Source organism: Malaclemys terrapin, chromosome 1 (assembly GCF_027887155.1).
Source record: "Malaclemys terrapin pileata isolate rMalTer1 chromosome 1, rMalTer1.hap1, whole genome shotgun sequence".
NCBI lineage: Eukaryota > Metazoa > Chordata > Testudines > Emydidae > Malaclemys > Malaclemys terrapin.
This window is the reverse complement of record NC_071505.1, coordinates 108,172,596-108,429,988: the sequence shown is the minus strand read 5'-3', so window position 1 is coordinate 108,429,988 and position 257,393 is coordinate 108,172,596. Positions and strand designations below refer to the sequence as shown.

The following is a 257,393-nucleotide window of genomic DNA, read 5'->3' as shown; positions in this document are numbered from 1 at the left end:
GTGGGGAGCCATATAGAGAACTTGTCCTGTGGCATTGAGACTAGGATGGTAAATAGCTGGGAATCAGCATCTCTCCAGAAGAAGCTCCCATTCCCACAATGTTTTCTATAGAGAATCAAGCTGGAGTCCCTACCCAGAGCATAAAAATATTTTCTTCTTGCTTTTAAACTGAATTTTGTTACCTCTGAGTCTCCAGAAAAGTGTTTTCCGCTCCCTGCCACCACTAGGCTAAAGGCCCTGAATGATCCCAGAAAGCTCAGAAAGAGGCAGCAGCATTCAAAGCCTTCTGATTGGGGTAAATCCCTCTTATTTAGAACTAGGCCCATGCTTGGTGGGTCAGCTGTATAGACAAGGGACTCCGGAATGCATATGCCTAAGGTCACTGTTGTCTTAACAACAGTCCTGACATGTTGCAAGCAGTGGAAAATAAACAGGCTTTCATGGGAGATGACCATTGAGCTAGGTGGGAAAGAGAGACAATGCTAACAAGGGAGGGAGGAATAGCAAGCACCATAGAGAATTAGCTATGCTAGACAGTCTCACAGCTAATTACATCATTTCCAGCCAGGCTTTTTAGCGTTAGGTTTGGCAGATTTTTTTTTTTTTTTTTTGATGATTTCAACAGAAAATCTATTTTTAATTTTTATCCATTTAAATTTTTTCAGTTTCCCAAAATTATCAGGGAAGTCAGATAATTATTTGAGGACAGTAGACAAGATTCAAAAACTAAAGCTTTATAACCATTAAAAACACAAATTGGCATCATCCCATGTCAAAATATACAAAGTAAATATCAAATCAAACTCAGCTCTCAAAGAGCATTTTTCTTATTTTGCCTATCTGTAAATTTAAGTTATTGATGGAAATATTTCTCATCATTTGTGTGCGTACAGTGAAACCAATAGCTAATCCTGCCAAACTTATTTATTGTGATCTTTATGTGGAAAAACATTTGTAAGTTGCTCTGAGGGCCACGAGGTTCCCCTGTACAATGTTACCTTCCTGACATCCTCTGCTCTGGAGAATTTACTGTGCTTCCAACATGCACCATTTTACCCCTCTCCCCCAGAAGTGTTTCTGGGAAGAAGAGTCCCTTATAATCTAGTGAAGGTCTTGGGGGTCAAGGCATAGATTCATTAGTATTTTAACTAATAAAGGAGGACAGGTAGGAAGGCTTTATGAACACAAACAATAACAGCTGGGGAACATTGCTCTGAGCCCCAGCTCGTTCAGAGCTTTCTTAGGTCACCAGTTTAAGTTTAGTGGATTCAGCCTATTTATCATCATTTGTAACACATTACAGTTTAACTTGACTGGGGATCTCTCCTGAAGAAAGAAGAAAAAGAACAGGTGTTGTAGCAGATAAGTAGTACAGGGAAGGGGTAACAGCTGCTCCTGCTCAAATTACAGCAGTTTATATAATTGATCATGCAGAATTTCTCTAGCTCAGCAGTTCTCAAACTGTGGGTCAGGACCCCAAAGTGGGTCATAGTGCCATTTTAACAGAGTCTCCAGGACTGGCTTAGAGTTGCTGGGGCCCAGGGCCAAAGTTGAAACCCAAGCCCCACCACTCAGGTGGAAGCCTGAGGGCTTCAGCCCCGGGTGATGGGCTCAAGTTACAGGCCCCCTGACTGGGGCTGAAGCCCTTGGGGCTTTGGCCCCACCACCCAGGACAGCAGGGCTTGGGCAAGCTCAGGCCTTGGTCCCCCCTCCTGGGGTCATGTAGTAATTTTTGTTGCCAGAAGGGGGTCACAGTGCAATGAAGTTTGAGAACCCCTACTCTAGTTAACCATTGCACATGGAGATCAGGGACTGACATGGTTGAGATGCCAAGAAGACACACAGTATACAACCCACTCCTATTACACTTGACTACATTTCATCACTGATATCAGCCACCAAGAGACAAAGTTATAAGGGGCAGGGAAAGGGGAACAATTGTTAAGCAAACCACAGAGGGGATTTTAAGTGGTGTCTGCTTCATGGTCTGACATTTGGTAGCACAAACTTTAAGCTTTGTGCAAGTTTCTCACTTCATTTGGAACTTGGCTCACAAGTTATAAAGTCACATGGCACAACCCTATGTTTTGAGGTATAAATTGGTCCATGCAGAGGGGCACAGGGTTCTTGCCTTTTCTCTAGGCTGAGAAAATAACCCTCTAAAGTCCTGCAACACCATTCTGGCCTTATGCAGGGGCTCACTGAGAATTCCAGTACAGCCTCCCGGGCAGAGCTCTGCCTAGCCTAGCACCATGGCTTCTTACAGTCTCTGCTTTCATGCCCTCGAGCTGGAACAAGGAGGGACTCACTTACCACATTGAGTGAAGAGAAAAACAAACAGGAGGAATTGCACAGTTGCTCCCATGGCCACATGAAAGTACACTAAAGCCAAGTTGCCACCCTCATCCAGCAAAAAACAAAGGAGAAAAAAAAAGGGGGGGGGGGGTTACAGAAAAAGAGACTCTAACACAACTAGTCTTTCCCCTCTACACTGTTTTGCTTTTCACTGCCCCCCTATAAGAAGTCCATACCTTCCCACAGCTGCAGCTCCAATGCCAGGATTCCTTAATAGATGAGGGGATGAAGCAGCCTCAGCAGGTGGAGTCACAGGGCTGCAACCCAGCCACCTGCAGAGAGGATCCCAATCAATTTCTATCTAGACTCCACCCTCCTCTCTCAGGCCTGTCCCCTTTCCCTCCATTTCTCCCTCTCCATTAGGCCTCATGGGGAGCCCTATTAAGTAGGTGACCCCATTAGCAGTAGCAGAATACTCCTGCAGGATCTATGCCCCTCTACAGAGATTGCACTGTAAGCAGTAATGACTGCTTTCTGCATCTGTCCCCCTCTTTCTCCCTGTCATTATCACCCTCAGGCATTAGCCCTCCTATTTTGAAATATGTCCCTTCTTTACCTTTTCATGCTAAGTAGCTGACTGAGAAATAATTTAGCTCCCAGGACTCCAATAACCCTGTGCCCTAATCCCCTTATGATGCTAGTCACCATTTGCTCGGTGGGAAGGGGTGTGGGGCAGCGATGCAGAGTGGGGATATGGCACTTTCTAACAAAGTTGCCTCCTTTACTCACAGCTACCTGGGAGGTCTGACGGCATCGGGGTGGCTTTAGCCCACCCTTCTGGAAGAACAGGAAATGATCTTTTTGAAAACTAACCTTTTTACACAACTTACCTGTTCATGCCACAAATTAAGAGCTCCATGGGCAGTTTTTGAATTCCAGCTCTGAGGATGGTGTTGAGAATGTTTCAGCTGAGAATCATTAAGGGTTGTATAAAGGTGGGCATAACTATCCACCTTTTACAGGGGAAACAGAGGCACGCAGCGAGGAGACTGTTCTTGTTATGTGTTTATACAGCATCCAGCCTGACACACACCTTGGTCCTCTGGGTGCTACTGCTGTACAAACACCATCATCCCCAGATCCTCAAAGGTATTTAGGCTTCTAACTCCGATTGCAGAGTCTGGGAGGCTGTCATCAGTCTCATCTTCACCTCAGCTGGCCTTCGCTGTACCCATCTTCCACTGATTTAAATTGGACTGAAGGTGGAGGATGGTGTCCAACATTGTGTTAATCAGGATTGCCAGGTAGCCTCGCAAGGCTGCCTGTCTCTAGGCATTCACCTCCTCCCATGTGAGTCTGGGAGGAGGTGAATGCCTAGAGAAGCAGCCAGCAAAGAAAATAGAAGCAAACTCTTTCAACCCCTCACCTCCTCTCCACCTCATGAAGCACAGTAACACTATGGGCCTAATCTGCATCAAGCGTCAGTCTAAACAGTTCCATTTAAATCACAGAGTCAAAAAGCTTAAAGCCAGACGGGACCACTAGCTCATCTACTCTGACCTCCTATATAGCACAGGCCAACAATACCATCCAGCACCCACGCACTAAACCCAGCACACGAAATGAGACCAAAGTATTACAGCCCTACTATGATGTGCCACAGGCAGAGATGCACCAGTGCCAGAGACCAAGGTGCACCAGTGCCCAAGGCCCCTGCAATGGCAGGGAAATGATTAAGTGAGCTGTACCCAGATAATCCTGGCAAGTGACTTGCACCCACACGCTGCAGAGGGAGATGAAAACACCCCAAGGTCCCTGCCAATCTGACCTGGGGGAAAATTCCTTCCCAACCCCCTCTATGACTTTCAGTTAGACCCTGAGCATGTGAGCAAGAACCAACCAGCCAAGCACCTGAGAGAGAGAGCCTGTTTGGTACCATCTTGGATCCCTGGCCCTCTCCGCATTGTCCCATCTCCAACCATGGCCATCCCTGTGATGTCAGAGGAAGGGGATTTTTAAAAAACCCTCCCAGAATACCCAGGGGGAAAATCCCTTTCTTTCCCTGGACGGTGGCTTGCTGAAACCCTGACGTGTGTGTTACATAACATAATAGTGAGCCATAGGGCTATTGAGCCCTGCCCCCTACCATCAGATACACCACTATCAGCAACTGCACTCATAAATTTGTCCAGCTTGCTCTTAAAAGTGAGTTGTTTACTCCCAGAACACCTATTGGGAGGCTGTTCCAGACCCTCAGCTTTAGAAACCTTTGTCTAATGTCCATCCTGGATTTGTTCATGGCCAGCTTAGTTCTCATTTGGCCCTTAGCTTAAATAGCTCTTCACCTTCCCTGGTATTTATCACCCTAATTTATTGATAGCCACTCTCAGCCTGCTTTTTGCTAGACTAAACAAGCCAAGCTCTTCCAGTCTCCTCTCAGAAGACAAGCCCTCCATTCCCCTGATCATTATAATAACTCTTCTCTGCATCTGCTCCAGTTTAAATTCATCGTTGAACACGGGTGACCAGAACTGTACACAGGATGCCAGATGAGGTCTTCCCAGTACCTTGCACAATGGCATTAATGCTTCATTACTGGAAATGCCTCACCCTGATACATCCTAGGATTGTATTGGCCTTTTTCACAGCCGCATCGCATAGGTAGCTCAGAATCATCCTGTGATCATCCCACACCCTTAGTTCTCTCTCCTCCTCCTGTTACTGCCAACTGGTGAATCCTCAGCTTGGAAATTCTTATTATTGACCTCAATAGACTTTGTACTATTGCATTTCATCCCATTTCTGTCACTCCAGTCTCCAAGGCTGGCGAGCTCTGCCAGTGTAATGTTCTGCTTCTCCTCTGTTTTGATGATGCCTCCCCAACTTAGTATCATGAGCAAATTTCATTAGCACCCTCCTACTTGTTGTGCCAAGGTCATTAATCAAAATGTGGAGTAAGACTGGTTCCAAGACTGATCACTAAGGGACTCCACTAGTAACCTCCCTCCACTCTGATAAGTTGATGGAGCTATGTCAGTTTACACCTGCTAAAGATCTGGCCCTATAATTTTATGTGGGTGTCTGTCTGTTGTTATTGTGCAGAGGCCAGAGGGTAACAAAAAGCCAACTCGGCTTCCATAGCATTGTTTATGAAAGTCAGTGAATGCTGGAAACAATCAGACTGGGGCAAGCTAGATTGTTTAAGTTAGAAAAACCTGTGATAAGGGCTATTCAAGGCCCCTGATAAAATCATTGGCTGGCATAACAAATAAGCTGAACAGTTCTAGAAATGGGAAGAAATGTGTAGAGTTAAAGTCAGCAAAATGTAGTTTGCTTGATTCTTTTTAATGGGCTGAGATTGTCCCCTCCCTTCTTGGATACTGTTTGTCCAGGTGTCACTAAATGGGATGTTTGGGCTGGAAGACGCAAGCTTTACCATAAGGGCTGCACATGCACGGTCTCCTGGAACACCAGGATTCACCATGACACCCTTGGGCCTTCGTTATTCTGATCCTGAAAGGCATCTTTACCAGACCAGGCCAGCAAGAGGGAATCAGCTAATATCACCACCTCCACTGGTGGTGGAGCTAAATTCTGAACAACATCCAGGATGTGTGAGTCATAGGTCATAAGCCTTCCCTCATGTTGTTTTCCTTTGATAACTTATTTCGTCTCTTGCCTCGGTTGGGCCTTTTGTCTTATAAGAAGAGGCTGGCTTACCTGGCCAAGACAACCTTTGAAGATCTGCTGTAAGCCTGTGACCAGAAAGGCATTCAAGGTACACCTCTACCCCGATATAACACAAATTCTGATATAACACAGTAAAGCAGTGCTCCGGGGGGGTGGGGGGAGGCTGTGCACTCTGGCGGATCAAAGCAAGTTCGATATAACGCAGTTTCACCTATAACGTGGTAAGATTTTGGCACCCGAGGACAGTGTTATATCGGGGTAGAGGTGTAATACCTTAAACAGCCCAATATTGATAAAAGTCTGCCAGGTCTGTGTGCTGATAAGATTGTGTGCTGGGCCTGTGTGTCTCCAGCAGTGATGCTGCAAGTGAAAGCACAAAACACAGATGCTGCACTTTCTAATTTTGCTATTCTTTTCCCTCCCCTTGTGTGCGTTTGCCTCATTTTGAAGAATGGACAAAGAAAATAGGATACAACCACCACATCAGCTCTGGGCCAGCGCAACTAACTTTTTCTATTTCCTCCCCATAAAAGGCCAGGTAATACATGAAGAGTACATTAAAGGACATCTTTAATACCATCTAAAAACCTGTCAAACTGGGGCGGGGGACTGTTCTCCTGCAAAGACAGTACATAACTAAAGGGAATAGGGGATAGTGTTAAAATGAATGCCTTAATGCATTTCAAATGCTTCAAATCTATTTTTGTGTATTTAATAAAAAGGTTAATAGATTTGGAATGGTGGCTGTTACAATCGAAGTAAGCCAGTGATAACATAAAGCCCAGACCACACTAAACTATTGAACAGTTGTAACAGTGAACAGGGGGTTTATTAACATCTTGTCCCGGGTTGTACCAGAGACAACCCACATGTCTACACCACAGTGTGACACTGACATCTCCCAAGGCCGGCTCTAGGCACCAGCAAAACAAGCTGGTGCTTGGGGCGGCACATTTTTAGGGGCGGCATTCTGGCGCGGGCCATGCCGCCCCTAAAAATGTGCCCCGACCACCCTAACTCACCTCTGCTGCTGCCGCTCGCGCGTCGCTGCTCCCCCTCCCTCCCAGGCTCTCAAACCCGGGAGGGAGGGGGAGATCCCGAGCGGCTGCGGCGTGCGAATCAGCTGTTTCGCGTGCCGTGGCCGCTCGGGATCTCCCCCTCCCTCCCAGGTTTGAAAGCCTTGGAAGGAGGGGGAGACCCCAAGTGGCCGCGGCGCACGCTCTGCTTCTCCCTCTCCCTCCCTCCCTCCTAGGCTTGAGAGCCTGGGGGGAGGAGGCAGGGCTGGGGATTTGGGGAAGGGGCGGAGTTGAAGTGGCACCAGGGGTGGGGTAAGAAAAAAACGGGGGCGGCCAAAATTGTTTTTGCTTGGGGTGGCAAAAATCCTAGAGCCGGCCCTGACACCTTCCCCCCCAGACTTGATGGAGTCAGAAAGTTGATTCAGTTCCCTTCCTGGGCCATTTTCAGACTTATAGTCTCTAATTCATTTCAGTCTGTGAGGGTTACAATATTGTTTCACTTCCATGTTTCCTTATTTGAAAATCCCATCTTGTCACCGCTTTGTGTAACTGCAGATTAAAAATGCATTGCTTCAGCAGACACAGAGAGAATGCTAGAGCTGGCTTTGATTTGTGTTAAATAAATCAAGAGCAGGCATGGGTTGGATCTGGATCCCATCGTACCCAACTCTTGGGAGAGTCTGGTAGTTAGTTCTACCAGGTCTACTCAGGACCTATTATCTCAGGCTCTGAGTAAACTTTCCAGAGTATGGAAATACGTGCTGTATTTTATCTGCCCACGTCAGAACAACTATCGTTGCGAGACTAATAATCTCATGCCTTAATCAACAGTATATGTAGAAAGAAAATAATATATTGTGCAGGTGTGGCGAGTCAATTCTCTGTTTTGGATAATGGCTCTGGGATAGCAACAAATAACAGACCTAACTGCACAGTGCCCTGGGATTCAGATATTATCTGTCCACAGTTGTGCATAGTAAATCTAGAAATTAGTGCAGGTTAGTCAGCATACAGACACACCTGCAGCTCATTATCCAGAAATAACATGTGCTTCCCCAGCATTGGCTTACCCATCCCGGAAGCCTTTGGCTCCCCTAGTTTATGTGCTGAGGCACCTTTACAAAGAGGAGCTGCAAAAGTAGGGGGCTTTGAAATGCCCATCTGTTTTACAATAAGCATTTAAAGGACAAAGAAAATATATTCTGCTCTAAATGGGCTGGATTCTGCTACCATTCTCACTCCTCCTGCTAAATTAGTATCCTTGATTTCACTGGGGTACTTGCAGAGTAAGGTACTACTTTAACATTAGTAAAGGTGGGGGGGAGGTAGGAAGTGGCCTATTAGTTATGGCAGCAGTCACTAGGGAAAGCTGTTATACATGTGTGCCTTAGCATGTGAGCAGTATACAATTGTTGAGGAAATGTGTGAATTGTTAGTTTTGTGATGTAGTTTCTTCTTAGGTGGCCTATGGCAAGGGAGTTTTGCTCTCTGCCTCAATCTCTAACTGGAGCCAATTCTGGGGGGAGAGTCATTCTCTGGGAACTGGGCATTCCCGTTTGGGCTGAGAGTCTTGAAAGGAGAGTTTGTGTGCATGTTGTCGGTGACCACCTCTGTTCCAGGACTGATGTAGTTAGCATAAAATAAACTGCGTTAAAAAAAGAATACCCATACTTCACATCACTGATGTCTCCAACAGGAAGTCAATCTGCAAGGCCCAATATCTGCTACCACGCAGCAGAGTAGGAATTATATATTTAGACTTGCACGTGGAGCTTGAACATTCTGTGGAAAAAAGGTCTCAGAAGTTACTCTTGTGGAGTTTTACCTGGAAGTGTCCCCTTTGGTGGGAGGAGTTAAGGGGGCTATGGATTTTGGAGGCTATGTCCTTCAGCCCAGAAGTTGTGTGTGAAGGGACAGGAGCAATCCTGACAAGATGGCTGTTGCATTAGTGCTCCCCCCAACCCCTTCCATCTATGGTGGTATGACATCAGCAGAAGCAGCAATACCACTGGATGGGTTCATCAGTGGCAGCTCTGCAGTGGCCATGAAGGGGATACAAAGGGAGATGAAACAGCTCTGTGCCCTTTTCAATGTCCTCCCATTCTGGTTTTGCCACGTGACGTCTATGGAGCCTCAATCCCCTGTCAGAAAACAGAGGGAAGACATTCCTGTGCTAAAGGGGGAAAGCCCCACACAGATACACTTGGGAGGATCTGGATCATGTTCTCTCTGAAGTGTAGTGCTGTGCAGTGAGCCAGGAAGGTCTATAGGCACAATGTTGACTTCTTGAGTGGTTTAGCCAACAAGTTCCATTAATCAATATTTTGCCACCTAAGGACTGAAGAATGTAAAGGGGTACATTCCGACTTCACAATGCACATGCAAGTTCCCTAAAGGGGATTCACACACACAATGAGGGCAGAACACAGCATAGCTTGTGCACATGGCTTTAGTTTTTTGGGCTGATTGGAAATAGGCTTTCAGCAAAGATGCCTATTATCATCTGTATTGTGATAGTGCCCAGAGGCGCTCGTTAGCAAGGGGTCCCATAGTGCTAGGTGCTCTACAAACATATGCAATGGCCTGGCCATTGCCCTGAAAAGCGGACAACCTCAGGCAAGAAGTTTAGATGAGATGAGATTCTATTTCCTGTTTTTCCCTCCTCCATCTCTTTTTCTTTCTATTCTGTAGCCCTAAGCCAATCGGATACATTTCCTCCAGGTATCTCCTAATACATAAACCTATCACTCGTAGTAATGTGTTTATTAACAGATTAATTGTTGATGATGTTGCTTAAGTATATACCAGCTGTTGCCATTTTCCCACATGCAGCCTTTGATTGTTGTCCCATTTGCTATTTATTATGGACCAGATCCTGATACTTCTACTGAAGAGCACGCTCCTCTATAAGCAGTCCCATTGAAGTTAATGGTACTATTTGTGCAGTAAGGTGCTACTCAGCAGAGTAAGGGGGTAGAACACGATCCTAAGTAAAATAATCCATTGGTGGGTTATCGTAGGACATAGAACAAAACCAGACACAGTAGTTTGTTTTCTCACTTTTATATAAAATAAACATTTACATACATTTTCTTTTGGAAAGACTTCTCTGATCATAACTCCAGTAGGCAAAAATGTATCCCACAGTGAAAAAGCAAAGGTTTTTCAAAATACTGTACTACTGACATATACCTCCAGCTGCTTAAAAGTGTGAATTTAATTTTCAAACATTTTTAATTGGTGGGGTTTTAAAAAATAAGATATGCATAATTGATACAAACAGAGGGATGGAAATAAGAACCATATGAACAACAGTCAATGCAAATAACTCCCACATGACAGAAGGAGAAAGCAGCATGACAGCCACTTGAGGCAAAGAGATTTCTATAGTAATAAATTTGTAGAAGCTGTAACTTTCGCAGAGGATGCTGCTGGGGCAAATTTCCCAGAAGAAAAGTTTTCAGCAAGTCAGTATAAACATGGCAAGGAAGTTTTGCACACGGTTATAAAGGTCACCTTACGCAGCTTTGCCACATTAAAACACTATTGTAGACCAAGCAATTTTTCTTTTTGCTGCTCCGTTGAAGTGTACATGAAAGAAAACTCCTACATTATAAAACTATTGCATGAGTCCCCATAAAGCAAAAATCCCTTAGGGCTAGATTTTCAAAAGGTTGTCATCTTCACACGCGAAAAGCAGGAATAGGGTGTGCAATAAAACGCACAGAAATTTCAAGCAGGTGCAAACACACACATTGACTTCAATAGAATTTCAGCATGCACTAAGTGCTGAACCAGGGGCTTATGGCGCATATATAAAACAGCTCAAAGTATGAGCTAGTAATTAAAACCTGTGTGTCTTAAATCACGAGAAAAATTGTTTACACAATATTGGCCTGATTTTCAAAGGTGCTGAGCAGCTACGGTTCCTGTTCATTTTAGGTAAAGTTGTAGATGCTCAGAATCTCTGAATGTTAGAGTTTATATGCATGAGAGCGGGCATGACTTTGCGTGGGCGTCTGTGTGGTCCCTCGCTCTCTCATCTTTTATTTGTGGTCTATTTCAGTCTGAAATGAAAACCATTTTATCTGATGCACATACGTGTTGCTTGGCCAAAATGACTTCCCTACACATTTTTATAAAAATCTAGCCCAAAATGTCCACGTGAAATATAGAAGTGTCCTTCCTAAATCCTTTCTTTTGAGGGACGGCAGTCGGGGAGGAGCAAAGAGTGCTGGATTTTAAATAAGTAAGATGTAATAAAAAAAACTCCAAACTTCCACAAGACCCATTAGTTCAGAACATTATTTTGGGTGAGAAAATACACCCAACAAAACATAATGACAGCTTTTTAGTTTGCCATTTGAGATTGAAATGTAGTTAGCACAAAAGTCCTATCTTTCCAGCTCTGGGTTAATTCTCCACTTTGGATTAAGCTGATGTGCATCTTTAGAGGTGTGTTTAGATAATGCCACTTCATAAGGGAGAGAGCTAGCCACCACCTGTTAAGGTTTTCAGCAAAATATGCATTCATAATTTGTAGTAAGCATGCTGAGTACAGCAGTAGGCAGAAACCAAAGTATTCATAGTTTATTTTATGAACTACATAAAACCAAAGGGAGAGGATGTTTTCTACGATTAATTCAAATAAGATCTGTTTCATCACAGGTTAACTTGATCTATTTGTCTTCACAGTAAAATTTCCTTTTGGCTGAGGTAACCTATTGCATATTATTGGGCCATTATTGTTCCTTACCTACAGTAAGCCTTTCACAAGATAAATGCCTTGATCCAGCAAAGCACTTTACGGAAGTAGTCCCATTGAAGCCAATAGGATTACTCGTGGGCTTAGAGCTATGCACATACTTAACTGCTTTGCAGCATCAGGGCTTTAGTCAATTCCCCAAGAACTCTGCCAGGATGCAGAATACACAGTTTCTACACTATTATTTGGCATGGGTTTGGACCATAAAGTGCTGGTTAGGGAAAGAGGGATTATTTAAATGAGCTCCTCCTCTCCCAAAGGTTGCCTTAAACCTGTTTTATGACACAACCTTTCATAGCTGTGATAGGCTGGGGTTAAACCACTTTGCATATCAACATGTTGCCAGCCAAAGTTACAAGAGCATTATTCTTGTGCGTTGGCAGGCAACTGAAATTTACAAGACCGAAGACAGGCAGAGATGACAATACAATGAGCACAAACATGCCCTCTAGCCAAACCAACCATCTCATGCTGGGCTGGTTTCCCTGGGCTGCCCATCTGAGAAGCTAGCATTGTAACAGCACTGCATGTCTCCTATTGGTCAGGGCCAATATCTTTTCCTGGATCAGGGAGGGACATGAGAAATCTATTCTACATTTACACAAGTACAAGTTTTAGCAGGATGGGATGGCCTTGATTGAATGCTATTGTGATAATGATACAGCCCTCCTATTAGGTCAATCAGAAAGGACACACAAAACTTTCAGCTAAACAAACTCCCTTCCCCTCTCAAAGTATTGTTTAAAAAAATAAACTTTTTTTTTTTTCATTTGAAAAATAATATAATTGGTCACATTTTAAAGCCACACATGTGCGGGGCATGGAGAATATATCGTCTTTATTTCTGTTTGGCTTACTTTTCTGAGGCTCAGTGTCTATTTTATACTATTTTTAAAAACAAAAGATTCTCCCATCCACCCTCCCCCTAACACCTTCCTGCCTGCATTCTCAGCTGTCTTCGGCTAGGTCTCAAAGTGCTGTTGGGCTACAGGAAACTCATCCCGGAAAGCTTTGGCTCATGGGATAGCTTGCAGCATTGATACAAGCATCTTTATAAACAATAGCTCTGCCAATGTGCAGTACGTGATACTGTTCAACAGTATCTTTCTCACTCAGGACCCTAGCATGCCACGCGCAAAGGGCCCTTCCTGTGAGATGCTGAGTACACTCCTTAATTTCAGTGGAAGTTAATTGAGGGTGCCAAACACCTCACAGGATTGGGCGCTAAGGCCCCAGTTCTACAAAGTTATCCACACAGCAGCCCATTGCCCCTCATCCTGAGCCCCAGTGACTTCAGTGAGTCTCTGTGTGGGCATAAGAATGGAAATACTAGGTCAGACCAAAGGTCCATCTAGCCCAGTATACTGTCTTCTGACAGTGGCCAATGCCAGGTGCCCCAGAGGGAATAAACAGAACAGGTAATCATCAAGTGATCCATTCCCTGTTGCCCATTCCCAGCTTCTGGCAAACAGAGGTTAGGGACACCATCCCTGTCCATCCTGGTTAACAGCCATTGATGGACTTATCCTCCATGAACTTATCTAGTTCTTTTTGCAACCCTGTTATAGTCTTGGCCTTCACAACATCCTTTGGCAAGGAGTTCCACAGGTTGACTGTGTGTTGTGTGACAAAATACTTGCCTTTGTTTTAAGCCTGCTGCCTATTAATTTCATTGGGTGACCCCTAGTTTTTGTGTATGAGAAGGAGTAAATAACACTTCCTTATTTACTTTCCACATCAGTCATGATTTTATAGACCTTTATCATTTCCCCCCTTAGTTGTTTCTTTTAAGGATCTGCCCTTTGCAGGATCAAGGCGTGATTGTGCTTGAAGGGGAGTTGAGTGGGTTAATCTCCGTGCTCTGCTTTGAAAAGTTGCACTTCTAATGGGAAACCTTGGTGCTAGTGTCAAGAAATTAGGTTCTGCAGGGCAAAGGGGAGAAAGCTTCACCTGTATTATGCCTCCTGTTCAACTCTTTCACATACCCCCACTATAATGGAGTCACTCCTTCCATGGTACATATCGATGGAAAACCAGTGGTTCTCACTAAATGGTAGTCTTCCAATGGTTTAAAGTACTATGGGCTTCTATGGGTATATGCACGTTGTCTGAGCTCTGAAACTTTGTTATGAACTAATTATAATTCTACTGTGGGAGAACTGGTAGGCCTCAAAGACCACTTTAGCACTCATTTTGCTTGCATAGCCTTCCATGGGGCTTTGCCAGCCTGATTCCCAGGAGGCCAATTCTGACTTTGTACCAAAAATTTTGGCTGTCCCATGGCAACTCTAAGTCGGAGAACCTGGCAATTCCTTCACTATGTTAGGGAAAGCCTGACACGCTGTAGCTACTTCATGCAAATAGCCTCAGAATAACAATTTCACTAGGAATCCATCATGTAGGCCTGCCTTGACATGAGTAACTGGATATGGGTGAGGCCTCATTTCTTGGGAGACAGGATTAGGGAGGTAAATGGATCAGCAGGATGGAAGCAGAATAAGCTAAAATAGGGAGCAACACCTAGGGAATCATCTACAATGGGCAAGGTAAGCCTGGAAGATTAAGTAAAGAGTCAGTGGTGCATGGACAGTGCGTGGACAGCGCTTGGTTGTACAGGTATTGGTTCCTACAAAGTGACCAAGTCAATCCCAAAATGTATAGTAAATGTATATAAAGGAAGAGGCTTGCTGTGTAACTTATTGGATGTGTGCTATGTCCTATACCCATGCCATACGCTTGAGTCTGGTCAACTCAGCATAGCTTTGCTGCCAAATAAAGAAACCTGAGTGACAAGACTGGAGTCAGACTGAATTCTTGGGGAACCAAGTGGAAGATGTCTTGGAGGAAACCCAGAAGTCACATGCTAAATAAGTCTACAGGCTGGGGAGCAGAATCATCCAAGGATGAGTGACAAGAGAACTGCTGCTGATCTGTCCCTAAAAGACAAGTATGAGCAAGAACGCAGGTAGAGGAGATAGAATGGCAAAATTATATTATTACCAGGTGTGAATGGATCCCCAAATGTGAACCCAGACACACACTTGCAGTTTACTTGGCCCTGGTTTGAACTGTTCACTTTATAAAGTGAAGATGATCAGGAGGTAGAAGCACAGGAATGTGAAGTCTCCATCAGTCCCCATCCAGCTGTTAGAGGCAAGCCCCTGGACATCTCCACAGTCCGACTGAGCTCCTGGAAAAAATAAAAACGCTTACTGATCTTCCATAACTGTTGTTCTTCGAAATGTGTTACTCATGTCCATTCCATGTTAGCTGTGTGCATGCACCACATGTACTGTTGCCAGAGATTTTTCCCTCAGTGGGCTCTAGCACCATTTGGTGCTGGGGTAGCAGGGTGGGTTGTGGAACAGACATGAGCAACACATCTCGAAGAACAACCGTTACGGAAGATCAGTAGCTGTTTTTTCTTCTTTGAGTGCTTGCTCATGTCCATTCCATGTTAGATGACTCACAAGCAGTACCCAAGGAGGTGGGTTCGGAGTTCATGGACATGCATTCTGTAACATTGCTCTCCCAAACTTGATGTCATCTCAAGCCTGTTGGGTGATGGTATAGTGGGATCAAGTATCAGAGGGGTAGCCGTGTTAATCTGTATCCACAAAAACAATGAGGAGTCTGGTGGCACCTTAAAGACTAAACAGATTTATTTGGGCATAAGCTTTCGTGGGTAAAAAAACCCACTTCTTCAGATGCATCCCACTTCTTCCATGCATCTGAAGAAGTGGGTTTTTTTACCCATGAAAGCTTATGCTCAAATAAATCTGTTAGTCTTTAAGGTGGCACCAGACTCCTCGTTGTTGGTATAGTGGGATGAAAAAGTATGCATTGACGACCAGGTTGCGACCCTGCAGATGTCTTGGATTGGAACCTGGGCCAGAAAAGGGGCCTGAACTCTCATGGAACAAGCTGTCAAAATGGCAAGCGGTGGAACATTCGCCTGCTCGTAGCATGCCTGAATACAGGAGGTTATCCAGGATGAGATTCTTTGGGCTGAAATCGGTAGGCCTTTCATCCTCTCTGCTAGTACCACAGAGTTGCGTGGAGCTGTGAAATGGTTTAGTCCTCTCGATGTAGAAGGTGAGGGCATGCCTAACATCCAATGAGTGAAGCCGCCACGCTTCTGAATTCTTGTGTGGCTTTGGGAAGAAAACTGCGAGGAAAATGGCTTGTTTGGTAGGGAACTGCGAGACCACCTTTGGCAGGAAGGGTGGTTGGGGACGTAGTTGAACCACGTCCTTGAAGAACACCGTGTACGGTGGTTCTGACGTAAGGGCCCGGATTTCAGAGACCCTTCTGGCTGAGGTAATCACTATCAGGAAGGCGACTTTCCAGGAGAGAAACAGCACAGGACATGATGCTAGTGGCTCAAAGGGAGGGCCTGTGAGTTTCGATAGGACCAAGTTCAAATCCCATGGGGAAACTGGTTCACGAACTTGAGGATAAAGTCTCTCTAAACCCTTAAGAAAGCGGATTGTCATCTTGTGAGAGAAAACTGGCTTACTGCCCACTGGCGGGTGGTAGGCTGAAATTGCTGTTAGGTGCACCTTGATAGATGCAAGGGCCAGACCTTGTTGTTTTAGGTGGAGCAAGTAGTCCAGAATAGACTGAGTTGGAGAAAGGCCTTGTTAGGACGACCATATTGATAAATGCTTCCACTTGGAGAGGTAGGTAGCCCTAGTGGATGACTTCCTACTACCCAGCAAGACCTGTCAAACTTGTTCCAAAGAGGCTTGCTCCTCCGGGTTAAGCCATGGAGCTTGTATGCAGTCGATGAAGGGACTCGAAGTTTGGGAGGAATCAACAGCCATGGTCTTGTGAGATCAGGCCTGGGCGGAGTGGGAGCGATAGCGGGGGTGCTACTGATAAGTCTGGCAGTGTGCCAAACAAAAGTTGGCGTGGCCATGCCAGGGCTATAATAACTCTCGCCTTGTCTCGCTTGATTTTTAGAAAGGCCTTGTGTACCAGAGGAACTGGAGGAAATGCACAGAATAGGAGCTCTGTCCATGGAGCAGGAAGATGTGTGGGCTATGCTGGCATAGTGAGCAAAATTGATGGCATTTCCTATTCTGCTTGGTCACGAACAGGTCCACCTGGGGAGATACCCACCTTTGCAAGATGAAACTGGTGACCTCTGGGTGAAAGGACCATTCGTGATGAGAGGAAAAAGATCTGCTGAGGTGATCTGCCATGGTGTTCCACGCTCCTGGAAGATGGGAAGCCTTGAGGTGGATGTAGTGCTTCATGCAGAAGTCCCATAGATGGATGGCCTTCTGAGGGCTGGTCTACACTAACATTGTAAGTCGAATTAAATTACGCTAGTTCAGTTACGCAAGTTCCAGAACTGAAGTTGACATAACTTAGGTTGACTTACAGTGGTGTCTACACTGCGCTATATCAAGAGGAGATGCTCTCCCGTCGACACAGCTTCCACCTCTTGGGGAGGTGGAGTACAGATATCAACAGGAGAACGCTCTGCCATCGACTTAGTAAGTCTTCACCTGACCCGCTAAATTTGACACCACTGCATTGATTGCAGCAGTGACGATTTATCCGGTAGTGTAGACATGGCCTGACATGGGGGGAGGAGCCTGCTCCTCCCTGCTTGTTGATGTAGAACATGGCCATGGTGTTGTCTGTCAGTATTTGAACTACCTTGCCTATGATCTGGGGAAGAAACACTTGGTAAGCTAAGTGGACCACTCTGAGCTCCCTGACATTCATATGCAGGGAGAGTTCTTCTTGTGACCACAGGCCCTGTGTCCTGAGGGGATTGAGTAGGCTCCCCAACCTAGGTCTGAAGCATCCAACACTAGGGACACTGATGGCTGGGCGGTGATAAAGGGAACACCTGCCATTGCCAACTGGGGGTCCTTCCACTAGTCGAGGGAGGCGAGAACCAGGGTGGAACTGTAAGTACGGAGTCTAAGTGGCATCTGTTCAGTGAGTACACTGAAGTTAACCACGCCTTCCGGGGGCCGGAGGCGCAGCCTTGCATGCCATACCACATAGGTGCTGACATTTTTCCTGGTGGGTGCTCCACCCCCACTCCGCCTCAAGGCCCCGCCCCACTCCACCTCCTCCCCCGAAGCCCCACCCTCACTCCACCTCTTTCTGTCCCTGCTCTGCCCCTTCCCTCAAGGTCTCATGACAGCTGCCTAACAGCTGAATGGCAGCCCAGCTGAATGGGTGTGGTTGGTGGATGCTGACAATCCCCACTATTTTTTTCCATGGGTGCTTGGAATCAGTGCCTCGCTTGATTGTCTCCTCACTTGTAGCAGTGTAGATCAGGAGCGACACCAATGAAATCAGTGGAGTTACACTGGTATAAAATTAATGAACCACAGGTGGGTCCCCAGCCTGGGAAGCAGTCTAATGAGTGTCGCTGTGGTTCCCCAGCAGATGTAAACCCAATCTGACAAGCCAGAGAATGCACGTCAGACTGGCAGTGCCAGTAAGAATCTGAAACTCACTTCTTGAATTGAAAAGATACTAAGCAGGGGTGAGTCTAGCTGGCATAGCTATACTGGCAAAGGCACTGTAGAGTAAACAAGGCCTGCATTAACCACATTTTTGGGCAGTTCATTTCCCTTGTTTCTTGAGGAAGAGGTTTTAGTGAGGGGGCATGATTGGAGGGCACCTGTGGGAGGGGAATGATCTGCCACTTTAGCTACCAGCTCTCCTGGCCCCACCATGCCCCTGGTAGGGCTGGAAGGGACATGGGAAGAAAGGAGGATGGTAACTGATGGGCTGTGAGGAGACATCTACCAGCTGGAGGCAGCAAGAGGAATAGCAGGGAGCCCCAGATTTTGTATCTACTTCAGGGAGCTAGTGTAAACGAAGGGGCTCTGCACACCCCTCTGCAGTACAGGAGTACTGTTCATGTGTGGAATGGACCATTCACTTTAGTGGGGTATACTCAGATGAATTAGGATTCTCCAAAGAGATGAATAGTCTAACACAATAGCTCTGGGTGTGTGAAATGACCCATTCCTCTCAATGGGAGTTCCCTTCTACTTCAGTTTCGGTTGTGGAATACCATTGTTCAAGGTAATCTCACTATGCACGTCAATTTTAGAGCAACTGGAATATTAAAATCTTCTTCTTATTGGGAGGGGAGGGGGGACAGTATCTGAATAATGCCTGAACCAAATTACTCCAAACTTGCACCATTGCCCCTGTTGTGGCGTACCAATATCTTAGATAATCTCATTATGCATGTGGATTTTAGAGTACTATGAAAATTAAAAGAAGCTCATAATGCAGGGGAGGGACATATATTGGGAGCCTCTTGATCAAATGGCCTAAATTTGCACCCCAGTCCTTGAATAGATTTTTAAATATTGCTTCCCCAAAAGGGAAATGGGTGGTGGAAATTATCCACGATTGATCCCGAGAGAATAATATCAGCATCAGAGCCATAGTTTGAGCCCCACGTATATGTAAAAAAAAAAAAAATTTGGATGTTACATTATTGTTTCAGTCAGACTGTATCTCACTTAAACGACCACAAAAATCTTGATTACTAAACCACCCCTGTGGCTATTTTCAAGACAAGGTTTTTTTGAGGGCCTCTTTCCCCTAATCAGCTTTCTCTTACCCTAACCTATTCTGTTGTGCTCGCAGCTCTCTGTTCTATATGTACATGCAACAGTGGAAAGGGACAAATTTTCACAGCCAGATCCAGTCTTTCAGCCCCACCTAGTCGGCAGTTACCCTGATTTGGGGGAATCAGGAATGTAAAGGATCATTTCATTTTTAAGGGTCATTTGTAAAGGGGCAATAATTGAGACTGTGCCTTTGTTTGATTTTCCTCTGATGTGTAAAAAAGGCATGACGATTTGGGGGCCTAGGTGTTTTTTGTTTGTTTATATGTTTGTTTGTTTTGGGGAGGGAAGATACATTTATGTTGCCTCCTTTTATATTAAAAATCCAGGTCCTGTCTAGCCTGGGGCTCATGCTTTGGCTTTGTCTAGACTAGACTTGGTTGTCCTCTTATAATTTGAGCTAATTGATCATAAATGCTAATTATGTTAACTGAGGCTCTCCAGAAATGTTTGTTCTGGAGCGCACAGTTCTGTGGTTTGCCCGAGGCTGAGCCCCCATGTTCTGATACTCTGCAAATGTTTGCGTCTAGATTAGCATTTACAGTCACGTAACAAGCAATTGGCAATCAGTTAAACAGGAGGACAAATGCTAGTCCAGACAAAGCCTACGATAACAGGAGAACTAGTGAAATGATGACATCACAAGGGTCAAGAGACATAAAACTGAGCATTGGAGAGGGGAAGGGATTTTAAATCAATCATGGAAAAACTCTGTTTTGGCTGATTTTGTCAATGCCTATTTAACTTTATCCAAAATACTCATTTGGCACTGAAAGATGCATGGGTGCAAGGGAGGGATGAGAGAGACAAATTTGCCCCCAGATTTTTGCTATCCTGGGGGGCCAGGACAGCCTCCCTTCCCTCCCACCCCCAAATGGCACCCCTGGGGACAGACACTTCCCCACCCAGGCAGAGCAGAGCAGCTCAGCACTGGCAGAAATGGGGGAAGGCAGAGGCAGTGAGGCCACATGCCAGCCTACCCCCCAAACTGTGCCCATGGTGGACTTCCCTCCCCCCCCCCGACACTGCAGGGGGCCCCTCCCACCCCCAGCCAGGCTCCCTCTGCCTGAACTCACCTAGTGGAGCCAGCTGGGAGCTAGAACTTGCCCAGGAGATCTACGTAGGCGGCGGGGCGACCCAGATGAGCAGGGTCTCACCGCTGCTGATCAGGCTGGGCTTCTGCAGACCAGAGGGAGCCCTGCACTCCCCACCCTCGTCCACCCCTAACCCTGGCTGGAGAAGCTCCCTGAGCCTGCTGGAGGAGGGGCCCCACCCTCCACTGAGGGCTGAAGTAGGACTGGGTCAGCCTCTGCTGCAGCCAGCCCAGGATTCGCAGAACAGCTGATAGGCAGGGGAGCCTGCCAAACAGCTGATTAGTGCAGCAGCCTACCAGCTGATCGGTGGAGACGGGGCTGCTCAGGAACTGCTGATCCATGGCTGGGGCTGCAGCACCACTATTGCTGGTGGGTGCTAAGCACCCACTAATTTTTTTCCATGGGTATTCCACCCCTGGAGCACCCATGGAGTCGGCACCCCTGCCAGACCAGATAAGTGAACATGGCCATGTGTCCCAGGAGCTTGAGGCAAATCCAGTTTGTTGTGATTGGGTGGGCCCTGACCTTGGATATCAATTCCAACTCTCTGGAAGGAAGGCTCTGGTCTGGGTTGAGTTGAGCACTGCCCCATATCAACTGTATTCTCTATACTGGAATGAGAGTCGGCTTTTGTTTGTTTATCAACAGGCCAAGTGCTCAGCCTATGTATCTCAAACCAGCAAACCAGCTGTTCTTTATTTGGGCCTCTGAGCGACCTTTGATCAGCCAGTCCCGAGATACTGACTTGAATGTCTCGCCTTCTGAGGAAGGCTGCTCCCACCAACATACTTATCATAAAAACCCAGGGGGCTGCGGACAGGCCAAAAGGGAGAATGGTGAATTGGAAATGAGTTTGGTTTACTATAAACTTCAGGAATCTTCTGAGGACATGGAAGAAGGAAATGTGAAAGTAAGCATCTTTTAAGTCGAGGTGAGCATACCAGTCCCCTGAATCCAAGAAGGGGATGATGGAGGCAGACAGACCATGTGGAACCTCAGTTTCTTGAGATAATTGTTGAGGCGACGCAGGTCCAGGATGGGACGAAGGCCCCTTTGGCCTTTGGGATTAAGAAATATTGGGAGTAAAACTCTTTCCCTTTCAATTTTTGAGGTACCTCTTCCACAGCCCTCACCAGTAGGAGGGTCTGCACCTCCTGGGCTAGGAGTTGCTCGTGAGAAGGGTCCCTGAAGAGGGACAGGATAGGGGGCGGGAAGGAACGGTGAATGAAAACTGAAGAATATAACCATACACCAATGTATTTAGCACCCACTGGTCTGATGTCATGTGGGACCACGCTGGGCTGAAGATGGAAAGTCCGTCCAAAAACAAAGGGTAGGAAGGATCCGAAGCGGGAACTGGTATAGCGCCCTCGGGCACACCTTCAAAAGGCCTGCTTGGGTCCACTAGAGTACCTATGCAACTTTGGTATTGAGTGGATGAAAGCAGTTGATGGCACTTGTAACCTCTGTTCCTTCATTTGAACAAGTCCTGTGTCTTGGTGGTGGAACCAAAAATGGGCTGGCTGTTGAGGCCTGAAGTGCTTCCTTGAAGTAGACGGAGCATAGAGGCCCTGGGACCTGAGGGTAGCCCTTGAGTTGTTCAGGCCATGGAGCTTTGTGTCCATTTGCTCCGAAAAAAACAAGTAGCCTTCGAAAGGGAGGTCCTGAATCGACCGCTGGACCTCTTGAGGTAGCCTCGAGGACTGCAGCCAAGAGCGTCGCCTCATGGCCATTGCAGAGGCCATTGTCCCCGCCGCCACTGGTTGTCCCATCAGAGTCAGCGGTACTGGGAATGATAAGTCCCTGGCCACTGCAAAGGCCTCCTGGGTTGAAGGTACTGTGATTCTGCTGGTGCCACAAAATGACTTCTTGGTGTTGGTGGGGAGTCCCGTACTAGACTCAACCTTCTGCGTGGAGTTGATAGTTCTGCCATGGAACCGGGGGTGGAGGAGTGGCCCGACCTGGGTCACACTCCACTGCCTTCCCCTTGCTTGCCTTTCTTTGGCACTGGCAAACGCCCTCTCTTGGAGCACTGCTTTTTATGTTTCTTCCTTGGCACTGTAGATGGAGAATGTTGCCGGGATACACGCAGCACCAAGGCCAAAGTGGTTAGTGCCGAATCTGAGCAGCTTGGCTCCGAAGCCAGTCTTAGAGTGGCTTCCATTAAGATAGTCCTCAGTCTAGCCTGTCTTTCTTCATACAAGGCTTAAAGTTCTGACAAATCTCTTATTTGAGCCTCTCCCAGACACTTCAGACAACTGAAGTGTGGGTTTCTCACAGGCATAGGCTTGCCACAGGATGCACAAGGTTTGAAGCCCAAGGACAGGAGCATGCTCGGGGCGAAGGGAGCCCCTCAACGATAAAGGAGCGGTTCTAACTATCTACATTAGTATTATTTATACTACAACTATACTAAGACTAATAAACAAGGATACAGAGAAGAAACCATTGAAAAATGCCTTGCCGAACAAGAGGAGTTGTTCCAGCAACCATCATGGGTGGTAAGAAAGAACTGAGAGGGTGTGGCACCAGAGGGGACTAGAGCTGGCCCGACAGATACCACTGAGGGAAAAATCTAATGTGGAATGTACATGAGCAAGAACGCAAAAAAGAATCACCTGGCTACATGCAGAAACCAAATTAATACTCTTCAGCATCACCTGGGTACTGAATAGAACCCTATGTGGTTATGCTTCAATCCTGCCATTGGATCCACTGAACCCACCCACCCACTGTGCTTGGGTGGTACCCTGTTGATTTCTAGACTCTTATTTTTTGTCTGTGATTTTACCTACAAAAAGTGGCAATTAGAAATCAACCCCCTTAAATAAATCAGACAGACCTACAACATCATCACATGATTATGCTTAACTATGGAGACTTCTTTAATTTACTCCTGTGTGCATTTAGAGTTCACGATAGTGACACCCTATTAACACTGGTTAAAGCCATGGGACATTGCCATGCAAGATTTCCCTGACAGAGCTGTATCAATGCACTTCAGTCCCAACCTGAACCACCCGCTATTAATTCCATGACCTGGGCTTCTCTTCAGCAAAGACATGGCAATCAAACTGTATGATGGTCTCATGATGGGGGCTAAGATGAAAACAATAAACTTGAGAGATGAGCTGCTGTCCAGAGTGAAAGGGCAGGATATCACTACACTGCCCCATCCAACCTTCTCAGCTACCTCTACTATTGACAACAGATCAAATGCTCATCTCAGCTGAACTGGTGCAACCCTACATATCAATGGGCGCGGCATTGCTGTAATGAAAATTTGGTCCAACATCCAATTGCTTTAGAAATATCAGCAGGGAGAATTATTCAAACACAACCTTGTGGTGCTGTATTTTCTAACTTTATACAATAAAAGCAACAATCACAGGCCACATTGCTAGCTGTGAGGGATGTTGTCCAACTCTTATAAACAGAGTAAAATATATTAAACATTTTATTATAAGTTAAAAATAAATAACACTCAAAAATAAATGTCCATATTCTGAAGCAAACTTGCCTTTCCACTCAATATTTAAAAATATAGATATTTTTTTTGGGGGGGGGGGAAGAGGGAGATGGACCCATTAAAGAATTCCACATTTCCATTGGACAGTTCCAATTTTTTCATAGAAATTATAATTCTGATTGGGCGAAAAAAGTCATGTGATTTCTGACAATTCTGTGATATCATGAATTTGAATAGTTACAAAAATGATTATCTTCTGAGTAAAACATTCAACTGAGGTTTTTTCTTAAAGGACTAGCATCCCTAGTCAGAGAATCATCACTTTCAGAGACAGCCATGTCCAGACATAATTCTCCATTTCCTTGGGGTCATTTTCAAGTCATTGTTGGAGATCTAAAAATGGCCACCAGTTCTCCCAGCTTTAACCCTGTAACGGCTTTTGACTCTCTCTGCTGATCATTGTCACTATCATCCTGGCTGAGGAGGACTTTATGGGGCATGCTTTAGAGACCATTAATAATACTCCTTAAGTGGGTGAATGTTGACTAACAAGAGGCACTGCTCCATCCCTTGCCAGTGGATAAGAACTTTGCCTCTACAGCCCACCCACTTGGGAAGTGAGAGACCAGGACATCAAAGGTGCATCTCCCACTTACAGCACTAATGGCAGTGATATGCATCCAACCCAAACATAAATCTTGATTAAAACAGGGTTTTCACTCATTCTTCAGCATACCCTATAGAAATGAAGGGTCTCCAGCAACTTTGGTGATGCACAAATGTGCGCCCCAAATTTGCCCTCCTTAATTCTGAGTCACATCACAGCTCCTTCTGTGTCACTTCTGCCAATGGGCTTCCACTTCTCTTTCTTCTGCAAGGGGCACAAAGCTCCTTCCACTAGCTACGTCTGATCTTTCTCCTGGACTTCCTGCAATCGTTTCTCTAAGCGATCCAGTTTAGCCAGATTCTCCTTCAGCAGCTTGCTGTTTGGAACCAGCTGTAAAGCTTTCTTGTAATAGCTACGTGCATTGATGTAGTCTCCCTATAAAAGGGGGAAAAAGAGTCATTCATATTCTCTGACATTGAAACATCATTGCCTGAGACCGGCAAGCTCCATAATGGATGGAGAAAGCAATTTATAAAGTGCGTTTGACATGTTTTGAAACAGCAACACTCCACTCATTATTAAATTGGTTAACTGGTATTTCAGAAGAACTCACTCTGTGCCTAAATTAGATCAACAGGGACATGGCAAGAAGCAGATTTAAACAAGGCTATAATGTCCAAGTAGAAGATATGTATAATATGAGTTAAACTAATATCTTTAGGACATTCAGAATAATTATGCTACAGTAATCATCAAGTATGAAATCACATGTCTTGTCACCATATTTCCATCAACTGGTGTCAGTATTATGCATTAGACACTATCATCAAGTGGATTAGGTAAGGCGGAATTTAAAGGGCTGATTCTCGACTGCATAGACTGGGAATACTTATCCACCAGTTTAAAAACACACATTGTAGATTATGGGCTAAGCACAGCTTCGCTAATGAAGGTGCACCCCTTTCAAAAGACAGACTATGCTCCCAGCCTTTCCACCGCCAACGTTTTCCTGACCACTTCTTGAACTATCAACCTTTCTTGAAGGGAGACAGCCCTTCAGGGTTCCATATTGCTGCTGCTTTTCCCTCTGATGTATTGCTCAGGCCAGGTGCCCCCACCCCGCATGTCGTGTCTAGATCCACTGGATACTTGTGTGATGACAGCCATTTTGACCAACACACTAGGGACTGAACTAGAGATTTCCAGAGTTAAAGGCACAAATCTCTACAACTTGAGTTAGAGCCAGGATCTCTAGCTGGGGCTGTAACAGACTCGCACCCTCTTTGGATCCAACTCAGCGGGTGACAAAAAAAGACACACTGAACACGCACTTCTTAGCTGCCTGAGGGCAAGTTCAGCAATGTATTCGAAGGACAGAAATAGTCCCTTTACTTGACAGCCTGCAGAAAAGCAAGAGATTTTCCTACCTTGATATGCTCAATCCCTCCCATGTTCATCCATGCCTGAGCTTGATCTGGATTCAGCTCCACAGCCACTTTATAGCTCTAAATAAATATGAAATGTCTTCAGGTTAAGATGCTTGTATCCCTGACTAAAAGCCACATTAGGGAGGAAATGACTCCCCACACCACTCCCTTGTTGTCTTCTTTCTTGATTTTTCTTACATACAAAATGTGCGTTGTTTCAGAGTCTTAAGTGGAGACAAATGAAGTGACCATTTCCCCTATTTGGGCCTATTTGGGGGAATTTGCTTTGTCTGCAGAGTCCCGCAGGGAATCAAGGCAACTTCCAGGACAGTGCATTCTCTTCTGCTGATCCTGACCTGCAGGGATGCTCTGCGCTTCACAGCTCCCTTCTGCACACAGTATTTACCTTATAAGAAAAGCATCCCCATAACTCCACATCAGCATGTATGTGCAGGGAGGGAGAGAACATTGGCAAGGTTTTAACATCTGAATGGCTGCAGTCTTTCTTACAACATGGATACCTGTGTGCAGATTTAACAAGGACTGTAGGTAGCTTCCCCCCTACCCCTTTATTTTGCTTCTACAAAGATGGGGAAAAATCATTAAAAGAATTTCTGGACTCTGAGGATCACCTCTATTTTTGGGACATCATAACTGAGGAGGATTCAAAGAGCGTCTGGACATTTATATGGATAACAAGTATACTCAGAGTTCTAATTAATTATAACAGAATATTTGGACAGGGTGTTAAACCTTATGATTCAGGACTTAAACTTATGATCTCGAATAGCTAGAGAGCTATCCCTGGTTCCATAAGTAAATCTACCAAATTGGAGAGAGATTTTTTGTGTAGGAGTATTTCAAAAAGGAAAGGAGGGGGAGAGAACACTGTTATAACTTTAACTATGGAATTGATACTACCCTTCCATAATCCCAGCTGTCCTATATGGTGACAAGATGAGCTCTATAAGTGAACAAGCACCATGTATGCTCTCTGCAGATTATTAATTACAGCTAGTGAGCTCAGTTCTTGAACTATAAACATAGCCATGTGCTTTAGAGCAGTTACTTGTTATACCTCAAAAGCCTTGTCAAGAAGGTTCTGTTCTCTTAGCTGATTTCCTTTAGTAAAAAAGAGCTCCGATATGACTTTTGGATCCTTTGGTTTTAGCTGCAGAGCTTTATCTATAGCTTCAAGGGCCTGCAGAAAGAGAGAGAGAGAGAGAGGGGACACAATATTCTATTCTATCCAGGTTCTTATGCTGTGTCCATCACTATGATATTGGAGCATATGAGCCACTGAGCAATACACAGCATCACCACCCTGCTCCCCAAATTTCTGTTTGCTCGTGGACCTTTACCACGTTCAGAAACCTAAATTCTAGCACCTCACAGCCGGATTTTCTGAGATGCTGACCAGACCCCAGCAGCTGGAGTCAATAGGAACTGAGTACTCAACACCTCTGAGAAAAAAAAAAAAAAATCAAGCCTTTGGCCTTCAATCCTATTTCCTAGACCAGTGTTTCTCAACAACCCGTCTGTGGATTGGCGCCGGTCCATGAGATTTTCCTGACACAGTTTAGAAAGGCAGCACGCCAGTCCCTGGGATCAAAAAGTTTAAGAAACACTGACCTAGCTGAACGGAAGCATCATATAAAGCAATCCAGCTATTGTGCATGCACAAACTGTATCAGTCATGATGTGGCTACACGCCCCTTGCTACACACGTCTCAGGACAGGATCTAGCCTTTGGCTGTACAGAGATTAAAATTCATCCCAAGATCTTTGATTGTGTGTGTGTGGGACAGCAGCACACGGAGTTCATGGTACCTTGCTGTAACGCTCCTGCTTGCTGTAGATTGCTGATAAAAGGCGGTAGCATTCTAGGCACTCGGCCTCTTCTGTCACAATATGGTTAGTCATTTTTTCAGCGTCCTTTGTTTGTCCCATCATTGCTAAAACCTGTGCCTAGAGATCAATGGTAAACAGAGTTTTCATCCCTTTTTATGACACTCCTCTCTCGTCACACACTGATGTCAAAAGAGCTGTGAAAACTTAGGCTAGCCTGCTTGGCTGGTAAGATCAGAGTCAATACAGTGGCCCTGCTAGCATGCACTACTAAGCCCGGGACCCAGCGTCTAGTCCTGGCATCGTGCTTTCTGGCAAGGCAGGAGGTGGGAGTGCTAACAGGCAATGGTTCAGCAGCACCTGGAGGACAGAAGGAATGACTGGCTGGCTCTGGAGCAAGTCACTTCTGGTCCTCCTCAGCTAGAATGTGGGGCCTAACAGTTTGAGAAGAAAAAAGAGTTGGAGGCCAATTTTCTGGGCTTTGACACAGATGAGGAAGACCCCTTCCTGCCTCAGGACAAAATTAAAACCAAGACATGCTCAGTTGCCTGTTCTAGGGAAAGCTCACAGTAATTATCATCCACGTGGAAAGAGAGCCAGGCTGAGGCTGAACCCCCTCAAACCTCCACGCCTTGGATAATATTTTTAAATACTAACATACCCCTGCCACCAATGTTCTCGTCATACACTCACCAGGGCCAGTCGAATCTCCTTGTTTGAAGGCTGCAGTGCTGCGGCTTCCCTGTAAACCTGTAAAGCTTCTTCATACCGCCCCGTGTTGTAGTAGAGAGCTCCCAGTGGGGACAGAATTTCCGCCTTCCGCGATACTTTCAACGCTCTACATGTTGGGAAGAAGGAAATGTCTTCAGGTGATGCTGGGATCAGAGCGTAAGACAAGAGTGGGATTGGCTGTGGAATTTGCCTTGGAAAGGTTAGTGCTCTGCACTGCCAGACCAGAACCTGAGGGTTGGTCCCATTCTGACCTTTTGCTCCAAGCCAGCCCTGAAGGGAAGACGGTAGAGGCTGCATTCGTAGTCCCTGATGGGAGGAGGGAGTGCCCCCAACAGCAATCCCGCTGGCCTTAATGAGCAGAAGGGACAGGCTCTGAAGGGAATGGAAATCTGCAGCTGTGGTGCTAGAACTAAGGGTGCTGCCAGAGCCCCTGGCTTGAAGTAGTGTTATCAACCCCAATACATGGTTTCCGCCTTCAGCACCCTCACTATACAAATGGTTCCAGCACCACTGGCTGTGGGATGAGGGTGGCAATGCAGGTAAGAAAAGGGAGGTGTTCCAACAAGGAGGCAAAAGAAAGTCCATCCCCTCTGACGCACTGGGAGGAAAATCTCCAAGAAGCTGTTTGTTCAGCACACAGTACAGTGCTGTATTGCAGAACAGGAGATTCCCTGAAGAGGGCCTGGATTCCTGGAGGTGTAGGATTGCCTGGCAGTGACATACTCTAATACAGATGTGACCGTCCCTCCTTGGAATGCTTTTAGTGTCATGTGAACGGCATTAACGGATTACTAACAACAACCAGAAACCACTGAGCTCATAAACAGAACACCCCTGCAGCTGAAGGTAGCAGAGGATGTCCTGGGGCTGGGCTCAAGAGGAGCATAGCAAGGCACTTGCTGAACAGTCCAGGCTGGCTGATCGTCAACTGAATTATAGGGCGGTGCGCACTCTCAAATACCAGCAAGACACAGCAACAATGGTGAACATATTCATTCCCTCCAGCTAAGTGACAGAAGAACCCAACATTGCACTGGAAGAGTAAAAGTCTAACAAATCTTCGTAAGGTCTTGTAACAAAGACTGGATGTGGGTGGAGATGAGTGAGGAGTTAGCCTCCCGTCCTGAATCACGGACTCAAAGGGTACATCTACACTGCGATAAAATACCCGTAGCACCAAGTCTTAGAGCCTGGGGTCAGCTGGCTCGGACATGCGGGGTTGGGGCTGCGGGACCAAAAATAGCAGTGTAGATGTTAGGGCTTTGCCAGGAGCCCAGGATCTGAGACCCTCCCCATTCACAGGGTCTCAGAACCTGGGCTCCAGCCTGAGCTCAAACCTCTACACTGCAATTGTATAGCTCTGCAACCCAAGTCACTTGACTCGGGCCAGCTGCGGCCATGCAGCAGGTCTTTTATCACAGTGTAGATGTACCCATAGACTTTAAGGCCAGAAGGGGCCATCTTATTCAACTAGTTTGACCTCCTGCACATGACAGGCCACAAAACCTCACTCACCCACTCCTGTACTAGGTACCTAAACTTTGGCTGAGTTTCTGACGACCTCAAATCTTGATTTAAAGACTTCAAGATGCAGAGCATCCACCATTTACTCTAGTTCAAACCAGAAAGTGACCCATGCCCCATGCTGCAGACAAAGGTGAACCCCCCCTCAGGAAGAAGAACAGGAGTACTTGTGGCACCTTAGAGACTAACAAATTTATTAGAGCATAAGCTTTCGTGGACTACAGCCCACTGGGCTGTAGTCCACGAAAGCTTATGCTCTAATAAATTTGTTAGTCTCTAAGGTGCCACAAGTACTCCTGTTCTTCTTTTTGCGGATACAGACTAACACGGCTGTTACTCTGAAACCCCCCTCAGGGTCTCTGCCAATCTGACCTGGGGAAAATTCCTTCCTGACCCCAAATATGGTGATCCGTTAGAACCTAAGCATGTGGGTGAGACCCACCACCAGACACCAAGGAACAAATTCTCTGTAGTAACTCAGCCCTCCCCCTCTAGTGTTCCATCTCCTGCCATTGGAGACATTTGCTAATAAATGTCATGGATGAGCCATATGCCATTTTAGGCAACCCCATCATACCATCCCCTCCATAAACTTATCAAGCTCAGTCTTAAAACAAGTTAGGTTTTTTGTCCCCACTGCTCCCCTTGGAAAGTTGCTCTAGAATTTCACTCACCTGATGGTTAAAAACCTTCATCTAATTTCAAGCCTAAACTTACTGATGGCCAATTTATATCCATTTGTACCTGGGCCAACAATGGCTCTTAATTTAAAGAACTCTCTCCCTTCCTAGTGTTTTCCCTTTGATGTTTATTTAGAGAGAGCAGTCATATCTCCCCTCAGCCTTTGGTTGGTTAGGCTAAACAAGCTAAGCTCCTTAAGTCTCCTCTCATAAGACAGGTTTTCCATTCCTCAAATCATCCTAGTAGCCTTTCTCTGCACCTGCTCCAGTTTGAACTCATCTTTCATAAACATGGGAGACCAGAATTGCACCAAGTATTCCAGAGGAGGTCTCACCAGTGCCTTGTATTATGTCAATAACACTTCCCTGTCTCTACTGGAAATACCTCGCCTGATGCATCCTAGGACTGCATTAGTCTTTTTCATGGCCGCAGCACATTGGCAGCTCATAGTCATCCTGTGATCGCACAGTACACCTAGGTCTTTTTCCTCCTCTGTTGCTTCCAACTGATACATCCCCAGCTTAAAGGGAAAATTCTTGTTAGTCCCTAAGTGCATGACCACTTTGCACTATTAAGTTTCATCCTATTTCTATTACCTACCGTTTGTACCAAGCTTCAGCCTCTTTGTTCTGCCCCAGAGAGCGGTAGAGCCTGCCCAGGTTCACCATGGCCACGTAATGGTTTGGGCTGAGCCAGATGGCCTGCTGGTAGTGGGACACTGCTCTCTCAGGAGCCCCTGCAAAGCAAAAGGCTGTTAGGCTGATGCCTTATGGAAGTCTCAAAAGTTTCAGCACTAAATCAGGCGTCTGATTCTTTAGAATCATCATCATCAGTTGCAAAATACTCCTTTCATCAGTCTTCAGTGTACTTGGAAAGTGGGAACCATCATGAGAGAGAAATCCTGTCTCATCTCTTCTTGAAATTGTGCACAAAGGGAAATTGCCATTCAAATAAAAGAGTAAGGGAAAAATGAGATTTAGGAGTTAACTTTAGGCACAAATGTAGCCAGCTGTAAAAGACAGAGGCTGCAAACAAATGTAGACAGGGCAAACAGCTCCAGTTTTAAAATGAATTTGGCTACTGAGGGAAATAATTTTTTTCTGATAGAAAGTGGGAGCAGCAAGTGGCTACTGGGTTACAAGCAGCAGTTGAAAGGACAGTTAGGCTCATAGGATGGGAACAGAGAGAAGTCGTCTCTCAAATCCAGGTAATCTGGAAAAAGAAAAATAGTAACTAAAAACTAATTTGACAATAAATATAGTCAAAACTTAGAGAAAGGGTATTTCAATCCTTCCCCTAAAGTGTTATCGCTTCTTTCCACTCAGAATTACTGTTGTGAAGGCTACATGGGACAAACACACATTTTTAATATTTGGCAAAAAAGATTCAAATCCAGCAGCCATACACAAACAACAATAACCTACCCCGCAGTTTGCAACAACGGTAGGCTACTGATTCCCTTTTGGGTGGCTGAGGGCACGCACAGCCTTTGCACTCAGGACTCAAAAGGCACCTGAGGCAGACTCCAACAGATCACTAATCCTCACGCTGCTGCAATTATTTCCAGGGTTTAGAATGTATTGGTAGAAAATGCTTGTTTTGTAGAATATCATCAAGATGTCTATGTTTCAGAGGAACCATTGGGTGGCACTGTGTCACTGTATTTTACCTATCTACACGCGAAATAACAAATGCGATTCTGAAATCCACTAGATCAAACACAAATACAAAACAAAATATTGTGCAAGTTACTTGAAAAACTATAATCATTCTTCTGTGCCTTATGTTTAAAAAAAAATGCTGAAGTTCATTTTGTGCTGAAGAAAGGTGCCAGATTGCTAGTCCTGGGGAGTGAATTTGTATTTATAATAATTTTATACTGCCTTTCATACTGAAGGATCTCACCATACTTTATGCACATACACACTGCATATTAACTACAAAATAAGCATAGGCATAGTTGAAATCACCAACATCCCAGCAATGCAAATATGAAAACTTCAGTAGATGTTAACTCAGCTATGTTGCATATCTTGGGCCAGATTCTCAGCTAGTGTAAATCACCGTAGAGGGAACTATGTCTATTTGCAGCTGCTGAAGCTCTGTCCCTTCACATGTTTTATGACAAACCATTTCACAATGAACAGCACTTAATTAAACTGCATTTTTAGCCAGAAAAAAAACAGAAATCAAAAACAGCACACATGTGCAACAGGGCTAGAACCTAAACTTAGTCACAAAAAGGTAGGGAATACCTATCTGTACCACATAAAACTTACATTAACATTTTTTTCTGTTCTATTTCCCTGAATTTTTAAAGGAAAGCAAGAGAGAAATCCATAGTGAGAATCATAAGCACTTAAAATACCTCAAAGCCAGAAGAGGACATAGCCCTTCAGGATAGAATATTCAGTGATGGCCTAGCTCTGCCCCCATTGATGAGTAAATGACCATCTTCAAAGTGCCTTAATATTTACAGTGGCATAAGTACTTAAGCCACAGCTAGTGAGAGAACTTAAGTCTTTAAGGCCAATTAATGCCTACATATTAGGTGCACATTTAATAGGTTTACACAGGAGGGAGGAGTGCATCTCATTATCGGTGTGCCCACTGAGGGCTTGTCTTCACTGCAGAGATAATATGAGTTTTAACTTTAGTGTTGTCCCTAACTTGAGCCCTACCCACACACAAAAACCTGTGGTTTAAGGCCAGTGGTGCTTCTAATTTGAATTGGCTGGCCGAGAAGGAGAAGTCAAATTAGCGCATCTCATCAGCTGCTAATCCAATCACTCTATGCAGCTCACATGTTATTTGCAGCCTGGCTACTCTCACTCAAGGTAGGGTATTTGGAGAGGAGTAAACATGAGAGTAGATTGCTCAAATTAACTCTCAGTGAGGACACAACCTGTGACTTAACACAATTTTCCATTGCATAAGTGCAGTAGCCATTTTTCAAACATTCATAACTTTATTGTGCAGTTGTCTTCAGACTTGGTCATATCCTCAACAGAATGCTTTACACATGTGTGTGTGTGTGTGTGTGTGTGTACACGCAGAACAGGGACAAGTTACCCTTTCCTCTTGCAGAATGAACAAGTGCAAAGAGAAATGGATTTATGCTAAATTGAAATGGAACCTCAAGAATGGAATAGGGCATTTTGGCAGCTTCATACAACAGTTTCGGACTGGAAGGGAAGTTTGAACTTTGCCAAGACACAAGGGTAAAATCTCTACTTCTGCACCTAACACCCTGATTTCTTTCATGGCCCCACATACTCAGCACTTTTGTTTTCTACTGGCAGCAGCACAGTGCCCACTAACATCAGACAAGAGTGAGGAGTCAGTACTAACTCAGAGAGAAGAATGCTAGAATCACAAACACCACTTCTTGCTAGATCCTGGCTTTCCAAGGACTCCCTTCCAAGTATTAACTGAGTCTGCCCCTCTAACTTTGAGTTGTGAAAACAGCATAGCCTGAAGCAAAGAGTGGGTATCAGCTATGCCAGCTTAGTCTGCAGTACTTCATCAATGTCTCAACCCGGGTTCTGCAGGGACCACCTCTAGTAGCGAGAGGGTAGTTTAGTCTCTGTGTCTGTCTAAACTTGGCCTTGCTTCTAAAACTGTCAATAAAAGATCCAGTTGGGGTGGTGATTTTTATTATGTGGATGCCAGGAACTGCCTGGGGCCATGGAAGCTGGATTTGAACTAATAGTGTAGAAGTGAAAGGCTCTGTATCCCATTACCAATCCGCTGAGAAATCCATTCTCCCCACAAGAGTCCTAAGTTTTTGTTTTGCCAAATGACTGTAGTTTCAAAGCTTTGTTTATTTTACAGCAGTGGCATTCAGCTTCTTCTAGAGCAACTTTGTCACTGAGCAGAGTCACAAACAGCCATGAAAGTGACATGGGTGTGTCTGTATGTCTCTCTTTGGCTTTGAGTGGTCATGCGTTCTTGGGGAAATTATCACACGGTCGTCAGGCCACTGTGTAATGCATTGCTCATCCTCGAGAATATAGCTGCAGGCACTGGTATGGTGAGACAAATGTGGCAGGAAACACACTGAGAAGCACTGCTGTACAGTGTTAGCATTTGTTACAAATCTCTTCAAACCCTAACACTGAGGTCAGTCTCAAGAGAGCAGGGACAGTCTGTATTTATTTATTTGGAGTTTTACAAACTACAATGTAAGTGTGTCCATCCTCTGCTCTGGGAGCCCTTGACAATCTCTAAAAAATACCCTACTAAATAAACCAGACCCACTCAACTCAGCAAATAAGCCAGTAACATAAATCTGCCAGCTCCATCTCACTTACCAGTATCAACTAAGAAAACACCATAGTTATTATGCAGATCAGAGCTCTCTGGACAATTCTCTATCCCAGCCTGATAAACCTCCTGGGCTTCTTTAAATTGTTCCTTAAACAAACAAAGATTTGTTATTAGTGGTAATACCAGCTTTGTTACTGCATACAGATATATCATGGAAATGCCTTGTTATCATCACACCGAATTTCAACAGTCCATGTCATTTCATCTCAGTATTCAGGGAGCTGTGCACATAGGGTGAACTCTTGTCCCCTATTAAAGGCAATGGAAGTTATTCCATTGACTTCAGTGGGGCTAGGATTTCACCCAGAGTCAATGTTTCCCAACTGTTACCTCACAGGGGTACTAGCAATTACCTCCACTTCCCCATACAGTCACAACAGGAGGTAGTTGTGGTAAATGTTGCCAAAAATCAATTATTCACTCAGTTCCAGTCCTGAATGGTTTCCTGGTGTCAGGGGCATGCACAAAGGGGTGGGCGGGAGAGAACCAGGGGCACTGCCCCCAGGTGTTCCTGCAGCCCCGGGGAGGGAGGAAGCAACAGGGCAGCTGGCTGCCAGCGGAGCTCCTCCTCCCCCGACAGCTACAGCTTCTTCCCTGCTGTTGGGAGTCCCAGGTGTTGCCTCTGCCTCCAGCCTCTGACTCACCTCACCTGCAAAGCAGGCAGTAGCGCTGAGACTCCAGCAGTAGGGAAGGAGAAGCCGCAGGCTGCAGCTATAGGGTGGGGGGAGGACCCTGCAGCCAGCCACCCTGCTGCTTCCCTGAGCTGCAGGGGCATGGAGAGGGCAGCTGCCGGGGGAGTTGCTGCCTCCTTGCTGCAGGGTGCCCCCGCCAGAGGTCTCCAGAGAAATGGGGGTGGGGCACATGAAACTTTCATTTGTGTGTGTTTAACGTGCCCCTCTGAAAGTATTCAGATTGAAATCCCTGCAGTGCCTGGTGTGGATTGTTGAATAAAATGGGTTCCAAGGTCTAAGGCAGTGATACTCCAACCTCAGTGGTTCAGGAGACAAATTAGCGATCAATATTACCCCAAAGAGCCACAATAGTGTGAATTAATTTACTACAGTACAATTCATATTTCAACAGCAGGACAGGGGAAATATTTAGTTTTTGTACATAGATAGAATTCTCACAGCAAATAAGTGAATAACTTAGTGCAAGTTGATAACTTAATTGGTTAATAACATAGTAAAAGCATCCTGGTTGGTTAATAACTTAGACTGGTTAATAATTAAATCACACACTCTTTTAATATCACGTGCTGCAAAGAGCCACAGGAGACACATTAAAGAGCCATTTGCGGCTCGTGAGTCGCAGTCTGAGTATCATTGGTCTAAGGCATGGTCTATCCCTCAAATTTAGGTCGCTGTAGCTACATTGCTCAGGGCTGTGAAACAATTCACACCCTGTGTGATGTAGTGAGGTCGACCTAACCTCCACTGTAGATGCAGCTCGATCGATGGAAGAATTTTTCCATCGACCTAGCTACTGCCTCTAGGAGAGTCAGACTACCTACATCAACTGAAAAACCCCTTCCATCGACGCAGGAAGTGTCTGCACTGTAGTGGCACAACTAGAGCACCATAGCTGCGCTGCTGCAGCCTCTGTATTGTAGGTAGACACACCCTAAGGCTGCTCTACGTCATTGTTGAATACATGCTGCTATTCCGTCTGCACACCCCTGTAACTACATTACCAATATCAAATGACCTGAAGGAATATTTGCAGCTCCCCATAGATTTCAATGGGATCTGTGGGTAGGTATTCAGCATTTCTGGAAAATCAGGCTATAACTCTTTGTTTTGTAATGCACCTGGCGACATCTTGCGTACGAAAGGCACTCTATTGCCCACACTCTAGCTAGTGTGAATTTCATGAGTATGCAGCCAGACGCTATGAGGGGAATAAGGTCTTTAATTCTGATCGAACAGCAATTATAAGGTTTTCTACTTCCCACAGCAGTCCAGCTGGCATGAGAAAACTACCTGCTTGCTCATACATAAGAGTGTTAAAGAATTACTGTTTTTTCTCTCCCCGCTCAGTTCATACATTTGCTGTGGGTGATATTATTTAATGCTTGTGAAAGGGAGGTATTTTAATGGTGAGAGCCAAACATGGTGCAGGCAGATGCTGTGCAAATTTCTACCACCCAGCTCTGTTGCTGTTCCTGCACCTTAATGATCTGGAACAACACTGCAATGACAGACCACGGCCTTTTCTTGAGACTCCCAAATGAGATCAGCTGTTTGATAATCTTGTGAGACCACCAAGAGGGATTTTCACAACCAGGATTTGAATCCAAGTTTAAAATAGCAAAAGGCTATTAACTCATTGCACCACTTTAGTCCCAATTATATATATATATATTGCAAATAACTGACTATGCTTTGTTACAAGGATCTTTAAACCAAGATACTCATAAGTGACCAGCTATTTTGGGTGCCCCAGTTGATACACTCTAAAAGGGGCCTCATTTTGGGTGCTCAGGACTTTTCAAAATAGGCCACTGTAGAGTGCCAAGCTGGGCACTGAAAAATGTTGGCTGTAGTATCTTCTTACAGATGAATTTCCTAATACCTGGAGTGGACCAGAATGGTTTTGCTTCTTAACACAGATTCAAATTCTGCTCTCAATCATTACATCAGTGAATCCCAGAGCTTATTCACTGGACTTACTCTGCATCTAGAGTGGTGTAACTGAGAGTAGAATATGGCCCATTAATTTTTTTTAAATGCACCAGCTCTCCTCTTCATATTCATTTAAGAAATGGGAAGCTGAAATTAATGGCATTTGAAAAAATATGACTTGATGAAAGCAAATGACTGTCATGGTTAAGTGCTTTCACATTTACATGATAAAGGTCAGCCAGCAGAAAAGATAGGTTGTGATAACACACAAACACTCTTAAAAATGTTCAGTTTGGACAGTTTGCATATCCCTATATGGAATTACCACCCCCTTGTATTCTACCAGGGAAAATAAGGAGCACAGTTAGAATCATGAATTCTTAACTAAAACAAAGGGCAACTTTTGGAGAAAATCCTGTGTCAGGGCTTGTCTACCCTTAAAATGCTACAACAGCACAGCTGCACTGCTGCAGTTCTTCATAGAATCACAGAATATCAGGATTGGAAGAGACCTCAGGAGGTCATGTAGTCCAACCCCCTGCTCAAAGCAGGACCAATTCCCAACTAAATCATCCCAGCCAGGGCTTTGTCAAGCCTGACCTTAAAAACCTCAAAGGAAGGAGATTCCACCACCTCCTTAGGTAACCCATTCCAGTGCTTCACCACCCTCCTAGTGAAAAAGTTTTTCCTAATATCCAACCTAAAACCTCCCCCACTGCAACTTGAGACCATTACTCCTTCTTCTATCATCTGGTACCACTGAGAACAGTCTAGATCCATCTTATTTGGAACCCCTTTTCAGGTAGTTGAAAGCAGCTATCAAATCCCCCCTCATTCTTCTCTTCTGCAGACTAAACAATCCCAGTTCCCCCAGCCTCTCCTCATAAGTCATTTGCTCCAGCCCCCTAATCATTTTTGTTGCTCTCCACTGGACTCCCTCCAATTTTTCCACATCCTTCTTGTAGTGTGGGGCCCAAAACTAGACACAGTAGTCCAGATGAGGCCTCACCAATGTCGAATAGAGGGGAACGATCACGTCCCTTGATCTGCTAGCAATGTCCCTGCTTATACAGCCCAAAATACTGTTAGCCTTCTTGGCAACAAGGGCACACTGTTGACTCATATCCAGCTTCTCGTCCACTGTAACCCCTAGGTCCTTTTCTGCAGAACTGCTTCCTAGCCATTCAGTCCCTAGTCTGTAGCAGTGCATGGGATTCTTCCGTCCTAAGTGCAGGACTCTGCACTTGTCCTTGTTGAACCTCATCAGGTTTCTTTTGGCCCAATCCTCTAATTTGTCTAGGTCCCTCTGTATCCTATCCCTACCCTCCAGCGTATCTACCACTCCTCCCAGTTTAGTGTCAGTTCAGTATAGACACTCCTTACACCAATGGGAGTGGTTCTCCGGCGGCACAGGTAACCCACTTCCTCCCAAGAGGCAAATTCTTCTGTTGACCTAGCACTGTCTACACAGGAATTTAGGTCAGCTTAACAGATTTTTTCATATCTCTGACCAACATAGTTAAACCAACCTAATTTTCTAGTGCAGACCAGGCCTCAGAGAGACATGCTTGTTTTTTGTCTCAACTGACTATAACTTTTGTTTTCTTTTTGAGTGGGGCAAGTTTTCCTTGTTGAGTTTATTGATCATAGAAGCAATGTTTAAACCAAGAAGCAGTTATGTTATGCTAGATTAATGGGGTCTCAAATCAATCAAACTCAATGACATATACGACTATGGGATGTTATCATGTCTGTACTACACAGGTATCCATAAAGCATTGACAACTCACAGAGTCCTGTCCCAGCGTGCGCTGGGTTCACTGCACAGTTCTCTGGTGAGACCTCTTTGGCAGTTCCAAAGTCCTGGTCAGGAATCTGGAAGGGTATGCCCAGGGCATTATGCAGAACTTTCTCCCACACCGCTTATCTTCTCCTAAATGGTACCGCAGTGCAGTCACAGGAGCCTGATTGTCCATATTGCCAACCCCAACCCTTCAAAAATCACGAGGTAGGCCCCCCAAACTCAGGAGATTAACTGATAAATTTGTCAAGATTTTTATGAGATTTAAACAAAAAATTTCTGGGAGCTTTTTGTTTGCCTTCTGAGCCTTTAGGGTACGTTCAGGTCACATTTTCTGGCTTTTCTCTGCAACAACAAGAGCTACAAATCTCCTTGTAAAAAAGACAAAAGCTGAGATTCTCACAAAACAACTTGACTCCGGAAGCTGAAGTTTGAAGAAGGAACACCAAATACCATGAGTCACAGGATAAAACCCATGAGAGTTGGCCACCCTGCTCAGACTGGAGTAAATCAGGACATACTCCAGTGAAAGCAGTAGAGCTGCATCACTGTAAAACTGGTGATATCACACTTTCTGACATCACAACCATTTCCATGGCAACATATCATGGCACAAACACCGAGCTGCAACTGAGACCAAGCAGAGGGAGGAGTTGGGCTCCCAGTGAGAGAGGCATCCTCGCTTTAAAGGCACAAATATCTTCATAAACAGCAAAGGGAACCTAGGAAGCTTTGACTGAGTGAAACTGTGTTGTAGAAGTGTTCTCTTATTGAGTCTGCTCTGGTTTGAAAGTCACCTTACAAGGGACTAGAAGACATTGAATTACAGCAGTCTGTACTAATTCCCTTGAGCATTAAACTTTCTTCTTAAGAGCATCTTTTACAAAGCCAGGAGCAAAGGAACTTTAAGCCCTATTTCAGATTCATAGCTCTCAAATTACTGGGGAAGATACTGTGTAGGACCAAGGCAATCAAGATGCCATCTCTTTGTGTCACTCCCACCTGCTCTCTCCTTCTTTAGCCATCACACACAACCTCAGACACAGCAGTTTGTCATAAGCATGGTAACTTCATGAGAGCTAATTAAGTGTGCAACTTCTAGCAACTCCAGCCCCCTTTTCAGACATGTGCGAGATAAAATTCTTGAAATACTCGCTCCCCCACAGCTACACACAGTGTTTTTTTAAAAAACTGTTACTGGGATAAGTTTTGCATATTGTGTGTTAAAAGTATCCAACAGTGCAAAAATGTGTGATCTAAACTATGCTCCAATAGAAAGAATAAAGGCCATGAACTTAATTCCTTTTAAGAACTACAAATAATACATTTCTTTAAAAGGAAGAAATCAGACTGCAACTGAAAAATGAGATCTAGTTTCTCCTTCCCACACATATATCATCAGGCCAATGCTGGCAGAATTTCCTGTAATGTATTCCTCAAGGAGCTTTGCACGTTTAGGGTCTGGCTCTGCAGCCCTTAATCATGTGGAATAGTGCTTACTTGCATGAGTGGTCCCATGGAAGTCAACAGGTCTGTTTGTGTAAGTGGTATGCAGTACAAGGGCTGCAGAGTCAACTATTAATCTTGTGTGGTTTGAAATGTGGAGGTGTTAAAAAGCTCAAGGAAGTTGTTACCATCTGGGGAAACTGTATAGACCATTTTTTCCCCCTCCACTTAGTCAACCCACAAGAGGATGGACAAACTGTATGTGGAGTAGATCAATTATTAGTGGACTTAGCATTTCTAAGTCAAGGGAACTACAGCTAAGGACATTACCTTTGGGCATATGGCCTTACGCCACTATACTGTTTAATTGTCCTGACAATCTTATGACCAGTACTTCTAATTATTGAAAATTAATTAATATTAAAACCAGCTGTCACCATAGAATCATAGGACTGGAAGGGACCTTCAGAGGTCATCTAGTCCAGTTCCCTGCACTCAAGGCAGGACTAAGTATTATCTAGTCCAGTTGTTTGTCTAACCTGCTCTTAAAAATCTCCAATGATGGAGATTTCACAACCTCCCTAGGCAAGCTATTCCAGTGCCTAACTATCCTGTCAGTTAGAAAGTCTTTCCTAATGTCCAACCTAAACCGCCCTTGCTGCAATTTAAGCCCATTGCTTCTTGTCCTATCCTCAGAGGTTAAGAACAATTTTTCACCCTCCTCCTTGTAACAACCTTTTATGTACTTGAAAACTGTTATCATGCCCCCTCTCAGTCTTCTCTTCTCTAGTCTAAACAAACCAATTGTTTTCAATCTTCCCTCATAGGTCATGTCTTCTAGACCCTTAAATCATTTTTGTTGCTCTTCTCTGGACTTTCTCCAATTTGTCCACATCTTTCCTGAAATGTGGTGGCCAGAACTGGACCCAATACTCCAGTTGAGGCTTAATCAGTGTGGAGTGGAGCCGAAGAATTACTTCTTGTGTCTTGCTTACAACATTCCTGTTAATACATCCCAGAATGTTTCTGTGTTTTTTTTGTTTTTTTTTTTGGCAACAGTGTTACACTGTTTCACTCATATTTAGCTTGTGATCCACTATGACCTGCAGACCCCTTTCCGCAGTACTCCTTCCTAGGCAGTCATTTCCCATTTTGTATGTGTGCAACTAATTGTTCCTTCCTAAGTGGAGTGGACTTTGCATTTGTCCTTATTGAATTTCATCCTGTTTACTTCAGACCATTTCTTCAGTTTGTCCAGATCATTTTGAATTTTAATCCTATCCTCCAAAGCATTTGCAACCCCTCCCACCTTGGTATCATCCACAAACTTTTTAAGTGTACTCTCTATGCCATTATGCAAATCATTACCTCAAAAGGTAATAACAAAATGTTTTTTAAGTACATCAGACGCAGGAAGCCTGCTAAACAACCAGTGGGGTCCCTGGACCATCGAGATACAAAAGGGGCACTTAAAGACAATAAAATAATTGCGGAGAAACTAAATGAATTCTTTGCTTCAGTCTACACAGCTGAGGATGTTAGGGAGCCATCCTTTGTAGGTGACAAATCTGAGGAATTGTCACAGATTGAAGTGTCACTAGAGGAGGTTTTGGAATTAATTGATAAACTTAACAGTAACAAGTCACCAGGACCAGATGGCATTCACCCAAGAGTTCTGAAAGAACTGAAATGTGAAATTGCAGAACTATTAACTATGGTTTGTAACCTGTCCTTTAAATCAGCTTCTGTACCCAATGACTGGAAGATGGCTAATGTAATGCCAATATTTAAAAAGGGCTCTAGAGGTGATCCCGGCAATTACAGACCGGTAAGTCTAATGTCAGTACCGGGCAAATTAGTTGAAACAATAGTAAAGAATAAAATTGTCAGACACATAGAAGAACATAACTTGTTGGGCAAAAGTCAACATGGTCTCTGTAAAGGGAAATCATGTCTTACTAATCTATTAGAGTTCTTTGAAGGGGTCAAAAACATGTGGACAAGGGAGATCCAGTGGACATAGTCTAATTAGATTTCCAGAAAGCCTTTGACAAGGTCCCTCACCAAAGGCGCTTACGTAAATTAAGTTGTCATGGGATAAGAGAGAAGATCCTTTCATGGATTGAGAACTGGTTAAAAGACAGGGAACAAAGGGTAGGAATAAATGGTAAATTTTCAGAATGGAGAGGGGTAACTAGTGGTGTTCCCCAAGGGTCAGTCCTAGGACCAATCCTATTCAACTTATTCATAAATGATCTGGAGAAAGGGATAAACAGGGAGGTGGCAAAGTCTGCAGATGATACTAAACTGCTCAAGATAGTTAAGACCAAAGCAGACTGTGAAGAACTTCAAAAAGATCTCACAAAACTAAGTGATTGGGCAACAAAATGGCAAATGAAATTTAATGTGGATAAATGTAAAGTAAAGTAATGCACACTGGAAAAAATAACCCCAACTATACATACAATATGATGGGGGCTTTAAATTTCGCTACAACTAATCAGGAAAGAGATCTTGGAGTCATCATGGATAGTTCTCTGAAGATGTCCATGCAGTGTGCAGCGGCAGTCAAAAAAGCAAACAGGATGTTAGGAATCATTAAAAAAGGGATAGAGAACAAGACAAAGAATATCTTATTGCCCTTATATATGCCAGCAGATCAAGGGACTGATCATTCCCCTCTATTCAACATTGGTGAGGCCTCATCTGGACTACTGTGTCCAGTTTTGGGCCCCACACTACAAGAAGGATGTGGAAAAACTGGAAAGAGTCCAGCGGAGGGCAACAAAAATGATTAGGGGGCTGGAGCACATGACTTATGAGGAGAGGTTGAGGGAACTGGGATTGTTTAGTCTGCAGAAGAGAAGAATGAGGGGGGATTTGATAGCTGCTTTCAAATATCTGAAAGGGGGTTCCAAAGAGGATGGATCTAGACTGTTCTCATTGGTAGCAGATGACAGAACAAGGAGTAATGGTCTCAAGTTGCAGTGGGGGAGGTTTAGGTTGGATATTAGGAAAAACTTTTTCACTAGGAGGGTGGTGAAGCACTGGAATGGGTTACCTAAGGAGGTAGTGGACTCTCCTTCCTTAGAGGTTTTTAAGGTCAGACTTGACAAAGCCTTGGCTGGGATGATTTAATTGGGAATTGGTCCTGCTTTGAGCAGGGGGTTGGACTAGATGACCTCCTGAGGTCTCTTCCAACCCTGATATTCTATGATTCTATGATCCACGGTACGCTCACATCTTGAATACTGAGTACAGATGTGGTCTCCTCATCTCAAAAAAGATATACTGGCATTAGAAAAAGTTCAGAAAAGGGCAACTAAAATGATTAGGGGTTTGGAACGGGTCCCATATGAGGAGAAATTAAAGAGGCTAGGACTTCTCAGCTTGGAAAAGAGGAGACTAAGGGGGGATATAATAGAGGTATATAAAATCATGAGTGGTGTGAAGAAAGTGAATAAAGAAAAGTTATTTATTTGTTCCTATAATATAAGAACTAGGGTCCACCAAATGAAATTAATGGGCAGCAGGTTTTAAACAAATAAAAGGAAGTTCTTCTTCACACAGCGCATAGTCAACCTGTGGAACTCCTTGCCTGAGGAGGTTGTGAAGGCTAGGACTATAACAGGGTTTAAAAGAGAACTAGATAAATTCATGGAGGTTAAGTCCATTAATGGCTATTAGCCAGGATGGGTAAGGAAGGGTGTCCCTAGCCTCTGTTTGACAGAGGGTGGAGATGGATGGCAGGAGAGAGATCACTTGATCATTACCTGTTAGATTCACTCCCTCTGGGAGGCCTGGCATTGGCCACTGTTGGTAGACAGGACACTGGGCTGGATGGACCTTTGGTCTGACCCAGTATGGCCATTCTTATGTTCTTATTGATGAAGATATTGTACAGAACCAGACCCAGAACTGATCCCTGTGGGACCTCTTTTGATGTGCCCTTCCTGGTGCTTGACTGTGAACCATTGATAACTACTCTCTGCGAATGGTTTTCTAATCAGTTATGCACCCACCTTATAGTAGCTCCATCTAGGTAGTATTTCCCTAGTTTGTTTATGAGAAGATCATGCGAGACAGTATCAAAAGCCTTACTAAAGTCAAGATATACCACATCTACCGCTCCCTCTCTATGCACAAGGCTTGTTACCCTGTCTAAGAAGCTATTAGGTTGGTTTGATATGATTTGTTCTTGATAAATCCATGCTGACTGTTACTTATCACCTTATTATCTTCTAGACGTTTGCAAATTGATTGCTCAATTATTTGCTCCATTATCTTTCTGGGTATTGAAGTTAAGCTGACTGGTCTGTAATTCCCCAAGTTGTTCTTATTCCCCCTTTTATAGATTGGCACTATATTTTCCCTTTCCCAGTCCTCTGAAATCTCTTCCGTTTTCCATGACTTTTCAAAGATAATCAATAATGGCTCAGATATCTCCTCAGTCAGCTCCTTGAGTATTCTAGGATGCATTTCATCAGGCCCTGGTGACTTGAAGAAATCTAACCTGTCTAAGTAATTTTTAACTTGTTCTTTCCCTATTTTAGCTTCTGATCCTACCTGGCATTCACTATGTTAAATGTCCAATCACTACTAACCTTTTCAGTGAAAACTAAAAGAAAAACGTCATTTAGCACTTCTGCCATTTCCACATTTTCTTGTTATTGTTTTTCTGCTCTGATTGAGTAATGGGCCTACCCTGTCCTTGGCCTGCCTCTTATTTCTAATGTATTTGTAGAATGTTTTCTTGTTGCTCTTTATGTCTCTAGCTAGTTTAATCTAATTTTGTGCCTTGACCCTTCTAATTTTGTCCCTAAATACTCGTGTTATTTGTTTATATTCATCATTTGTAATTTGATCTCGTTTCCACTTTTCGTAGGACTCTTTTTTGAATTTCAGATCATTGAAGATCTCCTGGTTAAGCCAGGGTGGTCACTTGCCGTACTTCCTATTTTTCCTATGCAGTGGGATAGTTTGCTCTTGTGCCCATTGAGGGGCTTATTCAAAACACAGTTTCAATGCAACAAACCCACTGTATGTGTGTATATGCAAATATATTACTGATAGAAATCTAAAGGCCATGCCTTGAAATTCCTATCATATCAGACATAATAGAGATTTTCATCTACCTGAACAGATCTGGTAACATTTTACTCTCACCCACAGATGGAAGGAGAAGAAAATAAAATAGCAAAATACATTTTAGCAACTGATATTTATTATTGACGGGGCGGGTAACAGCACATATTAAGACTGCCTGACCCTTCCCATTATAAGACCCTCTTTTTATTTGCTTTCAAACTTTAACCATTTGGGCTGAAATTTTCCATGCTGGATGTCTGCCTCAAGATGACTCTTTTTGGAAAAATTCAGCTAAAATGGTTCAGATGTTTTCAAGAACAAAACTAGTGAAAAATATATTTTTTGGCCCATGTTACAAATTTTGGATGATCTTTTCTTCGAAAAGCTGTAGCGCCCCCATGCTTTGTCGCAGGGACTTGAAATTTGGCACGGGGTTGCTTTTGTGTCAGGGATGTGCCTTGTGCTGTGCCCAAGAAAATCCTCCCACATTTGTCCAAGTTATAAGCCTCTGTAAAAACAGTTTGCACATGCTCAGAACATGCTGCTGCTTGTATCTGCAGAGGGCTGAGTAGGACTTTCCCTGCAATTGCAGCTTTGGGCTGCTGTGGGACAGGTTGAGGCTGGGCACTGGAACTGAGAGAAGGGAATTTATATCTCCTGTGCTCTCAGCGATTCCCCCCCACCTCCCCACACCCAAGCCCAGGTAATGTGGAGGAGGAAGTTGCCTGATTCAAATGCAGAGAGGACAAGAGCCAATCCTGGAGGAGGGATGCAGGTGAAGTAGATTGGGTCAAGGAGCCCGGAGGAAACATGACTGGAACTGGAGGCTGCCAGGGCAAGGGGAGAGGGGAACAACTGGGACTGGGAGCTGTGGGGTGGGAGGGAGGGGGGAGTGGCTGGGCAAGAAGGCAGGGGCTGGGATCTGGGGTGTGTGTGTGGAGACTGGAAGCCAGGACAGGGGGGAGGATTTTTATAGACGCATAGATTTTAACACCAGAAGTGACCATTGGATCATCTAGTCCAGGTTCGGCAACCTTTCAGAAGTGGTGTGCCGAGTCTTCATTTATTCACTCTGATTTAAGGTTTCGCGTGCCAGTAATACATTTTAACGTTTTTAGAAGGCCTCTTTCTATAAATCTTTAATATATAACTAAACTATTGTTGTATGTAAAGTAAATAAGATTTTTTAAATGTTTAAGAAGCTTCATTTAAAACTAAATTAAAATACAGACCGGACCAGTGGCCAGGACCCGGGCAGTGTGAGTGCCACTGAAAATCAGCTCGCGTGCTGCCTTTGGCACGTGTGCCATAGGTTGCCTACCCCTGATTTAGTCTGACCTCAAAGGAGACCAGCACTGGGAGAAAGAGAGGGAAAAGTGAGGGGGAGGGAGGGAGGGAGAGAAGAACCAAGAAAGGAGCTGGTGTGGGAGACTAGAACTGGGAACCAGTTGGGCAGGAGAAACGAAATGGAGGGAGGGGACAAATCTAATGAGAAGCTTGGAGGGACAGAGTTGGGTCTGACTGGGCAAAGAGACTGGGAGATAGAGCTGGTGGGAAACGGGAGCAGGGGGCACAGAGAGGAGGCTGGACGAGTAGCCCAGGGAAGGAGACTGGGGCTGGAAATCAGTGAGGATGGGGAATGGGGGGAGGGGAGAGGAAGGCAACTGAAGACTTGAGACGGGGGAAGAGACAGATCAGATAAGAGCCTGGAGGGGGTGAACTGAGACTGGATGGGCAAAGTACTGGTGGGTGGGAATGGCTGGGCAAAGCTGGGAAAGGCTAGAGGGAACAAAGCAGACTGGGTCAAGCTCAGAGAGAATGAGCAGAAGAGACTGTGCCCACTAGAGAACACTTCCTTCCAGAGAGGAACAGAACCCAAGATTCCTGAGTCTCACCATTCCTCTGCTGTCAGCAAATCTCTGCAAAACCCACTGACAAAGTGTGTGTTTCATTTCCCCCTATTCTTGGTCCACATCGAGGACAACAATATACTACTGCTATCAGTTACTCCATTAACTCAGATGGCGGAGCTCTGTTCTGTGGATGTAAAGTATCCAACAATGACAATGACCCAGGTGGGTGTCAATATGATGCCACATGACAGAATTTTTGTTTTTTTCAGTTTGCTTTAAAAAACAAAAAAACAAAAACACCTAGAAAATTACACACAAAAAGCTCTGTTAAAAGAACATCATTAAGGCTGCAAAGTCAATCACTCAAAAGTCAGGAAATGCCTGAATTAAGGCTGCCCTTTCAACCTTAATTTGCCCCCCTTTTTTGTACGCATTATGAGACAGTCTTTAATTGCATGGTCACAGGCTACTTTTTCCACAGGACCCCTGCTTTATTCAGTGCACAGGATGGACCTGCCCTAGGGATGAATGAGGACTGTAGAGAAAAGGAAATTGTTGTCTATTGTACCCTTGCCTTATTTGTTGCAAAAGTTGGAAGGTGTGTAGTGAATGAGGCAGGGGATTCTAGGACGACAAAGGACAAGCTCATAGTTAAGGCAGCTGAATGCTGCCGTGGGGAATTATATTCTAGTCCTGTCTCTGCCACAGAGTTCATATGTGATGCTGAAGTCACAGAAACTCAACTTTTCACAGATGGGCACTAATTGCGTGTTCTCATTTTCAGAGTGTCCAACTTAAGATCCTGGGATCTGATTTGCAGAAGCACTGAGCACTCTCAGTTGCAAGTGAAATCAATGGGAGCAGCATTTTGAACATATAAAGTGATATATGATGCTACGTTCTCTAAAAAATCAGATACTGAAAGTCTCAGATTCGGCACCCAAAATTAGTGGATACTTTTGACCTTAATCTCTTTGTGCCTCAGCTCCCCATATGTAAAATGGGGATAAAACCCACTCATGTCATAGGAGTATTTTGCAAAAAAAAAAAGTAAATATTTGTGAAGCACTCAGATATTATAGTGATGAGCGCAGTAGAAAAGTCCAGGAGGAAATTAATAATTCTGTCAAACAGGGTTTGAACAATGTGCAATAAGCAGGCCTAGGACCACGCATTGGGGAGAAAACAAAACACTGAACAGCTGTGCATTAAGTGAGGACCATGCACCCTGTGCATTGAGTGAGGCAGGGGTTTTGTGTAAAAACAGTACGTGATCATGTATTTAAAGACTGAATCATAATACAGATGAAGAAGGGGGATCGAATTAAGGTTGCCCAGACTACCTTAATTCTGGCACTTCCCAACTTTTGAGTGCTTGACTTTGCACCCTTAATAATGTTCTTTTAAATGCTGTGGTTTTTTGTATGTAATGTATTATATAGTTTGCCTATTATCACACTCTAGATGCACTATGTAATAGATCATGATTTCTCTATAACTTCAATAACTTGGAAAGCTTTCAAATTACATTAAAAAAGTTCACATTGTACTAACATAACCTCAAATCAGCTCAATCAAATTACTATCTCAAAGTGGGTTTGCTATACTGAAGCAATTTATTCTAGAATACACCAGCTGTCATACCCAGATATTCACAGAATTACATTTTTTTTAAAATAGATATATGATAGGGATGGGACAGATCCGGGATGCAACCCCATGCTCTGGATGTCCCTAAACCTTCAGCTGCCAGAATCTGGGACAGGATGACAGAGGATGGATCACTTGAAATTGCCCTGTTCTGTTCATTCCCTCTGAAGCATCTGGCATTGACCACCGTCAGAAGACAGGATGCTGGGCTGGATGGACCATTGGTCCGACCCAGAATGGCCGTTCTCATGTATTGGTGAGAGAGTTTTTATTGTATTCAGAGGAGAATTAGACATGTCAAAAGGTAACATCAATGCATCGTGCACAGAAGGAATGAGCTACCCAAGTCTAAATGTTACTGGTTACCTGTTCAGCCAACAGGGAAGCAAGGCTTGAGTAAGCATCTGCAAACTCTGGACCGTATTTAATGGAATCTCTCAATAAGAACACAGCTTCCTCTTTCTTCCCTTGGGACCTGCAAGTCATAAAAGAAACAAAGTTCTTTTAACAACATGTTTAGGTCACCTATTGATTAAATACTTTAAAGAGACTTGAAAGTCCCTGTCTTGTTCTTTTCAACAAAGACTAACTAATTAACTCTGGCTTCTAGCCACAGTCTCAGTAACCAGAATCTCCCAAGGCAATATAGAATTCCATAGCCTCTCTGTCAGCGGGAGGAGAAGTGAAGAACTGAAGTTATCGGCTACATGGTAAGTTTGTACCTTGGCACCTGCAGATTCCTTGTATGGATTTCTATAGCTTGCTGGGAAATATACAAGTTCAACACAAAGATTCTTCTCCGCCTACAGCACTTCTCTATATATTTGGGGTGGGGGGAGGCAGGGGAGAAGGGGGGAGACAACTCGTACGTGCCGTTGGGGGTGGGGGGGCAGAATGAGGGCAGTGACTTCACAAGATGTTACTGAGCACGCTCAGTCTGTGTGAGCAGCAAAAGTGGGGGCACATGACCCCGCATGCCCCCCCCCCCCCAAAACACGTTGCCTTTAGTAGGGCCTGTTTTCACAGTAATTGCTGACATCAACTGGACAAACCTACCAGGAAACTCTCCGAGGGATTTGAGAAGAGATAAGAGAATCCCTTTAAGAAATGGAAATATAGGGTCTCACCTCTGCAACAGCCCTTCACTGGCAACTCCTGCAGCATTCCAGCTCTGGAGTTGGCAGGGAGGGGCATGAGAGTTGGCTGAGCTCCTCTGGTTATTCCCCTTTTGACGGGTGTGGAGTAAACCAAAATACAGCATGATGTTTTGTTAATCTGTGCTGTTTCCCCTTCCATGGTATAAAATCGCCTTCTCTCTTTAGGTGGGGTGGCCAGGGAAGGTTCTAGAACCAGCCATGATTGAGGAAGCCACGCAAAACACGACTTTGACTCTTCAGGAGTCAGCTCTATAAGGGCCAATAAGCCAGTGAGGCCATGTGGTAGAGGGGAGGCAAGAGGCATCCACTCAGATATCCTTTACATCATGTGTATGTCTCAAGATCTTTAGGTTAAGGGAACCCAACCTCTGGTTTCTTCCGTGGGAGCAGAAAATCTGCCCACTATGGGCAAAAATATTCCCGGAAATTCTGAGAGTTTCAACTCACAGCGTCTCCTCTCTCTGATGCAGGTTACTCTCATATAAGGCAGTTTGGAGCCAACAGGATTTTCCTTAATGGATCAGATCTTTGGCTCCATTACTGTGGTAGTCTGTCTTACAGTGGTGGCCATTATCTGATGCTTCAGATGAAGGCAAAACAGATAAGTCATAATGCAGATAGCCAACCCTGCAGTACTCTACATGGCATGAAAACATTTCACTCTGTCTACACAGTGATCAGTACATGCCATATTCTCAACTTGCAAAACTACAAACATAATTGTTTATAAAATTATGGAACTCCAGCCACATTTGTCTTTAATTCTGGAGTCTATGAAGAGGACAAATCTGTGAAACTCTGACTCATCCAGCAGAACCCTGGTCATGAGTTAGATACAAGTCAAAGGCAAGCTAATGAAAATTTCATCAGAGCACAATGAACTACCCCTGACATGGGATTCTCCCACAGAAGCCATTAGGAAGTCACTTGCCTTATGGGAAGAAATGTCTAGGGTTAGAACAGTGGGCTGCTAGTCAGGACTCTTGGGATCTATTCCCATGTCTGTCGCTGACTCACCTGGAATAGGTCACTTATGGGAAACCTCTCTCTGCTTCTGTTTCCCCCATCCACAAAATGGGGACAATAAAACTTACATACTCCATAAGGGCTTTATGAACCTTAAAGTTGTTTGTGCTTTGAGATCCTTAGGGTTATATGGGCACAGTGTCACGATTTAATTAAACAACGTATACATTTTAAGTGGAATATATTTTCATGTTTTTGACGGCCCAATATAACTAACTCCATTCTCAAGCATCTTGACCACTGCTGGGCTGGGGAGAGTCCCTGACTCTGCTCCTAAGCAGGGCATGGCCAGAGATGGTTGTGGAAAGCCTAATGTTGCAGTGGAGGGGTTTATTGTATTTCTCACCTTGGAAAAGGGAGCAGCTTCCCTGGGTGAGTGCTATGGATGTTTATATGGACTGAGCCAACAAGCTTTCTTTGTGTTGGGTGCACCAAGTAATATGAACATCATAGCCTTTGAAAAGAAACAAAGGACTCTGAAGTATGGGAAATATGTGAAAAGCTTGCAACCTTAGCCTTGGATTTCATCTGGGCGACATGGCCAAGAAAACAAATCTTGTTTATAAGGTGCAAATTTCAGCTGATAGTATTTGTGGCTTTTCAGATTTTTTCCCCTTTCTAGTTATATAACTGAGAGAATATTTTCCCTGTGCTTTAAGTTAAGTAAAAACAGTTGGGCTAGTCTTTTCCTTCTTAAAGTGGTACTCAATCTAAATTACCCAAATAAGCAAAACCAAATAAAGAACCACTTTCCCTCTCACTAATTAAAGGCTAGGTAGTTTGTCAATTTAGAAAACTTTTGGATTCTTTGGCTGGAGTTTCATGACACATTTATATAAATTGAAAACAGACGACTGCTTTGTAAAGTTATCAACGGTTTGGCAGGAATGTAGGAAATGCCAGATACAGAAATAAAAGGATTAAGTGATCCACTTGACAGCAGTAAAAAGTCCCCATTAACCGCAAGCATGCACTCTTAATTACTCTTTTTTTCTGAATAGCCCTCTTTTGTTTGATCCCAGAACAATGCGTCTCCTTAAAGGGGAGGCGGAAAAGATTACAGAATCTTTTTATTGTGACAGACCGAATTATATTAAAAGAACAGATACAACAACCTCTAACAGGGCTCAACCCTGCAAGAAGCAGAGTACTCTGGCCCCGATGTAGCCAAGCATTTACACCTGCTTAACTTTAAGCACATGAGTAGAAAGTCAATGATGTGCTGAAATGCTTTCCTGGCTCAAAGCCAAAGTGCTCAGCCTCTTACAGGATGGAGGCCATATGAGTTTTTTAATTTTAAAAATGATTTGTTTAATCTCATGTTGTACGGTGCAAAGGGAGGAGTTTTTGATATGCTTATTTTCTACACATTCGTTATCTATCACGGCAAAAGCCTGATGAATGGACACCTTCACTGCTATACAGAGAGGGTGAAATTCATCCCACACAGCGGCCGAGGTACCATGTAAACCCATAAGATCGAGGGTAAGTGATTCATAGGGCCTTGTGAGGGGTCTCTGCACTGGGATAAATTTCACCGGCAGAGAAAAGAATAGCAGAGGGTTTGGTTTTCTATAGCACTTTTTACTTTCAAAATATCCCAAATGACTTTATAAAGTAAAGCATTAGATACTGGTAGAACAATGTCTGCACAAACATTGGATCCATTGTGCGCTCAGTAGGGGCTCTCACACAACCTTAACAGAGTAACCGGTTTTCCTCCATAGAAAATATACCAGCCAAGCCACAGAGGTTATCCTCTTCTCACCAACAAAATGCCACGGAATCTTTTAACTTCTACTTGGATAGCTACCAAAAGCCAGGAGAAAGGATCTTGGTTTAGCATCCTAAGCAAAAGACATTTACTGTCTCTAGCTGTCCTCATCTGTAAATAAATAACTAAACAAATTGGACGATGTGTGTTAAAATGAATATGGACAACTTACTCCTTTGGCATCCATCTACAATACAGAATCTTCCTGTTTCCAGTTTTAAAATAGCTATATTTTTCTGAAAGGGGTAAAACTATGTACACAGTAGTGTAGCCAACAAGTAATATATGAAACTTGGTTCAAGAAGCATGGTTATAGTGTCAGCACTATGTATAATGTAGAGTTTCAAATCAGAGACCCTACCCAAACTCTGGACTGATGTCCCTAAGAGGTAGCAGCATTTTGTTTGGTTGTTTGTTGGGAAGAGGAAATGTTTTAGTCTCCAAAAGGTATTAATATTGCAAAGTTTCTGATGAGTTTAACTTTTCCATGATACTCTCTGCCTCTTTCAGACAAACACACAGAGCTATTTCAGCACATTCACACCTATGACCCACAGTCTGAATCTGAGAAGTTCAGAAGAGAGGGCAGACTGATATCTCTCCCTCCTCAGGATAGGTGGTCTTGGCAAACCTGGGCTAAATCATTGCAATAACTGTACTAGACATCTTGTATGCTCCTCTATGTACTGTGTAGTCTGACCTGGGAATAAACATTAGATTTCAGTTAACAGGCCTCAAGGCATTCAATCTTTTCTTTGAAAGTGTAGCCATAACATACTTACAGTGCACAGAGTATGGAAGTGTTTATTAGACAGAAGTGCCGTACTGCCTGTTATAAATCCTTACATTTGAAGGGATACAGCAAAGAGGACAATCTCTCCTATTCTTCCTGCTGCAACAAACTCAGGTTATGTGTGCACACGTGTGTTCATGCATATTCACTTCTCTGATATATTTACCAATTTTTTATATCCTTTTTTATCTGAATTCTTCATAAAATCTGTATAAGAAATTCTGGTATGAATAATCCATACATATTATTTTGATTTTTCAAGTTATATCGCACCAGTTCTGAATCCATAGACACGAGTTAAATATTTACATGATGCAGAGCTTTAAAAGAAATATTGAGCACAAAGGAAGAGGCATTTTGAGCTACAAAAGGATGGGGATGTGATTTTTTCATTGGAGGGGAGTCTATTAGTGATTGCTTTTTTACTGAGAAAGCTGTTTGCACAGTTTAGCTAGCCTCTGTCTAATATTTATACAAGGCAAGAAAATGATGCCATTCAAGTTTCTTTTAGAGTATGTAAACAAAACCAGGGGTTCATTAACTCATTGTTATCATGCAGTGCTTCCTGTGAAAATTCATCTTCTGGCCAAAACGGAAAATGGAAAGTTTTTTTTTAAATGGGACTACTGTGAAAAACCAAAAGATTCCATCTTGTGGATTCCAAAACAAATTTACTCAAGTCCAGGTCACTAGGAACAGCTGGAAATAACCTGTTTATCCAGACAAAGGGGAAAGGGAGGCAGATTCCCACATGTTAACAGCAAATTTATTCCTCCAAAATGCTGAAGTTCCCTTTTCTCAAAACTCCAGCGGGAGTGCAATCTAATGAAGTGCACAGCAGGATTCCTCCAAAACAAGTAGATATAAACTTAAGGAACTCTGCAGAATTGACTCGGACTTCCCCCAGAATCATTTTTCAAATGTCCTAGTGTAAATAATACTATTAACGGCCATGTTTTAAATATTGCAGGCCTGGTTCTCCACCGATCTTCCCTGGTGTAGTCATTTATGCCTGTGCACAGTGGGCAGAAAATGTTATCAAATCTGAGTTCTCCATTATACCAGTGGCAGAGTTTTGTACCCACTTTGCACAGGTTTAAATGTCTGTACTTCGTGCAAGGCAGCAGAGAATCAGTCTGTGTATCTAAGTGCAACTTTATTACAGGCTGCAATATCTCTAAGGCTATGGTCTTAGTAATAATTGTCTTTTTATAGCACTTCTTAACCTGAAGGATTCAAAAGCACTTTACAGAACTCACACAGCCACTGCTTTAAAGCAGCTGCCTTTGGTATGGAACACAGCACCTGTTTAACAGCCGCACAGTGCAATGGTTTTTAAGAGGGGACGTGAACCACAACAGAAAGAATGTAATTACCCATGTTAGAACTTGGTCAGGATATAGGAGATAATGGGCTGACTTAGGGCATTTGAGGGTGTGGGGGCAAATGTGGCTTTATGCACCCCCTTGATCTTAGAGGCTGATTTGCGTGTCTCTATGTTAGGATGTTTAGGAATGGTCCCCACTAATTGGGGATCAGAGAAGTTCAGGAGCACTTCAGCCAACTGTAATGAATAATGCAAGAACTGTTTTTGCCTTTTGGATCAAATTTGTGCTTTCTGTGGTTCTATATAATATTGACCTACTCTTTTATTTCTCAGGAATGACTTGTTCTCCATATATCAGTCCAAACCAATGGCACTGACTGGTAAGGTTATCCTAGTGAATTCTCCATTACCAATAATGTGTAGCCGGTACAAGGCAGAATTTAAGTACTGTAGCCTTTTGTTACCTTTGATACAGAGCCTTATTCAAAGAAACATTTAGAACAGTACAGCTAAAATACATTTTGGTAAGATGATGTTGTTTTGTAACCAACCCAATACTAAGACCAGGTCTACACTAGAAAAGGTTTGCTGGCATAGCTATACTGGCAAACCCTCAGACTGTAGATGCAACTTACACGGAGAAAAAAAATAATGCTTTTGCCACTATAGTTTATACTGGTTCCCCAAGTGACACAAGCTATACTGACAAAAGCACTTTTCTGCTAGTATAAACAACAGCCACACCAGAGCTTTTGCTGGTATAGAAATGCTGTTAAAAAAGAGTCACACTATTAACTGACGTTACTATATTAGCAAAAGTTTCTAGTGTTGGCCTCTTGGTTCCTAGCCTGTGTTCTAACGTGTCGGAGAAAAACACACACAGTTCTCACTCTCTTTTTGGGTTATGTAAAACAAGGGGCCAGACTCTGAGCTGTGGCTGAGGAGCATTTGGTGCAACAAATGGGGCAAAAAATGGCCTTAAGCCAACTTTGCTCCCTTGATTCTGGATTCCCAGTTCCCTGGTGCAATTTAGAACAGCCTAGGGGCTGTATTAAGTTGTACAAGCGCCTGATAGCCCTACTGAGCTGCCCCAGCAGCCAAGGATGTCCCAACCATGCCTCCTCCCACCAGTCATGTCCCCCACAACTTGCTGACCACAAGGATGGGAGTGGGGGGACTGAGTGACATACAGATCACGACTGTCACTCTGTCACCAGAGGATCCTGCTGATGGATGGAGACACTGGGTTTTGAGCACCTCTAGGCCAGCAGGCTGATGTAAAGGCGTCTTAACGGAGCTGAGGATCTGGCCTAATATCGCTAACTTTCTTTCTTTGGCTAGCTTCTTTGCAAGACTGTCTGAGTCAAAGGGGTGTGTCTTCCCAAAAAGTAAACTTGCAGCTAGCAAAAAAAGTAACAAACAGCACATCACAACCAAAAAACAGCCACCACCCTTGCCCTAAAACCCAAAGAGGTCCTGCCTGCTGGTGAGAACTTAACATCACTCTTCATTACCATTGGGTAGACAATCTGCTGCTGTAACAGGGCAGTAGGGAGAGGAGGGGGGAAGTATTTTAATTTTATTGAAGCCATTTGACCTCAATGTTAAACTTACTTGAGCAGATTTCCAAGATTGAAGAGAGCTCGATTATGCTGTGGGTTTAACTGAAGAGCTCTTCTATAGTATTCCTTTGCTTCCACCAAGTCTTTGGTCAACGTGCCGAGGTTGTTCAGAGCACTCGCATGACGAGGATACAGTCTGGGAAAGGGGACATTTCAAATCACAGTCATTCAGATACTGACAAACAAAGCTATCAGCTTTAATACTCTCTCTTCCCAACACCAGACGAATCTATTGCAGTTATTCTTCTTTCTGTAAGTGAAAATAAACCTCTGAACCATGCTGATGTATTTCTCCTCCCCTGCAGCAGCTGAGAAAGAATTGGGAGTCTTGGAGCAAAAACATCATGTGCAAGATAGTCATTCTAAAGAAGGGATGGGGGGAAATGTGCTCAGTCTCCAGAAAAAAATGCAAATCAGACCTATTCTTATAGATCTCCTGGCAGTTGGGGTGAAGGAGGATGTTTATTACATGGCTTGTCCTCCTAGCAGAAGACAAGGGTGGTTACAGCTGGTCAAAATTTTTCATTAGAATTTTTTTTTGACACATTTTTTCCCATCAAAATGGAAATTTCCATGGGAAACATTCATTTCTGATTTTTTCCCCATTTGTTTCCATCAAAAACCAAAAGAAACCCCTTTCTAACATTTTTCCATTTTCACCAATAAAAGTTGAAATAAAACTCCGGGGCAATCTCAATTTCAAAACAAAACACTTCATTGGAGTCATTTCCCACTTACAAAATCAGCTGTAGAAGAACATTATCCAGACAAAACAAAATGATCAAACTTTGGAAATACGCTTTTACAGTTGCCCGTGAGTATGAATTCTCCTTAACGTCTAGTTAATATATAAACTGAATGGTAAAAAATTAGCGGTTCAAAATAGAGCCTTAACTCAGCCTTTCTGTGTTGCAATAATATTGCACAACATGTCAAATTCATCTGTGGTGTAATTCCACTGAATTCACAGCAGTTTGTGGTCCAACACCAATCTCAACTCTCAATTGAAATTGGGCTCCTAAGTCAGTATTTTGGTTTGTTTGTTTCCCTAAAAAGTGAGAAATGAAGTGGTCAAAAGAGAGATCTGAAATGCAAGTTCCTAGACAGAGAAGATGATGAAGGTGTAAGTTTATTATTATTATTATGAAATAAACAAACACCCAGAGGCCCCAATCAACTTCAGGGCCCTATTGTGCTGGGCACAGTTCTTCCATCTCTGACTATTTTTTCTGCCTACCTCCTCTCACCTTTTTGCCTGAATTCATAAGAATCTGATTCGGGAGCTTTAATCCAGATAAACTGAAGTTTAGTTTAAACAATGCACAGCTGCTACTCCAGCCCTGCCCTCTCTAGTTCTTTCACAACTGATTTTGCTATTGGGGTATCACTTATGAACCAGGGTTTTCATATTTCAAGTTCCCAAATAGAGGACGCTGCTGGAGGGAGGGTGAGCGGGAAAGGAGAAGGTACAGCAATACCATACCATGCCACCCTTACTTCTGCGCTGCTGCTGGCAGTGGTGCTGCCTTCAGAGCTGGGTGGCTTGCCAGCAGACACCGCTCTCCAGCCACCCAGCTCAATATCACAGACATTTGTTCATGTTTCAAAAATTCTCCTGGATGGAGATCAGAGAACCCAAAAAGAGATAATATCAGGGAAAACTCGGACATATGGTAACCCTCTTATGAACCCTAAGGAGGAAGGATAGTCCAAGGGTGAGGATGCTGGCCTGGGACCCAGCTCGAATTCTAAGTTCCACCACAGACTTCCAACATGACCTTGGGCACAGTGGTTAGTCTCTTTGTGACTTAGGCCTGGTCTACACTACGGGTTTAGGTCGACTTTAGCAGCGTTAAACCGAATTAAGCCTGGACACGTCCACACAACGAAGCCCTTTCTTTCGACTTAAAGGGCCCTTTAAACCGGTTTCTTTACACCACCTCCGACGAGGGGATTAGCGATAAAACCGGCCTTTGCGGGTCGGAATTGGGGTAGTGTGGATGGAATTCAATGTTATTGGCCTCCGGGAGCTATCCCACAGTGCTTCATTGTGACCGCTCTGGACAGCGCTCTCAACTCAGATGCACTGACCAGGTAGACAGGAAAAGAGCCGCGAAGGTTTGAATTTCATTTCCTGTTTGCCCAGAGTGGAGAGCACAGGTGACCACGCAGAGCTCATCAGCACAGGTAACCGTCATGGAGTCCTCCCAGGATCGCAAAAGAGCTCCAGCATGGACCGAACGGGAGGTACGAGATCTGCTCGCCATATGGGGAGATGAAGCAGTGATAGCTGAACTCCGTAGCAGTAAAAGAAATGGAAAAGTATTAGAAAAGATCTCCAAGGCCATGAAGGACCGAGGCCATAACAGGGACACACAGCAGTGCCGCGTGAAAATTAAGGAGCTACGGCAAGCTTACCACAAAGCCAGAGAAGCAAACGGAAGGTCCGGGGCAGAGCCGCAAACTTGCCGCTACTACGCGGAGCTGCATGTGATCCTAGGGGGTGCAGCCACCACTACCCCAACCGTGTGCTATGACTCTCTCACTGGAGAAACACACAGGGAAGATGGTTCGGGGAACGAGGAAGATGAGGATGGAGGTACTGTAGGTAGCTCACAGCAGCAAGGAAGCGGAGAAACCGGTTTCCCCAACAGCCAGGATATGTTTGTGACCCTGGACCTGGAACCAGTAACCCCCGAACTCACCCAAGACCCTCAGGGCACACAGGAGACCTCTGGTGAGTGTAACTTTGTAAATATTTGTAAACATTACAAAAAAAAAGCAAGCAAGTCTGTTAACGTGTATGGGGATGGAGCGGAAATCCTCCAGGGACATCTCCAGAAAGCTCTCCTGGTTGAAATGGGGTGATTTTATTAAGGGGGACATTCAGAGGCGCCCGTTCCTGCTCTTCTGACCAGAAATGTTCCCCGCTGTTAACCACGCGGTGGGGGGGAGGGGTGAAGTGATCATCCCAGAGAATCGTGTGTGTGTGTGTGGGGGGTGGTTTACTTGTGTTTGTGCCGCATGTTAACCGGGAAACCGCAGCCCCCTCCTTTTACATTGAAACCCCATTTTAAATGGACAACCCAATTCATCCTTGATATGGGAAATGCGCTGCTGTTTGCAACCTTTCCCGCATGTTAAGAAGGTTAAAAAAGCCAAAACACTGTGGCCTACGATGGCTGCCTGCAAGCCGAAATATGCGACCTTGTAATGAAAGAGTGTTTCCATTGTTCCCTAAAATGTGTCTTTTTTAACCACCTCTCCCTTCTCCTCCACCAGCTGCAAATGTTTCTCCTTCGCAGAGGCTCGTGAACATTAGAAAGAGAAAACGTAAGACGAGGGACGAGATGTTCACGGAGCTGCAGATGTCCGCCCAGGCTGATAGAGCACAGCAGAATGCGTGGAGGCAGTCAATGTCGGAGATGAGAAAAGCCCAATATGAACAAGAGGAGAGGTGGCGGGCTGAATCGCGGGAAGAACAGAGCAAGTGGCGGGCTGAAGACGATAGGTGGCGTCAGCTTGCAGACAGACGGCAAGAGGCAATGCTCCGTCTGCTGGAGCATCAAAGTGATATGCTCGAGCGTATGGTTGAGTTGCAGGAAAGGCAGCAGGAGCAGAGACCGCCGCTACAGCCCCTGTGTAACCAACAGCCCTCCTCCCCAAGTTCCATAGCCTCCTCACCAAGACGCCCAAGAACACGGTGGGGGGGCCTCCGTCCACCCAGTCACTCCACCCCAGATGATCGCCCAAGCATCAGAAGGCTGGCCTTCAATAAGAGTTAAAGTTTTAAAATGCAGTGTGTCCTTTTCCATCCCTCCTCCCCCACCCATCCCAGGCTACCTTGGCAATTATCCCCCTACCTCTGTAAGGAACTAATAAAGAATGCATGAATGTGAAAAAACAATGACTTTATTGCCTCTGCAAGCGGGAGGGGAGGGGAGGGTGGGGTGGGGTGGTTGGTTTACAGGGAAGTAGAGTGAACCGGGTCGGGGGGGGGGGGGGTGTTGGAGGGTTCATCAAGGAGAAACAAACAGAAGTTTCACACAGTAGCCTGGCCAGTCACAAAACTCGTTTTCAAAGCTTCTCTGATGCGCACCGCGCCCTGCTGTGCTCCTCTAACCGCCCTGGTGTCTGGCTGCGCGTAATCAGCGGCCAGGCGAGTTGCCTCAACCTCCCACCCCGCCATAAAGGTCTCCCCCTTACTCTCACAGATATTGTGGAGCGCACAGCAAGCAGCAATAACAATGGGGATATTCTTTTCGCTGAGGTCTGAGCGAGTCAGTAAGCTGCGCCAGCACGCTTTTAAACGTCCAAATGCACATTCCACCACCATTCGGCACTTGCTCAGCCTGTAGTTGAACAGGTCCTGACTCCTGTCCAGGCTGCCTGTGTACGGCTTCATGAGCCATGGCATTAAGGGGTAGGCTGGGTCCCCAAGGATCACGATAGGCATTTCAACATCCCCAATGGTCACTTTCTGGTCCGGGAAGAAAGTCCCTTCCTCCAGCTTTCGAAACAGAGCAGAGTTCCTGAAGACGCGAGCATCATGTACCTTTCCCGGCCATCCCACGTTGATGTTGTTGAAACGTCCCTTGTGATCCACCAGGGCTTGCAGCAGCATTGAAAAGTACCCCTTGCGGTTTACGTAGTCGGTGGCTTGGTGCTCCGGTGACAAGATAGGGATATGGGTTCCGTCTATGGCCCCGCCACAGTTTGGGAATCCCATTTCAGCAAAACCATCCACTATTGACTGCACGTTGCCCAGAGTCACTACCCTTGCTATCACCAGGTCTTTCATTGCCCTGGCAAATTGGATCACAGCAGCCCCCACCGTAGATTTGCCCACTCCAAATTGATTCCCGACTGACCGGTAGCTGTCTGGCGTTGCAAGCTTCCACAGGGCTATCGCCACTCGCTTCTCAACTGTGAGGGCTGCTCTCATCTTGGTATCCTGGCGTTTCAGGGCAGGGGAAAGCAAGTCACAAAGTTCCATGAAAGTGGCCTTACGCATGCGAAAGTTTCGCAGCCACTGGGAATCGTCCCATACCTGCAGCACTATGCGATCCCACCAGTCTGTGCTTGTTTCCCGGGCCCAGAATCGGCGTTCAACGGTATCAACCTGCTCCAGTGACACCATGATTTCCACATTGCTGGGGCCTGCGCCTTGTGAGAGGTCTATGTCCATGTCAATTTCCTCATCACTCTCGTCGCCGCGCTGCAATCGCCTCCTCGCCTGGTCCGGGTTTCGCCTTGGCATGTTCTGGCTCTGCATATACTCCAGGACAATGCGCGTGGTGTTCATAGTGCTCATAATTGCCGCGGTGATCTGAGCGGGCTCCATGATCCCAGTGCTAGCTATGGCGCCTGGTCAGAAAAAAGGCGCGAAAGTAGTATCTGATGGACCAGGAGAAGGAGGGCGGGAGGGAGGGAGGGAGGGCCGAGTGACGACATGGCGTACAGGTACAGGAACAGGGAGAAACACAAACAACTGTCACACAGAATGGTCCCCCCCAAAGATGAAACTGGAAACCCTGGGCTTAGCAGGCCGTTGATTTCACGGAGGAAGGGGAAGCAAATGAACACAGAACAAATCTATTTTTTACATCTTAAGGTGGCAACCGACGGTGCAGCATGAGTGACAGCCATACCAGTACGATGACGATGGGTACCAATCATAATATACCATCATCTGCCAAAAGGCAAGGGGCTGCTGCTGTGTAGCAATGCAGCCCCACGTCTGCCAGCCCCACGTCCGCCAGCACCCAGCATCGCCCTCGGCCTCTTCTGGGTGCTTAGCAGACAATATTGGGCAATTGGCAGAAAATAGTATATTACGACTGGTAACCGTCATCATCAAAACAGTAGCATGTCTGCCCAGGTGGCCATGATTGACAGCCATACCAGTATGACGACGACGGGTACCAGTCATAATATACCATCGCCTGCAAGGGGCTGGTGCAATGCAGCCCTACGGCTGCCAGCCCCACGGCTATCACTCATGCTACACCGTCTACCGCCAAAAGGCAGTTAGCAGCTGCTGCTGTGTAGCAATGCAGTCCCACGTCTGCCGGCACCCAGAGGACATATGGTGACGGTGAGCTCAGCTGAGCTGAGCGGGCTCCATGCCTGCCGTGGTATGTTGTCTGCACAGGTAACCCAGGTAAAAAGGCGCGAATCTATTGTCTGCCGTTGCTGTGACGAGGGGGGAGGGGCCTGACGACATGTACCCAGAACCGCCCGCGACACTGTTTTGCATCATCCGGGCATTGGGATCTCAACCCAGAATTCAAAGAAAAGGCGCGAACCGCTTCTCAGCTCTCTGAGCTGTGGCGCAAACGTAGTATCTGACGGCCTAGGAGAAGGAGGGAGGGGGGCCGAGTGACGACATGGCGTACAGGCACAGGGAATTAAAATAAAGAACGGTGGCTGTGCATCAGGGAGAGACACAAACAACTGTCACAGACTGGTCCCCCCCAAAGATTAAACTGAAAACCCTGGGTTTAGCAGGCCGTTGATTTGACGGAGGGAGGGGGAAGCAAATGAATACAGAGCAAATCTATTTTTTTACATCTTAAGACGACGGTGCAGCGTGACTGATAGCCCTCGGCATCTTTCTGGGTGCTTGGCAGCAAATACGGGGCGGTGTATGACGATGGTCTTCAGGCCTATTGCACAATCGGCTGCTCAGGGAAGACTCTGCTAATGTACGATGACCCGACTTGTAATAGGATGGCTAACAGTCGTAATACACCATTTACTGCCAAAAGGCAAGCCCCACGGCTGCCAGCACCCAGATCGCCGATGAAGGCTACCAGTCTACTGCACCGTCTACTGCCAAAAGGCAGTTAGCAGCTGCTGCTGTGTAGCAATGCAGTCCCACGTCTGCCGGCACCCAGAGGACATATGGTGACGGTGAGCTCAGCTGAGCTGAGCGGGCTCCATGTTGTCTGCACAGGTAACCCAGGTAAAAAGGCGCGAATCTATTGTCTGCCATTGCTGTGACGGGGGAGGGAGGGGCCTGACGACATGTACCCAGAACCGCCCGCGACACTGTTTTGCATCATCCGGGCATTGGGATCTCAACCCAGAATTCCAAGGGGCGGCAGAGACTGCGGGAACTGTGGGATAGCTGTGGGATAGCTACCCATAGTGCAATGCTCCGGAAGTCGACGCTAGCCTCGTACTGTGGACGCGGTCCGCCGACTAGAGCACCTAGAGCATTTTATTGTGTGGACACACACAATCGGCTGTATACAACCAATTTCAATAAAACCGGCTTCTATAAATTCGAACTAATTTCGTAGTGTAGACATACCCTAACTTCCCTATCTGTAAAATAGGGGTAATTTTACTCTCTAACTTCACAGGAGTGCTGTGAAGGTAAATACATTAAAGATGTAGGTGCTCAAATACCATAGTAATGAGGGTCATATAAGTGCCTGAGATAAACAGAACGTTAACTTAAAGTTTAAGACTTTATCTGGGAATTTCCCTATTTTTCACCCCATCTTTTTTCATGATGTAATGAATGACAGCCCAGGGATTTTCTTTTCTTGAGTACCAGGAACATTTTTGAATTTTGTCACTGATTTTATATTCTAGTTTTACACCAGTCTCTTTCTGGGTCTATGGCATATGAACAGTTCTGGCAAGGGGCCTATTTGTGGGAGGATCTGGAAAGGTATGAGGGAACTCAAACAACTAGGGATACGGTTCTGGTGGAAAACACAGGTAACTTTCTATGAATAAGCATGATCAAATGTCTCAAAATCATTTTATTCCTTCACCACAATCCCTAATGTACAGGTACTAATAGCTGTGTAATTGATCTCTAAGTATTTCCTGGACGCAACCATATGCATTTTTAAAACGTAGTCTGTCATTTAACTGCCACCATACTATAACTGATGGCTAAATATTCTGTCACCATTCCTCATGTTCGGATCAGCATCTTGTGTTCATCCATGAGAGGCTTTGGTTGCTGCAACTACTCAGTTGCGAAAGTTTACTTGACAGTTCATGGATGTATAAGCCCTTATATCTTGCACAGCTAAATAGTCCATCGGCACCACCATTCACCAACAGTACATTTATTTACCTCTCATTCAGTTGGCTTTTTCCCTAATGCTTCTTCTAACATACACCGCTACCTCGATATAACGCGACCCGATATAACACGAATTCGGATATAACACGATAAAGCAGTGCTCCGGGGGAAGGGGGGGGGCTGCGCACTCTGGCAGATCAAAGCAAGTTCAATATAATGCGGTTTCACCTATAATGCGGTAAGATTTTTTGGCTCCCAAGGACAGCGTTATATCGAGGTCGAGGTGTATAAACAATGAGTTACAAATGAAGGACCTAATTGTGGCTGGTCCTAACACAGCTACACTGGGACATGAAAGCCCATCATCTCCCCACACAACCAGCCTGGAGTCCCCCTCTGGGAGTGGGAGGAAGGGCAGGCTCCACCGAGCTGCTACATCCACCCCATGAGCAGGTGGGCAGGGATGGGGGGGGAGGGGGAAAACGAGTGAAGCCCTGAGTCCATCCCCCAAATGTACTGGCCAGCAGAACTGAACGGACACAAGATGATAGATGATGTAGGAAATTCCTCGCACCAGGAACTATGGGGCAGTAGGGATGAATCAAGTCACAGCAATTTTCTTGGGCTGCTTCAGGGATGGCACAGCTATGCTGCCACTCCATACAGGGGGCTCTGGGATAAGGTTCAAACTAGCCACCAAACAGACATTTTAGAGCTCAGGTTTGTTTCCATACGGGTCCATGAGAATTTTGCCACTGATTTCATTGGAAAAAAGTTCAGGGACTTTCTGGGTCAATTTTTTTTTCCCTATTTCTGCTTCAAAACAAACCTGTGCATTACTTTATAGTCAGTACTCACGAAGCATGAGGCGGTTTTAACGCCTGACACCAAGTTGTGTTTGAGTTATGAGTGGGAAAAAGCACTTAAGACAATTATTGGAAAAGTCAGAAATATATTAATATTTTACAGCTCTTTAACTAGTGTTTTTCCCTCAAACTTTCAGAAATAAATTCTCCTCTGGCCTAGGAGTGTTCACATGAAATTTTAGCCCCAAGGGAATTTTCTGGGGAAATTTAGAAGGGAATGAAAACCCAAGTTAAAAATACAGAGCTGGTTTCATCCTTAAACTCTTTAACTCCTACCAGCGGCTCCATAAATAAAGGACTTGAACTCTGCGTTAAAGCATCTGCCATCAAATGAAGTAAATTACAGTATGCATACACTTCTTCCAGCTGTTCTATGCTGTACTTCATGTGTTTTAGATTTACTTATGGTCATATGACCCTTTACAAAAAATAATATACCCTAAAGACCAGCTCCTGAGCCAGTGTGAATTGATTTAGCCCCATTAAAGTCAATGGAGCTTTACCAATTTATACCAGCTGAAGATTTGGTCCTAAATTTAAAGCACTTTTGTCGAAGCCATTTGTAATGTTACCAGCAATAGAAAACAAGAACTGTCACACACACCACATGCAAACAAGCATTAGGAGAAAAGACAGCAGCAGAGAAAAACCAACGTGTAGTGAGATGACATGGTATTCAATGGGTTCATGAGAAAGGGTCTGATCCTGCCAGTCTTAGTTATGTTGAATACCTTACTCTGCAAGTAGTGCCATTGAAGTCAAGGAGTAAGGTGCTACTCAATGCAATAAGGGGGCAGGGAGGGACACGATGAGGCCCTAAGGGGACCGTGGTCTCACTCCATCTGACTTCTGTGCATGAACTCCAATGTTGTCAGTATCAATGTTAGGGGAGTAAAAGAGAGGTTAGAACATAGCCCTGAGCTAGACTGACAGAACACAGTAAGCCTGCACTCAGGTTACACCTTATGGCTTAATCGATTAAAGGCCTTTAAAAACATTCCCACGAAGTTTGCAAATCATTTGCATGTACAAAAGGGTTCTAGGTTGGGGTGTTGTTTTTTTTTAAATTAAACAGACACCTGCACATTTTGCATTTCTTAAAAAAGAAGATTTTCAAAATGTAGCCCAATGTCACCCTTTGTCTATCTGTCTTGTTTAGAATGTAAGTTCTTCATGGCAGCGGCTTTCTCGTCCCAGGTGTTTATACAAGGCCTACAATGGTTGTACGGTGCCTACTCTCAGTTGGGGCCTCTCAGTGCTCCAGTAGTAGTAATAATAATGCACAGAACACAGACTTTGTTTTATAAATAGCTATCACAGTTTGAGATGCAGAGAGTCACCGGTTCAAATTTACACACTGTCCTATAGCTTCTTTTATGAAACGGAGCGTTCCATCTGGATGGGCCCCTCCACCCACACGTCATCTGTAATGGCAACAGTCTGCAGGCAACATCCCTCTTGCGATGTATCTGATTAGGCAGAAATTCCTCTAGGCTTCACATAATCAAATGCAAGTGCTGCATTATTTATGAAAGAAAGCTGATTTCATTAAACTTCTCCCGACAACAAGCAGCTCAAGTGAAAAATCAATTTTCCCCTTCTTTTAGAAACCCTAAGTATTTTTTCTTTAAGAATCTGCTTTTGTTGGCAATTACAGCAGAAGTCCTGAAACAGCACAATTCACTTAAAACCTTCCCCATAAAAGTATACTTTAAATAAGGTTGGGCTTTGATTTCTGAAGAAAAAACAAGTGGGATGTTTTCTTGTGGCAAAATGAATAATTCAGATAGCTCCTCCAGTGCTGCTGCTGCAATTGTCAGAATAAATTTAAGCAGCCGTGCCTTTAACTATTACAGGTATACACTACATACAATTCCTGTTAGTAATTATCCTCCAGTTCTTTTAGGCTAGCAATATTCCCTCTAATACAGTCGAACAAAAGCCTCATTGACTGGCACAGACAAGAGATTTCTACTTTCACACAGAAGACACAGAGCATAAAACACAAACAGATTTTCAATCTTTAAATACCAATGACCATTTAATTTTGATTTAATGTAGTTATTATCTAGCATATTATTAAAAACTGTTCAGTGGCTCACTTATTTCTGTGGTAAAAGGCAGTTCTGAAAGGGAAGGGGGAAAATGGAGTTTGTTATCATGGATACAATCTATAATCCACCAAGAATTTTAATTTAACTTTTAATTTTAATATTGGGAAACCAGTTAAACACATGACAAGTCCTGTTCATGGTACTGCATTTAAAGGGCTCTTGATCTGGCACCAAAGGTATTAAAGGGGGAAAGGGCATTAGCTTGACGACTCCCTACCCGCTTCTACTGAGTTCTTTATATTTTTCCATGGCCATAAGCCTGAAAGGGCAGAAAACAAAAGGGAATGTGACTATTCACAATTGCCCAAGGAAACAGACAATGAGTTAAGGGCAGCTAGGGGAATGGTAAGGCAGAAGCACAAGGGTCTCAGTGATCTCACAGCTGCCAGTGGCCTCAAGTATAACAAAGAGACCTGTCATAGGAGATCAGAGTCCAAGATAATTTCAGTCCCAAACAATGCCCTGGCCCTGCAATGCTGTTGCAATAGGGGACTGCAGTGCCTCTTCCAGGTGATCAGTGGTCCCAACTACCCAGTTAAGTGTCTTTCAGCTGCAACTCTAGCCACACCTCTCTGCTGGCCATCTCAGCTTTCTTCGGAAGCACCTGCTGATAGCCCTGTGGAGACCTTGGGTTCCACCCTTTCCTTTCAATATCTAACTGCCCCTCCCCAAGCTAAAATTCAATCGAGTTCACAGAAAACCCTCCTGGGCACCTGGAGTCCTAGTGCTTTTCCATTTACCAACTTATTTACAAAAAATATTTCTTGAAAACATTTTAAATTGTTGGCTGACATGGACCTGATGAGCCTACAGGTGACTCTAGAGCAGTGGTGGGCAACCTGCGGCCTATCAGGGTAATCTGCTCGTGGGTGGTGAGACAATGTTTACATTGCGGGAAGCGACGTGGGTCACAGGGACGTGCTGGCCACCATATCCCGCAGCTCCCATTGGCCGGGAATGCCACTGCAAGCGGCCATGCCTGCGGATGGTCAATGTAAACACTGTCTCATGGCCCGCTAGTGAATTACACTGATGGGCCGCGTGCAGCCCACAGGCCGAAGGTTGCCCACCACTGCTCTAGAGCACTAGTGATTGTGTGACACCTATTTGTGTTGTCACAAAAAATATTTCAGTGGATTTCAGATTCAGCCATTTATCATGATAGGCAGTGGGAGAAATCAGCAACTAATTTCATTGGCTAATTCTGGGTTGCCCTGTTTTATATGCTCCTTTTGACTAAGGAACTTAGCAAAAACTTGAACTTTTCATTTTCAAAACAGCCATGATTAATGGATCACCACAACACTCTTGCGAGGTAACTAAGTATTATTACCCTTATTTTACAGATAGGGAAACTGAGGTAGAGTTTAACGGACAGCCGGTGGCAGATCACGTCTTAGATTTGCAGGATGTCCCGTTGTATCCTCTCTCCCAGTTCACTGGACTGGATTCTTCCAATCCACACATAACCTCCTTGAAGTCAACACTCAGCACAAGTAAGAATGGAGGGAGTACCACTGACTTCAACGTGCTTTAGTGTGGTAGAATCAGGCCCTAGTTAAATAAGCAAAAACATTTGCTGGGAGGATGGCAAGTCTTTTTAAACATGCTTCCCCCCCCTCCCTATACTCACCTTAATATTTTATTGACATCACTGTGCCAACAAAAGTAAAAATGTTACATTAATATATCAGTCATGCCAAATTTTTACATTACACATTTATATACACACCAGCATATTATTTCAAACCAATTCTATTACATCACATTCACTTCCATGCACCTAAGTAATTTCTTATTAAAACTGTGTGACAGATTGATTTAAAACTATACTGGATAAAATCTGAGAAGCAAGGGTACTACATGGAACAATCCTGTTCTGGCAAGGAGATGCTATATGACTAAGGCTAAGATTTTGTCATGAATATTTTTAGGCAATGTCAGACATGTCATGAGCAATAAAGAAAAATTAATGGAATCTGTGACCTGTCCATCATGACTTTTACTAAAAATATCTGTGACAAAATGGGGATCTGCAGGTCCCCACACAGCCTGCAGTGGGGCAGTTGCGGGGTGACTAGGAGCTCCGGGAGCCCCCACCAGGGGTTGGGTGTTGGAGCTCCAGGGTCCCCCGCTGCCCACGGCTGGGAGCTGAGGGGGCCCCTGCTGCCTGCAGCTCCAGAGGTCCCCCACCAGCTGCATGGGCCAGGAACTGCTGGGTTCCCCCACGGTGCCTGGGAGCTGTGCAGTACCCCCTCTGACTGCGGGGGCCGGGAGCTGTGGGTCCACCAGAAGCGGCAGGGATACCTGACAGCTCCTGGCCCCCGCTGGCGGTGGGGGGACCCTGCAGCTCCCAACCTCCGCAGGCTGAAATCACGGAGGTCACTGGAAGGCTCGGATTCCATGGCTTCCACAACCTCAATGACTAAATCGTAGCCTTAAGTATGACCTAACACCAGTATGGTCTCAACCCAACAGACTGTCACATGGGCACAGAGGTTTGCAATTCACAGGATCAGGGTCTTTTCCAAATTTGTCTTCTAGGAACATTTTAATATTTTTGTAAAGAACAAAGGCATATATTGAAATATTCAGAGGTATCTTCTGTCTCTTTAACCCCAGTGCATTAATGGTTTTCCAAATCTACTTCCTTCCAGCTTTAAAAAAAAATCACTGCAGAGCAGTATTCTCAACGGAGCCTAAGGGAATTAGGCACGCAAACCCCACTGATGATTGTTAGCTGGGTGTCTAAAGGCTCCTTTGGAAATTCCAGCCATAGTTCTTTTCAGTGGATGTATTAAATCTGTAAGATCCTTGGCTGCAGCAACTGTGTGTGCAAAGGTGGCCTGTCTGCTCGCCTGATCCTAAGCCACGCACTGGTCCAGTCTCATGTGTAAGTTACACCAGCCGCTGGTAGTTGCAAGGGAAAAAGGCTCTGTAGGTAAGGAACTGAACTCAGCTAGTGCAGATCTCTGTTCAAGTGCCACAGGTTTCCTGTGTGACCTTGGATAAGTCATTACTCTCTGTCTTGGTTCCTCATCTTTCTCCCATTTTTTGTCTCTCTATGTAGAGTTCAAGCTCTTCACGGCAGGGATTGTCTGTGTATTGTACAGTGTCCAGTACAATGGGATTCTGATAGCAGTTGGGACTTCTATGTGCTGTTGTGTTAAATTTAATAAAGTGCCAACATGGTAGCCGGATAGGGTGACCAGATGTCCCGATTTTATAGGGACAGTCCCGATCATTGGGTTTTTTTCTTATATAGACTCCTATTACCCCCCAACCCGTCCCGATTTTTCACATTTGCTGTCTGGTCACCCTATAGCCAGAGATCAGTGGGGTGTAGAGAAGCCATGGCCATGCTGCCTCCCTCCGCCCCCCAACCATCCTCTGCTATGCCAGCAGCAGGAAGTGGGGGTGGTGTAGGAATATTTACACTGGCTCTATGCCACCAGAAAATTCTTCTTTTCCTGGAATGATCCTTTCATGTCTGGCTATACCACATTTATTGGCAGAGCCTGCCAGCAGCCAGCACAGAACAGCCATACTGCACCCCAATATCCAGGGGAATGTTTTTCCCAAAAGAAAGAAAAGAGAAGAAGAGAGAAGCAAAATAGAAGTAATCTAAATTAGGCAGAAGCAGCATGATTCTTCAAGCTCGGCATCCATGACTAGGGTTACCATTCGTCCGGATTTACCCGGACATGTCCTCCTTTTTGTGCTAAAAATAGCGTCCGGGGGGAATTTGTAAAGCACTCACAATGTCCGGGATTTCCCCCCTCCCCCGGAGCGGCTGGGAGGGCTGCAGGAAAGTCCCGGGCTGGACTCCGGAGCAGCTGGAGAGGAGCTCCGCCCTGCATTCTGAGCAATTGTCTCAGCACAAAGTGCAGCCCTCCCCTTTTGCAACTGGGAGCGGTTACTGCCATGCAGCGTAGCAAAACGGGAGCGAGAGCACTTTGTGCTGATACAAGGGCAGCTCTCCCCTGCAACCCGGTCCGGACCAGGGACCGGGTTTTGTTGTGCAGGGCCAGGGACCGGGTTTTGTTGTGCTGGGGAGCTCAGCCACGTGTCCGGCTCGCACAGAGCCCAACACCCTGTTCTGAGCAGCAGGGTAAGGGGGGCAGGAGAAGGGGCAGGGAGGTTCTGGAGGGGGCAGTCAAGAAACGGGGGGGGGCTTTTTGGGGGGAGTGGAGAAAGTTTTGGGCAGTCAGGGTACAGGTAGGGTCCTGGTGGGCAGTTGGGGGGGGGTCTTAGGAGGGGGCAGTTAGGGGACAAGGAACAGGGAGTCTTAGGTAGGGGGTGGGGTTCTGGAGGGAAGTTAGGAGCAGGGGTCCCAGGAGGGGGCAGTCAGGGGACAAGGAGCGGGGGGGTAGGGGGCTGGGAGTTCTGGGGGGGAGCTGTCAGGGGGCAGGAGTGGGGAGAGGGATCGGAGCAGTCAGGGGACAGGGAGCAGAGGGGTTTAGATGGGTTGGGAGTTCTGGGGGGGGCTGTCAGGGGGCAGGAGTGCGGAGAGGGATCGGAGCAGTCAGGGGACAGGGAGCAGAGGGGTTTAGATGGGTTGGGAGTTCTGGGGGGGAGCTGTCAGGGGGCAGGAGTGGGGAGAGGGATCGGAGCAGTCGGGACAGGGAGCAGAGGGGTTTAGATGGGTTGGGAGTTCTGGGGGGGCTGTCAGGGGGTGGGGAGTGGTTGGATGGGGCGTGGGAGTCCCAGGGGTCTGTCTGGAGGTGGGGGTGTGGATAAAGGTTGGGGCAGTCAGGGGACAAGAGTCAGGGAGGCTTAGATAGTCCTGGGGGGCAGTTAGGGGCAGGGGTCCCAGGAGGGGGTAGTCAGGGGACAAGGAACGGGGGGAGGGTTGGGAGGTCAGGGGGGGCGGGAAGTGGGAGGGGCAGGGGCGGGGCTAGGGCGGGGCTTCTCCCGTCCTCTTTTTTGCTCGCTGAAATATGGTAACCCTATCCATGACAAGCATATCCGAGAGCATTAAATTACACAAACAAGTTTGTACTACACTAAACCCCATTTCACTTTATGAATTTTCATGACATTCTAAGAACCTGCTGGGGAAAAAGAACTTGCAGACTGAGTACAGAGGAGATAAAAAAAGAAGGATTTTACGTCAAACAGTACTGAGGCTAAAAATAAAAACTAATTTGCTAAACTCTAAGTTCCCAGTGATGCTGAGCTATTAGGTATGTGCTGTAACAAGAACAGTTCTTCAGGTCATCTCATTTGTACATAAACGACAAGAATGCATGCACATTACACTTTCCCACTGAAAATCCTAGGATCATGTCTAACTGTTTTCTAGCCCCCTTTTTAAACAAAGTAATCCACTAAATGAATGAAAATGCATTTTTGATCATTTCCAGCTCCTGAAGAATCCATACAAAACTTCTAAAAAATTGAGCTCTAACAAAAGGCTGTGCAGCCATGATATGCCTAATACAAAGAGAGAACAGTTTAGGTATCACTATGTAATCCAAGAAAACTATACAAATACAATGAAGTGCAGGACATTATAGGCTCAGCTACACAGCCAAATTATTGGGGACTATATTAGGGTTACCATACGTCCAGATTTTCCCGGACATGTCCGGCTTTTGGGGGCTCAAATCCCCGTCCGGGGGGAAATCCCCAAAAGCCGGGCATGTCCGGGAAAATCAGGAGGGAGGGAGGGCTCGGCCGGGGCCTCTTTGGCCGGGCCGGTGCGGGGCCGGGCCGGGGTCGCAGGGCCGGGCGGGGAGCAGGGGGCGCGGTGCCGGGGGCCGGGCCGCCGGGGGGTGCGCCGGGCCGCGGAGCTGGTCCAGGGTCGCGCCGGGCCACGGAGCCGGGCCGCTGGGGGGTGCGCCGGGCCGGGCCGCGGGGGTGCGCCGGGCCGCGGAGCCGGTCCAGGGTCGTGCCGGGCCGCGGAGCCGGGCCGCTGGGGGGTGCGCCGGGCCGGGCCGCTGGGGGGTGCGCCGGGCCGGGGGGGTGCGCCAAGCCGGGAGCCGCGGGGTGCGCTGAGCCGGGGGGCCGGTCCGGGAGCCGGTCCGGGGTCGCGGGGCCTGGGGGTGCGCCGGGCCGCGGAGTGCGCTGAGCCGGGGGGCCGGTCCGGGGCCGCGGGGGTGCGCCGAGCCGCGGGGTGCGCTGAGCCGGGGGGCCGGTCCGGGAGCCGGTCCGGGGTCGCCGGGCTGCGGGGGTGCGCCGAGCCGCGGAGCTGCGGGGGTGCGCCGAGCCGCGGGGGTGCGCTGAGCCTGGGGGCCGGTTCGGGAGCCGGTCCGGGGTTGCGGGGCCGGGGGGTGCGCCGGGCTGCGGGGGTGCGCCGGGCCGCCAGGGGCCGGCCGGCAGTGCTGGGCGGGCCAGGTGTGGTCGGCCGGGGGCCGGGGCCGGCACCCCAGGGCCCGAGCCGACCCAGGCTGGAGCCGCGGGGGGGCCAGCCTAGGCCGCACCTCCTCCCCCCCCCCTTTACCTGCTTCAGGCTTCCCGTGAATTAAATGTTCGCGGGAAGCAGGGGAGGGGGCGGAGACTTTGGGGAGGGGGCGGAGTTGGGGCGGGGGCATGGGCGGGGCTGGGGGCGGGGCCGGGGTCCCCTGGAGTGTCCTCCATTTGGAGGCACAAAATATGGTAACCCTAGACTATATAACAAAATGTAAGAACATAAGAACGGCCACACTGGGTCAGAACAATGGTCTATCTAGCCCAGTATCCTGTCTTCTGACAGTGTCCAATGCCAGGTGCCCCAGAGGGAATGAACAGAACAGGTAATCATCAAATGGTCCATTCCCTGTTGCCCATTCCCAGCTTCTGGCAAACAGAGGCTAGGGACACCATCCCGGCCCATCCTGGCTAATAGCCATTGATGGACCTGTCCTTCATGAATGTGTCTAGTTCTTTTCTTAACCCTGTTATAGTCTTGGCCTTCACAACATCCTCTGGCAAAGAGTTCCACAGGTTGACTGTGTGTTGTGTGAAAAAATACTTCCTTTTGTTTGTTTTAAACCTGCTGCCTATTAATTTCATTGGGTGACCCCTAGTTCTTGTGTTATGAGAAAGAGTAAATAACATTTCCTTATTTACTTTCTCCACACCACTCATGATTTTATAGACTTCTATCATATCTTCCCTTAGTCATTTTTTTTCCAAGCTGAAAAGTCCATCTTATTAATCTCTCCTCATATGGAAGCCATTCCATTCCCCTAATCATTTTTGTTGCCCTTCTCTGTACCTTTTCCCATTCCCATATACCTTTTTTGAGATGGGGCGACCACATCTGCACGCAGTATTCAAGATGTGGGTGTACCATGGATTTATATAGAGGCAATATGATATTTTCTGTCTTATTATCTTTTTCCTAATAATTCTCAACATTCTGCTAGCTTTTTTGACTGCTGCTGCACATTGAGTGGACGTTTTCAGAGAACTATCCACGACTCCAAGATCTCTTTCTTGAGTGGTAACAGCTAATGTATATCCTTTCATTTTGTCTGTATAGTTGGGATTATGTTTTCCAATATGCATTACTTTGCATTTATCTACATTGAATTTCATCTACCATTTTGTTGCCCAGTTACCTAGTTTTGTGAGATCCCTTTGTAACTCTTTGCAGTCTGTTTTGGACTTAATTATCTTGAGTAGTTTTGTATCATCTGCAACTTTTGCAACCTCACTGTTTACCCTTTTTTTCAGATCATTTATGAATATGTTGAATAGGACTGGTCCCAGTACTGACCTGTGGGGGACGCCACTAATTACCTCTCTCCATTCTGAAAACTGACCATTTATTCCTACCCTTTGTTTCCTATCTTTTAACCAGTTACTGATCCATGAGAGGACTTCCCTCTTATCCCATGACAGCTTACTTTGCTTAAGAGCCTTTCGTGAAAGCTTGTCAAAAGCTTTCTTAAAAAATAAGTACACTATATTCACTGGATCACCTTTATCCGCATGCTTGTTGACCCCCTCAAAGAATTCTAGTAGATTAGTGAGGCATGATTTCCCTTTACAAAAATCATTTTAACTCTTCCCCAACAAATCATGTTTATCTATGTGTCTGACAATTCTGTTCTTTACTATAGTTTCAACCAATTTGCTTGGTACTGAAGTTAGGCTTACCAGCCTGTAATGTCAGGATCGCCTCTGGAGCCTTTTTTTAAAAATTGGCTTTACATTAGCTATCCTCCAGTCAGCTGATTTAAATGATAATTATACTAACTGTGGTATGTAACCTATCTTCTGTCTCTTTAATCACAGTGCATTAATGGTTCCCCATCTGGTTCCCTTCGTTTGACCCTTTGACCGCACTCCTGCCCCTATTATTTCATTAGTTGTCCTCTGTAATCATTTGGTTTCCAGGTCCTGTGGGTCCCCCCCTTAGGCTGGGGGGGGATCCTTTAATATTAATGGATCCCAATAGGATTAATGGTTTTCCAAATCTAGCTCCTTGCATCTTGCCTGTGTAGACACAACCAAATCATGACTGTCATGTTATGAAACTCATGTGACTTCATGTGATGAAGTCCTGGAAAGACTTGGACTGTAGCACAGTTTTGTAACTTTGGTTAGAACATAGCCTAGTTCCATCCACACTCCTATTCTATCAGTTATTCTGCACCCACTTCATCTCTGTGGCGTTAGTGTGGGCATCCAACCTATCCGGCACTGGTCCAGCTCTTACACCAAACAGACCCAATAGGGTAGGAATACTATACACAGACAGAATTAGTTCAACTTGACAGACAAGTGGTCTGACAGTCAAGTGGTCCTGCCTATCTGTTCTGGCCAGCCTACAGTCAGTGCTGGAACAGAAGAGGAAGGAAGAGGAGAGAAAGGTAAGCCACTTATGCACCTTCCCATAGTCTGGGGCTGACTGGGGTCCTCCCCAGCCCTTAGCATGAGTTAGAATATGTTGGAGCAGCCCTGGGGCTACTCTATGATACATACATCTCCCTAACCCTAACCTGGAAATAGCCAGGGTTGCTGACTGAGCCAAGTATCTGCTTAATACTGCCAACAGTGTTCAAAAGTCCTGACCCCATGTCCTCACAAGACAAAAGCTGGACAGGAAGCAAGTCTTCCATTGTCCCTAGAGGAGCCTTGGTAAGATTGGAGGAAGCAAACTTCTTCTATGATGATATAGTATGAATCCATGGCCACCCGTGACTCCTGAAGAGGGAGTGTCCACTCAAAGACGTTACTGGGAGTGATCCAAAAAACTTCATAAGGTAAAACACAGAAGTCTCATGGATTGTTGAGGGGGGAAAATATGATTGTGGGGAGCAGGGGAAACGCATGTGAACCCAAAATCACAAGTGAACTTGAGTCTCTCCAAAATAATTGTTATCCATTGGCAATAATCTTCAAGAACTCATGGATAACAGGTGCAGTTTCAGAGGACCGGAGAAGGACAAACATCCTATCTTTAAAAAGAGGAACAAAGAGAACCCTGGGGATTATAAATCAGTCAGCCTAATTTCAATACATACAAAGATACTGGAACAAATTTTTAAATAATCCATTTGTAAGCACCTAGAGGATAATAGGGTGATAAGTAATAACCAACATGGATTTGTCAAAAACAAATCATGCCAAATCAACCTCGTTTCCTTCTTTGACAGGCTTATTGGGCCTAGTGTATGATAGGGAAGCTGTAGACGTGATTTATCTTGATTTCAATAAGGCTTTTGACATAGTCCCACATGACGTTCTCATAAGCAAACTAGGGAAATGTGGTCCAGACAAAATTACTATAAGTAATTATGAAATAACTTGCAACAGGTTAAAAGACCATACTGAAATAGTAGTTATCAATGGTTCGCTGTCAAGACAGGAGGACAGAAGGACATACCCAGCGGGGCCCGCAGGGGTCTATCTTGGGTCCAGCACTATTTAACATTTTCATTAATGACTTGGATAATGGAGTGGAGAGTATGCTTACAAAAATCTGTGAACACCACCAACCTCAGAGGGGTTGTAAGCATTTTGGAGGACAGGATTAGAATTCAAAAGGACCTTAATAAATTGGAGAATTGGTCTGAACACAACAAGATGAAATTCAATAAAGACAAGTGCAAACTACTACATATGGAAAGAAAAAAAATCAAATGCACAAATACAAAATGAGGAATAACTGGCAAAGTGGTAGTACTGCTGAAAAGGATGTGGGGGCTATAGTGGATCAGAAATTGAATATGAGCCAACAATGTGATCCAGTTGCAAAAAAGGTTAATATCATTCTAGGGTGCATTAACAGGAGTGTCTCATCTGTGCCCTGGGAGGCAATTGTCCCACTCTATTCAGCACTGGTGAGGCCTCAGCTGGAGTACTCTGTGTAGTTCTGGGCACCACACTTTAAGAAAGATGTGGATAAATTGGAGACAGTCCAGAAGAGAGCAGCAAAAACAATGAAAGGTTTAGAAAATCTGACCTATGAGGCAAAGTTAAAAAAACTGGACATCAGTCTTGAAAAACGATGACAGAAGGAGGACCGGATAACAGTCTTCTAATATGATAAGGGTTGTTATAAAGACAATGGGGTTCAATTGTTCTCTATAACTAATTAGATAGGACAAGAAGCAATTGGCTTAATCTGCAGAAAGGGAGATTTAGGAAAAAACTTTCTAACCACACGGATAGTTAAATACTGGAACAGGTTTCCAAGGGAGGTTGTGGAATCCACCATCACTGTCAGGGATGGTCTAGGTATACTTGGTCGTGCCTCACAGCAGGGCGATGGACTAGATGACCTCTCGGGGTCCCTTTCAGCCCTACATTTCAATGATTCTCTTATTTCCCATTGCCTGCACCCTGTATTTAAAATCAAATTATTGCACAGAGCGAGACTGTTTTATCCGGGAGAATGGAATGGTCTTTAAGCACCAAGTCCTAATATGTAGAGATGTTTACTCCACTGAAAATAAAATCAATAGAGCAGTGACATTTTAGTTTTTATTGCACTGCCACAAGGCAACAGGCCATTCCTGTACCAGATGGGGCCTTGCCATAGCAGAGGTGTTTGGAACGCTACATATCCTCTTACAGGGCCCTGCAGAAGGATCTTCTGTGTTGTTGTTCATGGTCCCATGTCTATCCCTTTGTTCTGAATAAATAAAACTATGGCCTTGCTTGATACTTGGCCAGTACGAAGCAGAGCCAGAGTGTGGGGGTGGAATATACTGTATTGCACGCTTTCCACAAAATACATTTTAAAATAAACTCCCTTGGTTAAAGCAATGTGCCTAACACTCCATTGCACTTTATTGTGATATCCGTTAAGTCTATGGCTCAGGTTTTTATCAGGCATCCTTTTCGGCCAGCAAATGTTATTACATCACTCAGCAATTATCTCAAGTTATCTACATTTACTAATGCAGTCTATTAGTTTATTCTGTCCAAATATGGCTTCATCAAACCCCAAACGAAAGGGATCACCACAAGTGACTACTCTGGGTGTCATAAGGACATTCAAAGCATCAGGAGTGAACACAACCATGTCTATAACAGGGTAGCAGTGTAAATTCTAACTCATTGTAAAAACAAGCTAACAAACGGTGTTGGTATTGTAAATCATTCCAAAAATAAAGCGCAGCTGGTGTTCCAGGCCACCTGCAGTTTGTGCTGAAAAGAGTTCTTCTGTATACATATTATATTTAAAATAAAAGGTCATGCGAACAAGATTTTGTTTTAATACACAGAGAGTGCAATTTAAACACCATTTAAACAACCCCAGATACTGTTGATTTAAATATATAAAAAGTCAGTTGGTAAGACTGTGGGAAAGCTTAGCTAAAAAAACAGTGTCATTAACACTCCCTAGGGTTTTATTTTTAAGTGGGGGAGGGAATAGAGTCGTGTGACTGGCTAATGTCAACCCATCACAAATGATGTTATGGCGCAGCTTTTTCTCAACATGGGGCAGCAGGAAATGTGGCTATGGCACATATACCTATGCCCCCTTTGTTTGAGCTTCTCTCCTGCAAGATCTCATGGTAATGCAAGTCAGTATTTCTACTGAAACTTCCAGCTTCCATTATGTGAATGAAGCCTTAAGTGACTGCACTTGTGTTCTGCAAGGCCCAGATTCTTCCTCCCCTGCAATACTAGTATTTCCAACCAGTAAACCAGCCTGTTTGCCTCCTAGCTCTTCCTCTGCCGGGAACTCTCCCCCCGGGGCAGACGTTCTCCCGAAGGCCTATGGGACAACTGCCTCAGGAGACCTCTTTGCTCCCCAGATGTTCCCTAGGTGCTCCACTTGATGGGAGGAGATCAGAAAAGAAAGCCCAAAAGGGCTGTCTGACGCTCTCTCTCTCTCTCTCACACACACACACGCACACACACACACACAAAAATAATTATTGTATACACACACACACTATGTATATAGATGTGAATACTTTATATTGCAGGGGTGGCCAAACTGTGGCTCGCGGAGTCCCCCCCGCTCCTCCCCTCCCCATTCTCCACCTATCAGACTGGAGGGGGAGGCTCAGGACCTCTGCCCTTCAGCAGGGTCATGGGGTAAGGGTGTTTGCCCAGTGGAGAGGGGGTTTCTGGGCTTCGGCAGGAGCTGGGCTAAAGCCCCAAGCCCTGTCAGGCCCTCCTGCGGGGCTGATGCCCTGAGCCCTGGCAGGTGTGCCCTGGCTCTCAAACTTCTGAAGATTGTCAGATGCGGCTTGGAGGGCTAGTAAGTTTGGCCACCCTTGTTATGTTGTATTATATAATATCAAATACCAACTATTTCATATACATACGTATATATAAAATTAAAGTTCAGATTGGAAACAGGAACCAATTAACTTCTTTGTCCATGTTTCCCATGGGAGATAGCAGCTCTGGATTGCTTCAGGATGCCTAACTCCCTATGCCTGCTAATATCATCTCTGTCCCTCCCTCCCCATTTTCTTCCCCCATTTCATTTTTGTGAGTATTCACCCAGCAGCAAAAATTAGTTATAAATAATGCATTCAATTATAAATAAATAATTTTTATCCATTTCCAGATCATTGTATCATCTCTGACCCAAAGATAACTCTCTCCTGTGTCTATAACTTAATTTGAAAACAACAATATACTCTGTTAAAAAAGGGTAAGGACCAAATTTCAGAGACAGCCTCCAAATCTGAATGCCCCAAAATTTTGGTGTTCAATTTTGGGTGCCAAAATTGTTGCCTACTTCAAAACTTAGCTTGGGCTGCACAAAATGTAATTTGTGCAACCAAATTGAGCAAAGCCTCTAATTACATAACAATTCCTTAACACAAATGTGTTGATACACACAACCCGAAGATTCAGGGGAGGAAAAACTCAGCCAACAAAAACTTCATGCCTAAAAATGTGTCCACAATTTTAGCCCTGGAAATACAGAGGATGGGATGAGGCCACTTTGAAAATTTAGTTTTGAATTACCACAATTTTTCAAGTTTGCATTTTTTCCTCTGTTGCCAGAACGCATATTGAAGCGATTATACCACTTTGCTGGAATTGATTTTTAAAACTCTGCTATATTCATCCATGCGCATCAGCTTACATTCATTCCTGATGAATAATAAAAAGGTCTCCTCAGTAACACAAGGCTTAGGAAGAATGGAAAAACACCAAAATTCAACAGCCATCAACAACAACAAGAAATATTCATTAGCACATTGTAAATATTCATCACATCAGCATGAAATTAAGTGTCTTGATATTCTCTCTCTCTCACGCAGGTGATAAGACAAGATTTATTTCATGTAAGACTAATATTTTTTGATTTCTGTCAACAGGGGGTCTCAAGCAGAACTAGCGGAAGTAGAAAATCTGCAACAACAGCAAGCCTTTAAACTAGCCTTAAGAGATAATTTTCTCTACCCTATTACCATATAGCATTTTTATTAGCTTAATTTTTTTATTTTGTGAAGCAACACGTTTCTTCTGGGGCCACTATGGCATGACTGAGAAACTACCAAAGAGGTCGATTACAGTGATGTGTTTATTGTTCCATTGCAGGTCAGCTAAAAGGTTTAACACCCATTACAATTCCAGAATGTCAACGATTCATGAAAGGTGGTTTATACATATTTTAGTTTGCACCCCCAAAAGGCTGTGCTTCCAGTTTAGATTTAATGTTCATTTCCTAACCTGACATAAAGGAGAGACTTTTGCACACTTATGCACACACAGAGTTAAGCTTTTCTTTAAAATGATCATGTTCCTCTATATTTTTACATTTGGTCTCAGTTTTCATGTTTCTCAGCCCTAGCACTGTATATAATTAGACTACACTCTAATTCACAAAGCCAAGATAAACCAGAACATTTCATGATTGGGTCCTCCACATTGAGTACTTAATGAGTTTTCTAAAGGGTGATCTGCCACCACTTCAAACAAACATTCATTTTAAGAGGTGATCAATGGGACTTCTGTCCTTTGGAAATATATTGTCCTGCAGGTTTATTACCAGAAAATACATTCTTCTGGGTCATTGATTAGTTGCATTGAAATCAATGGAGCAACACCAATTTATGCCAGCTGAGGATCTGGGAATAATAGGAATGTAAACAAATGGTTAAAGCACTGAGAACTAGGATTCCTGAGACCTAGTCCTGACTGCCATCAATTTACTGTATGTCCCAGGTCCCCTTCAATCAACTCATCTGTATAACAGTTATAATATTACTTACCTCACCGGGGTATTATGGTACTTAACTAAATGGTTGCACGGTAATTAGACATTGACTGAAAGGTGTTGTAAGTGTCAAGTGTTAATTATTTATTATTATTATTATTAATAGTAATTTTGTGAGTAGTTAAGACAGCTAAGTACACTGTGACATCATGATAATTTTTGTTTAGCAAATTTTTATACTTAATCTCATATTCATTAGAAATGCAACAAAAACTACATCAATTACAATTTGCCATAAAACTTTGAAAGCAAGCTAAAATGATCAATGGGCCACCAACACTGCTCCTTATGCAAAGGAGCTGCTGTACAGCGAGGTGAGGCTCTCCTTTTCCTACCTCCAAATAACAGCATACACAACCTTTGCAGTGCTCCCCACCATCGCTGACACAGGAGGAAGGGACCATGATTGCTGATCTCTCACTCTTTATATGGTAGCCTGCTGTGCTACCACTAGTCTCCTCTGTCATTTTGGGAGTGTCACTGAAGTCCCATGATAGCCTCTCTAAACCTCCTTCACCGCACTTTCACACACTCTGTGGTACAGCAATCTTCCCTTCTAGTGGAGGCTGGTTCAATGAGGCTCCTTTCTGAACCCCTCAATGTTGCTCTTAAAGGAGATTATTTTAAAGTGGTGTAAATTACTGGTAATTTCTGAATACAGTGGTCCTACAGGGATAAAAGATCAATAGATAAATTTAGATCCATATGTGGCAGGACAGTGGGTTACCACTAGACTGCCAAACATAACATGAATGGTCCAAATTCTCTGCCAATGTAAATTGTAAGAAACTCATTGGCCTCCATGGGACTCCAATAACTTACCCCAACAGAGAATTCGCCCCAGTATCATTAGTATTATAGTCACATTGAGAGAAAGTGCTGGTGCCATAGCTGAGATCAGCTTGGGTGCTTTTGCTAACATTCTCTACGCTGGAACCTTGGGGAGCAGGTTATACTCACTAGAGGAAGCCTGGCGCTGGAATTTGCGTGTATCTATGGCATGTATCTAGGATCCTATACTGCATCCATCACCATGTTATTTACTTGCCTTTTCCACTGGTTTAACAGAGCTGACATTTGTAGAATTTCAATGCATGGTGCAAGACCTACCTACTGTGGGGGAATAGGCATGGCTGGCCTCCCTTGCACTGAGCGGAACATCCGCGAAGACTCATCTTATAGGCCCGCCCTGCAGGCCACAAGCCTGAACTAGGCTAAATGACACAGTCTCCTGCCAAATTCGGTCAAGGGTCATGACCAGAGGAGGGAGGGAGGGCCAAGGAGGGAAAGAATAAAAAGCCCTAGAAGCAGCACTAATGAAATATGTTCATGGCTGTGGAAATATGATAACCGCTTGTGATGAAATATAATAACTGCTTGTGTGAAGAAATTAGTTCTAGCTAAATGTTAACTTCTCCTGTAATTCTAGCTAAATGCAAAACTAGCCAATTAGATACCTTCTTTGGGCATCCTGTCAACCCCTCCCCGGTGGACTGACCATAACGCCCCGGAAGGTACCATGCACTCTTCTGAGAATGTACCCTAGCTGGTGCCAAGTTTTGACCGCATCAGGCTTCTCGAGAAGCCCCTCACCCAATATGCACCCAATTCTCGGAAAAATAACGAGGAAGGTACTGAAAAAAAGGGAACAGACCCCCAACCCTTTTATTTTCCTATTGACGTATAATTTGTACTATGTTTGCAGTTTGTAAGAATAAAAGCAGCCTGCGAGCTGTGATCGTGGGTGTAGTTTCTGACTGCAACCCTCAACGCGTTGGTATGTATTGCAATAAACTGGCCTCAGGCTTGAGTCTGTGAACTAAAATCAATGCGTGGGTGACACCTCGAAAGTACCATAGAATCTGTGGCCATAAAGGCACACGTAAAAGTGCGAACAATCGTAGTGCTCCTTCCTAGCATACAGGCTGGTTGGAAGGATGTGGGCTCCCGCATACCAAATGATGTAGGACTTTTCACAACTGGGAGTGATTGTGCAGAATTTATAGTATGGCATTCTTGGTGGAAGTAGCTTTACAATTTTGTACCTACACTGCTTTATATTTTAGTATATAGGCCCCCAACATTCTCTGACATACAGTCAGGGAGCGGGTGCTGGGGCAGAAGAGACAACATGGAGGAAAAGGAGATAGGAGAAGAGAGAAGATGGACAGAGAAGTGGAGTAGGAGTGGCACTATATAGATAAATATTAATATCCCCATTTTACAGATGTGGAAAACTGAGACACAGAGAGATTAAATGATTTGATCAAGGTCACATTTCTAGTCAGTGGGAAAATCAGAAGCAGAACCTATGAGAGCCTACTCTTAGTTTGAGCTCCGAGCACTAGACAACACTTGTTTTCCTATGTATCTTATTTAGCTGGATTAGAATGTTAACGCCTCAGGATGAGCACCCGCAGCTTGATTTTCTAAGGTGCCAAGCACTGAAGTCAAAGGGAGCTGAAGCTACCCAGCTCCTTTGAAAATCCAGTCTTTTACATGGCACAAGCACTACAGCTATCATCCTCATCACAGGCTACATATCTAATAACGTTTAATAAACATGGCCTGCAATCAATTCTAAAATAGCCTCTGTCTAACTGAAATACTGCAGAGCAGAAGACAGCACCATAATTATGATAAATGGGTGTTGCTGAGCTAGAGACACAGCTGAGCAAAATCTAGTCAGCAAATACTATAAACTCTGAGTAACACACAAGCAGATGCCTGCACTCGTGGCAGTGTCAACGTGGGGAGGAGGGAGTGGCTAAGCAGCCATGGGTACTAGTAAGTTCACTTTTACAGATGGGTAGCGTCTGCTAATACTTTTTAAAAAAAACCCTGTGATGTCCTCAGTATCCCTGTTCATACCCAAAATGTTGTCCAATGCCTCTCACATCCATTTTCCAGACATGGTGGGTGGCAGCAAACACCATCCTTCCAGCTAATCGTGACTGGGTGGGGCTCCGTTTCAGAGCCATCAATATTATTCCTTAGTTGGCCAGAGGGTATTAGCACAGACACAGTCTAATTGGACTGAGGTAATTTCTGTCCTTCCCCCACATTTAGGGACTAAGCAAGCTGCAGATCAATAAGAAAAAGTTCCCAGCCATTTTTCTGTCAGAACCCCTAATTTGCAAGGGATGATACCCTCTATATGCACATGTTCCCTTGCACCAAGCTATGTCCTACATGCCTTTCTTCTGTCCCTTTTTTCTGTCCACCTTTTCTCTTTTTCTGTCTTTGTCTCTTTCCTCTCTGGTGTGATTTTTTTTTTTTTTTTTTTTGTATCTTTGGTTTTTGCTTTCTGTTTTTCTCTTGGTCTTTTATTGTTGTTCTTTTTCTTGTGTTCGCTCCTCTAGGAGAGGCTCCCCTTCCCCATTTCTACAACTCAGAAGGAGACTACATGCTGCAAGAGTGCCTGTTCATTGAGCTGTAGGGCCAGGCTGCACTAGGCAACAGAAGGAAATTGTTTTAGGGAGTTCTGAAATTCAGGAACCCATTGATCAATTGACCCCAAATTTGGATCATGAACACTGCCCCAGGCCTCCACGGGGCACAACAAATTTCCAAGCAATCCAAGTAACCATTCAGATTTTAGAGCACTAACAACAGTCTAGCTTGACAAGAATGTAAAAATTGGTGGGAATGGAAGCCCTCTATCCATTTTTCTGGATTAGTGCACATGCACTGTAAAAACATACCTTTTCTTAAATACTGTTCTTAGTTTGGGTCCCCAAAAGATTTAGCGGGCTCCACACACTACCTTTGGTAAAACTTGACAGATTGAAACTATTCTGACCGTCATCTTATCAATAGCCTGATCTCTAGCTCTGAGCACAAAAAAAAAAACCTACATACACCTGAGAAACTTTTTGAAAATCGGCTATCTGGAGAAGGGGAAGCATATTTCCACAATCCCTAGCTCAAATGACCCCAAATTTGGGTCAATAACCCTATCCTTCACCCTCCTGAGTGTCTTGACCCACACAGGTCTCAATCCCAAGATGACTACAGTTCATGGGAGCAGCCACGCTCCAGCCCTCCACCTGGCAACCTGCTGACAATAGCTTACCTGGGATCCACAAAGCCCAGCCCCAGAGTGAGGCTCCACCCCCTGAGGTCCAATTGGTGGAATCCCAGAACAGCCTATTGGCCTGCTGGCCCTACTTAAGCCGGCAGCAGGAACAGGAAGCTGTCTGAATAGCTGGGCTCCACTTTGCTCTGTGTGCCTTCTGCTCCCTCCCCAAGTCCTGCTACCTGCTCCGGCTTCACTCATGGCATCTGATTTGTCGTGATCTCCAGTTTGTCTCCTACTTCTAACCTCCTGGTATCTCGACCCAGCTGCCTCTGGTCTCGTGACTGCAGAATCTGGTTCTGACTACTAGGTCTGGACACCCATGACCCAGCCATGATGCTGAGGCACACCAAATTTCAAAGGAATCTGATCAAGCATGCCAGTTTTAGAGGATTTAGAAAGATGAATCTTCAAACAGAATTCAGGATGCAACCTAAACCACAGTGATGCTGCGCTGCTGCACCCATACCTACGGGCAGCGTGGTCTGTAGGAGTAAGTGTTGGATTGGGTGTCATGAGGCCATGGGTTATAATCCTGGCTCTGATATAAATTTACTATGTGGCTTTGGCCAAGTCAACTCCTCTTGCTGTTTTAGTTTCTCCATCTGTAAAATGGGGATAATACTATTTACTCACCTATCAGGCAGGGATGTTCTGAGGATAAATTAATAGCGAGTGTTTGTATGGTGCTTTGAAGATGTAAAGCTTTGTATAAGTGTTAAGTATTATCACTATCTACTTTGGTGATTACAGACTTACAGATATTTTTCATACATGCACAATTAATAATTTATTAATATAAATGGCCTGAGCACCTGCAAATACAGCTATGGCAACTCCCTCCCATTTACCAGTGTACATTCAGCCGAGTAAATGACACTTCACTGCTCAATGCGTAGCTATGGAAACTTCTGAATGCCACATACTTAACTAACACACACACTGTGGGAGAGATGCCAAATTACCTCATTTAATGACATAGAAACACTAAGTCAAAGAGCTTTCAAGTTAAGCTATAACTGCTACCAGGGAGCTGTCTATTGTTAGGAAAAGAGAAAACAGAGCACTTCATGTGCCAGAAGAGGAAAGTTTAAGTAAACAGTCTTAATAGGTGTTTCAAGGAACTTACTTGAGGGCAGTTTTGTAGTGATAGATGGCTTCACTGTTACGACCCTGGTCTTTCAGAAAATTGGCATAGTTGTAGTGCACCTTGGCATTATGGGGCAGAGTCTGCACACCTGAGCTACAAATGAGAAATAAAAAATGGAAAGAGGTTAACTGTTAAGACAGGTCCCCACAGATTCAGAGCTTCAAATCAGTCACAGTTTTGTATAGACATCAACGTGTAGACGCAACACCCTCATCACAGGCTAGCACCAGGGATTGAGCATGGGGTTTCTAGCACCAAAGACCTCTGCCGCTGGAGCTGAAGGACTAATGCTTACATTTTCAAAAATGACTAGTGATTTTAGGTGCACCAATTTTTGGATGCCCAATTTACAGCATCTGAAGGGGCCTGATTTGCAGAGGGCAGGCACTTAGCAACTTTTGAAAATTGGGCTTTAAGGCTTCTCAAGTTGGGCACGCAAAGACCGAGGCATCAAAATCACTAGTCATTTTTAAACATCTCGACCTAAGTCCATTAGCTGGAAGTGGCAGTAGGTAGGTAGTCTGTCTGAATCAGCCACTAGAGGGGGATGCATGATGCACACTGCACTGTGGATGCTGACTTACTTTATGTTTCTTGTTCCGGTGGAGTACCGGAGTCAACGGGTGAGCGACTGGCGGTCGATTTAGCAGGTCTTCACTAGGCCTGCTAAATCGATCCCTGGTGGATCAATCGCTGTGCGTCAATCCCCCGGTAAGTGGAGACATGCCCTAAGAGAAATGCTGTAATGATGCTGGACACTAAAAGAAATAACAGAAGATGCATCATACATCATTTCTCCTACAAAGAGCTAGAGACTTAGGCATGCTCTCGTTGTCACATAAAGCAGAGAAACACAGCTTCCAGATATCCAGAGGATCTCTAAGGGTTATCAGGAGTAGAGATGGGCGAATTGGTTCATGTCATAAAGAATAAGAACTGGCTTAAACCTCAGCCCTATTTCTTTTCACACAATTTGGTTACGGTACACTTGTTTCACTGTTGCTTCCTCCTTCCCATCCACCAGATCAGACCCTCCTATCTATAGTAAACAATTGCACAGATCAGCACATTTCCAGCCTTTCTGCCAGGCTTTGGCTTGTTCCTCCTTTCCAATCTTAGAGCGTGCTGACATATTAGTTTCCAAAGAAGAAGCCAAGTCTTGGCCCATCTGAGAGACTAAAGAGCTACTTCTGAGACCCACACCGCTTTAAAAGGTAATGGGATTAGGCCAGGATGGGACTGGGAGAGGAGCAGATGTAGATGTCTCATAGGAGGCCTGGATAAGAAGGGGAAGAAGACATATTGGGCGTTGGTGGGAATGAGGATGCGGCAGTATGACATCAGCGTGTGTGGAGGTGAGAGAAGGAAAGGCAGACGGATGTGCATGCATGGTAGGAAGGAGAAACCTAGGTTTATCCACCGTAACTTAGTGTTCAGCACAACAGATCTGTGCTTTGCCTATAGGAGTTAGAAATGACTACTTGTTTGTTTTCCTAACCATAAGGTATTTCTAAATTATTTACTTTTATTCTATGATATTTCAGTTCTAATGAATCACAGTTTTATTAGTGAAACAGGCATTTTTAAATAGTATTTTTCTTTTGACAGTTTCCCTTTAAATATAATTAATTAATCACTATAGTTCAATTTATTAAGACCTCCCTAAATAAACATTCTGTGTGTGTGTGTGTGTTGAATAGGAAGGAAGGATATTTGTATTGGTGCTGGGTTTTTTTGTTCTTTATTCCTCTGTGCTCAGCCAATAATTCTTGTTGACCTATTTATTTTTCTCATATAGAAACTGATGGGCTGATCCTGCAAATACTTATGACACAGTATAAGTAGTTTCACTGAATGCCTCAAGAACAGACACTACATCAGGTACTTGTAGGATGAGAGCCTAGGTAAATAAATAACATTTCTGAAACATGGTTCTTGATTAGTTCTCTAACTGAAAGAGGAAACAATCATGTTCATAACCAAAGCCAAGTGGGAAAGGGTGGAGTATAAATAACAAAGCAGCACACAATGTTTTTCCATTTCTGTTCCCACCAAGCCCCTCTCCCACCACTGCACACACATTTTTCCAATATGCATTTCCAAACACTCTCTCTTTTTTTTCCCTTCTCAAAATTTATTGTAACCAAGCCAACTTCAGAAAGAAACAGATCCACTGAGCATGAAATTCACTTCTCAGGAGGATTTTCTTCCCTACTGACTACTCTGGTACCTTTAACTGTCATAAATAAAAGATAAATGTATGCAAGCCATTTTGCACATATTTCCTCTCTGAGATAAAGCTATAAGTCATCCTGGTGGAATACAACACCCTCTTAACTCCAGTAGCACTCCCAACTTCAAATATCATCGTTAGCCAAATCCTACTTGGCCAATGCTTGGAAACAACTTCCTCTCAGTAGCCTCCATTGTGTCCTAAAGCACAGGTTCTATTCTTACAAGTCAGTCTCTCTGGGGCACCATTTTAATGCTTTTCAGTGATGCCCACATCAATTGTGCTCAGTTTATAAGCAAAAAGATTTTCTACTATCAGTCCTGCACACCCAACCTGGGCTCTGGGAGGCAAGCTGTGCTGAGTTCTTTCTGCTTTGTGAATCGTCACCACTAATAAAGCATCTCCAGGCCAATTATTCCCTCAGTGACACATGTGCAGCCCTAGCCCATTGATTTTCACAAGCGTAAATGCTTGGAACTTAAAACATGCAGTTGATGATGCACAAATGGAACAGAAGCCAACTCACTCTTTGCAGAATTAACAGGAGTAAAATGAATTGCTTTGTCCTTCTTCTTTTTTACCTGACTAAAGTGATTTAAAGATTTTCAAAATCTCAGGACAAAGATTTGCTTGTATAAAAAAAAGTGCCATTTTTACATAGATGCTTTTCAGGATAGACCTCCAATTTAAAGCACTGTCCCAAGTTGTGGATGATGTGGAAACACTTTCTAGAGCAGGGGTTCTCAACCTTTCTCTCTCTGAGGCCCCCCTCAACATGCTATAAAAACTCCAGGGTCCAGTGGGGGGGGGGGGGGACGACTCGGGACAGGGGCCTTGGGCATAGATGTAGTTTGACTTCTATTTGTGGGGGGGGCAGGGGCCAGCGGGGTTCACGCCAACTCTGCATGGTGGGGTCCAGGGAGAGAGTGCCACCTCCGCCCCCTGACTCACCTCAGAAGGCCACCCAGCCTGTCTGGGTTTTGGGGCAGTGGTGTGCAACCAAAAATTATAACTCAAAGGTGGGGGCTTAGCTCAAAAATTTTGAAAACAGCTTAGGGTGCAAGGAGGGGATGGCTAGGGGCTGTGTGCGGGCAGGGGGTAGCTCAAGGTGCAGGGAGGGCGGGACGCTGGGTCTGTGTGCGGGCAGGGGGTAGCTCAGGACTGTGTGCACTCAGGGAGTAGTTCAAGGTGCAGGGAGGGGGTTGCTGGGTCTGTGTGCGGGCAGCGGGTAGCTCAGGGCGCAGATGGGGTATCTAGGGGCTGTGTGCTGGGAAGGCTCCCCTGAGGTCCGTTCCCAGAGGGCTCTTCCAGCCACAGTCTCCCCTTCACCTACCCTAGTCAAGAGTCCTTTCCCCCCTTTCTCCTAGGACAGAATTTCCCTGTCAATGCACCTTTCTCACTTCCCTCCCAGTGCCTGCTCCCTAAAAGCCCAATCTGAACTCTTATCCCAGAATCCCATTCCCTATTAATGCTACTGTGTGCCCCTGCTCACCAAGCCTCAGCACAAAGATATCCTTACAGCACCCTAGCACCAGGGAGCAGCTACCAAACACCTCCAGCCCCAGAGTAGACCCCATATCCATAAGATTGCCTCCCACAGTATAAAGGGAGATGACGGAGGAGTTCTGGCAGGCAGCAGGGAGGGAGCCTTTGTTGTCTCAAACCTACTTGCTTTAGGGCTTGCTTATGCTGGCCTGCAGATTCAATAGGGAGGAAGAGGCACTGAGCCTGCTCCTTAGGCCACTGAGAGCAAGGGAAAGAGGCAACATAAATCACAAGAATTTAGGAGGCAGGAGACTTGATCTTCCACCTTCTCAGACTACAAAAACAGCATTTTCTTTGAGAATAAGATGGTAGGGGGCCAGGTCCCCATTATCTTAAGTTCTTCTGGTTTTCATTGCCTCTTCCAAATGTTGCCAATGGTAGATCTGCTTTGGCACCCAAATCAAGGTTGGCAGTGTCTCTCCAGGACCAGCCATCTCTGCACATATGGTCATACTCATGATCACAATGAAAGAAAAGCCGAAACTCATGCTTGCATTTCCACTCAAAGGGGTGCAGATGCCAGGAGCATGTGCACCACGGTCTACTCAGCAGATTGGAACAATGCAGTTTTGAAGAGAGAGTATATAAACCACAAGTCATCGGGCTGCTGAAACCACACTGATAGGATGGTTATATGTGTTCTATGAGCAAATATTACAAACTAGAAGACTGTCAGGCAGGAATAGATGTCTCAATGCTAATGTAACCCCAATGAGTTCAATCCAGTTAAACTAGGAATGAATTCAGCTCATTAACTCTGCATATGAAATAGTCGAGGAGTTCTTTGTTTTTCAGAAGGGGCGGGGGGGAATTGTCTATCCAGTCAACAATATCTCTTGAATCCATCTCATGTGCAGTTGCTACCAGGTGTTTTTTGAGCACCAAACAAGCAATTACAATCTCCCCCCACCTTCAAAAGGAAGGGAGTCTTCCAAACTGCAAGGCCAGGGCTTTCTTTTGAATTGTTGGCATTAACCCTGGGAGGTTTGGACTGAAATCCAGCTCTTAAAATGAGTTGGCATCTGAGCCCAGGATCTCATCACCATGGTTTCCATTGTTTAAGAAGTAAACATGTTTTAGGAGATAGGCAATGAATTGTGTTATACTGAAGCAACTCCTATTCCATATCTTTCAAAAATATCTCTCTACCAGAGCTCCATCTGCTTCTATAGCATGGGACTGATTTAAAGGCATATATAAAAAGGCTTAGCAGTAATGTCATCCCCATTAATAATGAGAAAAGGAAACTTTGCTTTGGTGAATAGCTTTGAAAATCAAGTTAAACAATTGATGTACAAATCACCTGCATTACCCTGACGACCTCAACTAGACAATTGCTGAAAAAGCATTAGGAAATAAATTGAATAAGTTTGCCAACAAAACTGAATACAAACTGGTCTGTTTCAATGAAAAATATATAAATAAGGCTGTAAAAGAGACAGATTCGCAAACAGTAGTCAAGTAGAACATTAAGTCTTTGACACTTCATGTCATACAAATCCACTCTGTCCTACTTCTTGTTCAGCCAATCGCTCAGACAAACAAAAGTTTGTTTACATTTGCAGGAGATAATGCTGCCCGCTCCTTGTTTACAATGTCACTTGAAAGTAAACAGGCATTCACATGGTGCTGTTGGAGCCGGCATCACAAGATATTTATGTGCCAGATGCACTAAAGATTCATATGTCCCTTCATGTTTCAACCACCATTCCATATAATCTGAACCACTGTACTAGATCCTCAGGGCAGGAACCTTGTCTTCCTTCTCTCTATAAAAAAGCATGCACTTTCTGGCACTATATAATGGCAAGCCACAACATAATAATACAATAATAGTACAATTATTCCTTTTACTTAATAAAAATTATTTGTTCCATGCAACAATAACATGCCATGTGTTTCTTGTTTCTTTACAAATAAATTTAAAGACAAAAATATAGCAAATATTTTCGTGTGGCTGATCATACCTGAAGAGGGATTCTCTTGACAACCAGATTTCATTCTGTTTCACAGTTTTCCAAGAGAACAGCAGCAGCAGCAGCAAAGCAGAGAGGGTCAGGGCAGTAGCTCCCCATCTATTTAACGAGGCACAGAGCTTTTTCAAACCATGGACAAAAAGGATAAGGTACCCCATACTGGAAAAACAAACAGGAGGGGGGGAAAGTTGCTATTTCCAGTATTGTACTTCATGTACAAGATTATCTCAGCATTTTTATCTCTTGCACAATGTGTTAAGCTAACTTCATTTTTCAGGTAAACAAATTCAATCTCTTTCTCCTCCTGAAATCAATTTATAGCTTCTATGAATTGACAAGCTCTAAATTATACACCCATTTACTATAAATATAGTAGTAACCACAGTACCATATAGCATAACAGTTTGTATGTGTACATGGCACTATATGTGAAAGGCAGGTTATTTTTCTTAACCAAAAATCTAAGAAAGCATAACATAATAATACTCAGCAAGAATACAGCCGATTACAACTGAAAAGTGCTTCACAAACTAATGAATTCTCAAAACACCACTGCTAGGTAGCTTTTTTCGTGCCCATTTTACAATTGAGCAAGAGAGATTGAGTAATTTATCGAAGGCCACTGCAGGATTAGAAGTCAGGAGTTCACAGTTTTTAGGTCCTGTGCACAGATTATTTCCCTCTTACATGTAGGAATTTAAATGTAATTATTATTTTGGAAGCTTACATAAATTACAGAAGTATAATGTGAGTGATACCGTAAGAGTGCTGTAACATTAATGATACCAGATTATATATGTTGTTTTTCTCAATTCCAACCATAAAGTCCATGCTGCCACCTTCACTCTCACTAAGGCCATGTCTACACTTACGAGGGATCGGCGTTGCTGCGATTGATGCAGGAGAAGTCGATTTAGCGGGTCTAGTGAAGACCCGCTAAATTGACCGCAGAGCTCTCTCTGATCGACTCCGGTACTCCAATGGAATTAGAAGAGTAAGGTAAGTCACTGGGAGAGCGTGGTGTAGACACTGCTGTAAGTCGACCTAAGCTACGTCGACTCCAGCTATGTTATTCACGTAGCTGGAGTAGCGTAATTTAGGTCGACTTACCCCTGTAGTATAGACAAGGCCTTAAGTAGTATCTTACTCTGTAAGAATCAGAGTAACTAAGGGCTAGTCTACACTGGCAACGCTAAAGCGTTGCCGCAGCAGTGCTTTAACGTGCCTTGTGTGGTCACAGCGCTCTGAAAAAACCCCACCTTCACAGGGGGCTTGCCCAGCGCTGGTGCACTGTCTACAATGGCACGTTACAGCGCTGAAACTTGCTGCGCTCAGGGGGTGGTTTTTCACACCCGAGTGATAAAGCTGCAGTGCTGTAAATTGCCAGTGTAGACAAGCCCTAAGTAAGGTGCTATTCAGCCTAAAGATGGCAGAACCTGGAGGCAAAGACTGTCTCTTACTATGTGTTTGTATAGCCCCTAGCACAATAGTGCCCCAATCTTGACTGCAGCCTCTTCACACAAATAATGATAATAACTGGACCCATAATGTTTAGAATTCCTAAAAAAAACTGCTGATTGCAAAAGTAGAGACGTGAGATATGCTTCATCATGCACATATATTAACAACAGTGTGGTTACACTGTATTTACAGTACAGTTCTCATTTTTTACATGTAATTACCACTCTTTTTTTTTTAAAGAATCCTGGTACACAAACTCCATGGTAACACTAATGTAACAACTATGAAGATATACATATTTACTATAAAATCTGAGACTCTGAAGTTTAATGACATAGTTTATACTATAATATCTTTGAATTGCCTGACCACTGCTATCTCATGGAATTTTCAGGTTCACTTTCCTGTGTGCTTACATGGATTTGTATATGCAATGGTCAAATAGCTCCCATATTTTCAAGTGAACCCTTATTCCTGTGTACTACCAAACTGATTCAAGTACTTAAGTATGCAATTAGACTCTATTATGCTATATATTTCTGAGCTGGGAATGGAGCATCTTTAATTGCTTTCTTAACATTCTGGTGATTACATGGAATTTTCAGAAATTTCCCCCCCCTACATATATTCATGGACCTGCACATGTAATGACACATGAAAAGAAATAATTTAATAATGAAGACCCCTCTACTCTGTCCAAGCCCATGTAGCTTCTCAGAAGAGAAATCAAAGTAGAGCATTCTGGAACTATAGTTATAGTCTATCCATAAAGGGAAGTAAAGCTGTTCCCAGTAGCGACCACATCCTCACTCTCACCCATCACAATTAAGTATGTTTACCTGGGAACACAGGAAAACTACAGCTCTGAGAACTCTCCCCTTCTTATTTTCCAGGCAGCCCAGAGAGCAATACCCACATGGATTGTGCCTAGAATGCTTAAGAGGAAAGGAGCATCCCTGTTAAACTGCTTTGTGGTGAGGGAAATCACGTAAAAAAATCATCCCTTGTAATCCCAGCAGAAGAAATAGGATGGCAAACATCAATAGATAAATCAGAATGGAACATGCAGCTTTCTGAGGAGTTCCTAATGTGTTTCATTTCAGATTTCTCAAGCTCTGCCCTCTTGAGATGCCAGGCACCATACACTGTGCAGATGTCCTAAATATGACTATGTGTGATCTGCTGAGCTCTGTGGACTTGGCTCCCTTTCTGTGGGATTTGGATACACGTAAGAGCTCTGCTGAGTTAGGGTTACCATATTTGAACATTGAAAAAAGAGGACACTCCATGGGGCCCCGGCCCCGCCCCAACTCCGCCCCTTCCCCTCCCCCAGTCCCACCCCTTTTCCCACCCCGGCCCCGCCCAACTCCGCCCCTTCCCTGTCCCCATTCCAACCCCTTCCCCAAAGTCTCCGCCCCCTCCCCTGAGCACCCCACATTCCCCCTCCTCCCTCCCAGCCACACGAAACAGCTGCACCAATTCTAAAGTCAGGCACTCCACTAGTATAGACTCCCATGACTTTAATGAAGCTGCTCAGTGGAGGATCTGCCCCGGCCCTCAGTTTTTGGGAGCGGTCAGGACACGCAGCTCACACTGTTCTGTTTCCCAGCTCCCCAGATGCCTTGGAGCACCCAGTTCTCCTCCCTGCCCGGTAAAATCCCGGACATTTTGAGCTATTTAATTCTTTAATTCTAAAATGTAATTCTTTATATGTAGTGAACTTTGTATTTTCGTTTTGGCATTGTGTTTGCTCCTAGGATCAGGGGCAGCCAGGGTCTCCACGTGCTTGGCCCGCCACAAGTCAAGCTCAGAGGCTCCCATTGGCTGGGAAAAGCTCCAATGGGAGCTGTCGGAGCCAGCCCCTGCAAGCCCTGCCCCCGCAGCTCTGATTGGGCAGGTATTTCGCAGTGATCCACCACACTGCTGTGTCTCATCACAAATGGGGAGCTGAGTGCCATACAGAACACCCCAGCCCCAGGAGCTCTGATCCACTTGCAGGCAAGGCAGCCCGATGCCCATCGCAGCCAGAGCTCTGATCCCTCTGCACACTCCTGCCTTTTTCACACTGCCCTCCCCTCCTCCCCCACCACAGTCAGTGCTTTTTGGCGACTCCCCGGAGCAGCTCCCCCAGCGCTGCCCCCCACCTGTGCAATCAGCGGCGCATGGTACTCCCAGCTTTGCTGCTCCCTGACTCTTCGGCTCTGTTTAAGAGCCAAGCTGCCCTAGTGCTACCGGCTTCAGGCACTTCTCCTACCTGGGCTCCACCTGAGCTGCTCCTCCCAGCTCAGACTGTAAGAGCCGAGCTGCTGGCTTCTGGCAGCCCTCCCCTACCTCAGGACCCAGAGCTGGCTGGACACGTCCCTTCCCCCGGCTCCAACTGAGCTGCTCGGCTCCGCCCCCTCAGACTTACAGAGCAGAGCTGCAGGAGCCAGCGTTACCGGCTTCAGGCAGCACCCCCCCTGCCTCGGGACCTTGCACCGTGGGAGCAGCTCAGCTGGAGCTGGGTAGGAGAAGTGCCTGGCTGGGGGCTCGCGGTCCGGAGGCGGGGGGGGGGGTGCTGCCTGAAGCCAGTAGCGCTTGCTCGGGCAGCTTGGCTCTGTAAATCTGAGAGAGGAGGAGTGGAGCAGAGCCACAGGGGGAGAGGAAGTGCCGGCCATTTTCCCGGACATGTGTGGCTTTTCAGCAATTCCCCCCGGACGGGGGTTTGATTGCTGAAAAGCCGGACATGTCCGGGAAAAAGAGGACGTATGGTAACCCTATGCTGAGTGCTTTGGTTAGTTCCCTTTTAGTGAGGCTTGAATGTCCAAGGGGCTGTCTCTCGGCTATCTGAATTCTGCTTTTTACAGGATGTGGAGGGCCCTCTCTCCTCTTCTCTGTGTTTTTTGGCATCTCCAGTGGGTGGAGCTTTATTTGTGAGTGAAGCAAGTTTGCCTCATCAGCACTCAGAAGTTACAAGTGTTTTTCTCTCTCCCGCTTCCCCCCTGCCAATGTATCCCTGGATCATTGTTATGGAGCAGTGCTGTGGGCTATGGGTACAAACAAAAAACCATCTCGAAATAGACACTCCTCATTATGCCAACTTACAATGCTAGGGCTTTTAGTATACAGGCGCCCATGTCATATCAGTAATGCTTACTCATGTGCATAGACCCATTAACATGACCGTGGGCTTGTCTACACTACAAGCATAACTGTGGCAGGGGATGCAATTACAATGTGATTGTTCCAATTTACCTTGGCGCTGCCAACACTTAGACACATGCTTAAATTGAAGTTTGGCCTCAGTGGGATTACTTCTGTGCTTAAAATTAAGCATGTGTACACTGTCTGCAGAATTCAAGCCTTACTGCACAGATATGAACTTCCCACGTTCCAGAATGAAAATAGCATGGTTTGGAAACATGGTTAAGGTCCTTTCTATAGAACAAACTAGAAAGATGCTTTAACTGTGTCTGAGAATGGACAAATGCATTATACCCAGGTCTCCAGATATAATTTAACCTGTAGCATTGCGAGTAATAAAATCTTCAGGATCAGACTGTTAGCAACTGCAACAAATTTTTTTTTTCAAAAATTCACTTCTGAAATAAAATTACACAGACGTCGTCTAAAATAGCTTTTTAAATGTCAAACATTTCCTTAAAAAGTGAAAAACCCTGGAAAAGAATTTAGGAAACAGAATATTTAGCATTGAAATTCACAATGCAACTTTTTTCAGAAACCGAGAGAAAGAAAAAAGAAAGTACCTCCCCAAAGCACAAAATATAAGCACTGCAATAGCTCTGCGCAACCACTGCAAAACAAATAAAAACAAAAAGAATGCCAGCTGCAATATTAGCATTCAAGTATACCATGGATACAATATTTTTGTTATATCTACCCTTTTCAGAGGTGGATTTGAATGCTTAGTTTATGCCTCTAATTTGTTGTGATACATTACTGTTACTTTTCTTATTTTCATTTTCCACAAACTTTTTGGACTATGTTTATTGAATTGACACTATTTCTGTTTGCATTAATTGCAAAAAGACATTTGCAGATACAAACTGAATATCTGGTGCTTCTATTGAGCCAAAACATCCAGTCCATATGGTGACTGAAAAGTTAATCTCAATAATCAGGGCAACAAGAAACTCCTCAAAAAACCTGCAGACAGTTTCCACTCTGATTGATATATTGGCTTTCAGCAGTTTAATCCTGCCCTGGGAATTACCTATTTAACGTGAGCATTATTTAGTTGAATTTCTTTATCACAAAGCAGTATCAAAAGGAAGATCCTTTCACCTTTGCAGTTTTAGGCACACACCTTCTCCAAACAGCCTACTGCACGTGCCCAGAGAACAAGTGGAAACATTTGGGAAATAGTCAGACAGTTCCCATAGCTCATATTACAGAAGGGGAGAAGCAAGACGGACCCAGTTCCCAGCTGTTGGGAATTGTTAATATACTCTTGTTCTCACCAGCAGTATTCAGTATGCTTGTGCTGACTACAGATACAGTTGTATTACAGTTTATACAGCTGCTGGGAAGAGGCTTTTTTATATACTTTTGATTAAGCTTCATGGTAGTTACATGGATAAATGTGGTATTACACAGAAATAAGAGTTCATTTCAAAATACAGTACACATCTGAGGGAACTATAGGGGTAGTTACATCATAACACCTCCAAGTAGTTCTTGAATAGTGCTTTTTATTCATAGATCTCAAAGTACATTACAAGGGAGGTCAGCATCATGATTTTCATTTTACAGATAGGAAGACTGAGGCACTGGGAAGGGAAGTGACTTGCCCAAGGTCATCTAGCACGCCAGTGGCAGAGCTTGGACTAGAAACCAAGTCTCCTGAGCCACAGCCAAGTGCCCTAATCACTACATAGAGAGTTCCAGTGAACTTTCATCAGGACTTTGAATTATCTACCTAAAAATTCCTTGTAACTCCATGAAAATGCAGTCAGAAGGTAATTCAAAGCTACACTATAAATCAAGTGCACCCATATAATTTAACTTCTGATTGTAGCTTTTTGTAACAAATACATATATCACAAAGTAGAACTTCATAGTAATTACACTATAACAACAATGTGGCTATGTACCAGAATTCTACAAAATAATACATGTATTAAGTATGAGACTAAAAGGGGTAATACTAAGTAATGTAAGCTTTAAGTATAGCTTCCAGTTAAATGAATTAGTGGCAACTGTAACAAACTACGACTGTTCTGTAACTACACTGTAATTAATGTATCTGTGTTAGGAAGTGTATCAAAAAATATATATATATTCTTTTTTTTTAAACAGAGCACTTGAGGCTTTTATAGTACAAAAATCATAAGAGTTTGACATAAAATTACAGACAACAATGTTCTGTCTCTGTTCACCAAACAAACAACAACAAAAACGGCTGGAGAAAGATGAGCTCCCATTATCTTGTCACAGAGTTTTCATTGGAGCTGTCTGTTACAGTCACATCTCATCACACAGCTTTTCTTAGTGGTTATTTCATACCCAATATTGCTTATTTCAGGGGTTTGATTTAAAGTTTCTAACTCCAGGTTCTTTACAGAGCAATGAGTATGAAATACCTTTGAACACTAACAAATCCATTCTCGCCATAAGCAATTTTATATTTTCTCCCATGCCACCTTTTATTTGTGAAACATCCCTTCCGACTAATCCTTAACCCCACTACCTTTAGCCTTTTGCACATCCCTCCTTAAGATTAATTTCCACTGTGATGCCTACAGCACCCTGCCAGAAGTTAATAGGGAAGCAGGTGGGGAGCTGAGACTACTATTAGTAATCTGGTTATTTGTCTCCATTAAAAACAAAACAAACAAACTTCTACAATCTGTGCACAGAGCTATCCTACCAAAAGCAATGCTTGTACTACTGTTAACCATTCTCCTCCCCCACCCCACGCCACCGCATTTCTCACAAACACATACTTGTTTGTTCCACCAGTTATGTCTCATCTTAAATTAAACCAAAAGCTCCTGGTGCTGGGGTTTGTTTTCATGTTTGTACAGTGCTAGCACAATGAATTCCCAACCTGGTTACTGTAATGGAAATAGAGGGACAAGGTGAGTGAGGTAATAACTTCTGTTGGACCAACTTATTGAAATATGTCTCTTTCGCTAACAGCTTATAAAGAGCTCATCTTTAGGCCACCTAAAATATATCACCTCACCCACCTTGCCTCTGTAATAGCCTGGGACCAACATGGCTACAATAACACTGCATACTGTAATGGAAATGAGCACTGATTCAAACCTGTCCCTAGTCCTGGATTGAATATTGCCTGTCTTGTACTTCAGGACAATGGAACCTGGGGAGGGTAGAGTGGGAATTCCAGTTAGTGAGGACAGAAGGAAACATTTTTCTGATTTTTTTTAAGTGTATGGGAGTTGTTTGACAGTGCTCAGATTTTTGGAATGTTAGAAACTATCCAGGCAGAGATGAATTGCTAAGCAGAGTACAGGTGAAGCGGCTTACGGTTCCTGATGAATATAATATATCAAGGGACTCTGTAATTTATTATGAGGGTAGCACCACCATGAGCAGGTATGCTCCTACACCCACACAGACCCAACCTCTGGAAAAATACTTCAAACTTAGGTACGCACCGAAAAGCAATGAGACTTAAGCTCCTGTTTCACTTAAGTGCTTTTGAAAATTTTGCCCTTAAATCCAAAATTAGGCTCCTGATCCTGCTTAAAAGAGATGCTGAGCATTCCCAGCTCACATTATCTTCAACTGGAGCTGAGAAAACATCAGGTTACTAATTCAGGCAACTGACGTTATACTTTCAAGTTGGAAAACTTTGCCCCTTATGTGCAAGACAGCACATATGGATATAACTTTCAGCTGTGCCTTAAGCACTACGGAGGAGCTCTGCCCTAATTCTGGCCTGGGGATGGGTGTTGAGGGGACAGTGAGAGGGTAAGTTAGTGGTTCCCTGTGCTCTTTCCCCCTCACATATACTAACCTGGCTCCTCACTCTGGCAGAGGGGATAATTTTGCCCTTAACATTAAAGCTGGTTGGGAATATTTTTTCCTCCCTCACAAAAATGTTTTGAGGGAAAAAGGGACTTTTCACAAAAATCTCTTTCCTCAAAAAGACATTGGCAGAATTTATTTATTTAGTTTTTTGAGTATTCCTGCTTCTGAAGAAAAAAATCTCTCTCTTGACATGCACACACTTACAGGTACGATCCACCCCTCGCCGCCATTCTAATGTTTTTTGCCAGCTTTTGTCTTTATCTTAATGAATCTTTGTGCTGACCATAATCGTTTGGATCAAACTCTGGTTTTCCAAAACAGTTATTTAAGAGAAAAGCACCAGCTGTTTTTATTTTGAAGGTAATTTCCCTTCTCCCACCCAGCCCTAGTTTCCAATCAGATTATTTAAAAACCAAACCAAAACAGATTTTGCTTTCTCTTTGGGATAATGGAACAGTGACCATTTCCAACTGTGAAAGCCCCACCACAATCCTGTACACAGACTCAAATGTGAAGCAGCCCTCTAAGTAGGAACACAATTTAATGTTTAATAGCTTTTCCACAGGTTCAGGATGAGAACATTCATTATGGGAGAACCAGCGGCTACACAAATTCCTCAGCCCTGCAGGGGGGTATACATACGAGCTTCCTATTTGGCACATGCATCAACATGTTGACAGTTTCCTGACGCCTAACGCTGTGGTCTCTTGCTGTATAAAAGTGGTATCTTAGGAATGCCCTGAATTATAACGAAGTCAGGGCTACACTTAGTAGGCAACTGTTGTGCACCATTCACATGTGTATTTTGGCAGAATTCACTCAGAGGATGTGGGATGAATGATTTTCTTCTATAATTTCTGCAATTTGTTAACAGCACTTCCCTTGTGAGCAAGTGCGCTGCAGTGAGGCACAAACAAGAGAGGAATGAGATGACAGGAAGGCCACATTTCCCAGGGTGTAACAGACAAATTGCAGGGTTTAAATAAGAGCCAGAGTGCAGATATGTAATATTTGCAGCCTACTTATTCAGTGTTCAGTAATTATATCTAATAACTCACAGTCTTTTCTTTAACCACTGTGTCTAATTTCAGAAGCCAGAGCTACTTACTACTGAAAACATTTTAAACATTTTTCCCCTATGTGTGGCATCACACTGCACCAGTTTACATCAAACATTAGGAGTGGTTTTGCTGCACTGGTTTCTTGATTACGTTGCTTCCTTTGAGACAGGGTAGCTATTGCCCCACCCCAACGCTAGAGCGTCATTACATTCTGTTATAGCAAGCTGCACGTTTGTGAGTACCCTGTACGAGTTACCTCCTTTGTAAAGCACATTGAGATCTACTGATCTAAAGAGCTAGGTATTTAATAAATAATAAGTTTGAATATACTTCTATTAGTCTCGGCACATTGGTCAAAGGTGGTTCCATTAATATTAGAACTATTTGAGACACAAAATAAAAAAACTTGGCGCAGGGGTAGGCAAGTCCCATCTTTCTGGACAATCTAGGAGAAGTATTGATATGCTTTTAACCAGTGGAGGCTGGGTTGTAAACTGAGTGGAAGAAACTATCTGTGAAGGATGACTCCCCCACCCCCCAACATTTTTTTTGAAAGAATTTTCAGGATCTTAAAATTGTTGTGTTTCTTTTCCTGTGGATTCTAATCTAGATTACATAGGTGTAAATCTGGAGTTAATCCACTGACTTTCAATGGAGTTACTCCAGATGTAAACCAGTGGAACTGAAATAAGAATTTTGACCCATACATATTAATTAGGAAAAGTTCCATCTGAAAACAGTATGTCAGGACATGTAAGGGCTACTGGATCAGTATAGTGTCTATAAGCCAGGGGTTGTCAAACTGGGCGTTTGGACCCTTTAGAAGATCGGGAGGCTATTACATGGGGGATTGCGAGCTGTCAACCTCCACCCCAAACCCCACTTGCCTCCAGCATTTATAATGGTATTAAATATATAAAAAAGTGTGTTTAATTTATCAGCGGGGGTTGCACTCAGAAGCTTGCTGTGAGAAAGGGGTCGCCAGTAAAAAAGTTTAGGACCCATTGCTATAAACAGAACAAAGGGATTATTTTAAAATCATATTGAGAACAGAAACTGCAGTTAACATTGACATTTCACCCAGGAGGATTTTTCTATGGCTACTAACCTTGTTGATTTTCAGCACTTAGTTTAGATGACTCCATTTTGTTCTATTAAACCTTGCTCTGAAGCTACTCCAAATGAAGTTTAACCACTTTATGCATCACATCAATTAACTACACATTTTTATTTTGCTACCCTTCAGAGAGTAGTGAGAATAGTATTGTGAAAGGATGGAGTCTGAGGTCAGGATTGACTGACAACATGAGCATGCGCAATTCTCTGCTTTTAAAAACTTATTACAAGTTTCCAAGTCTCAGCTGCACATATTCGTTGCTAGGCAACATATGTTTTCAGATTTCCTAGTTATTTGAGATTATTGCAGTTTTACTGGATTTTTATTAAGCACCTGTAACATGCATCAAGGTGCTGTACATATACATTAGATTTTATTTTAAATACACAGGGTGCACACATCAGTCCTCCAAAAAGTCCCCCAAACCTCAAGCATTCACATGGCCTGCCCAGCCTAAGGAATAAGGCCCAAAATCCAATAAAGCACTTTAGTGTGTGCTTAACCTAAAGCCTTTGGGATGCTTACACTGCAAAGAAAAAACGGTAACAAAAAAATCTCACAACCCAGGCTGCAGGGCTAAAACCAGCCGTGCAGATGTTCCTGCTCTGGCTGGAGCCTGGGCTCTCAAATCCAGCGAGGAAGGCAGGTCATGGAGCACTGCTAATTTTAGACTGCACCCTGCGAACCTGAGTCAATTGACCCGGGCTCTGAGAGTCAGTGCTGCAGGTTTGTCTTTGCAATGTAGATGTACCTGTTGAGTGGTGCCACTGAGATCAAGGAGATCAGTCAAAGACTTAAAGTGCTTTGCTGGATCAGGGCCTAACAGACTTGAGCACGGACATCAAGCCTACATTTGAGCCAGGGTCCACCAACCCCGGTCTTGAAAAAACCTCTTTGCTATTCCAAATACAACATAGACAAACTCCTCTCCTAGTTCTAGAGCCTGAGCTGACATTCTATGTAACATACACTGTCAGGAAGAATCAAAATGATTTAAAACACTCTGTTCACAGGCACAGCAGCTGTGTGTGGGAGGAGGGGGGGAGGACCTTTAAAGTCACTTTATCCCTATTGACATAAATGGCTGTACTATCACTTTTCTAATGGGAAGCAACTGATTGTAGAAAGAGGGCTTGGCATGTAGAAAGAGGGCTTTTGAACTACTTCTCCTTCAGTATGCACTAATTCAGACACAGAAGGTGGAAGGACTGGGAAACAGAAGCACACCAAGGCCTGGTCTACACTAGGATTTTATATCTGTATAGTTAAAAATCCACACCACTGGAAGGCACAGATATACTGATCTAACCCCCAGTGCAGACACCACTAGGGGTGAATGAAGGCATTCTTCCGTCAACCTAGCTACCCCTCTCATCGGCGTAGGTAGCGTCTACAGTGAAGCGCTACAGCAATGCAGCTGTCACATTTTAAGTGTAGACAAGCCCCAAGAATGGATTCACTCTGCTAGAGAGGCTTTGAAAACATCTGACTGGGCGCGTGTCTGTACTACAGGGGCCAAAGCAGCACGCTGTAACCCCATAGCGTAGACATCCTATGGTGACGGGAAGGGTTTTTCCATCGCTGTAGGAACTCCCTGAGCAAAGGTCGCTAGATTGACAGAAGCATTCTTCCATCAACTTAGCTGCGTCTACATTGGGGTTAGTATGGCACAGTTTTGGCACTCGGGGGTCTGAATTATCAACACCCTTGAGCAACGTAGTTATATCAATCTAAATTTTTAGTGTAGACCAGGCCTGGGTTGCTGAATTGTCATGAGCAGAAAGGTGGGCTGGAAAAACTAGAGTTCCATTTTGTGAAAAAAATTGAGGATTTAAAATTTGTTTTCATTTCACGTCAGACCAAAACTTGACTTTTTGAATTTTTTTCACAAACAATGTGTGAGAAAGAGATCCACCCCAGAAGAACTCACTTGGGATGTAGCACAGTCAGGTTCAAGTCTCTGTTCTGAATCAGGGAGAGTAGGGACTTGAACATGGGTCTCCTACGTCCCAGCTTGTCCTAACCACTTGGCACGCATGTGTGTATATCACTCTCCCTCATGTTGACCAGAAATCCCATCCTGGATATGAGAAACCTTCCTGACTGATTAAACTTCAAAACTAATATGTTTCCACAAAGAGTTTTGCCTTTGAAGTCAACAGGAGCAGTCCCTGAGTAAGAACTGCAGGGAGTAGTACAAAGAGAATCCTAAACTCCAGCAGGACAGACCTAATTTGAAAAGGGACCTTCTGAGCAGGTGAATGATGACATAATTGGTCTTTATTTCCAAATGAAAAGCTGGTTTCTTATTTCAGGCTACATTAAGGGACCCCCAAAGGCACTGGGTCAGGTTTATGAGCTAAGCCAATTTACATTAGCTAAGCATCTGGTTCTCTATTCACAATATGAGACAACTAGATAAAATTTAATGAGCTCAAAAACTCCATTTTCTTTGACAGAAAATGTGTTAACTTTGAAATAAGTGATTCAGCTAATCATTCAATGGTTGGTTAACATTTGGGTCCATTTTTCTTCTCTCCCTTGCTGTCACCATAAAAATAATGTACTGTACAGATTCACTTCATTACACTTTTTGATTCCAAGACTTCATTTTGAGCAGATTCCTATCTGAAGTGCTTCCAGAGAACATGGACTTTAGCATGCCTTCATTACAGATATTTTGGAAAGGAAACAGTTATGTGTTTATTATTTAGCATTATAAAGAAAAAAGGCCTACAGAATTTAATAGGGATTAAATCAGCAGGGTTTCATAGAAATTACCCTAAAATATTATATAATTTGGCATGTAATTATAATTTCTATATTTTTTTATAACCACCTTGTAGAATTCTATAGTAAGGATATAATTTTACATTAAATGTTATAAGAAGATTCAAAAAGAAACAAAACGTAGATCATTCTATATTAATTTTATATTCCTTTACAAATAAAAATCCCAATTCCAATCAATTTGACTGAGGCTATGTCTACACTACAGCCTATATCACTCCGGGGTGTAAATAAACCACCCCCATAGCGAAATAAGTTACACCAACAAACGTGCTGGTATGGACAGCGCTATATTGGTGAGAGAGCTTTTCCTGCTGACATAGCTACCACCTCTCACAGATATGGTTTTATTATGCCGATGGGAGAGCTCTCACGTGTCAGCATAGAGCAGGGGTGGGCAAACTACGGCCTGCAGGCCGAGGCGTTTTAAGCTGGCCCGCGAGCTGCACTATGCGGCTCGGCCATGCTCCAGCGCTCCGTCCGGGGTGCAGGGTCGGGGACCAGACCACGCGGCTGGGCCCCACTCTGGACGGGGCACAGGGTCGGGGGCTGCACCACGCGGCGGGGCCCCACTACGGCCGGGGCGCATGGTCGGGGGCTGCATCATGAGACTCCCGGAAACCGCGGCATGGCCCTGCTCCAACTCCTACGCGCTCCAATGGGAGCTGCAGAGGCAGTGCCTGTGGATGGGGCAGCGTGAAGAGCCGCCTGGGGCGCGCCTCCGCATAGGAGCCAGAGAAGGGACATGCCACTGCTTCTGGGAGCCACTTGAGGTAAACGCCACTTGGAGCCTGCACCCTCTGAGCCTCTCCCCACACCCCAACCCCCTGCCCCAGTGCTGATCCTCCTCCCGTCCTCCAAACATCCTCGATTCCAGCCCGGAGCACCCTCCTGCACCCCAAACCTCTCATCCCCAGCCCCACCCCAGAGCCCACACTCCCAGCCGGAACCTGCACCCCTTCCCACACCTCTGGTCCCCCTCCCGTCCTCTGAATCCCTTGGTCCCAGCCAAGAGCACCCTTCTACACCCCAAACTCCTCATTCCCAGCCACACCCCAGACCCCACACCCCAACCCCAATTTTGTGAGAATTCAAGGCCCGCCATACAATTTCTATTCCCTGCTGTGACCCTCAGTCCAAAAAGTTTGCCCATTCCTGGCATAGAGTGTCTTCACCAGAAGCGCTGCAGCAGCACGGATGCATTGGTGCAGCTGCACCGCTGCAGCACTATACGTGTAGACAAGCCCTGAGTGGATTACTTCTATTAAATTACACTTTTTAAAAAAATTTCTGATTTTTTTCCCACCTCAGTTAAAATTTCCATACATAATTTGGACCTCCAGATTATTTTATTTAAAAATCATCTTTGATCACAATAAATGTTTTTTTAAGATTTGTTTCTTTAACCTAATTTAGCACAATAACAATAAAATAAAGCTTTTTAGCTTTCCCATTAAAGTTAACATGCAAGTGGTAGTAATCATAGTAAGTTCAGTCTTTCCCTGAAACCATCTGTGTGTGGCCAAAGTGCAATGTATTTTTCAAAGGCATGTTTCATATTCAGTTAAAGCAGCTAAGACTGCAGTCTAGACCAAAAGCACCATGAGCTAATCTTTTTCATCTTTGCAAAATTACTTGGCTCTTATTCCTATATATATATTGGCTTTCACCAAAATATTTGGCACTAGCATCTCATCATTTCTTGCTTGTGCTTATTTTGATTTCTCGTCAGAGTGTTTAATAGTAATGGGCAAACCCCGAAAGTTAGGAGTCCAGATTTGGACACACATCTGAAAGGTTGAATGCTTACAATATTTAGCATTTTATAGCACCTTATTCACCCAAAGCACTGTAAAGACGTGAAGTAATTAATACAACACCCTTTTGAGGTAGATGGTAAGTATTATCTACATCTGACAGATGGGGAAAATGAGAAAGAAAGCTGGAGTGACTTGCCCACAGCTACATACAGAGTCACTGGCAGAGTCAGGATTAGAATTCAGGACCACCAAAATCCCAACCCTGTGCGTATTCCTCCAGATCACAGCCTCCGCTGAAATCCTGGAGCAGTTAGCATTGCTCCATTAAAGTCAATGGAGATACACCAATTGAGACGGAGGATCTGGCCCATTTTCAGATTACTTGCTTGTCAGTGACACCTGTGCAATGCCACTGCCTTCACAGGGTATAGAGAGGTGTATCTGACTGGCCCTTGTAATCATGTTGACTGATGAATCACAAGGAATAGAGTCCAGCTCATGCACTTTAACTTTATCAGCTCCATACAGCTAACAGGAGCATAAAAGCACTAAAAACGTTTTTTAAAGTAAGTAAATTAAACAGATACAGTTGGGAATACACACTACCGTGGTAAATCGATCTAAGCTATGCTATATGTGCTGCCGAAGTAAGCACATATAGCTTAGCTTAGATCAATTTACCACGGTAGTGTGTATTCCCAACTGTATCTGTTTAATTTAAATTGATCTAAGCTATGCTACTCCAGTTACATGAACAACATAGCTGAAGTCGACAAGATCCACTTACTGCGGTGTCTACACTGCACTGTGTCAATGGGAGATGCTCTCCCGACGACTTACCTTACGCTTCTCAGGAAGGAGGAGAACAGAAATCAACGGGCGAGTGCTCTCCATGTCTTCGCCAGACCACCGCATCAATTGCAGCAGCACTGATTTAGCTTCATAGTGAAGACGTGCCCTCTGACTCAGCAAAGCATGCAGGCATTTGCTTCACTTTAGGCACTGAAATGCTTAACTGCTTTGCTGAATCAGTTGGGTGAAACTCTGGCCCCATTGAAGTTAATGGGAATTTTGCCACTGATTTCATTGGGGCCAGGATTTGACTCTAATTGGGGGGGGGAGGGGGAAAGATCTTCTATTAGCAGAAGTTATATCAACACACACAGTATCTGATCTAGAATTAAAGGAATGTGAGACAGGTAAGTGGGAATTCAGATCCTCAAGCTTGAGTGACATATAGGTTTAAAAAAAAAGTGAAAAAGGGTGGCGGGGGAGTGAAAATGCATAACATTACATCCAGTGAAAAATGAATAATGCCAAAGGCAGGCATATTATAAAACCCTCTCTTCAAATTATTGCTTTGTGGGGGAAGGTAAATTCTCTTCAGAATTATTCAGGGTCACAATCTCACGAAAATTGCAGACTTCATTACCATAATATGAATCAGTTTCTAGTGTTTAATTAGTATATGGCAAATGTTAATGGATGGGGTTATACTAAGTGAAGTGGACACATTAGCAAGGATAGGCAGCAATTTGCTGTTTTGTTGTTTAAAGTACAGCATGTAAAAACAAAAGCTTTGTGGGGCCAGGGCCGGCTCCAGGGTTTTGGCCACCCCAAGCAGCCAAAACAAAAAAAAAAAAAGCCGCGATCGCAACTGCGATCGCAATCTGCGGCGGCAATTCAGCGGGAGGTCCTTCACTCCGAGCCGGAGTGAGGGACCGTCCGCCGAATTGCCGCCGAATACCTGGACCTGCCGCCCCTCTCCTGACCGGCCGCCCCAAGCACCTGCTTGAGAAGCTGGTGCCTGGAGCTGGCCCTGCGTGGGGCACTTGGTCTTGTATGAATTTTTAAGAAGAAGCTGATACAAAGAGATTGATCCTTTTGAGAAACCTAGACCATTTTGTCTAGATACTGACTTTCTTACTGATTCCTATTTAGAAATCAAGTAAGGTGGCAGAGACATTTACAAGTATTGATCTTACAACTTACCATGGTGTACTTCTGACTCACTAAACAAACGTGCCTAAAAGCAATGCATAGGCTCTGGCAGAAACATGCAACCTGCAAGGCAGAGAGTGCTGCTCTTTAACAGACAGCATCATATTGATTCACCGCTACAGGGATAAGGGGGTATAGTTTACTCCCTGCTGGGCATTTATTTATAAGGGGGTACAGTTTACTCCCTGCTGGGCCTAAGGTGGTATTTGCAATGGACGGAGGGACGCATAGAGGGATGCATAGTCAGATGGCAGTAATTCTGCCACTGTGCTGGTGGGGTTCAACCATTGGAGAGCAGCTTTTATTTTCATCTTGGGCTTCCTAGGACCCCAACACACAGAACTCCACTATCAAAAGTTGCCTGGGAATGTACTGAATCAGTGATGTAATCAAAATCTGCACACAAGACACTGTTATTATAATTGATGCATCAGGTCATAGGACTTCTCCCTTTGATGTAAAAGGTCAGTTTCCTGTCCTATCATCTGCATTCCTCCTGACTGGCTATATGGTTTACGTCTAACAGAACTTTCACCACTTAAATTTCTGCAAATATATGTCTGAAAGCAAAGCACATATACAGGAACTAGTGGTGACCTGATTGACCCTTAGTTGATCATATCACACTCTCTGCAATAAATATGTGCAACTTTCATTTAATTTCATCTTTGTTTTTGTCAGTCATGGTTGCAAAATCCATGGACTGCTAAACTGGGAAGGTTTAAATAAGGTAAAAAGGTAAAAATAAGCAGTGACATAACTATCTGAGCCAGGAAGAATAACTGATTGCTTCTGGAGTTTAAACATTGTAATATTTAACACACAAGCACTCGATCCGGAAACTGTGCATGCACTTAGCAGGCTCAGGTGGTTGGCTATTTTTAGCAGGGCGGTTCTCTAAAAAACTGGAAGCAAATTAGAAAACAAATGCGTAGTAAATAAATAAAAAAACAAACCAACAGGCAGGAGCCACTGAAATGGGAGTTGTGGAAAAAGTTGAGCAAACCAGAGAAATAGCTCCTACAATAAGGGTCCAGTCCTGAGAGGTCCAGAGAACCCCCAACTCCCATTACAGTAAATGGGAGGTCAGAGTGTTTAGCATTGCATCAGAGGTGGTCACCGTCACACTTTGTGTGTTTAATTGTTCCCCTGAGGAGCAATTGCAGTCAGGAGCTAAAGATCCAGGTTATGTTCAGTTAGGTTCTAGGAACAATGAGATTAACTGTTCTTTTCATTTTAAATGCAATTGTGATGTTTTGCACTAAGTGGACCAGATTTTCAAAGTGGCCAGCACCTGCAGTTAGAGCCAGATTTCCAAAAGAGGTCAGCATTCAGTGTCCTGAATCTTCTGAGAATCTGGTCACTTATTTTGGTGCCTAAATGGAAGCGGAGCTTTTTTGAAAATTTGTCCTATGAATTCTATCCTGCCCCAATCTCCACTTATGTTTACAGCTGGTTGGGAAACCATTATCCTGTGAAAATTTTTAACAAAAATTTAAAAAATCTTTTTGATTTTTTTCAGGCTTTTGAAGATGTACACAAAGTCCTGGAAGGCAGGGTCAAGTTCTACAACTAGTGCATAATCAAAAGGATGTACAATTCCCTATTTTTCTAAGTCAAATTAAATTAACGTGGGGGTAAACATTCTAAAACATTTCCTTTTTGGTTTACAAACCTTTTACTTAAATCCTCAGGTCTTTATTCACTACACTTGAAATTTTGCCCATGTAAGGACTGAATAAAATGGAGTAAGGAGTTCAGGATGTGATCCACAGATTGCAATGTGCACAACTGTGACATGCACACAAATATTTATAAAAGGCTTTCATTTCAAAAGGGGGTGGAAGAGCACCTTTAAATATAACCAAGAATAATACAGTTATTAATGTGTTTTCCACACATTGAGTCAGCTTTCTCACCTCAAAAAAATATTTCAAATGGAGTGAAATATTCCAATTTAGTAATAGATGTTAGAGCAAAAATAGAACAAAACTCAAGAAAAGTATATTGCATTTGGCAAAATGCAAGCAATGAAACAGTTGCTAAAGAATGTTCCAAATAAAGAACACTGCCCCTCCTTCTCGTATATCCTCAATATCATGTGCCAAGTTCCTCAGGAGGTGGAGATGGGGGGGAATAAAGAGATGTCATTGTGGTTTCACAATAGTTATGAATGCTCATGGAAGGCTAACACTCCCCCACCCAATCTGTTTTATAGAGAGAGACAGAAAGAGTACTCATTGGTATTCAATAACTTTGCAAGCCGTAAATTTAGTTCTCAACACTCTTGTGTACATAATTTTTTGAGCATCCCTCCTTCTCCTACAGAGAACCTGGTGACAGAGAGTGAGAGCTGTCCACACTATTTCTTTGACATGAGAATTAATGGCCATGTTAGTTTTTAATTTTAAATTTCAGTTCAGTGGCCTGCCACGCTGGGGTGAAAAAAGGTCATGAATGAGGAAATGAATGGTCTAGTGGTCTGAAAACAGAACAGGACCCAGGGACTCTGACACATACTCACTCTTAGCATTTACCATTTAACCTCTCTGTCTCAGTATCTCCTCCTAAAAAAGGGAGTCACTTTAATTACCTATTTCACAGGTTGTATGTTTGTAAAGCCCATAGAAGGATGAAAAACATTATATAAGCAGTGTTCCTGTGCACATATTAAATATGTTAGTATTCCTTCCACAAAGTCCTCCTGGATCATTGCCCATTTTTCCTCCTTCATTACCACCAACTTCAAAAGGCACGTCGTGATATCAGTAATCTCATCTGGAGAAGAGCTAGATGCTGGCGTCTGCAGCACTCCAAGTCTTTGCTCTTTCCACAGCCAGAAAAGTGAGAGAACAGCAAGCAGTGTGTTAGAAGCTGGGCTAGCTGTTTCTCAATATCTATTTTAACAGCTTTGATGTGTTTCTCCATTTAAAATGATGGACAGTAATGAGAATCACGAGCTGTGGTGATGATTCTCAGAATAACTCAGAGGGCCAAATCTCACTCACCTTACTCACGTGAACAGTCTCATCCAACTCAAGGGGGTTGCTTCTGTGAATAAGATAAGCAGGATTTGGCCCATAAAACAAACTGATATAATAGGAGGCAGGAATACATCTCAGCTACATAAAACTATAGACTCTGGTCCCAGTCTAGCGAAGACCAGAGAGTAGGCCTATTGAAGTCCATGGGACTACTTACAGGCATAAAATTAAGTAGAAACATGAGCCTTTGCAGGATCAGGACTACAGAGAATATTTTTCTAGGTTTTCTGTTTTTGTTTGCTTTTTCAGCAATCTAATTTTAAAAAGTAGGGGGAATAGAGCAGTTATTTCAGACAGCATAAAGCAATTTGGGGTGAAGCGTAGGGCCATCAGCTCTAAGTTCAATCATCATGAAAGATAATGGGAACTGATGGCAAAACTTAGTTCTTAGAATGGAAACATGGCTACAGTGCTATGAAAATGTAATTATATTTATGGCTGGATCAAGCAGGCAATCACCAGTTGAATCTTGGATGGTTGGACTTTCCTACTGCTTCAGCCTTAGAGCTGGATATGATGGAGATACAAGGAGCAGTTCAAAACTATGCTGCTTGCAAGAGCAGCAAGAAGCACCAGAACCCCCTAGCAGCTAGTCAGTCTATAATGTAAATGGTATCTAGGTGAAAACTAGGGTGAACTCAAATTTAGAGTTACAGTTGAGGAATGTGTGGGAGTCTTTCCCCACCCCCACCAACTAGACTATAAACTCTTTCATAGGCCTTGATCCTGCAATTGATAGTGCACGGGCAATGGACTTCTCCCTTTGATGTAAAAGGTCAGTTTCCTGTCCTATCATCTGCATTCCTCCTGACTGGCTATATGGTTTACGTCTAACAGAACTTTCACCACTTAAATTTCTGCAAATATATGTCTGAAAGCAAAGCACATATACAGGAACTAGTGGTGACCTGATTGACCCTTAGTTGATCATATCACACTCTCTGCAATAAATATGTGCAACTTTCATTTAATTTCATCTTTGTTTTTGTCAGTCATGGTTGCAAAATCCATGGACTGCTAAACTGGGAAGGTTTAAATAAGGTAAAAAGGTAAAAATAAGCAGTGACATAACTATCTGAGCCAGGAAGAATAACTGATTGCTTCTGGAGTTTAAACATTGTAATATTTAACACACAAGCACTCGATCCGGAAACTGTGCATGCACTTAGCAGGCTCAGGTGGTTGGCTATTTTTAGCAGGGCGGTTCTCTAAAAAACTGGAAGCAAATTAGAAAACAAATGCGTAGTAAATAAATAAAAAAACAAACCAACAGGCAGGAGCCACTGAAATGGGAGTTGTGGAAAAAGTTGAGCAAACCAGAGAAATAGCTCCTACAATAAGGGTCCAGTCCTGAGAGGTCCAGAGAACCCCCAACTCCCATTACAGTAAATGGGAGGTCAGAGTGTTTAGCATTGCATCAGAGGTGGTCACCGTCACACTTTGTGTGTTTAATTGTTCCCCTGAGGAGCAATTGCAGTCAGGAGCTAAAGATCCAGGTTATGTTCAGTTAGGTTCTAGGAACAATGAGATTAACTGTTCTTTTCATTTTAAATGCAATTGTGATGTTTTGCACTAAGTGGACCAGATTTTCAAAGTGGCCAGCACCTGCAGTTAGAGCCAGATTTCCAAAAGAGGTCAGCATTCAGTGTCCTGAATCTTCTGAGAATCTGGTCACTTATTTTGGTGCCTAAATGGAAGCGGAGCTTTTTTGAAAATTTGTCCTATGAATTCTATCCTGCCCCAATCTCCACTTATGTTTACAGCTGGTTGGGAAACCATTATCCTGTGAAAATTTTTAACAAAAATTTAAAAAATCTTTTTGATTTTTTTCAGGCTTTTGAAGATGTACACAAAGTCCTGGAAGGCAGGGTCAAGTTCTACAACTAGTGCATAATCAAAAGGATGTACAATTCCCTATTTTTCTAAGTCAAATTAAATTAACGTGGGGGTAAACATTCTAAAACATTTCCTTTTTGGTTTACAAACCTTTTACTTAAATCCTCAGGTCTTTATTCACTACACTTGAAATTTTGCCCATGTAAGGACTGAATAAAATGGAGTAAGGAGTTCAGGATGTGATCCACAGATTGCAATGTGCACAACTGTGACATGCACACAAATATTTATAAAAGGCTTTCATTTCAAAAGGGGGTGGAAGAGCACCTTTAAATATAACCAAGAATAATACAGTTATTAATGTGTTTTCCACACATTGAGTCAGCTTTCTCACCTCAAAAAAATATTTCAAATGGAGTGAAATATTCCAATTTAGTAATAGATGTTAGAGCAAAAATAGAACAAAACTCAAGAAAAGTATATTGCATTTGGCAAAATGCAAGCAATGAAACAGTTGCTAAAGAATGTTCCAAATAAAGAACACTGCCCCTCCTTCTCGTATATCCTCAATATCATGTGCCAAGTTCCTCAGGAGGTGGAGATGGGGGGGAATAAAGAGATGTCATTGTGGTTTCACAATAGTTATGAATGCTCATGGAAGGCTAACACTCCCCCACCCAATCTGTTTTATAGAGAGAGACAGAAAGAGTACTCATTGGTATTCAATAACTTTGCAAGCCGTAAATTTAGTTCTCAACACTCTTGTGTACATAATTTTTTGAGCATCCCTCCTTCTCCTACAGAGAACCTGGTGACAGAGAGTGAGAGCTGTCCACACTATTTCTTTGACATGAGAATTAATGGCCATGTTAGTTTTTAATTTTAAATTTCAGTTCAGTGGCCTGCCACGCTGGGGTGAAAAAAGGTCATGAATGAGGAAATGAATGGTCTAGTGGTCTGAAAACAGAACAGGACCCAGGGACTCTGACACATACTCACTCTTAGCATTTACCATTTAACCTCTCTGTCTCAGTATCTCCTCCTAAAAAAGGGAGTCACTTTAATTACCTATTTCACAGGTTGTATGTTTGTAAAGCCCATAGAAGGATGAAAAACATTATATAAGCAGTGTTCCTGTGCACATATTAAATATGTTAGTATTCCTTCCACAAAGTCCTCCTGGATCATTGCCCATTTTTCCTCCTTCATTACCACCAACTTCAAAAGGCACGTCGTGATATCAGTAATCTCATCTGGAGAAGAGCTAGATGCTGGCGTCTGCAGCACTCCAAGTCTTTGCTCTTTCCACAGCCAGAAAAGTGAGAGAACAGCAAGCAGTGTGTTAGAAGCTGGGCTAGCTGTTTCTCAATATCTATTTTAACAGCTTTGATGTGTTTCTCCATTTAAAATGATGGACAGTAATGAGAATCACGAGCTGTGGTGATGATTCTCAGAATAACTCAGAGGGCCAAATCTCACTCACCTTACTCACGTGAACAGTCTCATCCAACTCAAGGGGGTTGCTTCTGTGAATAAGATAAGCAGGATTTGGCCCATAAAACAAACTGATATAATAGGAGGCAGGAATACATCTCAGCTACATAAAACTATAGACTCTGGTCCCAGTCTAGCGAAGACCAGAGAGTAGGCCTATTGAAGTCCATGGGACTACTTACAGGCATAAAATTAAGTAGAAACATGAGCCTTTGCAGGATCAGGACTACAGAGAATATTTTTCTAGGTTTTCTGTTTTTGTTTGCTTTTTCAGCAATCTAATTTTAAAAAGTAGGGGGAATAGAGCAGTTATTTCAGACAGCATAAAGCAATTTGGGGTGAAGCGTAGGGCCATCAGCTCTAAGTTCAATCATCATGAAAGATAATGGGAACTGATGGCAAAACTTAGTTCTTAGAATGGAAACATGGCTACAGTGCTATGAAAATGTAATTATATTTATGGCTGGATCAAGCAGGCAATCACCAGTTGAATCTTGGATGGTTGGACTTTCCTACTGCTTCAGCCTTAGAGCTGGATATGATGGAGATACAAGGAGCAGTTCAAAACTATGCTGCTTGCAAGAGCAGCAAGAAGCACCAGAACCCCCTAGCAGCTAGTCAGTCTATAATGTAAATGGTATCTAGGTGAAAACTAGGGTGAACTCAAATTTAGAGTTACAGTTGAGGAATGTGTGGGAGTCTTTCCCCACCCCCACCAACTAGACTATAAACTCTTTCATAGGCCTTGATCCTGCAATTGATAGTGCACGGGCAATGGGACTGTGTGGGTGAAACAGTCCACTTGCAGAATCAGAGACTTGTCAACTTTTTAGGAGATGGACCTTGTCTTCCTTTGTGATTGTACTGAATGTAGCACAATGGACCCCCCTTGGCTATTAATAATAGATAAACAGTAATAATAATGGTTAAACCTATAAATACTGTGCTTAAATTAGAGAACATGGACAATTTACGTTGACAATATTGTTTAGGGAAGCAGCAAGATTCGTACAAACACGACAGGACAACGTACAAGAAACAACACACTGCTTCCCTTTATACAGATACTTTCAACCATATTCAAAAAAATTCTTAACAATGGAATGGAACTAGCTTTGATTCTGCCAAGTAGCCTGCCTTGACAAGCTATACATTTTCTGATGTTGCTGCTCAAAAATTCAAAGGCATATTGTGTTTGGATGAAAAATAAATAAAATATAATGTCTGAATCACAATAACAGGCAAAAAATTAAAAAATCTTACCTGCTTTTACAAAATGGGTGAGAGGGTCTCATTATAAAGGAATTCAATTGCAATAATTACCTTGGCATGTAAAGGACTCGCTCTGCCACCACAAACCCCACCCTGAAGAAGAGGTTGCTGGCTGGGATAAATGGGAAAACCAGGAATAACAAGCCAACTAAAACTTCTCTATGTTCCAGTTTCTGCAACAACACAATAGTGAAACGCATGTGAATGAAAAAGAAATCCAACTTCCAATCAACATTAAGTTGCCCCTCCTCCATTTTCAGATTTTTATTAATGAAATAAATTAATCAGATTAATGATTGATCAATATACTGCATTGAAAACAGGAATTATTCCACACTGCAGTTCCTCTGCATTTACATACTGTTTGTGTATTGTACATCTGACATACCCATAACACATGTTTATTGTTTGAATTACACAAGCATCAGATACAACATAGTGTGTATTACTCTTGGCAACTTTTCTGAGGTCAGTTTTACTATACATAGATACTTAAGATTGTAACTATCTGAGGTAATTTACAGGCAATCTGCAACTGAAGTATTATATATAAAAATAGTGTGGGTGTACACACAGACACACATGTCTGTGTTCAGTCTCAAGTCTTTACAATTAAGAAGCAGCAGCTAAATCTGCGATGTTCTATATGAAGAAAATTAACTAAAAACTGCACATTAATATAGTCTTTTTATCCCTTTGTAGAAAATATCTAAAATTTAAATTATACTTTATCACACAAGATACTTATGTCCAATACAGTGTTCAACATTTGAGGCATTCCGTACATAAATATATAATGTCTTTGGTCCATATTGCTGTTTATAATGTTTGCTTGCTATGAGAGGAGAAATGAAATTGTCACATGTGGTTTTGTCAAAACTATTGTGATTTGCACAGCTGCTCCAAATATCGCCAGACTGCAAAGGCCTCAGTCCTCATCTGGAGGGACCACAGCCTTTAGAGATGAAAGCTAATTCCATTTCTCTACTAGCTCCAGTCCAACTGGATGAATCGGTTTGTAATGTCTGCTGTTGCTCACTACAGATCAAATTAAGGTAATCAAACTCACCATTTAAAACCTGAGAATTTAGGTTTCTTTAGATGAAAGAACAGCATTTAGTTTGTTAAATCATCCAGCCTAGACATCTGTGCTTTCTTGTGCTGGCCAATAATACCTAGTTTAATCAGTCGTTGTTTTACCATGCCTAAATGATGGGGAATTCATTTTGAGAGGTCTAGCTTTGTAACATTTAAAGGCAGATGCAAATTGACTCACTTAATCTTTTCGGCTTTTCTAATCATTTTGGTCTATTTCTCAGTGCTGGAGAGCCTATTTGCCTTACAAAGCTTTACATGAAGGGATCTAAAAATGGAAATATCAAACAAGGCATAGGTAGCAGCATGCAGCCCAGCAAAAGACGTAAGGCCAAATTCTGCTCTCACTGACACCAGTGCAATCTGCTTTGGCACGGCACTGGTGTAACAGACATTGGCCCACGGCATAACAGTAACTGCTAGATTTCACCACATATGCATTATAAGTATCTTTGTTGAGTGTATAATACTTGCAGAGCTACAAATAAATTGACTGCAACGGTTCCTTATGTTAAGTGCCTAAGCTCCCATATACAACAATACTAGCAAGTAGAAGTAAACACCACGTCAAGCACAATACTGATTACACTTCCCACAGACTCTACCTTTTACAAAAAATTTAGATTCATGAAATTTGCAGTTACCACATTTTGCAAAACTGGTGAGAAATCTCTGAAGAAAGAACTCCCACAGGACTAGCATGCATTGTGCAATGCAGGAGGAAAAAAATAAACACTGTCTAAATAAGTAACCCAGAGGAAGACGAGGAGTCTGAATTATACACTTTTCCTTGCCACAGATGCAAGAGAAAGCAGTACAATATCATTACTTTTTTAAAAAAAATCAAGTTTTTTTGTAAAATTTTTCATATTAGAAAAAAGTCCATTTATCAACAATAAAACTTTTTGTTTGAAAAATGCCAACCAGCAGCAGTTGCCACAAGGATGTTGTACAATCACAAATGGGAGGGGAAGTGGTCTGTGCAGTTGTCCACAGGATGGAAGGTGGTCCATGAGAACCTCTCCATCAAGAGTTTTCAATTATGAAAAACGTTCGAGAACCACTGAATTAAGGTTCACAACTTCGTTGTAGGGAAGGGAAATCTTGTTATCCTCATTGAACAGATAAGACACAGAGAGGTGAAGTGACTTACCCAGGTTCAGAAAGGAAGCCAAAGGCAAATTTCAGAGTACAACTCATATCCCTGGCCTCAGCTGTAAAAATAATCTCTAAAAACTAAAGTGCACACTCATCTTACACTCTCTTTAATACACTTAAACAGGCACTACCACCATCCTGTAAGAACTTTGAATAGGGCCCACAATAAAACATTATGAATTTTCTTTGCAGCCAAGCAGCAAAGTAAGATAGACTGTTCACAGAGCTCAGACTGAGATCAGTCCATAAAGTTGATGAACAAAGAGATGTATTGTAAGGACATGGAATTACAAGAACAATCAAATTCCATTCAAACCACAGGAAGAAGAAAACAAATAAATCAAACGTACGTTGAACCGAAAAGGTTAAGATACATAAATCGGTTAGGCTGAAGTGGGGGATCTAATCTCCTCACTTCTCTGTATAAAGTATCGCAGCACTATCCAGATGCCACAGAGCCTGGGACATTCAATCCCTCTGGCAGGGTTCACAAAGAGTGGCAAAACAAGCATCTACCATCACAGAGGGGCACAGCACATGTGCAAAAGAACCCAGTGACACTAGCATTAATATCATGAAAACACCATGATGCTAATTACTTCTAAAATAAACAACATTATTCGACAGCTGACAGTGCCCTTTTTAAGGAAGTCAGCTCAGGCTGAAGAGTTTATTGAGAGGCTGGTTCCTGAAGGCCTTCAGGTCTGAAAGTATCAGAATCAATGTTATTTGACTCCATCTGAACACTCTCTTTACAAGGCAAAACATAGGGTCAAAACTCTTTTAAACTCTTCTACTCACTTGTTCTACCCTAGTGTTGTGGAATAACACCCCAAGGCAGTAATGAATCAGTCTACTTTTCTGCAGAGGAACCGAAGAACATTTTTACTTCTCTGTCAGCATGGCACTAATTTTAAAAAAAACAACAAAAGCAAATAAGAGGAATAAGTCAGAGTAAACTTAAGGTGGTCTAATGGGCTACAGCACTGGCTTTTCACTTTTGGAAATTTTGGTTCAAATCCTGAATCAGGGTCCAAAGTTTGATGTGATGGTCCTGTCTAGAATACAGATTGCCAAATATTGGAATAGTTGGTATGGCAGCAAGCCGTCTGACATGCGTTAGCTTTGTGTGGGCTAAGCACAGGACTCACTGCCTGGCTGTACTCGGTCTATCTTAAAACAAACTCACCATTTAAAAGCTGAGAATTTAGGTGTCTTTAGATGACTTTAATGAGCACTAAAATTCTCTTACAGACTTAAGGAAAAATGAAAGAGGAAAGAGAAGGAACACAATAAATAGCTAAAGAACTTGAAAGGAGCTTATGTACTATGGGTGATATCCTGGCCCTAATTAAGTTAATTGGAAAACTCTCACTGATTTCAACAGGGCCAGAATTTCAGCCTCTCTCTCTTTTCCAAGCAAGTTTATTTAGTATGCCCAACCGTTATCCTCTCTTCCTCAGGAGAGGCTGCCAGATTTATTGGTGAATCAACAACTGAAGACAGAACTGAGTCAGAGGATTCAGAAATCAACACTGCAGATCTTTAGAAAGTAGGAAGAGAGGAACCTTATTTCAAGAACAGTTCTTAAGAAATTGCCCCCAAAACATAACGAATTGCAAAAGAACAAGGCATTTGTTACACTTCTGAGGTGGGAGACTTCAGATATTTAGACCATTTATTTGGCTGACCGTTTGTTTAGAACACACAGTTTTTATTACTCTGTAGCATGGGCCAATTTAGGGACAAGCGGGGCTGCAGAACATGGTAGAACCCCCAGCTTCACCCATGTCCCTAGAGCACTATTTGAAGCTTCAGAAAAGGGCAGATATGTGATTCTTTATTTTTCCTGTTTTCTTAAAATGCAAACTTTGGGCTGGACATTAGCGATCACTTCGTTCTAACAAGAGCCAGCTCCTTCTGCCTGGATAAAGACATTTCATCCGTTTGGAAATATAATGCTGAGGTCTTTATAGGCACTCCAAATTACTTTCTTTGCATGGAAGAGACCTTTGAATTAACCTTAGAACTCCCTGGTTTGTTGACAACACGCCAGATTTCTTTGAATGAAAGTAATATCATTTATCCAATGTGATTTATTATTCTTCATATGTCTGCCTATTATTGCTACTTGAAGGTTTGGTCTCCTTTACTCTAATCAAAAATCAATAAAGAAGGATTTTAAAAATCTGCAAAGCTTCACTCTCTTATCAAAGATTCAAAAGATTTAAGCTCTTTTCGTATAAGCGAGACAAGAATTAGTCACACTCTATCAAACAAAATTGAAGAGAATTCTCTGACTCATTCCAAGGCCAAAATATATGAAAGGAGAAATAAGTTTATTAAATTGCTAGTCTGGCAACTTTAAAAAAAAAAAAAAAAAAAAGAGGAAGGGGCAGAAACTACTAGGTTTACTCCTGAGACTGAACTTCCAGAAGAATCTGAGGAACTGTCAAGGATTGAAGTGTCACGAGAGGAGGTTTTGGAATTAATTGATAAACTTAACATTAACAAGTCACCGGGACCAGATGGCATTCACCCAAGAGTTCTGAAAGAACTCAAATGTGAAGTTGCAGAACTGTTAACTAAGGTTTGTAACCTGTCCTTTAAATCGGCTTCTGTACCCAAGCACTGGAAGTTAGCTAATGTAATGCCAATATTTAAAAAGGGCTCTAGAGGTGATCCCGGCAATTACAGACCGGTAAGTCTAACGTCTGTACCGGGCAAATTAGTCGAAACAATAGTTAAGAATAAAATTGTCCAACACATAGAAAAACAAACTGTTGAGCAATAGTCAACATGGTTTCTGTAAAGGGAAATCGTGTCTTACTAATCTATTAGTAATTCTTTGAAGGGGTCAACAAACATGTGGACAAGGGGGATCCAGTGGACATAGTGTACTTAGATTTCCAGAAAGCCTTTGACAAGGTCCCTTACCAAAGGCTCTTATGTAAATTAAGCTGCTATGGGATAAAAGGGAAGGTCCTTTCATGGATTGAGAACTGGTTAAAAGACAGGGAACAAAGGGTAGGAATTAATGGTAAATTCTCAGAATGGAGAGGGGTAACTAGTGGTGTTCTCCAAGGGTCAGTCCTCGGACCGATCCTATTCAACTTATTCAAAAATGATCTGGAGAAAGGGGTAAAGAGGGAGGTGGCAAAGTTTGCAGATGATACTAAACTGCTAAAGATAGTTAAGTCCAAAGCAGACTGAAGAACTTCAAAAAGATCTCACAAAACTAAGTGATTGGGCAACAAAATGGCAAATGAAATTTAATGTGGATAAATGTAAAGTAATGCACATTGGAAAAAATAACCCCAACTATACATACAATATGATGGGGGCTAATTTAGCTACAAGTCAGGAAAAAGATCTTGGAGTCATCATGGATAGTTCTCTGAAAATGTCCATGCAATGTGCAGAGGCGGTCAAAAAAGCAAACAGGATGTTAGGAATCATTAAAAAGGGGATAGAGAATAAGACTGAGAAAATATTATTGCCCTTATATAAATCGATCGTACGCCCTCATCTCGAATACTGCATACAGATGTGGTCTCCTCATCTCAAAAAAGATATACTGGCACTAGAAAAGGTTCAGTAAAGAGCAACTAAAATGATTAAGGTCCCATATGAGGAGAGATTAAAGAGGCTAGGACTCTTCAGCTTGGAAAAGAGGAGACTAAGGGGGGATATGATAGAGGTATATAAAATCATGAGTGATGTGGAGAAAGTGGATAAGGAAAAGTTATTTACTTATTCCTATAATACAAGAACTAGGGGTCATCAAATGAAATTAATAGGCAGCAGGTTTAAAACAAATAAAAGAAAGTTCTTCTTCACGCAGTGCACAGTCAACTTGTGGAACTCCTTACCTGCGGAGGTAGTGAAGGCTAGGACTATAACAGAGTTTAAAAGAGAACTGGATAAATTCATGGTGGTTAAGTCCATTAATGGCTATTAGCCAGGACGGGTAAGGAATGGTGTCCCTAGCCTCTGTCTGTCAGAGAGTGGAGATGGATGGCAGGAGAGAGATCACTTGATCATTGCCTGTTAGGTTCACTCCCTCTGGGGCAGCTGGCATTGGCCACTGTCAGTAGACAGGATACTGGGCTAGATGGACCTTTGGTCTGACCCGGTATGGCCTTTCTTATGTTCTTATGTTCTTAAGGATATACTCTGTATCCTCAGATTCCTGAGCTATTAAATCACAATACTCTTCTCAACGCGGAAAAAAGGACCTCAGAGGAAAAAAGTAGGGTCTCTCTAAACTGAGCTTGTGCTACCTGTCATAAGACACAGCATGATGAATCTGTGTCCTGGCGTAAGTATTGCACTTTGAAAGTCCACATCCCTTCACTGAGAAAACTCTTTAGAACCCCTTTCTGGGCATGCACAGCTAGAGTTGGCAATAAGAGAGCGGCTGGTTAACAACTGCAAGAGGTTTTCCATTCTTTCTTTCTTCGAACATTTCCTGAGTTGTTTACCCATGTTTGCTTATTTGAAACTCAAGATTTGCCTGTGTCTATTAAAAGGATGTCTCTTTCTCCACTCTATTACAGGGACAAGACAAGAACCATCTCGCCTCCTTTTTAACAATCTGTGCCGCCTTAACAAAGACCTGAATCATTCTCTGTCAGTGAGTCTCAGATGGCCCATGTTTCAAGCATCTGACTTCAGGCACAGAGAAGTTAGTACCATTAGGAGGATGGATGCATATGACTGTAGCAATAAATGCTATTCATCTTCAAAGTGCTTACAATCCTAGGAGGTAAGTAAATAATCTATCTATGAGCAGAGGGAGGTACAGAGAGGTTAAGTGACCATAGGGTGACCAGACAGCAAATGTGAAAAATCAGGACGGGGGGTGGGGGTAATAGGAGCCTATATAAGAAAGAGACCCAAAAATCAGGACTGTCCCTATAAAATCAGGACATCTGGTCACCCTAAGTGACCACAAAAGGAATCAGTCAAAGACAGGACAGGATTACAACTCTGCAGTTTATTTTTGGCACCCATGGATGTGTTTAGACCTCTAAACCATATACAAACTCAGAAAGTAACTTCACATGTGCTTATAATACTGGTTGCTCATCACAATTCTCAACAATCTTTTAACTTCACTATTCACCAGGCCTATACCAAGTCACTGTCAACATCACACTCCTTAACATTTCATCACATTGCATATTGCAAGGGGGCAAGATTTGCAAATGTCTAATTGCACCTTCCATATGCAACAGTAAAGAAAATAGTACAATCCAGTTGAAACTGCAAGTGAAATTTTCAGTGAAAATGTAGTTACCCAAGTTAAGCTTGGTGTCCTAGCCAAGTTCTAACAGCCCTACATTTACAGAAAGCAGCATGAGTTCTTTAATCTCCGGTCAGGAACTCTGTTTTACTTTCCATCCAAAGAGCACAATGCCCCTTAAATATCAGTCCTCGATTCAGCAAGTCACTAGCAACACCTGCCTTCAATAATTAGGCTCTCTCTGACTAACTCCCTTCTAAGTACTAATAAAAACATCAATATTTTTTATTGACTAGATGTGGACAAATCTGACATGGAACCACTGAGAAACCATATGTATGGAACCACACAGTTGTCTTTTTACAGTTGCTATTCAGTGCACTTTAACTGCCTAGTAGTGTCTGTCCCTGTTCCTAGCATTCAGTAACATTGAGCAGCACCAAAAAACTACTTCCCTGTATTTCAGCAGAACAAGTACACATATAAAGCTGGAATCAATCCAGCATCATTGGCTACCTGACCAGGGAGTGCCCCTCAGGAAATCTTCAGCACTGATCACAGCCACTGGGAACTAGTCTGTTGCTATTCAGTTTCTGCTTTAAGAAAGGGGACTTAATACGCCATAATGGAAACGAGGGCCTGATTTTCAGAAGTGCTAAGTAGGTACAACTGCTACTGAAGTAAATGGAAGATGTGGCTACATGGCACCTCTGAAAGTTAGGGTCTTCAGTATGGAACAAAACAGTATGCAGAGCATTTACAATTCAATGACCCAACAAAGAGGCAGAAATTTAAATTACTGAGATTTCTTTTTATTTTAATATTGTTTCCCCCCCCCCCAATAGGCTATATCTATCAGCTTCCCTTTCATTTTTACACAGCCAAATGTGTTTTCTTATAGCTAACTATAAAGGTATATTCAAACTCAGGGCAATCCATCACATCTGAGTCTTCATTATTAAGTCTTCCAATGGCTCTTTGAAGCAATGGGTTCATTTTATCTGCCTCAACCCCTATATCCTCGAGTTGCACACTTTATGGCCTTCTCTGACCAGGATGCAAGAGGGTGTGCATCCTTTAAATAGCCTGGAGCATTCTGAAAGGAAATACAAACGAATTTGGCTACAAGAATTAAAAAAATAAAAAAATAAATGTTGACCTTTATGAATTTATTTTTTAATTCAGACCCCAAGTTGCTATAGTAAATGAAGAAAGAAGGAAGGTAAAACTTAGCCTAGACAGTGTTTGTTATATGTATACAGGTAATCTGGTTTGGAGAACTGACACTGTTCTCAATATAGGGTGGAATGATTTTCCCCCTAAACGAGTCAGAAGGGGAATCCCAATAAAAATAATGAGACAGACCCTGAAACCCTATCGCAAACCAACTCAAAACAGGAAACATTATCCCATTAGCCTGGACATTTCTTAATCATTAATCCATCTGTTTTATTCATTCATTCACTGTCTGAGGCCCTGATCCAAAGCCCACAGAAGTCAAGAGTAGTCTTTCCAGTCACTTTAAATGGACCTTGACAGTCTACATTTTTTTTCTTCAGGCTAATAAACAAAGAGAAGACCCCTAAAACAGATGGGACAGAGGCGCCCATCTGTCGCCCTGACATTTCATCTCGGGAGGTATGCTGCCTGCCGGGAGCCCGTATCCGAGATGTTACGGAGGCATTGTCGAGGATTATTCAGCCCTCTGACTACTACCCCATGCTACTCATCCATGTGGGCACAAATGATACTGCGCGGTGTGACACTGAGCGGATCAAGAGTGACTACAGGGCTCTGCGAGTACGGGTGAAGGAGTTTGGAGCGCAGGTGGTATTCTCTTCAATTCTTCCTGTCAAAGGTAGGGGCCCGGGCAGAGACAGATGCATCATGGAGATGAATGCCTGGCTGCGAAGATGGTGTCGCCAGGAGGGCTTTGGCTTCCTAGACCACGGGATGCTATTCGAGGAAGGACTGCTAGGCAGAGATGGCGTTCACCTTTCAAGGAGAGGAAAGACCCTATTCGGACACAGACTGGCTAACCTAGTGAGGAGGGCTTTAAACTAGGTTCGACGGGTACAGGTGAGCAAAGCCCACAGGTAAGTGGGGAACATGGAGACCGGGGAGATGGGTCGGAAACGAGAGGGAGTGTGGGCTATATTGGCAGAGAGAAAGGAGGGTCAGGACAAAACTGGGAGAAAGATCAAACCAGTATCTTAGATGCCTATATACAAATGCAAGAAGTATGGGCAATAAGCAGGAAGAACTGGAAGTGCTAATAAATAAATACAACTATGACATTGTTGGCATCACTGAAACTTGGTGGGATAATACACATGATTGGAATGTTGGTGTGGATGGGTACAGCTTGCTCAGGAAGGATAGACAGGGGAAAAAGGGAGGAGGTGTTGCCTTATATATTAAAAATGTACACACTTGGACTGAGGTAGAGATGGACATAGGAGACGGAAGTGTTGAGAGTCTCTGGGTTAGGCTAAAAGGGGTAAAAAACAAGGGAGATGTCATGCTAGGAGTCTACTACAGGCCACCTAACCAGGTGAAAGAGGTGGATGAGGCTTTTTTTAAGCAACTAACAAAATCATCCAAAGCCCAAGATTTGGTGGTGATGGGGGACTTCAACTATCCGGATATATGTTGGGAAAATAACACAGCGGGGCACAGACTATCCAACACTTCACATCCACTAATGTCATATATGCCATCATGTGCCAGCAATGCCCCTCTGCCATGTACATTGGCCAAACCGGACAGTCCCTCCGCAAAAGAATAAATGGACACAAATCGGACATCAGGAATGGTAACATACATAAGCCAGTAAGTGAACACTTCAATCTCCCTGGTCATTCTATTACAGATTTAAAAGTCACTATCATTGAACAAAAAAACTTCAGAAACAGACTTCAAAGAGAAACAGCAGAACTAAAATTCATTTGCAAATTCAACACCATTAATCTGGGCTTGAATAGGGACTGGGAGTGGCTGGCTCACTACAGAAGCAGCTTTTCCTCTCCTGGAATTGACACCTCCTCATCTATTATTGGGAGTGGACTACATCCACCCTGATTGAATTGGCCCTGTCAACACTGGTTCTCCACTTGTGAAGTAACTCCCTGCTCTCCATGTGTCAGTATATAATGCCTGCATCTGTAACTTTCACTCTATGCATCCGAAGAAGTGAGGTTTTTACTCACGAAAGCTTATGCCCAAATAAATCTGTTAGTCTTTAAGGTGCCACCAGACTCCTTGTTGTTTTTGTAGATACAGACTAACACGGCTACCCCCTGATACTTGGACTGCATTGGAGACAACTTTTTATTTCAGAAGGTTGAAAAAGCTACTAGGGGGGAAGCTGTTCTAGACTTGATTTTAACAAATAGGGAGGAACTCGTTGAGAATTTGAAAGTAGAAGGCAGCCTGGGTGAAAGTGATCATGAAATCATAGAGTTTGCAATTCTAAGGAAGGGTAGAAGGGAGAACAGCAAAATAGAGACAATGGATTTCAGGAAGGCAGATTTTGGTAAACTCAGAGAGCTGATAGGTAATCATGGGAATCAAGACTGAGGGGAAAAACAACTGAGGAGAGTTGGCAGTTTTTCAAAGGGACACTATTAAGAGCCCAAAAGCAAGCTATTCCGCTGGTTAGGAAAGACAGAAAATGTGGCAAAAGACCACCTTGGCTTAACCATGAGATCTTGCATGATCTAAAAAATAAAAAGGAGTCATATAAAAAATGGAAACTGGGACAGATTACAAAGGATGAATATAGGCAAACAACACAGGAATGCAGGGGCAAGATTAGAAAGGCAAAGGCACAAAATGAGCTCAAACTAGCTACGGGAATAAAGGGAAACAAGAAGACTTTTTATCAATACATTAGAAGCAAGAGGAAGACCAAAGACAGGGTAGGCCCACTGCTTAGTGAAGAGGGAGAAACAGTAACAGGAAACTTGGAAATGGTGGAGATGCTTAATTACTTCTTTGTTTCGGTCTTCACCGAGAAGTCTGAAGGAATGCCTAACATAGTGAATGCTAATGGGAAGGGGGTAGGTTTAGCAGATAAAATAAAAAAAGAACAAGTTAAAAATCACTTAGAAAAGTTAGATGCCTGCAAGTCACCAGGGCCTGATGAAATGCATCCTAGAATACTCAAGGAGTTAATAGAGGAGGTATCTGAGCCTCTAGCTATTATCTTTGGAAAATCATGGGAGACAGGAGAGATTCCAGAAGACTGGAAAAGGGCAAATATAGTGCCCATCTATAAAAAGGGAAATAAAAACAACCCAGGAAACTATAGACCAGTTAGTTTAACTTCTGTGCCAGGGAAGATAATGGAGCAAGTAATTAAGGAAATCATCTGCAAACACTTGGAAGGTGGTAAGGTGATAGGGAACAGCCAGCATGGATTTGTGAAGAACAAATCATGTCAAACCAATCTGATAGCTTTCTTTGATAGGATAACGAGCCTTGTGGATAAGGGTGAAGCTGTGGATGTGGTGTACCTAGACTTTAGTAAGGCATTTGATACAGTCTCGCATGATATTCTTATCGATAAACTAGGCAAATACAATTTAGATGGGGCTACTATAAGGTGGGTGCATAACTGGCTGGATAACCGTACTCAGAGAGTTGTTATTAATGGTTCCCAATCCTGCTGGAAAGGCATAACGAGTGGGGTACCGCAGGGGTCTGTTTTGGGACCGGCGCTGTTCAATATCTTCATCAACAACTTAGATATTGGCATAGAAAGTACGCTTATTAAGTTTGCGGATGATACCAAACTGGGAGGGATTGCAACTGCTTTGAAGGACAGGGTCATAATTCAAAATGATCTGGACAAATTGGAGAAATGGGCTGAGGTAAACAGGATGAAGTTTAACAAAGACAAATGCAAAGTGCTACACTTAGGAAGGAAAAATCAGTTTCACACATACAGAATGGGAAGAGACTGTCTAGGAAGGAGTACAGCAGAAAGGGATCTAGGGGTTATAGTGGACCACAAGCTAAATATGAATCAACAGTGTGATGCTGTTGCAAAAAAAGCAAACATGATTCTGGGATGTATTAACAGGTGTGTTGTGAGCAAGACACGAGAAGTCATTCTTCCGCTCTACTCTGCTCTGGTTAGGCCTCAACTGGAGTATTGTGTCCAGTTCTGGGCACCGCATTTTAAAAAAGATGTGGAGAAATTGGAAAGGGTCCAGAGAAGAGCAACAAGAATGATTAAAGGTCTTGAGAACATGACCTATGAAGGAAGGCTGAAAGAATTGGGTTTGTTTAGTTTGGAAAAGAGAAGACTGAGAGGGGACATGATAGCAGTTTTCAGGTATTTAAAAGGGTGTCATAAGGACGAGGGAGAAAACTTGTTCACCTTAGCCTCTAAGGATAGAACCAGAAGCAATGGGTTTAAACTGCAGCAAGGGAGGTCTAGGTTGGACATTAGGAAAAAGTTCTTAACTGTCAGGGTGGTTAAACACTGGAATAAATTGCCTAGGGAGGTTGTGGAATCTCCATCTCTGGAGATATTTAAGAGTAGGTTAGATAAATGTCTATCAGGGATGGTCTAGATGGTATTTGGTCCTGCCATGCGGGCAGGGGACTGGACTCGATGACCTCTCGAGGTCCCTTCCAGTCCTAGAATCTATGAATCTATGAATAATTCCAGAGTGCAAAAAAGGATGGAAATCCCAAAACTATTTACATGCATGAAAAAATCCTGCAGGAGGTAAGGATTCTGTGCTGTGACGTGCTGAGTATACTCATATGTATGAAAATTAATTTGGGCTATATCTACCTAGCACATGTTAAGCTTGCTTTTCCTTTCAACTAAAGCTACCACCATGCATAAAAGAACATGGACAGAAAGTATTTTTACAAGTTTGGCAGCTGCATACAGAGAGATTACAGTCATTTTCTTCTTTTGCTTGCATTTTCTGGTTGACATACCTATAACCTCAGGAAGGGTTCTATGGTATTTTCCATCAACAGCAAGGATACTTAGCTGATCAGCCTGCAGCTTTCCATACTCCTAGAAGTCAGATAGCAAGACATGCAGAGTTCCTCCAAGTGCTTCTTTTTCTTCCCTATCCTTCATTTTTAGCTAAGCAGGGTCTTTATGGCTTATTGCTCCCTCCCTGAAGCAAAAGTTAACAACAGATGAGGCACAGAAAACCTCACTGCTAAACATTAAGAACATCAGTACTGACCTTAACTTGGTGTTACGAATTCATGGGGGCCCTCAGGAAAGTGAAAGCAAGATTTATTTAAATGGACCTTTTATGAAAACGACTGTGGTTTCCAGCTAGTCAGATATATGCAGTCGATAAATAGCCTTATTCACCTTGCAGTGTCTTTGAAGCACTTGGGAACAAAAGCATTGTTCTGGAGGGTTGAGGCAGAAGAATTTTGCTAGACATACTTTCAAAGACTGTGCTGTTAGCATTAGAGGATATTTTAAAAGGTAATTGCTCTGAGAAAGATCTGCAAACAGTGATTTACTAATGAGATGCCAAGCATGGGAAACCATGCAAAGGCCTCAAAACCTGTAGACTAAGATAAATAGCACAACAGAATATACTCAACAAGTGCCGGTGTAAACCATAGAAAATATATATATAAAATATGAAGTTATTAAACATTTAGAGCCAGGGAATTCATAGTTTGTGGGATGACTGAGGAATCTCCCTGGCTTTTCTCCCTACCTATAAACCACTGTGTAAAGGGCAATAACATGCAATTTACTGGAAGAAATAAATAATTCTGTATTAAATATCTTGCCATAACTAAGGAACATACATACAGAAATGTGAGAACCAGCTCTATTTTAAGATTAGATGTGAAGTAAAAGCCACCGGACAACTATATATAATAAAATGGTTTGATAATAATACTTTGCCTTAATTGCTTACAGTACTTACAATCTGAAAAGCATCAAGCCCTCCTGCGTCATATGTAGCTATATTACATATAGCAGCACTTAAAATACTCTAAAAGCAACACATAGACCATGAGAGATGTTTAGGTTTTAAAAACATAAATAAAGCTTCCTTCTCAGCCAGGGACAAAAAGGGGGTTTACTCTTTAGCTAATATTTATAACACTTTATACTTGTTTGCAGCAGAAACTGCCATAAGGTGCTTTGGCAATGTTGGTCATGAGTATAAAGGCCAAGGAGAATTCAGTGGTAAGGCAGAGGGAATAAAGTCAGTGACAAGGCACGTTAAATTCACCCTAAAATGACCGCCAACTCTTTCAAGTATGGTATCCTCAGTTTTGTGATTCTGCTGTCCACATTCATTTTGTGAATGACGCCCCTACCCGGTTCTTCCCCCACATCAACATAGGCCCAATCCTAGACTTTATTCAGGCTAAGCACACAAGAGTTTTGCTTGCATAAGGAGCATGGAATCTGACCCATTGTATGCTCTGCAAATTTTACAGTTAGAAGTAGAGGACAAGTTGCAATTTAATCATACTACTAATAAAACAATGACCTAAAAATGCCAAGGAGAGTGGCAGATCAACCATGTAAAGGGTATTCCTTTCATGCTCCCTGAATAATTGTGATACACCAATGAAAAAGTTGTCATCCTGACAGTATGCCAGGCTTCCTTTCTCCCCACTGTCTCAGCAGGTACAGTTCCCTTCTGCATGGAAAACCAGGAACTATAAGTAGTTGCTTTTGCTACTGACCATTTCTAGCATCAGAGTGTTGGTGTCACTAGGCATAGCTACCAGGTAACTCGGGAGAGTGGAAGGCCAAAAGTGCTGATGAAGCTCTTCTGCTCTGGGCTACCTGAACCACAGTGACTCCATCTTGAGAACTTTCACCTACTTCTGTGCTAACTGCTTACGTGTTGAAGCAGAAATGTAAGGGTCAGCTTTTCTCTAGCATACAGCTGCTGTTTTGCTCAGACTGCTGTAAACAGGCCTTGCAAGGCCAAAAGATAAGCAGGCGAAGGGAAAGTTTCTAACATGCACACTGTGTACCTGCTGTAACTGTTGTCTGGAAGGGAGGGGTAAGGGTGAAATAGACAAAGGCTTGCACAGAAACAGCTTGGAATATAAAATGGAAAATTTTGTTTATATGTGTTGCACTTGATTTGAGACATGCTGGTCTCCTAGTGCCATTTCAGAGCTCTGAAATAAACTTGGCTTGCTTTCTCCCCTCGGTGTCTTTATTGGTGCCAAGCACACCGGGCGACGAACCCCTGTTTGCCATCTCGAGGCCTTTTTAGGCAGGCAACAAGAGGGACAGTATGCTTTGACTAATTTAGTTGGTAGCCAGAATTTAAAACTGGATAATTACTTTCAGTGACTCTCCTGTAATTCACCTAGCCCCAAATCTAGAAAATATAGCAGCTCCTTTCCTTGTCGCTAAGGTTGGGTTTACAGTGTTCTACTCCTGCCTCTGTCTCTTTTCATTACGTTTTATATAAAATGTAGGAGTTAACAATAGTGTTTCTGTCTCTCTACCCTTTCCCTCTGCCTCTCCTCCCCTTCCCGTACACACAGACTTCAATCAGTTTCAATACCCTTTTTAATTAATCTGGTTGTTTATAGAAAGTTCTTCTCTCTAACAGCCACTCAGGACACTTCCACATTGGGGACTGGAGTTTGGGGCCAAGATTTTCAATAGTGACTAGCAATTCAGGGTGTCCAGTTTGAGACACCTGAAAAGAGCCAGATTTTCAGAAAAAGTTGACCACCTCCCTTCTGAAAACTAGGCCTCATTAAGCAGTCTCAAACTGGGCACCCCCAAACAGATGCACCTCAAATCACTAGTCACTATTGAAAACCTTGGCCTGCGATTGTAGCTGAGTCTTTCTTCACTCACAGTACAGGGGAATCCAGAAGTACTACAGGAGACAATCCTATTAAATCCCATCAGGCATTATTTACTATAGTCATTGACAGCTGAGTGTAATGGGACAGATTGTGACAGCTGAAAAATGAGCCTGCAGATATAAAGGGTATAGATGGAATGGCAAGTCTTACTTAGGTGGTGGTGCAGTTCTTTCTGTCCTTGGAGGCCTAGACAGCATGCTTTCCAGAAAGAGGAACTATGGTCAGTGTGTAACAGAGTCACCAGTAGGTTACAGATGCGCAGAAAACAGGAGACCTTATGTGAACCCATTTAATCAAGGCTATTAAACAGGTTATTAGGAAATAGAGTTTACTGATGCATTTCCTTGTTATGCAAGAAGAGTAGCAAAAGTTGAAACCAACAGGAGCAAAGGAAATGAGAAAGAAGCAGTGACACTCATTCTACTAAACAAACAAACACTGGACAGCTGCCTTTCCAATTCGTGCAGTTTTCATTGTAAAACTCTCTCCAATGAAATGTGTGGCTCTGTTCCAAGCTTGGCATATGCAAAACTAGTGAGAAGAAACCTTAGAGCTATCAGTCTATGCTCTTTCTGGGGTATAAATATAGAGCATTTATAAAATTAAATGGAACAATCAACCAACATGGCTTAGATGTCCTTTATCAGCAGTGCACATATATTCCAACAGTGTGATTACCCTAATCACAAGCATCAACAACAAATTAGTTCTGTTTAAAATTTAGTGGCAACAAAGCCATCAATCCAACACACGCATTCTGTAATTACAGTCCATGTAATATATTCTATAATTCTTCGTGTGTGCATGCCACATGAGCACGCACCCCTACAGACGCACACACACACACACACCAGCACCACCATGGAAAACAATTCAACATTTACTCTGCTGATACCTTTGATTCTGCCACAATCATTTGCGCACAGGATTTTCTATTCTTAGTACCACAGAACAGAAAATGCTACTGGCAACCAGAGTGTATATATGTGTGTTTTCACATGTGATAAGAGAATAGCAGCTTTCAGCATTGTTGTAGCCGTGTTGGTCCCAAGATATTAGAGAGACAAGGTGGGCGAGGTAATATCTTTTATTGGGCCAATTTCTGTTGGTGTAAAAGACAAGCTTTTGAGCTTATACGGAGACTTGAAGAAGAGCTCTGTGTAAGCTTGAAGGCTTGTATTTTTCACCAACAAAAGTTGATCTAATAAAACATATTACCTCGCCCACCTTGTCTTTCTAGAGATTAATAGAGCATATATATAATCCTTGCCTTATTAACGTTAAACCCATTCCTTAGAAAAATTGTAAATTATCACTTTCAGGTTATACTATGTTATGGGAAGAGGAGAAAGGGCAACAGATAGTTCCATGAATTCACATTGTAATTATTTCAAAAACAAAGCCAAAGATTTGATTCAATGTGAAATAACTTGATATGCCTCATGCTAAATAGCGTAAGCAAACTAGCCAGGACAGCCTGCCATTTGTCTGGTAGAACAACGGTCTTTGCCTTTACAAGTGAGTAGCGTCATCTTAAAAAATCACTGATTTCTCATTTAGAAATGCGATTTTTTAAAGTCTAATAAAAAGAAATTGCGCCTGCAAGTCATGTTCTCTGTACTCCTTTCCCACCTCTCTGCCTTTACAAATAGTAACATACAAATGAAAACAGGGTAATTTGTTTCTACAAAATTCATCTGCTCTTTTTGTTTGTTCCCCACCTTAACTCTTACTGCTTGGGACATCATAATCCTCTCCACAGCAGGTAATGATGCAAATTTTTGCAAAAGCCAGTAAAAAAACCGGGAAAATTGTTTATCAAAAAATCCTTTTTTCTTACTGAAATTCAGAACATTTCAGCCTTCTCTAATTATGACTAGAACTGTGTGAAGCATTCACAATAAAACAAATTCACATGTGGCGCCCCTTAATCCAGGATTCATTACTAATGCCAAGTTCAGAGCAGGTTTGCTATAAGGCTGGTAAACCTTGTTCCATGTCAAACCTCTGACATTTATGGTTTAACAGGGATTGGACATGAAACCAGATAGTTTGAGATTCATTTTACTTTGTGTTTTGTTGTTCATTTGAACCAGGAACTCCAAGCAAAAATAGGGGTACCGGGGGGTGGGGGTGGAAGGGGAACCAACTACACAAGGCTCAAAGTACCAAACAAGCAAATTCCTGGGAAATGAAATCACTGCATTGCACACAACCCTAATTTTGACAACTGGTAAAAGATAAGAGGCTAGTGAAACCTCAAGGAATAAAGGGTGGGATTTCAGAAGTGCTCAGTGTTGAGCAAATGGGAAATTTTATTATTGCCTCCAATTGCAGCAGAGTTAGATCAAAGCAGAGCCCTTTTGAAAATCCTCTCCAAAGATTCTGATTTTACATCAAAGTAGCTAGCAATAAAAAATACACAAGACATATGACCTGTAGCCAGAACTACAGCATCACTAAATAGACTGATTTCCCATGTTTTCCATATGGCATCAGTTGACATTTTAAAGAATCCAAATTAAGAACTCAACAGTCCAAAAGTCTTTGCCATTTTTATCCTCTTATCAAGAGCACATACAGAACTCTTGGCATGCAGGCAGTATGTGCGGGACCCGTGCTTTTTAGCATAATTCAAGAGCTGTCTGTTACCATATAATGGTTTTTCGGCTTAGTTATCTATAGACTTAAGGAAGGAACTCTTTTAAAAATTATCAACAAACCACTAGGAAATTATTTCTTACTTTTATCACAAGATATGACTTCACTGGTTGTAACTACCCCTTATTACTAGGGTATGCCTCTTATTTTAGACATTTATTTCATCTCTGTCCCACACAATCAACTTAACCCTCAAAAGCTAGTGACCGACACTTGAAGCCAATGGCAAAGATCCCATTGACTAATGGCAATTGAATTGGGCCATGATCCAAAGCTCATGGAAATCAAGGGGAGATTTTCAATTGACTTCAATGGGCTTTGGGTCATTAATAGTAATTTAATACAGCACTTTTGGCTAACTTCTGGTCTCAGACCAAACGAATGGGAGCAGCATGCATATATCCGATGGCAGAATTTAGCCTTTTGGATTTGCCTGTGAGAGTTATAGGGAAGAATTTTTCCTCTTACTGTCTATTCTGTTTGGGGGGGGGGGGGGGGGAGAAACACCTCAATTGTTTTTATTGATCATTTCCTCAAAGATTAGGTAACAAAAATAGCATATAAACAATAAGATTTTAGTGTACTTTTTTAAAATTACCTTGAATGCTGTTATGCAATGTAAGCTGAGTAATATCATCACCACCACCAGGAGAACTGTAGCTAAATTCCTCACATCCCATATCGACTCAATTAAAGGAATACTCCCAACCTGCCAGTCATAGCACAGAGTAATTGGTGCTAGCAGAAGCCAGGAATTGAAGGCCAGGAGGTACGAATAAGTTAGAAATCTGAAAGATGAAATGGAAATACAATACTTAGAATGTTCTCGATTCCATGCAAGTTTCTTCTTATGTTGAGAGCAGAGTGAGTTCACGCTGATCCAGGATATAGTCAATTATTGTCCCTTATACTAGAGAAAAAAAATATATATATATATATATGAAGATAGCAACATATAAGTCTTCAACATGTGTTATTTATAAACACCATAAAACTTTAAACCAATTATCTCTATATGAGAATTGTACATCAACTTTTGAGTGGCTTGACTGTTCTGCATGTATTATTGGAATGTTATATTTTTGAGGTGATTAATTATTTTTTTACCTGCTTTAATTCTATGTAATGTTTTATTCCTACAAAAAAAGTAATTAAAAGTTAAAATTATATACATAAGAGAGACCCACCCATCAGTCTCTTACGGCAGTATTGCTGGACTCCTGCGATGCAATGCAACCCTAATTCTGGCTTAACCAGCCATTTGAAGATTCCCTCTGTGCAGAGGAATTCATGGGTAGCTTAGAGCTGCTGCAGCAGTTCCTACATCAGACCCCCTCCCTGCTCTCTGGCACAGGTGGCATGAAGCCCAGACCAAAGTTGGTGATTCCTGGCTCCCATCATAGCCCTTGGGGGGCACGAGCAGTTGGCATGAGGGGGCTGCAAAAGTGGAGGGGGAGAGAGTCTTCTAACTTTGTAATTTGGTATTTGTAATGCAGAGGGGATTGGGAGGTGGGCGCATGGGAAACATGCTACTTTTTGGGACACGTGAAAGCATCTATGGACTGGAACAGGAGCAATATGAATGCATCCAAGTAAATAATTTGACCCTTAGCCACTTGGCAGCTACTTATTTTCAAACCTGAAAGCTGCTCTCTCAAACTATGTTTACAGAAGAGTTTAAATACATTTCTCTGTGAGCTGCTGAAATTGGTCAAGTGCTCACAAAGTCCATTGAGGGGAACTGTGAGATTCATAGACTATAAATTTTCATTGGTTTTAAAAAAAGGCAAATATATAGAACCAGAAAGCACAGAGATTTGCATATAAATAATAAATGTATACAATATAGCACTTTTTCATCTGTGTCTGCCTCGGTTTTTGTATATTACACTCTGGTAGCTTACAGATTTATTAAAGTGATCCCAAAGGACTCCCAAGACATGTACAAACATATATAAAAGATCATTTCATCCACCATTTACTGTGAAAACAGAGCAATTACTCAGCAGTATGCAGAATACTATACAGAATTTTAGGACAGGAGGTACAGGACACTGTATCTAACAATGACCTTAGGCAGGCAGAATAGAATGACTCATTGGAATTTGGCTAAGACCCAGGGACTAACAACCCTAACTTTTGTGTGGAAAAATATTTAATAACCACAAGTGGTTGGGATCTTGATTTTACTTCTCATCCCAAAGACACTATCTCCAGCAGCATAGTGTCCCAACACCTGTGCTGATCAAAAAGTCGTAAGGCTGTTTCACTGGGAAAATTTCCTTTTCAGGATAGTTTTTCAAAGTACTTTTTCCAATTTTGATATAAAAATTGTAAATCCCACAATTTTTAGGTTTTTCCCCCAATTGTTTTCCTCCTTTTTTTCATTTTACCATTGTAAAGGGAAAGAAAAGGAAAGGAAAAGAGTATAAGGAAGGGGATTTTTTTCCTCCCATAGGAAAAAAAATATGAAAAAGCCAGTTTTTCATCTGAAAAAGTTTTGAATAAAAAATGTTGATCAGTTCTACCCATCGTCACATTGGGCCATTGGCTCGTTACTCTAAATGAGGAATGCCACCTTCTAAGCCAGCAAAATCACTTCCTGCAGTATATGGGGATTCCTCAGAGATTCACCAATTCAAAAAATGATGTAGCTCAGCCTTGATCAGCATGCGGGAGCTGATGGGTTTATACAGCACAATGTCGTATGGCTTGACTTGCCATATTTCCAAATGAAAACCATTCACATCACTCAGTGAAAAGTGTCAGTCTGCAATACTGTTATAAACGTGGCTAAGATTTTCAGAAGTGAAGAGTAATTTTGGGTATCCAACTGGAAATGTCTTAAATTTTCAGAGAACGAGTTATCGGAGTTAATAAAAGGGCCCTTAGTGCAACTTGTGTATTGATATGTTCAAAAAGCATCTCAACAGTCATCCCAGATGGAAGATGCATCAAATTACCAGGCAATTCTGAAGCCTCATCACACTTCGACTATTTATCTTTCAGAGAGGAAGAGAGAAACGACTTGATACAAACGAGCAAAATGCTAAAGGGTTTAGATAACAGACAGGTTGGCCTTCAGCATCCACTCTCCAGGATACAAGAGGTGATAAAACTTTATGCAGCATGTAACAAATATGTGAAATTTGTTGTTACAGCAATTTAATGTGATTTAAAAAGGAATTCCAAATACATATATAGGCAAGTGTAATACAAAGCTCTACACTCTGCTGGGAAGTTAGTTCAGTGCGGATGATGAAGGGTTTTATGAATGGATCTATTTCCCCCCTCACTGAAGTGTTTTTGCCTTCCCCATAACCCTCAGGCACAGTCCACTTCTGGAGGCAGGTTACCAAAGTAGGCAGACAATTATTCCGTTCAGTTATGGCAACACTCAGGTTCCTTAAATGCAATCTGCCAACAGCAGTGAACTATTTCAAAGCCTACAAAAAACATTATGTACCATACATAGTTGACTGGTCCACGTCTCCGTACATCAGAATAGAAACCCGTTGGCCATTTCTCCTGTTGTCAGTCCTGAGAGCTCTCACTTAACTTACTTAGTTTAGAATGCATGCACCACGTATCCCAGAATGGCAAAACAGAAAAAAACTGATTGATTTTCCAGCAAGTCTTTTCGAATTGTAAAAATTCTACTAGTGATGTTTCTTATCACCAACAATTTGGACAGTCTTTCAATTTTGGTAATCTTGAATGTTCTGTCAGTTGTGTACCTAAAAATGTTGGTGGTTTTCAATTTTTATATCAAAACTGGAAAATTTATACAGTTTTAGCAAAACTGCAGAATATCCATGAAACCCTACATGAATATGCATGAAACTCTGCAGAATATCCAGGCCTAAAAGATTTGTTTTCCACAAATAGTGGATAGCTGTTTTATCATCTATACTTCAATGTCATCTCTCAGACTGATAAAAGCAAATGTTTCTGTAAGAGCAATGTAGGATTCAAAACTTTTCTCCAAAGCCTGCAGACAGACCAATGAGGCGAGAGAATTATCAAGATAGAAAGGAACAGTGCAGCATTCTCTGTTATGTTAAGCAAACAAATTTTACAATGTATGAACCTGTACCCCAGCAAAATGTATTGGAAGGTAGGGACTAAATATGCTACGGGTCTTAGATAAAACATAAATCTCTTGAACTGATTTTGAATTTTCTTATATTTAAATAATGGAAGCAAAAAATAGAGGGGATGGGCAGGAGCCATATTCAGGCACCCATATGATTTCCTGTAAATCCAGCATTGCATCTCTTACCTAGCATGCTTGAATAAAGACAAAAGTTCAGTGCAGGCACAACCTTTCAAAAATATTATTTCAAAAGCTGACATAGGATAGAAACAATTTGCAATTTTAAACAGAAATGAAACCTCCTGGAATTATTCCAAGAGCTAGTTACATTTTAGGGGCCAAGCCATAGTCAGCAACTAAAGTATTTCCTTTTAATTAGCTGACTGACAATAAATTACATTTTAAATTAATCATCATCCCTGTATTACTACTCATTTCTGCTGGAATTTCAAGAGGGGGAAAAAGTACAGTGCTTAAAACATTTTTTTGTCAGGCCTGCTGCATTTCAGCCCAGATAACAGGGTAACTTGTCATGGTGAGGAGACAACTGGAGGAATTTGCCTCTTAATTGGCATCACTTAGTGTCAATTGACATGTCCCTCCCACCTTCACCAAGTCAGTTAACTGGGTTTGCATTGAAGTGGAGATCAATTTTTAATTGCGCATTGAACATGAAAATACAAGTTTCAACAGTTGTCAAATGTGGCTTTCCCAGTCCCCCAGTCTCTGAAATATTCAGAAGTTGCAAGCTTTCTTTAGCTCTTAGACGTCGTCATGGTGACCCATACTTTCATATTCTCTAAGGCTAGATTTAATGTCATGTGCTTTATTTGGCACAACATTTATTACATCTGTTGCAGAAAACAGGAGCATGATTCCACTTTCTAAACAGGTTGCCTTTAGTGCAGAGAGTGTTATTTTAGGTCACGGTTTAAACTCAAACAATATAGGACACAAATACTTGAAGAATTGTCTGTTACCCCAGGCAGTAATTGAGAATGATTTAGAATGGAAAAGTCACAATCTCCATATTGCCAACCCCAACCATGCAGAAATCATTGAGTCTGCTAAAAAAAATCATGTGTGGGTGGGTGTAATCTGCCTTTTGGACTGGCTTTTGAACCTCTAGGGTTCACGTTTTCAGGCTTTTCTTTGCAACAATGACTTTAATTTAAAAAAAATAAAAAAGAGAGAGAGAGAGAGGGCTGCTCTCCTTGCCTAGTCACATGCGCTGGGGGTGTGGCTTTACGAAAAACACCAAATATTGTGAGACATGATAAAATTGTGAGTTGGCAACCCTGAATCCTGAGAAGGCCTTCTCTGCTAAGAGCCTGCTGCACTTGTGTGACGTTATTGACATAAACTGGGACCGTATAGATCATTGTTGCAACCAAGGTCCTGTAGTGGCACCCAAATCTTGTATAAAGGGGGTCAAATGGGGTGTCTAGGACAAGGTTATGGTTTACTGGTTATGATTATGCTGTCTATATGTGTGTATTAGTTTTGTAGTTGAAGTTATGAATATTGGCTCTATACTGTCTGTATGGCAAACTTATGCTATGCTTCTGGGTGACATCCCAGACAAACTGAGATTAGCTCTGCCTAGCCTGCTTGATGGCCCATTAAGGACCATCAGCTATACAATGGACTCACTGAGAGAAGGCAAATATGCCTTCAGACTCAGCAAAGTATGCAGGAACTTGCCAATGTGACTCCAGACTCCATTTTGCTGTAATTTTCCACAGTAAGAACAAAGAGGTGTTCTTACACCTGGAAAAGACTATAGAAGGCTGATGCCTCATCTCCATCTTGTCTTCAATCCTGCTTCTTACCTCTGGAGGAACTTTGCTACAAACTGAAGCTCTGAACAAAGGACTGAATGACCCATCCCAGCGGGGGATGTATTCCAGAGACTTGATTTGAACCTTCAGTTTATTCCATCACTGCTACAAGCCTGAACCAAGAACTTTGCCATTACTGTATGTAATTGATTCCATTTAACCAATTCTATCTCTCTTCTCTATCTTTTTCCTTTTATGAATAAACCTTTAGATTTTAGATTCTAAAGGATTGGCAACAGCGTGATTTGTGGGTAAGATCTGATTTGTATATTGACCTGGGTCTGGGGCTTGGTCCTTTGGGATCAAGAGAACGTTTTTCTTTTACTGGGGTATTGGTTTTCATAACCATTTGTCCCCATAACGAGTGGCACTGGTGGTAATACTGGGAAACTGGAGTGTTTAAGGAGATTGCTTGTGAGACTTGCGGTTAGCCAGGGGGTGAGACCGAAGTCCTCCTAGTCTGGCTTGTTTGGTTTGCCTTAGAGGTGGAAAAAAACCCAGCCTTGGGCTGTGACTGCCCTATTTGAGCAATTTGTCCTGAGTTGGCACTCTCAGTTGGGTTCCGCCAGAACCGCATTGTCACAACTTGAATGCTCTCCTCTCCCCTACAGATGCAAAAGGACACCCAACAACACCCCTGGGGTTAGGCTAGGGTTGCCAACCCTCCCGGTTTTGCCAGAAGTCTCCCGGAATTGGGCTCTATTTCCCGGAAGCTACTGAAGCCAAACCAGGAGATTTTAGGCTGCTAAAAGTCCGACAGTGCAGCGAGGCTAAGGCAGGCTCCCTGCCCTGAGGTAAGCGCAGCCCAGCCGAGCCAGCACCCTGAGCCCCTACCCCAGCCTGAGCCCCCTCCCACAGCCAGCACCTCAAACCCCCTCCTGCACCCCAACCCCCTGACACAGCCCAGAGCCCCCTTCTCCTTCCCAGAGCCTGCACTGCTCATCCTCTCCCCTCCCCAATCCCCTACCCCAGCCCTGAGCCCCCTCCTGGAGCCCACACTCCCTCCTACACCCCAACACTCTGTCCCAGCCCAGAGCCCCCTCCTGCACCCAAACTCCTTCCCAGAGCCTGCACTTCTCACCCCATCCCCACCCCAATCCCTCCTTGCCCCTGCCCTGAGCCCCCTCCCAGAGCCCGCACCCCCTCCTGCACCCCCACTCCAGACCAGTAAAAGTGAGTGAGGGTGGGGGAGAGCAAGTGATGGAGGGAGGGGGATGGAGCGTGGCGGGGTCCCGGAGGAGGGGCAAGGCAGGGCAGGGAAGGGCAAGGGTATCTGGATTTGTGTGATTAGACAGTTGGCAACCCTAGGATAGGCTCAGGATTTCTTCTGTTTGTAAATTTTGTTGATTTCTGCCCCTCTGACTTGATTCCTCTGAAGTTCACTCAGGCTTGTTTCCGAATGTAGCTGTCCCCCTCCCTACAGCCTCACCCACTATTGCAGGCAGTGCATGAAGGCCAGGGACAGTCTCCGTGCCTGCAGCTGGAAAGTGCAAGGATTGCTCCCTCCAGGCACCCCCCTACAAAGGGTATGGGAAGAAGGTAGGGCATGACCCCCCTTCTTTTTGTCACATGAGATTGTGCAGTTTATTCCCCCACGCCAGCCCCCAAAGGGATGGTGTAACAAACTGGAACATTGTTAAGTGGCACAATTTAATCCTATGGATTACTTTTGTTATGGCTCCCAGAAGCTGTTGGGCCTGGGTGCCTAGGAATAGCAGTACCCTTTATCCCTACATTTTAGCAGAAGGGTTGGGGGAGAAATGGTCTCATAAAGGGCACCAAAAACGGGAAATATCTGGAAGAATGGCAATAAATAGTTTATTTTTATATCATCTCAGATGAACCTAGGGTTGGGGAAAGAAAAAAATCAGAGGCTCTCAGGGAAGGGATGGTGTAGAAAACAGAAGCATAGAGGAGGGTTGCTGCCATTTCAGGGAACCCTGTAGCTCATCACTCCTTTGTTTAAATAACCCATACGCTTTGCCTGGTACTCAAGGGGGTTTTAGTTCTTTCTAATGGTGACAAGAATTCATTTATGTCCTTTATTAGGAGAAGAGTTTCTCACTCACGTATTAACAGCAGAACTCATTTCAGCTCTAGGCTCTTTCCACCATTTGCAAAGCCCTAAATCAAGCGTGGATAATGAGCCACTTCATGATAATGTTGTAAAACACATGCTGCTGCAATTATAACCAGGTGATGTTATTTAAGGGTATTGTATTTTAGTTATATTTATTTGCATATCCTCTAAGGCACATATCTCAAGCAGTTTATCAGTCCAGTCATATCTTCTGCAGGAATTTACTTGCATCTTGTCAGCCTCTGCCATTTTCTTATGATAACCACAAAATAATATGTTCTTTCTCTGCCCAGTACATTCTGTGTACATAGAGTAAAATCACATTTGTTTAAATAAATAAAATGATAGATTGGTCTCACAAAGTCCAATTTCACATCATCAGTAGAAGACAAGATCTAAATGTCAGCATAAACATTAATGGAGGGGAAAAAGCCCTCTCAACTGCAAAAAATATAATGGCTCCATATATTCCCTTTCATTATCACAGAGCTGGGGCAACTAGAAGAAAAGCTGCCTATTAATACAGTGCTGGGTACACAGAGTACAGAAATACAGAGCTATACAAGCAACTGCAGCTTGCTGAATAGTAAGATGTACCTTCTACTACAAGGTGGAGGAGGATGCTGTATAAACTGTACTGATCTTTCTATTCCTCAATCCAGTAGGTCTGTTTCCGAATCTCCTCCTAAAATTTGCTGCTAAGTAGTTGAAAATATCAGATTTTTAAGAATGAGGCACATTCAAATGAGACATTCAAACAGACTGACCTGCCAATAAAACCTGAGCTCTTGGGTATCATCCTGATAATGCTGCAATACGCAAAACCCTGGGGCTGTTCTTGTTCTCCCCACACCTGTACGTCCCTGAGAGTTTTGTGTTCAAATGTGATCCATTTTCCTAGCTAAAAAATGGTAGCAATGGATTTCAAGGAGCACCCTAAGCCAATCTAACAGGTTGGTGGCTACACACCAGGGCTTCAACCAAGGTTTACTGTAGGGGGAAAACGGTGAGCCCCCTGGGCAACAACTGACATATGGATTACTGCTCCCCAGGAAGTTAAAAACATAGATCTCTTGGAAATCAGTCAAGATAGAAATTCTAAAATAGTCTAAAAAGTCCATGTGACCCCAGAGAAAACAGCCTTATCTTTACCTATCCAGTGCCAACAGAAAGTGGAATGAATACCAAAAGGATACTGGCTGTTTGCCTCAAGGGGTCAAGCTACTTTCTCCAGCCCTGTGTTAGCAATGGATTTAAAAAGTGAAACACACAGGGCTCAGAGGAATAAATGTCCGATGCTAATGTTTAAGCTGTGCCTCTTTTCCCAAAGCTATCTTTGGGTGCCAGGTATTTGCATTCACAGGATATTCTGTTTCACAAGCAGGGTTTGTAATGGGTTCCACAGCCCCATTATAAATACCTATTAACAACCAATATTTCAGGATAGCAACATTTATCAGGGTTTGCTCATTAAACCGTATAAGATTAAGTAAGAGACATGCTCAACTCTTTGGCATGGGATAGGCAGGTTCCCACGTCAAGAGAGAGACCTGTGCTTTGTAATTTTACCTTTAGCGTTCCTCCCCCCGTTTTTGAAATGAAAATATATTTCAAAATTTAGTATATGGACTAGGGGGTCCCCATGTTAGTACGCCAGGACTTCTTGCTATCTCTGCATTTTCCTGCCTTACCCAAAAGTGAGCACTGAAGTAAAAAGTCTACTGTATATATTACACTGAAATGCAGATGAAATGAAACACACTGAGAAAGCAGCAAGAGCTCCTAAACTCAGAAAGTGTGGCCAAGAATCAGAATGCTCTGGATGGCTAATTAATGGGCTGGTATATTGCAGAGGTTGGTTTTAATAGTGCTTTACTAGCCTAGGGTCTAGTGCAAATCCCACAGGGGTTGTTGCAACTGACTTCCCTTGCCTTGCCAAATCTAGCTGGCGCAGCGATCTGCTTCCACAGCAGAGGTTTGCCCCTTGAGCTCAATAGCTCTATTCCCTTTGAAGCCTCAACAGTCACAATTAAATGCATCACTTAAAAAACAAACATAAATCCAAATTAAGTGTAAAAGAAGTAAACTTTGGTGGATGAGTGTTTCTTTGGGTTTCTGAATTTCCACTGTGTTGAATTCTCATACCTGATTGAAACACTTAACACACACAAAAGCCAAATTACAAAAAGAATAGTTTGACCACATAAAAAATGCTTGCTATCAAAGCAGTCATATTGTAAAGCAAATTAAAAGACACAATTAGGGCTCATTCATGGCTTCAATAGATGGATTTATGGCTGTCACACAACCAATGCTGGCAATGGTTAATATACAGTTACACTTGGAGAGAGACTTATTTTTTAAAATATTTGTATTTGGAACTTACTGGTGTAAGCAGAGTCAGGATGAGCTCTACCCTGACATCTGGTGGTGAATTATGGCGAGTGTGGAAAAGAACTCCAGGGGCTAATCTTCTTTGCATAGGCACACCCACCCGCCTGGCATGAGACAACAGCAACTGATAGTGGTTACTTTGGATGGGGTGGGATTCCCAGTTTCTCTGTTATTGGGGCAGGAGGAATAAAGTGTTGTTATCCTGATTATGTGAATCAAGGACAATGAAACTGTTTTATGACAGAGGATCTCACCATCACCTCAGGAGCACTCGCTAGACAAGGGACATGGGTTCCACAACCCAGTGAATTGAGAGAAGATGGGGATAGGTATTTGTACTTGATAGCATAGGCCCCTTTTGAGGGCCTGAACCATCAATTGCACCACCTTCTCTCTCCACCGTTGAATGTCAGAGCTAACTTTGATTCCATTAGGAGTCTAGTTACAGACTGCTGAGCTGAATTCACTTTGGGCCAATGGTGCACTGGGGCTCCCCTACTATGAGCTGAAATCACTAAGAGCTGAAAAAACAAAAGATCACTGAGTGCTGTGTTAACTAGTGGGGGAGCCTGAAGCTATATTGTTAAGTGGCTGGCGGAACAGTTTGGAGGAGCAGCAAGCGGCACGGAGCCTTGCGGGGACAGTTGGAGCGGCCCAAGGAACGGCAAGCGGAGCTGTTTGCGGGGATGGCTGGAGCGGCTCACAGGTCGGTAAGCGGAGCGGAGCCATTTGCGGGGACAGCTGGAGCGGCTCACAGGTCAGTGAGCGGAGTGGAGCAGCTCGTAGAGCAGAGCAGTTCGTGGAACGGCAGGAAGTGGACTGACTCGTGGTGAAGGCTGCGATGGAACCCCCCCGGAGAGATGGCCGGTTGGCCTCGGATCACGTAAGGTGCCCCTTAATACCCTGTGTGCCCTTTTACTCTGGGGCTGCACCGACCAGGGACAGACACTTTGGGGGTTGTTGGACTTTGGGGGCTCTGGGTGATTTTTGGGTTGCTGGATTCAAGAACCAAAGGGAAAGGACACGGCCCAGTTTGCTGGGGTGGGTCTTTTGCTCATGGTTTGTGTTAGGAATCCTGTTTGTGGTGTTTTTTTTCCAAGTTAATGCTGATGTTGTTTACCTCATGTTATGAAAAATTTTCTGCTACACTCAGGGTATGTCTACACTACGAAATTAGTTCGAATTTATAGAAGCCGGTTTTATTGAAATCGGTTGTATACAGCCGATTGTGTGTGTCCACACAATAAAATGCTCTAGGTGCTCTAGTCGGCGGACCGCGTCCACAGTACGAGGCTAGCGTCGACTTCCGGAGCATTGCACTATGGGTAGCTATCCCACAGCTATCCCACAGTTCCCGCAGTCTCTGCCGCCCCTTGGAATTCTGGGTTGAGATCCCAATGCCCGGATGATGCAAAACAGTGTCGCGGGCGGTTCTGGGTACATGTCATCAGGCCCCTCCCTCCCCCGTCACAGCAACGGCAGACAATAGATTCGCGCCTTTTTACCTGGGTTACCTGTGCAGACAACATACCACGGCAAGCATGGAGCCCGCTCAGCTCAGCTGAGCTCACCGTCACCATATGTCCTCTGGGTGCCGGCAGACGTGGGACTGCATTGCTACACAGCAGCAGCTGCTAACTGCCTTTTGGCGGTAGACGGTGTAGCATGAGTAATAGTCATGGGGCTGGCAGCCGTAGGGCTGCATTGCACCAGCCCCTTGCCAGGAGATGGTATATTGTGACTGGTACCCATCATCGTCGTATTGGTGTGGCTGTCAATCATGGCCACCTGGGCAGACATGCTACTGTTTCGATGATGATGGTTACCAGTCGTAATATACTATTTTCTGCCAATTGCCCAATATTGTCTGCTAAGCACCCAGAAGAGGCCGAGGGCGATGCTGGGTGCTGGCGGACGTGGGGCTGGCAGACGTGGGGCTGCATTGCTACACAGCAGCAGCCCCTTGCCTTTTGATGATATATTATGATTGGTACCCATCATCATCGTACTGGAGAGGCTATCACTCATGCTGCACCGTCGGCTGCCACCTTAAGATGTAAAAATTAGATTTGTTCTGTATTCATTTGCTTCCCCTTCCTCCATGAAATCAATGGCCTGCTAAGCCCACGGTTTTCAGTTTAATCTTTGGGGGGACCATTCTGTGTGACAGTTGTTTGTGTTTCTCCCTGTTCCTGTACCTGTACGCCATGTCGTCACTCGGCCCTCCCGCCCTCCCTCCTTCTCCTGGTCCATCAGATACTACTTTCGCGCCTTTTTTCAGACCAGGCGCCATAGCTAGCACTGGGATCATGGAGCCCACTCAGATCACCGCGGCAATTATGAGCACTATGAACACCACGCGCATTGTCCTGGAGTATATGCAGAGCCAGGACATGCCAAGGCGAAACCCGGACCAGGCGAGGAGGCGACTGCAGCGCGGCGACGAGAGTGATGAGGAAATTGACATGGACATAGACCTCTCACAAGGCACAGGCCCCAGCAATGTGGAAATCATGGTGTCACTGGGGCAGGTTCATGCCGTGGAACGCCGATTCTGGGCCCGGGAAACAAGCACAGACTGGTGGGATCGCATCGTGCTGCAGGTATGGGACGATTCCCAGTGGCTGCGAAACTTTCGCATGCGTAAGGGCACTTTCATGGAACTTTGTGACTTGCTTTCCCCTGCCCTGAAACGCCAGGATACCAAGATGAGAGCAGCCCTCACAGTTGAGAAGCGAGTGGCGATAGCCCTGTGGAAGCTTGCAACGCCAGACAGCTACCGGTCAGTCGGGAATCAATTTGGAGTGGGCAAATCTACGGTGGGGGCTGCTGTGATCCAATTTGCCAGGGCAATGAAAGACCTGGTGATAGCAAGGGTAGTGACTCTGGGAAACGTGCAGTCAATAGTGGATGGTTTTGCTGAAATGGGATTCCCAAACTGTGGCGGGGCCATAGACGGAACCCATATCCCTATCTTGTCACCGGAGCACCAAGCCACCGACTACGTAAACCGCAAGGGGTACTTTTCAATGCTGCTGCAAGCCCTGGTGGATCACAAGGGACGTTTCACCAACATCAACGTGGGATGGCCGGGAAAGGTACATGATGCTCGCGTCTTCAGGAACTCTGCTCTGTTTCGAAAGCTGGAGGAAGGGACTTTCTTCCCGGACCAGAAAGTGACCATTGGGGATGTTGAAATGCCTATCGTGATCCTTGGGGACCCAGCCTACCCCTTAATGCCATGGCTCATGAAGCCGTACACAGGCAGCCTGGACAGGAGTCAGGACCTGTTCAACTACAGGCTGAGCAAGTGCCGAATGGTGGTGGAATGTGCATTTGGACGTTTAAAAGCGCGCTGGCGCAGCTTACTGACTCGCTCAGACCTCAGCGAAAAGAATATCCCCATTGTTATTGCTGCTTGCTGTGCGTTCCACAATATCTGTGAGAGTAAGGGGGAGACATTTATGGCGGGGTGGGAGGTTGAGGCAACTCGCCTGGCCGCTGATTACGCGCAGCCAGACACCAGGGCGGTTAGAGGAGCACAGCAGGGCGCGGTGCGCATCAGAGAAGCTTTGAAAACGAGTTTTGTGACTGGCCAGGCTACTGTGTGAAACTTCTGTTTGTTTCTCCTTGATGAACCCTCCAACACCCCCCCCCCGACCCAGTTCACTCTACTTCCCTGTAAACCAACCACCCCACCCCACCCTCCCCTCCCGCTTGCAGAGGCAATAAAGTCATTGTTTTTTCACATTCATGCATTCTTTATTAGTTCCTTACAGAGGTAGGGGGATAATTGCCAAGGTAGCCTGGGATGGGTGGGGGAGGAGGGATGGAAAAGGACACACTGCATTTTAAAACTTTAACTCTTATTGAAGGCCAGCCTTCTGATGCTTGGGCGATCATCTGGGGTGGAGTGACTGGGTGGACGGAGGCCCCCCCACCGTGTTCTTGGGCGTCTTGGTGAGGAGGCTATGGAACTTGGGGAGGAGGGCTGTTGGTTACACAGGGGCTGTAGCGGCGGTCTCTGCTCCTGCTGCCTTTCCTGCAACTCAACCATACGCTCGAGCATATCACTTTGATGCTCCAGCAGACGGAGCATTGCCTCTTGCCGTCTGTCTGCAAGCTGACGCCACCTATCGTCTTCAGCCCGCCACTTGCTCTGTTCATCCCGCGATTCAGCCCGCCACCTCTCCTCTCGTTCATATTGGGCTTTTCTCATCTCCGACATTGACTGCCTCCACGCATTCTGCTGTGCTCTATCAGCGTGGGCGGACATCTGCAGCTCCGTGAACATATCGTCCCTCGTCCTACGTTTTCTCTTTCTAATGTTCACGAGCCTCTGCGAAGGAGAAACATTTGCAGCTGGTGGAGGAGAAGGAAGAGGTGGTTAAAAAAGACACATTTTAGAGAACAATGCGTACACTCTTTCATTACAAGGTCGCATATTTCGGCTTGCAGGCAGCCATCGTAGGCCACAGTGTTTTGGCTTTTTTAACCTTCTTAACATGCGGGAAAGGTTGCAAACAGCAGCGCATTTCCCATATCAAGGATGAATTGGGTTGTCCATTTAAAATGGGGTTTCAATGTAAAAGGAGGGGGCTGCGGTTTCCCGGTTAACATGCGGCACAAACACAAGTAAACCCCCCCCCCACACACACACACACACACGATTCTCTGGGATGATCACTTCACCCCTCCCCCCACCGCGTGGTTAACAGCGGGGAACATTTCTGGTCAGAAGAGCAGGAACGGGCGCCTCTGAATGTCCCCTTAATAAAATCACCCCATTTCAACCAGGAGAGCTTTCTGGAGATGTCCCTGCAGGATTTCCGCTCCATCCCCATACACGTTAACAGACTTTTCCAGTAGATGTACTGGCCGCGATTGCCAGGGCAAAGTAATCATTAAACACGCTTGCTTTTTTTTTGTAATGTTTACAAATATTTACAAAGTTACACTCACCAGAGGTCTCCTGTGTGCCCTGAGGGTCTTGGGTGAGTTCGGGGGTTACTGGTTCCAGGTCCAGGGTCACAAACATATCCTGGCTGTTGGGGAAACCGGTTTCTCCGCTTCCTTGCTGCTGTGAGCTACCTACAGTACCTCCATCCTCATCTTCCTCGTTCCCCGAACCGTCTTCCCTGTGTGTTTCTCCAGTGAGAGAGTCATAGCACACGGTTGGGGTAGTGGTGGCTGCACCCCCTAGGATCGCATGCAGCTCCGCGTAGTAGCGGCAAGTTTGCAGCTCTGCCCCGGACCTTCCGTTTGCTTCTCTGGCTTTGTGGTAAACTTGCCGTAGCTCCTTAATTTTCACGCGGCACTGCTGTGTGTCCCTGTTATGGCCTCGGTCCTTCATGGCCTTGGAGATCTTTTCTAATACTTTTCCATTTCTTTTACTGCTACGGAGTTCAGCTATCACTGCTTCATCTCCCCATATGGCGAGCAGATCTCGTACCTCCCGTTCGGTCCATGCTGGAGCTCTTTTGCGATCCTGGGAGGACTCCATCACGGTTACCTGTGCTGATGAGCTCTGCGTGGTCACCTGTGCTCTCCACGCTGGGCAAACAGGAAATGAAATTCAAACCTTCGCGGGTCTTTTCCTGTCTACCTGGTCAGTGCATCTGAGTTGAGAGCGCTGTCCAGAGCGGTCACAATGAAGCACTGTGGGATAGCTCCCGGAGGCCAATAACGTCGAATTCCGTCCACACTACCCCAATTCCAACCCGCAAAGGCTGGTTTTATCGCTAATCCCCTCGTCGGAGGTGGTGTAAAGAAACCGGTTTAAAGGGCCCTTTAAGTCGAAAGAAAGGGCTTCGTTGTGTGGACGTGTCCAGGCTTAATTCGGTTTAACGCTGCTAAAGTCGACCTAAACCCGTAGTGTAGACCAGGCCTCAGACTCCGTGCTTGCGAGAGGGGAAGTATTGCCTCTTAGAGGCGCCCAGGGGGTGGTATGTAATTGTCCCAGGTCACTGGGTGGGGGCTCGAGCCGGTTTTGCATTGCGTTATTGAAACGGAACTCCTAGATACAGAACCTGGCCCTTGTTGCTGCCAACTTAGATGGGCAGAAGGGTTATACTGGTAAGATTGCTGCTGTTATCTGTCTCTTACATTATCTGTGAGACATACTTTATGTTGGATATTTTTCCTCAGTCTTAACAAGGTGTTCGTAATACAATACATACTCATCGTTATTCAGAAGACTGAAATATTTTCCCTCAAGAACAGCAGAATAAAGAAACGTTGTGCAGAATGTCTGAAGCATAACAAGCCTACTGCTGAATGCCCTGCTAAGACTAACTGCACTTCAGTAACATGTTTGCATCAAGCTTTGTATCGCTCAATACCTTCATAATTATTACAACCTTCCTCCATTTCATCCTAATCCCATTAAGCATGTTGTCACAGAGGCTTGACTGAGGTTCATTGTGCTGCAGTTGCTTATCCATAGCAAAACTTGTGACAGCAACTTGCACCGACTTGAACTCAAGTTTATGAATTTTATAACCAGTGGTTCATTAGACTGGGGTTCCTTGTGTGGGATACAAGAGGTCCCATTTCCCATCTCTAGTGAGTCTTCAAGAAGAGTAGGACTTCCCATACCTTTTATTTTCTGCGTTGGCTGAAAGATGGACTCAATGACATAACAGGCCTATTCTGTCATTCTAGCATTACCTCAACTGGAGGCCATTGTTAGAGGCACAGGTCATCATAATGGAGCATGCTGCAGATCTCACTGCAAGTTTAAATTCTTTTGGTGACACTGGAAGACAGACTGTACAGCAGGGTCTGCCAATTAAAGAATTCATAGGACTTGTCTACACAGCAAGTTACTATGTGGCAAGCCAGGGTGAGAATCTACTGTGCACCAGTTTTCTGTGCAGTAATGTCCCATGTGGGCAGTGATACAGTGCGGTGAAAGACCCAGAGCGTGATTAAGAGTAATACTGCTTCGAAGTGCAGTATGGTAAGCTGCACTCCGGGACTTTCTCTGCCCTGTAGCAGGCTCCACACGGCGAGTTAGTGCGCAGCAAACTGGGGCACTGTAGATTACCACATAGAGAAGCCCATACTCTGACCTTTGAACTACTTGTTTGTACCCCTGCACATGCAACAGAATTGCAGAAACTTTATCAGGAGGTTGAACAAACAACAGATTCGTTTTTAAAAGATTTCAAAAATTGTCACAATTACAGGATGCATCTACTTCTGACGATCAGGAAATGTGGAAATATATTTTTAACTGAGGTTAATGCACATGCTTGTGTTATTGAAGACTGGGAAAGCCATTCCAGTCACACAATTGAATTAGTTTATGGTCCATGTCCAGCTCACAGTGGATCACATTACAAAAATCTATAGCTTAACAAAAATTTTCCAATGGAAATTTTCCATTGGAAAACGCTGATTCAAATATTAAAATGTTCCATAAGAATGTGTCGATTGCAACAAAACTTTAGGTGGAAACCAGACAGGCAGGTTGGCTGGCTCTCTGGGCTCCAGACTGATGGGCTACACAACAAGCAAGCGGTCTGCTTGGCTCCCCAGCGGGGCAGCCAGCTTGCCAATCCAGAAATTTTCAAAAAAACTCCATTTTGGTTCTTCCAAACTTTCAAAAATTTCCATCCCACAAAAAAATTGTGTATTTCTGATTTGCAGTGGGAGAAAAAAAATCTGAAACACAAAATTTTCTGTGGGAATAAAATTCTGGTTCTTGCGCAGCTCTACAAACAAAACATGTTTACAACGGGTACTCTTGTTGGCAGCTATAGCATAGGCTAAGAACAGAATGGGGCCTGGACAATGAACTCTTCTTTCCTTCTAAGGATAGTTACTTCAAGTCAGGGCTGACACATATCAGTGGGACAGCACAGGGAAGGTCGTCCTGCTCTCTGTACCATACCTGTCCTTCAGATAAAGAGGAGCTCAGTCTGCAGTGCTATCAATTAGTTGCCTTTCAGAAGCATGGCACTAAAAAAAGCCCTGTGCTATTATCAGGTAAATATTCACTGTTATACCAAATAATTTAGTTTTTCTTTTAAAAGCTATCCCAGTCATTGTAAAAAATGTAAAATGTTAATTGCAAATATAATAAAACATTTTCAGTTACAGAATAATAAATAACTGGAGTCATACTGGGTTGGTTTATATTATATAATCTTACTCTTAGGATAAACATTAAATAGAGGAACAAACAGCTAAGTCTTTTATACTAGGATTTAAGAAATGTTATTATTAGAAACTTCAATGTAAATTCTAAACATGTATCATAAGTAACAATTTAGAACTTTCCAAATTAGCTAGCATGTTCCCTGGAAGCAATTTTAGTATTGCTAGTAACAGGAAGCTCTTGGCACATTATTAGAGTAGTTTCTCAAATGAGATCCAGTTTAATTTTGCTCCAGATGTTGAACAACAGCTTCTTGATCTCAGTCTGCTAGTCTCAGCTGTGTTTGAGCTTTAGTCTTTAAAAACAACAAATCAGCATTCCAGGAAATGGTATCAAACAGGACTGCTACCCCTTTCATTTGGAATCAATGGGGACATTGGAACAAAAACCTTTCAATTACTTTCACATCCTTTCTTCAAAACAACATCCCCACAACTATGATCCTTCTTGCATTATCAAGCCATGCATGTTCTTTGTTTTATCAATTAAAGCAAAGCCCCTGAATATAAATCAGCTCCCCATCATCATCCTAAAATACTGGTTTGATCAGACTCAGAGGGAAGAATGTCATTTTCTGCATCATAACAATATTTCCTGAAGCTCCAGTGTGACCTCAAATCCAAGTACTGACTTAGCCCAAATTAGGTTGTGGAAAGTGACAACACCCCAGCCTTGGTTTGACTGTGGGGGGCAATGAAACATCATCGCTGCTATATCAGCTTTTTTATGCTATTTCACCAATGAATCTAATGATAACATAAATTGTAAGTTTCAGACCATTACTTACTTTTAATTAGTCCCTGGCAGCCAGGCCCACCACCTAGAGATATATCTTTGTAAGAGCAAAAAGAATAATACCTGATACCCCTATCTTGCCTTATATCTTCAAAGTGCTAACTGTTCATTAGCACGCCAGAGGGATTATTAAGCACCATTATTTCCAGTTTACAGACTCTGCATCTGAGACAAAAAGGTCAAGTGATTTGCCCCACATCACAGAAAAAGTTAGCATCAGAGGTGGGATACCTGGACTCCCACTACTGTGCTTAAACCACTAGGCTACAAACCTTACCCTTATAAAGATAAGCTCATTGGTTTCAACAAAAAAGCATAAACAACAACAGCATAATACCACAGGCATTGTTGCATGCTTCAGTGATTCAAATAATGCCAACTGTTTTCTAAACTTGGGAAAGCAATAAGGAAACGCAGTTATGTGTAGAAGTTAACCAACAAAACAAAGATCTGTTCGTTCCCTGACTAAAACATTTTCATTCAAGAAAACTACATGTAGTTAATAAGTTTGTGCAGTTATTGGTACTGTACCTTGTTAGTAAATAAGGTGAGAATGAAGCTGGATTGTCCTGTTCTGAAAACATTGGCATGGAACCTCCCATTATCCAGAAACGGAAATATAAAACAAGAATCACCTTCAGAGAAGAACAACATCTATTGAAATGGTTATCACCATTTGAGCAATATTATACCGTACATGGAAATCCAAATCCTTAACGTGCAGACTCTTAATTTTTTATTTTTTTAAAGATGGCTCTTTAAGATTTAGCAAACACTGCAGGGAAATCAACACAAACTAGGGCTTAATGTCGAATCAATTTCCAGGGCAATTATGGAATCAATTCCTATTAGTATCAGTGGCATAGCAGGGTGTTAATCCCTGAACATCCACTAAAAAATAAACCACGTTATGAATATACATAAAAGGAATTTCACAAATATTTATCTGGATAATTTTCTAGCCTTTTCTGTCAGAGTGTCCCGCCACAGAGTAAGTATGTACTATTGCCATGGACTGTATGGGATATTAAGCCTTCTCAAAATAGAGACAATGTTTGTGAGTATGAATGTGTTAATACCTTTCCTCATGCTGAGTGATACCTCACACTGAGAGAGTTCCACTGATTTATTTTTGAGCTGGTTTCAAGGGGATTACTAGTGTCATTAACTACTGTTACAGGTAAGGGAAACAGAATCTGGCCTGTAGGGGGCAACAGGGAAGTTATGCTTTAAAATGAGCAACCTTTTGATTTCTTCTTACTACCTGTCCCACTGGCTGGAGCAGCGTGGTCAACTGCTTTCTGGAGATGGGGTTCATTCTTTACACTTGCAGTGATTGCCATTGAAAAGTCAGTATTTTCCAGTTAACCCACAGTGGTGTATTTTACTCTGGAGATTTCTCCACTATTTAGAAAAGGTGGGATATTTGCGAATGTTGATTTTTAAATGACGACCTATGTAAACTAAAAAAGAATTTGAGGTGGAAAAGAGCAGCATTTTCATCTAACTGTCCAGCTGAAATTTTATTGGACTATCTTTCAAGATTAACTGTGAGTTAATACCATCTAGTCAAACCACTTAAAATAGAACTTCAGTTGCAATTTCAGCTTTCTAGTTCTGTTGGTGAACTATTCAGCAACATTTATGTTAATATTATTTAGATGTACACCACCACATTTTTAAAATCACTCATACTTACATAACTTATTACTAAAGCAGCCCTCTTCAAAAATGGCCTTGCAGTATACAAGAAATTCTGGTTGTTACTTGCCGTCAGGTAGCTGAAATGCAAATGAACAAACACTTGCTTAAATACTTAGTGGAAAGTAGCTTGTTTTTCACACTGAAAAATCACTGGCACAATGCTCTAACCATCCTATGTCTATTAATGTGTTAACATTAAAGCTATAATGATAAGCATCTGTATCATTTTCCATTTTCAAAGCATTTTCTAATTAGAATTAGTTAACATTTTATTTCTAAAATTTAACAAAATTTCAAATGAAAAAAATTGCAGAAATTATCATAATTGTTTCCCCAACCAGCTCTATTTACAACCACCAACTACTTAATGCTCACAAATCTCCATGTATGACTTTCCCAGCACAGAAGAAGTCACTATCAGGCCATGATTAAAACTCAGAAGCTCTTTAATCCAATTCTGTGCTCAAAAACTAGAGAGGGAGGCATAATCAGGAAGAACTGAGCTTCTTTAAAGCCTCTCTCTTTTTAAGTAGAGTTCACATGCTCCATTTCTATTACAAGTCACTTGACTAGTTAGTTATGATTATTAATTGAAGTGCGTCAAATATACAGGATGCCCTCTGTCTGTGCAAACCCTCCCTGCTCCACAGGCAGGTAAAATTAAAGGCTTGAGGTCAAGCATTATAAAGCTCAAAAACTGGATCTCTCTAAATTATTTTTAGAGAGATCCAGTAAAGAGAACAGTAAAGTGTTCTCCAAATTCTAATACCCATTTTAAAATAATTAATGACTGTCACTATGGCACTATGCCTCTATGGATAGAACCAGAAGCAATGGGTTTAAACTGCAGCAAGGGAGGTCTAGGTTGGACATTAGGAAAAAGTTCCTAACTGTCAGGGTGGTTAAACACTGGAATAAATTGCCTAGGGAGGTTGTGGAATCTCCATCTCTGGAGATATTTAAGAGTAGGTTAGATAAATGTCTATCAGGGATGGTCTAGACAGTATTTGGTCCTGCCATGCGGGCAGGGGACTGGACTCGATGACCTCTCAAGGTCCCTTCCAGTCCTAGAATCTATGAATCTATGAATCTATAAAGTAACTAAATACTAAATATGCTTATATAGGACCCTACAAACTTTTCGTTTTTCTGAGGAAGAAAAACAAGTAGAACATAGGAGAAGATAGTTGAGGGGGGTAAGTATGTAGGAGGTGAAGAATGTTTTTAACTTGGAGAAAATAGAAGAAACATTATCGTTGAGCTTTTGAGAACGTGTTAAAAATAAGGAATAAAAAAAAATTCAGTTTATACAGTCTCCGAAGATTATGAAACAGGTTACAGTGCTTGTATTCAAAGTCAGCACTCCATGCAAGGAAAGAGTCACAGTTTTTCCTGTGAACATCTAGTATAGAAATTTAATTTTGATTTCCTCCAAATCTCTCAATCACAAGATCCTCTAACTACCTTTAGCCCTTCAAGTCACTGTAAAAATGAGGTCACAACACTTCCGCAAGAAAGAGAGATTCTTAATTTGTGGCTTTTTGTTCAACTTTTCCATAGCAGGAAGTTAGTGATGCTAGGCCCCTTTGAAATATGAAGAAAAGCTTTCACTGCTGACAAAAGCAACAGAACCAAAACCTGTATGAGAAGGAATTTGAGTTTAACAACAACAAAGAAAAGTGAGTGCAGCTGGATGCACTCTAGAAAATGCAATCTCTTTAAAAAAAAACTTCTGTAAGCATCGTGCCTAAAACATAGTAACCCAAACTATGTACGGTAGAGAAAGCTGTATAACCTCAGGCCCTTGTCATCTACTTATTTATAAATGTTGACATTTAAGAGTAGGAGGTGACTTAAATGTCAGACTGGTCTTCAAGACCCCAATCCTGCAAGGTGAAAAGTTTTCTGAACTCCTACTGATTTTAATCAGGCCCCAACTTCCCAGAACAAGGAAGCTCAGACTAGTCTTCAGGTTTTATACTTCATGAAAGGTCAGACTGGCCTTCAAGTTTTCACTATGGCCCTGATTCAAGGCCCACTGAAGCCAAGGGAAAGACTCCCAGTGACTTCAACAGGGTTTGGATCAGGCCCTAGACTTTTGTGCCAGTTGGAATGTCTCATGAAATTCAGACCTCTTATGCTTTTTAGTAAGCAACAGAAGTGGTTGGTTGTATTTTGTTTACATTATTATAGACAGGGTCGGTAGCGCAGCCTACTATTAAGGTCGCCTAATACTTCCCATTATAAGAGCCTGTTTACGCTTGCTTATAATTTTGACAGACTTTAACCATTTAGGCTGAAGTTTTCCATGCCCAGTGTCTGCTTTAGACTGATATTTTTCTGGGAAATTTCAGCCAAAATGGTTCAGCTGTTTCTGAGAACGAAACTAGAGAAAAAAATATGTTGTTTTATCCATTTAAAAAATTCTGGTGACCTTTTCTCTCAAAAGCTCAAGCACCACTAGCTTCTGAAGCAGGAAATTGAAATATGGCAAAAAGGGGGTCTTTGTGTTAGGGATGTGCCTTTTGTTGTCCCCATGAAAATCCAACCAAATTTGGCCAAGTTATAAAACTATGGGGGGAGGGGGAAAATCACAGTTGGCACATGCTCAGTAGAGACTATTTAGAGTCTACCTGATAAAATCTCCTGATCTCCAAAGATTCCATCTACACTATGCATGCTCCAGTCTGGAATAACTATTAGGCGTGATCTGCACTTAAAAGTTAAGTTGCCATGGGTACGGGACTCAGAGGTGTGAAAAATTCATGCCCCAGAGCACAGTAGCTAAGCGGATGGAAGAATTCTTCTATTGACCTAGCTACTGCGGCTTGGAGAGTGGATTACCTGCGCTGACAGAAAGGCCCCTTCTGTTGCTGCGGAAAGCGTCTATCCATTGGCTCTACAGCAGCATAGCTGCAATGCTGTAACTGTGCCACTGTAGCATCCGTACTGTAGACATGGCCTTAGAAACAATATACTAATTAAAAATAAGGAAAAGCATAACCTAATCTTGGACTGTGAATTGTCTGGAGCAAGAGCTGTTTTTGTGTTTTTTCTTCAGTGCCTAGTACAATATGGTCCTGATCAAGGTCTTTAGCTGCAACCAACCAGCCACCACCTACCATCCACTTGTTCCGTCTCAGTTACAGTCTAAGGATAAATATTTTTAAAAAAGGAACTAGATCCTGAAATTTCAAGAAAGGTGACAGTTGTCTTTGATTATTGGTCTCTTCTGGTGGTGGATGTTCCAAAGTACACAGTATGGGAGTCTGTTGAGTATAACAATGATTCAACTTTTTTGAAAGGAGTACGTTAGTCTGTCCACTTCTATAATATTGTGGATGTGTTTTAAGATGATCATAGTAAGATGGAAGAAAATGAAAAGTGCTTGATCTGTCCCATGCTGGAGGGCCCAATCCTACTTCTATCTAGCATTAACGGTTTAAAGCTCCTTTCTTCTCCTTTCAAGATATCCCACATACTTTTTAAGCTTATTGATTTTGACATTTTGGCCTGTAACATGTATAATTAAAATGCACTTTACAACCCACACTCTCATTCCCATCTTCATCATGCCAAGCATAATCAAACATTTTATCCAGTGTTGTGTCAATGCATCACTGTTTAAAAGCAGGAATTAATTACAAGTGCCCTACAACGTTATGAGAGGCCCAGCCCACCACAGAGCAAGCCTTATCATGGCATTTTACCAAACCCCATCTTCCTGATATGCCTTCAGGCAGCATTTAAGTCATTCAGCACTAACACACCCAAAGGAAAGTAACCAATGTATTGAGCCTGGTTGTGGTCAGCACTGTAACCTGCAGAACAGATTTAGCATCAACCCAGGATGCACCAGAAGGGATGAGAGGGACAACTGGGGATGGGCAAATCCAGAGGAGTTCAAGGGTTTCTGAACTTCATCATCTCTTTTCCAAACGTTTTTGGCATTTTACAACTGAGGCAGAGAAATTTTCTTTTCATGCAGATTCCATTTGGAAATATGTTTTTCTGACATAAAAAGAGCTTTTGCTATGAAATCTACAAGGAAAACCATTAAAATTATCATCATACTCTGCTTGTTGATCCAGCTGTCCTGGCCATCCAATACATCCAAGCTAGAGAGGTGGCATATATGAAATACAAACCCATGGGTAACCATATGGGTAACTCAGCTCATCAAAATGTTGTTTTGCCAGAATCCTGGTATATTCTGGATGTCTTATGGGTGGTATTACTGGTCTCAGAAAGACTAACTAGGAAGACATCTTACATGTGGCCAATGTGAGCAAAGGACAATTCAGCGCTCCTGTCTCAAATTCCAGTGAGCTGCAGATAGAGCAGGAAAAGTATGTTTTCTAAATAGTAGTCATGCACAGCTTGCAACATATCCAAGGTAAAATTCCAGCTTAGAGACACAACCTGGATCAGGTTTGTTTTTCTAGTGCAGCTTGCTTGTTCGGTTTGTAAGTTGCTAAATTCTTATTTGGTAAGCTAACCAGGATATTTAAAGTAATAAATGTAATTATTTTGCACTTTTGCAAGATTTCACAGTTTTGTACCTTTATAAAAACAACTGCCTTTTATACTGAGTCAATCCCAGATCAGAATTCTGTTCATTTGCAAGCCACACAGCCCCGTCAAACATCTAAGAGTATGTCTGCACTGCAATTAGACACCCATGGCTGGCCCATGCCAGTTGACTTGGGCTTTTGGAGCTGTGGATAAGAGGCTGTTTAACTGGGGAGCAGATGTTCCAGCTTGGGCTGCAGCCCGAGCTGTGGGATCTGTCCACCTCGCAAGGTCCAAGAGCCTGGGCTCCAGCATCACAGTTAAACGGCTCCGTGAGCCCGAGTCAGCGGGCACATGCCAGCTACGGGTTTTTAATTGCAGTGTAGACATACCCTAAGACACCTCTCTGTTCAGAAGGATCACTCCCCATCATCAGCTCCATCCACATATGCACAAGAACACAGATCCTCAGTGCTCATGCACACCCCATACCGGAGTCGGGGTGGGACACAGAGAAGAAGAAAACTATATATTGCCAGTAGCCCTAGCCCCTGTGCAACAAAAAATATGATCTCACAAAATATTAGTGCCTCATCATAACAATATGGTAAACATTTCAAGATGTGGATCTCACTGATTTGAATGAATAGAGCAAATTGGAGCAGGAAATCCAGATTGCCAAGACTGCTAACCACGTGTGAAAAAAGAACATTTGGACAGAGGTTTCTATTTGCCTTCGTGCCAACTCTCCCACATAGCAAAATGCACTGCATAACTGGCTACTTGCTGTCTTTTAAAAGCCTGAGAGGAATACTCCCTGAAGCAACACAAACACACAATAAATCCAAAAATGTTTAATAATGCGAGGATTTCTCTTACACACTTCGAACAGAGGCCAAGACAGATATTTGGCAGTTTTGGCTTCCTGAAAAGTACAGCTCATCCCAAAATCAATTCCGTTATCACAGCATTCAGAGATTTTATAACTGAGGACAGCAGGGTAGGTAGCCTAGTAAAACGCAAAACCGTGCAGTTTATAGCAACATCAAAATTGCTGGTACCAGATGGACTTTGTGTTAATCAAAACAAAGTTCTCTAAGGAACAGACCTTTTTTCTTTTCCTTTAACATTTGAGGCATCCCAAGTTGTCATGACACTATGATAATTGACACCAGCTGAGGATCAGCCCCAATCTGTAAAGTAATTATTTTCTGTATAAAACATCAACTCCTTCTCTCCCTCCTCACCCTCCCCATCACACTGGGCACTACAGAAATACTGTAAACAGTTAAAACATTAAAAAAATACTGTAACATCAGGGATCCCAGAAGGAATGAGGTGAGAACACATTGCTAAATATATATATATATATATATATATATATATGTATGTATACACACACACACACACACCCCTTTAGTGTCTTATTCTTCTAGAGCTGGAGAGAGGAGACTCCATCCCCAGAACAACACTGTTTTCCATTTCCATTCCCACAGCCTCTCTGTCAAACCAAACCCCCTCTCACCCAATTTCAGGGGAGGCAAAACAATCACAACACTATGAAAACCACATATACCAAAGAGCAAAATAAGAGCACTATTAGGAAACGGGTGGGAAGTTTATATCCAGTGACAAATCCATCCTTTCAAATGCAGTTTTCTTGTGGGGATGGTCAATATTCCTTCAGTAAAAAAAACATGGTCTACTTTTCTACCTATTCACATCTTCATCATAATCTACCCAGTCAACTGAATTTTGTATTCAAGAAGTATCTTTGCACCCTAGTCTGCCTTATTTTTCCTGTATGAAGAGAGCCATTGTGGGACAGGCTGTAAATGACATTCCAGTGAGAAAACAAGAACCAAACACAGACACAGAGTGAAGTTGAAAAATAAACAAATATATTCCAGACGCCTGCAGGTTTTCAACTCACTTAAAATACCTGTCAGTGCCGGGAAATAAAATATCAATCACAGCTACAAATTTAATGAGGGGGAAAAGAAAGGTCTCCTGCTTTCCTCTTTAGACTTGACATTCCTTGCAGCACATGTGTTGTATCCCTGCTCCTTACCTCGCTGGAGACTGTTAAACCCCAATCACCACCACACACACACACAGGCAGGTACACAGAAAGTCATTGTTGGCAATTTAAAGTGACATGGTCAGCTTTTAAAAAATTCACAATTATTATTTTTACTCCGTTCTCTAGTGTCAGCTAGAACTCAATTTTCAGAAGTTACTAGTGATTCTGTGTGCCTCGGTTCTGGGGTCCTCAGTGTGAGACACCTTAAAGAGCCCTGATTTTTAGAGGGTGGGTGCTCAGCACTTTCTGAAAATCAGGCCCTTTCAAAATTGCATCTTAACTCAGCTTGCAAAATGAAACTTGTCCGTTACAGTTTAACTTTTACTGGTGACTCTCATTCACTAATGAAATCTTTGGGATGTCATAATTGAAAGAGAACCCTTTAAAGTTTGAAAACTTATCATTGATTAGTTTTTAATTCTTGAAAACATTGCAAATAACCCTCTCAACATCTAATATTAATAGAAAAGTTTAAAAAAAACATGAAAACTAAACGTGTCCTGATATACAAGGATACTGAGCACCTCTAATTCCCAATGGCATCTCAGAGATTTGGGGGTTCTCAGAACCTCTGGAAATCAAGCCACCAGTGCCTACATCACCTGGAAATGTCCTAACCAGTAGGCTGCTCTTCAGCACTGCACATACTCGCTCTCCTCCAGCTACTCACATAACACAGGTTCAAACTAGAGCTCAGCAGCTACACCAAATAGAAGACATCCAAAACAGCCCTCACACAAGGTCTGAAAACAAACTGCATTGCCACATGGAGACTTTCCCCCTTTACCCATGACCATTTTATGATATTTTGTATAAATTCCATTTCTTGCCAAGGCCCTCAGGGTGTGTATGGAAGAAGGGGAAGGAAGGAGATTTGAAGAGGGAAAGAGAGAAAGAGAGAGCGAGACAGAAATATAAGCCAAAGATGTGCAGAGGATGAATAAGAAGTTCCCTTCATACCAGACATATCATAGACATGATGAGTAGACAAGGAGGAGCATAGTTAAGAGGAAAAATAAACTCCCACCACGCAGACACTTATATTCCACTGAAGAGAGGAAATCTACTAGCATCTATTAAGAACTGGTGATCCCTTGTCACGGGACAATTAAGGGCTCTTAAAGAAATTTAAAATGGGTGTATAATAGGTGGCGCAGGTAGTGTTGCCTATAGTTAAGGCTGTCTGACATTTTCCATAAGTAGTCCCAGTTTCCAGTTGCTTATAACTTTGTCAAACTTTGATCACTTGGGCTGAAATTTTTCCATGTTGGATGTCTGTCTCTAACTGAATTTTTATTTTTGATTTTTTTTTAATGTTTCAGTTAAAACTATTCAGCCATTTCCAATAACAGATTTGGGAAAAATACATTGTTTCACCCATGCTAAAATAATTCTTGGAACCATTTGGCTGAGCCACTCCAGTACCTCCAGTTTTTGGAGCAGAGACTTGAAATTTGGCAGGGAGGTTGCCCGGGGCATCATGGATGCACCTTTGACTGTTCCCAAGAAAATTCACTTAACTTTGGTCAAGTTACAAACCTCTGACAAAATCTCAGGTCACACATGCTCAGTAGAGACTTAAGAGTTTGGCAGATAAATCCTCCAAAGATTCCATGTGCAGTGAGCATGCTCCAACTTGGGTCTGGAGGGGCTGAGTAGGGCTTTCACTACAATTGCTGCTCCTGGCTACTCGGGATCACTGAGGCACTGCACTAGGCATGGAGAGCAGGGAGATTGTCTCCTGTGCTCTGTGTTCCCCTGCTGGCACCCAGGCAATGTAGAGGAGATGGAGGAAGTTGCCAGACTAGAGGGCAGAGAGCTGAGAAATTACAGTTGGAGGGGGGGGAGAGTAGGGTGCAGGAGCCAGAGGGTGCGGAGGAGCAGAAGGGGTAGTATCCAAAGGATGGGGCAGGGTGTTTCAAAATTAAAAAAGGAGGGAGGGGTCAGGAGCTGGAGGGGAGAATGAGAAGCAGGGTCCAGGGGGTGCGGTGTAGGAAAGGAGCAGCGGGGAGCCAGGAAGGGTGGGGTGAATAGGAGGAGGAGGGCAGGAACAGAGAGGGACAGAGACAAGGGAAGAAGGGCCTATAACAACTACAGCCCACTCCCCTCCAGAACTTGAAATTGAACTCAGGATCCCCAAGTCTCTACACTCCTCTGCTGTCAGCAAATAGCTATGCTCAGTCTGTAGAAGAAGCCAGAGATTCCTTTCTCTCATGGGCTCCCTGTGTTTGGTAGGGCAGGAGACTTGCATGGCCTCATCTGCTCCCTGTGGTTTCTAGCAGCTCCTGATGTGCATGAGCGCACACACTCCCTCTGTTACCCATGGATTGGGTTGTTAAGGAGCCTTCCTTTGCTAGACATATTTATTGATGGAATGTGTTACTATTCACTCAGTCCCTACCCAAAATGGTTCTGCATGCAAGAGAAGTGGTGCCCGCACAGCACCATTTATTTGTCCATAGGAATAAGCAGGCTGTCGAAATAGGACAGATTTTTTTCCCTCCCATTCTTTTGTGGCACTCAATTTATATCCTGGATGGTTGAGTGCTATTAGAGGTTTAGTGTATTATTTCCTATTTATACCACTATATCTTTCCTCTCTTACACTGTGCACGGGGGGCTAACTCTAAACACAATGAAGCCTTCGCAGCCACTGATTTTGGTAGCTTTATTATGGCATTTCAGACTGTTGAGGGGGGATTCCCCCCATGCTGAAACAACCACAAGTTTCTCTATATGCATTTTTTAAAAAAAGCTTTGCCTTTTGAATCTGAGATCGGGATAGGAAAAAATACCAAAATCATTATTAACCAAATGCTGACTACTTGCTTTTAAGTTCTTGGGTTTACCTGTGCGTAAAAGAGGGCAGAATATGATCCAATGGCTTGATTCAGTCACAGTACTTTGTGGACTTTATGAAAAGCAACAAAAAACAAATGCAGTAAGCCCAGACATTTTCAGTACTATTTATCTTGTTTATAAATATTTAGTTGGAGAGTTGTCTCACAGTAGTGGCACCTACATAAATTCCATTCACAGTAACGGTAGCACTGTGCGTGACCAGAAAATATACTCCCGAAAGTTTACAGAAAGTAGATTAGGCTAGCTGTTCATAAGTAGAGAGACTATTTTTAAATGCCTAACCACAATGGTTATTCTACAAGCTTCCCCCATAAAGTCCTTTCCATCAGTGTGCATTAATCCTGAGCTGCAAACTTCATATTCCAGTCCACACATTGGACCCCTGTATGAAGCTCAGCTCTGGCACAGAGAATTTCAGCCCATTGCCTCGCCACGGAGTCTGAATTTCTTATGTGACTGGGCAGGGTGGAGAGAGGAGCAGTTATCCCAGAGCAGCAGGTAGGCTGGGCTTCCTGAGTAAACAAAAATGCGCTACATTGATGACATCTTCATCATACGGACCCAAGGAAAGGAGGCCCTTGAAGAATTCCACCTGGACTTCAACAATTTCCACCCCACCATCAACCTCAGCTGGACCAGTCCACACAAGAGATCCACTTCCTGGACACTACAGTGCAAATAAGTGATGGTCACATAAACACCACACTATACCGGAAACCTACTGACCGCTATACATACCTACATGCCTCCAGTTTCCATCCAAGACACATCACACGATCCATTGTCTACAGCCAAGCCCTAAGATACAACCGAATTTGCTCCAACCCCTCAGACAGAGACAAACACCTACAAGATCTTTATCAAGCATTCGTAAAACTACAGTACCCACCTGGGGAAGTGAGGAAACAGATTGACAGAGCAAGACGGGTACCCAGAAATCACCTACTACAGGACAGACCCAACAAGGACAATAACAGAACACCACTGGCCATCACATACAGCCCCTAGCTAAAACCTCTCCAGCGCATTATCCACGATCTACAACCTATCCTGGAAAATGATCCCTCACTCTCACAGACCTTGGGAGGCAGGCCAGTCCTCGCTTACAGACAACCCCCCAACCTAAAGCAAATATTCACCAGCAACTACACACCACACCACAGAAACACCAACCCAGGAACCAAACCCTGTAGCAAACCTCGTTGCCTACTCTGTCCCCATATCTACTCTGGCGACACCATCAGAGGACCCAACCACATCAGCCACACCATCAAGGGCTCATTCACCTGCACATCCACTAATGTTATATATGCCATCATGTGCCAGTAATGCCCCTCTGCCATGTACATTGGCCAAACCGGACAGTCCCTCCGCAAAAGAATAAACGGACACAAATCGGACATCAGGAATGGTAACATACATAAGCCAGTAAGTGAACACTTCAATCTCCCTGGTCATTCTATTACAGATTTAAAAGTCACTATCATTGAACAAAAAAACGTCAGAAACAGACTTCAAAGAGAAACAGCAGAACTAAAATTCATTTGCAAATTTAACACCATTAATCTGGGCTTGAATAGGGACTGGGAGTGGCTGGCTCATTACAGAAGCAGCTTTTCCTCTCCTGGAATTGACACCTCCTCATCTATTATTGGGAGTGGACTACGTCCACCCTGATTGAATTGGCCCTGTCAACACTGGTTCTCCACTTGTGAAGTAACTCCCTGCTCTCCATGTGTCAGTATATAATGCCTGCATCTGTAACTTTCACTCTATGCATCTGAAGAAGTGAGGTTTTTACCCACGAAAGCTTATGCCCAAATAAATCTGTTAGTCTTTAAGGTGCCACCAGACTCCTTGTTGTTTTTGTAGATACAGACTAACACAGCTACCCCCGATACTTAATAAGAGGGAAGTGTGTGCAAAGTGAACTTCACAAGGCTTAATAGGCAAGAGTTAAAATTTACTTAACAATTCAAAGTTGGCAACCAGTATAATTAAAAAAAACAAAAAACAGGCAGGAATTGAAAACAAGTAACAATAAAATAGTAGCCACAAACCAACCAACAAGCAATGCTTAACTAGAGGGGTAGGTGTGCATTCATTTGTCTATTGTATCCCCTTCCCTCCTCTTCTCTCCTTGTAGATGGTAAGCTCTGCAGGGCAGGACTATGTCTTTCTATATTATTATTATGGCTGTTAGTATTACAGCAACAGCCCTGGGCCCCAGCCAAGATTGAGGCCCCATTGTGCTAAGCACTGTACAAATACATCTGTGCAGTAGCCAGTGCATTTCATAGATTCATAGAAATGTAGGACAGGAAGGAACCTCAATTGATCATCTAGTCCAGTTCCCTGCACTGAGGCAGGACTAAGTATCATCTAGACCATCTTTGAAAAGTGTTTGTCTAACCTGTTCTTAAAAGCCTTCAATGACAGAGATTCCACAACCTCCTCTGGTAATTCGTTTCAGTGCTTAACTACTCTTACAGTTAGGAAGTTTTTCCTAAGGTCTAATCTAAATCTCCTTGCTGCAAGTTATGCCCATTGCGTCTTGTCCTGTTCTCTGTGGTTAAGGAGAACAATTTATCACTCTCCTCCTTATAACAACCTTTTATGTACTTGAAGACTGTTATGTTCCCCCTCAGTTGTCTCTTCTCCAGACTAAACAAACCCAGTTTTTTCAATCTTTCCTCATGGGTCATGTTTTCTAGACCTTTAATCATTTTTGTTGCTCTTCTCTGGACTTTCGTCAATTTGTCCACATCTTTCCCCAACTGGACCCAATATTCCAGCTGATGCCATAGCAGTGCCCACTCAGCACTGATAAAATAGTAATATTCATTTGTTTATTTTAAAAAAATCCAATGTGAAATGCAGAAAAGTTTGTGTGAATTCTCCTGAACAATGTTTAAGTCAAATGAAATATTACCTCACCAAAGGACGTCATCAGATTTACATTCAGGGGAGGGAGGGTGAAATCACATTGTTTGGCTCCAGACATGACTGCCAAAAATGACCAACAAAAGTAGTAGTGGCCCCACATTCACTTGTATTGTTTAAAATGAAGGGCCTGCCTGTTTTCCACAAACATTTCCTTTATCAAAATAATACCCATTTACAAGTCATTTCAAAAGTAGTTAAATGAATGCCAATAATGTTAAACCCATCAGGAAAAGTTATTTCCTCTCCGGAAAAATCCTAATCTGACATTTTGATCTACTGTGCTCCTAGATCCCTTGTTTCTGTCAGGTTAAATAAAGCAGCCCATGGACACTCCTCAGCAATATCTAAATACAAAAATAAAGGGTAACAAGTTTCCTCTCTCTTTCTTGTTTGGAAGTTCTGTGCTATTTTTAACAGAGTCTCAGTAATGGCTTATTCTCTTTTAAATGACAGCTAACACTTCCCAGATTGCCAACAGAGTTGTAACAATTATTATTTCTTGGTAAAGAGATCATATCTTTTCACTGAAGCTTTTCTGTATTTACAATAAAATACAGCCCTGCACCAATGTTACACTGAAACCTGGTAACAACTGAGCTGAAAGAAAACAATCCAAAAATTGGCCTTTTATCAGCAGCACTTTGTGTCAATTCTATTTGTGCTGTTAGTTTTGGCATGAAGAATCAAACAATACATTTTCAACAACTGTTTATCTCTTTCTCTCTCTCTCACACACACACACACACACACACACACACACACAGATCCCCAAGTTCTCAGATTTAAAAGTGTACCAGTTATTTCATCACAGTTAATCATAGTTTAATTATGACAGGGTAACTTTTAAAAATTATAAACTAGAATCTGCAATGACAGGTAAAAGATTAGAGCTCACTTTAGATGATTTTATTTACAAAGCCATCCTCTATATAATCACCTAAATAGATAATATATGGTAAGGACAATAGCAACATCAAAAAAGAATAATTAAAAAACTGGGTTATATTAAAAAAAACCCTAAAAATAATTACACTTAATCCTGTTTTGACCACAGTTCAGTCTCATCTATTGTCAGAGAAGCAAAGCCACATATCCTCCAATATTGTCTAAAGTGAGTAAGACCTTTTTGAAATCTTCCTTTACATCATTTTGAATCTGCATATTATTTCACAGATGTGTGAATAAAAAAATTACTGTTCATGATCTCAGATTGATTCTTGGACTATACTAGAGGGAGAAAAGCCAGTGGATCATCAAGGTAGTCTTGCACCTCAGTGAATCTGAGTTTGAATTCAGACATTTAAAAGTACAACAGACATGAAGGAGCCTGCACATCTAGCCCCATAAAAGTTTATCACACAAGTTTGAAATTATACAAATCAACAAGTATATTTTCTGGTTTGGGGATTTAGTAACAGGGGTAATCAATAGGCAGACCACAGGTCAAATCTGGCCTGCCAGATGCTTTTGGACGGACCCCGAAATCTTTTTATTTTGTTATCATCATCATTATTGTTATTGCGGTGTGCAAAAATTTCTCTGAGTCTGGACCTTGACTATACCTTGACCAAGAAATTTGGACCTTGACAAAAAATACCTTCTGTAGGGCATCCTCTGAGGACACCAAACCATTTACGGAAAGATCACAGATAGAGGAGCTTGGATTCGTTTTAGCAAACTTTCTTCCACATGAACACACAACTTTGCATAACTGGCAGCCTCTCTTCTGCATGTTGCCTATCTGGCATGAGGCAAATTGGCAGAGATATGTGGTTGAAGTTTGCAGAATGCTTGTCCTCATTATACTCCACTTCAGCCAGTACTATTTGTCCCGCAGTTTCATAGCAATTCAATCCAGTCAGCTTTTAAAAAAATAAATTGCGCTTGTTTCTACCAAATTTAGTTGTAAAGGTATCCCTGCACACATGGGTTCTACACTGTGCCCAATGTATAACAGGCTAAAAAGTGTGATCCAAAGGCATTGCATATACTCCTATTAAATTTTACACCAAAGATAGACCAATTTTAAAAAAAGATGGATGAGCTAAATATTTGTACTTTGCAATTTTTAACGCTAGTATGAAATAAATGGGCTGACAATATCTTGTTAACTACAAAGTGCATTTGTGCATATTATTGTATTGAGTTTCTAAGCAGCCTTGTTTCATGGGCCCTTGCAGGCTGAATAATGAAAGTTAACCACAGTAGGTTACATGTCCAGCTAGGATTGGAAACAGACAGCTGTTGAGTTATTGATGAAGTGTTACATCTGTGAAGTAGTGATCTGAGTTGCTATTCCATTAACATTCTTGGAGAAATAAAGCCTTGCTTAGTCCAAGTGCCAGTCAGATATCCTGTAGTGGCTTAAACACAATTAAACAAGAAAAGCATCCAATATACCCACAAGCCAAACAAAAATAAATTATAGCAACCTGAACTGTGGGGAGACAGTAGAGACAATATTTCAAACTATAATTCGACATGAAAGTGTCAGTATGGTCTTTGTAAAGTTGGTCAACATTTTTCGAATGAAAGTTTGCTTATAGAAAAGGCCTTTTTTTCAAAATCAGAAACGTTTGTGAAATCTTTTCATTTTTCCCAAAATGTGCTGATTTTGATTCCAACATTCCAATTTTTGAACAAAAAAACCCCAATTTTCTCTTCAAAACCTGTGAAATGAAAATTGTTGTGAAAAATGTAGAGATTAAGAAAAATATCAATCATTTCTACTTGTTGAGTAGTCCAACAAGAATGATCACCAGAAATGACAGTACAGTAGAACCTCAGAGTTACGAATACATCAGAAATGTTCATAACTCTGAACAAAATGTTATGGTGGGTTTTTCAAAAATTTACAGTTGAACAGTGACTTAATACAGCTTTGAAATTTTATTATGCAGAAGAAAAATGCTTCTTTTAACCATCTTAATTTAAATTAAACAAGCACAGAAATCGTTTCCTTACCTTGTCAACTCTCTCTTTTTAAATTTCCCCTTTTTTAAGTAGTTTACGTTTAACACAGCACGGTACACTATTTATTTATTTATTTATTTTGGTCTCTGCTTCCTGATTGCGTACTTCTGATTCCAAATGAGGTGTGTGGTTGACTGGTCAGTTCGTAACTCTGGTGTTCGTAACAGAGGTTCTACAGTATCAACAAAAGCAGTAACTACTGCATGCTCACCAGGAAATGCCAGCATTTCTGAGAATGTCCAACCTTTGGTAGAAGCAACAGCAATACCAACTGGAACAATGTGGGACTTCTGGAAGGTAATGGTATGTAAGATAGTGGACCCTACATACAATGGTGGGTCTGGATACCACAATCAGGCAATGTAGCATGTCCTGTACCATGTACAGCAAGTCTCACCCATTAAAGAATAGGAGTACTTGTGGCACCTTAGAGACTAACAAATTTATTAGAGCATAAGCTTTCGTGGACTACAGCCCACTTCTTCGGATGCATCCGAAGAAGTGGGCTGTAGAAGAAGTGGACTGTAGTCCACGAAAGCTTATGCTATAATAAATTTGTTAGTCTCTAAGGTGCCACAAGTACTCCTGTTCTTTTTGCGGATACAGACTAACACGGCTGCTACTCTGAAACCTGCCATTAAAGAATGGAAGCCTCCATTTTGGAAGAGGACCCAGCATACACCTTCATATATAAACCGGGGTTTCAATTAAGTTTAAATTATTAATCCCTGTGACTTTAAATGAGGAATGGCTTCAAAAACAATAGCAACTTCTGTTATGTTTAGGTGGTCCCTCTCCTTCTGGGGTTTTTAGGGTAAAGGCAGTTACTAAATGAAACTGTTTTAGAAGCTGCTCTTGTTCAGGACTGGCAGCTTCTAAAACAAAGTTACATAGTTTGCTGATAAAGCATCCTCAGTGCAGGGGGCTAATATAACGATACTTTACAAAGAACAGTGAAATAGTAGATAGAGTGAAAATCCACACAAGTGGCTGCTGCTCAGACAGACGCTTCCTACAGAGAAATTGAGCTTGTGCAGGTGCAATTTACTAAGCAACTCTACATCCCTCTGGCATTCCCAACTCTTACTCCTTTTGCTGTTAAACTGATCACTCGGGGATATAACGGAGGGGGCAGTTTTCAGGTAGTGCACAGAAAATCCACAGACCCAGAAAGCGTGTTTTGAATAGTTGCCATGCACCAAAAGAAAAATGATGGTGAACATGCTGTGCCTCAGGGAACATTAACAAACTGCAAATCCTCTACACAAGCTTAAAACCCTTAATGAACCATACATGCTACATTACCCCTATAGGCTGTATGCCTCAGGTAAAAAGAATCTGCCAAATTGAATGGCACCTATCATAGTCTAGTAATCCACAACTTTTCCACCTCTAATGAGCTTATTTTAATAACCTGATCAGACCCAGAAGTCTCCATTTCTTGAGAGCCTTTTAAAAACAGTTCCCTGACAGCGTGCCAGAGAGAGTGTCTCCAGGATAAGGATGGAGGCTTTGAAACATGCTGAGGCAAACTGATCCAATCCATCTCTGGGAGTTGGGAAGCATATGGTCCTTGGAGACCTTTTATTTTTTTTTTCCCCTCTCTCAATCTGCAATGAAAGGGGCTGGAAGAAAACTGGAGAGAACCAGTTTTACAAGTTTGGAGGGAAGCAATTAGAGAACTATGGCAGTTGGAGGATCTTGCAGTCATTTTAAATGCTTTGGCTTTTTTATCAGCACTACCGGGGTGGGGGAAGGAGGAGGAGGGATCCTGAAGATCTGGCCATGAATGCTACAATGTATGAAGTAGAAATCCCAGTTTATTCCCAAACACATTACTTTTGGAGGGGGTATTTTATTGCATCCGTAATTAAGCACTGATTAAAGGTATGAATACAAAGTCTTTTCTGACTATTATTTTAAGTGTCATATAACCTGTACATTGCGAAGGCATAATTTGCTCATTTAGCACCCAATTCAGGGAACCATTCTCATTCATGAAATCACTTCAGGATATGCTGAAGTGCTTTCCTGAATCAGGGCCTTAGGTTACATAATACACTTCCCAAATAGGTTACATAATACACTTCCTCTATCATTTAAATCAGCTTCTGTACCGGATGACTGGAGAATAGCTAATGGGATGCCAATTTTTATTAAAGACTCCAGAGGCAATCTTGGCAATTATAGGCTGGTAAACCTAACTTCAGTATCAAGATGGAGATCTTTTTGAAACTAGTAACAAACAGAATTATCAGACACATAGATGAACACAATTTGTTTGGGGGAAAGGTCAACACGGCTTTTGTAAAAAGGGAAATCCTGCCTCACCAACCTATTAGAATTATCAGAGGGTGTTAACAAGCAATGGACAAGGGTGATCCAGTGGATATAGTGTACTTGAACTTTCAGAAAGCCATTGACAAGGTTCCTGACCAAAGGCTCTTAACCAAACTAAGCTATCATGGGATAAGAGGGATCCTCTCATGGATCAGTAACTGGTTAAAAGACAGGAAACAAAGAGTAGGAATAAATGGTTGGTGTCCACTAAGATTCTGTAGTGGGACCAGTGCTGTTCAACATATTTGTAAATGATCTGGAAAAAAGGGGTAACCAATGAGGTGGCAAAGTTTGCAGAGGAGACAAAATTACTCAAGTTAGTTAAGTGCAAATCAGACTGCCAATAGTTACAAAGGAATCTCAGAAAACTGGGTGATTGGGCAACAGAATGGTAGATGAAATTCAATGTGGATAAATGCAAAGTAATGCATATTAGAAAACAAAATCCCAAATATACATACAAAATGATGGAGTTTACATTAGCAGTTACCACTCAAGAAAGAGATCTTGGAGTCATTGTGGATAATTCTCTGAAAACATCAGTTCTATATGGATCACCAGTCAAAAAAAGTTAACCATTAGGAAAGGGATAGATAAGACAGTAACGGTCATAATGCCACTATATAAATCCACTGTGTGCCCACATCTTGAATACCGCGTGCTATTCTGGTTGCCCAATCTCAAAAGATATATTAGAAATGGAAAAAGTACAGAAAAAGGCAACAACCAAAAAGATTAAGGGTATGAAACAGCTTTCATATGAGGAGAGGTTAAAAAGATTGGGATTGTTCATCTTGGAAAAGAGATGACTAAGACATGATAGACATAATAGAGATCTATAAAATCATGAATGGTGTGGCAAAAGTGAATACACAACACAAGAAGCAGGATTCATGAAATGAAATTAATAGGCAGCAGATTTAAAACAAACATAAGGAAGTACTTCTCCACACAATGCACAAACTGTGGAACTCACTGCCAGGGGATGCTTTGAATGCCAAAACTATAACTGTGTTCAAAAAAGAACTATAGCAGTTCATGGAGGATAGAGTCATCAATGGCTATTAGCTAAAATGGTCAAGGATGCAATGCCATCCTCTGGGTGTCCCTAACCCTCTTGACTGCCAGATGCTAGACTGGATGACAGCGGATGGATCACTTGATAATTGCCCTATTCTGTTCATTCCCGCTGAAGCAACTGTTGCTGGCCATTGTCGGAAGACAGGATACTGGGCGAGTCTGACCCAGTATGGCTGCTCTTATGTTCGTAAGTTCTGTCGTCTTGGAATAGAATTGTGCTTGGTTTCATTTGTCACAGCTCTGGCTGTGTCCTTACTCCTCTGAGGAAGATGGGGAGTTTCAGCAGCTTCATTAAAAAAGAAAAAAGAAATTTCTATTTCACCATCTAGGGCTGGATTTTAACCCTGGGATCCAGCCCCAGGAAGGGCAGCGCACAGCTGTGCAGCCTCAGGAGCAGAGCAGGAAGCAGACAGCAATTCTGAACATTACAATCTGGTCCCTGGTCCCCTTTGTTCTGGGATCAGAGGGAAGTAATTGGCACTAGTTCTTCGTCTGACATAGATTACTTCCCCGTTAGCCAGATCTCGTGTGCTAGCTGGCACACTGAAGGGGGACAGAACTAAGCCTCCAAACACTGCCTGATGATCAGCGTAAGAACAAGATTAACAGTCCGCAAAAGCAGCAACTATTACTACAGCACTGTTGGTAGCAAGGGGGCTTCTCTGCATGGGCAGACAGCAAGACTCATGATTGAGTCCATAGTTTCCATCAGATAACATGCACACATGCATGACTGATTGGGGTCCTGTAGGTGTACCTCTGTCAATGTGTAGCGTGAGGACAATTGTATTACCCTCAAATAATCACAGCCAGAAGGAGAACGGATGTACACAAAGACACTTTGGAATTCTAGAGCGTCAGGTGCCCATTCTCTGCTTGTTTCAACTGCCTTCTTGAAACTCATTGTTCATATCAAGTAAGTTCACATCAATAAAAAAAATAACTCAGGGCATATTTTATTCCACACCTCCCTTACTCTTTGCATATATGTGTATCACATGTATAACGGATATCTGTAAATCTGACAGATTCTCTTTCCACTTTATTAAAATAAAGAACTTGAAACCACTAGTGTACTAAAATCGTAATGACAAACAACTGGAAATAAGTGGAAGGAGAGTATTTCCATAGCTCCTGTCCTTAACAACTACAGCATAGGAATAAGCTTCACTGGCTAGTAAAGAAAACAGAGCTGGTAGCATGAAGTACACCTTCTTCTGTGTCCGGTATTTTCTGGGCAGAAGGGTACAGCAAGTACAGGACACTGTCATCCAGAAACAATCCTGCCCTTCAGTATAAAGTAGTCGATGTTGGCTTTGATTGAAAGGAGTGTTGGGTGGGCTCAGGAAACAAAAGGACTAGCCCTTTCATTTGTTGCCCATAAGTCAAGGTGGATCCAAACTCTTCAATATAATGGAATCTGTAGTCTTGCCATTGCTGTATGTGCACAGCTTGTCTCTGTCTGAAAAAGGGCACTACCAATAACGTTGCTACAGTAATGCTTGTTTAAGGCCACCGAGGAGAAAGCCATGGTAGAGTTAATTCAGAGACTGCATTGCCAGTTGACTTATGCACTTAGACAAAGGCACTCAGTGGGAAAACAAGGTAGGGACATCTGCTTTGTGACTGTCCACGTGCCTCACTCACACGAAGCCCTGCATCAGTCATCTACTCTAGCAGGAGCCCAAATACCAAGAGTTACTGTGAAGTTGAATTCAGACAGATACAGCTCATGAGGCATTGCTACATTGAGCAACTCAGGCATGAGACAAGAGGTCCCAGCTATTCCCAGCTACAGAATTTCATTAGGAGACTCATTTCTATCTAATCACCACTGAACAAAGGCTTTTTCTTGAAGACAAAAATGTTGAGATAAGCATTTATCAGTATCCCTTCATGTATAGACAAGCCTTGTGCCCTGCAGCAAAAGGTAATCATCAGATGGATGGATCTCTGTGGACTCACATGATCATACACCCTTCATCAGAGGTGTCAACAACCTGGCCTCTGGACAGATTTAATCCACTCTACCAATAAATTCATATTAATGCATCCATCTGCCCAACACATAATAATTTCCCAGTGGCATCAATGCTGGGAGTGGGGAGGAAATATCTACGATGCAAACTTCCCCACACTTCTTTGCTGGTGATTAGGTTTGGTACAGTGAACCTTTCCCAACATACATTCACATTTTATTTAACTACAATATAAAGCCTTTTAGACGTTTCCAGCCCTCGTCCATAAAACTGAAAGGCACATAGTGGGTATGTCTACACTGCAATTAAAAACCTATGCCAGCCGACATGGGCACATGGGGCTCGGGCTGTGAGGCTGTTTAATTGTGGTATAGACATTCCAGCTTGCACTGCAGACCGAGCTCTGGGACCCTCCCACTTCGCAAGGTCCTAGAACCTGGGTTCCAGCCTGAACCTGGGTTCCAGCCTGAACCCGAACGTCTACACCTCAATTAAATAGCCGTGCAGCCCGAGCCAGCTGGCATGGGCCAGCCGTGGGTGCTGAACTGCAGTGTAGACATACCCTGTGAGGCAACCAGGGCTGGGGTTGGGTGGGAGCGAAAGCAGTGCTAAAATGAGGATGGTTCTCAGGACTCCAATAGGGATTTGGATGATTACCAACTTTGGGGGAAAACACCCCATTTATTTAAGTTATACGGTTCTGTATCTAGAACCTCAGAGTATAGGTTTCACAGAAATTTATTTTTGTTGAGGGGGAAAAAATCTCTTGCCCCGTTAAATACTTTTATGTCAAATCTATTATGCTCTGATGCTTGTAGACTCTATAGCGTGTAAGCCTTTCCCCTAGGAGTTTGGATCACTGTAATAAATAATAAAGTTTGCACTTTTATAGTGCCCTGCCTCCCAGGATCTTAACATGTTACAAAAACATTGCACAAACCTCACAACACCAACTAGAGGCAGGCAAGTGCTTATCCCCATTTTATAGATAAGGAATCAAACAACAGAAGGAGGTTCAGTAACTCACCCCAAATCAGTAGCAGAGTCAGGAACAAAACCCAGTAATACCAACTCCCATTCCATGCTATAACCACCAAGATAACACACCTACTTTGCAATGCTTTTCAGGATTAGACTATCAACTCCTTAAAGCAGGGAGATCTAAAAGCCAGCTCTCCCAGTTCTGGGCCTCCCCCAACACATCTACATTAGCACCACATCAAAATGGCTAAAACGCATACCACCAGCCCTGCCCTAAACAAAGTTGTTACTAATTGCTGTACTTCGTTATCAGGGTGTTTCATTTGTACGTTTATTTATGCTAAAATAATTATTTTCACCAGTTTCCCAGGATGGTTTCCCATTCAGTTGTGGGAAAGTGAAGGCAATAGTTATGGAGCTCTTAAAATGCTATTTGTAATACAGTCTATATGCGTCTGCACTTACAAGCGGCCAGTGGCACAGCTGTACCGATAAAGCAGTAAGAGTGCTCCTGTAGCCGTGGTATGCCGAAGGGAGAGAACTCTCCCATCGACATAATAAAACCAGCTCAACGAGCAGTGGTAGCTATGTTGCTCCCCCTCAACACAGCGTTGTGCACATGAGCGCTTATGCCAGCAAAACTTATATTGCACAGGGGGGGGGGGGGTTCACACTCCTGAGTGACAAAAGTTTTGCCGATGTACATGGTAGTGTAAACATCAGTTTTTTACAATCCTCTGAGAACATTTCCTTACTTTGGGCACACCATGCATAAACATACATCCTTTTGTTTACTGAGTCTAGGAACCGGAACAGGGAACTGCATCGCCAATTTAGTTTCTGCTAACTAGCAACATAAAAAGCATATCCTATCCAGGTGAACTTTTGAGACAAATCAAGTGGCAAGGCTAAATAGTAAAGATGAGGCACTAACATTCAGAGAGGACATGCTTACTCTTTTTATACACAGTTACACTGATTAAAAAATACCCGCAACAAAACCCAATGTAAGCATCAATCGATCAAGATTTTAGAAATGGAAAAAAAACATCTGAAAAGCTCTGGCTTCAGTACTAGGGGAACACTACTTTACCAACAGGGAGACGAGAGAGTGACAGTATTTCAACCTATTCAGCAGGAAGGCCCTTGAAAGTTACAAATAGCTGAGATTCCTGATATAGAGCACAATGCTTATCTTTTCTTTACAAGGGGACAAATGTTTTGAGGAAATATCGTTCTGATCTGAGCAGTCTGGAGGCATACAACTGCCTGTAAGTGAGAGAGAGAAGGAGCGCAGAATAGATAAGGAAGCATAAATCCATAGCTTGCCTTAACCCACGTAAGCCCCCATCTGTCCCTCTTTCTTACCATAATGGAAAATTGTATAATACTTCCATGGAACTGGGAAAGTAGAAAGCTAAAGAGAACAGCCTGAAACCATTCACGCATGCATTTCCAGCTTGGCTGAATCCTGACACATGAACTGGCAAGGTATTTTACCAGTAACCGCTATTCAGGACAAAATGGATCCCACCTTGAGTTACTAGCACAATACACATGGAGCCCCTTATCTACTAACGCCATGGGCACACAAGGTTCTACCATATCACCTCTTTTTGTTATGAAAAAGAACATTTCAAAACTCATTTTAAAGATCCAATTTCCTTTCTAAAAGAGAAGTTCCTTTTACAAAAGATTGGCAAGGAGGGAGGGGGAAGGAACAGCCTTCCCTTCCCCCACCCAGGAAATGATGGTTACAGGCCTGGGAGTTGCAGAGAAGCCACATCTCCTCACGGGCCCCAATCCCGCAAGGTGCTGAGCACTTCCAGTTCTCACTGGAGTCAAAGAATGTTGAAGGGGCTCAGAATCAAGTTCTTGAAGGAAACATAGTGTGTCTCCTCTGGATTGTAGCCCTTAAGGGTATTAACTTATATAACACCAAAGTTATTTTATTTTTTTAAAAAGGTGCCCAGCACAGTGGCTGAGCAATTAATGCTCTGCACTGCCAAGTGAGACTCATGTTTCACAGCTATTCCTCCCAGTCTTTTGCTTCCCCGGATAGTAGGAATTGGAAACACTACAGTGGCAACATCTCAGCCCCTACAGCAAGGGAAGTGCCTTTCCTCATTCAGTAACAGCCTGGGCTATAGCCTATTAAGAAACAACTTTGATGGACGCTAAAGAGAATTGACACCTCTTCCTCAGGGTATGTCTACACTGCAATTCGACACCCATGGCTGGCCCGTGCCAGCTGATTCTAGCTAACAGGGCTTGGGCTGCGGGGCTGTTTAATTGCCCGTGACTAGACAACAATGAAACAGCCTTGCAACCAGAGCCCTGCAAGCCCAAGTCAGCTGGCACAGGTCAGCCACGGGTTTTTCATTGCAGTGTAGACATATTCTCAGCTGAAAAAACAGTAGCCACAGTTTGGGACCTCTAAAATGGCAGCGTATCAAGCCACAAGGAGGGAAAGGATTCACAGACTTCTAACAGGAATTGAGAGGAATGGTGGAGGTCCACACCATTTTGCCAGAGATTGTAAAAATCCTGTAAGACGTTTAGCAAAACAGCAGGATCCTTATAAGTCATGCTGAGCCCAGGCACAGAGTCTATTTGACTTCACGCCAGTCTGTCTTTACCATGCTGTTTCATGCCATGGGGGGAGGGGAATAAGATGACCTAATAGGCCTTTTTCACCTGTAATTTCTATAATCTACCTACAAAGCAAATCACTTTCACACCAATATCAAGTCTTAGAGGCAATGGATAAAAAGCATTCCATGAATAGGCAAAGCCAAGCCCACGGCACCCTCATTAAAAGAAGAATTGTAATCTCTGAAAGGTTTGGCACTGTGGTGAATAAATACCTCGGGGGATTAGAGGTGGAAAGGGAACAAAAGCAAGTAAGTATCTTGACCTGAAAACATAAAATAGTTGAGGAAAATCTTAAGAATTCTAGAGTGAGGGTTAGAGGCCTTATTCTGGTCTCACACTGTTTTTGCACTGGTGTGAGAGAGCAGAATCCAGCCCTACACTCTTCCTTCAGTAGAGAAATCTAGATCTTTCCATTGACAGAACTTAAATACATTGAATGGGGACATTTTTAACTGCTATATAATTAAGACTGCAGATATTTTAGATTCCAGTCTTCACAGCTTTTTATAAAGGCTCTGGGTCAGAAGGCAAAGCATAAAAGTTATATTGGAGAGGCTGTAATTCTTGTGGTATTATTTGGCGCAAAAAGCAAAAATTCTTCAAACAATACCCTTCCTGCTGGGCAAACTGCAAAGAACCTTCTCTTGAGAGGCTCCGCCCTTCTTAAATGAGATGCAGTCAGGCCTTTAATGAAATGGTAATAAGAAGAATATTAGAGAATTGCCATAACCAGTCACTGAATTATTTATTTTTACAATACTGTATATAAGAAAATATCACAAAGACTTACTGCTAAATTCTGATGCTTTAACGTGACTTTTACATCTGGCTTGATTCTCTTACCAAGAGTGTTTATATATATATATATATATATATATATATATATATATATATATATATATATATATATATATATATATATATATATATATATATATACACACACACACACACACACACACACACACACACACAAAAGAAAAGAATGAGACATGCGGACAGAAACACTACTTTTAAAAGTCACCACTGTAGCTTATTTTCCAAATATATTATAGTATAATTTGGACAGTATAAATCGCCTCTTGTACATGCACAAACTCTCACTGCATGAGCTGAGGAAGAGGATATACCTCAAATGCACTGAAAAACAATTTTACATCAATGTTTAATAATATAAAAATCAAAATAACAATTTTAAAAAGTTAAATAAAAAATTACATCGTTGTCCGCCTTTATCTGCTGAATACCCCGAATCAGACTAAGCGTGGGGGAATCCAGATCATGAATAATTAAAACTTTAGTATTATCCTTCCTTTTTCCATAAATTTGCAAGTGACTGTCTCATGGGCGTAGATCTTTACAGCTGCATTGACTTCAATGGAACTATGACAGTTCACACCAGGTGAGAATCTGATCCCTGCTCTGTTGCAATGCGTCATGATGATGTGTCCCTGTTACTATGGAACTCTACTAAAGCCGGATCATGATCATCAGGTTAGTCGTAATCAAAGGGCATTAAAAATTAGCCTCCAATGTTCGAAAAAAAACGTTATTTTTGGGCACTTCAATTTTTAGGTGCCCAAGTTAAGATATAGAGGGCCTGGTTTTCAGAGGTGCTGAGCACCCACAACTCCACACAGCTTTAATGGGAGCTGCTGGCACTCAGAACCTCTGAAAATCAGGCACTAGGCTGAGCATAAAAACTAAAACCCCAAAAAACCTGAGTCATCCCAAATCATTAGACTTTTTTGGCACTATTCTAAAGTAACTTGGGGGGTGAGGAGGGAGATAATACAATAAACTAAAACCCTGGACTTACCTGACTTGCCACCTTCCCCGAAGCCTGCTCCATGCCCTAAGCAAGGCTACCTGCAGTTGATGACGTAACAATGGTATTATGAGAGCAGGAGCCAATGACACCCCACATGACATAACAATGGTATTATGAGAGCAGGAGCCAATGACACCCCACATTGAGTGGTGATGATGATGGCAAGTTTTTTGTGGTTTATGGTGCTGAATACCTACCTCAGATTTGAAAAACACACCGATCACCTTTAAAGAGTTAATTTTGTTTTCTTGCCCTACATTTTTAAACAAGGCATTAGCAGTAAGATTTGCCATCTATTAAATATAAATTTACAAGTCACAAGTACTTCTTTTGCAATTATTCTGAGATTCTCACTACGTTTTATCATATTTGGATTTATAATTCTTTCCACAAACATGTACACTTCATTAGTCGGTAATGGAACAACAATTGCTCTCCTCAGTTTTGCAAATCGCACCTCAAATTTGTAAGGGGTTTACGAGGAGGTAATGATATAAAAAGAAATGCAATTAAGTGAAACCTGTTACATGAAATATTACGCTGCTGACAAAGTAGTCTGCTAATGGGGCCAGATCTCTAGCTGGTGTAAATCAGCTTCAATTGAGTTATGCCAATTTATACCAGCTGAGGATTTGGCCCAGGATATCCAAAAACATACTTTAAAAAAAAAAACTTCATTAAAGCTGTAACTAAAGTTACAGACATACTTCCTTGTGCTACAATCCAGTAAGAGCTCACAAAACTAAGCAAGGCTGAGTTAAGTCAATATTTGGATGGGAGACTCCCAAGGACCATTTAGATAGTCTAGTGAGTGCTGCTTGTGATTCAGGACATGATTTTCTTTCCTCTGAGACAGTACTTCCTGATAAGGAGATATATTACAATGTGAAAAAATAAGCTACCAAGCCACATCCGTCGCTGTTTTTAAAACTCGGCTGATGACAACCTAGAAAATGTACCATGGGGAACAATCCTATATTGGAGAGGAAATGGACTAGATGATCTAGCAGGACTTTTCCATCACTATCTTCTCAGGCTCCATTTTAGTCAACAAGGGTCAAGTAGGATGTTAGGAAGCACTGTGCAGGCGAAGGTGCAGTCTTTCAGATGAAAAAAATCAAATGGAGGCTGTGAACACTTGCAGTCATTAAAGATTCCATGACAGTGTTCATAGGAATAGGGATCGTGTTCTATCCAAACACCATCTTTGAGAACAAGATTCTGCCTTCTTAAATTTCCCCTCACATTTGACTCTATTCTTTCTAATCAGGACACACATCTCGAAGAACCATCATTACTGCACAAGATGCGTAACTTCCTCTTCTTCTTCGAGTAGTGTCCCTATGGGTGGCTCCACTGTAAGTGACTCCCGAGCAGTACCCATCACTGGAGGCTGGGACTTCAGAATAGAGTCTGTTACTACAGAGAGTACTGTGGAGTCAAAGATGGCGTTGGGGGCCAAATCTTCAGTGATCGCATAATGTTCTGCGAAAGTATGGGCTGAGGCCCAAGTTGTTGCTCTACAGATTACTGAGATAGGGAGATCTTTAAGGAATGGGACCGAGGTAGAAATTGACCTCGTGAAGTGCGTATGGACTCGGGACAGAAGCAGGTTGCGCCCTTGATAACAGTGATTAATGCAACCAGAGACTCATTTGGATAGCCGATATCACAGAGCTTTTGGATCTTTCTGTGGTGGACAAAAGCAAGAGTTTAGGGGATTTCCTAAAGTCCTTATTCCTGTCCAAGTAGAATGCTAGTGTCCTTCTAAACATCTAGCATATGCAGAATCGTCTTCCTGTTGTCACAATGTGGCTTTGGGGGAAAAAAGGAAGATGCATCTGTTGATTCATATGGAAAGTGCAGAGAAAGTATGGAGAAACTTAGGATATGGCTTCAGAGCGGGGTGGGAAAACTTTTTGGCCTGAGAGCCACATCTAGGTATGGATATTGTATGGTGGCCCATGAATGCTCACAAAATTGGGGTTGGGGTGAAGAAGGGGGTGAGGGCTCTGGCTGGGGGTGCGGGCTCTGGGGTTGGGCCAGAAATTAGGAGTTCAGGGTGTGGGAAGAGGCTCCAGGCTGGGCAGGGGGTTGGGGTATGGGAGAGGGATCAGGGCTAGGGCAGGGAGTTGGGGCATGGGAGGGAGTCAGGGGTGCAGACTCCTGGCAGCGCTTACCTCAAACAGCTCTTGGAAGCAGTGGCATGTCCCCCCTCTGGCTCCTATGCGGAGGTGTGGCCAGGCAGCTCTGCGCGCACTGCCTCATCCGCAGGCACCGCCCCTGCAGCTCCCATTAGCTGCAGTTCCCAGCCAATGGGAGCTGTGGAGGTGGCACTTGGTGCAAGGGCAGCGCGCAGAGCCCCCCGGCTACCCTTAAACGTAGGAGCCAGAGGGGGGACATGCTGCTGCTTCCGGGACCCTTGCCAAGCCCACTCCCTAGCTGGAGCATAGGAATAGGGCAAGCCCCAGACCCCACTAGAGCTCGAGGGCCGGATTAAACAGGCTGGAGGGCCAGATATGGCCCCTGGGCCTTAGTTTGCCCATCCCTGCTTTATATTTACTTTGTCTTAAAAAAAAAAAAAAGCCATGAATGGTGGGTGTGCCATCAGGACTGCTATTTCTCCTATGTGCCTAGCTGAGATGATGGCAATTAGAAACGCTGTATTCATGGACAGGTGTAAGAGAGAGCAAGTTGCCATGGACTCAACAGGAGGTCTAGTCAAAGCCCTGAGAACTAGATTAAGGTCCCAGGCTGGAGCGGGTGGTGTCACATTCAGGAAGAGATTCCCGATGCCCTTAAGGAATCTACGCGTCAGCAAACAGCAAGTATCCGTCTACCTGGCAGTGGAAAACAGTTTTCACTGCAGGATGTACCTTACGGGAGCTGAGTGAGAGTTTTGACCTCTTGAGGTCTGAAACTGTTCCTTTTGTGTCTGAGTTTCCCCATAATTAATAAAATTGTATTTGTTGCTTACTTTGTGCGTTAACAACATCCACTATGATGAAGTTGGGTTGCGGATGTTGAAACAAAGTCTGCCTCTTTGGGAGGGATGTAGTATTTTTATTTAGTTTTGGCTCTGTGGCTGCGGCTGGTGTCTGCCAGATGACTCTGGTAGGATGTAGAATTACCTCATTAATTGGGAGGGCAATTCTGGATGAGGAGGTGGTGTGCAGAATATCCACCAACTTGTGATGTGTATCTGCCACGTCCTGTAGGGGAATCTGCAGCTCAACTGCCACCCTCTTGGTAAGATCCAGAAAGTTCTTAAAATCATCACCTTGTGATGGGGGGACGACTGCTCGCTCCATTTGAGGCCAAAGGCGGTTGAGAAGGTAGTGAGCAGGGTTCGCCCGCGCAGTGCTAGATAGCCTCGAGGCAGACCACGAGGGAGGGAGAGAGAGCACACGTGCAGGCTCAATGGACACCGCTACCAAAAATCTCCAATTAGAGGTGCAGGGGCGCACATACACCTACAGTGGAGCACCCATATGGACATTACTTGAAAAAGAAACTTTAAAATTTGGTCATTTTTAATTTAAGGTTGAATATTGTCATGTAATAATGGCAGAGAGCAGAAGGACTATTAGGCAATAATCTTGTTTATGGATCAGCAAGCTCAGAAAACTGCTATATTCTGTATTCACACCTCATCACTGACTACCATACAGAGACAGGATTTTGCAGTATTAAATTTTTCTTTATTATTAGAAAACTGTTCATGTGGTCCTGGGTGGCTGAGGGCTCTTATTGGAGTCTGGCATTTTACAGCAATCAGAATTGTAATAAAATGGATTTCCAAAGGGGAAAAAAAGGTACAGAGTATCTCTGGACTATTTTAAAAGCACAATTTTCAAGAAAACCATCTCACCTCTTGATTGCTAGATTGCTGCATGGGAACTTTAAAAAAAAAAAAAAAAGGTATCTAAATGTGCAGTTAAAGGAAGTAAACACTGTTCTTTTAACTAATTCACATTGAAAAGCTGTTTTTTCTGGAGTGAAAAGATCAAGTCAGATCACAGTAAATAATGTAACCAGCTATTATATGAAAGACCTGGGATAAGGAAGGAGCTAAAGATTATCATGGCTTGGGTTGTCTGGATTGAGGTGCTAAAACATGAGGGGTGGTGAAGCGCTCAGCTTCTGGGGAAAGACACAGCATGCACTGGGTTTCTGCATTTCTAGCAGCTGTTTAGGGAGGAATGTTGCCATCAGTGCCTCTTCTGATGGTCCAGTGGTTAGGTACACTAGCGAGGGTTTGGAAATCTGAGTTCAAGTTCCTGCTCCATGACAGACTTCCTGTGTAACCTTGGGCAAGTCCCTCGGTCTCTCTCTGCTTCTTTAGTTCCTTGTCTGTAAATGGTGATAATAGCACTTCCCTATCTCATAGACATGTTCTGAGGATAAATACATTCACAACTGTTTGATACTCAGATACTATGGTAATGGGGTCATATAACTATGACGGAGAGAGCACAAGGTGACCACAGCAATCATAGCTGCTTCTAGAGAATAGGTCCATCAGCGGCTTCTAGCCAGAATGGGCAGGGATGGTGTCCCTAGCCTCTGTTTGCCAGAAGCTGGGAATGGGGGACAGGGGATGGATCACTTGATGATTACCTTGATCATTCCCTCTGGGGCACCTGGCATTGGCCACAGTCGGAAGACAGGACACTGGGCTAGATGGACCTTTGTTCTGATCCAGTATGGCCGTTCTTATGTTAACGAAGAGGGTGGCATTTTTGCCGGGGAAGAAGAGCACCCTAACAAAACAGTGGGCAAAAGCCTCTGGACTCCATCCTTACTGATCAGGGCCTTGCATTAAGCGAACAGACTGCCTCAGCATTGTAACACTTACCACAAAATTTGGCTATTTAAAAAAAGTGTGTAGAATCCTTCTCCATGTATTTGTTAAAAGGCCAACAGGCACCAGGTACAATATCAGCTGAATGGTTTTCTTTGGCTCTGGTAATATCAGCCTTGAAGTGCACATTTCAAGGTAGATCAGCCTCTCTTCCAACTCCTTCCCTGAAGCTGAGGCCCAAGAGACTAGCCAACCCAATGGCATTCTTCAGCCAAAGCCAGCACCCACATGCCCAAAAAAAACAAAAAACAAAAAACAAAAAACCCACAACTACCACCTTCCATCCAGCTTTTGCTGTCTCTCTCCTTCAGAGCATACTTGCATTCAGGACCCAAAAAAAAAAATAAAAAAATGCAGAGGCAAATTCTCAAGTGGTGTAAAACTGGCCTGTTATATTTGTGTGAAAATATTTAATGGACAAATCTTATTGCAAAGAAAAAAGATGAAGCATGAATTAAAATGGATTATCGAAAACGCCCATTCAATGACCACATGATGGACATTTTTTTGAAAGAGCCCTTTATAGTGCAGTAGTGGCATGCAAAAATTCCTGTGTTCGTACATGCCCCTAAACCAGATGCCTGAGCAAATGCAAATTTGAACGTGCAATTACCTGATCTACCTAAGCAAATGCAGGGGTTTATATGTGCAGTGGATATGGCCTTCGGTGTTCTACACACATGAAGGACATACAATTTGTGTTCTTTAAAGGGGACTGGTAGGAAATCTGCAGGAAGTCATCAGGGCCCAAGGACAGAAAAACTGCTAATCTATAATTGACTAGAAAGATTTCAGAGAGGTAGCCATGTTAGTCTGTCTCAGCAAAAACAACGAGGAGTTCTTGTGGCACCTTAGAGACTAACAAATTTATTTGGACATAAGCTTTCGTGGGCTATAACCCACTGCATCAGATGTGTGGGTTATAGCCCACGAAAGCTTATGCCCAAATAAATTTATTATTCTCTAAGGTGCCACAAGGACTCCTCGTTATGACTAGAAAGACTGGCACTGAAAGCCATTTAAGACATCACAGGCCAGATAAAAAGCTTTCTAAAAGATGAAAATCCCTTCTCCTCCTATCAAATAAAATTTGCTCTTTACACCGATTTATCTTATAGAAGAATCTATATGACTTGTAATTAGCACTGGAAAGGGGATTGGGGTGGAGAGGAGACAACAATATTGAATTGAACTTATTAACAAAATACAGAAGAAACAACTCTACTTCACAACATTCCAAACGTATCACTGGGCACAGCAGGGATATAAACTGCTACCATGCACAGATTAGGCAGAGATTAGTGTTAAATGCAGTTAAAATCAAACAGTGTCAAAATATCGTAAGGGAACCATAGGACATAACTTAACAGCAACCCTGTCTTTGCAGAAATTCCTTGCATAGTTTACCAAGTATGATATATGTAGTGGTGTTGCCTGATCAAAGCAATACTGAATGAAAAAAAAATGCCAACATTTTGTTCCCCACGGACTGATGATTATTCTCTCCCTGTATTTTATGTTCCTGTTTAAAAAAAGAAAAAAGAAAAAGAAAATAGACAGACCTGCTCCTTATGTTCTCTTTCCAAAGCCGGTACCTGAGAGGTTTGTTGGCATCTCTTAAAGAATAGAGGGAAGTGTTTTTTTCATATATGCTGTACTAGGGCAATTAACGGACAATCCCATTTCATTAGAGAATACAGTCTAGGTTTAATATGCCCTTAACTCCACAGCTGGTTTGCAAAGACAGGGAATTAACAGCTCATAAAAGGAGAGATTTTAGTAGATTTTAGCACACAGTCACAGAATGGAGGCTCTATAGCAAACATCATAAAATGACCTTATAGTGGAAGCTTTATACAGAGGAAATTCTGTATTGTTCAGATGGTAAGTGATGCTGCTTTTCTGAAACTGTTTAACCTAGCATAAAAGGGGAGGTTAAAAATTAATTACAACATATTTTAAGACACGGCTTTTTTTAAGCTGTCTGGTGATCAGCTGTGACAGGTAATGAGAATTCATAAGGCACAGCAAAGTGTTGCCAGATGCTAGGAGACCTGTCAGACTTGGAGAGCAAACAAATGATAGTAGTGTTCCAACAGCATGAGCCCAAATGTTGTCTTTCAAGGCTCACTTGGGTCATTATCTGAATTTAGATGCAGATGTTGGGAACGTGGAACGCATTTACCAGATTCCCTTCTGCACCCCAGCCTTCTGGACATTCACAGTCATAAAAGCTTCATTTCAAGTGTCTGCTGTTGAGAGTTAAATTTGTCTTCCAACATTTTCAAAGGCTGCACAAGCTTAAGGCTTTTAATGCATTAGTTGGAAGAGGATATTAGTGCAACTGAATTAGAAATCTGAAATTGGGTTTACTGTTCTTTCTCCTCAAGTCAAGATGCAAATTAAATGTATAGCCAAAGGGAGAATCTATGTACCTTGTAAAAATCATACAGAAAAAGATGGGAGAGGCATTAGGCACACTAATAGATTTTGCCTTTGTAAAATAAATTTAAAGTCTCAGGCCACGTCTACACTTACCAGAGATCAATGCTGCTGTGATCAGTGCAGCAGGGATCAATTTAGCAGGTCTAGTGAAGACCTGCTAAATTGATTGCAGAGCACTCTCCAATCGACTCCGGTACTCCACCGGAATGAGAAGAGTAAAGTAAGTCGATGGGAGAGCGTCTCCCATCGATGTGGCACGGTGTAGCCACCACAGTAAGTCGACCTAAGCCATGTCGACTCCAGTTATGTTATTCACGGAGCTGGAGTAGTATAACTTAGGTCGACTTACCCTGGTAGCATAGACAAGACCTCAGTTGCTGCATTACAGTAAAACCCTAAATATTTCATGAAATGTGACTCCAGCCATCTGTCTAAAGACATGGTTGATGAGATTGATGCCCTTCTGGTTTGGGGGGGAGGGAGGGGAATCACTTAAATCATCCAGAAGAAACCCAAATCTGTGCTGCTTAACCCTCAGAGTCCATCATTCTCCACCCAAAACAACCCTATGGCTATTAGGCACACAATGGAGTTATTAAACAGTTTCCAGAACAACAGCCATCAATGAAGTGGGAAGCTATACCTGGATTCTTCCACTAGTGAGAGCAGTGCCAATGTTTTTGCCAGGTGTCCCAAAAAGGTGACTATTAGAAAAGCATGGAAAGGCAAAGTTGGACAACTTGAATAGAAACAGAGATATAGCCCATAATAATTTGGGTGCCACTTATCCCTGTTGCATCTTTATTTTCTGAGAGAGGGGAACAGTCCTCTCCAATCCTTACTTTAACCCCTACACAAAACTGGCCCAGTTCACTCAAAAGATAACTCCTCTGTCCATGCTATTCAAGCATTTATATTTCTCAGACACCATTCATTCCTTGACACTGAATTTCAGTAAGTCTAGTGAAGCTCAATGAAAATGAACATTGAATCTATTTCCATATCAATTTAATGAGACTGTCATGTACAATGAAAAGGCAGGCAGTGCTGTGAAGTGGATGGAATACATACAGCCTCCCACAAATCAACACAGGAACACACAGACTGCACTTACAAGTTAGAGATTTTCACTTAGTAACATTATACAGTAAATGCCTGCACTCAAGGTTTTAAGTGGGACTTCAGTGGCGTACAGGACTTGTATTGGTCCTCTGAATGGAGTGAATTTTACCCTCAGTGATCAACATCCTTCAGGAGGGGGAAAGAAAAAATTCCCTACACTTGACTACCTTTGCCTTCTCATGCCGTTTTGTTCAACGCGAGGCTTTTCCCTAGATTTTGTTTCTTTGAGTATATTGATATTTTAAAAGTTAGCTAATGAACCATCAACAGGTAGGTAAACGAATACCAATCCCAGTGCTGCCCTGTTATCCTGGCATATAAACCTGTGTGAGGTCTAACTGATTAGTTCAGTTGCTGCTAACTGGAAAAAAACAGGGCCTCTGGACCCTGTCACTCATGGCTGACCAATGCGTATGTTATTTACTTTCCATCTCTTCCTGAAAAAAAAAAAATGTTTTAATCTCTACAAATAAAGATAAAATAATTATCCTAAAAGCCAATGCAAATTACCTAGCACTAGAGGGGCACATTTTCATTGAATTCCTTATGCTGGAACATTTGCATGCACAAGTTCTTGGGTTTGTGCACGCAAATAGGCCAACTGGGTTAGCAATTCAAATCCAAATGTGCAATTACTGTAAACTGCCTGAGCAAATGCATGGCCAAGAGGAGCGGAAGTAAAAGAGAATTCCATCAGCAACAGATTTTGGCTGTTGACGTTAATATTATTATAACTGTCACCTTAGGGCAGGATTTACCTGCTCTGTTTCTAATTAAAATAAACTGCCAGCATTAAAAATAGACAATAAAACAGTGAAATAACTGTAGTTATGCTGGTCTCTTTTTAAACTGTTATACTGATATAGCTCCCATTCCTTAAGAGCACAGAAAAGCTATGGCCCTGAGTCTCTCCTGTTAAACCAGTTTTGATACCTATTGGTGTTACATCAACATACAAACAGTGGAAGAGAGTGAAGCATCAAGCCTCAGCGTATGTCTACACTACCCGCCGGATTGGCAGGCAGCGATCGATCCAGCGGGGATCAATTTATCGCGTCTAGACTAGACGCGATAAATCGACCCCCGAGCGCTCTCCCGTCAACTCCTGCACTCCAGCGCCGCAAGAGGCGGAGGCAGAGTCGATGGGAGAGCAGCAGCAGTCGACTCACTGCAGTGTCTAGGTCTAAGTACGTCGACTTCAGCTACGTATTCACATAGCTGAAGTTGCGTAACCTAGATCAATCCTCCCCCCTAGTGTAGACCAAGCCTATGATTGTAAGATCTTTACTAAGGCTCTGATTCAGTCAGAGACTTAGCAAATGCCTTTTTCCCTGCAATTGTATCTCTGGGCTGCTGTGCGCCAGGCTGGGGACAAGCATCAGAACTGAGAGCAAAGCGTCTGTCTGTCCTGGGCTCTCAATAAACACCCCTCCCCCTATACCCAGGCAGCTGGGAGGAGGAAGCTGCCTGATTCAAAAGCAGAAGGGACAAGAGCCTGGCCTGGGGGAATAGATTGGGACAAAGGGCCTGGGGAAAGCAGGGGAGTGGGAATCTAAGTCTGGGGCTGGCTGTGCAAAGAAATTAGAACTGGGAGTGAAACCAGGGTGGGGACAGACAGACCAGATGAAGAACAAGGGGAGAGACTGGGAATGTCTGGGACCAGGAACCAGTGGGGCAGGGAGAAGGAAGACAGATCTGATGATGAGCCGAGTGCAAGAGAAGAATTGGGACTAGCTTGGCAAAGAGCCAGAGACAAAGAGGCAGGGGGCACACAAATTGGAGAAGAAGCTCAGAGAGGGAGACTGGGACTGAGAGCCAGTGGGGATGGGGAACGTGTCTAAGGCATAGAAATGACTGGAGAGTAGGAGGGTGACGAGAGACAAATCAGAGGAGCAGCTGTCTGGGCAAGGAGACTGACATGGAGGGTGGGGGGGGATGGACAAACGAATGGGTGTGAAGTCTGGAGGGATCAGACTATGACCTGCTGGGCAGGGCAGTTAAGACTGAAATGAAAAATCTTGAGAAGTGGAGAATAAGATTGGCTAAGTGAGGAGAATGGGAGCTCATTAAGTGAGCATCATACATCTCATGGACTGAATGAGGCAGGGGTCCTGTGGAATAAATAGTATGTGACTGTGTAATTAACACTGTACCATAATGTTAGGGTGACCAGACATCAAGTGTGAAAAATTGGGATGGGGGTGAGGGGTAACAGGAGCCTATATAAAAAAAAAAACCAGAAAATCGGGACTGTCCCTATAAAATCGGGACATCTGGTCACCCTACATAATGTGTACACACAAGAGGGCCAAATTAAGATTGTATCGTCAACCTCATTTCTGGCATTTCCTAACTTTGGACTGCTGATGTTGCAACTTTAATAGTATTCTTTTAATGCACTTGTTTTGTCTAAAATATCTCATCTTCATACTGAAAATGCTGAAACAAAGTGACACTGAAACAAAAAAAAAAATTGCTTATCTAGGTTTCCAGACATTAGTATTATTTTTGCCAAACTTTATTTAGCAATCAATTATTTCATTATTAGTTGTACTGAAGTAGCAACTAAAGGCTCCAAAGATTGACACCCATTGTTCTATATACTGTACATTCAGATAGCAAGACAGAAGAAATTAGTCTTAAAAAACACAAGACAAAGGGATATTATTCCCACTTTACAGAGCAGGAACTGAGGTAAAAAGATTAAGTGACTTGTCCAAGTCACACAGAGCGTCTGTGGCAGAGCCCGCAATTGAGTCCGGCTCTCAGAGTCCCAATCCTACACTTTAATCATAAAATCATCCTTCATCTCATCTTTCTAGACTATAGTAATGCTCAATCCTTTCTATTGTCTCAGCATAACAAGGATAAAAACAGACACCATTTTTTGAAGGGCAAAAAAAATGAGAACTAGATTCAGATGTTATTCCTAGTGCACCAGTCCTTCCTGAATATGGACTATAAAAAGACAGATCAGGTGCGAGTGTCAGTAGCCAGGGTCAGAGAAGAGATTCACAGAGATTGTTTTCCCAATAAGATGCCTCTCACTGAGGGAGGTTGAACCTGACTCAGAGCCTGAGTAAGTGCCTGGCAAGCCAGGGTATAAATCACCAATGCACTAAGTCACCGTGTGGACTCTGTTATTGCACACTAAAAGTTCTGCAGTGCTCTTCAGCCTATTGCTATTTCAAACTGCAGTAGGTCAAAACACAGAACGCTTGGCGAGTGGTAGCGGGGTCCGCACGGCCAGTTAGCGTGCAGCAAGCTAATGCACTATAGATTTACACCCCAGTTTGCTGTGCGCTATATCTCCATGTAGGCAAGCCCTCAGCAGACACTAAAATGGAAAGAAGAGCAGTGCTACTGCAACCTAGCTACTGTAAAAGGATTACATAACACAGACCAGTTAGTTTAACTTCTGTGCCAGGGAAGATAATGGAGCAAGTAATTAAGGAAATCATCTGCCAACACTTGGAAGGTGGTAAGGTGATAGGGAATAGCCAGCATGGATTTGTGAAGAACAAATCATGTCAAACCAATCTGATAGCTTTCTTTGATAGGATAACGAGCCTTGTGGATAAGGGTGAAGCGGTGGATGTGGTATACCTAGACTTTAGTAAGGCATTTGATACGGTCTCGCATGATATTCTTATCGATAAACTAGGCAAATACAAATTAGATGGGGCTACTATAAGGTGGGTGCATAACTGGCTGGATAATCGTACTCAGAGAGTTGTTATTAATGGTTCCCAATCCTGCTGGAAAGGCGTAACGAGTGGGGTACCGCAGGGGTCTGTTTTGGGACCGGCTCTGTTCAATATCTTCATCAACGACTTAGATATTGGCATAGAAAGTACGCTTATTAAGTTTGCGGATGATACCAAACTGGGAGGGATTGCAACTACTTTGGAGGACAGGGTCATAATTCAAAATGATCTGGACAAATTGGAGAAATGGTCTGAGTTAAACAGGATGAAGTTTAACAAAGACAAATGCAAAGTGCTCCACTTAGGAAGGAAAAATCAATTTCACACATACAGAATGGGAAAAGACTGTCTAGGAAGGAGTACGGCAGAAAGGGATCTAGGGGTTATAGTGGACCACAAGCTAAATATGAGTCAACAGTGTGATGCTGTTGCAAACAAAGCAAACATGATTCTGGGATGCATTAACAGGTGTGTTGTGAGCAAGACACGAGAAGTCATTCTTCCGCTCTACTCTGCTCTGGTTAGGCCTCAGCTGGAGTATTGTGTCCAGTTCTGGGCGCCGCATTTTAAAAAAGATGTGGAGAAACTGGAAAGGGTCCAAAGAAGAGCAACAAGAATGATTAAAGGTCTTGAGAACATGACCTATGAAGGAAGGCTGAAAGAATTGGGTTTGTTTAGTTTGGAAAAGAGAAGACTGAGAGGGGACATGATAGCAGTTTTCAGGTATATAAAAGGGTGTCATAAGGAGGAGGGAGAGAACTTGTTCACCTTAGCCTCTAAGGATAGAACCAGAAACAATGGGTTTAAACTGCAGCAAGGGAGGTCTAGATTGGACATTAGGAAAAAGTTCCTAACTGTCAGGGTGGTTAAACACTGGAACAAATTGCCTAGGGAGGTTGTGGAATCTCCGTCTCTGGAGATATTTAAGGGTAGGTTAGATAAATGTCTACTAGGGATGGTCTAGGCAGTATTTGGTCCTGCCATGCGGGCAGGGGACTGGACTCGATGACCTCTCGAGGTCCCTTCCAGTCCTAGAATCTATGAATCTATGAATCTATAAACACAACAGGGGAAACATGTCATGATTTCAAGGCTAACTGCACTTCTGACCTCTCCTGATCTCTGAGGGCATCCCCCTTCTGGTCTTGGCCCTCAAGCCATCACCTCTCCTGGGATGGAATCATGCGATTCTCCCACTCTCGGACAGGGTCTAGGTCTGCAGTCCCCTATGATCAACTGTGATTACCTAAGCAGGCCTGACTTACCTTCAGTGCCTGCAGTTCTGCTCCATCTGGGAGCAATGACAGTGATAAACAGTAATCAAACAGCCTCTGTTAAGCAAAGTATTATTTATTTAGAGTCAAACCATCCAGGAGAAAACAGATCGCAAAACAATACACCAGTGTATACGTATGGTCGCCTCTCCCTGAGGCTTACCATTCCCTGGGTCTGGTGAAGGGAGACAAACTCTCTCTGCAGAGCCCCTCTCTGGGTCAAACTGGCTTTTTAATTGTTGAACGTCCTTTTGATCGCTAGCTCCTACCCTGGCAAAACAGCTGTGTCACTTTGGGCTGGGGCCTAGACATTGTTCTGTAATTGATTCCCCCTACTCTCCCAAGTGTTTGCTCAGATGTTTCTTATCTAGATCCATCATGTTGCTTTTCTTCTTGTTTTTCATGCAGCCCTCCTATTAAACTGGAGCAGTACATTTCATACAGTAACTTCATCTCGCTGACCAGGTCATATACAGTATTCATAAAATTATCTCATTACTCAGATTACATAGCAGCTCCATGTCCATCACAATGTATAAAAGTGTTGAAGCCAAGTATAGGGCAGAGGCACAATTTACTTTTATACAGCTGTCCCTGAGCCCCACGTAACTTTACAGACAGCGGGCTAAAATGAACAACAGCCATTGTATACTATGACCCTGCTCCTGCAAAGCATTTAACACATGCAAAACTTGGCTCACATGAATAATTCAATTGACTTCAGTGGGACTATTGAAGGGAGCAAAGTTATGAGTGTTCATAAGTGTTTGGCAGGTTCAATATCTATGTTGTTTTTTCAGTTTTATTCTCTTATATAAAAATGTCCTGTATTAGGATATAAATCAGTTACTGCGATAGGCCTCGCTCCCAGAATTTGAGCCACATGGACTAGGAAAACAGCGGTCATCTGGGCCTATAAAAAGTTAAAATTTGAACCCAACAACCTTGACAGGGTCTCTTTAAACTGTCTAGGTATTTTTGTAGTTAAACATCCACAAAAATATCATATAATCACTGTAGCAAGGGCACTAGGAACAAGTTATTATGAATAACACTCTGGCAACACCTCTCCCAAATGTATTCACTTAAGAGCTAGGATCTTTGCTTCCTACAAGGTTGTTATTATTCCCATAACTTACAGTTATGGCAGATAGGTATTTCACAAGAAAAGCTGAATCTTGAAGCCTCAATTATAGAAAAATATGCAGCTGTATAGCTACTTATGTACATGTAGTTACATACTTTCCATATCATTTTTATTTCCCTCCTCTGCTATTTTGTTGTTGCATGGGCAAAAACCCAAAATGCTTTCGAGGGTAGAGTCACACACTTGGGTTTTTCTTTTTAGTTGTATGCTGGGCACTGAAAACAATGAACACTTTAAATAAAAAAGCACAGTGTATAGTGCATCTCATCATGTAAACCAGTGTTTCTCAAACTGGGGTCGCCACTTGTGTAGGGAAAGCCCCTGGCGGGCCGGGCTGGTTTGTTTACCTGCCCCGTCCGCAGGTCCGGCTGATCGCGGCTCCCACTGACTGCGGTTCGCTGCTCCAGGCCAGTGGGAGCTGCTGGAAGCGGCGCGGGCCGAGGGACTTACTGGCCGCCACTTCCAGCAGTCCCTATTAGCCTGCAGCTATGAACTGCAGCCAGTGGGAGCCGCGATCGGCAGGACCTGCGGACGTGGCAGGTAAACAAACTGTCCTGGCCCGCTGGGGCTTTCCCTACACAAGCGGCGACCCCAGTTTGAGAAACACTGATGTAAATTAAAATAACCAAATCCCATTTGCTCCCAACTGAACTCAATGGAATTGGGGGGAGGGAGGAGGGCAGGGAGGGGAGAACTATAAAACCTATATAATTTTATATAAAGGGAGCCTAGCAGTAATTATATTCCAAGCACTTTCATAATCACTATTCATTGATCAATATGGGCTATTTTATGGTCCCATCTGTTTGTGCTAAAACATGACAGTCAGACGTTCTAATCCAAACCTTGCTATAAAATTGCTTTCTGACATAAAGGAATTTCATTTTTAAAGAAATTCAAAAAATTGCAAGAGCAGTTTAAAAAAATGCCTGGAAATAAAACATTTCATTCTGTTCAATCCGAAACAAAATTTTCCCAACTTTTTCAATTCATGAAAAATTCAGAAAAGTTTTGGTTTTGGTTCAATCTGAACCATTCCCCTCCCTCCCCTCCCCCCACTATCCCCTGCCCACCCCTCCAATTTCTGGAATTGCCAGCAAACTGAAAAATCACTTATTCTCACAGCTCTAATTGCAACACTGGTTTTCAATGCAAGTAATAAAATAGTGACTAGTAAGTGAGGTTTCTATTTTTCAAAATGAATGCAAGCAAGAATTTTATGTTTAAGTAGAAACATGTTATAGAGTCTTACTTGAGATGAACTATGGCTACATATGAACTGCAAAGAGAAATACCACTTTTGTACCTAATTAGGAAAAGCCAAAATAACCACAAGCAACTGATACACCTTTACATGCACTGTCACTGGTTTCCCTCTCCCTTCCTTCTTGCTGCATGCTGGAGATCGGCATCTGTTTGAATTGAAACAGAATCTGCAAGCTTCACTGGGCTATAAAGGAAAATACAGTATGACCTCATCATACTTTTCTTGATAGGTTGGACTCCTGATTGATACACTAACACTGCCTGGTATACACAATACACTAAAGCCTGTTCCCAGTTTGCTTACATGGTACCGCAAGAGCGAACAACACTGCTGACAATTTATTTATTAGCTCAAATGCATCTCTGGAGTAATCAAATTGACTTAATTGAATTTGGACCCGTCTTTTTTGTTCCTGGATCCCCCAGCACTGAGAAGTGAGCTAAAGTACACACATTCAGCAACTCTAAATGAACACTATCTGTCTGATCCTAAGTTTGACCAACCTTGGAGCACAGAGGTGCCGGGAATATGAACTGCCAAGCCTAGAGGTTCATAGCTCCTGCACAGGCTCCCGGACAGCAGCTGCCACTCTGCGGGAGCCCAGCTCTGAAGGCAGAGCCACCACCAGCAGCAGCACAGATGTAAGGGTGGCATGGTATGTTCTCCAGCCACCCACAGCAGCATGTACAAGGAAGACTTTCTGAGCCCAGGGGCTCCCCCAGCCATACATCACCTGACCACTATACCCGCGGGAAGGGGGCGACCCAGGGACTGGCCCACTGGCTCCGCAAGGGTAAGCCCTACTGCCTGTGCCTCTCTGCCAGGCTGGCAGCTCTGGGCGGTATTGCCCGCCCTCCACCCAGCTGGCCGGGCAGGGCTCTAGCCCCAGGCTCGCCAGCACTCACCTCCACTCCAGCAGCCCAGGCCCACCAGTTTGCAGCACTTGGACAGCACCCCCACCTCCCAACCATGGCACCCTCAGCGGTCACCTAACCCTAAGGCCAGTACTGGGCATGGAATGTATTTTAGGGGGCGGGAGGGGGAGCGGGAAAAGCTTTGGGGGGGGGGAAACAAACTTACTGCGCACATTCAGAGCTGGGCAGCTGGAGAGCAGTGGCTGCTGGCCGGGTGCCCAGCTCTGAAGGCAGCACCGATACCAGCAGCAGTGGAGAAGAAAGGGTGGCAATGCCATGCCATATCACCTGTACTTTGCTGCTGCTGGCAGTGGCGCTGTCTTCAAAGCTGGGCACTCAGCCAGCAGCCACCATTCTCCACTCTGCCTTCAGAGCTGGGCGGCCAGAGAGCAGTGGCTGCTGACTGGGTGCCCCGGGGGAGAGGGGGGAGGAGAGAAGCATAAACTATTACAAACACAAAGAAGGGGAGCACGATCAAATAAGTTTTAAAACCACTGAGATAGATGAAGAGAGGAGCAAATGAAGATAAAGAGAATCTATTCTCTTTATGTGCTGAGATTTAGTTATTGCTAATTATACTTTTGCCCATAAATTTCACCACTAAAATTTTTCAGTCAGCTCTATCAGTAAAGACAGCAAAAGAGAGGAGAGAGAAATAAAGAAGAAATAAATCTATCTGGTTTCTTACATTGGTGGCTTTCACCATAGTATTTGACAGAGAAAGGATGAAATATAGACAAACACAGATGGAGAAGACAGACCAAAAGAAAAAAAAAAGGAGAAAACAGAGGACAGAAAGAGTGGAGGTCCCAAGACAGGATATCGGACTGTGTATTTGGGCAGCCCATCAGCCTGCCATATCATAAGACATTATGGTCACCTGTGCTTAGTAAGCAACAGAGGGTCCTGTGGCACCTTTAAGACTAACAGAAGTATTGGGAGCATAAGCTTTCGTGGGTAAGAACCCCACTTCTTGCATCTGAAGAAGTGGGGTCCTTACCCACGAAAGCTTATGCTCCCAATACTTCTGTTAGTCTTAAAGGTGCCACAGGACCCTCTGTTGCTTTTTACAGATTCAGACTAACACGGCTGCCCCTCTGATACTTGTGCTTACTAGTTGTTCTAGATCTTTTGGGATGCAGCAAAAAAACTAAATTTATAAACCAATTTTGAAGGCAGTTTCCCACCACCACCATTTTCTGTCCCTTAAAGCACCTGGCACTTGGCCAATATTTACCCTCATCTTTACCAAAACTCCTGGAGTCTTCCTCACAGTTCTATTTTCCTGCAACTCCTCTGCTCTAGAGATGGCCAGATCAGAAATAGCAGAGACTGGCCAACTGCACTAATTTATTTTGTGGTTTTATCACATGAAAGATCAATGCTAAGCGAAACTGGGATTCAGTGCAATTCCACTTGAGAGAAGGAAGAAATTAACTAGTTTTCATAAATGCAAGATTACCAAACCCTCACCCCCTTTAAAGCAAAACACAACCACAGGCAAATTCACATTGTCAAGGTAGACCATCTGGACTCTGTATCAACCTGCATCCTATAAGTTCTCTAGTATGGGACCATTTACCCTATTGATTATGACACAGAGGTACCATGGACTGTCATATTAATGATTTGCATATAATAGCCTGTACTTACAGTGGATATTGACACAACACTCAAGAAAAAAAAGTCAATGATGCTTAATGAACTGGCTAATAAAGGATGCCCAACGAGAGGCACCATGAACAGTATCCTCTCTTACAGGCTTCAGAAACCTCTATATGGAATCAGTTCTGCCCTAAATACAGATCGGTTGCCAGTGTCAGCAAACTGTTTAGTGACTGAAGGACTGGGAGAGAGAATTTCTAGCTAGTTTAGGGAGGCAAAACATATAAAAGCCAGCAGTGACTCCACAAAACTTTCTCCAGGAAATGGTCCGCATAGGACTTCCATCCCAACCCATCATCACTTCTAGTCAGCAGGGTTTCACATTCCAGGTGTATCGCACTGTATTGTGAGACTTTAATAATTCATCTTCATTCTGCTATTGTCCTTCACACAACACTATCAATTATTTAATTTCAGGTACACAAGCTTTCTCCTGCAAGTGAATCAGTCAAGTGGCTGAGTGTGTGTGTTGGGTCATGATTCTTCACATGTTGTTAGGGGCTACATTCAAAGGGTCAGATCCTCAGCCAGGGAAAAAATCAGCATCGCTCCACTGACTTCAGTGGAGCTAAATCAATTTACGCCAGTTGATAATCTGGATCAGCGTAGGGTACAAATTAAAGTGACCTGTAATTTTGTTAATGTGGACAAAATATATTTGTATTGAATTCTCAAAGCAGGAAAGGATTAAAGGGGCATGCCACACAAAAATTATTTTAAAATGTATCCTCCTCCCCAGAAGTCCAGATATGTGAGTTGTGGCTCTATCATAATGCCTCTGAGGCCTTGGCTACACTTACCAGCTAGTTCGACGGCTGGAAATCGAAGTTCTGGGTTCGACTTATCGCGTCTAGTCTGGACGCGATAAGTCGAACCCGGAAGTGCTTGCCGTCGATTGCGGTACTCCAGCTCGGCGAGAGGAGTACCGCGGAGTCGACGGGGGAGCCTGCCTGCCGAGTGTGGACCAAGGTAAGTTCGAACTAAGGTACTTCGACTTCAGCTACGTTATTCACGTAGCTGAAGTTGCGTACCTTAGTTCGAATTAGGGGGGTAGTGTAGACCAAGCCTGAGTGTAAACTAGGGAGCCAGAACATTCTAGGCAACCTGGTGGCAAGTGGGGTGGAAAGATAGTTTTAAAATAATGTATTTGTTGAATGCGCCTTTAGTTCTTTACCTCTGTAGCATAAAACAAATGGAAAAATACATTAATGTTATCCATTAATTAAAATTACATATACATTAATTAAATTAATGAATTAATTATAGGTGTTTTGCAGCACAGATTGTGTCTTACTAAGTGTTTACCCCATAGGGATTCCGGATTCTGACTGGGGTCTCTAGGCACTATTACACCAGAAATATATAGAATACCAAAAAAAGAGAGACATTTACAGATCGTCTTCAAATAATAAAACACTCAAGTAATCCAGGCAGAGTATTTTGGGGGCAATTATAGCTGGACATAAATAGTATTAGAAGGCATAAGATCAAAGGCAAAGACTGGTCACCTGACCTGACAATACTTCCCCCGCCCCCCCTTATGGTCATATACCCTGGAATCTATTTTTGCTATTAAGACATGGAATTTTCAAATAAATATAAACATAGTTGTGGACTATACAGTTAATGAGCACTGCTGACATGATTTACATATTGCTGACAGCCAAACATAAGTCTCCATTAGTGTCCTGTTTTCTGGGGCCATTTCATAATTATGAAATATTGCTTGCACACAAGTTGCCAAAAGGACTTAGATGGCATATGATCTGATGTAGGAACTGTCTGCTGGAAGAGTCTGGCTGGCCCTTGCTGGTCTAAGTACTACCAAAAAGCCTTACCTGTGTCTCAAGCTTTCGGGCACTATTTCAAAAACAGCCTAACTCCCATTGACTTTGGACGGCAGTTGGGTGACTAGGTCACCGAGTCTCTTTGAAAATTTTATCCTTTATTTAAAAAGCATAAATTGCTAATTATTTTTCCTTTTATTTTAAAACCCAGAGAATATTTTGCAGTTAAAGCAAGAATCACAACATACTGCTTCTAAGAGCAGCTGCTTTTATAGCAGACTTTTTTTTAAAAGCCATTCTGCCTTAGAAGATTGCAATTAAAAGGTACTGCAGAAGTCATCATCTGTTCAGTTTGGGGAAAAAGAAAAAAAAAAAACCACTTCAAACAATTGTATTCAGGAAAAAAACTCCTTTCAAAAGTAAACCACTGCCTGGCTCTCTAATTATTCAGATTTTCAGCTTTGGAGTTTCATGTGCCTGAAAATAAACATTACTACATTACCTCATTTGCATTATTCTTAAAACCAATGATGCAGCATGTAATAACATCAGAAAAAACTATGGCTAGGAAGGATCAATATCCTACTAAGGAGGAAAAGCCATTAAACAAGTTTCTAAATGCTATTAGAGACTGAAACATTTAGAAAATGACACACTTAAGTATTTAAGAGAGGATGTTGAGATGCATCTTGCTATACCCTCTTACTGACTGACTGCCATTCAAAGGATGTCAGACTCTGGCCCTAGGTCAGAGTGTGGTTCAGTCTTAAAGGGGCTGCTTGGCTTGCAGAAGGGGTCCATTGGGAGTGCACTGACTACCTCACTTAGTGCTGGATATAAAACTGTTCCATCATTCCACCACCCCTGCTTTCTCCATGTATCATTAGGCTTGGAAGGATTAGATTTTTAATTGTTAAATTTCTGTAAAGGTTGATTTCACCATACACAGACACAAACCATTGAAAAAATATTTCAGCTGGCAATAATCAAAATTTACAGACAGGCTAAGTAAGAAAAATGCTGCTTGAGAAATTATTAGCCTTTGATTTAAGGATATTTTGTATATGTGACGTTGACAATTTGTGTTTTAATGGTTCAACTACTTGAATCTCAACATCTACTGCTCATTACATAATTATTGTCTGACCCCTGCCCCCATAATTTCCCCAAATTGTGAAAATTTAAGTAGATTGTTTATATATGGCAGCTCTGCTCCAAACTATGCACCTGTGCTCACCACCAGGTTTTAGAGGTAAAAGGATCTGTGCCTCCCCTCTCAAACCATCATCACAACCCCATCTTCTACCTCTGGAAGAGGAAGGGGAGGATAAGAAACACAAGGAAGCACTCCATTCCACCAGATAAGATGGCGGAGGGACAAAACCCTCTCTCTAATGCCTGGCCTTCTCTAAAAATACCGATTCTTCTCAGCTGTGAAGTGACATCAATCCTTTCTTCTTCTCAAGCAGCAGAAATGTACTCGTTTAATCCGTCCTGGCCCCCCACCCTGTTTTTTCCTCACTCAACAATTATACTAGTTTTTTTTTTTTAAATAAAAACGTTTAAAGAAAGTAAAGTGATTCTTGTCATTAAAATATACAAAGATATAAAACAACCTGTTGAGAAAAAAAGAAAAAAAAAAATCAGAACCACTTGTGGTTGTATAGTACCTAAGAATAGCCCACATGGCTTTGTTTGAGACAGAAAGGCTGCTGCTCCGTTGCTCTTCAGGTGATGCAGGGTGGCATGCGTTCCAGGTCCCTTTGTGAGCAAACCGGTGCTTCCCATTCTCCCTGCTGGATGGAGGAATCTGCAGCGAAGCAGATGGAGAAGCCGCAGGCTGCCGTGGGAACCTCTGATGCACCCCTCCATTTCTCCTAATTACTCATTGAATTGAGAAGCACAAGGGGGGGTAGGAGGGGGGGAAAGAGGCCTTTTAAGATATGGTTCTTTTGTTTCATGTTTACTTCATTAAAAAAAAGGAGTATTGGAAAGTTATCCCGAACTGCTATCTTAATACAATAAATGACATTTCCTTCAGTTCTCCATGCAAAGATCTGACATTTACTTCACCGCTACTGGGCATGATGGAGGGCAGAATAAATGGATTCTTAGCTATTGTACAAACTACAGTATTAAAAATATGTAAAAGAACCTCACAGTATATTATTAGTCTAATCTTTCTTACAGACCTCAAGAGGGCTTACAGTGGTGAGAATGATGGGGAGTCAGGAGGGAGAAATTGCATAGTATATTTCATTAGACAATTATCCTTTGTGGCAACTCACTTGTTAAAAAAAAAAAAAAGAAAGACGGTCTGGTTCAAACAAACAGGGGGTGCGGGAAGGAGTCTCAGCAGCACTTGGCTGCAGGTTCTTTCCTATCCCTTAAAACCAAGCAAACACAAAGACAAAATTCTGAGCACCATAAACAGCTACACTAATGCACAATAAATTAGAATGACTATTGAAATGCAACACATCTGGGCCACAGAGCCTCTCATTACCGTAAGGTCTCTGGCCCAGGCATGACCATTATTTAATGTCACTGAAGCAAGGAAACAGAATGTTCAGAGACTGCTGGAACATGAACCCAAGGAAAAGAGGGATATAAAATAAGTGCATGGGTGTTCCCTGAATAATTAAAGATTCCTGCTATCCTTAACCACAGAGTTCCTGCAACTCCACACAAACCATTGTAAATGTACGCATTACAAGCATTCTGACGGCCAACCCCAAAGAAGTCCATAGCTTGCCACTGGCAGACCATTTGTGAAGTTATGTATTAGAATCAAGACAGAAGAAATACTCTAGTGATGTATCATAGCTTACCACTGATTAGTACTACTTGTGGGGGGAGGGATTTTTTCATAGGACCATATCTAAGTCCCGTTAAAGTCAATGGAAAGAGATAAAATATGAGAGAGGGGACAAGGCTGTAGAAAGTGTAAAAACACTGAATGTTTGGGGGAGAGATGGATGTAAAAGGCTCTACATGTTGTTAGTGCCTATCAAAAAGAGAAAAACTTAACACTATAAGTAAGGAGCCATATAGCTATCAGCAGAACTAAGACTGTGATAAGTCCCCTTGAATGGATTTGATTTTTCTGAACTAAGTGTTGATAACTGCTGAATTCTCCAGCTGTGGAATTCTTGAGCCACCCAAAAACAGATGAAAAAAATATTTCCATATTTAACAAATTTAGATTTACAGAGGGGAAAAAAGAAAAAAAACATTTAAAGATATTGCTTGAGGGCTCAGAAGAGTTCCGATGTAAGCATAATTCATGTTACAAATAAAATATTAAGAAATAAATGAACAAATCTGATTTTATTACTAAATAGGATATAAAACAACTTCACATGTCATCACATTTTGAACAAACAGTTATGGGGTTTTAGTTTGCTGCTACTGCAGAAATTAAGCCAATAAGTTTTAAAAACCATTGATACCACTAGTCAAAATTCACACAAAAATAAAAATCAAACCCTTTCAAAGTTAGCTATAACTGAGTTGTGTTTCTGTAGATCATTTCTTCACCCTTTGCTAGCTGTCCACCCAGCAACAGGATCAAGCAAAACATAAAATAAAATATAGGATGAAATCCTAGCTCTACTGGAGTCAATGGGAGTTTCCCATTAACTTCAATGGGGACAGAATTCCATCCATCATACTGTATATAATAATAATAATATATGGAGATATTCTATCTCCTAAAACTGAAAGGAACCCTGAAAGGTCATTGAGTCCAGCCCCCTGCCTTCACTAGCAGGACTAAGTACTGATTTTGCCCCAGATCCCCCCTAAAGGATTGAACTCACAACCCTGGGTTTAGCAGGCCAATGCTCAAACCACCAAGCTATCTCTCTCCACCCACCTACCCATTATGCACATAAAAGGTGTCAAGGTTTGAATAATATATTAAGTTACTTACAGTGTAAGTCTATTGTAGGACAGGAAAAGCAAGTCATAAACCAAGCACACACCAAACACAGTGACTCCAGTTTCCTTCACCAGCATTGCACAGGTCCCAAGAAATAAACTAAGCAGCAAGAAGAATGGAGAGGCAGTGGGAGGGAAATGTTCCCCAACATAAAAATGATCCACACTCCTGCAAAATAGATTTGATGTAGAGATTTTAATTTAAGTTATTTTCATATTTATTAATTAGTTCATTAAACGTTTTCCAAGAGCATGTCCATCACTTTTAAAACATTAAAATATTCTCAATAACCATGGACCCAGTGCTGCGAACACATACTTGGGTGAGCACTCCCATTAATTTCAGTGAAACGACTGTGAGTAAGGATCTGCAGCAACTGGCTACTACACAATAGCAGATTTAAAGGTAGCCATCCTGCAGCAAAACAACTTCAGGAGCAGACTTCAAAGAGAAACTGCTGAGCTTCAGTTCATTTGCAAATTTGACACCATCAGCTCAGGATTAAACAAAGACTGTGAATGGCTAGCCAACTACAAAAGCAGTTTCTCCTCCCTTGGTGTTCACACCTAAACTGCTAGAAGAGGGCCTCATCCTCCCGGATTGAACTAACCTCATTATCTCTAGACTGATTCTTGCCTGCATACACCTCTACCTCGCTATAACGCAACCCGATATAGCACGAATTTGGATATAACGCGGTAAAGCAGCGCTCCGGGGGGGCAGGACTGCACACTCCGGTGAATCAAAGCAAGTTCGATTTAACGCAGTTTCACCTATAACGCGGTAAGATTTTTTGGCTCCCGAGGACAGCGTTATATCGAGGTAGAGGTGTATTTATACCTGCCTCTGGATATTTCCACTATATTAATCTGACGAAGTGGGTATTCACCCACGAAAGCTTATGCTCCAATACATCTGTTAGTCTATAAGATCCAGACTAACACGGCTACCCCTCTGATACATATATTTATTAATATCCCTGCAAGTTGTGTGCATGACTGAAAGAAGGGTCCAAAAGCACTTTTACACAGAGTGAGTGACTTAAAAAACAGCATGGGTTGAGAGGATTTGCTTTGTCAATTTTTAATAAAATTGAATAGTTAGGATTTTATATGGATTCCTTTCCCCCCCCCAAAAACTCATGTCTCAACATCTCATAACATTTAATATTAAAGATCCATACCTATTATAGGAGAGAAAAGCCAACAGAAACAGTAGACAGGCTAAGACATCCGCTCTGCCTACAATACCTGTTACCTAAGAGGAGAAAAAGAAGAAACATGAAAATTACACTTTAAAAAAACCCTTTAGAGACTGTTTCAATGACCCATACCAATTGCCTTTGCTTTATGGGTTTTTCCCCTCCTTTCTTTCTGTCTCTCTCTTCTTCCCCACATCCTGGCACCCTAATCAGTAGGAATTTGGGTATTTTTCTAATATAGATATAGAGTAATTAAGCTATTTTGTGCAACAACAACAACAATATACGGACTGACTAAAACCAAAGTTAAATTATTTTAACAAGCATTTATAGAAACAGCTCAGAAAATAAAAACATAACTGTGGTTGGGATTTTTATGAAATAATTAAAATGGGGATCAAAAAGAGAAATGTATGCCTGATTCACTAAACTGTGAAGTTTAATCATAGTCTTTAATACTGTGAGAACTGATTTTAGATAAGAATCCTCCCCAAAGACTAAAAGTCACTCCTACATAATAAGAAAGCTTATTACTCAACTGTTAGTTAATAATCAGTTCAGACAGACAATAAATTGCAACTGCTAACTTAGTACATATGAGAGTTTTTCAGACTCTAATTGGCAAGTTTCTTTAATTATTCAAATTACAAAATATTTCAGCATTCCACTTAATAAAGATTCAGAAACTGCACATAAAGGAAATTAAAGGCCCTTTGAAGCTTTTGCTGTTTTAAGATAACTTAATTATGTAATCTTCAATGCTTTGGCATTTGCTTTAAACTCCCCAAATTCTGATCTAGACAAGAGTAAATTCAAAGCCAGCCTCCTCTAAAACCTCGCTTATATTATAAAGCAGCATTATGTAAAGGAGCCTGGCTGATTAGCTTACAGAGACAACACAAGGGGTAACTGTAAAGCTCATGGCTCTTTTGTTATTAAGGCACTCTCGCCTCAAAAGTTCTCAGCACTGGCAGTCATTTCACTCTCACTAGTTTACAATAGGTCATAACAAAATACAATGCTGACAATATCTTAACTAGACATACACTTGTTGTCTACCTGGAAACAGAAGAAATTGCATCCCCATTTGAAAGAAAACACACAACTATTTTATCTACATGGGAATTAAAATAGCCGTCATTTTAAAACAAGGTATCTATATATTTTGATATCTTGCATTTTCCTGTGATTAGTAGAAAAGCAACATAAGCTTATATACTGCAACTTTGCCATGAAGTGTACTCAAAGAAGCTTTTTTCCTAGATTAAAAAAAATCCATAGTTTCTAATTAAGAGCTATGTGAGTAAATTCATGGGTCAATATAGACCTACGACCTGTATCAGCATTTTTCTATTATCTTGTCCAGAATGCACACCAAGTTACATTATGAATTACAGGGGCCCTTTTCTGTTTAGAAATTAAACACTCTGTAAAAAAGATTTAAGAAACAGAACAATGTCTCAGCAGGACAGATGCCTCACAAAGTTTTCTGGTTTTGAGAGATGGTGGGGATCCACATTTTCTTCAATCGAAACGTGTAATTATTTTTAGCATTGCTGGTTAGGATGGCTAATTGGAATTGCAGCTAATATGAAGTGGAAAGACAGCAAGTACGAAGTTTATTCTTAATGTATGTTATTATTTTGAATGCAAAAGGTTTGAGGTTCTTTAGTTTGTTTTTCATTTTTGTTATTTTACTGTTGACTCTTCAAAGCAAGCACCACATTGAATCACAGCAAATGGTATGTTTTGTATTAAAGGTTTATTTTTAAAAAAAAGTTATAAACATGTATTTCTTTTAGGTACTATCTCAGTTTTACATATGTACTTACAGCCTCACTGTGAATAGGATGCACAGCAAAGAAGAGAGCCGTGACAAAAGCCAGTCGACCATCCTTGAATACAGCTTTGTCACAAGTATACATCAGGACAAGAGTCACTAGACAGTGTAAAATTACATTCACTGCATGGAAATAGAATGGGTTCATACCAGCCAACAATATGTTTAGCCTGTAAGAAAACAAAACAGAACCATAATAAATATAATTGGGCCATGGAATCCTTGCAATGGCAGAACATCATTCACGCACATTAAAACCAGATGAAATACGTAATTTAGAGTATAGGCTGTTAAATTAATTAGGGTAAAATTGCTCAGAACATCTGGTTAATCTTGATAAAAAGAAACCACTCCTTGCTGCAGCCTCCTCCCACCACTGCCTTTTGAAATGTGTGGCTGAATTTGGCAAGTTTCACTGCAAATGAAGTAAGAGGCTAACAACACAGACTTGAGCTAAGCATCTCATAGATCGATGCTTTACATGCTTACCCCAGGGTAAATCGTGCACTTCAACATGAAAGCTGTGACATTTGTGCCCCTTCAACACTGACACTTTCCACAGAAGTCTAAGCTATGTGGTAGTTTTATGATATGGATCCATTAAGATAGGTTTTTTTCCTCCAAAAAATCAGTTACTCACCTTTCTGTAACTGTTGTTCTTCGAGATGTGTTGCTCATATCAATTCCAGTTAGGTGTATGCGTGTGCCACGTTCACGGATGTTGGAAACTTTTTCCCTAGCAGCTACCCGTCAGGCCGGCTGGGGAGCCCCCTGGAGTGGCGTCGATATGGCGCTCTATATAAGACCCTGCCGGCCCGACCCCCCTTCAGTTCCTTCTTGCCGGCTACTCCGACAGAGGGAAAGGTGGGGGGGAAATGGAATAGATATGAGTAACACATCTCAAAGAACAACAGTTACAGAAAGGTGAGTAACTGTTTTTTCTTCGAGTGCTTGCTCATATCAATTCCAGTTAGATGACTCCCAAGCCTTACCTCAGACTGAAGAATCGCTCTGCCAAAGACCGCATCATCACGAGAGTGCTGGACGATGGCGCAGTGGGACATGAAGGTGTGCACTGAGGCCCACGTGGCAGCTCTGCAGATTTCCTGGAGGGGAATGTTTGCCAGAAAGGACGCTGACGATGCCTGAGCTCTCGTGGAGTGAGCCATGACAACAGGTGGAGGGACATTTGCCAACTTGTACCAGGTACGGATACACAAGGTGATCCATGAAGATATCCGTTGGGAGGAGACCGGTGCGCCTTTCATCCACTCCGCGATGGCAATAAACAACTGGGTTGTCTTACGGAATGGCTTTGTTCGGTCTATATAGAAGGCAAGCACCCTCCTAATATCCAGCAAATGGAGGCGCTGTTCCCGAAGGTCGAGGTGTGGTTTTGAGTAAAAAAACAGTAGAAAAATGTCCTGACTTACATGGAAGCAGGACACCACTTTTGGCAGGAAATCTGGGTGAGGTCTCAGCTGAACTTTATCTTTATGGAATATGGTATAAGGCGGTTCACATGTGAGAGCCCGTAGCTCGGACACCCGCCGTGCCAAAGTGATGGCCACTAGGAAGGCAACCTTCCAGGAAAGATAGAGGAGTGAGCAGGAAGCCAGCGGCTCGAAAGGAGGGCCCATAAGGCAGGAAAGAACCAAGTTAAGGTCCCATGTAGGCACAGGCTGCTTCGCTGGAGGATGGATTTTTTCCAAGCCTTTGAGGAAACGCCACACGACCGGTTGTGCAAACACCGAGCGCCCAGCCGCTCCTGTGTGGAACGCAGCAATGGCTGCGAGGTGAACTTTAAGGGATCCAAAAGCTAGGTGCTGGTCCTTAAAAACATCAGGTAGTCTAGGATACTCAGGATTGAAGCCTGGAGCGGGAGCACCAGCTGCTGAGCGCACCAGCTGGAAAACCTTTTCCATTTAGCTTCGTAAGTAAGTGTAGTCGAAGGCTTGCGACTTTCCAGGAGCACCCGCCTTACCAAGTCCGAACAGGCACGCTCAGCCTGGTTCAACCACGGATCCTCCAGACCGTGAAGTGGAGCAACTGAAGGTCTGGGTGTAGGAGACAACCGTGGTTCTGCAAGATGAGGTTGGGGCTGAGAGGCAGACATAGGGGAACCTGAATTGACAGGTCCAGCAGGATAGGGTACCAACACAGACGTCCGCCTTGTCCCAGCGGACCTTGAGGAGCACCTTGTGGACCAGCGGAAATGGCAGGAAGGCGTAAGGTAGTTGGTTCGATGATGTGATCAGGAAGGCGACTGCGATCGAGCCCGGGCTGTGACCCCGGAAGGAGCAGAAGGCTGGGCACTGCCTGTTGGTCCGTGAAGCGAACAAGTCGATTCGGGGAAACCCCCAGATGTGGAAAACAGAGTGAATGATGTTCGGGCGAAGCGACCATTCGTGCGTGAGAAAACACCTGCTCAAGTTGTCTTCCAGTACGTTCTGGACACCTGGCAGGTATGAGGCTTGAAGGGTGATGGAGTGGGCTAAACAGAATTCCCACAGAAGAAGGGCTTCTTGGCAGTGCGACAATGACTGGGCTCCATCCTGTTTGTTCAGATAGGACTGCTACACAATGGTCTTGTAAGCGGGGAAGGAACACTTGGCACGCAAGGCGAATCGCCCTGAGCTCCTTGCTATTGATGTGCAAGGACAGCTCATTTTCGTGCCATAGGCCCTGCGTTGTCAGGCTCCTGAGGTGGGCCCCCCCATTCCAGTGCAGATGCATCTGTAACCAGGGTCAGGGTGGGTTGAGGGGGATGGAACAGGACCCCGGCACCCACCATACGGGGATCCAGCCACCAACGCAGGGAGTCGAGTGTGCAGCTTGGGACTGTGAGCACCATATCTAGATTGTCACAGCCTGGTCGATATACCGATGCTAGCCACGTCTGGAGAGGCCTGATCTTAGCCTGACATGTTGCACCACGTAGGTGCAGGATGCCACGTGGCCCAGCAACCTGAGACACTGCCTCGCTGTGGTGGTGGGAAACCTGCAGAGGTTGGTGATTATGTTTGCTAGAGCCAGGCGCCAGGAGGAAAGCCCGCGCTTGGTTTGCGTCCAGGACTGCCCCAATGAACTCTATTGTCTGGGTAGGGGAGAGGACAGATTTGCTGACATTCAGCATGATGCCCAAGCGACTGAACGTGTCCATGACCAGCTGCACTTAAGACCGAACTTGTTGGTGAGATTAGCCCTGTATAAGCCAGTCGTTGAGGTACGGGAAGACGTGATGTCAGCGAAGAAAAGCTGCCACGACCGCCATGCACTTGGTGAAGACGCGAGGGGCTGTGCACAAGCCGAATGGGAGGGCTGTGAACTGATAGTGCATCTTGTTCACCACGAAACGGAGAAAACGTCTGTGGGGTGGGGTAATTGAATGTGAAAAGTAAGCTTCTTTCATATCGAGGGCGGCATACCAGTCTCCCGGGTCCCGTGAGGGGATAATTGTGGCCAAGGAGACCACGCGGAACTTCAGGTTGACCATGTACTTGTTGAGCTCCCTGAGGTCCAAGATGGGCCTTAGGCCTCCTTTTGCCTTGGGGATGAGGAAGCAGCGGGAGTAGAACCTCTTGCCCCTGAGCTCTCGAGGCACTTCCTCCACTGCCCCTAGGGCAAGGAGGGTTTGTACCTCCTGGATAAGGAGTTGCTCATGAGAAGGGTCCCTGAAGAGGGATGGGGAAGGGGGATGGGAGGGTGAGGTGGAATGGAAATGGATAGAATATCCCGCCTCTACCATGCAGAGGACCCAATGGTCCGATGTAATAAGGGACCAGGCATGTTAGAAACTGGATAGATGGTTCAGAAAAGGATAACTGTCCGGGATGTGAGCTGTTAGTCCGTCGGTCGAGCGTATCTTCAAAATGGATGCTTAGGGCCCGGAGGTGGCTTGGATTGCCCTTGACCCTGCCGGGGGGGGGGGGAAGTGCGGGGGGAGGGCGGGGACATAATGGTCTACATCCAGGGTACCTGCTTCTCCAACGGGAGAAGTCCTGCCTGGATCTAAGTGGGAAGGGGCGTTGTTGGGTGGTCTGGTTGTTGGGGTTTAAACAACTTCCTTTGAGTAGCTAGGGTATGCATGCCCAAGGATTTAATAGTATTTCTTGTGTCTTTCAGGGTATGCAGGCAGGAATCGGTTTGCTCTGCAAACAGGCCCTAGCCATCAAAGGGGTGACCTTGTATGGTGTGTTGCACCTCAGACGGAAGACCCGATGACTGGAGCCAGGCGTTTCGATGCTTGGCGATGCCAGAGTGCGTGCAGCTGCGTCCGCGGCATTGGGGGAACCCTGAAGGGAGGTTCAAGCTACCAACTTGCCCTCCTCGACAATGGCCCCCAATTCTGTACGAGCCTCCACTGGAAGAAAGTCTTGGAACTTAAGGACCGCAGACCACGAGTTGAAATTGTATCTACTGAGGATCGCCAGCTGGTTCGCGATCCATAGCGAAAGGCCACCGGTAGAATAAACTTTTCTTCCAAAAAGGTCCAGCCGCTTGGCGTCCTTTGATTTTGGGGCAGGCCCTTGTTGGCCCTGTCTCTCTTTTGCGTTCACTGCATCTACCACAAGCAAACATGGGGCAGGGTGGGTAAAAAGGTATTTGTATCCCCTGGTGGGGACAAAGTACTTTCTTTCCACCCCTTTGGCTGTGGGGGGGGATGGAGGCTGGAGTTTGCCAGAGAGCTTTGGCATTGGTTTGGATGGTTTTGTTCATGGGAAGGGCCACCCTGGAAGGTCCTTCTGGGCCTAAGATGTCCACCATAGGATTCTCCTCCTCCACAACCTCAACTTGGAGGTTCATATTTAGGGCTACGCACCTAAGTAGTTCTTGCAGGACTCTAAAGTCCATGGGGGGGTGGGCCAGACATGGACGTGCCAGCCACGGCCTCATCAGGGGAAGACGAGGATGACGCCACCGGGGGAGTCAGATCGGAAGTGGCCCCTTGGTCTGCTGTGGCCAGATCTTCCTGGGCACCTGGGGTAGCTTCTACCACAGAGGCTGACTCCACGGGTTGCTCCGAGTCTCGAGGAGGGTGGCTGAGGGTCGCCTGAGAAGGCTGGGTGCCTGATCGTGTTGACGGGCGGGCAACGGAAGGGGCACCCTGGGCTTGATGATATGCCCAGGGTGTCCAAAATTGCCACTGGGGTTGCCAGTGGGACGCCGAGGGGTCATGACCAAGACTTCCCGTGCTCGACTGGGGAATGTCCGAAGCCCCTGAAGCTCTCCCCAATCTACTGGAAGGGGATTGGGAGCGTAATGGTAAAGGGAGAGCAGTGCATGAATGGAGCGAGGGAGGCACCCAGTCCCTTGACAGATGAGGGTCGTACGGTGATCGGGGTCGTAATGTTGACCGTGATCACAACCGGTGCCGCTATGGAGACAGGTGCCGTGCCAGGGAGCGGTGCCACGGTGGATACCGGTGCCACGCCAGTGAGCGATGCCGCGATGGAGAGCGGTGCCATGAAGAGGATCAGCGATGAGTTGTGGGTCGGTGCTGTGGTGACAGCCGGCATGGGGATTGGTGCCCCAAACAGTGCCGGTCCAAACGGTGCCGCGAGGTTGCCGAGCACGATCTGGACCTCAAACGGGACCATGTTCTGGCAGTGAATGGCGACCTCGAGCGTGAGCAGCTCCGAAGGTCGGGGCTACGGGACCAGCGCCGTGAGTCTAACCGGTGTCATGAGTCAGACCGGAATGTGGAGCAGTGCCGGGACTCCGAACGATGCCGGGACTCAGAGCGACCTGGAGATGCTGGTCTGGGAGCTGACAGTCCGAACATCGCCGGTTTACCCATAGACGGTACCGAGACGTGGGCCGGAGACGGTGCTTGAATTGGAGACACCGGTGCTGTCATTTCGATGAGCCCTCTGGCGGCCTCGAAGGTATCTGGAGTGGAAGGCAGTGTAACCTCCTCCACTTGTAAGGTCCCTTGTGGCACGGGACTGGCTTGAGCAGACCAGGGCCTAGCAGCTTTGTCAGGTTTAGAGACCTGGTCCGAAGTTTGCTCAGTTGGGGCCGCAGCGACTGCTTTGGGCCCAATGGAGAGTCCTCCCAAGGCTTGCTTTTTTCAAGCGACCGGGAAGTGGGAGCAGTGCCGGGGTGGATGCCTTTGGGGCCCCGGAGATTGTCAGTCCCAAGGCGGGTGCGGGATGTTCTGCGGTGCCATGGCCAGTACCACTGGGGGAGCACTGCACACCGAGACGCTTGGTCCCACGTCTTGGGAGGGCCGCAATGCGGACTCCATGAGGAGTTGCTTGAGGCAGATTTCCCTCTCTTTTCTTGTTTGGGGCTTGAACGCTTTGCAGATCTTACACTTGTCAGCCTGATAGGCCCCCCCCCCAGACACCTAAGGCAGGATCACCCGTGGGCATGGGCTCGTTACAAGATCTGCAGGGTTTGAAACCCTGGGCCGAAATGCCCCAGAGCCCCACAGGGTAGTCGTTGAAGGGCAGAACTGCCCCCAACTACTAAACTACACTTAACACTAAGGTAACTTTCAACAATTAACTAACAAAGGTAACTACTAAGAAAAGAGAAAGCTAGGGATTAGTGGAACACTTGATAACAAGAGACCACTGTTCCAACAACCGTCACGGGCGGTAAGAAGGAACTGAAGGGGGATCAGGCTGGCAGGATCTTATTTAGAGCGCCATATCGGCACCACTCCAGGGTGCTCCCCAGCCTGCCCGATGGGTAACTGCTAGGGAAAAAGTTTCCCACATCCATGCATGCAGCGTGCACATACCTAACTGGAATTGATATGAGCAACCCATCTCGAAGAAGAACTGGTATCTTCACTTGTGACCAATTAAAGCCATGATTCAGCAACCTTTCCTGTTTCACGTTAAATCATGTGTGTCATATCACTGAGGTCAAACAGGAATACTCGTGTTTAACTTTAAGCCTGAGTTTATGTGTTTTGCTGAATCAGGGTCTACACCAGGATTCCAGATGCAATAAGAACCACTTTACCATCAGAAATTGTTTTTGAAGAATGTTCAGCGACAGGACACATTAGTTGCTATCGCTTCAAGTTCTCTCCTGATGAGACAACAGCACTACTCATTATTTGTGGCTGCCACAAAAGGAAATAGTGACAGATTGCTAAGAATTTCTTTTCACAAGATATTCATGAACTTGTCTCCTCACTGTACTTACTGCCAACTTATTTAATAGTTTTTAACAGGATTTGTTTTACATACAGTTGAAAATAGAATTAATCATATTTGTCCATTTGGTTATGTCTTCTAGATCAGTGTTTCAACAACTGGTTCATGGACTGGTGCCTGTCCCTGAGATCTCCCTGACACAGTTTAGGAAGGCAGCAAGCCAGTCCCTGGTATCAAAAGGTTAAGAAACACTGACCTAGATGCCACATACAAACAAGAAAGAGTTGGAATTAAAATGTTAAAGGAAATTTTTAAAAAGATGACAAAAGAAATGACACCCAATAAAATCAGTTCAAATATTTTGCATGTAGACTAAATCATAGGGCAGAGGGATAGCTCAGTGGTTTGAGCACTAGCCTGCTAAACCGAGGGTTGTGAGTTCAATCCTTGAGGGGGCCATTTCGGGATCTGGGGCAAAAATTGGGGATTGGTCCTGCTTTGAGCAGGGGGTTGGACTAGATGACCTCCTGAGGTCCCTTCCAACCCTGATATTCTATGAAACCACACATTAAGGAGCAACAATCCCTATATTTGCTTTTACTAAGGCTCAAATTGCAGTTCCCCATGGTTTACATGGCTTGAGAGCAATGCCCTTGACTTGTTATTACTATGTAAACACCTGGGTTTTTCTAAATCAGCTGAGAATTGGCAAGTTTGTGAAGCCCAGACGACATATGTTTTTTATAAATACTTCCTACAGCTTACAACTGATCGAACTTTATCTACCCTAGGCTGCATTTTGACCAGTCAATCTAACTGTAATAGGGAAGGAGTCTTACTTGTGTATTCCATTTTTGTTCCCACAGGAACACTTCGGAGCTAGTCCCTGAGCTAAAGGAGTTTGGGAAAAATACAACTTTGGCATAACCTAACCCTGGACTTTGAAGTAATGCTTTATTCAGCTATATTTTGACAGGACTTCAATTCATGTGAATGATCAAGAACTCTTTTTTCCCTCCCCTGTGAGATACGTCCGCCCTGAGCTTCGCCTGTGATACAAGCTGCCCTCCCACCCCCATTTCCACCATCACAAAATGAGAAAAAAGTAAACAATACGTTCAAACCAAATTTCAGTCTAAAATATACAGTAGCATCATGCTCCGCAGGGCTAAATCATACTTGCAATGCACAGAGCAGAGTGAGGGGCAGTCCTGCCCTGGCCCAAGGGAGCATTCTATTGTAGAGCGGCAGTCTTCTTGAAATCCTCAATCCTGCTTTGTGTGCCTTCATGGCAGGGCCGGCTCTAGGTTTTTTGCCGCCCCAAGCAAAAAAAATTTTGGCTGCCCCCCCGTCCCAGCCCTGGGCTCTCTTCCCCCCTCCCCCACCTGCACCCTCCTTCTGCCGCAGCCTGGGTCACTGGTAACTCGCTCCCACGGCAGGTCATTCAGCATGAATTTTAGATGTGCACAGAACACAGAGAGAATTGGTTCCCATATGGTTACAGAACTGCAGTAAAGTGGAACAATTTTCAGCTTGTGTGATTGGAGGATATCTCGATGCATATTATAAGACTGTCCTACATAAATGAGGAAAAGTTGAGGTGCCTTTATTATTCTTTTCTTCCGCTCTTTCTTGCTATGGGGAATTTGCCAATGCAATATCACTGTCTTCCTTTTAAACAAACAAACAAACAAACCAAACAAAAAGGCAATGGCTGTTGAAAATAGCAATTCCAGTCCTAATAACCACTGGGAAGCATTTCTTGCTCAATTTTATCCTACTTTTTCTACAGCAAGTTACAGTGGATCAGTATATTTGATTTGGGAGAAATGAAGTAACAGCTGAGCTTGAGCACTCCTGAATTTTGATGTGTTCAAATCTGGAAGGCAGGTGCTGGGGGGGAATGGGGGGAAAGGGGGCTGTGGCTCCACAGGGGAGCACGGCAGCATGTATGCAGCAGTGTCTCTGGCGCTGCACGGAGCCAGATATGCTGGTCTGAGTGGCATGGTAAGGGGGTTGGATGGGGCGGAGGTTCGGGGGGGCAGTCGGGCAGGGAGAAGGGGAGGTTAGATGGGTCAGGTGTTGGGGGGGCAGTCAGGGGGCAGGCAGCGGTTGTATAGGCATGGGAGTCCCAGGGATTTGTCAGGGGACAGGTAGGGGGTGGGGTCCCGGGGGGCAGTTAGTGGCAGGGGTCCCGGGAGGGGTGATCAGGGGACAGGGTGCAGGGGGGGTTGGATGGGTTGGGGTTTCTGTGGGGGGCAGTTGGAGGAGGTGGATGGTGACAGGGTGGGGCTACCCTCCCTGTGGACTGTCCTATTTTTGAATGTTAAAATATGGGATCCCTACTCACAGTGCAGCTCTCCATTCAAAGCAAGCTGCAGCATGAGGTCTCAGCTACCTCACTCCCTCTCCCTCTTTCCTGTTGGTAGTGGCCAAGGGAATGCTGGGAAATGTAGTTCTTTCCCTGCTCCAGGGCTGGCTCCATAGGCAGGGAGCTAGCCAAGGAACTACAGCTCCCAGGGCCCCCTGTTGGTTCTCAGCTCCCATGCTGGATTCCTGCCGCCCCTGCAAATGGGCTGCCCCAAGCACGTGCTTGCTTTGCTGGTGCCTAGAGCCGCCCCTGCTTCATGGGGAGGTATTTGTCCCCCACCACCATCTGTCATTCCCACTCGATGAGACAGTGCTAGTGGTGGGAACCAAGTGCCCCCAAGGGAATAGGTAATGTAGTCCTTGCACTGAGGGAAGTGCAAAGACAGTACACCAGAACCTGACCATTAGGCAGAGTACACATTGGGGAGGGAATACTCCTTGTATCCCTTCCATTGAATGCCCAGCGAAGGACCAAGCATCGCTGGCCTACAATAGGAGAGATTTACCTTATGTTGTCTCCTTAGAGTAGATACTATGTATGAAATAGCAGTAACCTAATAGTCTGACTATTCCTTTTTTTAAAAAAACAAAAATACATTACTAGGATAAGCCTTCCATTAAACTGTAAAATCTGAGTAGGAGTATGCATGTGTGTGTGTGCACGTATTATATATAATTTGCCGTCTTTGGTGGTCTCTGAACATTAAATGTGAAAATGTGCAGGTGTTGCTTCATTTCTGCTAAGGCTATTATTTGTCATAACAAATTAGGCCAAATGGTGAAGGAAACATTCTTTTGTCCTGAAACAATTTCACTAGAAATCTTTTGAAATGTTGATAGTGGTTGTGATGGTTATACACAGTATGTGTGCACAAATATAGCACTTCAATCAGCCAAAAATCCATCCCTGGCCTTCCAAGCCATACAAGCTTCACAAGGCTACGCAGTAAGGTCACCTACTGTCCAAGGGAAAGGGCAGCCTCCTATGTAAAGCCAAAAAACTCCATAGCAGAGTGCTGCAGAGTAGGAATGGGGAAGTTGACAAAAGTGCCTCCCCTCCCAACCCACCATCCCCTAGCCTGGGTCCAGTCCTCTCTTCACTTTTGGCATTAGGCATTATTATACTAGTAAGTATCCACTGTGCATAGCTCAATAAGTGGGAGAGAAAAGGGGTGGGAAGGTTAAAATAAGAGACAGATCCTTGTAGTCCTTTGAAATTAACTTCTAGTTGAAATGAAGGGCTCTCCAACCCCAGCTTAATGGAAAGAAGCATCTGGAAACCCCCAAGCAACAGTAGCATATAGGTGTGTGAGGTTTTCTCTCTGACTTATCCAAATTGTAGACTGGCCTTCAACTGAGAAACCTCTGATTTCATTCACACTTTCGTAGTTTTTTTAAGCTAGGAAAGACTATTAGGGTCTAAGAGTCTGACCATCCTGCATATCACAAGCCAGAGAACCTGACTCAGTAGAATTCCTACATCAAGACCACAACGTCTATGGTTGAGCTAAAGCATATCTTTTAGAAAGATATATCTCCAACACTGTCTTCTCCTAGGCTGAGCTCTGTAAGGGAACTCCAATAAGGAAACTGTGTCTTCGGGCCAACCAGACCCTCTCAATTTTTCCTCCTTACCAGCCAAGGAAGGTGTCCCCTAATGGCATTCCAATGATATAGACTGGATGAAGAGGGTACACAAAAAGAGTACCACCACCATGGTTTCATCCCTCCCACCCTGCAGAAGACCCTGTGTAGGATCTCTTCTACCTGACCCTGTGGCTCTGGAGTAGAGCAGCTCATCTGGAAAGCTCTGACTAATCCTTCTCCCCTCTTGAAGAAATACATAGAAGAACCCACTGGAAGTTACTGGCAACATAGGGCTTGATCCTTCACCACTGAAGTCAATGGTGCTTTGCCAGTCTACTAAATAGAAGCAGAATCACAGCTAAAGACTGCAATAGTTTACACTGCTACCCATTCTGCAATTCGGAAATACACCTGAGTACCCCTCATGGAAGAGGAGGTTCAAGGGTGACTGTTAGGTGGGGGATTATGCCATCCAGGTACTGGTGAACAGCAGTTCAAGAACAAAGGGCCTCCAGGAGATTTTTGGGGTGGTGGGGGGGAGGGAGAAATCCACAAGCATGAGGAGGTGTAACTGCTAGAATCTTCTATGGGGGAAATGGCCTCTCACCCCATCCCTAATGAGAGAATCCACTGGAAAATTCATGAGCAGGGACTCTCTGGTGTGGGTACTCCCCCACCAAGGAGAACTGAGCTCCAAGATAATTCCATGCTGAAGCAGAGACTCTGACCTCAACTCATCCCTTTGTGTCTAAGTATTGCAGCATATATAGTTCATAGCGTCACACACTGCTCAGAAACCATTGCCAAACCCATGCACAGAAGGACAAGGAAAAGCAGCATTTAATTTTGAAATTCCTTGATTTGTTAGTGTAATAAAATCTGTTCAAGAACAACATTAGAGCGGGTGTATCCCTTTGATTTGGGGACAGTTTCCAAAGGATCCCTTATCATGTAAGTGAGCCTGGTAAGTTACAGCTCACCATGTTACTGTGTGGTGTGGATGGACCTTTGTCCTTATGGCCCTGTCCAGCGGAATCGGAAAGAGCACACTCTTGCCCTCAGGGAAAGGTATTCTTTCCCATGCAGTATGATGAAAGCGCATGAATCCTACTGTTCAGCTCCTTACTTCATGGGGAAAAACAGAAAAATCTGCATAACCCTCTACTTGCTCATAACTTTTGTCCCCAGTGTTCAGCCTTGATCTCTATGAAACACTGCCAAGTTAAATAGAATTCAGCAGATTAGCTTTTTTTTTTTTTGGACACAGATCTAATAGAGACTTGAGTGACTTAAAAATGGAATTTGTTTGAGAAAGCTAGTTATGTCATATATAAGCACCAACACTATTTGGCACTTATATAGTGCTTTTCATACTTTTAAGACACACACAAATACCCACTCAGCCTTTTCTTTTTTAAAAACTCTCATGATTTAAAGATATTGTAAACCATAATTGGAGAGTTTGTGTTTTTATGGACCTTGTTATTTTCCCTGGACAGCTTGTGTTTAGTTTAATCTGTTTTATTATTTTCAACAGACTGACAAAAATACAACACTGTATGAAGTGGCAATGCATAGCATAATGATGATAATTTGTTGCAGCAAATAATTCTTAATGAAAATTCTCAGTTATAGGATCCCAAAGCTCATTACAAATCTTGGAGAGATGGAGATTTAGATGCAGGCTTTTATATGTTTGTACAAATTAATGTAATAGGGGATGCCAACTGAGCAATTAAGCTTTTTCTGGTTTTCCATTTTCTTTACATCTTCCCATAAATCATGAAGTTATATCTGAAAATGGCCAACTAGGTATGCCAGTGCAAGATTTCACTATACTATAAAGTGGAACCTGCTTACAATGAACTCTAAGAATGCATCTACCATATGCTAAAAAAAATGTGCACCTGTATTCCAACAGTGGTCCAACTGCACCAGCGCTAACAACTGTTAAAGTGTTAAATAGACAGGGTTAAAATATTGTCCTCCAGCATGCCATGAAAACCCATAGTAACCAAAAAGTGCCCAAGCCCTACTAGCATTTACACCAGAGGTGAGCAAACTACGGCCCGTGGGACCGTCCTGCCCGGCCCCTGAGCTCCTGGCCCAGGAGGCTCACCCCTGGCCCCTCCCCTGCTGTCCCTCCTCCCCCGCAGCCTCAGCTCGCCCTGCCACCGGCGCAATGCTCTGAGCGGCGGGACTGTGAGCTCCTGGGGCAACACAGCTGCACAGCCCGGCCTGACCCGGTGCTCTGTGTTGCATGGCGGCCGCGGCGTGGCCCGCCTCCAGCCGGGTGGCGCGGCTGTAGCGCCAGCAGCCACTGGTGCTCCAGGCAGCGCAGTAAGGCGGCAGGGGGGGTTGGATAGAGGGCAGGGGAGTTCAGGGTGGTGGTCAGGGAGCGGGGCAGGCGGGGGGGGGAATAGGGGGTTAGAGGGGGCAGGGGTCCCAGCGGGGCAGTCAGGAAGGAGGGGGAGTTGGATGGGGCAGCAGAGGGCAGTCAGGGGCAGTCAGGGGATAGGGAGAAGAGGTGGTTGAATGGGGCAGGGGTCTCGGTGGGGGGACGTCAGGAATGAGAGGAGGGGTTGGATGCAGCGGCTGGGGTCCGGGGGCAGTCAGGAGACAGGGAGTAGGGGTGTGTGGATGGGGCAGGGGTCCCAGAGGGGCCGTCAGGGAACGGGGGGGGGGGTTGGATGGGTCAGGAGTCCCGGGGGGGGGGGGGGGGGCGGCAGATAGGAGGTGGGGGCCAAGCCACGACCCCCTCCCCTAACCGACCCTCCACACAATTTACGAAACCCGATGCGGCCCTCAGGCCAAAAAGTTTGCCCACCCCTGATTTACACTGTGGCTAGCACTGATGCAGTTGCGCTATTGTTGGAAGATAGGTATCATTTTTCGAGTGTAGAACACTCTGTATTAGTAATTCTTTAGTGCTACTCTACTTTGAGTGTAGTGGAGTGTAAGCCCCAAAGGGCTTCTTCACCACCACATTTTCAGTCTTTTATAACTGGAGGCAGCCACACTAATCCTCTTGGAATGTAACAGCTACCATGTACCAGACAGGTACTGAAGTTTGTACTCCAACAAAAACAACACTTTCCCCTTCACCTCTACTCTGTTTTAGGGAAGAAGAACAGAAGTTTCTACTAAGCTATGGAGGTATGGTTCAGCAAGAGTGACAAATATGAATATGCAATGTTTATAGGTCTTCACAGGCAAAAACAGCAGAAAATTTGGACTGTTTTTGAGATTCACCAAACTAATGCAACCAACATTCTCATGGTTTCAAGTTTTGACTCCACATAATAGCCTAACAATTAAAAAAATTGATCCACTGTGGCAATGTACAAATTGACAATACAGTGGAACACTTTATAGAGGTGTTGAACAATGAAGAAGAGGGCACCACACCTCAGAGGCTACTTCTCAAATTATTCTCAAATAAGGTCAAAACCACAACAAATGGCAGTGGACAGTCATGTATAGCAAAGCTGTTAACCAAAAAGGCTCTCTGTCTTTCAGGACATATCACTGCACTGGTAGAGAGACTTCCAAAAGTAGATGCTTTCCAGCCCCATCAGGCTACTTGTCTACTCACCTGAAAGAGGACCAGAATCAAAACATATTCAAAGGACTTAGTCATCAGCAACAGCAGACAGCACTAGTGAAGATTACACTCGAGTTATTCTGCATGATCAAGGATAGATTTCAAACCAGAGGGATGTTAGAATTTTTAATTGAATTTGGAATAACTTATTACGTAATCTTTCAGCTCTGACTTCCAGTCTCAGCCTGGTGGTGAGAGTGTAACAAGTGAGAGCCAGACAAACTAAAAGGGGGAAAAGAAGCCCTGACATAACAGTCCAAAACACAGGAGGCCGAATGCAAAGAAATGCCATTAGACAATCACAGTACCAATCATAATTCATTTTAATGTACTCAAAAAGCATTGACAGGGGTCCTCCAGCTGGGAGAAAAGGTTGGTCCAAAGCTCAGTTTTTTAAGGAAAGGAAGGAAGAGGGAAATAAATCGGTGAAATTGGTATGAAAGGAATGGAATGACAGGGAGGTCAGAGAAAACACCTGAAAAATAAAGCTAACCAGAAAATGCACCAATGAAGACAGCACCAAATATCTGCTACTAAATATTAAACATTCCACTCTGGTTCATTTTCCTCTCAGAACACAAGAACTAGGGGTCACCAACTAAGTTCCCTGTAAGCTGTGCGGCCATGCAGCAGCCTATTTAGCGCTGTGCAGGCACTCAGCGAACCTGCCTGGCTGGGACCTGCCACGGCTGGGGGAGGGACACCTATCCCGCAGCCCCCACCCCAGAGCTGCCGCAGTGGGAGAGGCGCCTCTCCCCCCCAGCACAGGTGCTGCTGCAGGAAGAGAGAGCTGGAGCCCCGGAGTAACCTTCTCTCCCCACCGTAGCCCCGGAGTACCCTGTGCACCCCAAACACCTCATCCCCAGCCCCACCCCAGATCCCACACCCCCAGCCAGGGCCCTTCCCCCTCCCCCCCCCCCACACACACACCCAACCCTCTGCCCCAGCCCTGAGCCCCTCAACCCCGGTCCCACCCCAACCCTCTGCCCCAGCCCAGAGCCCCTTCCCACACTCTGAACCCCTCAGCCCCACCCCCACCATATGAATTTTGTTATGCACACCAATATGAAAGTGATGTGTAACACATCACCTCCATATTGGTGCACATAAAATTCATTCTGCACATGTGTGGGAAAAATTAGAGGAAACACTGGTCACCAAATGAAATTAATAGGCAGCAGGGTTAAAACAAACAAAAGGAAGTATTTCTTCACACAACGCATAGTCAACCCATGGAACTCTTTTTGCCAGTGGATGTTGTGAAGGCCAAGACTATAAAAAAAAGAACTAGGTAAGTTCATGGAGGATAGGTCTGTCAGTGGCTCTTAGCCAGGATGGGCAGGGATGGTGTCCCTAGCCTCTGTTTGCCAGAAGCTGGGAATGGACAACAGGGGATGGACCACTTGATGATTACTTGTTCTGTTTATTCCCTCTGGGGCTCCTGGCATTGGCCACTGTTGGAAGACAGGATACTGGGCTAGATGGACCTTTGGTCTGACTCAGTATGGCCGTTGGTGAACAACAGTTTAAAACGTGCATCAATTTCAGGTCATGTATAATAAGTTTCAGTACAGAGACTGATTTTTATAGTCAAATTTAAAACAACCGAAATAGGATGTGTAAAAAGAACACGGACATAATCCTAAGCGTAGTAGCGCTGCTATGAAATGGTTGTACAACAAGTCATAATATCTGAGAGCCTGAGTATTTAGCCTTATAAATTACAGCTCACTGTGTTACTGTGTGGTGTCAAACCGTAACACAATAATACATTGTTACAAAAGTAAAACAAATCAAACCAAATCTGGGGACTCCATTTTTATTTTATTTTTAACTCCCTAACCTTAAAGTCCACCCCACTGCCATTGTCCCCACCCATCCACCTGGAAATCAGAAGGGTTTACCTGTAGATAACTGGACAGTCTGGGGGGCTGGTAATGCATTACTTAACATCTTACCTCTTGGCTGTTGTTTAAATTTAACCCAGAGGTTCACAGTCACTAAAGGTCTGATCCAAAGGAAATTGTAGTCAATGGGAGTCTTTTCATTGACTTCAGTGGGCCTTGGATCATGCCCTCCTAGCTGCTGCTGACAGCAATACAGTGCTCTTTGTGAAAAGAGAGGATGTTCTCAGTCTAACTCCCAAGTGTCCATGTCTCAAAAGCCAACGCTATTAGCCTTTTTGTTGGTACACCTCAGCAGAAAGACCAGAAGGAGGAAGCAGGACAGGGGGTTGTCTGCAATTGCAGGGCCTTCTTCTGTTTCCTTCATGCATCTGAGAAGAGTTCCACTAACTCCTGCTAAGAGAAATGGGTGTTTTAAAGTTTCTGTGCTGGGTGTCCCCCACTCTGGATCCCTTTTTTTTTTTTTTTTTTTTTGGACCCTGTGAACTGCACTTCCAATCCCTTTCCCCTCCCTCCCCCCCATCTTTTGTCCCAAATAATCTATTGACTTCTGTGTCCCTCTCCATCTTGTGAGAGGGTGAGCCTTTCGTTAGTTTGATGGGATCTCAAATGGGCTTTAGGGGCATGCCTTTCATTTTCCTTACAGGCTGTGTTCACCAAACCAAAGTTAAAACAGGATGACATCTGTTTAATGTCCTTTGAAACTTGTTTTTTGTTATTTCTTGAATTTAGAAGAGACTTCTTTCCAAGCCTGTTAGTGCTGGTACTTAAAGAGCAGTTCTACTCGGATGACTATATCAAAGTGCTACTTAATTACTCCACAGATTTGCTGTCTCAGTCATATCCCATCTGAGTGACAAAAGCAAGTTCTACTGTTTTTTGGTTACTAGCTTTGCAGAACAAACAGTTAAGAGAGAGTGAGCTGAGGATTTTATTTTGTCTTTTGCATCAACAATATTGTTTACCAAGTTCCAAATCAGCAACATTGTGCAAATCCATGAGAAGCGAGAGTGTGTAGCCTAAGTGCCACTGAGGACATAACTGGTCTACAGAACCTCTGTTACCAGTGACCATGCACAAGATATATTTAAGCTGGGTGCTTTCTAAGAGACCAGGAGGAATCAAAGAACTGGCTGTTAGGAAATTATACACACCCCCACACACTTATTTGAACACATTTTACTTGTTTGTTTGTAAGGCAAGAAAGGCAGGGACAGAATGAACTGTAGAAGACTAAAAAAAACACTAAACTTTTTTTTTATTTGAAGTTAAGAACTTACATTCAGGAGGGGGGCAGGGGGACGCACCTTGGTTGTTGTTTTTTTCTTGGGGGGGTGGGGGGAGAGGTTGGCTTGCTTATATCCAGACACACAAAAAATGCACTCAGAGTGTGATTTTATTTTTAGCTCAAGGTTCTAGTAACATAGGCCATTCAACTCTCCTCTTACTGTTCATATTGAGAGCATACACAGAATAAATTATATCCATGATATGTATTTATTAATCTGTAACTAAAGATTTTTATTTTAGTCTTTCTGCTATAATATGAATTAAGTCAAATAACTTTTTGAAGTTTGTAACTGCTTGGTTTTAACACTTGAGTCCAATGTATTAAGGACTGTCCTTTTAAAATTCTTCTAATGGATGGGTGGGGGGAAGGTTCTTTTTCAAGCAAAATCATTTTCAGAACATGATAGTCGCTGTCATAGACTTTGTTTCAGTGTCAATTCAAAGTCTACAGGGCATCCCGAATTGTTCCTCTTGATTTCATAGTTACAATAATGGCATGGCCATTAAAGAATGAGTAAGAGATAGAATAGAATGAGAGTTGCAGATATAATCCCAAAAGATTTCTTTTGAATCTTGCTATAGTATGATCCAAAATCCATAGGGTCTCTGAATTATGTGCATAGAACAAATTCCATGGTTGGAATTATAACTTTATTCCAGAGGAGGATAATGAATGGTGCCTCACACAGGATCTTGCTAGTGTTAAAACCCCTTGATCTTCACTTAGACAACACAGTGTGGCTGAAGGGGTAGCTCAGCCATTACATTCCATCTTCAATCTAATCTGCAAATACACACAATGCACCATTTTCTTAAGCATCCTAAGTGGATGCTCTCATCTCTGGACAGTATTAGGATGCTATTTTTATTTCAATTTTGCTAAAAAGTCCATTTCTATTAAGCTTTTTATTGCCAATAGGGTAAATCCATCCCTTCCTCCAGAGGGAAAGTGTGCCTCTACACAGTGGAGCCAGTGATGTTCTGCTGAGCAAGGGGGAGACTGGATGTTTATGCAGGGAGCATGCATCCCGCACATGGAGTGGAGTGCCACTTGGAGAGAGCCCTTATGCACAATTCTCAGGAAGTGGGGCCAGAGGACCCACTTCTGCTCAGATCCCATCATCCTCCGCCTCCCCTACTGCTGGCAATGGCGAGGAGAAAAAAAAAAACCCACAAAGGTCCCACAGAGACTTCTTTGAGCTGAATTAGTCTTCACTCAGCAGCCAGGTATTAAAGTAGTAAAATGATTCCTTCCCTATCCAACACCCAGCCCAGGTACTTATGAAATTAAAACTGTACAGTAAACACTTTGAAATTAATATACTTCAGGATCAAATCCTGCAAACAAAACTATTCCAACTAACTGTCAAAAGAACTACTTGCATAGGTAAATCAAGCATGATTTCATGCTAAATATGTTTTAAATTAAACAGTATAGGCAAATGCCAGTTCAGATTCAAAGACAAAAAATGCATACTGAAACATTTATTTTCAGGTACTCTGTTAAAGTTCAAAAGCACTTCACTAATTATCTCCTATAATTTAGGCCCTATGCTGCTATCAGATCCATGCATGCTGATCCTGGCACCAATGAAGTCAATGGGGCTCCATGTAGAAGTGGTTTTGTCTATGCAAAGCTAGTGCACCTCTTTAAGGCAGGGTTCTTGTCTTCAGACCTGCCTGTAAAATACCAAGAACACTTCTTATTTTTATTTGTAAAAAGCTGGAAATTTTGTTTTCATTAATTTATATTAAGGTACCATTTTCAACTACTTTATGCAGATTTTTTATAAATGATTATTAGCTGATTTAATTAATGGTTATTTGTTAGAGTCCAACAGGTCAATAAATTGATTATAAGCATCCACTGATGTGCTTATAGCCATCTATAGCACATACTGCTTGTCTGTAACATGCTTATAAATCTATTATTTATAGACATAACCTTAAAGTGTAACCATAAGTCTTCTCATAGCAATGCTGAGTTCATGACCCCCAATTTTAAAATGCGTTTTATTACAATATATCAAATATTTTATATTATCAAGAGTTTTATCAAAACACAGTAAAAAAAAAAAGGAATAAGATAACCAGGACATTGGTTAATTACAAGCACTGATACTAACTCCATCTGCTGCCCTTTTTTTAAAAAGTGGGGCAGCTTTCCCTTCCAGATTAGTGGGGCACAACTGTCAATTACTTTGCTGCTGCCCAACTTGTCTTTTGTTTTGTAACAGAAAATGTCCCCTGCCTATTCTGCATGTGATATAAGGGCCATCTAATGCAGAATAGCTGTCTGAGTCTGAATTCAGTGACTGACATGAGAGTTGCAGCTGTCAGACAGTAAGAAATGTAGTATTTAAGGCAGACCCTTTAAGTAGGGTTCTTTTAAAGAGTGTTGCTAATATATTCCTCTCAGAAGAGTAACTGAAAGTGATCAGTAGACAAATGTTACATTCCTTTCCTTACTGCAGAAAAGGAGATTTCAAAAAGGCACTGGAGTTTGTTTGATTTCTTGAAAGGGGGGGGTTGAACAGGAATTAGAACATTTAAATGACCATTTCAGAGACAAAGCACTTTCTAAGCTGTTTTTATTCTATTCTTCTTGTACGGACACAAAGCCAACAAACAAGGAATAACGGTGGGGGTATGCAGATGCTGCGGAACCAGCCAGCCACATAGCTGGTGCACCTGCCAAGACACCCTGAAGTTCCTGCAAAAGCTGTTTCCCCACAGCTGCCTGTCTTTCGGAGAGAACGAGTCCCCTCAGCACAAAGATTCTGATGCCAACCCAGCGTTGTCCCCTCGGCGCTCCCTAGGCGGATTGGAGACACCACAGCCCCGGGCACAAGGGCTGCACAAGCCTCGCCCCGGTGCTCAGGGGAAGGCAGCCCGCTAGGCTTCGACTCGAGCTCGCCTCCTCTCTGCGCACCCCACCGGGGTCTGGACTAGCTCACGCGTTCCCTTCAGAAACGCTGACTCACGCAGCTCGCCTCCCAGCCCCAAACATGCCCGGGCAGCTCTAGTGCCCCAGAACCCCGCCTCGCCCTCTGCCCCTCGGGCCAGCGCCGCCGGGAGCACTGCAGCCAGCAGGGGCACGCACAGTCCGCCGCTCGCTCACTGGGGACAAGCCCCGCGCAGCACCGAAAAGCCCTTTGCTTCCTCCTCCACCCAGTGCGGCCCCACAGGCGCCCCCGCGCTGCCCCGGCCGCCAAGTAACCCTCCTTCCCCCTACATAGCCCCACAGGGAAACCCGCCAGCTGGGCGCAGCCACCAGCCCTCCCTCCCCTCGGGGCGCCCTGGCGGCTGCACCCCGCGGCAGCTGCGTAGGAAGGGGGCGTTCACAGGTGCAGCTGCCGGGGGATGCGCGGCTAACCCGCCTGCTCCCATCCCACTGGCGCCCCAGCCGCGCTCCGTGTCCCGCCCGCAGGGTTAACCCCGGGTGCTCTGCGCGCCCCGGGAGCCAGCAGGAGGCGCCAGGCTGCAGCCGGGCACGGGCGCGCCGGGAGGTTGCGCTGGGCGCCCGGCCGGGGCACTTACTTGAAGGTGAGGACGCAGAGGGGGCGGTAGGACTTGTGGCTGGTGTTCTCGGCCATGCCCTTGCCCCAGAAGTCGTTGGCGAAGACGCCCGCCCAGGGGGCCGCCGCCCGCACGTCCGGGTTGTTCACGATCGCCCACACGTCGTCGTGCACGAACTCGCCCCGCAGAGAGTTGCCGTAGCACAGGGCGCACAGCCCGGCCAGCAGCAGCGCCGCGGCCGCCGCCACGCAGCTGCCGGAGCCGGGCCGGGCTGGAGCAGCAGCCCAGGCTGCGGGGAGAGGAGGAGGCGACGGGGACGGCGGCAGCAGCGCTCGGTCCCGGCTCCTGCCGCTGGCGGAGGCTGTCACCATCCTGCCGGGCTGGCTCCTCGCGGGCGCGGGGCACCCTCCTCCTGCCGGGCGCGGGCAGGCAGCGGCGCTAGCATGGTGCCGCCGGGGCAGGCAGGAGCCCGAGCCGCTGCTGGCTGCTCGCGATCTGCCGCTGCTCCGCCAGCCCAGCTGCAAATAAACAGCCGCCGCCTCCCCCCGCCGTCCCTCCTCCCCCCGTCCCAGCACGCATGCTCCTTGCTGCGCTCCCCCCAGCCCTGCACCTGAGTTCTCCGGGGAGCGGCTGCCAGGGAGGGGGCAGAGGCCCGGGGCCCATCTGCCCGCTGCACCCCTCTCTGGGGCGGGGGGGGGAAACAGCGTCAACCTGCCAAGGAAAAGCAGCAGCTTCAGCCCGCCTGCCCTGAGTGGGGAGGAAGACAACGTTTGAGCTTCGCAAACAGTGCTCTGTACAGCACCTTCCTATCCTTACCCCCATTTTATTGATGGGGAAACTGAGTCATGGCCTGGGCCAGGGACCATGGTCACATAGCAAGTCAACAGAGCTGGGACTAGAACCTGTCTCAGATACATCCTAGCCCCATCCGCTAACCTTTAGAAATGCTGCCCACATCTTGATCTTTTTATCACTTTACCCGTCTCTATAATGACCTTCTCCCGTGTCCCTCCCGGGGCAGAGGCACAGCACGGTCTGGATATCAGCTTCCTCAGCTGGCATGTTCACATCTCCCTTAACCCAAACAAGCTGCAAGATACATGAGAGGGTGGAGGTATCAAAAGGCAAGGCATGCTTCAGTTATCCAACCTTTTCAGCACCTGGCACAAGAACAGAGCCCAAGAGATTGAAACCTGTAAAGTAACATGTCAAATGTGAGATCCCACCATTGTCCCTCCCTATTGGCTATCATAAAATGTTAGGTTTTCTGTATAATTACACAAGCTAGCTCAACAACCTAGTAACAGGGACAAGGGGATACTGCCAATGAGTTTGTGTTTCAACATCCATCACTTTAAAAGGCCCACTTACATTGGGCCATACTTGAATTCACACTTTTCAATGTCAGGAGCCTCCTCTGCTGCTGAGGTCCTTTCTTTATGTCATGATGATGCCATGTTGTATCCCAGCCCAGGATAAACCTCATTTTCCGCTGCATTTTCTGCTAATTGGATTTCTTCTAATTTCTCCTGACTAAAGAACAACAACATACAAAAGCTCCTTGTAGACTGGTATTTGCATTGTGACACCATCTGCCTTTTAAGGAATTCCACCATAGTTTCTTGTTGGCAGATGAATGATCGTCTGTTGTGATGGCTTCTAGCATATGGAACTTGCTTTCACTGGACATCTGCTTCAGCCCATCCCTCTGAACATAAGAGCAGCCCTACAGGGTCAGGCCAATGGTCCATCTATCCCAGTATCCTGTCTTCTGAGAGTGGCCAGTACCAGATGGTTAAGAGGGAATGAACAAAACAGAGAAATTGAGTGATCCATCCCCTGTTGATCAGTCCCAGCTTCTGCAGTTGTAGGTTTAGACAGACATCCAGAGCAGTGGGGTGCATCTCTGGCCATCCCAGCTAATAGATCCATCAATGGCTATCCTCCATGAACTTGGCTAATTCTTTGTCAAACCCAGTTACACTTTTGGCCTTCACGCCATCCCATGGCAACAAGTTCCACACATTGAATGTGTGTTGTGTGAAGAAGTACTTCCTTATGTGTGTTTTAAATCTGCTGCCTATTAATTTCATTGTTACCCCTGGTTTTTGTGGTACGTAATGGGATGAATCATACTTCCTTATGTTCTCCACACCATACATGATTTTATAGACTTCTATATCCGTCCCCCCTCCCCTACTTAGTTATCTCTTTCTAAGATGAATAATCCCAGTCTTTTTAACCTCTCCTCCTATAGAAGTTGTTCCATACCTTTAATCATTGTTGTTACCCTTCTCTGTACTTTTGCCAGTTCTACTATATATTTTTTGAGATGGGGTGACTAGTGCTGCATTCAAAGTGTAGATATACTCTGAATTTATATAGTGGCATTATGATATTTTCTGTTTTATCTATCCCTTTCCTAAAGGTTCCTCACATTGTTAGCTTAACTGTTGCTGCACATTGATGTTTTCAGAGAACTATCCACACTGACTCCAAGATCTCTTTGAGTGGTAACAGCTAAATTAGACCACATCATTAGGTATGTACAGTTGGGATTAGGTTTTCCAGCACGTATTGCTTTGCTCTTATCAACATTGAATTTCATCTGCCAGTTGTTGCCAAGTCATCCACTTTTGTAACTTTGTACTTAACTATCTTGAGTAATTTTCTATCTGCAGATTTTGTCATCTCACTCTTAACCCCCTTTTCCAGATCATTTATGAATACTTTGTACAGATCCTTAGGGGACCCCACTATTTACTTCTCTCCACTGTGAAAGCTGACCATTTATTCCTACCCTTTGTTGCCTATCTTTTAACCAGTTACTGATCCCACAACTGCTTACTTTCCTTAAGAGCCTTTGATGTGGGACCTTGTGAAAGTCTATGTACACTCTATCAACTGGATCACTCTTGTCCATATGCATGATGATACCAATCTACTAGAATTATTTGGGGGTGAGGCATAATTTCCCTTTACAAAACCCATGTTGATTCTTCCCCAACCTATTGTGTTTATCTAGGTCTCTGATAATTCTGTTATTTACTGCCAATTTGCCTGGGACTGAAGTTAGGCTTATGGGCCTGTACTTGGTAGAATGGCCTCTGGACCCTCTTTAAAAATCAGCATTATATTAGCTATCCTCCAGGCATCTGGTACAGAGGCTGATTTAAGCAACACGTTGCAGAATTATTAACTGTGGTATGTCATTTCATATTTGAGTTCCTTCAGAACACTTGGGTGAATGCCATCTAATCACAGTGACATATTACTACGGTATTTATCAATTTGTTCCATTGACAATCTAAAAAAAACTCCTGCCATTTTTTTTTTAATTGTCATCCTATAGAAAATCTGCACTCTTTCAATAGACCAGTGATATGCTGACAATATTTTAAGATGGGATCCTATTAAAATTCTCCCACTTAGCCTCTGAGACAGACATACACAAGGCAAAATACTAGTAATTATTAATTTGTTTTCTTATTTAACCAAAGGCACTTTTCCTATCACAATCAAGCAATACCAGGTAGGAAAACAAAGTTAAATTAAATGCATGGACATATTTAAGCTTTTGTTATTGAAAAAAATATATGACTATACCACAGCATTCAATTTGTATAATTTGAAAAGTGTGTGTGTGCGCGCGCACACTGAGCCATCCAGAACTGCCCTCCTGCAGGATTCATTTTTGCACTAATACTTGACATTTGGTGCTATCTGGTTGTAACAGGGTGCTCCCTGCACTTCTGTCATCCTCTGTGCACACAGACTACTTGCAGATTCTACTCATAAACACCACAGGTGGTTTACTTACAGTGTTCCTCCATCACCTTTACACCACTGTGCAGCACCTTAGGTATAATAAATGCAAGTCTTCAGCCCCTTGGATCAGTGATAGATGAGGGAGAAGCTCACTCACTCCCAAATTTCTCTTGCCTCTGGCTCTCAAACTCTGCCCCCTCCCCCACCCACCTCCAAATATTGTCTTCTACTTGCTGCTGCACATTTGCTTGTGCTTGTTTAAAGTCCTGCAGACTCTTCAGCTACTCCGCCTGCCCGCTGAGTGATGCCAGTGTAACTTTAGCACCCTCGTGACCAAGATGGAGTCTGCTCTGCAGGCAGCTCTGGCCAAGAGACGGCACGCGCAGGAATGCAGCAGGAAAAATCCCTTCCACCCCCAGGGCACCTGTTCCAAACCCCCCCTCCCCCGAGTGAACACCAACAGGAAAAGTACAATGGATATAACAAAGGGAGATATTTATTTACAGAGGGATGAGAGGAGAAAAACAAGGGGAAATATAGGGAGAGCAGTAGAACAGGGTTGCATCCAAGCCAAGGCCCCACAGGCCCAGTGGTAGCACAGTCTGGAAGGGCAGACACTGAGCAATGTGTCTGCACACAGAGTTCAGGAGTCCTGAGCAAAGTTCCAGTCCAGTGGTGAGTCTTGGGTGCTCCTGGTCATCTTCAGCACCAGTGAACTTCCCCCAACAAACCTCTCCGGTCCCCTGTTCTGCCGCTCTCTGCAAAGCCACACAGAGTGACTACCTCCCCACTTAACTAGCTACAGCCTCCCTCCTTGTTCCCAGTGCAGAGTCAGAAGCCCCAGTACTCACAGCCCCATGCAGCTCTGAGCAGCAGTGATACTGGGTCCACCTCCGGCCTGTCCTTCTCGAGCAATTCCTCCATGGCACAGTACTCCTCCTGGCTCCTGTCCTTGGGTGTCCCCAATCGGTTCTCTGCTGCTTCACTTTGTGAGGGCCTGCGGGCTGCAGCCCTTCTCTCCCCCAGAGCTCCAGAGCCACACACCCTGAATTTCCCTCCTTTCTCTCACTGCTCCCAGTCCCCCCTAGGAAAAAGATTTAAAGGGGCTATGCTCTCTAAAACCCCAAAGGGGTTACACCTACCTCACCAGATGGTGAGGCTGCTGGAAGCTATAGGTCTTCTGCATCTCCTTTTATTATTCCGTCAACCATTGCAGGGTCTCTGCCATCATCCTTCACACCCACCCCTCCCTGGGAGGTTCTCCCTCTGCCTGAATCAAGGCAAGACCCCAGACAGGAACCTAAGTTTAACTTGGCACCCCCTCTGCTCCAATTATCTTCTGTGCACACAGTCTGCTTTGAGACTTTCTGCTTGTAAACACCACATATGGTTTATTTACAGTGTCTCTCTCCCCCCCCCCCCCCATCTTTACACCATCATGCAGCACCTTAGCTATAACATAGAATTCCTCAGCCACTTAGACCAATGATAGGAGAGGTAGGAGCTCTTTCCCTCCAAGTTGTGTCTTGGCTCAGACTCTCAAAGCCTGCCTCATCCTCTCTCTCCCCACCCTCCTTCCTGTATTGTCTTCTACTCCCTGAGCTAATGTGCTCATTAGCACTTAAGTTCTCCCCAAACCATTCCAATCTGTCAATTGGAGAGAGTTTTGCCTGTCAGGTTTACTCTGGGGCAATTTAATCAGTGAAACAATGATCAGAGTACTGGTACAGCTGCTGTTGCCCAGCACTCTGTCTCACTGGTGCATTTATGAGCCTGGGGAGCAATAGTCAACTCGAACTCCATCCAGAAAAGAGGAAAACACCATCAGCAAGAGTGGCATCATCCAAACCTTCCCTTCAATTTGGTGATGGAATTTTAACAAAGCTCCCTGGAGCTCCTGACAGCACCTTATTTATTATGGCTTATTGGTATTTATCAAAACTCTTGAGACTGGGTACTTACACTTAGGCTCCTAAATCCATGTGTCAGCATCTAAGTAGAAATGACCAAATTGTCAGAGGTGCAGAACTATTGAAATCAATGGGTGCTCAGCATCTCAGGAAACTATTTATCAGGGTACCTAAAAATGGATTTAGGACCTTTTACACCAGGGTTAAACTTTTGACACTTATAAACAAATAGGACAATTCACAAAAATATTATTTAAAAAAAATTTGAAACTGAAAGTGTGTTCCAGTAGAATCCAGCTTAATACTAAATACAACCTAACTTACTTAGTTTTTTTTTTTAAATAAATCTACAACTTAAAAAAGTTAAGTTCAGTCTTCTCACTCACTACCTCCATGCCACTCACCTAGTGGCTAGTCGGGGAACCCGGGCCCATCCTCTTCTTCAAGTTCCAGTCCAAGGACCCTCAGCTTAGCAGTCTGGGCCCTCTCTCTCTGGTCCTACTTCTATATCCCTGGGCTGCTTCCAACAACTGGTTCCCCTTGTCTTTCTGGGCCTAGCACTTCCCAAAGCCTCCTCCCAGGGAGTGGCTGCAACCTCCACTTACTCCTCCCTTTCTCCTGGGAGTGTCTGCCTTTTCCCAGCAACCTCTTCTGCTTTCAGCTCCTGGGCTTTATAGGCCCCACCTATTTCTGCCCAGTTGGACCTCCTTCATTAGCTGCCTAATTGGTCCATCTGGACTGCATTAAACACTGCAGGGTCAGTGTGGGGTAGACGTCCCATCACACTTGCATAGGACATGAAAATTGGGACCTTCTAAAGGGGAACCACCTCTTCTACGTCCTCGGATACCATCTGTCCTGTTTTCTGATTGGATTCTCAAATTTGGATTCAACAAAGTATGCCTTTTACATTGTCTCCTATAAAAGAACCTTGTCAAATCATAGTAAGCAGTACTCCTCAGCTCTGAATAAAAGTGCCTATCTGGCCTTAAAACAATCTTTTCTTAAATAACCACTGGGGAGAGATCGAGTAACTAAAGAGTCAGCCACAAATGAAGCCCTCTTGTGAATAACACAAAGACCTGTGGAAAAATAGTCACATCCTTCAGCACTCTGTCTCTCTTTTTCAGTCCATGGGGAGAGAAACCACTTTCATTACAACAAGTCTATAGCCTTCATGACATCTTGAACTGAAGAGTCTGTCTATTTCTCAAAATCCCAAATGTCTATCGACAAAGCAGGAGATTTCATAGACCTAAGGAATGTACATCTGACACATACAGGGGTACAATCCAGACCAGTCAGCTGCTGTGTCACCCCAGTCCTGTAACCTGGAGTGTCTTGCTTCTGTAGCCTCCAACCTGGGCTGCTCTCAAACAGCCACTAACATGCCAGTCACACCCAGATGCTTGTGTGTGTACTGCAGCCTGCCAACCACACCTTGGCTCTCCCCAGCCTTGGTTACCACTACAGGGTGACCCCAACACACTCCCAAATGCAGACTTTCCCCAGAAATGTATGTTCTGCACTGTCCAGCCCTCTCCCAGACAGTCCAGAAATATTAAGTTTGTTATTCCATTGAGGGAATAATATACCCCAGCTCATCATTATAAATGAAGTTACCCAGACACTTTAAACACACTGAATTAGATGAAACAATAAAACAAGTTTATTAACTACAAAGAGAGAGGTTTTAAGTGAGTACAAGTAATGGGGCATAGAAGTCAGAAATGGTTACAAGAAAAACAAAGATAAGACGCTTTCTAGTGCCTAACTTAACAAACTATATTTGAGTTTAAGCAAAGTTTCTCACCACCTAGTTTCAACTGCATTGCTGACCAAACTCTTTAGATTAAGATCTTTTCCCCCCAAAGTCCAACAGCTGTTTTCCTTTGTCTTCTTAGGTGTGATGCCAGAGACAGGGGGAGGGATGGGTGTCTTGGAATGTTTACCCCCTCCTTTTTATAGTTTTTAGTTCCTCTTTGAAAAGTATTTCCAAATGAGAACGAGGAGACCGTCAGTCTGCTGGAGGAAGGAGACTCCATGCTGTTTCTTTGTTAAGATGCAGATCTCTTTGGCCATACCCCCATTTCTTGCCAAAGAATGGCCACTTAGCAGGTAATGGCCCATCAGCTTTGTTTACACCTGGCTGAGGCATCATCTTGTCCTTAGTCTTTGAGAAACAAGTTTAACCAATCCCCAGACTTATCTGGGAAACATACTTCAGTCATGATTTCAGCTTATGTTCATAACTTTACATAGAACATTGCTATGTGTACTTTACCATGATCATCAAGTTATGAGGTCAAATGATACCTAACAAGGCATACCTTGGGCAAAGATTATTACAATAGTCAGTATTGTGTGAACACAGGGGTGTATTCTGTCACACCATTTAACACCTGTTTTAAACTGTTAAGTATGAAAACTGTTATAGATGTATTTTATATATAGTTATCCCTGCAATGAATTATTTCTCAAAAAATGTACTCAAGTTACAGAATCATGTATGTAGCTTAAGCACTACTGTTATTTGACTGTCTGTTTACCTGTGTTTGAACAAGTTTCATCCAGGTACATTATAAATAGTGTTAAATCAATAAGTGAATGTTAAGAGTGCACGTATCAATTTGACTATGGGCTCTCCGTGTCTAGAAAAATATTTTTGCATTGAATTGACATTTAAATGAACTAATGATTCAAATGATTTCTGTTCCAATTTAAGTCATTGGGTGTTTTGCAATTCATTTAAATGGCATCCGGCCCTATATGTCTCACATGTGTAATCTTTTGATTAACAGATCATGCAGCACCTTAGCTGCAAAACAGTTAAAGTATCAAACAACAGCCAGCTACCAAACTCCCTCAGTTATTAAAGGATAGGAGGACTTTACCTAGATCTGGATTTTAAGGGTTTGTCTTTACCTAGGGTGCTCCTGTACACCTTTTTTCTACCTTGGAAGAGACATGGAAAGACACTGAGTGCACTCTGTGTTCTCTAGCTCAACTAAGTAGATCAGAGCCAATTTCATCTATCTAGCTGAGTAGGACTTAGACTGTGGAGTTAACAAGAGTCCTGAATAAGGGATAGAGCACAGCTGTCCTTCTCAATTCAACATTTCACTGGACAAGGCTAAAGAAATCCTAGTCATGATCCTTTTTTTGTCATCAGCCAGGATTGTGTCTAGGTCTGAGTAAGCCACAGAAGGTTTCTCTTTGTCAAAGTCTATTTCAAGCTGTGTGAAAGTTCATATTTTCTTGGTTTCTCTCTCAGTTGTTGCCAAGTTACCAGCAAAGTTACAAGAGGGGGAAAAACAACTTCTCAGATCAGTAACCTTGTGACTCTTTCCCTGACCCTGTAATCATCAGGAGACACCACTCCTACAGAAAAATGAAAAGCACAAATGGTAGTTAGGTGCCTAATTCTTACTGCAAGTCAATGAGAGGTAGGCTTCTCACTGCATTTTGTGCTTTAGAAAACATGTCCCTTACACGTTTGTCCAAGAACAAATTTAATTGCTATAGAGCTCTAAAGTCAGACCTTGGACTGCTAAGGACATTTTGTCAAAGGCACAGTGAAAAACATATGGTTGAGGTAGAGCACCTCCATATCTGATCAATATCTAATGGGTGGTTGGAACTCTCTGTTTGAAGAACATCAGCAATTAGATTCTCAAGAAGAATCTGATTTTTTGAGACAAAAGGAGACTTTTTTTCAGCTGGAGACTGGATCTGTATCTGTTTAACTTTCCTTGATATTTAAGTTTCAGAGCAGGCTATACTTTCCCCAACACAAGCATCCACTTGTAAGTGTGTCCCTTGAATTAAGTAGGGAGGCAAAAACCCTGATCTTATCTACTTGGACTTGGTCGGTTTTGTTGTGCAGGCATCTTTAACCTGGAACTTGGTAACAGTTCTCTCTTCAGAAGTTGTTTTGAATTACACATAAGATCTTGCATCATCCATAGCTGCTATTGAACTGAAGCCTACAGAAATGGTGTACATTTATTCTCTGGTTATCAAGGAAGCACAATGTTACCACAGTAAAATATATCACTCAATCAACTATCAATGACGCAAGTTTTAAAAAAAAAAACCATATATTTGTATGTCATAACATTATTAATGAACAAATCAGCACCAAATGCAGTCAGGTCTTTTTACCAGACACTTCTTAATGTAATAAAGTGATTCACATCTCTGTGATTAATAACAGCTGGAGTACATTTTAGTAAAAATACTATGACTTACAATGCAGAGTAAGCTATATAGACTCATTGTAATATGAGTAAGGTAAATCTTTCCATAAAAGCTACTGAGCAAGGAACATGGTATATTTCTTTTCATATTCCTTTCTTTTTTTAGCTTTTATTTTTGCAAGCATACAGCATCTTACTTTACAACTCTGTCTCCACTGTTTATGTTGCACAAACATCCCAGGTACACCTGATCAGCCAGCCTCCCTGGTTCACCATATGAGCCTTGCTGCAAGTCCTCTGACACCAACATGCATAGAGCATATCAATCACAGCCAAAACAGAGATTTAAAAAAAGTTTTCAGGCCCAGTTACAACAGCTGAACCCAATTCCAATGCTACATTAGTTGGAGAGCTGTTACTTGTGTCTGCTTTCCCTCTGCAAACATTACCACGTGCTGCTGCTTGTTTTCACAAAGTAATTGACAGATTTGTTGGAAGCCAATAGATCAGTTGAAATTAAAGCAATAAAGTAACTTCACACAGCTTCTAAGATTAAACAACTATAGTGCATCAAAACTGTAACCCAGCCGTTGTATGCAGTTGTGCATGTAATTTATCTGGGGAGTTCCACATTGGGCCAAAATGAAAGTTGCAACATATAAGAAATCAATTTTATTCAGCACAGTGTATTCCAGTTCAGTGGATTAGGGAGCATTGGAGCAGAAGGAAGAAGTTGGATGGCTTCTGAGAGCCCTACAGTTTTCTCTCTACCTGGGCCCCACAGGCCATACATCATAGTAACCCTCTTTCTGGCTGAGCCAAGATAAGTGGGGCTCCCTCCACAATTCAATGATGCTGGCCCTTCAAGGCTTATCCATACTCCCCTAGGGTTTACATTGGCCAGAAAACACATATTATAATACAATTTGCTCTGTGGGTATACTAGAGCTAGAAATAGCATTGACTAACACTGTCTTATAACCTTTTATCCTAGTATGGACAAGCCCTCATTTGGCCTGAGAGGGTACTTCTACACAGCAAAAAAAAAAAAAAAAAAATACCAAACACCCTGCAGCAGTGAGTCTCAGAGACTGGGTCAACTGACTTGGGCTCACGAAGCCAAGCAAAAGAGAGAGGTGTAGACTTTCAGGCTTAGCATGGATTGCAGGCTCTGAAACCTGGTAAGGAAGGAGGATCTTGGAGCCCAGGCTCCAGCCTGAGCCCAAACGTCTACACTGCTGTTTGGAGCTCCACAGCTCGAGCCCATGTCAGTTTATTGGGGCTCTAAGACTTGCTGCCATGGTTTTGTTTTTGTTGTTCCAGTGTAAACATACCCAGAGATACATAAGGTCTTTCACAATTTTTCCTCCGGGGCTGAGTACACGCTTAGGAGTTCAGCATTTTGATTCTACCTGCTAATAGGGACTGAGTGGCCAAGGTTGGTCCTGGACTTGGAGACACAATCACTAGACAAGTTGGTCAGTCTCCCATATCTACTCTGTCTGACCCTCCTCCATTCAGGTATCTCACCCCACTTCATTTCCTGTCTGTTTCCAAACCAATTTTCCCCAGTTTCAGTCTGTAAGAGTTCACACCCTCTGGATTTCATCCTGAGTTCAAACAAATTAAACCTCAAAATTACTAAGATTTGTCTGGTTTCAGACCCATAAAACTTCATACAGCTTGTGCCCAAACCCAAAAATCAGCCAAGGTTAACCTGAAATATCCTCAGGGTACACACAAGTCATTAGGGTAGGGACCTGGAAGATCTCTGGAGAACTAAAGAACATAATTGGTCAGTTCAGTCCATAGCTTAGCAGTAATCCTAGGTTCCTCATGGACATTAAGCTCATGTGGCAGCATCTATGAATAATACTTTTCTACCATCTCTGTCTGGTTAGGAGATACTATCCCATCCTGGTAGATGATGACCTGGTCTTGATTATACTCATTATCTCCCTTTTGGATTGTAGCAATGCATACCTGGACATGAAGCCATCAGTGCTTAGGAAACTCCAACTAGTACAGAACATTGCAGCACATTTCCTCCACAACATGGGCTACCACAAGCACATCAGACCCATCTTCTGCTCTCTACACTGGCTTCCCATAAAATGTCAAATCAAAGGCAAGGTCTTGGTCCTTATCTTCAAGGTTCTCAATGGCCTGGGCCCAGGATACCTAAAAGGCCATCTAAAGCTCCAGGATAAGGACCATGGTCGACAACTCCACTCCTCAGGCACAACAGAACTTTCTACCACAAGGGTAAAGCTCATCTGTGTGCATGAGACAGAGCTTCCTTGGGAGCATCCAGACTGGGGAACGAATTCCTGCACAAACAAAGGACCAAAACAAACCTCACCACCTTCCATCCCGAGTGCATGGTGTACTTCTTTGACCTGCCATCTCTAATAGAAACACAGCGCAACATGTACACAGAAAAATAAAATAACTCTTCCAAACCAAGACACACCGCTGCACACAATTCTCCCCCAGGGGAGAGGATGAGAGAAAGAATGAACCACATGTGAGAGATGTTATTAACCCACTTAATGCACTATTGGAAGGTGTTTGGATACAACAGTGATGAGCACAGTATAAGAACCTTTGCAGAATAACATAAGGTCTTTCTCTAATTAGTGCTAGTGTTAGAGATGGGTTTAACAAAAACCGATTCAAACACCCTCAATCTTTAGGGAAGTTCAGATCCAGATCTGTGCTTTGCAGGATGGATCCATCTCTTATTAACTCCATATTTAGGAAGTCTAACCATTGCTAGGAACATGAAGTCGTAAAGACTGGGTTAGTCTTCATGGCATGAGGCTGGTGTCTGCCATGGGAAATTAATCCATTCTCAATTGTAGTAAACTGAACTGCCGAGTTTGTATTCATGTCACTGAGACTGTTTATGTTCACAACCAGTCCATAAACTGTTATTAGTCAGACTTGACAGTGGATTATGTCTTGGTGAAAAGAATAGTCCATAGATCAAGACCCATTAGATAAAGATAAATAAAAGAGAGATTAAATGAGACATTTTTCCTAAATTCACACCCCAATATATTTTGGGGAGATAAATAAAGCAATAGCAGGGGGAGTTGGAGAAGGGTGGGCCAGAAGACTCTATGGCACTGTCTCACTGAAATAACTACATCTGTCAGCTAAATGGGCAGTGCTATTATATATATATATATATGTAGTTTCCAGAGAGTGTTATTCAGATGTTAAGGCCTTGGATACTTTCCAAATGATTTACTCTCTGGACAGATGAACTGAAATGTAATTAGTAAGGGAACCAAAAATACCCTAGTCCACTGCCATAGCTAGCATTTTAATTCTTCAGTGTGTCACATGGTCTCAAATGCTGAGGCAAAAAGAATGGCTTATGGGAAGTGACTTGACAGGAGTTGTGTTTTAATTTCCTTTGTAAAATCTTGTGATCCACATTTCTCCAGCATTGCCTTTCTGAGGGCCTCACTCCATTCCCTTCAATTCTGAGAACGGATTAGAGAATTCTGTTACAATTTTCAATGTGTTTAAATTGCTTCTAATGTCTCAGACTGTTATCATGCTGTAAAACTACCTGACGGATGAATGACGATATGTTTCCAGATTTGTCCTGGGGTAATACGAACCTCCAGTGCCTGGAAACAATAAAATGGAAATTTTCCAAGAGCTTGCTGCTTGGAAAAGCCAAGGTTTTCTAAGATACATGTTAGCCCTGTCTCTAGCATATCTTGTAATTTTGTTAGCTTTGCGAATGCCGTAGTTTAGCAAATTAACACTGAATTCTGTTGCTGTTTCTATCGTTAAGAGAAGCCACATGTGCAAGTAGAAGAGGTAGCACAAGATCAGCTAGGAAGAAAGTGGATGACTGCCACTCAGCTGACTTCCTGTGTGTATGAATGCACATAGGTGCTGCGTAGGGGAACAGTCAAGCTCAGACAGGGACTCTTATGGCATATAAGAAGCAACTATTTCAGATGAATCAAAAGAGGCTTCCCCCCTTAACTAATCCAGCTGGAGCAGCACCTAGCTTTTTGCTGCTGGAAGTTGTTCTGTATCTTCAAATGATATGTTCTCATATCAAAACACTGTGGGTTGAAGCAAACAAAGTAAGCCTGTCATTATTGTCGGGCTTTCTGTTATTATTGTCCCAAACTAAGTAAAGAGGAGGTAGTGTAATCCTATTTCATCTCGCTGTCATTCATTGTATCCAGACTGCCCTAAAAGAAGGCTTCTTCAAAACTCAAAACGTTATTTCTCTGGCTTTCCAGGTAAAACTGACCCAGATCATGGTTCCTTACAAAATCATCATCCTGCAGATCCACGCAGAGACACATCTAAATACTTTCAGACTGATGTGCTTTCTCAAGAGGAATCATATTAGCAACCTCAGATTTTTGTCACATCGAAATTCATGAAGAACGGATCCATCCAGCTGAAAGTGTCACTGAGATACTGGAATATCAGTATAAATTAATCATTGTCAATCTTTTCTGGTAACTATGACAGTTCACCAGACTAAGAACTCAGCTGTACCAACCAGTCCTGTTGCCTCCTTTTCAATGGTGCACATGCTAAGCTACAATGGAACTTGGGGTGCACCAGGCCCCAGTCTTCCTGAAATACATAGATGCCCCCACTGATATTAGAGCCCCATTGTGCTAGACATTATAGCTACACATAGTAAGACAGAATCGCTTGCCCCAAAAAGCTTAGTCTAAATGGACACCGCACACAAAGGGTGAAAGAAAGGAAGGATTATCATCTCCATTTTACTGATGGGAACCTGAGGCACAGAGATATTAAGTGACTTGCCATGGGAAATCTGTGATACAGCCAGGAACTGAAACCAAATTTCCTGAGTCCTTTTCCCTAACCACAAGGCCATCCTTCCTCTGAGCATACACAACTGTGCTGGTGAGCACTGTGCACATCACAGAAGTTATCCATTATGAATTCCTTTCCGGCTTTTATGTCACAGTGCACACTGAGGGAGGTGCGGGAGCGTGTGCGCGTGTGCGTATGCCTACAGGTGTGCAGCCCTGGTGACTAATTCTGGAGGCAATGTGCTGGGGTAGGCACAGTACTTGTGGGAGTGCATTCAGCAGCAGCCACCGTTACACCCTTTAACTGGAGGCAGCATACTTCTCTACAGTGATTGAGTGCCACTAGGTGGTACAGGAGGAGAGTGGGCCCAGGGCTTTCCCCAATTAATTTGGGGTTTCTAGCAATGCTAGACTCTCCCAGTCTTTGTGGCTGGTCTCGGTGCAGGAGCAAAAGAAGGAAGGGGTGGGCATAATCTTTATACCTTTCCTCCCTCTATGGAGCACAAGATATGACTGTCCCCAGACAAGCCCTAAAATGAGATCCCTAAATAAGAAGACTAGACAGTTAAAACACTAAAGCATCTAGCAACCCAACTGGTGCTGCACATACCAGTGCTTGAGAAGCAGATATTAATGCCCTTATGGTGACAGCATAGGAGATCTTGTTTGGGTTTTATATAAATGATTGATCATCTAAAAGCAGCTGGAGGAATTATTAGTGCAAACACAGCTACTGAAAAATACAGGCCCAGTATTCATCTTGTTATATCAGTTGCTAATAGAGTAATGTTTAGCAATAGCTTATGTGTTGTAAGGCATAAGGTTATCAGCAAAGTGACTGCAGAGAAGCTATTTAGAATTCATCCTGCATCTATAGCTATAACCTGACAATTTAAACAAATACATTGAGAGTACAAGATTATACATGTGACCCCATATATGTGTATAAACATATAATAATAATAAATCACAGTGTGTGTATATATATGTATAATAAAACCTAATTATAATTTCCAGACTGGCAGCCACAGTACATTTGAGTTCCTCAGTGCTCTCTCTCAAATTATCTAATGAATTATCAGATTATGACTCTTGTAAAACTGCAGTTTTCTTACAACTGCAACTATTCATCTGACCATAAAAATGTGGCTTCCCCCAGAATATTAATTTTTCTTATATAAAAATAATAAACAAGTAAAGCCATTTTGGCTGTTTAAGTGAAAGAGGAATGCGTGAAATGCACATCTGAAGGATTCTGTCCACGCACTGGTGACGTGTATTTGGTCCAAGGAGCTCTCTAGTGTCCAGTTTTAATATTGCACTTCAGGAATAAGGTACTACATAAGCACAACTCATCAAGATAAATATTTATATTTATATTTACCAACTGAAGAACCAGGTTGCATCTTGTATATACCCAGTTTTAATGTGTAACGTGCAAAGGGCTAATTAAATAGAATTAAATCCTAAATCAATACTATACTCAAAGGTTTTAAAAGAATGGAGCAGGTTTCCATTCATTTCCACTTATCTTTCTGAATCTGCTTTTTAAAATGACTTTCTCTGCATTTATAAAGTGGCTCCTGTTTTGCATGCATGATAAGATAGCTGCACTTTGCCACTAAAATCCATGGGGAAAAATGAGAACTAACAATTACACTGAATACAGCTCCAAGGAGAATCACAACGTCTGGGTCATCCTGAAACAACCCAACCCAGCCATGCAATATTTGGTCAAATGAACAGCAAGTTACAGCTGCTAGTATTTTACCCATGTACCTTATTTTTCTTCCCCTTATCGCATCACCTTGGGTTAGGTTATCGGGTAACCATCACCCATCTCTGTCTGTGAGAGGCAGTACTAAGGTCCACCTGTTTACCGTCTTCTTGGATGCAATCCATCCATCACTTACTTGGCTTTTCTTAGGGTCCCTTTCCTACCACCTTCTGGCATGCTGTCTTCACCAGATCCTCTAATTCCTCCTCTGTATGTGTCCAGACCAGTGAAATTGTGCTTCCTGGATTTCATCAGCAACATCACAAACTTTGACTTTCCTTCTAATGCTTTTCATTTCACAATCTGTCCCTTTGTGATGGGTGGATTTTTATTGCATGAAGACATCCCATTCCGAACACCCATAGGCATTGAACCTGCCATTTCTTCTCAAATTATCTCATGCCAGACAAAATAAGCCCCTGCTCAGTAATGCTAAAGAACAGATAATTAATAAATACATACATACATACAAAGTGAGTGATATACAAAGGCAGACAGAACGCCTTTCCTTCTAAAATGGAGACCATAACATTTTAATTAGCAGTTATGTAGCTTTGATTGTGGCCCTGGAAAAATAATCCATTCTTTTTGCATAGCTTTGTATTGGTGATTTATTTTTTTCAACGTTAGTGATGAGTTCACTAAGGTTAGTACAAACAAATTAAAGATTCTGATCAGTTCTCATTGGATGTCATAGAGGCAGAACAATGATTAACAAACAGGCAAACTGAGATTACATGAAATTATTACAAGAGACCATTAGGAATCCTTATAAAATGCACCATAGTCTGTAATGGTGTTTTGCTATTATGGTATATCGCTTGTGGACATTGAGCTTTAATATTGCAAGTAATGTAAACAATGCCATAGTTGAAACCTAACCACCACAAAGCTCTGCATTTTCCAGGCTGGTTTCCTGCAGAGTCATTGTACTGGCAGAATATTAATGAAGATGGAATAATTATCTGAATGTGTTTTAAAAGGCAAGGGATCCCGCACCGGGCAAGGCTGCCCACCTTTAATGACTGCAGGTTTTTGGTGTTGAACTTCTTGCAAAAGCTAACAAGCCCAAGGTTTAAATATGTTGCTTTTAGATGTATCCTCAGCAGATTTTTCTCCTCCCACTACTGTCCTTCATCCTCTGGACTCCAATTGTTGGGATGCCATATTTTTAGTAACTGACAATAAAGAACATATGCCGCAAGCAACAGGAATACTGTTTCAATTAGGTCAATCATGAAAAAAATAATTGGTCTTTCATTTTATATTATAGTAGCATTTCAGCTGAATAATAAAGCAATCATTCTTGGTAGAAGCAAAAATATCAGGCATGTAATTATTGCCTGCACAGTTGAGGCTACACTTATAAAATATCTGAAAAATATCATCTATTTTTCTATAAAAAATACACATTTTTCTCCCCCTTTTCCCTTTATTTTTGCTATTTAAAAAATTGTGGCAATGGATTCATAATTGGTAATTTTTTCCACTATAACATAAAATTCGGGATCTGTATGTTGGTTATTTAGGAACAAGAACCTAAAGCAGAAGTGTTGTTTCTTTGCACACTCATGAGCCTCTTTAAAACAAGTCATTCCACTTCTTGACCTGAAATCCTTGGCTAGCTGTGTATCTGGATTTTTCATCGATGCATAGATTTTAAGGCTAGAAGGAGTCATTATGATCATTTAGCCTGACTTCCTGCATAACCCAGGCCTCAGAATTTCACCAAGTGATTCCTGCATTAAGCCCATAACTAATTTGTTATCATCATTATAACACCAGATCGCAACCCTTTGTACAGGCACAATCCAACTTTACCGAAATCAGTGGAAAGACACCCATAGATTTCAGTGGGAACTAGGTCAGGCACATACAGAAGAAGAGCAGTTCCTGGTATCCCCTTCTTATGTGTCTGGGGGAACCTGCCAATACAAGATGTCTAGTACTTTTGACAAAACAATACAAGAGGCCCCATAAAAATAAACCTGTGTTGACAACTAATTACAAACCCCAGGACAACATGGCAAGCATGTGGTTTCAGGTGTCACTACAAATTTTAAAGATAAACAAGGCTCACAGAAATGTTTGCTAAACTTTTGAGTGAACTTGGACCAGTTTGTGATTGATTACACATCAAAACCAGGCCAAATTTACAACATGATATCTGATAAAACTCAACAGCTTTGATTCAGTTTCACTTTAAACCCAAAACTCTAAGTAAGGCTTGGGCTTGAGGCATTGAGAGAAAGAGGCAAACCTCATTCAGATTAAAACTGGGGAGAAGAAGAAGAAAAAAAAAAAGCTTTCACAACCCCCTGCAAAATGAGACTGCTGAGTATCTCATAGCTCTGGTTAAGAAAATATAGCAAATCCATCCATTCCTCCTTTTTGCTTTTCATTTCCATTTTTTCTCTCCACATTTATGAAAATATAAATCCATTCTGGTTGAATATTGAACTAAAGGGAATTAGATTGCTTAGGATATTAGCGGTACCATCAGAACCTGTTAGTGGTTTGAATCCAGCTAGGTAAATATTTATTCATCTAAAGAACCTGCCACAACTGTACCTTCTCACTGTATGTGGATTAGAGAAACATTAATCATCATCAAACATGTGTAGTCTACTAAAGACCATTGCACCAGCCTCAGTGACCACAGTTGATGGCATCACAGCAGATGTGTAGTGAAGTTCCCAGATCTTGCTCACTCCCGTGAATCCATCAATCTCTGGGGTGGCCCCACGGGTGGCACCAGGTAGGTTCAGGGTGTGCACCCCTTTGTGAATCAATAGAGAGTTTGAAATCATGGTGGGCTGGGGTGTTTTTGTCCATCTTAGCCACATGGCCAGAGAATATTCAATGCTGCTTTTGAATATAAAACACTAAGAAATGTCAATTCTCACTCCTGCTCTTGGCTTAATCATAGGTTTTATTTCTGAGTGCAGTGCAATGTCTACTTCTGGTCTGGTTATCTGGTGAATGCTCTGTTGAAAAGATGAGTCCTACAGTTCCAACTAAGTGTGGTATGAATGGAACTCTTACTGATTTGCAGTAGTGATCAGGGGTCACCAATGTCTGATGACCGTATGTTAGTCTGTGTGAGATGAGTTGGTGGTCTCAACCCAGCATCACAAAATCCACCACCACCAATGTCATCCTTTTTGGCAATCAGCAGAAAGGCTAAGGACTAAATAGGAGCCTAACCTAATGGCAGTTACTCCACATCAATACTCATGTGCAATGACAAGGTAGTGCAGAGGAAACTGGCACTGCTCCTTTCTTGGCCAGTGGTGGTGAACAAAAGACTTAAGGACCTGAAGTAAAGCACCAAAGTGACTTAAGAGCCTAAATCCCCTTTTCAAAAGGACCTAAATCACTTAAAACCCTAAATCTCATTGAAGGAGCCTGTGTGACTTAGGTCCTTTCAAAAATAGTATTTCAGCACTTCTCATTTGCACTGAGGCCTCTTTACCTCATTCTGGCAATAAAAATAGGCCTTAAAGTAGGAGTAAATGTAATGTAATTTATACCAACTATAAGGTCACTTTATGAAGCCAGAACAGTGTAAAGGGGCCTTAGTGTAAATGACAATCAGTCTTGTCAAGCTAGCATCTTGCAAAAACATTCACATCACTTTGGAGAGTTTCCACCTCCAAGGAACCAGACATACCTGTACACTATTCACAGCAATGCTCCATTTCCAACAGATGCCAGTACCCTGCAAGCATGCAAACCCTGAGAAGCATCTCATAGACTTTAAGACCAGAAGAGACCATCGTGATCATCTAGTCTGACCTTCTGCACATTGCCGGCCACAGAACTTCACCCACCTGCTCCTGTAATAGACCCATAACCTCTGGCTGAGTTACTGAAGTCCTCAAATCATGGTTTAAAGACTTCAAGTTAAGAAAATTCACCATTTACACTAGTTTAAATCTGCAACTGACCCGTGCCCCATGCTACAAAGGAAGGCAACCCCTGCCCCACATGTGACCTGAGGGAAAATTCCTTCCCAACCCCAAATATGGTGATCAGTTAGACCCTGAGTACGTAGGCAAGACACACCATCCAGACACCTGGGAAAGAATTCTCTGTAGTAACTTGGAGCCCTCCACATCTAGTGTCCCATCACCAGCCACTGGTAATATTTGCTAATAGCAGTCAGAGATCTGCCACATGCCATTGTAGGCAGTCCCATCATACCATCCCCTCCACAAACTTACCAAGCTCAGTCTTGAAGCCAGTTAGGTTTTTTTGTCCCCACTGCTCCCCTTGGAAGGCTGTTCCAGAACTTCACTCCTCTGATGATTAGACACTTTCACCTAATTCGACCCTAAACTTGTTGATGGCCAGTTTATAGCCATTTGGTCTTGTGCCCACATTGGTGCTTAACTTAAATAACTCCTCTCTCTCCATGATAATTATCTCTCTGCTCTATTTATAGAGAACAATCATATATCTCTCAGCCTTCTTTTGGCTAGGCTAAACAAGCCAAGCCAAGGTGTCTAGAGCTTCTTTTGCTTCTGTTTTGAGGTGATAAGTTGGTCACAGCATCTCAGCTGAATCCCTCCAGCTATCGGCATTCCTGCCACCTCCCCCAGGCTAAGTACAGAATTAGGCACTTCAGTGGCAGTGCAGATTTCCTGCTATAGGCATCAAGTATGACTCCAATGGCAAAGGAGCTGGCCTTGCTGCCAATATGAGTGTTGACTCCAAACCATCCAGTGGCCTCTGTTCACTGGAATTTGTTTTCCCTCCAGTCCTTATGAATGCTGGTGAAGTTCCCAGCACAACAAGGGATCAAAGCAGGACAGCTGTTCAAGGAGGCAACATTTCATTCTTGGATTATTTGTAAATCAAAGAACAGAGAAAACCAGGTGGAGGGGTTGTTATGAGCCAAGGCAGTTTTCTCCCTCATTTGCCAATATTTTATTTACACATATACATAAACACACACACAGTTCACCTCCAAGTGGCTGCCAGTACCCACATACTGTATGTCCTCAAATTTCTCTTTGCTAATTGGACAGGCAATATGTGAGCTGCCTTATTTATAAAAAGCTTCTCAGAACTGGGATTCTGCCCAGATCCTTTAAATAAATCATGCCGGGAATGAAATTATTTTGCTACACATTTCTGCGATAAAATCTGCATCATTCTGTTATTAGCCTCCTTTACTGGGTAGCCATTGTTTTATTTAGCTGTTAAAATAATCTTCCTTGCCTGTCAGCCCGATCATATTCCCCCCCATTTTGAATCCCTCTTTTAGCTCCCCATTTTTAACCTTTTCAAGGTCTCCCTTCTTGTCCTCACCTTCAAATCCCTTAATAACTCTGCCCATTCCTACTTATTCACTCTTGCCTCATTATGTATCTCTCACCTTGCCAGTGCTGCCAGCCTCAACCAGCTTTTATTGTCTTCCCAGAAAATGTCTCTGCACCATCTTCCATCTCGCCCCTTCCCTCATGTGACCAGTAAGGTCACCACCCTCTCTTCCTTCATATCCCTCCTCAAGATCCACTCCTACCATGATGCTGGCAATAAATTAGCTCACTGGCTCAGTAGAGGTCCTCCTGGCAATAGTTGATATTTATTTAAATGCCTCCTTGATGTAGTGGTTTAGTCTTTTCCCTTCCTTCATCACTTGCCTCTTCCAGCTGTGAGCTCTTTGAGACCAGGTCTGTATCTCTTTCTGTTATGTCAGTGCCAAGCACACTGGAGGCCCTACCGCAAAACACAACCACCTAGTCCATGGGCACAAAACCAACTTTTCCCTAAGCTCAGAGCCAGCTCAGGCTAAACTGTAGCTTTGCCCTGAGCAAGGTGCAGCATGTAGTTGTGCTGCCCAGGAACTGCCAGGCTGTTCAAGGGGACAACATTTCATTCCATAAATCAAACAACAGAGAAAACCGTGGGGGGGCGGGAGGGGTTTGTTATGAGCCATGGCAGTTTCCTCCCTCATTTGCCAATATTTTATTTACACATATACATAAACTCACACACAATTCACCCCCAAGTGGCTGCCAGTACCCACATACTCACATTTTTCTTTACTAATTGGACAGGCAATATGTGAGCTGCCTTATTTATAAAAAGCTTCTCAGAACTGGGATTCTGCCCAGATCCTTTGAGTCCTGTAGAGGATGGAGCTTGGAGGGGCTCAGAGCCTGGACTTTTCCAAAGCCCAGCCCCTCTAAGTCCATCCTGGCTGCTACAGCTCTAATTTACAGGCAGAGGGAGGAGGGCAGGCTGTTGGATCAGATGCCCTATGCAGGTCCCTCTGGATTCTGTGGGGGGTCAATAACTGGGGGCTAGAAGGCCCCAACTCACTGCTTGCACTCTTGGCTGGAGCTGCCTCAAAACATTTAACTAGGCCTCAACTGATGCGGGTCAAAAAAATTTCTGTCAATTGTTCTTCAGTGAAAAATTGGCATTTTGACTAAACTAATTTGTTTTCCAAAGTTCCTGCATTTGGCAAATTATTTCAACTTCGGGTGAAAAATTGAACATCTGGAAACTGAAAAGTCTTCAGCCATCTGCCAAAAAACAAAAAATGTTGATTTGAAAATGCCACCAGAGATCCTCATGGGAGATATAGTTTGGCTGCCTGATATTTGCAGCTGGGTCCTTGTTGGACTACATCTCCCATAGAATATCTGGGTGGGAAGGGACCTCAGGAGATCATCTAGTCTAACCCCCTGCTCAAAGCAGGACCAATCCCCAGACATTTTTTTGCCCCTGCTTCCTAAGTGGCCCACCTCAAGGATTGAACTCACAACCCTGGGTTTAGCAGGCTAATGCTCAAACCACTGAGCTATCCCTCCCCTCAATGCACTGTGACAGCTCAGCAAGGGGGAGAACATGGTGCAACATTGGAGATGTAGCCCAACGCATAGAAGAAAACAGTGACTTGAAGCAACTCAACTACAGCTACCCTGAGGCACCACAGTATCATTTCCCAATATTTTTTTTCAGTTTTCAGCCAACAGCTTTTGCGATTTAGCTGATTTTTTTCAGACTTTTTTTTGACAAAGTCAAAACTTTCTGCAAGAAATAAATAAAAAAAATGTCTAATTCTCACAAACATGATGAGAGACATTTTATCCCAATTTGATATCTGAGTAAACTGAGGCACAGATGGGTTAAGTGACTTGGCTGATAGCCATATAGGAAATAGCTGACACATCCGGAAATAGAACCCCAGGAGTCCTCACTCCCAGTTTTACCCACTGGAGTTTAATTTTGTATTGTATCGCT

At 43.5% G+C, this 257,393-nt stretch overlaps 1 protein-coding gene across 3 annotated transcripts; it reads right to left on the bottom strand.

Moving 5' to 3' along the window:
• Nucleotides 1-20,459: 20,459 nt before the first annotated feature.
• TMTC1 (transmembrane O-mannosyltransferase targeting cadherins 1) lies at nt 20,460-234,132 on the bottom strand. 3 transcript variants are annotated; one of them, XM_054034732.1, is made up of 20 exons: nt 233,669-234,132; nt 212,251-212,428; nt 210,401-210,474; nt 209,209-209,385; nt 206,945-207,151; nt 158,836-158,917; nt 157,668-157,771; nt 138,365-138,554; nt 118,794-118,915; nt 93,899-94,066; nt 88,133-88,246; nt 57,253-57,396; nt 49,928-50,036; nt 35,084-35,186; nt 31,371-31,506; nt 28,527-28,671; nt 27,816-27,953; nt 27,064-27,186; nt 25,986-26,063; nt 20,460-24,993 (listed from the first exon to the last, which is right to left on the bottom strand). In XM_054034732.1, exons 1-20 carry the CDS (start codon nt 234,016-234,018, stop codon nt 24,853-24,855), a joined length of 2,883 nt encoding a protein of 960 aa, XP_053890707.1. In that variant the 5' UTR covers nt 234,019-234,132; the 3' UTR covers nt 20,460-24,852. The 3 variants fall into 3 exon arrangements, with proteins under 3 accessions (XP_053890707.1, XP_053890716.1, XP_053890726.1); XM_054034741.1 differs by lacking the exon at nt 93,899-94,066; XM_054034751.1 differs by lacking the exon at nt 206,945-207,151.
• Nucleotides 234,133-257,393: the final 23,261 nt, after the last annotated feature.

Coding starts and splice junctions, on each gene's coding strand:
- TMTC1 (XM_054034732.1), bottom strand. CDS start 234,018: ATGGTGACAGCCTCCGCCAGCGGCAGGAGCCGGGACCGAGCGCTGCTG. Junction 138,555..157,667: donor TCACCTTATTTACTAACAAG/GTACAGTACCAA, acceptor TTCATCTTTCAG/ATTTCTAACTTATTCGTACC. Junction 27,954..28,526: donor AGGAGATTCGACTGGCCCTG/GTGAGTGTATGA, acceptor ATTGATCTCTAG/GCACAGGTTTTAGCAATGAT.